Here is a 288,358-nt window from a genome sequence, read left to right on the forward strand (position 1 = left end):
AAGGAAGGTTCCGGTACAGGAATGGCTCCCAAGACCCCGAGATTTGGTCAGGATGTGACGCAGGCAGCAGCAGACCTGAAAAGGTCAAGGAAACGTTCTGGAATGCATACGCCATTTCTACAGGTGGCTCACAGAGTGCACAGACCCTGCCTAGAAGACACCTCTAAAGCGAACTGGCCGGCTGGGGGTTCTGACCCACGGTGCAGAGCCTGGGTCACTTCGGACCCTGCAGAGATGGGATCCCGCCTCATTCCCATCCCCTGGAGGTCAGGAATGCACTTAGAAAGCCAGGCCTGCCCGGAAAAGGAGCTGCTGGCCTCGGGATGGAGGCTGCATGGCCGAATGCAGGCCAAGATGCGCTCCCGGAAGAACGGTGCTGATTGAACGGTGCTACACCCAAACTAATTTCAACCGAAACTTGCCAGGATCTGAGAGATTGGCCTTCTCCTAGAGAACCGCAACGTGATTGGCTCCTGTAGGCACCCGTAGGCGTGCCCGAAAGAGAGGGGGTCCCCCCCCACCGCTGCACCTGCGCAGGCCCTCGCTCCCGCGGAGTCCTAGAGGCCCGGATGTGGGACGCAGAGTTCCGCGTCGTTGCCATGGCAGCCGAACGCAGGCTGCCGCCGGAGGCAGTGTCTCAGGAGCCGGTGCTACCTGCTCGGACGCCTAATTGTCAGATCTCAGAAAACGAGCCCGCCCGGGAGTGGCCATCCTCCCGCTCTGCGACCCCGACCGCCGCGCCCCTCACAGGCAGGAGAAGCTGCAGGGAGGGGAGGAGATAGGCGTCCTGGACGGAGCTGGGGTCCTCGGGGGCTAAAGCGGGCAGGCGTGTGTGGTGTGTGTGTGTGTGTGTGTGTGTGTGTGTGTGTGTGTGTGTGTGTGTGTGTGTGTGTGTGTGTGTGTGTGGTGTGTGTGTGTGTGGTGTGTGTGTGGTGTGTGTGTGTGTGTGTGTGTGTGGTGTGTGTGTGTGTGTGTGTGTGTGTGGTGTGTGTGTGTGTGGTGTGTGTGTGTGTGTGTGTGGTGTGTGTGTGTGTGTGTGTGTGTGGTGTGTGTGTGTGTGTGTGTGTGTGTGTGGTGTGTGTGTGTGTGTGTGTGGTGTGTGTGGTGTGTGTGTGTGTGTGTGTGGTGTGTGTGTGTGTGTGTGTGGTGTGTGTGTGTGTGGTGTGTGTGTGTGTGGTGTGTGTGTGTGTGTGTGTGTGTGTGTGTGGTGTGTGTGTGTGTGTGTGTGTGTGTGTGTGTGTGTGTGTGTGTGTGTGGTGGTAAGGTGATCCTATGGGCCCCCTCTCTCTCCGGGTCCGTGTCCGAGAGGTCTGGGTGCGCGGGGAGGGGGGATTGCCTGTCCCCGTCCTCCCACCTCACCCAGGACCCATCTTCCCAGGTGAGCAGGGGTCGGGGGGGCTTTTTTCCCTTAAGTATTTTTCCCTTTATTGGGGGATTAATGTTTTACATTCGACAGTAAATACAATCGTTTGTATACGCGTAACATTTCTCAGTTTTCCACATAACAGTACAACCCCCACTAGGTCCTGTCCTCCTTTTCCAGGACCTGTGCTCTCCCGGGTCGGGGGGGCTTTTTGTTCGCTCTCACCTTCCCAGGTCAGGGGAGGGGGGTGGGGGCCGGCCTTCTTCTGGGGTGTTCGCGGTTCTCTCCATGCGTGTCGCGGCTGCCCTGTCTCTTGCCCTGTCACCCCCAGAAGGAAAAGTCACTCCTGCAACGCTAACTTCCACCAAGGGCCTGAGAGGTTTCTGCAGGCGGCAGGTCTTGCGGCCCCCACACACATTGTGCTATCACCTCCTGTTTGTAAAGACTTTACGCTGACAGATGATGTGTTTTAAAAAGTCCTGGCAGGATGCCGTAGGAAGGGCGGGCCAGAGGGGCTGCTGGCGGTGGTAGCGACCAACTTCTGCTTAAGCCGCCTTTAGACCTCCTTGCCTTTCTCTTAGGTTTAAAGCTAGCAGATGTTGAAAAGGCGATGAGGCCAGACTCAATTAAAGGAACTGTCTTTGAATGTTCAGAATCTTGACAGTATTACACATGGACTTGGCTCAGACTGACGCGGAAAGAGCTGCTCTCACATCCACGGGGGATTTGACAGACGCCCAGGAGGAAGGAATTAATTTTCATCTCTTAGGACAGTTCCCTACTCAGAGGAAGGTTCAGGTCTAAGCTGCTTAGGTAGGTTTTTTTTTTTTTTTAACAGAAGCTGTATAATAAATTTAAATGTGTAAATTCCCAGTGTTAAGTAACTGTGTTTGTGTAATAGGCACTTTTGTTCCAGCGTGTTGGCACTCTGGGTTCATGAAGATGAAATAACCCGTGGGCATTGAATATCCTGTCATGCGTTTAAGAGAGGCTTAAAGGGACTTGGTAACAAGAGTTTATGAAATGGTGTTCCTTGTTTACTTGGTAACTAGCTGGGCATGGTTTTGATGTTATATTCCAAGAAGTGCATATAAGCTTTGACGCAACTTCATTTGATGCAACATCCACTGTAGCTTTTTTTCTTTCCACCTATGACATGCTATATTTAATGACGCCTATGATATTTAATGTATAATCATCTGATTTTTAATTATGCTGAGTCTGTCTAGTTTTAAATTTGAGTTTTCAGATGGATGGGACACTAAATAATAAAATGTCTACTAAAGTCTTCAGGCAATCATTTATTCACAAATTTGGACAGCACTAGAAAGTTCCATAGAAATCTTATTCTGACAGTTATGTAATATATTTTATGCTTACTAAAATAATAAATTTCCTTTCGTGAGTCTTTGAAGTTTGAGGCTCAATCCCCAGCATAAGTCAGAGCTGAGCAGTACATTGGATATATATGTGTGTGTATATATATATACATATATATGTATATATATATAAATTATATATATGTAAATTATGTAAACATTTTGGATTACAGTTTTAGTTTATTTTAAATTATTCATGGTGCCTTTTTTTTTTATGAAATCAGGCACGTTCAGGGTGATATGCCCATAGACAGTACCCTTCCTTTTAATTAATATGAAAGTAAACATTACAACTCATACACATTTTAGCCTGCCTTCCAGATAGGTAGTGGTAAATAAATTCATGCTGAAATAATCATTTCTTTTTTTTTAATATTTATTTTATTCCCTTTTGTTGTTTTATTGTTGTAGTTATTATTGTTGTTGTCATTGTTGGATAGGACAGAGAGAAATGGAGAGAGGAGGGGAAGACAGAGAGGAGGAGAGAAAGATAGACACCTGCAGACCTGCTTCACTGCCTGTGAAGCGACTCCCCTGCAGGTGGGGAGCCGGTGAGCCGGGGTTCGAACCGGTATCCTTATGCCGGTCCTTGTGCTTTGCGCCACCTGCGCTTAAACTGCTGCGCTACAGCCCGACTCCCTGAAATAATCATTTCTTTCAGTTCACCTTGAGCTATTACTGCTCTTAACCTCTAATTTACGAATTATTGAAACCTTACTTTGAGTTTTTTAAGTCCATTTAATAGTCTTTTTTTTTAAAAAAAAAAAAGTTTATTTTAATGATAAAAAGAGAGCGGGGGTGGAGAGAAAACCAGAACATCACTCTGTATTTGCTTCCCTTAGAATATTGCACATAAGATGTAGCCAGTGCTTTATTCACTATGCCACCTCCCAAGCCACTCATATTTTATTCTTAGTTTAAAAGATATATCTAGAAGGAATTAGAATCTAGAAACGATTAGAAATGTTCGAAACGGGAGTTGGGCGGTAGCACAGCGGGTTAAGTGCACATGCCAAAGCGCCAGGATCCATGTAAGGGTCTCGGTTTGAGCCCGAGGCTTCCCATCTGCAGGGGTGGGAGGAGGTCGCTTCACAAGAAGTAAAGCAGATCTGCAGGTGTCTATCTTTCTCTCCCCCTCTCTGTCCTCCCTTCCCCTCTCAAGTCCTCTCTGTCCTATTGAACAACAACGATAAACACCACCTTCCCAGTCGAAAAACACCACCTTCCCAGTCACCTTCCAGAACACAATGCTTTGTGAAGAAACTTACTTCACTTCAGAGCAAGTTTGAAAATGTAAATCCTGAAGCTAGATAGTGGCACACCCAGTTGTTACTATGTTACCATGTCCAAGGACCTGGTTCAAGTCCCTGCTCCCTACTTGCAGGAAGCATGTCTGCTGGTCTCTGTATTTCTCTCTACCTTCTCAGTTTCTCTCTATTCTCTCACATTAAAAAGGAAGGGGAAAAAAAGGATAAAATGATCACTGGGAGTGGTGGAATCATTGTACAGGCACAAGCCCCAGCCATAACCCTGATGGCAATTTAAAAAAAAAAAAAGGGAAGGGGGTGGCCAGGCGATAGCACAGCGGGTTAAGCGCAAATGGCATATAGCGCAAGGACCAGTGTAAGGATCCTGGTTCGAGCCCCTGGCTCCCCACCTGCAGGGGGTCACTTCACAAGCAATAAAATGGGTCTTCAGGTGTCTGTCTTTCTCTCCCCCATCTATCTTCCCCTCCTCTCTTGATTTCTCTCTGTCCTATCCAACAACAACAACAATAACAACGGTAAACAACAAGTGCAACAAAAGGGGAAAAAAATAGCCTCCAGGAGCAGTGGATTTGTATTGCAGGCACTGAGCCCCAGTGATAACCCTGGAGGCAAAAAATAAATAAAAAATAAAACGAAAAAAAAAAAAAGGAAGGAAGGAAGAACAAAGGAGAAAGAAAACATAAATCTTATGTTGTACCACAAATTGCCTCTGAGTTTTCAATCCTTGATACTGGTTTTACAACTTGAAACATATAAGTCCAATACTCCTGCACATTGTGGCCATTTCAATATTTGTAGGGCAGTTGCCATGACTGGAACATATTACTCTGGTTTTCACCAGCACTAGCTTTTATTTGGCATCTCAATGTATTGTCACAGGACTAGCCATGACAGTGTTTTTAAATGAAAAATACATTTCATTCAGAGTTGATAATAGTTTGACTTCTGTGGAAATCAGCATTTACCATAATTGAGAATCTATTGTTGTTTAGTTAAAAAGTCTTCAGATCACAAGTAACAGTTATGCCATATAGATTTTGGAAAGTGATATAATCATTTCTATTTGAGCATAAGAAAATATGAATAAATGAGATTAAAAAGCTGAGTCATCTGCTCTGACCTGGACAGAAATTGTAATGATTGGCAGGTTATGTGGAAAATCTCCTAAGCCTCTGATAATCTCCTTATCCACCTTCCTTAGTCTTGTAAATTAAAGTATCAGGAATTTGTGGGAGGTGAGATAGTTGTTAGAGGTTGCTAGAAAATGACCATTATATAAGTCTCTCTCTCTCTCTCTCTCTCTCTCTCTCTATATATATATATATATATATATATATATATATAATTTTTTCTGTTAGTATAGATATATATTCTGAACACTCCTTGCTTTATATTCCAGTGTATTTATTAGATTACCTTTAACATTCATTTCCATACTATGGACTCTCCCTAAAGTGAACATAACATGTACTTTCCTTAATTTTATAGCATTATTTCTTTAGCACATAGGAAATGGATGAAAATAAAAAAACTGATTCAAAAGAAAGTGGAGAATATGAAGATGACTTTGAGAAGGACTTGGAATGGTTAATTAATGAAAAAGAAAGAAGTGATGCCAGCATAATAGAGGTATATGTAAATTACCAGCAATATCCACAGTGATTACAGTAACAAAGTGCTTTGTAATTCTTTGTAAATCTTTGTAATTCTTGAAAAGTTTCACTTATGGGGCCAGGGAGATAGTTCAGTGTTAGAGCATAGGACTTTGTATGCATGGGGCCCTAGAGGCTTCTGTTCAATTCCCAGCACTGCCATAGGCCATACTTCAGTAGTGCTCTGGTCTCTCTTTCTCTCATAAAGATAAATACATACATGAATAAATCTTAAAATAGAGATTTTTGTTTTTGTATTATTGCACATTTAAACCTCACAAAACTCCTTTGGTAAGCATAAAACAAATAGGGTAAACATCTACTATGGAAAGATGAGACACTATACCCATATGTCAACAGCCATACTATAAACCACTAACACCCTCCAGTAAGATAGGGAAAAAGGAGTTCTATTCATCTATAAAAAATACAAAATAAAAAAAAAAGTGGGAGTCAGGCAGTAGTGCATCAGTTTAAGCACAGGACCAGCAGAAGGGTCCTCGTTCCAGCCCCAGGCTCCCCACCTGCAGGGGAGTCGCTTCATAGGCAGGTCTGCAGGTGTCTATCTTTCTCTCATCTCTGTCTTCCCCTTCTCTCTCCATTTCTCTCTGTCCTATCCAACAACAGCGACGACAATAACTACAACAATAAAACAACAAGGGCTACAAAAGGGAATAAATAAAGTGACCATTTAAAAAAAATGAAAAGAGAGTAGGTAGGTATCAGAGTAGATTAGCTTGAAACAGGGTCTTCTGAGTGGAAAGATATGATATCCAAAACACACAGAGATAGAATTAGAGAAGTGATCATGATTTGTTTTATTTATTTACCTATTCAAAAAATATTAATGATCATCTCCCATACATCAGAGATAGCTCTCATGTACCTTTCTTCTTTCTTTTGAGGCTGATAGAGACAGGAATGAGAGGGTGGAAGTAAATATCATAATGGTTATGCAAAGAGACTCTCATGCCTGATTCCAAAGTCCCAGGTTCAGGTTCAGTCCTCTGCACCACTATCAGCCAGAAAAAAAGAGAGAGAGAAGACAGTAATAGGGGGCGATTTCACTGCAAGAAATAGTGGTTTTATTTATTTAGTTGTGAGGGTTTTTTTTTTTTAAAGATTTTATTTATTTAATGAGAAATATAGGAGGAGAGAAAAAGAGTCAGACATCACTCTGGTACATGTGCTGCCGGGGATTGAACTCAGGACCTCATGCTTGAGAGTCCGATGCTTTTATCCACTGTGCCACCTCCCAGACCACTAGTTGTGAGTTTTAAAAGAATGAAAACCAATGGGGAATTCAGAAACAGATATCATAGGAATGAACCAAAGAAATATATAAGGCTAAAGGCAACAGCTACACTGCATAGATCATAATTATTTGGTTGTGATTTTAATAGACTAGGTTTGCTTCTCATACATCTAACATTGTTGTTCAGAATAGGAAGGGGAGGCAGGCTGTCAGAAAAAAGATAACATGAGAGCAAGTAAAAGGAAGAGAGTTTTAAGAGGTTGAAGAATGCAGCAAATAGTAGCTCCCACAGAACTGTTTTGAGTGGGAGAAGAAAAAAATTACATTGTCAGGATCAGGAGTGAAGTGTTTGATAACAGGTGAGGATGTGTGTATCAGTAAATGGAGACATGCTAAGAAAGAAACCTTTAGTTAGGAACAGAAGATGTGATGTGTTTTGTGATGTAATGTGATAATAGTGGTTTATAGATTGTGAATAATTAGTGGAAAAAATATAGAGCAAACTATATGATGATGTTTCAGATAGATTATTGAAGCTTTGAGGATAGTTGACAAAGGCAAATCTGACCTAAAAATTGACCTGAAAAAAAAAATCGAGAAAACAGCAGCAATAATCTGTAAGTATTATAAGACTATCAAAATGATTAAGACTTGACCATGGTTCTACGAGAAAGATATAATTTTTTTGAAGAATACAAATATAAGGAGAAAACACTTTTTAAAAAAAAAGATAGAGGAAGAGGCAGAAAGAAAGAGAGATGTGTGAGAGAGAAAGAGACTATAGCACCAAAGCTTCCTTCAATGTAGTAAAAGCTAGCCTCAAACCTGGTTTGTGTGCATGGCAAAGCAGTGCACTATCCAAGTGAATTATTTCAAAGGCCCAGGGAAAATATCTTTTAAAAATACTCCTTAGTAATGTAAAAGGGAGGAAATCCTTAAGAGGGGGTAATGTTGAAAAAATATTATTTATAATTATCTTTTCATGATACACATAAATTATACTCTTTTATAATATATTTATTTATTTTTCCTTTTGTTGCCCTTGTTTTTTAAATTGTTTTTGTAGTTATTATTATTGTTGTCGTCGTTGTTGGACAGGACAGAGAGAAATGGAGAGAGGAGGGGAAGACGGAGGAGGAGGACAGATAGACACCTGCAGACCTGCTTCACCACCTGTGAAGCAACTCCCCTGCAGGTGGGGAACCGGGGCTCGAACCAGAATCCTTACGCCAGTCCTTGCACTTCACGCCACATGCGCTTAACCTGCTGAGCTACCACCCGACTCCCACAAATTATACTTCTAATTGTGAGCCGGATGGTGGTGCAGTGGGTTAAGCACATGCACATGGCGCAAAGTGCACAGACCGCCATCAGGATCCTGGCTAGAGCCCCCGGCTCCCCACCTGCGGGAGGGGGGGATCACTTCACAGGCTATGCAGCAGGTCTGCAGGTGTCTTTCTTTCCCCCTCCGTGTCTTCCCCTCCTCTCTCCATTTCTCTCTGTCCTATCCAACAACAATGACAGCAATAATAACAACAATGATGATAAACAACAAGGGCAACAAAAGGGAAAAATAAAATAAATACAAAAAAACTTTAAGGATTGCTATTGCACTTAGCAACATCAAATTCAAATTTAGAGTTAAAATCTCTGGAAGTGCTATGATCACACTCATGGGGTGCTCATAAATCTGAGATGAACTGTTATGAGCAAGAAGCCTGTGGATTTCCCCATTTATTAGACAAATTATGTTACTCTGAAAATCCATTTTGAGGGAAATGGGAGGTGGTGCACATGATACACTTCCTGCAAAGACCCCAGTTCAAATCTCTAATCCCCACCTGCAGGGGAGAAACTTTATGACTTGTGAAGCAGTGCTGCAGGTGTCTCTCCCTCCCCCTCCCTTTCCCCCTCCACTCTTTCCTCTCCTTTTCCCTTACCTTTTCCCCTTCTCTTAATTTATTTCTGTCCTATTAAATATAGAAAAAGAAATACATTTTGGATTAATTAGATATAAATGGAAACAGTATAGCCTCAATTTTACTGAAAAACTAAACCTCATATCTTCCTTTTTTAGATGGTCTGCAGGAATGAAGAAAATATTTACCAAGAATTTAAAGAGAATGAAACAGAAGTAGAACACACCAAGCAACTTTCTGATCCTGATGACTCTTTGAAGGACGAAGTTTCACCAAGAAGAAATGACTTCATTTCTGTACCAAGTAGCCAACCTCTGGATCCTGCATCAGATTCAGATAGTGAAAACTCTTTCCAGGAATCTAAATTGGAAATTCAGAATGACTTGGAAGAGGATGAGGATGAAGAAGTAAGGAGATATATTATGGAGAAAATTATACAAGCCAACAAGCTTTTGCAGAATCAAGAACCTGTGAATAATAAAAGGGAGAGAAAACTTAAATTCAAGGACAAATTAGTTGATTTAGAAGTTCCTCCACTGGAAGACAATGATATTTACAAAAACTCTTTTGAAGATGAAAGTAATATATCTGGAAAATTGTCACAGTTACATATTTCCAGTGAAATACAAGAAAATGTGCTTCTGTCACTTACTGGTGGAAGTTGTGAAGAAAACAAAGATGGAAAGATACTAGTAGAGAGAGATGGAAAATTTGAACTTCTGAATTTACAAGACATTGAGAGCCAGGGTTTTTTGTCCCCCCTTAATAATGTTCATAGTATAGAAAATGACCCACAGCAGGCATCGCCCAGGCCTTCCAGTCTGCCTGCTGGTGATGTCCAGAAAGAGAATCCTGAGGATCATATTCATTCTGCTGCTCACTCACCATCAGAAGAGCCAAGGGCCCTTCAGCCTTCACTTAATCCTAAGACTCAGTCAGACTCTGTCATCCACTTTGATAGAAATAAGGGAAGTGGGAAATATACTCATAAGACACAATCTGTTAATTTATCATTAGTGAGCTCAACATATTGTCTGTCCCCTCGACAAAAAGAACTGCAAAAACGGCTTGAACAAAAGAGGGAAAAACTAAAGAGAGAGGTGAGAGCATACACTGGCATTGTATTTAAAGTAGAATGTTGCTGTTTTATAAATGCAATGGGTATTGAAACAGTTCTTCAAAGTATTGCATGTATTTACTTGCTTTTTAGAAATGTTTCTAGATTAAGCAGTTATATATGGAACACCTTGATTACCTCAATCCTTTCTTGTAAGTATCCCAAAACATAGTAGTGGTTGATCTGTGTTAGTGCTATAAGAGGTGTCAGTGAAGACCTCATCTGATCCTTTCACTTTAAAGGAGAAACTCAGAGAAATGAAGTGACTGCTGAAAGTAATTTTGATGTGAGAGAGGTGAAAAGCAGATGTCAGATGGAAAAATGAAGGCACAACTTTATTGGTAATATAATGGGAGTCCGGCAATAGCGCAGTGGGTTAAGCACACATGGCGCAAAATGCAGGGACCAGCGTAAGGATCCCGGTAGCCCCCCACCTGCAGGGGAGTCGCTTCACAGGTGGTGAAGCAAGTCTGCAGATATCTATGTTTCTCTCCCCCTCTCTGTCTTCCCCTCCTCTCTCCATTTCTCTCTGTCCTATCCAACAACAACCACAACAATAATAAGTACAACAACGAAAAAACAAGGGCAACAAAAAGGAATAAATAAATAAATATTTTAAAAAAGAGGTAACATAGTGATGGATTATATTGTTCTGAAGTGCATGTGCTTCATCTGACTTCTAAGCATACACAAACATACAATTCCTTGGTTTCCATTTTAGGTTAAGAATAGAACCCAATAACATTAATGAAATGTCTATAAAATGCCAAATGTGGAGTCCAAATATCTTTTTTTGTTTGTCTGTAAAAAAAAAAAAAACTTTTATAGCTGAAATTTTGAGGTATTAAAACTGGTGAGTTTTCTCTAAATTACTGAAGTTCCTCAAATTCTCTGCTGGATATCTAATAGTAATAAGTAGAACCATGTAAATTGTATAACTGTAAAACCAAACCTGAGCAGAAACACTGATCGATAGCATTTTATAATTAGAAGAGACTTAAAACATCATTTAGGGGGAGTCGGGCTGTAGCGCAGCGGGTTAAGCGCAGGTGGCGCAAAGCACAAGGACCGGCATAAGGATCCCGGTTCGAACCCCGGCTCCCCACCTGCAGGGGAGTCGCTTCACAGGCGGTGAAGCAGGTCTGCAGGTGTCTATCTTTCTCTTCTCCTCTCTGTCTTCCCCTCCTCTCTCCATTTCTCTCTGTCCTATCCAACAACGACAACAACAATAATAACTACAACAATAAAACAAGGGCAACAAAAGGGAATAAATAAATAAAATAAATATTTTAAAAAAATAAAAAAAAACACATCATTTAGGAGGTTAGAAAACTAGTTCAGAAACTTTGTAAAGGTCACTCAACTTTCTATAGTAAAGTCAAAGTCAGAATCTCCAGTTCCTTGACACCCATTGAGAAATAGTATGTTAAATAAATATCCCATATATGTAGGGAATTATCAGGGAAATTTCTGACATTTAAATCAGCAACTCACACTATCAGAAAAAGGTGAGAAAATGAAGTTAGTGAGAATATGTAATCTAGATAGCACATTCAAGCAGGAATTTGAAAGGATGTATACTCAATAAAATGTTAATGGCTACTAAAATCCTAACATACTTCATTAACATGGCTCAGATACATCATAGCACACTTAATAAGGAAAATTGTGTATTTAAAAGATTTTATGCTGCTAACTGGGTATCTTTTTTTCTTTATTTTGTTCAATCCAAAAGAAGTAGAAGTATTTGGTATATTATCAAAATGTAAAGAAAGACCTCTATTGAATTCTATTATTTGAAGAAAACTTAAGCATGAATTATATAATTCAGTTCATTTAAATGCTATAGTTGGATCAGGGGAATAGCATAGCAATTTAAGCAATAGGCTTGAATATTCCAGGTTTAATCTCTGGCACTACCATATGCCAGAACTGAGTAGTATTCTGGTTAAAGAATACATGATAAAATTTTAGTATTGGAAGAGACCTAAGAACTTGTAGACTTAACTCTATTTTACAAATGAGAATATTAAGTCAACAGGTTTGCCTAATGTGTCATAATATGAAGACCAAATGAGTGTTAATCACTTCATATCTAGTTGCTGTTTCCACTGTGGCATGCTGGTTTGCTCCCAGGAGCTATTTGATAGCTTAATGTAACTGTTTTTAGTACCTCCCTCAACATTTAACTTGCTTTTATAACATTAGATGAATAATTCATATTTAAAGTTCAATTTGTTCTTATAGTTGTCTTAATGCTTTTTCTTTTAGTAAAATGTTACTTTATGAATAATACTAATTGAAATATGTTTTTAAACATTGTAATAAAGGTTTCAAACACATATAAAGGCACAATTAACCCCTACATCCAAATCATCAAGACTCAGAAGCCACTGAAATTTAAGGCTATTTGCTTCATCTCCTTTGTTTGCTGAACTATATTGAAAGCAAATATTAGCAACATCATTGTATACATCTTTTTGTAACCACAGTAACCTATATAGTAATTAGCAGAATGTATAATAATGTAAAAATGCTTAAGACACTGTACAACTATTTCTAAAATGTGTGAAGTTTTTTTTTGCATAACTATGATTTAAGGTGTTTAATAAAAGTGAACTAGGAAGTGGAGAGAACCAAGGAATTCCTGAACAGCATGAATTTTATATCTTTGTTAATATAAATGCTGTGTTCTTAGTCTAATTTATCTGAAAAACTTGATTTTCTCCTAAGCAAATTAGAGCCCCTGTTTTTTAAAAAGGAGATTCAATGTTCAAATGGAATATTTTAGAAGTACAGCATCCTAATTTCATATGTTCAAATATGCCTACCTTTGCTGATAACTGCTATGTAGTTTTGTTCATTTCTTATTATTGTCTGTTGATATTATTTCCACCAGGAAGAACAAAGAAAAATAGAAGAAGAGAAAGCAAAGAGAAAAGAGAATGATATGGTATTTAAAGCATGGTTGCAAAAGAAAAGAGAGCAGTTACTAGAAATGAGGAGAATTCAGCGAGCAAAACAAATTGAAGATATGAACAGTAGAGTAAGTTAAACTTCTGTTTGAGAAATAATTTCATATAGCAATGCAAGTTGAATTTATTTACCGAAAGGAGTCATAATATCAGGCTAAGACCTTATGGAAGAAGTAGGGAAGATGGGGGGGGGGTAGTGATCCAAGAAGTATACTTGCAAAAGATGCAGCATACATATATAAACATAATTTACAAAAGAAAAGTGGAATGCTTCCAATTCATTTTTCAAAGGTAGTAATATCTCAAGGAAAATCCAAACTTTCTAGAAATAATATTTTAAAAGTTTTCAGTTGGGGTCAAGGTCTGTAATTTGAAAATGTTACAAAGCATGGTTGGGTGGGTAAGAACTTCAGTTGCAAGCAGTTAGAAAAGGATTATTATAAAGGCAGAAATCATGCAAAGAAAGAGGCTTCCCAATATTGTGTTTGGTTAACATTGAAGGGCTAACCACAAGTGTTAATTGTCCTTGCAAAATCTTCTGCAAAGGTTGAAAGCAGTTCTCAACTGTTTGTAACTTCCCCTATGCAGTTTCCAGAAGACTATATGTAGGAGAGTTGACTTTTTGGCCTTTGCTATGGCAGGTTTCACTCTCCCAACTGTTTTAATATGTTTTTAAGTTCTGACCTTTCCATTATCCTCCTCTGGCTATCTTTAGTAGCCTCAGTTACTCTACCTTTCATGCTTAGATTTTGCCTCCTTCAGGAGTATAATTTTGATATTCAGTTAGGATACATATAATACATGCATACACACACACAAAATAGAAAAATTTTAGTTCATACGTGAATGTTTTAATAAATGAAGTTATCGCTGAATAGTAGAAGCTATTTGAGATCTAAATATCATGACCTAGAAGTACTTTGTCCATGATGAAACTGAATGGAAAAGATAACTCCCTTAATAAATCTTTAGCATGTAAATATAAGATCTGAAAGTATTTGGACCACACTAATAAAATTGGTTTTTTTTTTTTTTGTACCATATTATAAAAATGGGATATGTGTTCTTGTCGAATCCTTTAATAGGACCTCAGTAAAGTGGTTTTGGTTTATTTAAATTAAGTAAAGATTATTTTTGTAATCAACAGGAAAACAGAGATCCACAACAAGCTTTCCGATTATGGCTTAAAAAAAAACATGAAGAGCAGCTGAAAGAGAGAAAGACAGAAGAGCTACGAAAGCAAGAGGAATGCTTATTCTTCCTTAGAGGAACAGAAGGACGAGAGAGAGCATTTCAAAAGTAAGTTGAGGTGTAGGGCATTTCCTCCTCCTGGTCATTTTAGAAAGATATATAATCAGTGAACTTGAAAAAAATCTTTCTCTAACAATACATACTTTTCCATTTTAAATTCACATTTTGAAAAGATGTAAGATTCTTGTTTTTAAATAAGGGCTGGCAAGACAGCTCGTTTGGATAGTGTATACCTTGTCAGGTAACTCAGGATCTATCCCAGTACCCTCCCTCCACCTCCCCCTGGAGAACTGCAGGTGACTTGGTGCTATCTCTTAGTCTTCTGTCTCTGTCTTCTCCCTCTGTCTGTGTCTCTTAGGTTGAAAAAGTTAGCCTGGAGAAGTAAAGCCACAGAGATGACAAAAAAATAAAACAGTCCATTCAGGATGGGAAAATTGAAGATAAGATTTATAGATTTTATTTATTTTCATGTCAGGAGGGGAGACTCGAGCACTGCTCTCCTCTAACATATTCCATCTGTTTTCTCTGGAGCCAGAGGCATGAAAGTCTGGTGCGTTACTTCAGCACATCACACCAGTCCAAGAAAATTCTTTAGCTCTGTATATAGTATCTGTGCATTTCTATGTGTTTATTAGATGTTTTGTTCATTTTTTAAGAAAAAAGGACCAAAGTTTGGTTACAGCTTTTATATTGCTCTCAGAAAACTGAATAAATATTGCTTTTACCAATAACTTTTTATATAAAGGCAGGCTATGAAGAGACAAAATCATTTTGGACACATATTTTGGTGGTTTAAGGTAGATCTGATAGCTTTTCAGTGTAAGAATGCATCATCAGCCACTTGTGAGGCAGCTGATCCGACTTTACAGTTTTGTCAGCAAGTCTTAGAGAGCAAGTGAATATTGAGTTCAGTTGTTTTAATTTCTTACCTACTATCTTTCTGTTTACTGCCTCTTTCTCCCTTTACTTTTTAAAAAAAATACATATAGTCCTTTATTATAACAGAAGCAGTATATATGTACTGTAAAGATGGAGGGGGAAAGTAATTTTTTTCCATTTTTAAAAAATTTCTTTATTGGAGCATTAATGGTTTACCATCAACAGTTAAATACAATAGTTTGTACATGTGTAACATTGTACATTTCTAATTTTCCATAAAAGTAATTTTTATTATCCAGAAATAACTACTGTCACACTGTAGTGCATATGCTCTAGATATTTCTCTGTATGTATTTATAATTTTTGAACTACAAATTATAAATACTGCTCTGCAGTGTGATTTTGCATAATTATTTTACCTAACATCAAATTCAACCATGACTCAGTGTTTCCAAAGTTCATGTTTCCTAAATCTTTTTTACTCTAATACTTGATTACCTAGGCTTATTTATGAAAAAAAATTTATATATACCAGGTATATGTGTATACAGTTATTTTATTTTTCATGTTTAATTTTGTGCAGCCTCAACTTCACACATGCAATTTGACTGCACCAGGTAACTTTTTTCATTCAAATATATATTTATAAAGAGAATGAGAGACCACACACCTACCTGGGCAAATAAGCCTGAAAAATTTTAGTTACTCCTTTAATAATTTGTGCTGTAATTATAATATTTCAGTGTAGAGAATTATAATTTCCTTTATCTATACTAATAGCTTTATAGTAAGCCGAATGTATTCAGACTGATATTCAGCATATCTGATCATGTCTTTTTCTACAGATGGCTCAGAAGGAAACGGATAGAAAAACTAGCAGAACAACAAGCTGTCAAAGAGAGAGCTAGACAGCTCCGATTAGAAGCAAGGCGTTCTAAACAGTTTCATAACCACATGTATATGTCAGAAGGCAAATCTTTTCGTTTTACTGATCATTACAACTGAAGGTAATTAAATACCCATTTGCAAGTTGCAATCCTCATAATTTTGGATATCATTTTTTTATGGACCATGTGCTATGGTCATACTCTAAATTATGGAAATAGTATTTATCTTTTGGTGATGTTGACAGTATATTTATCATAAAATAAATGTCTTTTTTCACAGTTTTGAAATGTGTTATACCATCTAATAGTTCATGTAAGAAATTGAACAACAAATGAGTGCTATATTCCTTTCTAAATTATTTTCAGTATTTCTATTTGAAGAACACAAGGGAAAGATTCTGTTTTTTAAAAGTTCTGCTAAAATAATGAGAACAGAACATTTCATAAGGCAGGAGGGTTATCTCTTAAATAAGCTTGATTCAAGGCCTAATATAGAATTCTATTTACATCAAGTTAGAGTTTGAATAGCTGTGACAAACTGAATAATAGAATAGACAGATTTTTCTTTTTTTTCTATTTTATTTATTTGTTGTGATTAATAGTAGGTTACAAGATTCTAGAATCTTAGGACTATAGATTCTAGAATCTTAGAATTATAGGGACTAGTTCTATACCACACCCACCACATCCATACCCTGTGTCCTCACCCTCCCAATGGTAGCCACCATAGTTCTCAGAAAGCCTAAGAGACTATTTGGTTGTTCCTGTTTGTTTGTTTTCAGGTCACGTGTCCCAGTTCTCTAGATTCCACATATAAGTGAAACCACCTAGTAGTTGTCTTTCATCTATTTCACTAAACATAATCACTTCCATTTCCATTCTCTTTGTTCTGAAGGACATACCACTATATATTCATCCCATACCTTTATTTTTATTATTATTATTTATTTTAAGTTTTTTTATCTTTATTTATTTATCGGATAAAGACAGTCAGAAATCTAGAGGGGAGGAAGTGATAGAGAGGAACAGAAACAGAGAGACACTCACAGCCCTGCTTCACCACTTGTAAAACTTCCCCCTTGCAGGTGGGGACTGGGGGTTCGAACCTGGGTCCTTGTGCATTGTAACATGTGCACTCAACCAGGTGTGCCACAACCCAGACCTTATTTATTTTTATTGATACCAACATCATTACTAAGTCTTGGTGCCAGCACTATGAATCTACTGTCGTTGTTCACCTTTTTTTTTATTGTATTTTTTTATTTTAATGATTCTTTTTTTTTCTTATTAAAGAGATAGGAATTGAGAGGAGATGGGGAGAGAGAGGAGGAGACAAAAAAGAGACACCTGCAGACCTTCACCCCTGCAGGTGCAGAGCAGGGGCTTGAACCTGGGTCCTTGTGCATGACAATGTGTTTTCAACTGGGTATACCACTGTGTGGCCCCCTAATCCATAACCTCTTTAGCCTGTCATCTGTCTATAGACATTTAGGCTGCTTCCAGTCTTTGGCTATTGTAAATAATGTAGCTGTGAATAAAGGGGTGACTATATCCCTTTAGATTAGTGAGTGTCTTTTGGGATACCTAAGAGTGGTTCTTCTTCTAGCGTTTGCCCTTCTTCCGTAGCCAGTCAACAGCATCAGGTTGAGCCTGATGTAAAGTTTCGAGACCTCCTTTGAATCTGGAGAGGTGGCAGACATTGACTATGTGGGTCATAGTCTGTCTGTAGCCGCAGGGGCAGTTCGGGTCATCTCTGACTCCTCAGTGATGGAACACAGCGGCGCACCAGCCATGGCCTGTTCGATAGCGATTGAGGAGGGCCCAATCATAACGTGCTAGGTCAAAGCCGGGTTGACGCTTGCAGGGGTCTGTGATGAGGTGTTGACTGCCAACTCTGTTTCCAAGAGTATTGCTGGGTCATAAGACAATTACTTTTTAAAATTTGTTTAAGAGCTCTCTGTAGCCTTTCAGAAGGGCTGCACCAGTCTGCATTACCATCAGCAATGTAATCGAGTCCCATTCTTTCCACAACCTCACCAACACATATCATTTCCTGATTTGTTGATGTAGGCCATTCTCACAGTTGTGAGGTGAAATGTCAGTACAGTTTTGATTTGCATTTCTGTAATGACCAATGGAGTATTTCTTCATTATGTCTGTCAGTCATGTATATCTTCTTTAGAAAATATCTATTCAGTTCTTTTGCCCACCTTTTAATTGGGTTATTTTTGTTCCCTTTTGTTGAGCTGTGCCAGTTCTTTATAGATATTTGCTGTAAATTGCTTGTCTGATGTATGCTGTATAAATATCTTCTCCCAATTACTGGGTTGTCTGGTTATCCTTGTGTAGTTTGGTTTCGATGTGTAGAAGCCTTTTAGTTTGTTATGGTCCCATTTTTTTACTCTTGTTTTCATTTCACATACCCACAGGTCTTGAATCTCTAGACATCTTTGATGTTAAGATTCTGCAGTGTTTTCTTCTGTATATTTTAGTTTCTGATCTAATATCCAGATCTTTGATGCATTTTGATCTGATTTTGGTGCATGGTATTAAATGATAATCTAGTTTTACTTATTTATTTTTGCATATGACTGTCCAGTTGTTCCAGCACCAATTGTTGAAGAGATCTTCTTTTCCCCATTGAAATATTTTGGCCCCTTTGTCATATAATACAGGATTATATATGTGTAAGCTTATTTCTGGACTCTGAGTTCTGTTCCATTGATCTTGCTATCCATTTTTATTACAGTACCATGTTTTAAACATTAAAATTGCTCTGTAATTAATATAAGCTGAAGTTGGGAAGTGTGATACCTCCATTTTTTTTTTCTTAGAAGTGCTTTATTTGTGGTTTTTTGTGGTTCCATACAATTTTTTGGACGTGTTTGAATTATATTTTTCTTTAATTTTTTGTAACATTCAGCCATTTACTTTTTAAAAATTATCTTTATTTACTGGGTAGAGACAGCCAGAACTAGAGAGGGAAGGGGGTGATAGAAAGGAAGAGAGACAGAGAGACATCTGTAGCACTGGTTTACTACTTGCAAAGCTTTTTTCCTGCAGAGGGGGGACCAGGGGCTTGAACCCAAGTCCTTGTGCACTGTGCACTGAACCAGGTGTGTCACCACCCAGCCCTTGAATTTCATATTTTAAAAACAAATTTAGTTCTTTTTTTGACACTTTAATAATCAATGGCTCAATTGCTTCTGGTGGCATATATATATGTGTGTGTATATATATATACATATATGTATATATATATATATAGAGAGAGAGAGAGAGAGAGAGAGGCAGACACAGACAGACAGACAGGGTGTGTGTGTGTGTGTGTGTGTGTGTGTGTGTGTGTGTGTGTGAAAGACCCATGCAGCATTGGTATGCTACTTGCAAAGCTTCCCCAACTGCAAATGAATATGGGGGCTTGAAACTAGGTCCTAATGTATGGTAATGTGTGTACTCTATTTGGTGTGCCACTGCCCACTCATTGTATTTACTTACTTACTTTTTAAAATTTTCATTTATAAAATGGAAATATTGACAAGACTATAGGATAAGAGGGGTACATTTCTATACAATGCCCACACCCAAAGCTCTATAATCCCCTCCCTTGATAGCTTCCCTATTCTTTATGCCTCTGGGAATATGGACCCAGGATCATTATGGGGAGCAGAAGCTGAAAGGTCTGGCTTCTACAATTGTCTCTCTGCTGAACATGGGCATTGACAGGTCGATCCATACTCCCAGCCTATTTATTTTAAAAAGACAATTATGTATAGTCTTAGGTGATTTTATTTTCAGAATTACCCATTTCTTTTTTTTAAAATTTATTTCTTTATCAGAATTAGCCATTTCTTAGCTTACAATGTGCCTGTTACTATAAATTCTTAAAATTTATTTATTTGTTTACTGTATAGACAGAAACTGAGAATGGAGGGGAAGATAGACACTTACAGCCCTACTACACCACTCATGAAGCTTTCCCCTTGCAGATGGGGGCCAGGGGCTTGAACCTGGGGCCTTGTGCACTGTAATGTGTGCACTTAACCAAGTGTGCCACTGCTGGGCTCTCTGTAAACTCTTTACGAAAACGATTTGGTATAATTCTTACAAATAACACTGTTTTGTTTCAGTAAGTGTAATGCATAAAAAGGTTCATACCAGAATTTCATTACTTTTTAAGACTGAGTAACATTGCAATGGGTGTAGACTATACATTGTTTCTCCACTTATCCCTCAGAGGATGTCTAGCTTACTACCTTTAGGCTACTGGGAATAATGTTGCTATGAACAAGTATCTGAATCCCTGGTTTTGATTTTTTTTTTTTTTTGATTTGGCTATCTAAAAGTGAGATTGCTGCATCATATGGTTGTAATGTTTATTTTTTGCTACCAGTTACTGTACACTTCTTGTTCCCAGTAGACATCACCCCTTCCCCCAAAGAGACAGAGGGGAGAGAGAGAGAGAGAAGAAACACCACAGTACTGCTCTACTGCTTGTGAAGTTTGTCCTTTGTGCAGGGGCTCCCATGTAGTTGCCCAGGGCTCAGCTTGTGCATAGTAACTTGTGTGTTCTACCAGGTGAGTCTGGTTTTTAGATTTATTAATGAGAGAGAACAAGAACCATAGTATTACTGGCACATGCAGTGGGGAATGAACCTGGGACCTCATGCGTGAGAGCTCAACTTTTATCCATCTCACCACCTCCCGGGCCACTATATGCTATTTTTAAACTGCTACAGTATCTTCATATGCTATTTTAGATTCCCATTTGAACATAACACAGTTTCTTCATATTCTTGTCAAAATTGTTAGTTTTTTTTTTTTTTTGGCTAGTTATCTTAATAGATGTGAAGTGGTATTGTTTTTTTGTTTAACCAGAGCACTCCTCAGCTCTGGCTTACAGTGGTATGGAAGATTGAACCTGGGACTTTGGAGCCTCATGCATGAGAATATCTTTGCATAGCCATCATGCTATCTATCCCTGCCCCTAATTTTCTTTTTGCCTATTAGTGATGGGCTAGCATTTTTTGATGTGCTTATTGGTCACTCTATGTTTCTTCTATTTCAAGTTGAGTCCATTCAAGATATGGACTCCTTTGCACAAAACCAACATAAGAACCTGCTTTGCTAGAGCACTTATTAATGAGCTATAAAATAGCATTTTTTCCTAACATGTAACATTTAAAACAGCTCCTTCACTGATAGTATTTCCTCATGCCTTAGAGTCCAATGCTTTATCCACTGCGCCACCTCCTGGACCACTGATAGTATTTCCTTAAGCAACCCCCCACCACACACCCCTACTTAATTTTGCCTGTATGATGAATCCACGGTCATTTTGTCCCCCACCCCCATTTTAAGACTCAGAGAAATTGAGAAGGGAGGGAGAGATAGAGAGTAGGAGAGATACACTTGCATATCTGTTTCACCGGTTGAGGCTTCCTCTTGCAGCCACGTGGGGAGCAAGGGCTTGAAACAGTCCTTGTGCATGGTACTGTGTGAGCTCAGCTGGGTGTGCCACCAACTAGCCCCTTCCTAAGCCTCTTTTATGGCCCAAAACTCCAGAAGAAAAGACATCTTTCCACTCCCCATCACTACTACTTCAGAGTATCATTTGGTTACAGTCTTAAAATTTTGATTAGGTTCAGTTTCCTTCCTTCCTCCCTCCCTTCCCTCTCTTTTTTCCCCCTTTTGTTGCCTATGCTTCTGATATCATGTCCACAACATCATTATCAAAGCCAGTGTCATAAAAAGTATTTCCTCTGGGGCTGAGCAGTAGTGTACATAGTACAAAGCACAAGGACCCGTGCAAGGATCTTACAGGGGGGTCACTTTGCAAGTGGTGAAGCAGGTCTGCAGGTGTCTATCTTTCTTCTCCCCCTCTCTGTCCTATCTGACAACAACAGCAACAACAATGAGGGAAAAAAGGCCTCTCGGAGCAGAAGTGCAGGCACTAAGCCGCAGTGATAACCTTGGAGGCAAAAAAAAGAAAGTGTTTCCTCTAATTTTAAATACAGTTTTATTGAATACAGACAGAAATCAAGAGGGAAAGGGAAAATAAAGGAGAGACGCCTGTAGCACTGCTTCACTACTCATAAAGATTCCCCCTGGAGGTAGGAACTAGAGCTTGAACCTGGGTCTTTGCACATGGTAATGTGTATACCATTTCCTGGACCCCCTAAGATTTTTTTTTTTTAAAATAATTGCCACCAGGGTTATCTGTAGGGCTCCATATTGGCACTATGAATCTACTGCTCCTCACAGCCCTTTCCTACCCCTTCTATTTTCACTTGACAGGGCAGAGAGAAATTGAGAGGGGAGGGGAGATAGAGAGAGAAAGGTAAGACACCCACAGACCTGCTTCTCTGCAGGTTGGGACTGGGGACTCAAATTTGGGTCCTTAAGCATGGTTATATGCTTAACTAGGTGTGCCACCACCCAGTGCCCCCTTAAGTTTTCTTCTATGTTTCTGACTAAGTAAATGTAAGACAAGGCTGAAGAATCAATTGCAAATAACAAACTAGATGAAGAAGAATCTCTTTTTAGAAAAAAAAAAAAAAAAAACAGGCCAGTATTCAAAATAAAGAAGGTAATGAAATTTATTTCCAAACTATGTCTCAGATAAATCAGACAAAAATAGTATTGACATTAAAATATAGTTATGTAACTAGATTTGGTTTTTGAAGTTTTCTACTGATAGGAACTTTAATTAGTATAATTTGGTATAAACTGTGGGTTTTTTAACTTGTAAAAGGGTATTTTATGATAGTGTTATAAACAATAATATATTATATAATGTAAATTAATGATTACATTGTTCTTGAGTTTGAATAATGTCTTAGAAAGATCTTTACCATATTTTTAAAATATCAGGTTATATATTGCTTTTGCATTTGTCAGAATGACAGAATTTGTTTTTTTCTATAGTACCCAGTTGAATCCATTCAAAATATGGTAACATAACTAACATAAGAACATATTTTACACATGTTAAGGTGACAAAAATGTTTTTAATTTTTCTAACATATAGCACTTATTTTTAAGACAGCCCCACTTACCATATGTGTCATTATAGCCCAAAAAGATCACCAAAGAGGGAAAAGACATCCCTGCAGTAACCCAGATACTTTTTCAGACTAAGAGTCAGAAAAGTTCTTCCAGATCATACAAGCCCTATTGCATCTATTCAACTCTACTGTTATAGTGCAAAAAAAAATTCTACAATCAATCAAACTGGCTGCCTCTGACCCAGGGCCATAGTTTGTCAATCCCTATTTCAGAGTCTTTGTTCAGCAAATTAACCACTTATGGTCTAGGAATAGTATACAATATTTTAGAATCCTTTAGGAAAAACACATTTAGTAAATACTGCATTCTTCTAATGTATCTACATGGTTTCATACTTTTCTTACCCTGAGATATTTATTAAGAAAGGGTGATCTGGAATCTACAACATGAAGTATCTTTGGGTGTATATAATACTCAAATAAAAAGTGCAATAACTTCTAGCAATATAAGAACCCTAGCTCTCAAATAGTGACTCATGTATAATAAGCAAGTTTATGTGGCATGCCTCCCACATAGCAATATTAAAGAACAGTAAGTTCTCCCTGACAATGATTGCAACAGTTGAAAGTTATATTTTCATAGCTAGTATAGGGATGAAACCGTCCAATATTTTTCTTTGTAGCAAGTAAGGTTGTTGGTGAAGACTCTGAAAATCTATTATCAGATGAGCTTTCTGGGCAGGTAACTGGATTCAAAATGTGTAGTATCTAAGGAAAATAAGAGATTACGTCAGATAAATGCAATAGAGACTGATAAAGCTGTGGGCTTCACTGTCCTGTAACTACATATAAAGTTCTATTCCAGGGAGTTGGGTGATAGTGCAGCGGGTGGCACAAAGCGCAAGGACCGGCAGAAGGATCCCGGTTTGAGCCCCTGGCTCCCCAACTGTAGGGGAGTCACTTCACAGGCGGTGAAGCAGGTCTGCAGGTGTCTATCTTTCTATCCCCCTTCTCTATTTCTCTCTGTCCTATTCAACAATGATGACATCAATAAAAACAACAATAATAACTACAACAACAATAAAAACCAAGGGCAACAAAAGGGAAAATAAATAAATATTAAAAAAACCAAAGTTCTATTACAGTAATATGTCATTACCTTAAAAACAAATGGAAAAATGAATCTGAGTGACACACCTGGTTAAGCGCTCACATTACAATGTGCAAGGACCCAGGTTCAAGGCCCTGGTCCCCACTGGAAGGGGGAAAGCTTCACAAGTGTTGAAGAACTGCAGGTGTCTCTCTGTCTCCCCCTTTCCTCTCAATTTCTGGCTGTCTCTATCCAATAATAAATAAAATTTTAAAAATAGTAAAAAAAATCTGAATGAATGATAAATTAACTTGGTTGCTGTGGTAGACTGTGAAAATGCCTATTTGATAGGTCATCTGTATGAACCTTGAGTTAACCCAGAATTATCAGTACTGGGTCCATACTAATTGCTTTTGAGTATTTAGCACATTGCCATCTTCAAGTGGAGATTAGCATAATTTCTCCAGTCAGAATAATCTTTCATTCATGATTACTAAATAAAGATTTCTACAATGATTTTCACATCAAAAGTCCTGGATTATCAATGATTTAGTAACTACAACAAATACATTCTTTAAGAATAGTTATACTTGGGAGTTAGCGCAGCAGGTTAAGTGCAGGTGGTGCGAAGCGCAAGGACTGGCATAAAAGATCCCGGTTTGAACCCCCAGCTCCCCACCTACAGGGGAGTCGCTTCACAGGCAGTGAAGCAGGTATGCAGGTGTCTGTCTTTCTCTCCCCCTCTGTCTTCCCCTCCTCTCTCCATTTCTCTCTAACCCTATCCAACGACGACGACATCAATAACAACTATAACAATAAAACAAGGGCAACAAAAGGGAATAAAAAAAAGAATAATTATACTCTTCTCTTTAACAATAGAAATGTTCAAGAAAATTAAAGCTCATCAAAGAAGAGCTATGACTGGGACCTTATTTCCTAATTCCAAGCACTTTCCATTATAACATGCCACAAATCACAAAAGAGAATATTACCATTTCAGCCATTTTCTCTGCTGGGGTGCTGCAGAATTCACCTGCTGTTGGAATCTTTTTTTGACCATTAGTGCCAACATTTCCTAGGAGATGAGATGTTACTGCTTTTGCCAGCTTGTGATTGGTTAATGCAAGTTCTGCTGTGCTGTGAGGTTGTATACTAGGGTAGTACGTTTGCTCTCTTCCCCACTGCAAGGACACTAAGAGTTCTTCCAATAACCTGCATAGAATATACAATACTAAGCACACGAAGCCTACTAAGTAAAATATCTCGGAAATAAGTATCTTTCATGGTACAGTAAATCAGGAGGTTGATAAAACAAGGCTATAGAAAGCACTTGCCAATTTATTAGGTTGTCATAGAAATTACTTTTTTAGTTCTTATACAGGTGAGATATAATAATAATAATATATTATATAAATATAATAGTATAGGACTACTGATATAATCAGTGTATCTATTTAAAAATATTTTTATTTATTATTGGATAGAGACAGAAATTGAGAGGAGTGGGGGATGTAGAGAGGGAAAGAGACAAGAGACATCTGCAGCCCTGCTGCATTACTCATGAAGCTTTCCCCCTATAAGTGGGGACCAGAGGTTTGAACCTCGTTCCTTGCACACTGTAATGTGAGCACTTAACCAGGTGCACCACCACTTGGCCTCCCAGTGTATCTATTACTCATGGTATTTATTTTTTATAGGTTGTTTTTTTAAAATTCTACTTTTTAAAATCTTTTATATTTATTTATTTTCCCTTTTGTTTTTTATTGTTGTTGTTATTGATATTGTTAGACAGGACAGAGAGAAATGGAGAGAGGAGAAGACAGAGAGGGGGAAAGATAGACCTGCAGACCTGCTTCACCACCTGTGAAGCCACTCCCCTGCAGGTGGGGAACCGAAGGCTTGAACCAGGATCCTTGCACTGATCCTTGCACTTTACGCCACCTGCACTTAACCCAATGTGCTACCGCCCGACTCTCTTAAACATTCTATTTTTATTTATTGGATAGGGACAGAGAGAAATTGTAAGGAAAGAGAGAGGGGTACTAACTTCAACACTTGTGTGAAGCTTCCCCCTAGCAGATAGAGACCAGGGGATTGAACTCAGGTCCTTGTACATGGTGACATGTACACTCAACCAAGTGTGCCACCATCTGGTCATACACACACACACACACACACACACACACACACACACATGATGGTGAGAACTGTATGGAATTGTATCCCTCTTACCCCACAATCTTGTTGATCATTATTAAATCACTAATAAAATCACATGGTCTTATCAATTGATGCAGAAAAAAACATTTGATAAGGTCATATAACCATTTATGATAAAAGCTCTGAAGAAATTGAGAGTGGAAGGAAAATTCCTCAACACAGTATTTACTTTCCCCTAAAATCAGGAATTAGGCAAGGATGTCCACTCTCATCTGTTTTTTTCAACATAGTTGAAAAAATCCTCACCATAGCAATCAGGCAAGAAAGAGATATCAAAGGAATCTAGATGGGAAAGAATGAAGTTAAATTATCATTATTTGCAGATAATATGCTGTTATACCTAGAGGACCCCAAAACTTCTGCCATAAAACTACCAGGAATCATCAATAAATTTAGTAAAGTAGCAGGTAACAAAATCAATTCTCATAAATTTGTGGCATTTCTTTATATAAAAGATGGGTCAGAGGAAAGGGAACTCAAGGACACAATCCCACTTATATTAAATCCAAAAAGATCAATACCTAGGAATAAATGTAACAAAGGAGATGAAGGACTTTTTCAATGAAAATTATTTTCATTGACATCCATAAGACATTGTTAAAATAAGTAGAGAATTGACATTCATAAGACATTGTTAAAATAAGTAGAGAATGACACAAAGAAATGGAAGAACATCTGTTCATGGATTGGAAGAACAAATATCATTTAAATGGCAATTCTGCTGAAAGCAATCTATAGATAGATTTATTGCAATTCCTACTAAAATCCCAATGACATATTTTAAGGAAATTGAACAACTTATCCAAGAATTCATGTAGAACTATTAAAAAACCACAAATAGCAAAAACAAACAAACAAAACTTCTAAGGAAAAAGAAAAATAGAAGCATTACAATTCTTCACTTCAATTTATATTACAAAGCAACAGTAGTTAAAACAGTGTGGTATTGGAACAGAAATGGACTTATGGACCAGTGGAACAGGATAGAGAGCCCAGAACTAAACCCATACATGTATAAACACATTATATAAGATACAGGGGCCAAAAATGCCCAATAGGGAAAAGAAAGTCTTTAACAAATGGCATTGGGTAAATTCGACAACCACATACAGAAAAATGAAGCTAGACCACCACCTTATACCATGTACCAAAAATAACTAAAAATGGATCAAAGATCTGGATAGTAGACCTGAAACTATAAAATACATAGAAGAATACATTGGTGAAACATTTCAGGACCTTAACATTAAAGACATATCTGGGGAGACCACCCCATGGACAAGGGAAACAAACTCAAAAAATGAATAAATGGCACTGTATCAAATTAAAAAGCTTCTACACTTAGAAAGACACTTCCATAAGGAAGAACAGGAAACCCATCAGACAGGAAAAGATATTTGCACACTACAATTGAGAAAAGGGATAGATATCAAATATCTATAAAGAACTCATACAGCTTAACAAAAAGAACAGCCCAATCAAAAAGAAGGCAGAAGATATGAAAAGACAGTTCCTAAAGAAGAGATACACGTGGACTACAGATGTGGAAATACTCCAACTCACTCATTAAAGAAATGCAAATTAAACTACACTGAGACTCCACCTCACACATATGAGAATGGGCTCTATCAATAAAACAAGAATGTTGGAGAGAATGTGGAGTGTGAGGAACTCTACTACACTGCAATGCAAATTGGTACAGACATTATGGAGAACAGTATGGAGAATCCTTAAACAAATACAAATGGAAAAATTTTATGATCCAGCAATTCCACTAGTCATTTACATAAAAGACATAATAATAAGACTGATTCGAAGGGATATATCACCTCCATGTTCATACCAGCTTTATTCACAATAGCAAAAACGTGGAAGCAACCAAAATGTCCATATGACTGACTGTATAAAAAGTCATGGGACATATACTCAATGGAGTATTATTCAGCAATAAACAAAAGATATTGTGTCCTTTGGGATACAGTGGGTAGAACTGGAGAAGACTACGCTTAGTGAAGAAAATAGGAGGTAAAGGACAACTGCAGAATGGTTTCACTATTTCGGAATATAGAGAACTGAACATAGGAATGTGAAAAAAAGTCAACCTATATCTAAGACTATGGGAGTACTACAGTGGTTATCTATGGGAGTTAGGAAGGGGACACAGACCTTTGGTGACAAGAGTGGTGAAAAAAAAGACTATACTATAAACCATTACTCAAGAATGAGAGACACCACAGCATCAAAGCTTTCTTTAGCATGGTGGGACATAGGCTCAAACCTAGGTTATACACATGACAAAGTAAGTGCACTATCTTATTGACCTGACCCTTACTTATTTCATTTACAATATATCAATTATATTTAAAAATGTGTTTCTATGGAAGGCCATTACTCCAATGGTTCTGGAACATGTGGACATGAAAATAACTCTTGAAAATAATAGAAAAGTCCCCATAAAGACACCAAAGAAATAAAAGGTACACTTTTTGACTTCTATCAACAATTATACAAATTGTTACAACTAGCCAAAGACTTGAATCCAGAGATTTCTTCTGTTACAAATGTAATTAGTTTTCTTCCCCAAATTAATGATAAGATGGATGCCTTCTTTTCTTTTTCTTTTGTTCTTCCTAGACTTCACACCTGTATGATTCCCCCACTCCTGGTAGACTCTTTTTGTTTTCTACTTAATATCACTGAGATGAAGAGATAGACAGAGAGGAAAAATACCACAGTACTGTTCAATAACTATGACAAGTTGTGCTTCCATGTGGTGCCAGGAGCTTGAACCCAGGTCTTCATACATGGTAAAGAGGGTGCTCTACTCCCCACCACTCTCACCCCCCCTTTTTTTTTCCTTTTCTATTTGGTAGGACAGAGAGGAATTGAAAGAAGGGGAGATAAAAAGGGAGAGAGAAAGAGAGATACTTGCAGCACTGCTTCACTGCTTGTGAAACTCCACCCCTACTCCTGCAGATGGGCACTGGGGGCTCAGAGCTGGACCTTTGCACATGGTAGCATGTGTATTCAACTGGTGCAGTCCCTTGATGTCTACTTTTTATTTCAGTTTTCTTTCCTCCCTAGCACCATTTTTTAAATACGACTCACAGTATATGCTCAATAAGGTGTTAATATGTAAATATTGCAAGCAACATCACAAGAACAAAAACTGCATGCAAAGATACAAGAGTTCAGAATATAAGCAAGTGCCATACTTCTGGGTAGATAGCATTTCCTGACGAAACTGTTCCCGTTCACTCAGCAAATCTTGGATAGCACTCTGTGCATCACGGTTTTGTCTTTGTAAAGCTGCTCTGGAGTTGGTTAACTCATCTGCCATAACCCTGGAAAAGATGATACTCTTACATATAAATTATCTAACAATAATGCAGTGTAAAAATGTTAATATATTATCTTAGTGGCTATTTCTAAAAACTCAAAGATTTAATTTAGTTGAAGTGTTCAGTTTTTAAAATATTCACTTAAAAACATTTATGATGGGCCAGAGAGGTATTTAAGTGGGAAGGGCATATGCCTTGCCATGTAGAACCCAGGTCTGACTGCTGGTGTCATTTGGAAGTGCTACTGCACCAGGGAAAAGCTTCCATGCTATGTTGTCTCTCCATCTATCTCTGAATGAAAAAAACCAGGCCAGGAGTGGTGAAGTCATATATGCATGAGGTCCCTGCTCCACTAACAAAGCCAACTAATATTTATAAGCTTACAATTCATTAAGGGGATCTAATTAAAAAAAAAATTATAGAAAGACAAAGAAATAGTTACTTTATTCTGTAAAGTGACTTTTAGAATATATTTCACTCTTACTCTATAACGATCAACTTCAAAAATAACAAATTAGAAATTATTATTTTAAATTCATGCTTTAATAAAAAAACAAAAATTCTTACTCTCTAATTTGCATACATGCAACATTTAACAGAACATGAAAAGCATATTTACAGGTAAAACTCTTCAGAATGCTCACAATTACTTGGATAATACCAATGAATTTAGAAGGAAACAGGACCTTCTTTTATGGAGAAAGTCTTTATTGCACAAAATATTTTTTCAGATGTCTTTTAATCTTTTATTTACTAGTGGTTTAATAATGATTTATAAAATTAATTTTAAATGTAGAGATTTTTGAGGAAAATAAAAGACTAACTTTTCTACCATTCAGTTACTTTTTGACCATAGAAAATATGAAATTAATATGACAAGTCTTGTGTTAAAAACTAATTTTGACTCTTGTACATTTACATCCTATAAATTTATAGGGATTTTTTTCAGAAAAAAATGATTTATGTGCTTTCAACATAAAAGTATATATTGAAAATAAATATATCTATTTATATCCCTGCCCAGGGAAGTCAGGAAGATTATACAGTTTTTACCTTTTGTATGTGCTGTATTATATTGATTTACTATGTTGAAATATGAGTTGTACTTATTCTTGCTGGGTTATATTCTTAATGTGTTGTTAGATTTAACTAGTTAATATTATTTTTATGGTTTTTTTAAAAAAAATTTGTTGCCTCCAGGGTTATCGATGGTGCTCAGTGCCTACACTACAAATCCACTGCTCCTGGTGGCCATTTTTTTTTGTTTTATTGGATAGGTCAGAGAGAAATTGAGAGGGAAGATAGAGAGGGGGAGAGAAATACAGACACCTACCTACGACTGGCTTCACTGCTTGTGAAGCGACCCCCCTGCAGATGGGGAGCCAGGGGCTCAAACTGGGATCCTTGTGATTTGTATTATGTGCAATTAACCCAGTATGCCACCACCCAACCATTAGTTGATATATTTTTAAAACATTTACTTATTTTGTATTTCTTTTTTAAAAATTATTTATATTTTCCCTTTTGTTGCCCTTGTTTTATTGTTGTTGTTATTAATGTCATTGTTGTTGGAAAGGACAGAGAGAAATGGAGAGAGGAGAGAAAGACAGAGAGGGGAAGAGAAAGACAGACACCTGCAGACCTGCTTCACTGCCTGTGAAGTGACTCCCCTGCAGGTGAGGAGCCGGGGGCTCAAACCGGGATCCTTAAGCTGGTCCTTGCGCTTTGCACCACCTACGCTTAACCTGCTGCACTACCATCCGACTCCTCATTAGTTGATATTTTATTGAGGACTTTTGTACCAATGTTCATCAGGGAAATTGGCCTATAGTCTTTCTATTATTATTATTATTATAATTATTATGTAGTGTTCTTTCCTGCTTAGGAGGTTTTGGCCTTACACAATGGGTTTAGGAGTACCCAATGCCCTCTACTACTTCAATTCTCTGAAAGAGTTTGAGGAGGATTGAAGTTCCTTTTAAGTTTTGTAGAATTTATTAGTGAAGCCATTTGGATTTGGGTTTTTTGTTCTTGGGGAGATTACTGATTTGATTTCTGCAATAATGATTAGAGTGTCGAGGCTATATATTTCCTCCTGGTTTAGTCTTAGGAGGTGTCATGACTCTAAGAATGTGTCTACTTATACTAGTTTGTCCAATTTGTTTGTGATAGAGCCTAAAATATTCTCTTATGATCCTCTGTATTTTTTAAAATTTTTATTTATAAAATGGAAACAGGATAAAACCATAGGATAATAGGGGTAAAATTCCCACCACCAGAACTCGATCCTTTGTATTTCTTTTTTATATATAATTTTTAATATATATTTATTTTCCCTTTGTTGCCCTTGTTGTTTTTTATTGTTGTTATAGTTGAGAAAGATAGACACCTGTACCTGCTTCACCGCTTGTGAAGCGACTCCCCTTGCAGGTTGGGAGCTGGGGGCTCGAGCCGGGATTCTTACGCTGGTCCTCGCTTAACCCACTGTGCTACTGCCCGACTCCCAATCCTTTGTATTTTTATAGCATCAATTGTAAAGCTGTCAATTTCATTTATGAGTCTTTTTATCATGTCTAGAGAGGCATTTATCCATTTTATTTATGCTTTAAAAAAAGCACTTTTGGTTCTAATTCCATTTAATTCTGCTTTGATACACATGCAGAGCACACTTTGCAGAGTCAGCACCTCATGTCTGCACAATTTCAATGGTCTTTCAGTTAGAGAGACAATAGGGAGAGACATCACAAAACCAGAGCTTCCTCCAGTGCCATAGCATTTGCCATGTGGTACGGAGCTAAAACCTGGGACACAGCACATATGCTCTTTATGAACTACCACCTCAACTGTTAGCTGCTTTGACTATTTATTTATTTTATTTTATTTTAATGAGAGATACAGAGAAGAAGACCAGAGTACTGCTTAGTTCTGGGTTATGGTAGTGCTAGGGATTAAACCTGGGACCTTAGAGCCTCAGGCATGAAATCCTTTTGCATAACCATGATGCTGTCTCCCCAGCCCTCAGATTTTTTTTTTAAATAAGAGAACTATTCAGCTCTGATTTATGGTGGTGCCAATGATTAAACCTGGAAATTTCAAGCCTCAGGCATGAAAGTCTTCTTGCATAACTGTTATGCTATATTTTTGGGCTCTATCTGCTCTTATTTTTATTTTAATCCTTTTACTGACTTTCAGTTGTTTGTTGCTACTATTATAGTTCCTTCCAAGGTAATGTTAGATTGTTTATTTGAAATCTTTCTTCATTAATGTGGATGTATACAGCTATTAACTTCCCCCTTAGTACTGCTTTTGCCTCATTCCAAAGAATCTGATAGCTTGTCTTTTTCATTTTTGATATTCTCCAGATAATTTCTCTTTTGATTTCTTCATTGATGTAAGTATTATTCAGGAGAATGTTGTTTAGCTTTTACGTATTTGAAATTTTCCTCAGTTTATTTTAGTGGTTAGTTTTTAGCCTCATATCATAATGGTTTGAAAAGATTATTATTATTTTTTTAAAATTTCAATCTCCATGTATTTGTCAAGACTGTCTTTGCATCACAACATATATTGTTCCTTGTATAGTTTTTTTAGGAGTAGAAAAATTTGTTAATAAAAATGAAATACTATTTAAAAAGAAAATACCTGCTTGCAAGGAATTTACTTCGCCAGACATCACACTGTATAGACATACGTTCTAACTGTTCTGAAAGCTGAGCTGTGTTTCGACCCAAGGCTTCATTTTCTAAAATAAGCTGGTTTTTCTCTCGGGCCAGCCGTTCAAAGTGATATTGAAGATCATCCCCCACAGAAGCTACCAGCAACTTTTTTAATTCACGATTGACCTAGAAGACAATAATGAAAATTCAAAGTAATGCCACTGATTTCAATGTCACAAAATTTACAAAAGAGAAATTGTTTCTGTATATTGTGGTCCTCCATTACTAAATGTGAGGCAAACGTGATAAACACTATACTATGGAAACTCCATTACTAAATATGTACAACAGGAAATCTTAACTGTTTAAGTTTCATAATCCTATCTATACATATGCCAGGTACTTATCAACTGAGTTTCATGTCACACAACTACAAATCACAAAAATTAAAAACTGGTTCCAGCCAACATGAATGCCAAAAACTTAAACTATTAAATTTTGCTTAAAAAATACAATATTTTACATGGCCCTACCTTGCTGAACACTTGAAAATTAGTTTATTCACACCTTATGGTTTTTATATTCTCAGGAATACAAAAAGGGCTGTTGAGACAGCATAATGGTTATGCAAATGACTTTCATGCCTGAGGCTCTGAGGTCTCAGACCCAAATCTCCAGTACCACCATAAGCCAGAGCTGAGCAATGTTCTACTCTACTCTCTCTGTATTTCTTTCACTAAAAGTAAAGTAATATATATACATATTACATATATACTTAAAAAAGAATACAAGAAGAATGCTGGAGAGATAGCATAATTAGCCTTTCATGCCTGCAGCATCAAAGGTCCAAAATTCAATCCCCAGTACTACCATAAGCCAGAGCTCAGCGGTGCTCTTATAAAAACCAAAAATGGGCTGGGTGGTGGTACATATAGTTGAGTGAACATGATACAATAAATAAGGGCCCAGGTTTGAGCCCCTGGTCCCCACCTTCAGGGAGAAAGCTTTGTGAGTGGTGAAGCTTTATTGCAGGTGTCTGTATCTCTCCCTATCACCCCCTACCTTCTCTATTTCTGGCTGTCTCTAATTAGTAAAGATAAATAAAAACAAAACAAACAACAACAACAAAACTCCCAAAGAATAATAAGCAGTGGCCTGGGAGGTAGCACAGTAGATAAAACATTGTTTTATCAAGCATGAGGTTCTGAGTTCCATCTTCAGCATTACATGCACCAGAATGATGCTGTGGTTTTCTTTCATGAATGAATAAATGAATAAATTCCTGGATATAAGAATGTTCTTCACACTGCTTACAAAACAAACATATATGTTCAATAATAGGCACTAATGTATGGTGTCATAATATCATAATAGAACATTCTAGGACATGGAGAAGCACTAATAAATTCTGAATGACATTCCCAAGAGGAAATAAAATCTTCTGGCTTGCAGACTGTCTTCAAAAGTGCTCAAGCAAGCTATTCAGGGTTTTCTTACCTCTGTCTGTACTCGGAGCTGGTTTGAAAGACCTTCTTTGTCTTGTAATAACCTCCTCTCAGAGGTCTGGAGCTTTTCCAATATATTCTTTACCTCTAAGAGTTCTTTCCTAGGGTCTACAACTCCCTCTGACTGACCCAGGAATTCACCTTTATGATGTCCCTGAATCTTTATGTTCTTGTTGGGAATATCATGTGTTATAGCAGCTTTGGGAACTAATATTCTTATGGCTTCGACTTCCACTGCTTTTTCAGTGAGAATCTTCCCTAACTGAAGAACTCCTGGGCTCTCTGATGGAACTGTTTTCTTTCGTGGACTCTGAATGATGTGTTGCTTTATGGGTTGGACTCCAGAGGTAACTTCAACAGATTTAGGTGGCTCTTCTGTTTCCATTCCATCTCCTGCTCCTCGGACTGGGGGTTGAAGTAAGGTTGACAAACAAAGGAAAATCAAGACATTAAACCACTGACTGAAAAAAAAAAATCTTTGCTTTACATTTGGTCTAAGTATTTGTTCTTAATGCCTATTATTCTCTTAAATGACTTCGTTTTCCACTCACTGTTATTTTAAGCATCCTTAGGAAGTCAACTGAAACTCTATTCTTTTTTAAAATACTTATATAGTTTATTAAAACTATAAAGTATTGGCATCATAATATGTGTCCATACTTAAATGGATATTATTCCAAACTAAGACCATATCCCTGCTTTATAGTTAAACATGATTATTATATTTTTAAAAATTTATTGGGAGATTAATGGTTTATAGCTGAAAGCAAAGCACAATAGTTTGTACATGCATAACATTTCCCAGTTTTCCACATTACAATTCAACTCCCACTAGATCCCTCTCTGCCATCATGTTTCAGGACCTGAGCTCTACTCCCACCCCACCCCAGTGTCTTTTACTTTGGTGGAATACACTAACTCCAGTCCAAGTTCTGCTTAGTGTTTCCCTTCTGATCTTGTTTTTCAAATTCCTTTTGTTGTGTTGTTGTTTGTCTTTCAACTTCTATGAGTGAGATCATCCCACATTCATCCTTTTGTTTCTGACTTATTTCACTTAACATTTCTTTTTTTTTAGTATTTTTTATTTATTATTTATTCCCTTTTGTTGCCCTCGTTGTAGTTATTATTGATGTCGTTGTTGTTGGATAGGACAGAGAGAAATGGAGAGAGGAGGGGAAGACAAAGAGGAGGAGAGAAAGATAGACACCTGCAGACCTGCTTCACCGCTTGTGAAGCGATTCCCCTACAGGTGGGGAGCCGGGGGCTCGAACCGGGGGCTCGAACCGGGATCCTTCAGCCGGTCCTTGTGCTTTGCGCCACCTGCGCCCAACCCACTGCGCTACCGCGGACTCCCCACTTAACATGATTTCTTCAAGCTCCATCCAAGATGGACTGAAGAAGGTGAATCCACCATTTTTAATAGCTGAGTAGTATTCCATTGTGTATACAGACCACAACTTACTCAGCCACTAATCTGTTGTTGGAGAAACTCTATATATTAAATCTATATATTAACTCTATATATTAAATCTTCCCTCTTTTCCATTCTGAATGCCTGTGGTATTTACTGAATCAAATATTCAGTATGAAACTTAAGTATGAACCACAACAAACATCCATTTTCCTAATAACTCTGAAAAGCACATTAAGGGCAATAAATATTAAAGAAGTAAGCTCACCAAACTCAGCAGCAACAACAACAACAACAAACCAAAAAACAATGACTGCATCCAAAAATGGGGCAAGGATATGAACAGAATATTCACCATAGAGATCTAGAAGGCCAACAAACATGAAGAAATGCTCCAAATATGGAGTCACTGAAATTATATCTATATTCAGGGGTACTTTGAGTATTAAATGAGAAAATAATAAGTAACAACCAATAATTACAAAAATTTTGATAAGCTATAACAGACTTATAAGCTGATAAAATAACTTAAGAATTAAACTAAATTGCCTTGGATGGACCTTGAAAAAATCATGTTGAGTGAAATAAGTCAGAAACAGAAGGATGAATATGGGATGATCTCACTCTCAGGCAGAAGTTGAAAAACAAGATCAGAAAAAAAAAACACAAGTAGAACCTGAAATGGAATTGGCATATTGCCACCAAGTAAAAGACTCTGGGGTGGGTGGGTGGGGAGAATACAGGTCCATGAAGGATGATAACTGACATAGTGGGGGTTGTATTGTTAAATGGGAAACTGGGGAATGTTATGCATGTACAAACTATTGTATTTACTGTTGAATGTAAAACATTAATTCCCCAATAAAGAAATAAAAAAAAAAACACAACTAAATTGCAATTACTACATGTTATACCACTGAATGCCCAGAAATAACACTAACTCACAGTCCTCAGAGCATGATTTTCAGGAGAAGGCATTATCATAGGGACACAGCCAAGTCAAAATCTCTGGCACTGGAGGGGCCTGTTAGTGTTGCAACCAGTAGAGTACACAAGTTACAGTGTACAAGGACCAACTGCTGGGGCTCAGTGACCTATGAAGATGTAACTGCGACGTTCTCTCAAGAAGAGTGGGCACTACTAAATCTTTAAGAGAAGAAACTTTGTACAGAGATGTGATGTTGGAAACCTTTAGGAACTTTCTTTCAATAGGAAAAGTATATGAACACCATTCTGCCATTGAGCAGCATAACCACCAAGGAAGTGAACAAAGGCGAGAATTACATTCACAACAGACATACTGTCCTACCCACAAAGTTACTGTGTTATGAAAACATTTTCTCCCTGTGAACTTTTAAAAATAGAGCAGAGTGGTCTGGGAGGTGGTGCAGTGGCTAAGGCACTGACTCTCAAGCATGAGGTCCTATGTTCAATTCCCGGCAGCATATGTACCAGAGTGATGTCTGGTTCTTTCTCTTTCTCTCTCTCTCCCACCTCTCTCTTTCTCCTATCTTTCTCATTAATAAATTAAAAAAACTTAAAAAAAATAAGAACATAGATGCTAAGTATTTACAATGCTATACATTTGTTACCAGTAAGCATATTTCTACATGTGAATATATATTTTTATAATAGCTATAAGTAATCCTTATGGAATAATCAAAATTTTCAATGAAAAAAAATTTATATAAGGGGCCCAGGAGGTGGCACAATGGCCCCAAGTTCAAACCCTGAAAGCACATGTACCAGAGTGATAGCTGGTTCTTTCTCCTTCTCCTATCTTTCTCATTAATGAGTAAGTTAAAATCATTAAAAAAATTTATACGAAGCCAAACCTTGCTATTAAGAAGTAGTTTAATTAACAGCTACAAAATACCTCTAGAGATATCACTAGTTATGGCTTAATGTATGTATGTATTATATAAAAGTAGTATTTACCAGTTGTTTTCTCTGAGCTTTGTTTTATTCTAACATATGAGTCTGCTGATAAATTGTAAATGTTTTGTCATTACTTTGTCACTATAAAATTTTCTATTCAAGTTTATTGATAATGTCTATGATTTTGTGGTTGATTTTGAATAATAATGACCTACCTTTTGCCTAACAAATTAGTTTTTTTCATTAAAATACAATTAAGCAACTTCTCATTGTTTTACAATAATATATTTGTGAAAATCTCTGAAGGCAAATGAAGTCAAAATGGTAGAAAATCTCAAAAAAATTATCATGTCCCAAATCTGTTTTAAATAGCATTACATATTATATCAATAGCATTACAGATAATTTCTAAGACTAAGAAAACAGTATTAAAAAAAAAAAGCGCAGGGGGCCGGGTGATGGCGCACCTGGTTGAGTACACATGTCACAATGTGCAAGACCCAGATTTGAGTCCCTGGTCCCCACTTGCAGAGGGAAAGCTTCACGAGTGGTGAAGCAGTGCTGCAGGTGTCCGTCTCTCTTCCTCTCTATCCCTCGCCCCTTCTCTCTTGATTTCTGGCTGTCTCTTTCCAATAAATAAATAAAGATAATAAAAAAATAAGAAAAAAGTTATGTCCTTATTCCTGATTACTATTAGACAATAGTACCACATCTTGATCAATTAGAAATACATGACATTAATTATGGTTATGTAAGCAACTTTCATTCCTGAGAAAGCAAGGTCCCAAGTTTAATCCATAGCACTACCATAAACTATAGCTAAGTAGTGCTCTGATAAAAAAAAAAAAGTTTCTGAAAGGCAAACCTGTATTAAAAGATGGATTACACATCTGTGTCTCTTGTGAAATAAAAGAGGGATTACACATCTGTGTCTCTTGTGAAATAAAGGAGGGATTACACAAGAGATGAACACTGCATATTCCTGAAGACTGCTGGAATCTTGACTCTCACCTTAAAATATGAAATTCTCCAGGCAGGGGACTATAGGATATGGTATGGTAACTTTAAGAGAATGTAAAGATAATAATTATAATAAAATTAACTATTTCACAGTAAGGGAAATACCTAACAAGAATACTTTCCCCAGGTTTTATTAGGTTTCTACTTTTTTTTTTTCCTTTTACCTCCAGGGTTATCACTGGGGCTCCATGCCCACACTAGGAATCCACTGTTCCTGGAGGCTATTTTTACCCCTTTTGTTGCCCTTGTTGTGGTTTATACTTTTAAATAAGCTTTTTTTAATGTTAAGTGAGCTAAGTCAGAAAGATAAAGGTGAGTATGGGATGATCCCACTCATCAACAGAAATAGAGAAAGAAGAACAGAAAGGGAAATTAAAAGCAGGATTTGATTAAATCTGGAGTAGGGCACCAAAGTTTTTTTTTTTCTTCTTCTTCCAAACTTTGTTATAAAGAGAAGCAACTGATTATCTTTACAATCATATACTCTAGTTTAATTATTATTTTAAAACTATTACTAAACAATGAAAAGAAAAAAGTCTCATCACTCTAAAATCACCATTCAAATTTGTCAGTACTTTTATACAATGTTAACTTTAAAAGCTTACTTATAGTTCTCTATTTTTTTTTTTGAGGAAGAAATATTTTTTAATATACTGAAACACTTATTTCCAAAATCCAGCAAATGTCCAGATAAGGAAGTAATGTTTTATCTTTTCAGATGCCAGTGAAAATATTGAAATATTGATGGTGTTTAAAAATCTTTCAACTCTTTTATTACTTTTTTATTATGGCTACACTGTGTGTGTGTGTGTGTGTGTGTGTGTTTTGCTAGGGTCTTGCACACACAGTTTCATTGCTCTGGGTCAACCTTTTCAGATAGAGACACACCACAGCACCAAAGCTTTCCCCAGGACCATGGCATTGCCATGATGTGGCAGGGGCTCAAACTTGGGCCTTGCATAGAATAAGATAGGCATGCATTCTACCAGGTGAGGTATCTCACCAGCCCTGCTACATTAAGTCCTCAAGTTGATACAGCATTATTTACTTAATATCTTTAACTTATATAAAAGAATCTAAAAATTTGATTCTTTCTAATATTTTACAATAATAATGCTTTACCAAATTTAAGGACCAGAGTAATACTACATTTCACTTGGCACTTCTTTCTTGTAATAGTCCTGCTTCTGGCTAAGGTGCAAGGAGACAGTAGAAGTTGGACCTTCACTTTCTCATCCTGTAACTAAGAAGTTCCTAATTCTATGACACACAGAGAACCTTTATTACATCTGTACTGAGCCCACTCACAGACATATATGAGTAGTCATCTTCTTTCAAGTAGGAAGACAAGTATCTGTGGTTGCAGCTCCCTGACTATGAGTAATATTTAACCAAAACAGAAACTCCTATTCTTTTCCTCTCTTTAAAAGGAAACAAAGACAAAAGTTTTTTTTTTCTTTTTCTTCCTACATTCTACAATTTTGGAGGAAGGCACTAAGAATAAATAATAAACCTTAGATTTATCTTCTTTTGTTAACTGATCACAGGTAGAAGTCATACAGATAACCTGCTTTTCCAACTATGTAAATAAATAAAAATTATTTTTGTTTACTTAAAACTTCATTTTTGCTTACTGTTTAGTAGCAGTATTCTTATTAACACTATGTAACAATTTTACAATTTAATCCTATATCTGAAGCATTGAAATGTAAACACAGAACTACAGAACAAACATAGAAGAGATCTGAAACATTATTGCCAAAGGTTCTGTGAGATATAATTACCCAGGTCAAATATTTATCCTATAGTCACTAATTTCATGCTTTACAGATTATTTGAGCACTGTGGAAGTATACCTTGTAAACTAACAAACTTGTAAACCGCTATTAATCACAAATTTAGAAAAAAGCAGTGGGGGGAGGCTATTATTACAAGGGCAGAGAAGACAGCATAATGGTCATGCAAAAAAAATAAATAAATTCATTCCTGAAACTCTGAGGTCCCCAGGTTCAATCCCTAGCACCATAAGCCAGAGCTGGGCAGTGCTCTGGCTAAAATGATGGGGTGGGCAGTGACACACACAGTAGAGCATATGTTATAATGTACAAGGACCCAGGTTCAAGCCCCTGGTCTGATCTTCAGGGAGGAAAGCTTGACAAGTGGTTAAGTAGTGCTGCAGGTGTCTTTTTCTCTCCTTATCTTCCCCTTCCCTCTTGAGTTCTATCACGATCCAATAAAATTTTAAAAAGAAAGACAATTGTCATCCAGAGAAGAACACTTACCTTTGGTTTGTAAACTTTCGAGTGCCATCATTTTTTTTTTTTTTATCAGTGAGAATATACCACAGGACTTCTACTGAAAAACCTAAAAGTGTATAAATATCAAATAATTAATATCATATAAACACCGATGAAGTCCCTATAATTTTAATATGCTCCTGCATTTGCAAAACCTCCATTTAGAAAGGCGTGTCCCTCATATCCCCTTTTCACAGGTGGTATTACCATGGCCATGTCTCCAGTTTGTCTCCACAGCGGTCTCAATGGGCTCAGAAACAGCGCTGAATTTCCTGTGGACACATGTCCATCACTGGTGAGCCAACAAGAACTTTAATTCATGCCTTTCCTAGCAGTCACTGGAGACACTGACCTGCTGCTGTATGTCAGGGAGGAGCTTCTCCGAGAACATTTCAGCGGATGACAAAACCAAAGTGTTCGTGATGACTTCAATGTGCAGGTTCCCAGAGGAAGATGTAAACTTTCCACAACCTGGAAATGTACTTTCCCGGGGACAAACCTAAACGATCTACAATCTCATGTGCACCTTCCCGGGACATATTTAAACAACTGATGTGCAGGTGCCCGAAGATAGCAGGGCACGAGAGGAATCCGCGTCGGTGACAGAGGGTCTCCGCAGGAACCACACCAGAGTGCAACACAAAACCCCCAAGCGCGCCGGGTAGTGACGGGCTCAGCCCTGGAAGACCGACACCCCTCCCCAATTCGACCCCCCCGTCCCCGCCAAAAGGCCGTATGGTTCTGCCCTCCCTTGACTTAGTTTACCTAGAATTTACAGCTGATCTTTCGAATGCGGCTTTCCATTCAGTAACTAGTTTCTTGCACCTGATCCGTCACTTCCGGTGACCACTTCCGGGAGCCATTTCCGGTGAGCTGAGAATCGTTTTCGGACCCTCCTTAAGGAAAAGGTCGACTCTGCGGGGCATCCAAATTCATTGGGCACAGAGGGAATGGCAGGTAGCCTCAGGAACGAGAACCAGAGAGGGCCTCGAGGAATTAGAATACAGAACAGAGGGATCCCGGGCGCTCGTCCACGTTAACTTCCGGGTTACGTGTCGGCCCAACCCTAGGGAGCAAGCTTGAGACCAGAAGGCAGCAGGCTGTCGCCCCAGGCGACAGAGAGGCGAAGGGGCGGGGCGATTACGCACTTCCGCCTCTGGGTAGGACCTGTTGCCTGAGTAACGCGGTGTGGAGTTGCTGGTTTGTAGCTGCGGTCCCATTCCTCCTTTCCAGTTTCTGAGGCGACGCTATGGTGAGTGAGGCCCCTTCTGCCCTCGGCCCTGTCAAGCACTCTTCTCCCTCCTCACTAGCACCCGAAGCCGCTTTAGTGTCGCTAGACCTCAGGGATGCAAGCGAGACAGACTTGGGCCAGCTCGCCTGAGGTGTGTCGTCACCGGAACAAACTAACTTGTTACTTTTTGTTTATTTACTTCGCGACAGACCAAAGCGCCACTTAACACGAGTGGTGTTGAGACTGGAAGCCGGGGCCACCAGCAGTAAGTCCTGCGCTCTACCGCTGAGCTACTTCGCCATCCTCTGAATAAACAGTTTAAAAGTTTGCCTTTATAAACTTTACTTTGGTAAAGTTTCCAGCCTCTAGTGTTCCCTGAAGCCACTTCCTTTGGGTAGAGGAAGGGAGAAACGTATGCACTGCAATACCGTGGTAATGAGGAATTCTGCCTCCTCACTTGGAAAATCAGCTTGATAATTCCCACTCCCATATATTGTTGATTAGATCAAATAAAGTGCTTTACACACTGGGGCAGCACTCCCTAAATGTTACCCGATGTTATTACTGAGGTTAGAATAGTGACCCACCCACACCCCTGTGAGAAGAGAAAAAGAGACCAGTTATCACCAAGATGAGTGCACGCTTTGGAGGGTTTTTATTTCCCTCTCTGTCATCTTTCACTCACTGAATAAACACTGTGAATATACATCAAAAGTTAAGCTTATGCAGGCTAAAGTCAGCATTGATTGCTTCGATTAACCGGGGGCCATTTGGGAACAGAGCAGTCACTATGGTTCATGGTCCCTGACCCACTGAGCCTCACCCCTGTTACAACTTGATATTTAGCAAATGCATTTTTGCTAGCTTGTAAAATATTAAGCTTTTTGACACAGCTGTATCATTGTGTGAATTGTCAGGGAATACAAAACTGCCCATTTGGTAACTTATTGGGAAGCTCTTGGCATTTTACTCATACAATCTGAGCAGATTCTTTTTTGTTTTACCTTTTGAGATACACTTAATTTTTTTTTTCAGATTTACATGTATTTCAGTCATATGAGTTCTTCCATTTGTCTCTGTCCTAGCAATAACTCATCAGAGAGGCCCCCTTGTCCTCTTTTGTTCCCTTCCTCTCTCCAACTTCACATCAGCACCAAGAAAAGCATTGCACTGTTGCAGCAGTTAAAAGACAGTGTCTGAGACCCACAATATTTCCTACTTTCTAGGATATTGAAGATTCTTAACTAACTCATGATATCCTTCAACGACAGGCATTTTGTTTGTGGAAAAGAAAGAAATATCATTGGAGAGTGGGAAGACTTAGACAGTATAGGAAGAAGACTAATGCTTTGAAAAAGTAGCTGAAAAGAAGGGGGCTACTGTCCTACTGAATTATCCAATTCACCTCTTGATAGAAACCAGGATAGGAGAACAATTATTGGCTAAGGACTGTTCACCAACACAGAAACATTTGGGATTCTATTGAATAACTTAGAACCCGTAGTCTTTTAAATTTTGTTCAACAGTCTTGTTTAGTCCTTGCTCTATTGGGTAGTTGTAGACACCCAAAGAGAATGAAGGACAAGTTCTACCTTTAGGAGCTGACACTGAAGAGGGCAGGAGAGCAGGGGACTGGAAAGTGAGCTGTGTAGTGTGTGTGTGTGTGTGTGTGTGTGTGTGTAGGAGGCAGGGTTTGTTCCTCTGCTTCTTGTATCCAGCCATGAAGTCTCAACACCACTCATCTTAAAAGACTGAACTCCAAGTGCACTGAGCTGTCAAAACATTGTTCTGTGTCATAGCTAAATTCTTCCTCACAGAGAAAATAAATCTGTATTCTTAAACAGAATTGGGGACCAGGAGATAGTTCACCCACTTGAGTATGTACTTTTATCATGAGCAAAACCCCAAGTTTTAGCACTGAGAACCAAATAGGACACCATGCTGTGGTGGTGTCTCTCCTCTCCCTGTTGCTGTCTTAGATTTTAAAAGGAAAATCTGTTAAATGCCCCCCTCCCAAATTTAGGGCCAGCAAAATAGCTCACTTGGATACTGTACTGCTTTGCCATGTGTGTGACCCAGGTTTGAGCCTGGCCTCCAAATTGAAGGCAGCTAAAATGCTGTGGTCTCTTTCATACTCTGTCTTAAAAACAAAACAAAACAGTATAGGGCTCCTAAGATTTAATCTTGAAGAATTTCAGAAGTCCAAAAAGGGCAAATTAATGAAATTAATTGAAGGCTAATAAAATAGATTGTGTTACACAACACATACACATACTTTAATTAAACTGTATTAAATGTCATGAGGTAGGCCAAGAGATAGCTTACCTGGTGTGTGCGTCCTTTATAAAGCCTCTGATTTAAATCATGGCACCACATGGGAGCACCATCGATTATCACTGGTATCTCTCTTTTCTCTGTCTCTCCTCCCTCTTTCTCTGAAAAAGAATGAAAAAAAATCAGGAAGCAGTGAAAGAGCACACCTAAGGAACCCCAGAGTCATCATCATCACACACAAAATCATGGGGAAAATACTCTTGAAGTAGTTTTAGGAGATTAAAAAAAAAAATCCGGAGTCAGGCAGTAGTGCAGGGGGTTAAGCGCAGGTGGTGCAAAGCACAAGGACCAGGCGTAAGGATCCCGGTTCTAGCCCCGGACTCCCCACCTACAATATAGTCGCTTCACTATCGGTGAAGCAGGTCTGCAGATGTCTATCTTTCTCTTCTTTGCCTTCCCCTCCTCTCTCTACTTCTCTCTGTCCTATCCAACAACGACGACATCAATAGTAACTACAACAATAAAACAACAAGGGTAACAAAAAGGGAATAAATTTAAAAAAATCATTGCTTCTTTCTTTGTTTATTTTTACCACCTGGATAATTTCTGGGGCTCAGTGCCTACAGAACAAATGCACCACTCCTGGTGGCTATCTGCTCCCCACAATTTTTTTTTCTTTCTTTTATTTGATAGAACAGAGAGAAATTGACTGGGGAGGGAGAAATAGAAGGAAAAAGAGATACCTGCAGCACTGCTTCACTGCTGGTGAAAAACCCCTGCAGATGGGGTCTAGGGGCTTGAACCCAGGTTCTTGAGCATGGTAATGTGTGTGCCATCCCTGGCCCTAAAAATTATTAATTGCTTAAACCCCTGCACTGTCATTCATTGGATGTTAGAAAACAGTGAATAATTCACTTTCTCTAAGAGTGACTGTTTGGACTTGTTAATTTTTTTTTTTTTTTTTGGCTATTAAAAAACAGTCCTGGGAGGGGGTAGATAGCATAATGGTTATGCAAAGAGACTCAAGCCTGAGGCTCCAAAGTCTCAGGTTCAATCCCCCACACCAGCATAAACCAGAGATGAGCAGTGCTCTGGTTAAAAAAAAAAAAAAAAAAGTGTAAGGAGATGGGATGGGGCACAACTAGTTGAGCACACCTGTTACCATGTGCGAAGACCCAGGTTTGAGCCCTCACTACCCACCTGCAGGGGGAAAGCTTTATGAGCAATGAAGCAGGTCTCCAGGTGTCTCTCTTAGTCTCTTCCTCTCTATCTCCCTACCCCTCTCAATTTCTGTCTGACCTGTATATTTAAAGAAGAAGAAGGAGGGGGAGGAGGAAGAGGAGGAAGAGATGAAGAAGAAGGAGAAAGAGAAGAAACTAAGGAAGAAAAATGGCTGCCATGAGCTGTGGATTTGCAGTGCTGGCACTGAGCCCAAGCAATAACCCTGGTGGCCATGTGTGTATTTTTTTTTTTTTTTTAAGCTTACGTGGGACTGGTTGGAGAAAGTATCCAGAAAAAAAAATACTATTTTTATGCAAAAATTAGAGAGAAATGGAATGAATTGATGAACTGGCATTTGCTGCCTTTCTATGCTTAATTTTTTTTAAATTAATGAGCGAGAGGGAGAACCAGAGCAACACTTTGGCAGATGCAGTGCTAGGGGTTGAACTCAGGACCATCCCTGCAAATCATAGTGCTTTTGCCAGTACTTTTTTACTAAAGTATTTTTAAGAGTTTTTGTTTTATTTTAATGAGAGATCTGTATATATATAGAGAAAAAGTACACAGAGAGAAAGACTAGAGCACTGCTCAGCCCTGGCTTATGGTGGTACAGGGAATTGAATCTGGGACTTTGGAGTCTCAGGCATGAAAGTTTTTTTTTTTTTTTTTTGCATAACCATTATGCTATCTCCCCTACCCAATATCTATTATTTATTGAAACCAGTGTGTGTATTAAATTCTTCTCACAGAAAGAGTCTCACCTTTATACAACATTTAGACTGAACTGCTAAGTGGCAGGACTTGAATTGGAGCCCATTAACCTGAAGTCTACACTTTATCTAGTCTGCCAGTTATGCCCAAGGTGTTAGATATTTTCTTTAAAAATATTTTTATTTGTTATGAATAGTTTGTTACAAGATTATAAGATTGCAATGTATAATTCTATACCATACACCTCTCTAGTGTTCTGTTTCTCTACCCTCCCATCTCCCAGAAATTTTCTAGAACCAAATTTTTTTCAATTTTTTTTGATAGAGAAATGGAGACTTTCAATTTCTTTTTGGAAAGCTCAATTTCTTTTTCTTTCTTGTCTGATCTTATATTTTTTAATTGATTTAATAATGATTAGCAAGACCATAGGATAAGAGGAGTACAATTCCACACATTTCCCATCACCAGAGTTTCGCATCCCATCCCCTTCATTGGAAGGTTCCCTATTTATTCCTCTGAGAGCATGGGTCCAGGATCATTATGGGGTGCAGAAGGTGGGAGGTCTGGCTTCTGTAATTGCTTCTCCACTGGACATGGGTGTTGGCAGGTCTATCCATACCCCCAGCCTGTTTCTTTCCCTAGTGGGTCTGGGCTTTAGAGAGCTGCTGTTCCAGGACACATTGGTGAGGTCATCTGCCCAGGGAAATCAGGTTGGCATCATGGTAGTATTTGTAGCTTGGTGGCTGGAAAGCATTAAGATACAAAATAGAACAAATTGTTTGTTTAATAATCAGGAACCTATAGGTAAGAATATAGCAGATGAGACTTGGGGTCTTCATGTTGAGAGAATCTAGGAAGTCTATTTTAAGTATATTTCTGAGGGGCCCATGACTTTACTAATTTTTGCCTCAGCCCAACAGCCAACATGCAGGTGGGCTAAAGGTGCTGTCTGGGGAGATGGTGCCAGAGTTGGAAATAGGACTAGAAAGCTGGATCAGGGCAGAGAGTAGCTCCTAAATATGGAAAAAATATATAAGTACTGTTAACTAGAGGCCCACTGATCTGATCTGGGCCCATATCCAGCTCAGGAACCTATGTAACCTTTGCATCCCTGTCAGTCTGAGCTTGCATTTCATGGTTACAACTAGGAACATTCTAGACTGCACCTAGTTCAGGACCAGTCTTCCTTAAGTGGCAGAGTATGTTGACCCGATCTCCCATTGTTTCACCTTGAGAGCAAGATCCTGTAGAGGGCCACAAAAGGGTCCACAATGCTGTTGCTAATGGAGATGACCAGCGATGGAGAGAGGAATCTGCTAGAGGTCTAGGCTCATCATATCTATGTGAGAATCCCAGGCTTCCCTGACTAAGGCCCCAGATGATAGGGTGGCCTGGTAGTGACCAATACACCCATCATTAAAGTGTGCCAGTCTCTTGCCCTTATCCAACTTTTGTAGTCCTTTGTTTATCTGACAAGGTTAGCCTTGGAATAATTGAGGGAAATGAAATAGGAAGTAGATGAGGAAGGTATCTAGGTTTAAGTAGAAACTGTTTGATTAAGTACTTCATGGTGTCTTTTTTGGGTCTTTCTACATGCTTGCTGCATTTATTGAGTCACTACAAACCATTGTGTACTTTATATATTTTTCCCCAACTTATGGATACATGTGCACATGTGCCCTATCCCATGAGCCCTGGTCTATGTACATCTAGGTTCTGTGGCTTTGTTAGGAAGTGTGCTACCCGAAATGAGATTAAGGAATCCTATGAGCTAGGAAAGATCTCACCAGAGTAATGGAGCTAAAGGGTTGACATCCCAGGCCTGGTGTCTCTAGATACAGTACAAAGTGAGACATATTGAGGTGGTACTGGTTGTATTGAGTTGGTTGAGATCAGCAGATGCAGTATCAAATGGTATGGATTGAGAGAGGAAAGCACAATTTCTAAAGTATGTAAGTGACACAACCAATATTAGAAAAAGAAACAACTTGTAGTTCATATTAAGATAGTCAGTTAAGGTCTTTATAAGATTAAGATGTGATGTATACTTTTTAGCTACAATTGAGTGTTTAAACTGTGACTGGATATATCAGAACCCACAGTAAGCAGTAGGTGGCGCTCATTCACCATTATACACGCCCAGTAGTGCTCTGAGTGCTTATGAAGTTTATCAGTTGCTTACTATCAATAGTTGTGATCATTCTTTTTTTTTTTTTTAAATTATCTTTATTTATTGGATAGAGACAGCCAGAAATTGAGAGGGGAGGGAGTGATAGGGAGAGAGACAGAGCGACACCACTTGCAAAGCTTTCCCCCTGCAGGTGGGGACTAGGGGCTCGAACCCTGGTCCTTGAGTACTGTAATATGTCTGCTCAACCAGGTGCACCACCACCCGGGCCCAGTTGTGATCATTCTGAAGTGGGCACTGAATGCCATTCTTCTAGAAAGTACAGAAGATGCAGCATCGCAGATTATCCTTCATAAATTCAAATTAATTTATTGATTCAACAAATAGTTAATTATATGTCATGCATAAACCTTGTCTCTGGGGATTGCAGCCATAAACACAAGACAAAATTCTTGGCCCTGCACTGATACTATGGTGTCTCTCCTTTTCTTTCTGTCTCTCTGAATCAAAATTCAGCCTAGGAACAGTGAAACCACACATGTGTGAGGTTCCTGCTAGTCAAACAGCATGAAAAATAATCCTCAAGGGCAACAAAAAGGAATAAATAAATATTAAAAAAAAATCTTTACAGGGAGTTGGGCTACGCGTAGGGCAGCGGTTAAGCGCAGGTGGTGTAAAGCACAAGGACAGGCGTAAGGATCCCGGTTCAAGCCCCCGGCTCCCCACCTGCAGGGGAGTTGCTTCACAAGTGGTGAAACAGGTCTGCAGGCGTCTGTCTTTCTCTCCCCCCTCTGCTCCCCCTCCTCTCCATTTCTCTCTGTCCTATCCAACAACTATGACATCAATAACAACAATGATAACTACAACAATGAAAACAACAAGGGCAACAAAAAGGGAAAATGAATAAGTAAATATTAAAAAATTAAAATATATATTTACAAAAGGATTCTGCCCTCCAAAGACTTTCATCCCATCAAAGGATACATAATAAACTATCAAATGTACATGATACTTGAAGATATTAGATGCCATAGAGAAATATGTGTAGAGCTGGTAGAGGTGATAAGTACAATATAAGAGAATGTAGTAAGGTTGGTTTCATTGATGGTTGAGCAAAGGCCTGAGAGTAGAAAACGATCAGTCATCTGAAAGTATCCCAGCAAGTAGGACTGCTGCTAGAGAGACTGGTGGGAGGGTGCCATGTTTGCACGGCTACGGCAGAATAAACAGGAGTGACTGTGGGACAAGAGATGGAAATCAGGCCTGCCTGCCTGCCTGCCTTCCTTCCTTCCTTCCTTCCATTCTTTCTTCCCTTTCTTTCTTCCTTCCTTCCTTCCTTCCTTTCTTTTTCTTTCTTTTCTTTATTTCTTTCTTCCTTCCTTCCTTTCTTTTTCTTTCTTTCTCTCTTCCATCCTTTCTCTGTTTTACTCCTTCTTTCTTTCTCTCTCCCTCCCTCCCTTTCTTCCTTTCTTTCTTTCCACCTTCCTTACTCCCTCCCTTCCTTCCTCTCTTTCTTTCTTTCTTTCTTTCTTTCTCTCTCTCCTATCCGTTCTCTGTTTTACTTTCTTTCTTTCTACTTCCCTCCCTTCCTTTTCTTTCTTTCCACCTTCCTTCCTTCCTTCCTCTCTTTCTTTCTTTCTTTCTTATTGCCAACAGGGGTATTGCTGGAGCTTGGTCAGGAGTCAGTTATTAAGCTAAGAAGCCTATTGATAGTTTAAAAGCCCTCAGGCTCCCATAGCCTACAGGGAAGAAAAAAAAACAAAGAGGCTTCTAAACCACTGAGCTCCAACTCAGGGATTGAAACAACTGTTAACTTCCACCACTGTGAACCCTTTAATTAACTTACGTAGACGTCAATCCAGGCAATAGTGATCAATAATTTGAAAAGTACTGATAAAGGGAACTCATAACATAATATATAAAAGGGTTAAAACAACAAGAAAAAATATTGGAGAATCGAACCAGGACAAGAGTCCAGCTAAAAGTCCTCCAGAGGGTGAAGCACAAAATAACGAGTTCAACATCCAAACATTAGCTAAGGAAATAACAGGAGTGAGTAAAGAATTTGAAAAAATTGTAATCAGAAATGCAGGAACAACAAATGAGAATATGGAAGAAAATACTAATTATCTCATGGTTATTAGAGAGCTGAAAGCAGAAATCGCTGAGCTAAGAATGCAACTAGTTGAAAAAGCTAAAACAGTATCAGAGCAGGGCAACAAAATAGATGAACTCCAGAAAACAGTAGAGGGCAGAGAGAATATAATCTATGAGGCTGAAGACAGAATTAGCAAGATTAAGGATGAATTAGAGACAACTAAAAAAGAAGTTAGAGATCTCAAAAAGAGACTAAGAGATGCTGAAAACAACAACAGAGTCCTATGGGATGACTTCAGAAGAAACAATATACGCATTATTGGCTTACCAGAGGAAGAGAGAGAGGAAGAAAGCATTTTCCAGGCCATAATAGCTGAAAACTTCTTTAGTCTAGACAACATCAAAGACATAAAGATTCAAGAAGCCCAGAGGGTCCCAAACAGAATTAACCCAGACCTAAAGACACCAAGACATATTGTACTTAGAATGGAAAGGAATAAGGATAAAGAAAGGATCCTGAAGGTTGCAAGAGAAAAACAGAGTCACCTACAAAGGAAAACCCATAAGATTAGCAGCAGACTTCTCCATACAAACACTGCAGGCCAGAAGAGAATGACAAGATATCTATCGAGTGCTCAATGAGAAAGGCTTTCAGCCAAGAATACTATATCCTGCTAGACTGTCATTCAGACTAGATGGAGGCATCAAAACCTCAGACAAGCAACAGTTGAAGGAATCAACCATCAGCAAGCCTGCCCTGAAAGAAGTTCTGAAAGGTCTCCTATAAACAACCAGACCACCACAAATAGGACATATATCAAAACACTCTAAAACTCTACAAGAATGGCGTTAAAAGGATCAGAAACTACAACCCAACAATATGCTGTCTACAGGAAACCCACCTAACTCAACAAGACAAACACAGACTTAAAGTGAAAGGATGGAAAACTATCATACAAGCCAATGACCCACAAAAAAGGGCAGGAACAGCTATTCTCATATCTGACATGATAGACTTTAAAATAGATAAGATTAAAAACGATAGGAATGGACACTACTTAATACTCAGGATCAGTCAATCAAGAAGACTTAATTATTAACATCTATGCACCCACTGAGAAGCCATCTAAATACATCAAACTTCTACTGAAAGAGCTACAGCAATATATTAACAGTAACACAATCATAGTAGGGGACTTCAACACCCCACTTTCTCAACTTGACAGATCATCCAGGCAGAAAATCAATAAAGACATAAGGGAGCTAAATGAAGAGATAGATAAACTAGAACTATAGGACATTTTCAGAGTCATTCATCCCAAGAAACTGGAATACACATTTTACTCAAATCCACATGGGTCATTCTCAAGGATAGACCATATGTTAGGCCACAAAGACAGCATCAGCCAATTCAAGAGCATTGAAATCATCCGAAGCATCTTCTCAGACCACAGTGGAATTAAACTAACACTTAACAATCAACAAAAGATTAGTAACAGTCTCAAAATGTGGAAGCTCAACAGTACACTTTTTAACAACTTCTGGGTCAAAGAGGAAATCAAGGAAGAAATCAAAATGTTTTGAGAGTTCAATGAAAATGAAGACACAAGCTATCAAAATATTTGGGACACAGCTAAAGCAGTCCTAAGAGGGAAGTTCATAGCTATACAAGCACACATTAGGAAACAAGAAAAAGCACAAATAAACAGCCTGATTGCACATCTTAAAGACATAGAAGAAGAAGAACAAAGGAACCCTAAAGCAACCAGAAGGACAGAAATCACTAAAGTTAGGGCAGAAATAAATAACATTGAGAATAAGAAAACCATACAAAAGATCAATGAAAGTAAATGTTGGTTCTTTGAAAGAGTAAACAAAATCGACAAACCTTTAGCCAGACTCACAAAACAAAAAAGGGAGAAGACCCAAATAAATTGGTTAGTAAAGAAAGAGGAGATATCACAACAGACACCGCAGAAATTCAACATATCATGCGAGGCTTCTATGAACAACTATATGCCACCAAGCTAGTGAACCTGGAAGAAATGGACAATTTCCTAGATACCTACCAACTTCCAAAACTAGGAGGAAGTGGATAACATGAACAGGCCCATCACAGCTAATGGAATTGAAACAGTTATCAAAAATCTCCCCAAAAATAAAAGTCCTGGACCAGATGGTTTTACAAATGAATTCTACAAAACCTTCAAAGAAGAACTAATACCTCTACTTTTACAAGTCTTCCAGAAGATTGAAGACACTAGAATACTCCCTGCAAGCTTCAATGAAGCCAACATCCCCCTGATACCAAAAGCAGACAAGGACACAACCAAAAAAGAAAACTACAGACGAATATCTCTGATGAACATAGATGCGAAAATATTGAACAAAATTCTAGCCAACTGGATACAGCAGTATATTAAAAAGATTGTTCATCATGACCAAGTGGGGTTTATCCCAGGCATGCAAGGTTGGTTTAATATACGAAAATCAATCTGTGTGATCCACCATATCAACAAAAGCAAGACCAAAAACCACATGGTCATATCAATAGATGCAGAGAAAGCCTTTGACAAAATCCAGCATCCCTTTATGAGCAAAACACTACAAAAAATGGGAATAGATGGAAAATTCCTGCAGACAGTGGAGTTTATATATAGCAAACCTAAAGCCAACAGCATACTCAATGGTGAAAAACTGGAAGCATTTCCACTCAGATCAGATACTAGACAGGGATGCCCACTATCACCATTACTATTCAACATAGTGTTGGAAGTTCTTGCCATAGCAATCAGGCAGGAGCAAGGAGTTAAAGGGATATAGATTGGAAGAGAAGTCAAACTCTCCTTATTTGCAGATGACATGATAGTATACATGGAAAAACCTAAGGAATCCAGCAAGAAGCTTTTGGAAATTATCAGGCAATACAGTAAGGTGTCAGGCTATAAAATTAACATTCAAAAGTCAGTGGCATTCCTCTATGCAAACACTAAGTTAGAAGAAATTGAAATCCAGAAATCAATTCCTTTTACTATAGCAACAAAAACAATAAAATATCTAGGAGTAAACCTAACCAAAGAAGTGAAAGACTTGTATACTGAAAATTATGAGTCACTACTCAAGGAAATTGAAAAAGACACAAAGAAGTGGAAAGATATTCCATGTTCATGGGTTGGAAGAATTAACATCATCAAAATGAATATATTACCCAGAGCATCTACAAATTTAATGATATCCCCATCAAGATCCCAAGCACATTTTTTAGGAGAATAGAAAAAATGCTACAAATGTTTGTCTGGAACCAGAAAAGACCTAGAATTGCCAAAATAATCTTGAGAAAAAAGAACAGAACTGGAGGCATCACACTCCCAGATCTCAAACTGTATTAGAGTGCCATTATCATCAAAACTGCTTGGTACTGGAACATGAACAGACACACTGACCAGTGGAATAGAATTGAGAGCCCAGAAGTGAGCCCCCACACCTATGGACATCTAATCTTTGACAAAGGGGCCCAAACTATTACATTGGGAAAGCAGAGTCTCTTCAACAAATGGTGTTGGAAACAATGGGTTGAAACATGCAGAAGAATGAAACTGAATCACTGTATTTCACCAAATACAAAAGTAAATTCCAAGTGGATCAAGGACTTGGATGTTAGACCACAAACTATCAAATACTTAGAGGAAAATATTGGCAGAACTCTTTTCCGCATAAATTTTAAAGACATTTTCAATGAAACAAATCCAATTACAAAGAAGACTAAGGCAAGTATAAACCTATGGGACTACATCAAATTAAAAAGCTTCTTCACAGCAAAACATACCACTACCCAAACCAAGAGGTCCCTCACAGAATGGGAGAAGATTTTTACATGCCATACATCAGATAAGAGTTTAATAACCAACATATATAAAGAGCTTGCCAGACTCAACAACAAGACAACAAATAACCCCATCCAAAAATGGGGGGAGGACTTGGACAGAATATTCACCACAGAAGAGATCCAAAAGGCTGAGAGACACATGAAAAAATGCTCCAAGTCTCTGATTGTCAGAGAAATGCAAATCAAGACAACAATGAGCTATCACTTCACTCCTGTGGGAATGTCATACATCATAAAAGGTAACAGCAGCAAATGCTGGAGAGGGTGTGGGATCAAAGGAACCCTCCTGCACTGCTGGTGGGAATGCCAATTGTTCCAACCTCTGTGGAGAACAGTCTGGAGAACTCTCAGAAGGCTAGAAATGGACCTACCCTATGACCCTGCAATTCCTCTCCTGGGGATATATCCTAAGGAACCCAACACATCCATCCAAAAAGATCTGTGTACACATATGTTCTTGGCAGCACAATTTTTAATAGCCTAAACCTGGAAGCAACCCAGGTGTCCAACAACAGATGAGTGGCTGAGCAAGTTGTGGTCTATATACACAATGGAATACTACTCAGCTGTAAAAAATGGTGACTTCGCTGTTTTCAGCCGATCTTGGATGGACCTTGAAAAATTCATGTTATGTGAAATAATTCAGAAACAGAAGGATGAATATGGGATGATCTCACTCTCAGGCCAAAGTTGAAAAACAAGATCAGAAAAGAAAACACAAGTAGAACCTGAAATGTAATTGGCGTATTTCACCAAAGTAAAAGACTCTGGGGTGGGTGGGTGGGAAGAATACAGGTCCATGAAGGATGATAAATGACATAGTGGGAGTTGTATTGTTAAATGGGAAACTGGGGAATGTTATGCATGTACAAACTATTGTATTCACTGTTGAATGTAAAACATTAATCCTCCAATAAAGAAATAAATTTTAAAAAAATCAAGGAGAAATGACTAGCTGGAAAAGAAGAGAAAGTAAAAGCCAGCATCTTAAGGTACTACCTTAATAAACCAGTATAAAGGGGAATATAAGAACAAACTAAACCTGTAAAAAGCAGAAGGATGGAAATAGAGATTAGGTTGGAAGCCTATAAAAGAGACAACTGGGAAATAGTAGAAAACTCATTGAAACTCAAAATTGTTTCTTTAAAATCATTGACATGGAAACAGCTTTAGTCTAAGGCCCTATTTTTAATTTATTTTTAAATGCTCAGAACTAGGAAATTCATTTTGGAATTTCAGAAAAAATAGTGTATTTTCTATTTTCTAGAATCTAATAATTTGATTCAAGAGAGAATGTATTTCATACAAACCTGCCAGATTCTACTTGGCAACATAGATATGGCCATGGAGAAACAATGGTTTTTGTGAAGTTTCTACTAGTACACGTCATTAAAAACCTTGTCCAACCACATGAGTTACTAATTCCCCATCATTCTTGTTCCTTTGATCTCTCAAAAATTCAGTGACAGTCACATTCTAAATACAGAATTTTATCTATTGGCTAGTGTTGTGCTTGTGTTTTCTTTATGATACCTGACACTAAGCATTTTTTAGAGAAGTTCTCCATAGTAAACTGTGGTGTAGTGTTTTTTTTTCCTCTCTCTCCTTTTCTTTCTTTTTTTTCTCCTCATGGTAACATGTGAGCTTAAGTTGACAGTGGTAATCTGAAGATCTGAGAGGAGGTATTTCCAGGAATATGTAGACCTCATGCTGAAAAATGTTTGAAAAAAGTCTTCTTCTCTGAACCTGAATGTGTGCCTTTGAGAATACTCCCTTATTTGGTTGTCTCTGGATATACACTAATACTATGGATATGCCTTTTTTTTTTTTTTTAACCAGAGCGCTGCCCAGCTCTGGCTTATGGTGGTGCGGGGAATTGAATCCGGTACTTAGGAACCTCAAGCATGAGAGTCTCTTTGCAAAACCATTATGCTATCTACCATCATACTAGAAATGCCTCTTTTCTACCATTTTTCATTTGTTCATAAAGTTCATCCAGAATTAATGTGAAGGTGTGTTCCTTAGCATCACAGTTGAGCAAACCCAGGAGCTCATGTTCTGTTTATTGTAGTTTTTACGTTTCTCTATTAATGGCAAGGAATAATGTACTCAGCTTCTAAGAGATTGTCTCTAATGATTTAAAAGATATAAATCAGGAGTCGGGCTTGAGGGTTGAAGCTCACATGGCGCGAAGCACAAGGACCAGCATAAGGATCCTGGTTCGAGCCCCTGCCTCCCCACCTGTAGGGGAGTCACTTCACAGGTGGTGAAGCAGGTCTGCAGGTGTCTATCTTTCTCTCCCCCTCTGTCTTCCCCTCCTCTCTCCATTTGTCTCTGTCCTTACTAACAGTGTCGACATCAATAACAACAATAATAACTACAACAATAAAAAAATCAAGGGCAACAAAAGGGAAAATAAATATTTAAAAAATTAAAAAATAATTAAAAGAAATAAATATTGGAAATATATGAAGTCTAAAGATTTATTTATTTATTTAATTTTTTTTTTATACTTATCTATTCCCTTTTGTTGCCCTTGTTGTTTTATTGTTGTAGTTATTGCTGGTGGAAGCAGGTGGAAGAGAGCCGGGGGCTTGAACCGGGATCCTTACACCGGTCCTTGTGCTTTGCGCCACATGTGCTTAACCTGCTGTGCTACCGCCTGACTCCCTAAAAAGATTTATTTTATATAGCTAGAGAATGGAGAGAAAAACCAGGGCTTTATTCTGTGGTATTGGGGATCAAACCAAGAGCCTCAGATGTTCAAGTACTGTACTCTACCAGAAGAGTTATTTCCAGCCACTAATTGGTAAATTTTTTTTTGTAAGACAAAAGTGATAACAATGATTTTGCTTGGTTCTTAAAGAATTTAAATGAAACAGGATGGTTAGTTAAACTTAACCTTCCAACCTTTCCCTCCTCGTGTAATAGGCTCCTTGGACTTTCCTAGTAAGAAATGTTAAGCTAGATTTAGCAAGTGAAATTCTCCATATGAGGAAACTTTTTACTCCAACTTACCTTGTTTGCCTTTCCTGACAGACTTATAAGGGGACATTATTGCCCCTGAGAACAATCTAGACAGACTCAAAACTGGTTCTGGCCCACACCAAAGGAAGACTAATACTGGCCACAATTTAATGTGAGAGAGAATCACATCTTTGAGAGAAGTCCTGGGGATAGTCTCTTTGGTAAAAACTGTGTACAAAATAAGTTCTCATTAAGCTAGATTTTATGTCTAGCCACAGTTGCAGAAAAATTATCAGCCTTTTGGTTGTTGTCTTTTCATTTCTGTTGCAATTACCACTATGGTGTTTATGGAAAGCAAGAAGAATTATTAAGTTGATTTGCATCCTGTGTCCAAAGGTAAGTCTCTAATGATCCATTTATTTTCAGAACATTGAAGGTATAGTACAAGCCTGTTCTTGGGAAACCACATTTCCTATCCTCACTGGAAACAACTAGGTGAAGTGCCATTTATCACACTGGATTTCTTTTCTTTTTTTCTTTTTCTTTTTTTAAATTTTATTTATTTAAGAAAGGATAAATTAACAAAACCATAGTTTAGGAGGGGTACAACTCCACACAATTCCCACCACCCAATCTCCATATCCCACCCCCTCCCCTGATAGCTTTCCCACTCTCTATCCCTCTGGGAGCATGGACCCAGGGTCATTGTGGGTTGTAGAAGGTGGAAGGTCTGGCTTCTGTAATTGCTTCCCCGCTGAACATGGGCGTTGACTGGTCGGTCCATACTCCCAGTCTGCCTCTCTCTTTCCCTACTAGGGTGGGTCTCTGGGGAAGTGGAGCTCCAGGACACATTGGTGGGATCTTCAGTCCAGGGAAGCCTGGCCGGCATCCTGATGACATCTGGAACCTGGTGACTGAAAAGAGAGTTAACATACGAAGCCAAACAAATTTTTGAGCAATCATGGACCCAAAGCTTGGAATAGTGGAGAGGAAGTGTTAGGGGGGTACTCACTGCAAACTCTAGTGTACTTCTACTTTCAGGTATATATTTTGCAGTAGTTTATGGATACGTGTGAACATAAGCTCTCACAGAAACTGGTGTATATCTAGGTTTTGGGACTTTGTTAGAAAGTGAACCACCTGGGATGGAATTAGAGTATATTATGAAAGGAAAGGTCTCACCCGAGTAATGAAGCTGAAGGGTTGTCATTCCACACGTGAAGTCTCTGGACACAGTCTGAAGTGAAGCATGTTGAGGTGGCAATCGTTGTGTTGATTAGGTTGTGATCGGCAGATGCAATATTATTTGATATGGATTGGGAGAGGCATACGGGAAAGTGGACCCTATCCAAGGGTTCCAGGACTGGGGGAAGTAGAGGCTCTATAGTGGAGATGTGAGGTTCCTGCTGTCTTAGGGTTCAAAAAGACAATCGATAGTTAATGTTATCATCACATTATTTGGTAATTGGGTTAACTTTGAAAAGTCCTTTTGTTAGGGTTTGCTGTATAGTACCGAGTATCTTGTATATAGCTGTGCTATTGGTTGCTTCTGATCTACTTGGTCTAGGCTTCTGAGAGAATCCGCATATCAAATACACAGCATATATATTAAAAAGATTCAGTCTGTGTTTTAAAAAACTTCGAGACATACACTTAATTTTCCCCCTCCCATATTAATTAACTAGTGATTTATATGACTACATTTTATTAGAAGTGTACATAAACACCATTCCCACCACCAAAAGACTGTGACCCATCCCTCCCACCCACTCCCACCCCCCACTGTCCTAGGAAGCTGCATGTCTACCCCTCACCACAGGGTTTTTACTTTGGTGCCCTACTTACAATTTGGTCAGGTCCTGCTTTTAGTTTCCCTTTCAGATCTTCTTAGTTAACTTCTGTTGATGAGTGGGATCATCCCATACTCATCTTTATATTTCTGACTTAGCTCACTTAACATAATTCCTTCTAGCTCTGTCCAAGATGGGTCAGAGAAGGTGGGTTCATTGTTCTTGATAGCTGCATAGTATTCCATTGTGTATATATACCACAGCTTTCTCAGCCACTCATCTGTTGTTGGGCACCTGGGTTGCTTCCAGGTTTTAGCTATTATGAATTGTGCTGCTATGAACATAGGAGTACACACCTCTTTTTGGTTGGGTGTTATGTAGTCCTTGGGGTATAACCCCAGGAGAGGAATTACTGGATGTTATGGAAGGTCCATGTCTAGCCTTGTGAGAGTTTTCCAGACTGCTCTCCACAGAGGCTGTACCAATTTACATTCCCACCAGCAATGTAAAAGGGTTCCTCTGTCCCCACATCCTCTCCAGCATTTGTTGCTGCTGTCCTTTTTGATGTATGCCATTCTTATAGGAGTGAGGTGGTATCTTAGTGTTGTCTTAATTTGCATTTCTCTGACAATCAGTGACCTAGATCAGTTTTTCATATGTTTGTTAGCCTTTTGGATCTCCTCTGTAGTGAATGTTTTGTTCATATCCTCTGCCCATTTTTGGATGGGGTCATTTTCTTTTTTGGTGCTAAGTTTGCTGAGCTCTTTATATATTTTGGTGATTAGTTTCTTGTCTGATGTATGGCATGTGAAGATCTTCTCCCATTCTGTGAGGGGTCTCTTTGTTTAATAGTTTCTTTGGATGTGCAGAAGCTTTCAATTTTATGTAGTCCCATTGGTTTGTTTCTGCTTTAGTCTTCCTTGCAATTGGGTTTGTTTCATCAAAGATGTCCTTGAGGTATAGGTGGGAAACTGTTTTACCAATGTTTTCCTCTAAGTATTTGATTGTTTCAGGTCTGACATCCAGGTCTTTGATCCATTTGGAGTTGATTTTTGTTTCTGGTGAGATAAAGTGGTTCAATTTCATTCTTTTGCATGTTACAACCCAGTTTTCCCAGCACCATTTATTGAAGAGAGCCTCCTTCTTCCATTTAATCCTTTGGACCCCCTTATCAAAGATTAGATGTCCATAGGTGTGGGGAATCACACTGGATTTCTATCCTACCTTCATTCGAGGCGAATATCAGTATGTAGACTTTGTTAATACAGAGGGAACTTTCAGGATCCGTTGAACTATGAGCTTTATCTCCAGCGTGACTAGAGTCACACAGCAACCAATAATGAAATTAACTTAGACTGAAATCAGTTATAGATACCTAAGTTTTCCAGGATATCTCATAAAGTTAAGAAATTATATCCAGGAGTCGGGCTGTAGCGCAGCGGGTTAAGCGCAGGTGGCCCAAAGCACAAGGACCGGCATAAGGATCCCGGTTTGAACCCCGGCTCCCCACCTGCAGGGGAGTCGCTTCACAGGCGGTGAAGCAGGTCTGCAGGTGTCTATCTTTCTCTCCTCCTCTCTGTCTTCCCCTCCTTTCTCCATTTCTCTCTGTCCTATCTAACAACGACAACAACAATAATAACTACAACAATAAAACAACAAGGGCAACAAAAGGGAATAAATAAATAAAATAAATATTTAAAAAAAAGATAAAAAAAAAAAAGAAATTATATCCATGAGACTGGGGAGACAGCATATTGGTTATGCAAAAAAAAGTCTTTCATGCCTAAGGCTACAAAATCCCAGGTTCGATGCCAGAACCACCATAAGCTGGAACTAGGCCATGCTGTAGCGAAAGAAAAGAAAAAGAAAGAAAAGAAATTACATCCATGTGACAACAAATGTCCTGTAAATTGTTTTTCCCTAATAATCAGAAAAAGAACTTGTGGTCAGTTAAGCCTCCTTGGTAGTGTCTGCATTGCATCCTGTTTTTGTATTGGTTGCTTGAAGAGTCTTGGAGACAGCCCTTCCTACTGAATATTCATTTCATTATTGATCACCTGGTGTTTCTGTTCTTAGATTCCAGATAGGTGTGTGTGGGGTGTCCTTTTGGAAAGCCTTATGGCACAGAGGCCAGGATCCACGTTGGCCAGGCCATCGTGTTCATCTGCACCAAGCTGCAGAACAAGGAGCATGTGATTGAGGCCCTGTACTTTAGCCAAGTTTAAGTTCTCTGGCCACCTTCTGATGAGATGAAAAAGTGGAATTTGACCAGGTTTAATGTGGATGAACTTGGACATAGTGACTGAAAGTGCCTCATCCCAGATGACTGTGGGGTCAAATACATCTCTAACTGGGATGCTCTGGACAAATGGTGGGCTCTGCACTGCTGAGTGTCTCAAAACTGCCTCTTCCTTAATCTCATCCAATAAATCTACACTTTAAAAACAATTTTATTTAGGATAGGTACAGAGAGAAATTGAGATGGAAGGAGAAGAGAGAGAAAGAAGTATCTCTAGCATTGTTTCACCTCTTATGAAGCTTCCCCTCTGCAGGTGGAGACTCGGGGTTTGAATTGAGGTCCTTGCACACTAATGTGTGTGCTCAACCAGGTGAGCCACTGCCTGGATCCCTATATTTTCCTTTTTCTCCTCCTCCTCCTCCTTATTCTTCTTCTCCTTTCTTCCTTCCATCTTTCCTCCTCCTTCTTACTCTTTATTCCTTCCTTTCTTCCATTCTTTCTTCTCATTCTTCTATTTATTGGATAGAAACAGAAATCAAGAGGGGAGGTAGAGATAGAGAGGGGGAGAGAAAGAAAGAGACCTGCAGCATTGCTTCACCTCTTCTGTGGCCCCCCCACACACACATAGGTGGGCACTGGGGAGCTGGAACCCAGATCCTTACTCATTGTAATATCTGAGTTCTATTAAGTACACCACCACCTTGGCTTAGAGTCTATATTTTCATCCAAAAAAGAAAATTCATTTCATTGTGACTCAGGCAGGAAAGCACTTGCATATGAACAGAATGCTTTCTTGTCTACTGTGAAGTCATTTTCTGGAAGTATTAGCATTATGGAGTGTAGTATACATTTTAAATATATATTTTTATTTCTTTATTGGGATATTAATGTTTTATAGTCGACAGTAAATACAATAGTTTGTACATACATAACATTTCTCATTTTTCCACACAACAATACAACCCCCACTAGGTCCTTATTTAAAAAAATTTTATTTATAAAATGGAAACACTGACAAGACCATAGGATAAGAGGGGTACAGTTCTACACAATTCCCACCACCAGAACTCAGTATCCCATCCCATCCCCTCCCGATAGCTTTACCATTCTTTAACCCTCTGAGAGTATGGACCCAGGGTCATTATGGGGTGCAGAAGGTGGAAGGTCTGGCTTCTGTAATTGCTTCTTCGCTGAACATGGGCATTGACAGGTTAATCCATCCTCCCAGTCTGTCTCTCTCTTTCCCTAGTCAGGCAAAGCTCTGGGGAAGCAGGCTATACATTTTTTTTTTTTTTTTTTAATTAGGGGACTGCTCAGCTCTGGCTTGTGATGTTGCTATGGATTGTTCCTGGGATCTTTGGTGCCTCAGGCATGAGGTCTTTTTGCATAATCATACTATCTCCCCAGTCCAGTATACATTTTTTAGTGGATTGTTAGACTAACTAGTCAGACACTGTTGCCTGGTGTTTACTATTATCAGGTTGCTTTTGAATATTTAAGTTCTTTTATATTTCAATAGGTAGTTGCATTGAGAAGATTTAGTTGCTGGTTCTGAAGGCTTTGCAAACAGAGCACATGAAGCTGCAGAGTTCAGTCGCTCTTATAACCTTCTTTCCCTCTAGAATAGGGATGAGGAACATTCCTTGGTAATTGATATAAATATACAAATGGCTCTTAGCAGCAAAAAGGTTCCCCACTTCTGCAGTAGAAGAGAATGATTTAAGAGTTGGAGATCTGGAGTCATCTGCTTATACCCTGTGTCATTGTATGTTTATCTTACCTGAGCCTGCTCCTGGGTTCTGGAATCCTCCATGTCCCAGGCACAGAGCTCCTGGGCTCTCAGTCCTCTACTATTGCACTTGAGACATGCTTCCCAAGGGCTGCTTTCAACCACTGACAGGATCAGGGGACTGATGTCAGCCGGTCCTCTCGAAAGTGAAGGAATCTGGATTTCTATGGATCAGCTTCAGCAACCCCCTCTGACCCCTGACTGAAAACAAAGAAGGGGTGGGGTGGGGGGGTGGGAACTAGTGCCTAAGTTTCCTTCCCTGATGAACACTCAGGTCAGATTTTCCTATGCTCTGCTGACTACTGGATCCTCCTCATTTCCTTCCCTAGGAATTCCCCTTGCTGATTTTTTTTTTTTTTTTTTTTACAGGAGTAAACTTGCACAAGTTAGTGTGATCTTAGTGTCTGTTTCCAGGAAGACCTAGACTCACACATCCTCCTCACTAACTCTATAAAAAGATACTATGGTGTGAAATGACTAAGGAGAGAAAAGATACTTACTATAATTTTAGTGACAGCAATATGCCAATGTGATTGAATTCTTCCAGATAGGGCAAGTAGAACTTCATGTAGTCAAAGCCAGCTTCTCAGAGAGCTTTATTTCTATAAGTCATGATTATCTGATATGTATCAATCACTTGCTTTCAAAAGGACTGAATTCTTAACCACAGTCAGCTCAGGAGCTTGTGTTCTTAAAATGACTAATTTGCTCAGGACAATTGGATGGTTCGTAAGTCATCTCAGGTTTGGAAAGCCATTTAATAAGAAATCAGAAGAAATATTTTTGAGGGTGTGTTGGTAATTGCTATATTGTTGAATGGCAGAATTACCCCGTATGCTGGATAAGTAGTAATATATGTGTTTGCTACAAATTTCTTGTGTTCAATCTGCATGATATATACAAGAGTGCTTGCATTGATATGAGTGAGTGTTCAAATTCTTCTCTCTCTCTTTTTTCAGAATCAGAGTGAGAGATTTGTTTTTATTGCAGAGTGGTTTGACCCAAATGCTTCACTTTTTCGACGTTATGAACTTTTATTTTACCCAGGAGATGGATCTGTGGAAATGGTAAGTGAATCTTTCTTTAAAATTGGCAAGGTATGGGAGTCGGGCTGTAGCGCAGCGGGTTAAGCGCAGGTGGCGCAAAGCACAAGGACCGGCATAAGGATCCCGGTTCAAACCCCGGCTCCCCGCCTGCAGGGGAGTCGCTTCACAGGCAGTGAAGCAGGTCTGCAGGTGTCTATCTTTCTCTCCTCCTCTCTGTCTTCCCCTCCCCTCTCCATTTCTCTCTGTCCTATCCAACAACGACAACAACAATAATAACTACAACAATAGAACAACAAGGGCAATAAAAGGGAATAAATAAAATAAATATTAAAAAAAAACCTTTTAAAAAAATAAAATAAAATAAAATTGGCAAGGTGTTATGCTGTTGTATAACAGTAAATAAATAGCTATCTAGAAAGATTGTCATGCTCAGATTTATATCATTATTGAAAGCTGTTATTTCTACAGAAAGTCAAATTGAAGATTCAGTTAAGCAAGTACCACTGATTTCTTTGAGTGACTTCACTAGTAATCTCTTTCCTTTAGGCTTATTTGGTATTAGAGTTTTGTGCAGACCAAAACAAAAGTTTGGAATGTCTGTGGTATTTAATAGGCACCAATTTTACTGAAATGAATTGACAACAAAATTTTCCCTCCAGGGTTATCACTGAGGCTCAGTGCCTGTGCTATGAATCCATTGCTCCTGGAGGCCATTTTTTCCATCTTGTTGCTGCTGTTGTTATTGTTGTCATCATTGTTACTATTGCTGTTGTTATTATTGCTGTTGTTGTTGGACAGGACAGAGAGAAATCAAGAGAATAGGGGAAGATAGAGAGTGGGAGAGAAAGACAGATACCTGCAGACCTGTTCACTGCTTGCATAGTGACCCATTGTGCAGGTGAGGAGCCGGGACTTGAACCCAGATTCCTACGCTGGTCCTTGCACTCCATGCTATATGCGCTTAACCTGGTATGCCACTGCATGGCCCCCTCTGTTCAGCATTTTTAAAAATCATGAATTTGTAAAAAATTTTTGCATCATTACTAGAGTTGACTAACAGATATAGCATAAAATGTTATAAAATTCTGATTTATATTTGTAGCAAAGAAGGAACACAAAATAACTAGTAAAGCAGAATAAAAACTATTACTAGTTTATATATGATTATTATTGATAACTATCTTACTATATTGTTACTTTTTGTTTCAGCATGATGTAAAGAATCATCGTACCTTTCTAAAACGAACCAAATATGATGATCTTCACTTGGAAGATTTATTTATAGGCAACAAAATTAATGTCTTCTCGAGACAATTGGTGCTGATTGACTATGGAGATCAGTATACAGCTCGCCAACTGGGAAGTAGGAAAGAAAAGTAAGAAGTACAATTTTGTTTTTCATTTTTAGAACATCATGTAGGTGTCATGCTACCAATTTTCCAATTTCTTATTTCTATCTGTGCTTTTACAACAGATTTTTTTTAAGCAATCCAGAATTATGACCATTTTAGAATTTGGTGGAACTAGACTAATTCTGATTTTACTTATAACAGACTGATGATACCCATGGACTGAGGCACTGATTATTTCCAGGGAGCAGAAAGAGAGGAACCCCAGACTTTTTATATATTCCTCATATTCTTAGGAGCATGTATCTCACAAGGAACTGAGGATATTTTCTAAAAAGTCTTGGCGTTTATAGGGAACATAGTTGGTGGGCAAAAAAACAGAGCCCAGTAGAGACTGAGAAAGGTTGTTTATTGTGGATTAGTAGGAGTGGCTTTGTGGAGCTGTTGAATTGGGTCATAAAGGACAATGTGGATTTTCACCCAGTTAAAGAATTCAGAAAAAAAAAAAAACTCAGAATGAGTAGGACACTATGTGCCAAGTACTGGGATGAGTCCATTATTTAGCTTGACTAGCTTAGCAGCTTAAGAAAAAAATATATGAGTTAAACCTAGTGTGTAAATGAAGTTTACTAATTTAATTGCTAAAATATCCCAAATTAGGAAGGAAACAGTAGGTGTCAGGATAACCCTTTGTCTCTGGTTAGGTTCTTCTTCTTCTAGCGTTTGCCCTTCTTCCGTAGCCAGTCAACAGCATCAGGTTGAGCCTGATGTAAAGTTTCGAGACCTCCTTTGAATCTGGAGAGGTGGCAGTCGTTGACTGTGTGGGTCATAGTCTGTCTGTAGCCGCAGGGGCAGTTCGGGTCGTCTCTGGCTCCCCAGCGGTGGAACATAGCGGCACACCTGCCATGGCCTGTTCGATAGCGATTGAGGAGAGCCCAATCATAATGTGCTAGGTCAAAGCCAGGTTGACGCTTGCAGGGGTCTGTGATGAGGTGTTTGTTCTTTACCTCAGCTGACTGCCAACTCTGTTTCCAAGAGTCTGGAACAGAGAAGTTCAGTGTAGGCGTAGGGGACCAGATTGGGTGACGAGACGTCAAGCATTGAACAGGGTGGGCGAAGATATCCGCGTATATTGGCAGGTCCGGTCAAGCGTAGACGTGGGAAATGAACTTAGATGATGCCGCATCCCGACGAATATCTGGCGGGGCGATGTTGCTAAGAACTGGCAGCCATGGAACCGGGGTGGAACGGATGGTTCCAGAAATTATCCTCATGGAGGAATATAATTTGGAATCGACCAAGTGGACATGGGGGCTACGGAACCATACTGGGGCACAGTATTCTGCAGTGGAATAGCATAATGCCAGAGAGGATGATCGTAGTGTGGAAGCGTTCGCGCCCCATGAGGAGCTGGCCAGTCTTGCAATGATGTTATTCCTCGCACCCACCTTTGCTGCAGTTTTTATGAGATGTTTGTGAAATGACAGAGTGCGATCGAGAGTAACGCCAAGATAGACTGGCTGGGCTTCATGCCGGATTCTCGTATCACCAAGCTGTACATTAAGCTCACGCGAGGCTGAGGCATGGTGTAGATGGAAAACAGATGATACCGTTTTTGCAGTGCTAGGGATTAGTCGCCATTTTTTACAGTAATCAGATATCAGAGACATGTCTTTCGTGAGTGTTTCCTCGAGGATGTCGAACTTGGATGCCTGAGTTGCACAGCAGATATCATCGGCGTAGATGAACTTCCTTGAAGAAGTTTCTGGGAGGTCATTGATGTAAATATTAAATAGCATAGGAGCCAGAACAGAGCCCTGGGGGAGGCCACTTGAGACAAGTCTCCATCTGCTAGACTTGTCACCCAGAAATTTCCCATGAATGGTCATCCCACTTCCGGTTATCTTGTCCATCTCCAAAAATCTCTCCCTTTACACTGTCTGAACTGGAAGACGCTTTGAAGAGGGTTAAACTGGGAACAGCTGCTGGCTATGATAACATCAACCCAGAACTCATTCTTAACCTGGGTCCTGCGGCAAAGAAGTGGCTCACTTCATTCCTGTCCCACATCTTGGAATCTGAGTCTATGCCCAAAGTTTGGCGTCGTGCGAAGATTATAGCGGTTTTGAAACCAAAGAAAGACCCAACACTGGCCGCCAGCTATAGACCAATTTCTCTCCTCTCCGTGTGTTACAAACTCCTTGAGAGGCTGCTTCTGTCACGTATTTCTCATCTTACAGAGAAATTCCTATCACCCGCCCAGGCTGGTTTCTGCCCAGGAAGATCTACCTGCAAACAAGCCCTGGCCCTCTCAACTTACATTGAAAATGGATTCCAGAAGAATTTAAAGACGGGTGCTGTCTTTGTTGATCTCACAGCAGCCTATGACACGGTCTGGCACCGTGGTCTCCTAGTCAAGATCTCAAGATGCCTGCCTCCATGGGTGGCCAACACTATATCGTTTCTTCTCCAAAACAGAAGATTCCGGGTACATCTGGGTGACAAGTCTAGCAGATGGAGACTTGTCTCAAGTGGCCTCCCCCAGGGCTCTGTTCTGGCTCCTACACTATTTAATATTTACATCAATGACCTCCCTCTGGTTAGGTGATAAAAAAGAGAAATACAGTTGCACTTTAAACTACATTTTGTGGGGTTTTTGACCACTTGATTTTCACTAGTGCACTGTTCAGCTCTGATTTATGATAGTAAATGGTATTAAATTTGGGACCAGAGAATCTGCAGGCATGAACATATTTTGCATTAACACTATGCTATCTCCCCAGTCCAATCCTGTGGGTTTTACACATTTCATTTTGCTTTTTGTTCACAGGAATTGATGGCTGCTGATGTTTTATATTTTCCTTTTTAAAAAGATTTATTTATGAAAGAGACACACATATCAGAGCATATTTTATTTACTGCATATGGAATCCTGGGATCAAATATGGGACCTAACACATTCAAATTATATTTTATAAAATGTTCTTTCAGAGTTTAGCACAAGCTAAAGTTATGGAGCAAGTTGACTAAAGTCTTTAAGTAATGTAAACTTAAAAAGTAAAAGATATAAAAATTGTATTGTTTTGACAAAACTATATAACATGAAATATAAATGATCCATTTGCTTCAAAATAAAGAAAATGATTGGGATAGCTGGAATAGACTTAAGATGAACAATTTTTGTTCTTTAAAAGTTTTCAACTTTAGCTATGTTACCTATAACTGTGAACAAGGGCATTTGAGTTATTTTATTTGTAGCTACATTCGTCTTTGTGGTGGAAAAAGCCAACTATGAAAAGCCAACCTAGATTCCTGATATAATACCAATGTGTTAGAACAATTGAACATAAAGAAGGAAAAATACAGCTACTCTTCTAATTTTTCACATCAAGTAAACATAATACCCAATTCCTCCAACTCATCCACTCTATCTTAAATTCATAAACACTACTCTTGACAGCTTTGTGATACCTTTTAGGCAATTTGAATAGTGGTGATGCTATTTCTGGTGTGAAAGGAGGGAGATAAGCTATTGTTTTTCCCTACATTGAGGACCAGCTGTCTGGTGTTTGGTGCTGGCCTCTCTTTCACACCTAATTTTCTCATCTGCATAATGAGGGCCTCAGGTGATGTGCATCTCCCTAACCTTTAGATTCTCTGAGTGGGAGCAGTGCATTGCTTTGTTGTATGGCTTTGAGGAAGATAGGAGTTCAGAAGCTAGTATGGCATTTACTGTTTGTTGTCAAGTAAGAAGATGTTTAGCTTTTTGTGTATCAGTTCACCTTTACTATTAGCACTTAATTTGTATTAATGCAAGAGTTTGTTGTTATTTCCAAGTCAGTGCTGAACTGACTACATAGTATGCATATGTGGAAGTTAAAGAGAACAGAAGCCAACTCCATTAGGTAGCTAGTGCAACTTTTAGAGATTTGCCCTTTTTTATAAAAATGCATCCTGTGAAACTAAAGTTTTAAATGTTTGTGTTTTCAGAGGGTGGGTTAGTATAGAGCACACACTTTACTCTGTTTAGAGACTCTGGTTCCAGCCCGTGGCCGCTACATGGGACTACCTATCTGAGGGAAACCTCATAAGGTCTAGAGCAATACTATGTTCTCTTCCTCCCCTCTAACTAAAAAACAAAAACTGCTGGGAGTAGAAGAATTATGTAGGCATTGATCCCTAGTGATAACCTGGAAGCCAAAAGATTTAATTTTTATTGTTTATTGGATAGAGAAAGCCAGAAATCAAGAGGAAAGGGGGCTATATTTATAGAGACAGACACCTGCAGCCCTGCTTCACCACTCACAAAGCTTTCCCCCTGCAGGTGGGGACTGGGGGCTCGAACTGAGGTCCTTGCACACTGTAATGTGTGTGCTTAACCATGTGCGCCATCACCCAGCCCTTTTTTTTTTTTTTTTTTTTTACAGGGCACACTAAAAATGACAATTTTCCTATTTTGTTTGTCTGGGAAGACCTTTGTTTTTCCCTCATTCCTGAAAGAGGGTTGCAGGAAAGCATACTTCTTTCTCACTGGCAGTTTTTATCTTGGAGTGTATTTAAGATTTCTTCACTCTTTCCAGGCCTATAGAGTTACTGTTGAGAAGTCTGATGAAATCCTAGTGAAAATGCCTTTTAGATTTCTCCCCCACCTAGCCACATTCACTATCCTTTCTTTGTATTAGGAACTTAATAGTTTTACTAATGTGTTTTTAGTGACATTCTGTTTGCATTTAGATAACTAGCTATTTGGTTAGGTTCATGGACTTGTATTTCCAGTTCACCCCCATGTTTCAGAAGTTTTCAGTTCCTGTATCTTTGAATAAGCTCTCTGTTCTCTTTTCCCTTTCAGAAATAACCATGTCTTTCATTTTTATTTTTATTTTATTTATTTATTTTTTTGCCTCCAGGGTTATTGCTAGGGCTCAGAGCCTACACTATGAATCCACTGTTCCTGGAGATCATTTTTCCCATTTTGTTGCCTTTGTTGTTCTGCTTGTTGTAGTTGTTATTGTTATCATAGCTGTTGTTTTTGTTGGATAGGGCAGAGAAATCAAGAGAGGAGGGTAAGATACAGAGGAAGAGAGAAAGGTAGACACCTGCAGACCTGCTTCTTGGGGCGTTTCCTCCCTTCAGGTGGGGAGCTGGGGGCTTGGACTGGGATCGTTACACTGGCCCTTGCACTTTGCACCGTGTGTGCTTAACCATATCTTTATGTAGCCTTTTCTAGTGGAGTCTGATGGTTTTGGGTTGTCTTGCTTTGCTTCTTTCCTTTTTTCTTTCTCTTTTTTTCCCATCTTTCTCCTTACATCTGAATCACTTGTAGATTATTACCATGAGCTGATTGATAATGATGTACACCTGAAGGGTAATATTATAATGAAATGTTACTTCAATGAAAAACAATTTGATGTCTTTCCCCTAAACTTTTTATGCTATTACACTGGGTACTTAATTTTTATTTTCCTTGGAGAAAAAATAGTAACCGTTGCATAACTTTTTAAGAGACCTTTACTATGCTTCTTTCATTTTGTTTGAGGATGATAAGAGAACTACTACTGCTAAGACAATTAGTGGAAAAAACAGCTATTTTTTTTACTTTCAAACTTATTCTTTAAAAAAAATGATATTGAGGAAATGTTTTACAAGACTGTTGTTTTAGGGGTGCAATTTCACATCATAAAAAAGTACTAGCCCACTTTACCTACCACCAATGTAGGCTCACTCCTCCTAAAACCCTTTACAACTGTAGTATGACCCCAGCTCTGCATGCATAATTTAACTGTTTGCACTTATTTCACCCTACCTCTTTTTCTCTTTGTTTCCTAAATCTCCCTTATGAGTGAGAACATTTGGTATGTCTTATTTCCCCCATTGTACTAAGTTTATTTAGCATGAATCTCTCCAGTTTAGCCATGCTATAACAAAAGGCTGTGATATGTATATATATATATATATATATATATATATATATATATATATATACTTAAATCTGAGTAGTATTTCATAGTTAATGTTTAGCACAACTCCCTAATCTTCTCATCTATTGTTTGGTACTTGGGTTATTTGCAAATCTTGACTATTATTCTTTATTCCTTTATAGAACATTAGCCTTGATAAAACCAGATGCAGTAGCAAAAGCTGGAGAAATAATTGAAATCATAAACAAAGCTGGATTTACTATAACCAAACTCAAAATGATGATGCTTTCAAGGTAATTTGCTGGTGATTTTCAACTGTAGTTTCTTAAAAACAAAACAACAACAAAAAAACTTTGTAATTGTTAAAAAAAAAAAAACACCTCCCACTAATGGCAAATTTCTTTTTTAGAATGGGAAAATATACAGTAGGTAACAGATGCATAAATTGGACTCTAGGCAAATAAAGAAGGCTATTGTTTGGCTATACATTCTTCATTAATTATTAATCTTTCATGAATTTATTATTAATCATTCATGACTATCTACTTTTATAGTACCAGTGCTTGAAAAATGTAACATTCTGTTAATATACAAGTAAAACACGCTGTATAAAAATGTAGAAGAACAACAAGAGCAACAAAAGGGAAAATAAATAAAATAAAAAAAAAAGAAATCTTTAAAAAAAACATAGAAGAAATGGTTATTTGATTATTTGAATGTGACAAGGGAGTAAACTGTGGAGATTCCCCTAACATTATTCATTTAGAAATGTAATTATTTAGTGCCCCCCACATATACAATTGGCAAATATTTTGTTTCTTCTGAAAAAAATTTATTTCTTCTTCTTTTTTTTAACCATTTATTTTCTCTGACCAAATACTTTCCAAGTTATGTAATGATAAGGTAGCTCTCCTATATGACGGGGTGTGAACATAGCTGTCAAGACACCTTCCATTGTTAGTCCCCCCTGTTTTGGTCAGGTATTTTCCCATACTGTCTCTGATTATATGTTCCTTGGAACATTTATTTTTTTGTCTCTGAGAACAGGAACAATGGATAACAGTAAATATTTTACTTAACTTATACTGAATGTGATCCCTGGGAACCTTAACTAGATATCATCAATTTTATTACAAACATGATAGATACTTGATTCTCCCCTAAATAATATGCTTCACCAGTAGATATTTTCTATAAAGGCAGGGAACTTAGATATATTTTTAAAATTCATTTTTATTAGTGACTTAACAATGGTTTACAAGATCATAAGATTACAGAGATGCACCGACCATCACAGTTCTGTGTTTCACCCATCTAGCCCTCCACCACTAGGATAACCACTGTAGTTTTCACATACAGAAGACATAAATTTTGGAGAAGAGTCAAATGCCAGATTGCTTGTCAGTATGCTGTTTACCAAGTGTGTGACTGCACAGCTTACTCTTTGCTCTGCTTTCCTTATCAGAACAACATAGGTGTAATAGTGTGCACCTGGATGTGATGAAGCTTGCTTGAGTTTAGTACATGGAAAGGTTCTTAAAACCCCCAGAGATATAGTAAGTGCATGTAAATGTTAGCTGTTGGTAGTGGTCCTAATGATATTATAGCATTATTATTTAGGAAACTGAAAGTCATGACTTTAGTTATACCTAGTGCCAGCGGTGGAACACCTGGTTTGAGCCCCCAGTACCCACCTGTAGTGGGAAAGCTTTGTGAGTGGTGAAGCAGTGTTGCATTTGTCTCTTTGTCTCTCTCCCTATCACCCCCTTCCCTCTCGATTTCTGGTTGTCTCTATTCAATAAGTAATTAAAGATAATTAAAATTGAAAAAATAGTTAACACCTACCTATCTATGTAATTAGAATACGTGTTCTTTATCTCACTTTACTGAGGAAATGTTGATTTACATGGTTATCAGAGGATATAATTTCTCATCCCCAAGATGGGAGTAACCATACCTCACCTTCTTCCCAATAGGAGTATGTTCTTTCTCAAGCAGTAGGACTGAATTCTGGAGAGAGTATTTCAAATAGTGTTAAGTGAGATTCACATTTGTGTGTGTGTGTGTGTGTGTGTGTGTGTGTGTGTGTGATGTACTTCCAGTGTTTGATAAATCAGCTTTAAACTTCTCATGATAAGTATACCTCAGAAAACCTATTAATGTATGTAACACCTTATATATCTAGTTAATATTTCATCAGAGACCTGGAGTTTTCTCCAATTTGCAAGCCAATAAATTAATAGCAATCTTCTGTGGGTGCTAGTAGTTAAATTTCTGGATTAGAGACCCAGGACTGTATTAGGCCAACCAAGCAGCATGAAGTATTGTCTGTGGTGGTTAAATGGTCTGAATGTTCCATAAGGAAGATGTTATGGGCCCAGGTTGATGCCATGCTCACAGTTGAGGATAGCACAAAGTATTGAGCAAGAAGTAAACAAGTCTGCTCTTTATACAGAGCATACCTAACTTAATCCTGCAAATTTGCTCACTGTAGAAACACCTTGAAAAATTACTTAAATGCCTTTTCATATATATAACCTAGGTTCAGACTTTGTCCCCACCATAATGGAGAAAGTTTTGGTTCTGTGGTATCTCCTTTTATCTGAAAAAGTCAGTGTGGAGTGGCAAAGACCCAGTGATAAAGTTAGAAAAAAAAAAAAGGAGCATTGGATAAAAATTATGAGGAAAAATTATGCATTTAACTTCATTGCTATTTATTTATTTATTTTATGTATTTAAGAAAGGAGACATTAACAAAACTGTAGGATAGGTATTGCTATTTTTTTAAGAAAGTATTTATTAATGAACAAGAGAGGAAAAAAGATGGAACCAGAGCATCACTCTGATACATGAGATGCCAGCGCTTGAACTTAGGACCTCATACTTACTGTGCCACTGTGCCACTTCCAGGCTGCTTGTGTTCATTTAAATTTTAGATTTTTACTGAAGATAACGATGGGCTCAGTGACATGTCAGAAAAGAACACTTTTAGTAATAAAATTTCTATAATTGATATTAAATTTTGTTTGTAAATGTTAAATGAAAGTAGGACTTGTAGCCATAACACACAAATAAATATTGCCTCATACTCACTTTCATTTTACATCTTTTTTTTAAAGGTTTGACATGTTCCTTTCTTTACTTTAAATTTTGGAATATTAATTTATTTATTCCCTTTTGTTGCCCTTGTTGATTTTTATTGTTGTAGTTATTATTGTTGTAATTATTGATGTCATCGTTGTTGGACAGGACAGAGAAATGGAGAGAGGAGGGGAAGATAGAGAAGGGGAGAGAAAGACAGACATCTGCAGACCTGCTTCACTGCCTGTGAAACAACTCCCCTGCAGCTGGGGAGCCGGGGGCTCAAACCGGGGATCCTTGCGCTTCACACCACCTTCGCACTTAACCTGCTGCTGCACCGCCCGACGCCTCATTTTACATTTTATTTATTTATTTATTTATTTTAAAAAGGAGACATTAACAAAACTATAGGATAGGAGGGGTACAACTCCACACAGTTCCCACCATCAGATCTCTGTATCCCATCCACTCCCTTAATAGCTTTCCCATTCTTTATCCCTCTGGGAGTATGGACCCAAGGTCATTGTGGGTTGCAGAAGGTCTGGCTTCTGTAATTGCTTCCCTGCTGAACATGGGCTTGACTGGTTAGCCCATACTCCCAGTCTGCCTCTCTCTTTCCCTCGTAGGGTGGATCTCTGGGGAAGCAGAGCTCCAGGACACATTGGTGGGGTCATCTGTCCAAGGAAGTCTGGTAGGCATCCTGCTGTCCTCTGGAACCTGGTGGCTGAAAAGAGAGTTAACATACAAAGCCAAACAAATTGTTGAACAATTATGGACCTAAAGGCTGGAATAGTGCAGATGAAGTGTTGGGGGCTACTCACTGCAGACTATTGTGTACTTTTGCTTTCAGGTATATAATTTGCTCTAGTTTATGGATATGTGTGAACATATGCTGTATCCCAGGGGACCTGGTCTATATCTAGGTTTTGGGACTTTGTTAGGAAGTGAACCACCTGGGATGGAATTAGAGAATACTATGAAAGGAAAGGTCTCACCCGAGTAATGAAGCTGAAGGGTTGTCATTCCACACTTGAAGTCTCTGGACACAGTCTGAAGTGAAGCATGCTGAGGTGGCACTCATTGTGTGATCGGCGGATGCAATATTATTTGATATAAATTGAGAGAAGCATGCAGGAAAGTGGGCCCCACGCTAAGGTTCCAGGACTGGGGGAAATATAGGCTCTATAGTGGAAATGTGAGGTTCCTACTGTCTTAGGGTTCAAGAAGACAATGGATAGTTATTGTTATCATCACATTATTTGGTAATTGAGTTAACTTTGAAAAGTTAACTGTTAGGATTTGCTGTATAATACCCAGCATCTTGTATATGGCTGTGCCACTGGTTGCTTTGGTTCTCCCTGGTCTAGGCTTTTGAGAGAGTCAACATAACAAAGACTCAGCCTATGTATTAAAAAGACTTGGTCTGTGTTTTAAAAAGTTCGAGACATACAATCAATTTTTTCCCCTCATATTAAATAGTGATTTATATGACTACAATTTAATAGGAGTTTACATAAACACCATTCCCACCACCAAAAGACTGTGCATCTCCTCCCCCCTACCCCCACCGCCGCCCCAGGAAATCCAATGTCCACCCTCCCCCTCACCACAGGGTTTTTACTTTGGTGCCCTACTCTAGATTTAGGCAAATCCTGCTTTTAGTTTCCATTTTTCTTCTTCCTTCTCAACTTCTGTTGATGAGTGGGATCATCCCATACTCATCTGTATCTTTCTGACTTAGCTCACTTAACATATTTCCTTCTAGCTCCATGCAAAATGGGTCAGAAAAGGTGGCTTTATTGTTCTTAATAGCTGTGTAGTCTTCCATTGTGTATATTACCACAGCTTTCTCAGCCACTCATCTGTTGTTGGGCACCTGGGTTGCTTCCAGGTTTTAGATATTATGAATTGTGCTGCTATGAACATAGGTGTACACATATCTTTTTGGTTGGGCATTATGGAATCTTTGGGGGTATATCCCGAGGAGAAGAATTACTGGATCATATGGAAGGTCCATGTCTAGCCTTGTGAGAGTTCTCCAGCCTGCTCTCCACAGAGGCTGGACCAATTTACATTCCCACTGGCAGTGCAGAAGGGTTCCTCTGTCCCCACAGCCTCTCCAACATTTGTTGCTGCTGTCCTTTTTGATGTACGCCATTTTCACAGGAGTGAGGTGGTATCTCAGTGTTGTCTTAATTTGCATTTCTTTGACAATAAGCGACCTGCAGCAATTTTTCATGTTTGTTAGCCTTTTGGATCTCCTCTGAATTGAATGTTTTGTTCATATCCTCTGCCCATTTTTGGATGGGGTCATTTGCTTTTTTGTTGCTAAGTTGCTGAGCTTTGTATATATTGGTGATTAGTCTCTTGTCTGATGTATGGCATGTGAAGATCTTCTCCCATTCTTTAAGGGTTCTCTTTGTGTGATAGTTTCTTTGGCTGTGCAGAAGCTTTTCAATTTGATGTAGTCCCATTGGTTTGTTTCTGCTTTAGTCTTCTTTGCAATTGGGTTTGTTTCATCAAAGATGTCCTTGAGGTTTAGGTGGGAAAGTTTCGGGGTGTCTCCCTCCTTCTCTGGCATGGTGTCCTCCAGGGGAAAGGTAACGGGCTGGTTCTTTCTCGCTCATGACAGGGGTGACACAAAGTAAAAGACACCAGGGGACTCTTAGCGTGAATCTAGAATCTGAGTCCTTAGAGTCCCAGAATCCTAGAGACCGTTTATTAGCAAAATTGACATGAGTTAAATAGAAAAACAATGCAGGTAATTATTGTTGCAATATGACAGAAATTACAGGTTTCTTAACAGTCAGCATGCCCCTAAGGTAGGGGGTTGGTATGACAGGAATTGATGAGATACAAGACAGTTATTTTCCATAACACAAGCAACTTAATTATCCAAAGGTATTTGAGAGAAGCATAGGGGTTAAACCCACAGGGTGAGACAGAGAGAAGATGGATATCAAAAGGCCATATAGTTTGGCATTTCTCTTGTCTGGGGTCTGAGGTGTGTGATGAAGTGTGTGATAAGGTGTGTTCTTCTGTGATCAGAAGGTGACTTTGAATGAGTGAATCTGTGGCTATGAGGCCTGCAGTTAATGGAGGGAAGTACTGGGGTATCTGTGGGCCTGAGAGTCAAGAAGGAAAGAACCAAGTCTGAGTTTCCCCCCTTATGCTCACCTCGGTTGAGAGAGACTTACCAAGAGGTTATCTTCTCAGACCTCCATCCAAAGATGGGGGTGGTTCTCCCTAAGCTCTATCAGGCTCACACATGTTCCCAACAGGAAAGTGTTCCACCAATGTTTTCCTCTAAGTATTTGATAGTTTCTGGCCTAACATGCATGTCCTTCATCCATTTGGAGTTAAGTTTTGTTTATGGTGAGATAAGGTGGTTCAGTTTCAGTCTTCTGCATGTTTCAACCCAGTTTTCCCAGCACCCTTTATTGAAGAGAGCCTACTTCCTCCATTTGTGCCTCCTTATCAAAGATTAGATGTCCATAGGTGCGGGGGTTTAGATCTGGGCTTTCAGTTCTGTTCCACTGGTCTGTGTGCCTATTTTTGTTCCAGTACCAGGCTGTTTTAATGCTGATGGCCTTATAATATTGTTTGACATCTGAGAGTGTGATGCCTCCATTTCTGTTTCTTTTCCTCAAGATGGTTTTGGCAATTCTAGGTGTTTTCTGGTTCCAGATAAATGATTGTAGTTTTTGTTCTATTCTCTTAAAGAAGCTTGGTGGAACTTTGATGGGTATCGTGTTAAATTTGTATATGGCTTTGGTGAGAATATTCATTTTGATGATATTTATTCTTCCAATCCATGAGCATGGGATGTCTTTCCATTTTTTGGTATCAGTTTATATTTCCTTGAATAGTGACTCATAGTTTTCAGTGTACAAGTCTTTCACTTCTTTGTTCAGCTTTACTCCTAGGTAATTTATTGATTTTGCTGCAACAGTGAATGGGAATGATTTCTGGATGTCTTCTTCAGATTTAGTGTTTGCATAAAGAAATGCCACCAATTTTTGTACATTTATTTTGTAGCCTGACACCTTGCTGTAGTGTCTAATAACTTCCAGTAGTTTTCTGTTGGATTCTCTAGGTTTTTCTATGTATACTATCATAACATCTGCAAATAGTGAGAGCTTGACTTCTTCCCTTCCAATCTGTATTCCTTTGATTTCTTTCTCTTGCCTGATTGCTATGGCAAGAACTTCTAATACTATGTTGAAGAGTAATGGTGATAGTGGACAGCCCTGTCTAGTCCCTGATCTGAAGGGGAATGCTTTCAGCTTCTGTCCAGTGAGTATGATATTGGCTATAGGTTTGCTATATATACACTCCACTATCTTGAGGAATTTCCCATCTATTCCCATTTTTTGTAGTGTTTTGAGTATGAATGAGTGTTGGATTTTGTCAAAGGCTTTCTCTGCATCTATTGAGATAACTATGTGGTTTTGGCTTTGCTTTTTTGATGTGGTAAATGACATTGATTGACTTACATATGTTGAGCCAGCCTTGCATTCCTGGGATAAATCCCACTTGGTCATGATGTGCAATCTTTTTGATATACTGCTGTATCCAGTTGGCCAAGATGTTTAATATTGTTTAATATTTTGGCATCTATGTTCATCAGAGATATTGGTCTGTAGTTTTCCTTTTTTGCTGTGTCCCTATCTGCTTTTGGTATCAGGATGGTGTTGGTTTCATAGAAGGTTTCTTTGATCTTGTGGAAAAGCTTTAGAAGTATGGGTACTAATTGTTTCCTAAAGATTTTATAGAATTCGTTTGTGAAGCCATCTTGTCCAGGACTTTTGTTGTTGGGGAGATTCTTAATGACTGTTTCGATTTCTTTGTCTGTAATTGGTGTATTTAAGTTTTGTGGTTCTTCTTGGTTCAGTTTTGGAAGGGCATATGTTTCTAGGAATTCCTCTATTTCTTCCAGATTTTCTAGCTTGTTGGCATATAGTTCTTTATAGATGTTTTGCATGATTTTCTGGATTTTTGTGGTGCCAGTTGTGATATCTCCTCTATCATTTACAATTCTATTAATTTGAGTGTTATCTCCCCCTTTTTTTTTTTAAGTGAGTCTGGTGAGGGGTATGTCAATCTTGTTTAATTTTTCAAAGAACCAACATTTGGCTTCATTGATCTTTTGTATGGTTCTCTTATTTTCAATGTTGTTTATTTCTGCTCTAATTTTAGTGATTTCTGTCCTTTTGGTTGCTTTAGGGTTCCTTTGTTCCTCTTCCTCTAAGTCTTTAAGGTGTGCAGTAAGGTCATTTATTCGAGCTTTTTCTTGTTTTTTAATATGTGACTCTATGGCTATGAGTTTCCCTCTCAATACTGCTTTAGCTGTGTCCCAAATATTTTGATAGCTTGTGTCTTCATTTTTGTTTGTTTCCAGGAATGTTTGAATTTCTTGCTTAAGTGTCGCTCTGACCCAGTAGTTAAGCAGTATGTTGTTTAGTTTCCAAATTCTGTGTCTTTTATTAATTTTTTGTTTGTTGTTAAATGTTAGCTTTACTCCACTATGGTCTCAGAAGGTACTCGGGATGATTTCAATGCTCTTGAATTTGTTGATTCTGTCTTTGTGGCCTAACATGTGGTCTATCTTTGAGTATGTGTTGTGTGGATTTGAAAAGAATGTGTATTCCAGTTTTTTGGGGTGAAGAACTCTGAAAATGTCCAGGAGGTCTAGTCTGTCCATCTCTTCATTTATTTCTCTTGTTTCTTTGTTGACTCTCTGTTTCATTGATCTGTCTAAGTTTTGAGATTGGGATGTTAATGTCTCCCACTATTATTGTATTACTATTGATGTATTTTTGTAGTTCTTTCAGTAGGTGTTTGATGTATTTAGATGGTCCCTTATTGGGTGCATAGATGTTAATAAGTTTTCTTGGCTGATTGATTCTCTAATCATTATGTAATGGCCTTACTTATCTTTTATAACTTTATTTAATTTAGAATCTATTGTGTCAGAGATCAGAATGGCTGTTCCCACCTTTTTTTGTGGTCCATTAGCCTGTATCATAGTTTTCCATCCTTTCCCTTTAAGTCTGTGTTTATCTTGTTGGGTCAGATAGGATTCTTGCAAGCAGCATATGGTTGGGTTATCTTTTCTGATCCATCCTCCCACTCTGCCTTTTGATGGGTGAGTTAGGCCCTTGACATTTATTGATATTATGGATTTAATATATTGTAGTGCCATTATTTAACACATTTTTGTTTATTCTGTTATATTCCAAGTATTATAGCGATGTTCTTGTTTATAAAAGGTCTTTTAGAACCTCTTTCAGGGCAGACTTGATAATGGTTGCCTCCTTTAACTTTTGTCTGTCTGAGACGCTTTTGATGACTCCATCTAGTTTGAATGAAAGTCTAGCAGGATATATTATCCTTGATTGAAACCCTTCTTCATTCAGGGCTCGATAGGTATCTTGCCATTCTCTTCTGGCTTTTAGAGTTAGAGTGGAGAAGTCTGTTGATAGTCTTATGGGGTTTCCCCTGTATGTGACTTTTTGTTTTTATTTTGCAGCCTTTAGGATCCTTTCTTTATCCTTACTTCTTTTCATTGTAACTATGATGTGTCTTGGTGTCTTCAGGTCTGGGTTGATTCTGTTTGAGACTCTCTGGGCCTCTTGAATCTTAATGTCCTTTTTGTTGTTTAGGCCTGGGAAGTTTCCTTCTATAATTTCTTCTAGAATGTTTACTTCCCCTTCCTCTCTTTCTTTCTCTGGCAGGCCAATTATACGAATGTTACTTCTTTTGAGATCATCCCATATGTCTCTGTTGTTGTTTTCAGTGTCTCTCGGTCTCTTTTTGAGCTCTTTCTCCTCTTTCTTAGTTTTCTCTAGCTCATCCTCTGTCTGGCTAATTCTGTTTTCTGCTTCTGTTAGTTTGCTTTCCCTTCCCTCATCTTCTTTCTTCAGTTCAGCTATTTCAGCTTTCAGTTCTGTAATTACCTTGAGATAGCTAGTATTTTCCTTGAGGGTCTCGTCTGTTATTTCCCTAGTTCTGCTTCCCTCCATAGTTGTCTTCATTTCTGTGATTATTAAGTTTACTATTGCTTGCATACTTTTCTTATCTATGGTTACTTCTGACTGATTTGTAATTTCTTCTGGGCTCCTGTCTTCTTCATTGTAGTAGCAGTTTTATTTGCTCTTGGTTTAACCACTTTTTTTATTGATGTGTTTTTTACTTTTATGTTCTGTTGTTCTTCAGTTGTTGTGTTTTGAGTACAAGCCACGCTATACTAAATACCTTTATGACAAATACAGTCACCAACCTCGGAAATTACAATAATAACTGAAGCAAGGATTGAAGCAGTTTAACCAATACTAGTTAGTCAAACAATGTCTCCAGTCCAAGAAAAATAGCAACCAAATCCAAATGAAAAAGAAAGAGACAGGAAAAAAAGGATAGCAAGAATAGACAATTATGCAAATCTACTGTCCACTATAAATTCTAGGGGTAGCAAGAGGAGAAAGGGAAGTGGAGTAGAGACACACACAAAGAAAGTCCACTCTAAGTCAGATTTCTTCCCCAGAATAATTCACAAATGAGTATCAGTGAATTCAGAAAGCAGAAGGAGCAAGGAAGAAAAGAAGACAAGAATGACGAAAAAAAAAGAAAAGAAAAAAAGAGCAGTGAAAGGAAAGAGTTTTTTTGTTTGTTTGTTTTTAATTAGGAGGAGGGAGAAGGGGGAGAGTGGATAGAGGAGATAAGTACAGTGAAGCATGTTCCTCTCACAATGGATAGGACATCCAATCACCTAGCAATGAAAAATACACTAAAAGTTAATTTTGGTCAACCTGAAGCGGGGGGGGGGGGGGTTGGGACACGCGTTTATATAATAGTAATAATAAAATAGAACAGTGTAAAAAAACCTAAACAGTCAGTTTGCAGCTTGGAAGGATCCCGATTGGCTAAGGCAGCCTGAGCAAAGACAGCCAGTTGTTAAACAAACAAACAAACAAACAAACAAAAAAACCTCCAGGTAGTCTTTCCCAGGTGGGGTGAGGCTCTGATTGGTCAAATATATTGTTGCTCCAATTGAGCTTGAGCCACTTAGAAAAAAAAAAGAACAAAGAGAATCAGAAAGAAAAAGGACTGGAATCACACCCCTGGTGAGCCAGGAGTCTTGGTAAAGAAAAAAGCTTAGCGGGGAGCCTGCTAGTAGCAGCTCTCCAGCCCCTGGAGTCTGGTTATTGGGTGGGGCAGTGGGGTGCGTTTCAGAAATAATAAAAAAAAAATTCCTTTCTTTTTTTCTTTGTTTTCGAACCCAAATTGAGCTATAGTCACCTCCTTGGTGTCACACTTAGGACCCCTTATTCACCATCCTGCTGATGGCCAGGTATCCTACCCTTTCCAGCAGTTGTTGTCAGAGCTCATGCCAGCAGCTGCCTCCAAGTCGTCATCTTGGCTTCGCCCCCCCCCCCCCCACTTTACAGCTTAACATTGGTAGTATATTATAGCAAAATATTTGAAAGGAAGGAGGTTTTAACATAATATCTAAAAAAACAAATCAAATCCCATGAAGATCAAGTAGCAGAGTTCATTTTTATTTTATAATGTATGTTAAAGTAAAAATTTCCTTGAATATTTTTTAACTATTACCATTTTTGTTTCATAGGAAAGAAGCCAGAGATTTTCATGCAGATCATCAGTCAAGACCCTTTTTTAAGTAGGTGATGTATTAGGGTTATTGATATAATAGGAGATAGCCCTATTATAAAATTTCATTTTATCTCAATGACCACTCACATTAAAATAAAGCTCTTCTATATCTTTTAGAGCACTGGGAAAAGAACACACTAATGATTTACACTTAAGTAAATGAAGTAGTAAAAGAAATAGTGGACAGTAATTGATTTGACACTAAAAGTTAGTGACACAAGTCACTGCAGGACACTCAGTTTATGTAAATCTGACCATTTCCATGTAAAATTCACTGTACCTATCAATGTTGATTATAGTGTCTATGTGTTGGTAGATCATAATACATCCTTATTGTTTAGATATCTAGGCTGACAGAAAGAGGAAACAAATTAATCTTTTGCCTGTCCTATAGTGAGCTGATTCAGTTTATTACAAGTGGTCCTATTATTGCCATGGAGATTTTAAGAGATGATGCTATCTGTGAATGGAAGAGACTTCTTGGACCTGCCAACTCTGGGATGGCCTGCACAGAGGCTCCTGGAAGCATTCGAGCCCTTTTTGGGACAGATGGCATCCGAAATGCTGCTCATGGCCCTGATTCTTTTGCGTGTGCTGCCAGGGTAAGGTGTTTATCAAGTACTTTAAATGTTTAGATTTTGTCAAATGTTTGATGGGAAATAAAGCAGTTCTGTTGCTGCTGACTTGGGGTGCCATTAGCTGTGACTCAGACTCTGCAGCAAATGCATTGTTTATATGACTTCAGAGTGACCTACCTAAGAAACATAATATACTTCGTGACTATTAAAAAAAAAAAAACTGCAACCTGGGAGGTGGCACAGTCAGTAATGTGTTGGCCCCTCAATCATGAGATCCTGAGCTCAATCCCTGGTAACAAATATGCCAGAGTAATGCTCTGATTCTCTTCCTCCTCTCTTCATCATCAATACATCTTTAAAAAATACTAATAGTACTTCTTGCTCCTGGAATCAGATTTGTGCTTTGCTATGTGGTTTATAAAATCTTCTATTGATTGCATGCCAGCCTGTTTCCAGTTCTAACCTCATATCTCCCTTTGCATACTGTGGTCTGTATTCTGTCATTTTCCTTGGATACCATTTTTTCTTTTCCTCCTCTTTTTTTTTTAATTTTTATTTATAAAAAGGAAACACTGACAAAAACCATAGGATAAGAGGGGTACAACTCCACACCATTCCCACCACCAGAACTCCATATCCCATCCCCTCCCCTGATAGTTTTCTTAGTTTTTGATCCTCTGGGTTCCTCCTCCTCTTTTAAATTTATTATTATTATTGGCCATTAGGGTTATTGCTAGGGCTTAGTGACAATTTTACCATTCCCTGCCACCTTTTTCTTTTCTGATAGAAACAAAAGAAATTGATAGGGAAAGAAAAAAAATGTCATGGATTATGTTGAGAACAAATTTATCTCATATTAAGAGAGTAGATAGCCCAGAGGCCCAGAGGCTCATTGGATAAGACGTGCCTCAGCCCAGCTTTGAGTACTAGGGAAAGCTCTGATGCTATGTGTCTCTCCTATGTGAATACAAACAAAACTCAGGATGGGTGAAACTGGGTATGCATGAGGCCCCAATTCCTGGAGAAAAAATAGTTTAACATGTTTTTAATGACTTAATTTGGGGCATTTACAAAACTATTTTTTCCTTATTTTTTTAATTGGGAGGTTAATGGTTTACAGTACAGTTGTTGGCACATAGGAACAATTTCTCATCTCACCAAGATCAGTGTCTATAAAATATGCTCACCCCAAAATTAGGTCCATCATTGGACAATGTTTTTAAATAGCTATGTAAAACTTTTAGGAAATTTATTTGTAATTATTGAGTTAATAAAGATAAAAATATAGTGAAGTATTTTAGCAAGATCACATGGGATCTTTCCAAGGTAAATTTTAGGAAACAGTGCAACTTTAGGCTTCAAAACCTGATAAATAAAATATCATTAAAAAAAAAAGTACCGTGACCCTAGAGGGGGCACAGTGAATAAATAAGATTTTGGGCTCCCTAGCTTGAAGTCCTGAGTTTGATCCCTTTATTTCATGTGCCAGAGTTATGTTCCATCCCACTTCTCTCTTATCAGTTAATATTTTGTTTAAACCCTTGTACTTAAATCTTATCAAATTTATTGATTTTTAGGTTTTGAGGAGAATGACTTATTCTTTCAGAAAGACAAATAGGGGTGGAAATGCCCCGACCAGTGGGGCGGTGAACAGGGGCTAGGAACCTAAAGACCTGGAATGACAGTGACAAGAGACACGAAAGAACGACAGCAAGACAGGTTTCTGATCAAGCTGCAAAATTTTATTGTGTTCACAGGCATTATAAGGCTTTGGGAAGGGGGGGAGATTCTGGAGGAGGAGGAGGGGGAGCAAACTTCAAAGTGGAATGTTCCTTGCAACAAACAATGGCCAAAACCATGTTTATTACCACAACTGTGTGTTGTCTCACTTGATTATTGATAAATGGTTTACCTGAGGGGAAATGGCCTGCCCAGAGGGGAAATAAAACCTGTCTCGAGGGCTTCCATTGTTTCAAAGCTTATCATCTATCAAGCAGAGAAATGGTTCCTGGCATGGAAAGACTGAGTAACAGCTAGGACATTTTTTAACAAGTGCGCTCCCCCAGGTGTGCCACCACCCAGCCCCTAGAGGGGACATTTGTAAGAGAGACTTTTCTGCAAGATAGTTAATTGGCTCAAATCATTAAGGGATAATGATAGCTTTTTGTGTGGCTTCACCTTTTTGTGAGGTCTCTGAATTAGTTGTCATAACAATGACCTAGTAAAAGTGCTCTTGCCAACATTAGCTTAGATTGCTAGGTAGGACAGATGACAAACTGTATAAGGCAAATAAAATCAAAGGGATAAAATAGTATTTACTCTTACCAAGAAGATCTATTTAGGTAAAGAACCTTTTCTTTGTATTAATTATTCATCATATGTAAATTTATACATGAAGATCTAGTGTTTGGGGGCTGGGAAATAGTTGTTATGAGCACCACCACAAACCAGAGCTGAGCAGTGCTCTGGATATATATATATGCCATTTTCAATTTGAAAGTTGAAGGAGAAGAGACATTGGAGCAAAAATCATTGACCTGTGGTGTACTTGCTTTGTCTTGTATACAACCTAGGTTCCAGTCTGGCTCCTGAAGTTCCAAAGTAAGCATCTGTGCTGTAGTGTCTTTTTATCTCTCTATTTGAAAGAGCCTGTCTGGAGTAGTGAAGTCATATTAATGACAATATAATAATTGTACTAGAAGCAGCACATCTTAGTATTGTTTTTATTTCTTCAAAACAAATGATAGAAATTCAGGAGTTCATGACCTGAGTTTGAGTCCTAACTTTGCCACCTATTTATTCATGATGATTTTTCCTCAGACTTTCTGAGTCACATTTTTCTCCTTGGTACAGTGTGGGCAGATTACCATATGCAGAATTGCAAGTTTCTGAGTTTCAGTCTTTTAAAAATATTTGAGCTATCAGTGAACAAAGTCCTGATTCTCATGGAGTTTATATTCTTTGCATAGGGGTGTATGTCAGACATTGAGTAATAGACACAGAGCAGGCCAAGTGGAAAGTGGCATGAAGAAAATATAGCAGGTGAAGGGAGCTGAAAAAAGCCAGAGTAGGGCGGGGTAGATAGCATAATGGTTATGCAAAAAGACTGTCATGCCTGAGGCTCTGAAGTCCCAGGTTCAATCCCTCACCCCACCATAAACCAGAGCTGAGAGTGCTCTGGTAAAAAAAAAAAAAAAAAAAAAAAAAAAAAAGCCACAGTAAGGGAGAATCTTGTTGCAGTATACACTGCTTTTGAAGTCAGCATATTTAGGAACTTTTCCCAATCTTTGGACAGAGACTAGATTGAAAGGAGGGAGGAATAAAAATAAAAACTGTTAAATATCTGGGTTGAAAACAATTCTGGAAGAAAGGGAACAGTATGAAAAAAGATTTGAGGTGAGAAGTGTTTATTCCATTCAAGGGAAGAACAGTGAGGAGTGAGATCTTCAGTGATGCCTGAAGAAAAATGTATATGCGTCTTGAAAAAAGTGGGGGGTTGGGTTAGCAAGGTAGGCCCTAACGTGAGACCTTATGACATTTGACATTCATTCTGAATGAAGTAGGAGAATTTTGAATTTTCTGTTGTTTTTTTTTTTTAATTTTTCAAGTTTTACTCTGGCAGCTGTATTAAGAACAGACCAAGCAGGCTTAGGGGGCAGGTGTGCTCTGGGGTAAAGCTAGAGAACAATAAGGAGTAAAGTCCTCAGAGGGAAAGTTGTTGGTGGCCTGGACCAGGGTGACAGGTCTCAGAATTAACCATGGGGCTGGATAACATATAGGTGGTCAGGTAGTTTGAGGAGTAACATTGCTCATGAGTTTAAGAGAATGGAGAAAGTAAAGCAGGGGATAAAGACATCCTAGAACAGTTCTGCTGTGAAGGAAGCAGGAAAGTGGGAACTCCAGAGGTAGTAATATGACAGGGACTTGCAGAATTTTCGAAATAGAACTGGGATTTTGTCAGTTTGTCTGTACCCCATCACTAGAATAAAGAATCTTACAGATCTCTTCTGCTTGTAGTTTGTTGTCTTATGGTGGGTATTTCTATCTTCTTAGGAGAAAGCATTTTTTTCTGTGACCCACCACCCGACAAAACAGTCTATTGTAGAGAATCTCCGTTTGCCTGTTATCTTATCATATTGCTGTGATCTTGCTGTCAATGTTAAGAGGAAGAATATACAAACCCTGTCTTATTCCACCATCTTGCCCCCCCCCCACATTTACAGCTTAAAATATAATATTGGAATTGTGCAAGAATTTGAGCAATTTTTACTATTTGAAACACTTTCATTTTCCCAAATACACTTTTTTTTTGTTATCTTTGGTGCTTCACTTCTCTGGATTTATATTTTTCTGACAGAGGCAGAAAGAATAAGGGAAAGATACCATAACGCTAATACTTCTCCAGGGTGCTAAGGGTAGCTCAAGTACATGACAAAGCAGGTGCACTATCTAGGTAAACTGCCTTACTGTCCCCTTCCTGAGGTTTTTTTTTTTTTTTTTTTTTTTGTCTCCAGGAAGAGGGGAGAAGGATATATACCTGCAGACCTGTTCCACTGCTTACAAAGAAGCCCCCCACTACTGGTGGGGATCCTGGTGATTGAACTGGGATTCCTGCACTGGTCCCTGCACCTCGCACTCTGCGTGCTTAACCCAGCACACTACCCTTGCCCTCTCACCCCCAGAGTATTTTTTAAAGGTTATATTAGTGTGATACAGCAACTCAGTCTATGATCTTCCCATTTTAAAATTCACTGAAAAATGGGAAACATTTTAAGTGATTTAAGATACTAAGGGATATACAAAGCTATGCAAATTACTTCTTTCCTTCAAATTCATAGAGAGCAGTTACCCAAATAACTAGCTTTGAAGGTGTATAGGACACCTATGAGGCATCAGAAAAGATCTCTTGAAGGAAGAGATATTTGAAATGCCCTGCACATGTTGGTAGGTTTCTCTCAAGTTTGCAAGTGTGGGATTTCTATTCTGTGGAAGAATAGAAGTGTCAGTTATAGGGAATTGTGTGGAGTTGTACCCCTCCTACCTTATGCTTTTGTTCACTAATCCTTTCTTAAATAAAAAATTAAAAAAAAAAACAAAAAAAAACTTATAGGCAGAAAATCATCTAAAATAATGAAAAAAAAATTAGTACCCTCATCTAGTTAAAAATCCATATTGTCATTTTAAGGAACCATGTATCAAAACACCACAATCTAAGTGTAGCTATAATATGTAGCTGATTTGATTTTCTATTAAGACTGTAGTAGGTTATTGATAGTTTTAACTAAGTGTAGATCATATTCTTGAATACTAGGCTACTTCTATAAAGATTTCTTAGCTTTTAATATACTTTTATATGTCTTATGTGTTAAAAGTATGTCTCATGTACCCATGCTTTGGGGAAAATTATAAGTAACTATCAGTACTCCAATTATGTTAGAGTCAAAATTTTAAATTTTGAAGCTGAATGATACATATTTTAACTGATTTTTACATTAATTTGATTATAAGATTTGAAATAAGGCTCTGTTTATGTAAAATCATATTTAGAAGATTTGAAGCACAGAGTTTATATTACTACACATTAAAATAATTTTATTATTTTCTCACATAGATAGCCTTGTGGTTCCAAATGAGATGTCACATGTAGTAGTCATTTCTTTCTGTCTTTTAGGAAATGGAGTTATTTTTTCCTTCAAGTGGAGTTTGTGGACCAACAAACACTGCTAAGTTTACGAACTGCACTTGCTGTATTATTAAGCCTCATGCTGTCAGCAAAGGTGAGTGCTATGCTGAACACAGTATGTCTGGTACATTTGTTAATTGGAACTTGTTAATGTTTATTTTCTTGATATATTTTCAGTTTTTTTTCTTTATTAGGGGATTAATGTTTTACAGTTGCCAGTAAATAAAATAGTTTGTACATGAATAATATTTCTGAGTTTTTCTTGATATATTGTATATGTAGAGGTTAAAGCACAAGCTTAATATCTTTTTTTTTTTTTTACCTTTGGAGACACATGAGTAAAGATGAAAAAAATGTGAGAGAAAGTCTAAGTCTATGTATGTTCATCTTTTTAAAATTTTCTTACTCTATTTATTGGAGAGAGACAACCAGAAATTGAGAGGAGGGAGGAGATAGGTAGAGAGAAAGACAGAGAAACACCTGCAAAACTGCTTTACCAGTTGCAGACTTGGGGTTTGAACCTGGGTCCTTGAACATTGTATATTTATCTTTTTTCTCCCTTTATTGGGGAATTAATGTTTTACATTCAACAGTAAATACAATAGTTTGTACATGCATAACATTTCTCAGTTGTCCACATAACAATACAACCCCCACTAGGTCCTCTTTCCAGGACCTGTACTCTCCCCCCAACCCACCCCAGAGTCTTTTACTTTGGTGCAATACACCAAGTCCTGTCCAGGTTCTGCTTAGTGTTTTTTCTTCTGATTTTGTTTTTCAACTTCGGCCAGTGAGTGAGATTATTCTATATTCATCCTTCTCTTTCTGACTTGTCTTACTTAAAATTATTCCTTCAAGCTCCACCAATATGAAATGAAAGTGAAATCACCATTTTTAATAGCTGAGTAGTATTCCATTGTGTATATATACCACAACTTGCTTAGCCACTCATCTGTTGTTGGACATCTGGGTTTCTTCCAGGTTTTGGCTATTAAAAATTGTGCTGCTATGAACATGGGTATACACAAATCTTTTTGGATGGGTGTGTTTGGTTCCTTAGGATGTATTCCCAGGAGAGGAATTGCAGGATCATAGGGTAGGTCCATTTCTAGCCTTCTGAGAGTTCTCCAGACTGTTCTCCACAGGGGTTGGACTTCTTATTGTATATTTTTTGTTTCTAGTATATTTGACATGGTAGTTTGAAGAATATAATCTAATTCAAATGATCTGTGATGAGAATTTTTAAGATTCACTCTTTGCAATTTTTCATGTAGAGACAGAGGAAGAGAGGGAAAGATACTGGGTCCTTGTGTGTAGTGCTACGTGTGCTTAACAGGGTGCAACACCACTGGGCCCCTCTCCCTTATTTATATCTCTAAATTTGAATGAAAATGTGACCTGAGAGGATGAAAACAAAAACCTGGGTTCTAGAAAAAAAAATTTGTTATATAGTTATATTTGACATTTAATCTTAGAGGCATATGAATTAATGTAAAGTTGTCCCTTGATCTCTAAATCCTCGTACGATCAGAGTAGCCTGTTGCTTCTTAACATAAGGAGAGAACTCCTTGACAGAGTCTGAGTGACTTTTGCAATGGATAGGTCATGGGTAGATTTTATGTTTTAAATTTAATAATATTTGTTTTTGAGGTGATTTTGGTTTACAAACTCCTGTGTCTCAGAAGTAGAATTTCTGGCAAACGCTAGAAGAAGAAGTAGAATTTCTCACCTCAAAATCAGTTACTCCACTGCCTCTTCCAAGTGACCAATATCCCTGCACCAAAGTCTATTGGGCCCCTTCTCCCCACTATAACTCTTTGTTACCCTCAATTCTGCTGTCCATATCCATAGTCTTCTGGGTTTTGCTTATTTTCCTGACTTTGCTTGTGTCGTCCTCCACCACCACCATGGGAGAGATGATTTCCATAGTTAAACATCATTAAAATGAATATATTACCCAGAGCAATATGCAGATTTTATGCAATTCCCATCAAGATCTCAACCAATTTTTTTAGGAGAATAGAACAAAAACTACAGATGTTTATCTGGAACCAGAAAAGACCTAGAATTGCCAAAACAATCTTGAGAAGAAAGAGAAGAATTGGAGACATCACACTCTCAGATCTCAAATTGTATTATAGGGCTACTGTAATCAAAACTGCTTGGTATTAGAACATGAATAGACGCTCTGACCAGTGGAATAGAATTGAGAGCCCAGAAGTAAGCCCCCACACCTATGGACATCTAAGCTTTGACAGAGGTGCCCAGACTATTAAATGGGGGAAGCAGAGTCTCTTCAACAAATGGTGTTGGAAAAAATGGGTTGAAACATGCAGAAGAATGAAATTGAACCACCTTATCTCACCATAAGCAAAAATCAACTCCAAATGAAGGACATGGATGTTAGACCAGAAACTATCAAATACTTAGAGGAAAACATTGGCAGAACTCTTTTTCCATCTAAATTTTAAAGGCATCTTCAATGATATGAATCCAATTACAAAAAGACTCAATCAAAAGTAAACCAGTGTGGAAGTGCGGCAGTAGCACAGGGGGTTAAGCTCAGGTGGCGCAAAGCGTAAGGAGCGTCTTAAGGATACTGGTTCAAGCCCCCTGTTCCCCACCTTCAGGGGAGTAGCTTCATAGGTGGTGAAACAGGTCTACAGGTGTCTGTCTTTCTCTCCCCCTCTCTGTCTTCCCCTCCTCTCTCCATTTCTCTCTGTCCTATCCAACAATGACAATATCAATAATAACTACAACAACAATAAAACAAGGGTAACAAAAGGGAAATTTTTAAAAAAATATATTAAATAATAATAATAAACCAATGGGACTACATCAGATTGAAATATTCTGCACAGCAAAAGAAACAACCACCCAAACAAAGACTTCCTGGGACTAGGCTGTAGCACATCTAGTTAAGTGCTCACATTACAGTGCAAAGGACCTAGGTTCAAGCCCCTGGTCTCCACCTGAAGGGGGAAAGCTTCATGTGTGGTGAAGCAGGGCTGCAGATGTCTCTCTGTCTCTCTCCCCTCTCTATCTCCCCTGCCCTTTCAGTTTCTCTCTGTCTCTGTCTAATAAGTAAATAAATAAATAAATAAAACTTTAAAAAAACAACAAAGACTTCCCACAAAATGGGAGTTTTTTTTTTTTTTTTGCCTCCAGGGTTATTGCTGGGACTCAGTGCTTGCACCGCAAATCCACTGCTCCTTGGAGGCTATTTTTTTTTCCATTTTGTTGCTCTTGTTGTTTTATCATTATTGTTGTTATTGATGTTGTTGTTGGCTAGGACAGAGAAAAATCGAGAGAGGAGGGGAAGACAGAGAGAGGGAGAGAAAGATATACACCTGCAGACCTGCTTCACCACTTGTGAAGCGAACCCCCTGTAGGTGGGGAGCCTGGGGCTTGAAACGGCATCTTACACAGGTCTTTTGCGCTTTTTGCCAGGTGAGCTTAACCCACTGTGCTATGACCCTTGGAGAACATCTTTATATGCCATATATCAGACAAGAGGCTAGTAATCAAAATATATAAAGGACTCATTTTTCTTGGAGTCCTTTGAACTTCCTGGGCATGCGGGGAGGTGTCTATGTATGCCTTTTAAAAAATATTTTGGATAAAGACAGAGAACTTGACATTCAGGAAGAGGGAGATAGAGAGTGAGAAAGAGAAGATACTTATAGCTCTGCTTCACAGCTTGTGAAGCTCTTCCCTTCCCCTACTCCATAGGGAATGGGGGCTTGAACCTGAGTCCTTGTGCATTGTAACATATGTGCTCTACCAGGCGTGCTGATGTCCCTCCCCTATTTTTTAATTCTCAGCTAGTGTCTCTTCAAGTATAGATTCTGCCACTTGTTCTTATTATACCTTTGTGATACCAATATTTCTCTTTATGCTGTCCTATAACTTGTTATTTTAATCTGCTTTAGTATTTTCTCTTTCTTTGTTATTTTTTTTGGTGGGAGTGGGTGGGTAAGTAGGTGGCTTCTTCTGCTATGTCTTTTTCTTGTGTCTGTCTTTGAGGGTTTCAGGTCTGACCTTGAGAGTGAAGGTGGCCTGTCAATGATGTGGTCTGATAGGAACTGGGTAGAATTGTGATTTAATAGTTGAGGGTTAGGAGAAATACTGGCCAGATACAACTATCTTGTAAGTGCATAGTTGTTTGATAAGTAAGTTTGACTGTTAAGAGAAAATTGTGAAAGGTGTGCTATTGTTGGGGCAAGTGGACTTTGTGGGGAGTTTCTGAGGCAAACAATGAAGTTATTTACTGCTTTATCTTTGTTGGCTGGAGTTTCTTGGCACAATTAATAATCATGAGGATGTGGGCAGCCTGGGTCTGAGTTCTTCAGCTAGTCTACATGGTTGCAATGATTCCCTTTCACTAAGACAGTTGGAGCTGGGGGTGGGGTGGAAAAGCTCAGTTTGGAGATTAAATACTGGGAAAAGAATGTATACTTGATATATTTGTGATCTATTTATATATACAAGTTGAAGTAATTTTGACATTTGGGAACTCCAATTTTAAAAGAGAAGAAAGGCAGGTGAATATTATAGTTTTCCTTGTTAAATTTCAAATGACATAAGGCTCACTAGGACATCCTTAGTATTATATGTAGCTTAATTCCATCAATAAAATGACTTAAGACTGCACAATGTGAAATCTGGCTCCAGTACTTACTAGCCATGGGATAGAATAGATTTTAGACTTTTTGTTTCCTCAACTGAAATTGAGAATAATAGTATATATTTTCACTGGTAAATCTAAACACTAAATACATTCAATGTAAAGGTTAGATGACTCAAGTGACTAAATGTAAGGATTCATGTCCTAAGTATAGTGCCCAGAATTTGATTAAGTGCTAGAAAGTATTAAACATCATTAACATTATTACTACTCCTGATCACTATTACTAACATTATTTTTTATTTTTTGAGTAAAGTTGGATGACTCCATAGTAACAAAGTACTCGTTTAAAATACCAACAATAGTCACATAAAAAGGATAATTCCTTTCATTGCTTAAGGAACAAAGTTCTTGAACTGTTTTCCCCAGTTGAAGCCTAGATCTAACTTAAGTGCATGAAGTAGAATTATTAGTCAGTTTAATACAACTCTCAGTTTCTCTAATGGTTCATTATGCTTGTCTTTGGACAGGTGGCAGTAGCCCCAAAATGCAACATTTTGAACTACTAGAACCCTGAATTTGTGTCAGAGTTTTTTTCTTTCCTATTAACACATTTATGCACTAAGGACCTGCATTGCATCAATTTTGTACTAATAACTTCTGCCATCTTGACTTATCCTACTGAATAATGTGGTTTGAAAAATTTTTGACAACCTTTAAACCCAGATACTCTTGTTCTATGAAGCAGTGTAGAAGGTCATTCCACAAGAAAATTGTGTTTCATGTCAGTGTTGTGTTTTAACAGTAAAAATTCTGAATCTATTTACTTTGTAATTAAAAAAAAATCTTTGGGGCCTCATGCATATGTAATCTTGCTATTCCAGGCTGACTTCTTTTTTCAGATAGAGATAAAGCAGAGAGAACCACACACCAACATTTCCCATGTGTTCTATCAGTGACTTGAACCTGGGTTTCTTGACAGGTACCAGGTGAGCTATCTTGCTGGCCCCCAAATTCCTTTTTTTTTTTTTGGATGTGGTTATAAAGCAATTTTAGATCTCACTTTTAAAAAAGACAGACAGTTTTGGAATTATATACACTTAAAATATTTTTTATTATCTTTATTGGATAAAGACAGCCAGAAATCTAGAGGGAGGGGGGAGGGGGAGACAGAGAGACACTTGTAGCACAACTATACTGCTGACAAAGCTTTCCTCCTGCAGGTGGGGACTGGGGGGTTTGAAACCTGGGCCTTGTACATTGTAACATCTGTGTTTAACCTGGTGTAGCACCACCCACCCGCCACCTGTACATTTCATTAATTAGAAAGTTATGCTATGGGAGTTGGGCAGTAGCACAGTGGGGTAAGTGCACATGGCACAAAGTGCAAAGAGCAGCATAAGGATCCAGGTTTAAGCCCTGGCTCCCCACCTGCAGGGGAGTCGCTTCCCAAGCAGTGAAGCAGGACTGCAGGTGTCTGTCTTTCCCTCCCCATCTCTGTCTTCCCCTCATCTCTCCATTTCTCTCTGTCCTATCCAACAACGATGACATCAATAACAACAACAATTAATAACTACAACAATAAAACAAGGGGAACAAAAGGGAATAAATTAAATATTTAAAAAATATTAGAAAAAAGAAAGTTACATTTTTCTTTGAATATTGGCTAGTTTGTAAATACAGCATCGGAATTGACTCTTTAACTGAAACAGAACTGACAGCAGCAAGATTGTTTATCAAGTACCTTAATTTTAAAAATCATGTTTGTCAAAAAAGCAAACAAAAAAAACCAACTGTATTTGTCTTACCTGGCACCTCTCTCATGATTTTAATTTTCACCCTTAATGATAGTTCTGACACTAGTTGTTCAAAGCCTGTGACAATGCATTTTACCATGTGCAAACTCCAAAAATTGGGGCTGATTTATTGATAGTTCATTAAGTGTCCAGGTTAAAAAAGAATTTTTTTTCTGCATTAGATTTCCTTCAAGTAATTCAGTTTCTAGGATCCTATGGAAAAGTCATGAATTCCTTTAGCGATTTAATCATTGTAATTGAAATCCGTTTCAATTAAAAAAATCTTGAAGTGGGCCATGTTTGCCTAGAATGAATGCTGTAATTTTGGAGCTTGCTTATTTTATGTTTTACTTGATAGAGTAAGCTACATATAACACCCTGAAATTCATTGCAGAGAGTTTAACCTGTGATTTTGAAACACAAATGTATATAAGCAGCGAGAATATCTACTGAGTTTGTAAATTATGGGACCTCTAAGTGAAGGGAATGATTTCTTGATTTAGAAGGTGTCCAGGAATTTTGCTGATCTCCACACAAGAGTCTCAGCCTTAAGGAAAGATTACATTGTGTCATCCTGAAGGTAGGTGTGTACTGTTATTGAAATAGTCCCATATGGAAATAGTGAAATTTTGTTTGTACTATGAATTAAAAGGAAACAGAGCCCAGAATGTTGTCTGTTCACATTAAGGTCAGATGGGAAGATCATCTCCAGAAATCTAGCTAATGAGATTAGGAACAAAAAGTTTTATTAGTAATTGCAATTCATATTTACAGAATAATACTTCACATAAATTACCATTTTCAGAATGTTGTGAGGAGGGAGGTATTATTTGAAATGCATGCCTTTGAAGAGGAAAACTGGACTGTGAGATGTGCTCCTGGTTACACAACTCTTAAGTGGTTGAGATTTACACCAACTTTACCTTGATTCTGTATTGTGATACCTTTTTGTATCTACATGGATTATCTCATAGACCAAACTCCTGTGATTAGGTTTGGTCATTAATTCTATTTCATAGATGTGGGATCTAGATAGAGTTGGAAAACATCCTGTAATCTACAGCTACCAGATTGCCCTGCTGAGATTCTTTATACTGTCCCTTTAATTCTAAGATCTTTTTTTTTTTTTTTCCCTGTGGAAAGTCCTTCTTGGAGAATATCAAATAATAATTGATAAAAAGGCAGGTGTAACACCTAGCATCTTAACTGAGTGAAACATAGTTTAGAATTAAGTTGAGAAATTATGATTTTTTTTTGGGGCCAGGTGGTGGTGTACCTGGTTAAGCACTCACATTACAGAGCTCAAGGAACAAGGACCTGGGTTTAAGCCACCTATAGGGGAAAGCTTCAGGAGTGGTGAAGTAGGGCTGCAGGAGTTTCTCTGTTTCTTTCCCTCCCTATCTCATCCCCCTCAATTTTCCTCTATCTCAATCTGAAAATAATTAAATTAAAAGATAAAAAAATTTACTGTTGCAATTATTGTTATGTCAAGATAATGGTGAATCATTCCAAACCAAGTTCTTTTTTATTGCCACCAGGGTTATTGCTGGGGCTCTGTGCCTGTACTAAAAATGGGTGGCCATTTTTCCCTTTTTCTTTTTATTTGATAGGGCAGAGAGAAATGGAAAGGGGCAGGAGAGGTAGAGGAGAGACATCTGCAACTTTGCTTCACCAACTGTAAGGCTTCCCCCCCTGCAGGTGGGGATCAGGGACTTGAATCCAGGTCCTCGCACATGGTAATGTGTACACTCAACTGGATGTGTCACCACCTGGCCCCCTGAGGAAGTTCTTGAAAGTGGGACACTTAAAAAGTCTCTCTCTGTCACTTTCTAAAGGGAGGTTAAGGAGGCTACTGGAAGTGGTGTAGTCATTATGCAGGTGACATACTGAGCCCCCTGAGAACCCTGGTGGCAGAATAAATAAGAGCAAAAAAAAAAAAAAAAGGTAAACATTCCCTCCTTAAAATGTTTCAGCTCATTCCCACCTACGGGGAGAAAGTGGTAGGGCAGTGCTGCAGACACCACTCCTCTGTCTCTATGTCAAAACCAGAAAGAAATAAATGATTACTGGGAGCAGTGGAGTAAGCCACAGTGATAACCCTAATGGGGTGAGGGCTGTGTGTATGGGGTGGTGGTGGGGGAGCTTCCAAGCTTCCAAGGCTAATTGTTTTAATGAGTGGTTTGAATAAACAGCTATTAGTATGTAAAGGGAGATGGCTGCCACTTTAACTTTCTTTTGAGAACACCTGGGCATTTTTCTTTCTATAATGAGGTGGTATGGGCCAGTTTGGTGAGAGAAAAGCAGATAGAAAGTTAGAAGGGCTAGGGTTAGGATTTTTGGAATGTTAACAACAAAGTTTATTTGGAGACTCAATCTCATGGTCATATGAAATGAAAACAAAAGTAAATAAATGGGAGCTACATTGAATTGAGAGTTTATACACATAAGCAAACTAAATAAGGATATGCAACACAGTAGTTTGGAAAATATGTTTGTACATCACGTATCCAACAATCAATTAGTATCAAGCATCTAGAAAGAAATCATACAACTCATGGTCCAGGAGGTGGCGCAGTGGGTAAAGTGTTGGACTCTCACGCATGCGTTCCAGAGTTCAGTCCCTGGTAACACATGTACCAGAGTGATGTTTGGCTCTTTCACCTCCTATCTTTCTCATTAATAAATAAATAAAATATTTAGAGGGAAAAAAAAAAGAGATTATACAACTCAACAAAAGGAAAAAACAACCCAATAAAAATTGGGACAAAGAATTAAATAGGTCCTCCCCAAAAACAACCCCATTGGCGGAGAAGTGATAGGATGAAAATAAGGGCTCTCAACTCCAGCTCCATCAGCACCCAAAGAGAGAGAAGGAAAAGGAGAGGGACATATAGATGTAGTTATGTTGTCATGAGTGGCTTGGAGGGGAAGAGAGGATTGAATCAGAAAAAAAAAAAAGAGCAACTACATATAAATGTGGGCAGATAGTTGTAGAGAACATGGCTGGCCCATGTCTACAACCTTAGGGGAACTATGGTGGATTGCAGTGGGGAGACTGAAGATTCAGAACTCTGGTGGTGGGAATGGTGGGAATTCAAACCCCTACCAACATGTTAATTCTGTAATATAAAAATAAATAAATTATAACAATAATTCTTCTTATCACTATTTAGAAAAAAAATTAGTTTTATAGAGAAGAAATATATGTGGCTAGTAGACATATGGATTTTCTGCTTGTTATTAGAGAAATTAAAATTAATTATATTGAAATTCCATCTCATACCTGTGAGAATGTCCGATATCAACAAACGAAGAAATGACAGGTCTTAGAATGTGGAGAAAACTGGATTTTGCTACACTGCTAGTGGTTAGCAAATTGGTGCAGCTCCTTTGGAAGACTGTATAAGAATCCTTAAGCAAATAAAAATGAATTGCATAGTTTTTAATTGGTTATGCCTAAATTTTCACATATTTACTCAATTTCAACTTACATTAATACATTTTATACTTCTCCACTCCAGAGTTTTCTTAAGACATTTGAGAATGTTATGAATAGTCATTGGAATCTTCTCCCATCTTCCAAGTTATTGGGAGTATCCTGATTATGCTAAGTATCCTGGTTGCTAGCCTTTATTTTTAATCATCTTTACTTATGTGTAATTTGCATAACATCACAATACACATTTAGGCCTACAGTTCTGGCACTATATTCTAGACTCTCAGACTGTCAGAGCCAAGATCTTTATGACATATGAACTTGGTTCTGTCTGTTGTCTCCTTAGAGACATCTAGAGGGTGAGTCAATAGTTTGAATTGTTTAAACATGTTGCTATGCAGAAGGAGAGTAGATTAAGTTTATTCCAGGCTTAATCGGGTACCTTTATGATAGGTTCTCTATTAGTGACAAAACAGTGAAAAGTTAGTGTTTTATCTTTGTAAGTCAAAGCTTGTTCTTTATATCTGAAGGGAATGAAGAATCATCTGCTGCTAGGCAGCAAAAGAAGCAGCACCTGTGTATTGTAACCTGTGCATGTTCAGACTAGAGTGAGATGTAGAACAGATGGAATTGCTGTACTCTTCTCTCTGAATTAAAGGAAACTTGACAGATAAGGGAGTGGCAGGCCACTCAGTGAAAATCCTGCTGCACCTGGCTATGGTAATTGTATGATGTTTGGGTTGTATTTCTATGGCTTTATATAACTTACCTGTTGTGTAACCATGGAGACATTTCTTGATGTCTCTAAAACTGGATTTTTTTTATTATTATTTAGAAAGCTAGATTTTTATAAATCTGCAAAATGGAGGTTATAGAATCTACTTAAGTAAATTAATACATGTGCACTCAGTTTGCAAAGTAAGTGTTCAGTGAAATAACTGAGTTTTAGAGAAAATACTGTATGATACACATTTAAGAGGTAGTACTTATTACCTCTTTAGATAACACCCCCCAACTTAGTTTCCTCTTTTTTTGCCTTTACATTTTGTATTTATTAGTAATTTACAAAATTACAAAGTAACAGAGGTATAATTTGTTATTAACAAAACCATAGGGTAGGAGGGGTACAACTCCACACAGTTCCCACCACCAGATCTCTATATCCCATCCCCTCCCCTGATAGCTTTCCTATTCTTTATCCCTCTGGGAGTATGGACCCAAGGTCATTGTGGGTTGCAGAAGGTTGAAGGTTTGGCTTCTATAGTTGCTTCCCCGCTGAACATGGGCATTGATTGGTTGATCCATACTCCCAGCCTGCCTCTTTCTTTCCCTAGTAAGGTGGGTCTCTGGGGAAGCGGAGCTCCAGGACACATTGGTGGGGTTATCTGTCCAGGGAAGTCTGGTCAGCATCCTGCTGGCATCTGGAACCTGGTGGCTGAAAAGAGAGTTAGCATACAAAGCCAAACAAATTGTTGAACAATTATGGACCTAAAGGCTGGAATAGTGCAGATGAAGTGTTGGGGGGTACTCACTGCAGACTATTGGTATACTTTTGTAGAGGTATAATTTTGGTATACTTTTGTAGAGGTATAATACCATAATACCATCCCACTACCAGAGTTCTGTGTCTCCATGTCCTTCATTGGAAACTGCAATAGGTCTCCCAAGGTCACAGATAAGGGCTGACTTTTCTTTTTTCTTTTTTTTTTAAATTTCTTTATTGGGGGATTAGTGGTTTACAGTTGATGATAAAATATAGTAGTTTGTACATGCATAACATTTCCGTATAACAATACAACCTCCACTATGTTCTCCTTTCTTATCATGTTCTAGGACCTGAACCCCACCCCTCCACCCCAGAGTCTTTTACTTTGGTGCAATGCACCAACTCCAGTTCAAGTTCTTTGTGTTTTAGTTTTAAACTTTTTAATTTATTATTATTAGTTGTTGTTAAAAATTCGTAGGCTCTTGCTGGGTGGGCTGGCTTCACGGGCGGGTAACAGAGACAACCAGACACACGGCTGGGCAGGGAAGCTGTATTTCTTTATTCAGGAACAACGATTCATAAACTAAGACAAACTAATCACCAAACAGAACTCTGCTGTCTCTTTGCGGCAGCGCAAGCACTCTCTCTTACTCTCGAACTCAGGAACCCTCTTTTTTTCTGGAACTCAGGAACTCTCTTCAACTCTCGAACTCAGGAACTCAGGAACTCTGGCGGGTTTCCTAGGGGCAGGGCCAAGGGGGCCCGCGAAATTAACTGGACTGATCCAATTCTCTTGGTGGGGGAGGGCTAGAACAAACCAATGTAAATCATATGACAATTCCCCCTTTTCTTTTTAACTAAATGACTATAGTATCAAGGGTGTGGGGTGAACAGAAACATATATAACAAAAACCAGCATGTTGCCAAGGGAAGGCCTGAGGGGGCCATATCTGCCTCTGTGGGCTAAACTTTATCAGCTTAAAAAAAAAACATTTCAAGAAATACAGCTTCCCTGCCCAGCCGTGTGTCTGGTCGTCTCTGTTACCCGCCCGTGAAGCCAGCCGGCCCGGCAAGAGCCTCCGAATTTTTAACAACAAATGGTGCCCACGTGGACCTGACCTGCGCATCTCTCAGATAAGTAAAGACAATTTGGCTACTTATGCACTATGGCCTTCTCTTCTGCTTGTGAAAAGATCTCCAAAGGCCTCTGCTCTTTCTTCACGAGACTGTTTTGCTGTTTCTGGAACATTTATCTCTGGACCACTCTGTGGTTTCCACTCGCTCGGGTGAACTCAGAACAGCCAGTGGGAATAGCCAGCGGGAGGGAGGCGAGGCGCAGAGCTGCTGTTTCCACCTGGTTAAACAGCCAGCCAGCCGGCTGTGCCCAGACAACCCCGCGCACCACGCTTGCAGACCCGCAGCCCGCAAGAGGCTGACGCCAGCATGCTGGAGCCCGATGCCAACATGCTAGAGCCCGATGCCAACACGCAAGAGCCCGATGCCAACACGCAAGAGCCCGAGGCCAGCCCACAGGAACCGGCTCTCCACCTTGTGGCGCAGGGCACTGGACGCGTGATCCCTCCACGCTGCTTGGCCACTGCGAGCAGGGCAGCAGACATGGCAGGGCCATGGGGCAGGGCCGCGGCGGCCTATCATGGCTGCCACCCCTGGGCACCTAGGCCCACGCCTTCTACAAAACTGGCCTGCCTTCCCTCTTGCTATAAATTCTGGAACCATCCCGGGCCTCCCGGAACCCCGGGCTCCCTGCCGAAACTGGGCACACGAGATCTCCAGCTGCCGGTCCGGTCTGAAGGCAGACAAGCTGGAGTACGCAGAGATTTGTGCAGAGATCGCAACCTGCACTTCCTAGAAGTGAAGCTGCGTGGGAAGCCACCTCCGGATGGTGAACCCCCCCCCCCCAACAACTAAGACAGTACATATCTAAATTCGTGTTTAAAATGACATGTCTTCGTAACAAAGGTTTCTCTCCTTGTGTATAAATGACCATGTTTATGTGTATGTTTAAAGTTTGGTAAACAGTAACTTTAAGGCTAAATTCTTACTAGTCAAAGTTAAATGAAAAAGGTTTTCAACGTAATTCTCATAAAGATAAAATTAACTTACATTTAAAGTCTAAGGTAAAAATTAGTTAACAAGCAATATATTTTAACTAAGTTCGTCTAAACAAAAGGTTAAATAGACTTGTTGATATGTAAAACTCTCCATTACCTTCTCTATTAGAAATGGTAGATCGCACAATGGCTATGCTAATTATTCTCATGCCTGAGGTTTCCTTTCCTGAGTACAACGTGACTCCATCTTGAATGGGTGTAACAAAAGGTTAAAAGACGTTGTTGATATGTAAAAGTCTCAAATTCCTTCTCTATTAGAAACGTTGGATCGTGCAGTAGATATGCTAATAACAAGTTTTGTTTCATAGTAAGTAAATTGCTGCCAGCTGCCTTTGGGACTCTAGGCCGTACCCCGCCCCCATGCAAATGCCCGTCGAGGCAAGTAGCCCCCCAGAGGCAAGAAATGTTTTTTTTTAAGCTGATAAAGTTTAGCCCACAGAGGCAGATATGGCCCCCTCAGGCCTTCCCTTGGCAACATGCTGGTTTTTGTTATATATGTTTCTGTTCACCCCACACCCTTGATACTATAGTCATTTAGTTAAAAAGAAAAGGGGGAATTGTCGTATGCTTTACATTGGTTTGTTCTAGCCCTCCCCCGCCAAGAGAATTGGATCAGTCCAGTTAATTTCGCGGGCCCACTTGGCCCCGCCCCAAGGAACCCCGTGAGAGGGTTCTTGAGTTCGAGAGTGCCAGAGTTTCAGAGGGTTCCCCAGTACGAGAGTTCCAGAGTTCCAGAGTTGGAGAGTTCCTGAGTTCAAGAGTAAGAGAGAGTGCTTGCGCCGCCGCAAAGAGACAGCAGAGTTCTGTTTGGTGATTAGTTTGTCTTAGTTTATGAATCGTTGTTCCTGAATAAAGAAATACAGCTTCCCTGCCCAGCCGTTGTCTCCGCGTCTCTGTTACCCGCCTGTGAAGCTAGCCCGGCCAGCTGGAACGTCCGAATTTTAACAACAATTAGTGATTTAGCAATGGTTGAAAAGATTGTGGGATAAGAGGGATACAAATCATACAGTTCCTGCCACCAGAGTGCCATATCCCATCCCCTCCATTGGAAGCTTCCCTATTCTATATTTCTCTAGGAATATGGACCAATGAGATCTCTATGGGGCTAGGAAGGTGGGAGGTCTGGCTTCTGTAATTGCTTCCCCACTGGATATGGGTGTTGACAGGTTGATCCATACCCTCAGCCAGTTTCTACCTTTCCCTAGTGTGGCGTTAGGGTGCTGGGGAGGTGGGGTTCCAGGACACATTGGTGAGGTTGACTGTCCAGGGGAGTCATATTGGCATCACGGTATTTTTCATTTTCATCCCAAATTCATCCTTCTCTTCCTTTTTATTCTTTATTTTTCATTAGTGAGTTAATAGTGATAGACAAGATTATGATCTAAGAGGGATACAGCTCCCACTACCAGAGTGCCATATCCCCTTTCCTCCATTGGAAGTTTCCCTATTTTTTGTTTTGCCTCCAGGGTTATTGCTGGGGCTCAGTGTCAGCACTACAAATCCACTGCTCTTGGCGGCCATTTATTTCCATTTTGTTGTTGTCATTATTGTTGTCATTATTGTACTGTTGTTATTACTATTGTTGTTCTTGAGTAAGACAGAAATGGAGAGAGGAGAGGAAGGCAGGGAGAGTGAAAGATAGACACCTGCAGACCTGCTTCACTGCTTGTGAAGTGTCCCCCCTGCAGGTGGGAAGCAGGGGGCTTTGAACCAGGATTCTTGTTCTGGTCCTTGAGCTTCACTCCAGGTATGCTTAACTCAGTGTACTACCACTCAGCCCCTAGTTTCCCTAATCTTTATCCCTCTGGGAGTATGGACCAAAGATCTTAGTGGGGCACAGAAGGTAGAAGGTTTGACTTCTGTAATTGCTTCTCTGCTGGACATGGGCATTGACATGTAGATCCATAGCCACAGCCTGTTTCTGTCTTTCCTAGTGGGATAGGGCTCTGGGGAGGTGGGGTTCCAGGATACATTGGTGAGGTCTGTCCAGGAAAGTCATGTTGATGTTACAGTAGCATCTGCAACTCGGTGGCTGAAAAGCATTAAGATATAAAGCAGAACAAATTGTTTAACAATAAGGAATCTCAAGGTTAAGAGTATAGCAGATGAGATTTGAGGTCTTCATGTTGGAAGTATCTATTTTAGGTATATTCCAAGGGGTCTGTGACTTTACTAATTTTTGACTGAGTCCACCAGCTAACATGCAGGTGGGCTAGGAGTATTTCCTGGGAAGATGGTGTGAGATTTGTGGGTAGGACTAGAAAGCTGGATAAGGGTAGAGAGAAGCTCCTAAACATGGGAAAAGTATATAAATACCATTACTGTAAACCCCATTGATCTGATATTGGGCCCACGTCTATTCATATTTAGCATGGGAGCCTGTGTAACCTCTGCATCCCTGTCATTCTGGGCTCACAGTCCATGGTCATGGCTAGGAACATTCTAGGCTGCACTCATTTCAGGACCAGTCTTCGAGTGGCAGAGTATGTTGACCCAGCCTCCCTTTGGAGAGTGGGACAATTTCTACACCACTGTTATTCTACATTGAGGACAAGGGCCTACAGAGGCCCTCAAGATTGTTTATGATGTTGTTCCTGATGGAGATGACCAGTGATGTTGGAGAGAGGGATCTGTTAGTAGTCTAGGCCCATCATATCCATATGGGAATTGAATGATTCCCTGACTAGGGCCCCAGATATGGGGTGGCCTGGTAGTGACCAAAAGGGCCATCATTAAAGTGTGCCAGTCTCTTCCTCTTATCCAGCTTTTGTAGTCCTTACTTTATCTGACAGGCTTGGACTTAATGTGATTGAGGTAAGTGAAATAGGAAGTAGATGAAGAAGGTATCTAGTTCTAAGTAGAAAATAATTGATCAGGTACCTTATGGTATCTTTTTGTAGGTTTTTCTACTTGTTTGCTGCACTTACAGAGTCACTGCAAACTATTGTGCACTTTTACTTTAAGGTATATATTTTTCCCCAACTTATGGATACATTTGCACATGTGCCATTTCTCATGGGTGCAGGTCATATCTAGGGTCTGTAACTTTGTTAGGAAGTGTGCCACCTGAAATGGAACTAAGTCCTGTGAGCTAGGAAAGGTCTCACCAAGCATTGGATCTGGAGGGTTGACATTCCTCACCTGGCGTCTCTGGACATAGTCCAAAGTAAATGTGGAGGTGACACTGGTTGCATTGATTTGGTTGCAATCAAGAGAAGCATGAAGGAAAACAAACCAAGACCCAGAGGTTTCAGGACTGGGATAAATATGGATTTATGCAGAATGAGGAAGGTTCCTTGCTGTCTTAGAGTTTAAGAAGGCAATAGATAGTTATAGCCAAGTTATTTGGGAACTTGATTTCCTTTGAAAATCCCATGGTTAGGATTTACTGTGCTATACAAAACCTTACCATGATTTGAGTCATTTAATGCTATTTACAAATAACTATATCTTATATACTAGCAAGATCAGTTACTTCTGGTCTCCGTGGTCTATGATTGTAGGTGATTTAACATTTCAAAAAAAGTTACTATTAGAAATGCATTGACACTTTTAGCCCAGTGTTAAAATTCAGTTTACTCATTTGAAACCTTAAGTGCTTGAATTGAAGGAGTATATACTCAGAACTGAAGTCTATGCATTAAAAAGCTTGAGATATTAAATCTATTTTTCCCCTCTCATATAAATCAAATAATGACTTATAAGATTGTAGGTTAGTAGAAGTATATGTATATATGTTGATTTGGTTTATATAGATTTTTAAAAATTCCTGCCTCTGTGGGCATCTCTTGCCTCTGGGGGTGTTTCATGCCTCAGTGGGCGTTTCCTGCCTCTGTGGGCATTAACTATAGCAAGGAGGGGGTACGTGTGGCCTATAGAGTCCAAGGCAGCTGGCTGCAGTCAGTCTTTGAGAAACCCAGCAGTGTAATGGGAAGCTGCTGTAGAGTTGTGTACCAGTAAGTCTGATAGAAGTGCCAGTCCAAAGTAGATGACCACGGAAGAAATGCCAGGGGGTGAAATGATGCATGTCTTGTTGTTAAAATTTGGTGGCTCCAGCTGGCCGGGCTAGCTTCACGGGCAGGTAACACAGATGACCAGAGACATACGGCTGGGCAGGGAAGCTGTATTTCTTTATTCAGGAACAACGATTCATAAACTAAACCAAACTAATCACCAAACAGAACTCTGCTGTCTCTTTGCGGCGGCACAAGCACTCTCTCGTACTCTGGAACTCAGGAACTCTGTTGGGGTTCCTAGGGGCGGGGCCAAGCAGGCCCGCGAAACTAACAGGACTGATCCAATTCTCTTGGCGGGGGAGATCTAGAACAACCCAATGTAAAGCATACAACAATTCCCCCTTTTCTTTTTAACTAAATGACTACAGTATCAAGGGTGTGGGGTGAACAGAAACCTCTATCATACAGGCATTTTTAAAAAAAGAATCTGGCACAAACATGGAGAAACATGTAAGCAAGTAACAAGAACCAGTGTGCTGCCAAGGTTAGGCCTGAGGGGGCCTTTTTGCTTCTGTGGGCAAAACTTTATCAACTTAAAAAAAAACATTTCTTGCCTCTGGGGGGTGTACCTGTCTTGACGGACATTTGCATGGTGGCGGGGAACGGCCTAGAGTCCCAAAGGCAGCTGGCTGCAGTTTACTTACTATGAAACAAAACTTGTTATTAGCATATTTCTAATAGAGAAGGAATTTGAGACTTTTACATATCAACAACGTCTTTTAACCTTTTGTTACACCCATTCAAGATGGAGTCATACCCTAGTTGTGCACAGGAAAGGAAGCCTCAGGCATGAGAATAATTAGCATAGCCATTGTGCAATCTACCATTTCTAATAGAGAAGGTAATGGAGAGTTTTACACATCAACAAGTCTATTTAACCTTTTGTTTAGACCAACTTGGTTAAAATATATTGATTGTTAACAATTTTTTACCTTAGACTTTAAATGTAAGTTAATTTTATCTTTATGAGAATTATGTTGAAAACCTTTTTCATTTAACTTTGACTAGTAAGAATTTAGCCTTAAAGTTACTGTTTACCAAACTTTAAACATACACATAAACATGGTCATTTATACACAAGGAGAGAAACCTTTGTTACGAAGACATGTCATTTTAAACACGAATTTAGATCTGTAGTGTCTTAGTTGTTGGGGGGGTGCGTTGTCCAGTGGTGGTCTCTTGGGCAGCTTCACTTCTAGGAATTGCAGGTTGTGATCTCTGCACAAATCTCTGCGTACTCCAGCTTGTCTGCCTTCAGACTGGACCAGCGGCTGGAGATCTTGTGTGCCCAGTTTCAGCAGGGAGGCCGGGGGTCTGGGAGGTCCAGGATCATTCCAGAATTCATAGCAAGAGGGCGGGCAGGCCAGCATTGTAGAAGGCGTGGGCCTAGGTGCCCAGGGGTGGCGGCCATGATAGGCTACTGCGGCCCTGCCCCATGGCCCTGTCATGTCTGCTGCCCTGCTCACAGTGGCCGAGCAGTGTGGAGGGATCACACGTCCAGTGCCCTGTGCCACGCGGTGGAGAGCCGGCTCCTGTGGGCTGGCCTGCGTGGTGGCATTGGGCTCCTGTGTGGTGGCATCGGGCTCCTGCGTGTTGGCATTGGGCTCCAGCGTGGTGGCATCGGGCTCCTGTGTGGTGGCATCGGGCTCCTGCGTGGTGGCATCGGGCTTCTGCATGCTGGCGTCAGCCTCCTGCGGGCTGCAGGGCTGTGGGCGCGGTGCGCGGGGTTGTCTGGGCGCAGCCGGCTGGCTGGCTGTTTAACCAGGTGGAAACAGCAGCTCCGCACCTCGCCTCCTGCCCGCTGGCTATTCCCGCTGGCTGTTCTGAGTTCGCCCGAGCGAGTGGAAACCACAGAGTGGTCCAGAGATAAATGTTCCAGAAACAGCAAAACAGTCTCATGAAGAAAGAGCAGAGGCCTTTGGAGATCTCTTCACAAGCAGAAGAGAAGGCCATAGTACATAGGTAGCCAAGTTGTCTTTACTTATCTGAGAGATGCGCAGGTCAGGTCCACGTGGGCGCCATTTGTTTTAAAAATTCGGTGGCTCCAGCTGGCCGGGCTAGCTTCACAGGCGGGTAACAGAGATGACCAGAGACATACGGCTGGGCAGGGAAGCTGTATTTCTTTATTCAGGAACAACGATTCATAAACTAAACCAAACTAATCACCAAACAGAACTCTGCTGTCTCTTTGCAGCGGCACAAGCACTCTCTCGTACTCTGGAACTCAGGAACTCTGTTGGGGTTCCTAGGGGCGGGGCCAAGCAGGCCCGCGAAACTAACAGGACTGATCCAATTCTCTTGGCGGGGGAGATCTAGAACAACCCAATGTAAAGCATACAACAATGTCTATCTCCATCAGGAAGGTCAGCCACTGGAATTCTGCTTTTCTGTAGAGAGTGAGCTGGAACCGTCAAAACGTGACAGGCAAATCAGAAGCAGGAAGGGCAGACAGGCAGTAAGAAAGTTCTGTCCTTGGAGTCTGTAAATCAGGTTCTTCAGATCGCATCAGGTGACATCATTGGTTTTGGGGGGGTACGTTGTCCAGCGGTGGCCTCTTGCCCAGCTTCACCTCTAGGAAGTGCAGAGGTGCAATCACTGTATGGATGTCTGTGTATTCTAGCTCTTCTGCCATCAGTGCCGAGCTGGGGATCTCGGCCAGGGGGCCCAGTCCCGGCAGGGAACCCCCAGATACTGGGGGGGTCCGGATCTGCCCAGACATTATAGCAGGAGGGCGGGCAGGCCAGCCATGTAGAAGGCGCCAGCTGAAGCACCCCGGGGTGTGGGCCGTGATGGGCTGTAGCCCTGCCCGCCGCCCTGCTCCCAATGGCCAAGCAGCGCGGAGGGAGCCCATGCCCAGCGCCCCGTGCCCTGCGCCGCCATTTTGTCATTTTTGCCGGGCTGGCTTCGTGGTTGGGAGACAGAGACGACCAGAGACTCATGGCTGAGCTGAGAATGCAGTTCAGTCTTTATTCACGAGGGGGGATGTGGTTCAACAAACTAATCTAATCACAACCCAATTCTGTCCTCCATCTCTCTCCTCCAGCAAAAGAGTCAAGAACAAAGGAAATACGTAGGTAGGGGCCGGGGAGAAGGAAGAAGTGTGAACCAGCAATGACTAAACCAAACGTCACAGAGGCGGTGGGGGGGAAGACCAAACCAATATCCTGGAGGCAGGGGGGTGCCCAGCCAACAGTGGACGTGCAAACAGAACACATAGCAAGCAACACAAGCGAACCCAATGTGATGATAAAAACAGGCTTCACATGCAGAATCTAGAAGCATACCAATATTCTTCTTTGCAGGTTTTGTAGAATTCATTTGTAAAACCATCTGGTCCAGGAATTTTGTTTTTGGGAAGATTTTTGATAACTGTTTCAATTTCATTAGCTGTGATGGGCCTGTTCATGTTATCTACTTCCTCTTTACTTAGTTTTGGAAGTTGGTAGGTATCTAGGAAATCGTCCATTTCTTCCAGGTTCTCTAGCTTGGTGGCATATAGTTCCATACTCATCTTTCTCTTTCTGGTTTATTTCACTTAACATGATTCCTCCAAGTTCCATCCAAGATGGGCTGAAAACAGCGAGATCATCATTTTTAATAGCTGAGTAGTATTCCATTGTTTATATATACCACAACTTGCTCAGCCACTCATCTGTTGTTGGACACCTGGGTTGCTTTCAGGTTTTCACTATTGCAAATTGTGCTGCCAAGAACATGGGTATACACAAATCTTTTTGGATGGGTGTATTTGGTTCCTTAGGATATATCCCCAGGAGAGGAATTGCAGGATTATAGGATAGGTCCATTTCTAGCCCTCTGAGAGTACTCCAGACTGTTCTCCACAGAGACTAGACCAATTGACATTCCCACCAGCAGTGTAGGAGTGTTCCCTTGTCCCCACAAGCTCTCCAGCATCTGTTGTTGCTACCTTATCTGATGTATGACATTCTCACAGGAGTGAAATGATATCTCATTGTTGTCTTCATTTGCATTTCTCTGACAATCAATGACTTGGATCATTATCTTTTAAAAAATTTTTTATATTTATTTATTTATTTTCCCTTTTGTTTCCCTTGTTGTTTTTCATTGTTGTTATAGTTATTATTGTTGTTATTGATGTTGTCGTTGTTAGATAGGGCAGAGAGAAATGAAAAGAGGAGGGGAAGACAGAGGGGGAGAGAAAGATACCTGCAGACCTGATTCACCGCCTGTGAAGCAACTTCCTTGCAGGTGAGGAGCCAGGCTCGAACCGGGATACTTGAGCAGGTCCTTGCGCTTTGCGCCACGTGCACTTAACCCGTTGCACAACTGCCCAACTCCCAGATCATTATCTTACATGTTTGTTGGCCTTTTGGAGCTCTTTTGTTATGAATATTCTGTTCGTATCCTTTCCCCATTTTTGGATGGGGTCATTTGTTTTTTTGTTGCTGAGTTTGATGAGTTGGCTGTTTTGGTTATTAGCCTCTTGTCTGATGTATGGCATGTAAAGATCTTCCATTCTGTAAGTTGTCTCTTTGTTTGAGTGGTGGTTTCTTTTGCTGTGCAGAAAGTTTTCAATTTGGTGTAGTCCTATTGGTTTATTTTTAAGTTAGTCTTTTTTGTAATTGGATTCGTATCATTGAAGATACCTTTAAAATTTAGATGGAAAAGAGTTCTGCCAATATTTTCCTCTAAGTATTTGATAGTTTTTGGTCTTAACATCCAGGTCCGTGATCCATTTGGAATTTACTTTTGTGTTTGGTGAAATATAGTAGTTCAGTTTCATTCTTCTGCATGTTTCAACCCAATTTTTCCAACACCATTTGTTGAAGAGACTGTCCTTTCCCCCATTTAATAGTCTGAGTACCTTTGTCAAATATTAGATGTCCATAGTTGTGGGGTTCAGATTTTTTTTTCAGAAAAAGTTGTAATATTTGGAGCATTTGTATACCGTTGTGAATATCTCCAAAGGACACAGTCTATTTCTACTGGGATGTGTACTTTTCCATGAGAACTGGAAGACTAGGAAGGATTTCTCTCTACCTGTAAACTGGCAGTATTCTGTCATACAGAAACTCAGCATTGCTTTGTAATTGTGAAATTGACTTGTTCTTTGTAGTTAGCATTGACTTTGGACTTCTAGTTACCTGTTTGTACAAAACTTCCAGTTACAAACTGCTCACCCAGCACATTATTTTATTTCCTTTCCTCAGATCTTTGTTTTAAAATTGTGATCTTATTTCAACTGTACTAGCTATTCTTGGGTTTCTTTTGCTGGGCTGTCTTTGTCTTCCCAGTATGGAGGGACTCTTGATTTATGGTCTGTGGAACTCCTCTGTTACTTCTGTAATTATATGCTTGTTGGTAATTCTTTTTATTTCTTTGTAAGGAATTTATAGACTATAGTGGTTAGGATGTTAGTAAAGAAAAATGTGCATTTAAAAAAATTTATTTATTCATGAGAAAGATAGATAGATAGATAGAGAGAGAGAGAGAGAGAGAGAGAACCAGACAGCACTCTGGTACATGTGCTGCCGGGAATTGAACTCAGGACCTCATGCTTGCGAGTCCAGCGCTTTATCCCAGACCACATGACCCTTACTTTTTTTTTTTTGTTTGTTTAACCAGGTCACTGCTCCTCAGCTCTCTTATAGTGGTGCTAGGTATTGGACTGGGGACTTCACAACCTCAGACACACTTCCTAGCTCAAAACATCTTTTTTAAATTTTTTTTTTTACATTTTTTACATTTCTGGGACTAGGGAATTAGTGCACACAGGACCTGCCTTTGAGAGGTCCCAGATTCTATTTGAAAAATGTGCATTTTTAGATCTGAGTGTGTGGGATCAATTAAGGATTAGATCTGTTATTAGCTGCATGAAGTCTACCTTATAAGCCTGTTTGCTAGCTTAGATTTTGTGATTAACTAATGAATTCATTTGACATCTGCACTACCTTCATGCTTTACTAGCTCTCAGTTAAACAATTCTATTGAAGTTATACTTTTTCTACAATTGACCTAATGTGATTCTACGATATTTTCATTTGCAAGAGGCAGGGAATCAAGATGTTTGCAGCCAAACTGGTGGGCTATCTTTATTATTATAATTGAAAATGACTGGAAGGTTGTCAGTGAAATGATAACAATAAGCATAGTGATGTCTAGGAGACAGAAAACGTTCCCACCTGGGTTTTATATCTAAACTTGTTTGAAATGCATATTTGCCAGGATTAGTATTGAATTCCTTGTACTGAATTTAGTAATAGTGTTGAATTCTTTTGTATTTTGGCACTGAAAAGTAATCTAAACTCTTATAATCTCTAGCTTTGACTTGGCCTTAATCACACTTTAAAGACAGACTAGCCCTATATTCTTTTTCTTTTAAAATTTTTTTTATTATCTTTATTTTTTGGATAGAGACAGCCAAAAATTGAGTGGGAAGGGGGAGACAGGAGAGAGACAGAAAGACACCTGCAGCCCTGCTTCACCACTCACAAAGTTTTCCTCCTGCAGATGGGGACCAGGGGTTCAGACCTGGGGTCCTTGTGCACTGTAATGTGCGCATTCAACCAGGCCTATTTCTAAATTAAAACACCTTATTTTACTACACATAATTTTTAAGAGAAGCTCCAATTTAAGTTGGTTATTAAATTAAACCTCAAATTTATATTTCAGCTTGTTTGGTTTATGGTAGTGCAATTTTACTTTTCTTTTTTTCTACTTCATTTATATAATTATTGTCATTTGTTACCTGAACATCATCTATCTAGGACAGAGTAAAGGACATATGGCTATATTGACAGTTTGTCCCAAGTTGTTAAGCATGGAACAGGTTTTTTTTTTTATATGAGCCTCCACATATAACCAACAGAATAAAAAAAGAGAATCTTTACTTGGATCTGACCATTTTTAGCAGAATGGCAACATTATTTGGCATATACCATATTTTAATCTTTTTTAAAATTTTATTTATTTATTCCCTTTTGTTGTCCTTGTTTTTATTGTTGTAGTTATTATTATTGTCATTGAATAGGACAGAGAAATGGAGAGAGGAGGGGAATACAGAGGGGGAGCGAAAGATAGATACCTGCAAACCTGCTTCACTGCTTGTGAAGCGACTGACTCCCCTGCAGGTGGGGATCCAGGGCTCCAACCAGGATCCTTATGCCGATCCTTGAGCTTTGTGCCACCTGCACTTAACCCACTGCTCTACCACCCGACTCCCTGGCATATAACATCTTTTATTGACTTACCTGTGACTAGAATTAATCTGGTTCTAATAACACTTTCCACAAGGTATAGTTTAATAAGATTAGATGTTTCCAATAGATACAGACTTTATAGTATAGACTGTAGACTTCATAAAGCATAGGATGTAATAATACTCTTTATATTTAGATGAGGATTTAATTATGTAAAGGATTTTCTTTGTTAGAAAACACTTTTAGGGGGCTGAGGAGACAGCATAATGGTTATGCCAAAGACTTTCATACTGAGGCTTTAAGGTCTTCTCAGATTAAATACCCAGAGCAGTGCTTTGACCTCTCTGAGTATCTCTTTCATTAAAAATAAATTGCATATATGCCCTCAGATAGAATCTTTTATATATATTTGTTTTCCCTTTTGTTGCCCTTGTTGTTTAACATTGTTGTGGTCATTGATGTCATTGTTGTTGGATAGGACAGAGAGAAATGGAGAGAGGAGGGGAAGACAGAGAAGGGGAGAGGAAGACAGACACCCACAGACCTGCTTCACCGCTTGTGAAGTGACTCCCCTGCAGGTGCGGAGCTGGGAGCTCGAACAGGGATCCTTACACAGGTCCTTGCACTTTGCGTCACCTGCACTTAACCCACTGAGCCACCTCCCGACTCCCAGAATCTTTTTTCTTTTCAGTATTATCACCAGGGCTCAGTGTCTGCATAGCTCCTGGTAGCCATTTTTTTTCCTATTGAAAGAGGGTGGGGGAGAGAGAGAGAGAAAGAGAGAGAGAGACAGAGACAGAGACCGAGACCTACAGTACTACTTCACTACTCAAGAAACTTCCTCTCATACATATGGAGACCAGGGACCTGAACTTAGGTCCCTATGCATGGTAACATGTGTGTTATTTATTTATGTATATTATTTTACTTACTATTATATATTATCAATTATATAAACAATATTATACAATTAATTACATAAATATTACATACTATTTATATTCTTTAATATTGATTTATGTAATATAAGAGGGGTTCTATCAGAAATGCCACCACCACACCCTAGAATATGTTTTTTATAATGTTTATAGTTTATTTGATACTTTACACATGTTGGCATTTTCACTGACTGTACAATAGTTATGGTGGGAGGTTTTTATAATGCTTGTATTTTGGTATCCATCAAGACATGACTGCAAATTCATAACCACATGTATTTTCAAAGAGGAGAAAGTCTTAGAAAGGCACTTTCACCAAGATATGTCTTCGATGAAGCACTAAGGAATTTTAATTTTATTGATTTCTGTTCCTCAAGTACAGCTCTTTTTAATATTTTGTGGATTGAAGTGATAAACATATGTAATTTTTTCCTCCTGTAGAGAAGAGTTTGGAATTTTGGGTCACATACTTCTACCCTATATCACTGAGTCTTTTGTACAAGTAACCAATAAGTTATCTAATTTCTTTTTCCTAACATACTGGATATAGCTTTCTTAGGTGATTTTAATATCAGAGACCTTCTTACTTAGGTTATTGGTTTCATCTATGTTCTTGGGCCCTTGAGCTCATCTATAATACTGGGTTGTCAGAAATGTTTTGACACATTGTTATATAGAAAAAAATATGTCATGACTTTTTCAACAACCCAATTATTTTTCATTAATTTTTTGTTTTGTTTTGTGGGGGGCAGACATTGCCATTTGCAAGGACCTGGGTTCAAGTCCCACTCTCCACCTTCAGTGGGGATGTTTCACAAGCTGTGAAGCAGGTCTGCAGGTGTCTTGCTCTATACTCCCATCCCCTTAACTATATCTTTATTAGAAAGCAACTCCTCACCATCAGTTTTTTTTAAAAATTTATTTCTTTATTGGGGAATTAATGTTTTACATTCAACAGTAAATACAATAGTTTGTAAATACAATAGTTTGTACATGCATAACATTCCCCAGTTTCCCATTTAACAATACAACCCCCACTATGTCATTTATCGTCCTTCATGGACCTGTATTCTCCCCACCCACCCACCCCAGAGTCTTTTACTTGGTGGCAATATGCCAATTCCATTTCAGGTTCTACTTATGTTTTCTTTTCTGATCTTGTTTTTCAACTTCTGCCTGAGAGTGAGATCATCCCATATTCATCCTTCTGTTTCTGACTTATTTCACTCAACATGATATTTTCAAGGTCCATCCAAGATCGGCTGAAAATGGTGAAGTCACCATTTTTTACAGCTGAGTAGTATTCCATTGTGTATATATACCACAACTTGCTCAGCCACTCATCTGTTGTTGGACACCTGGGTTGCTTCCAGGTTTTGGCTATTACAAATTGTGCTGCCAAGAACATATGTGTACACAGATCTTTTTGGATGGGTGTGTTGGGTTCCTTAGGATATATACCCAGGAGAGGAATTGCAGGGTCATAGGGTAGGTCCATTTCTAGCCTTCTGAGAGTTCTCCAGACTGTTCTCCACAGAGGTTGGACCAGGTGACATTCCCACCAGCAGTGCAGGAGGGTTCCTTTGACCCCACACCCTCTCCAGCATTTGCTGCTGTTACCTTTTCTGATATATGATGTTCTCACAGGAGTGAAGTGATAGCTCATTGTTGTCTTGATTTGCATTTCTCTGACAATCAGAGACTTGGAGCATTTTTTCATGTGTTTCTCAGCCTTTTGGATCTCTTCTGTGGTGAATATTCTGTCCAAGTCCTCCCCCCATTTTTGGATGGGGTTATTTGTTGTCTTGTTGTTGAGTCTGGCAAGCTCTTTATATATGTTGGTTATTAAACTCTTACCTGATGTATGACATGTAAAGATCTTCTCCCATTCTGTGAGGGGTCTCTTGGTTTGGGTAGTGGTATGTTTTGCTGTGAAGAAGCTTTTTAATTTGATGTAGTCCCATAGGTTTATACTTGCCTTAGTCTTCTTTGTAATTGGATTCATTTCATTGAAGATGTCTTTAAAATTTATGTGGAAAAGAGTTCTGCCAATATTTTCCTCTAAGTATTTGATAGTTTGTAGTCTAACATCCAAGTCCTTGATCCACTTGGAGTTTACTTTTGTATTTGGTGAAATACAGTGATTCAGTTTCATTCTTCTGCATGTTTCAACCCATTGTTTCCAACACCATTTGTTGAAGAGACTCTGCTTTTTTTTTTTTTTAATAGTCTGGGCCCCTTTGTCAAAGATTAGATGTCCATACGTGTGGGGCCTCATTTCTGGGCTCTCAATTCTATTCCACTGGTCAGTGTGTCTATTCATGTTCCAGTACCAAGCAGTTTTGATGACAATGGCACTATAATACAGTTTGAGATCTGGGAGTGTGATGCCTGCAGTTCTGTTCTTTTTTCTCAAGATTGTTTTGGCAATTCTAGGTCTTTTCTGGTTCCAGATAAACATTTGTAGCATTTTTTCTATTCTCCTAAAAAATGTTCTTGGGATCGTGATGGGGATAGCATTAAATTTGTAGATGGCTCTGGGTAATATATTCATTTTACCATCAGTTTTTTTTCTGGGGACTTTACTCTCTTTTTTTTCATAATTTATTCAGTTATTGCATGTTCTATCTCTTCAATTATTGATTAGTATTCAGAGATAAAATTATATATCCATAATAATTTTATATCTTTCTCCTTAATTTTGTTCTATTGTTTCTTCTTAAAACACTCTTGTAGTCATTTGGACTGAAAACCTTTAGTCCTTTTCATAGTATACCAAGTGTAGTCCTGTTATTATTTGGAAATGTTTTGATGTTTTCCTTATTCTTCTTTTTCCTACTGTTACCACTAGCACTTGGGTATATAATTTCAAAAACCTTTCTTCTGATTTCTCTTTTTCTTTTCTTTATACCAGCCTACCAGTCAGTGCTATGTAGTAATGTTCTCCAAACACCATTTTTCATTAAGTGTTTTTCATTAAGCATCCCTTTTGACATTTCTTAGAAGAAAGCCTTTCTCATGAATTCTGTGTTGACATAAATTATTTAGATTATTGGTTATTAGCCTCTTGCCTGATGTATGGCATGTAAAGGTCTTCTCCCATTATGTGGGAAGTCTCTTTGTTTGGGTGGTGGTTTCTTTCACTGTGCAAAAGCTTTTTAATTTTATGTAGTCCCATTGGTTTATTTTTAATTTAGTTTTCTTTGTAATTGGATTCATATCATTGAAGTGGCACAGTGGGTTAAGTGCAAGGACTGGCATAAGCATCCTGGTTTGAGCCCCTGGCTTCCCACCTGCAGGGGAGTCACTTCACAGGTGGTGAAGTAGGTCTGCAGGTGTCTATCTTTCTCTCCCCCTCTGTCTTCCCCTCCTGTCTCCATTTCTGTCTGTCCTATCTAACAATGACGACAGAAGTAACAACAATAAAAAACAAGAGCAACTAAAGGGAAAATAAATAAATAAATATAAGGAAAAAATGCCTTTAAGGCGGGTCAGGCGGTAGTGCAGCAGGTTAAGCTCAGTGGGTGCGAGGTGCAAAGACTGGTGTGGGGATCCCAGTTCAAGCCCCAGCTCACCACCTGTAGGGGGGTCACTTCACAGGTGGTGAAACAGGTCTGCAGGTGTCTAACTTTCTCTGCCCCTCTCAGTCTTCCCCTCCTATCTCGTTTTCTCTCTGTCCTATCCAACAACAACATCAATAGCAATAATAATAACCACAACAATGATAAAACAACAAGGGCAACAAAAGGGAAAAAATAGCCTCCAGGAGCAGTGGATTCATGGTGCAGGCACCGAGCCCCAGCAATAACCCTGGAGGCAATAAATAAATAAATACCACAAAAAAAGATGCCTTTAAAATTTAGATGGAAGAGTTCTGCCAATATTTTCCTCTAGATATTTGATAGTTTCTGGTCTAACATATAAATCATCTAAGTCCTTGATCCATTTGGAATTTACTTTTGTGTTTGGTGAAATATAGTGGACCTTCCTTCCTTCCTTCCTTCCTTCCTTCCTTCCTTCCTTCCTTCCTTCCTTCCTTTCTAATTTTGTATTTTTTACCAGAGCACTCACTCTTCAGCTCTGGTTTATGGTGGTATGGGGGACTTAACTTGGGACTATGGAGCCTCAGGCATGAGAGTCTCTTTATATAACCATTATGTTATCGACCCCAACCCTTCTTCTGCATTTTTTGACCCAATTTTTCCAATACCATTTGTTGAAGAGACTCTCCTTTCCCCCATTTAATAGTTTGGGTATCTTTGTCAAAGATTAGATATTCATAGGTGTGGGGGGGAATTATTTATTTTATTATGCAACTGAACTGTGACCAGATATGAAGTTAAAGGTACAGATTTTCATATGTAACTGGATAACTAAAATAGTTTACATTCACTACAAATAGAACTATACCATTAATAAAACTTAAGTTAAAAATTTTAATGTGATAGTGTTTGCCAAATGTTTGTCCATAGTCAGATATTATCCATTGTGTCACTGTACATACATATTTTCCACATTATTCTGGTTGGAGAGTGTCTGAATTTCACCTGGACTATTGTGCTATGATTAACTAGTTGTCACTTTCTCTTCAGTCTTCCCAGAAACCTTTGTCTGCAGCCCTGATAGCCTTTACCCTTCAATCGGTACAAATGTATAGTCATGAAAACAGATCTCATTTTATTTCTCAGTTTGCTACAAGTAAAGCATCACCACTCATGCAAAACAAACTAACAAAAAAACACCACCTTCACTTGACTGCCCTAAAATAGTACATAAAATGCACAGTCAGGCACTGATACTTAGTAATTTGTAGTTTGTAAATGAGCATTCTGATAATTGAGGATATATGTGGGGTGTGATTTTTGGGGGTGGATGAGAAATGATAATGATTTTAGTTAACTTTGAAAAAAAAGAAATAAAGTTTTTATAAACAGTGACTAGAATCTCAAAAATCAGTCCTGGATGCCCAGAGTTCGTTAAAGAAATCATTCATCTATGGGATAAAAACCAAATTTGTCATGTTGATCTATGAGAATTTTAAGATTCCTTTTCAGCCTTTTCTTTCTTTTCTGGCTTCTTAGAATCCTGTGATCACACTTACTTTCCCAGATGCATGCCTTCCCTCTCTCTCTCTCTCTCTCTGCCGCTTTATCCTTATGATCTTGTCTTTCACAGCCCTCTTTTGAACTTTTGTATCTAGTACTTGGCATTTCACTGTTTTATATTAGTCTTAATTGATTTCCATGTTCTCCACATCACATGACTTAAGAGATAAAAAAACAAACAGAGAACAACAACAACCCCCCCCCCCCCGACAAAATAGTGCCTTAAGGGAGTCCGGTGGTAGCGCAGCAGCATAAGCCCAAAGTGCAAGGACCTGTGGAAGGATCCCGGTTTGAGCCCATCGGCTCCCCACCTGCAGGGGAGTAGCTTCACAAGCAGTGAAGTAGGTCTGCAGGTGTCTATCTTTCTCCCCTCCTCTCTCCATTTCTCTCTGTCTTATCCAACAATGATGACAATAATAATAATTACAACAATAAAGCAACAAGGGCAACAAAAGGGAATAAATAAATTACTTAAAAAAAAAAAACTTTAAGAAAAAAATAGTGCCTTAAAAGTTTGGTATCTCCTTCATTCCCATCCCATGTCCCTGACTAAGCACTAAGTGAATCAAATGTAAACTGTGAAGCAAAGTGTTAGAGATTTAGTTACTCTTACAAATATGTGATTTCTTCATCTAGAGTAACAGTTATTTTGATGTAGAAAACTTAAAAAATTTCTACTAAGAAACCACACGCCTTCAAAGCATTTTTGTACATGTTTGTATTTTCAGGTCTACTGGGAAAAATCCTCATGGCTATTCGAGATGCGGGTTTTGAAATCTCAGCTATGCAGATGGTGGGTAATTTGTACAATGACTCAGCATTTATTGAGGAATTTTGTGTGTGTGTCTGTATGTATGTAATAGTTTTAAAATACCTTTAATACTGGATTTTTCTCTGTCTTATGAATTAGACACATTAAAAATGAAAAGATAAAAAAATGAAAAGACAAGTTTACTGAATTGAGTAACTTTATATAGTCATGTTTTTAAATGATTTTACACATAAACTCTTTGCCTGAAAGAATCAGTATTCAAAGGATATAACTAATTTAAGCTTATAATGTGATATATAGTAATTATATAATTAATATATTAGTATATACAGGTTTGTACACTTTCTGAACCTCTAGGTGCAAAACAAATATAGACCTAATATGTATTTAGTCCTCAAACAGAAATTAGAATTAAGCCAAGTAATTATGATGAGTTTTCTGTTATCTGGGTTCAGAACTAAGATGAAGGAAAAAGTATCAGCTCAGATTTTTTCTTTTTCTTTTTTAATTTTATTAAAAACTTAATACTAATTTACAAAATTTTAATATAACAGGGGTATAATTCTGCAACATTCCCAACACTAGAGTTCTATCTCTCCATTCCCTCCATTGGAAGTTACAGTAGGTCTTCCAAGGTTGAGGATACGGATTGACTATTATTTCTATAACTATCTCTCTCTGCATATATATATTTGCCCCCTTTTTTTCCCTATGGTTCTTCCCTCTCTTCCCTTCCAAGTCATACCCACACCTATTACTACATCTGAATCTCCTTTTTTTCCTCTTCTAAGTCCTGATGGAGTTGGAATTCAGAACCCTCTGGTAATCTTTTTTTTTTTTAATATTTATTTTTTTATCCCCTTTTGTTGCCCTTGTTGTTTTTTATTGTTGTAGTTATTATTGTTGTCATTGGATAGGACAGAGAGAAATGGAGAGAGGAGGGGAAGACAGAGAGGAGGAGAGAAAGATAAGACACCTGCAGACCTGCTTCACCGCCTGTGAAGCGACTCCCCTGCAGGTGGGGAGCCGGGGTTTGAACCGGGATCCTTATGCTGGTCCTTGTGATTTGTGCCACCTGCGCTTAACCCACTGTGCTACAGCCCGACTCCCTCTGGTAATCTTCTATCACTTCTCCCCCTCTGGGAGTATGGACCAAAATTACTTTGGGGGTGCAGAAGGTGAGAATGCTGGCTTCTGTAATTGCTTCTCTTCTGGACATGGGCATTGGCAGATAGATCCATACCCTCAACCTGCTTCTGTCTTTCCCTAGTGAGGTAGGGCTCTGTAGAGGTGTGGTTCTGGGACACATTGGCTAGGTCTGCCCGGGGAAGTCAGGGTAGAATCATGATAGTGTCTGCAATTTGGTGGCTGAAAGGCAGTAAGATGTAAAACAGGGCAAAATGATTAATGAACAGGAACAAAAAAGTAGTAATAGAGCAGATGAGAATAGGGATCTTAAGGTAGACAGAGAAAATCTATTTTAGGCATATTCCTAGGGGACTATGACTTTGACAGTTTTTGCTTGAGTTTGACAGCTAAAATGCAGGTAGTCAAAAACATTGTCTGGAAAGATGGTATCAGAGTTGAGACTAGTGCTAGAAAGTTGGGTTAGAGCTGAGAGTAACTCCCAGACTTGAAGAAAATATATTAATAAAAATTAACTATTTACCCCATCCACATTACCTAGAGCGTGTGTGTGTGTGTGTGTGTGTGTGTGTGTGTGTGTGTGTGTGTATGTGTATCACAGAAGCCTGTGTAACCTCCTGAGTCCCTATCTATCTGAGCTTGCAGTACATGGTCACAGCTGGGAGTATTCTAGGCTACACTCATTTCAAGACCGATCTTCCTCAAGTGGCAGGGTAGGATGACCCAGCCTCCCTTTGGAGAGTAGGGCTTTGGATTTTTTTCTTGACCTGAGTCTTTTCTTGGTGTCTGAACTTTCTCTCAGGAAAAGAGGATACAATTATGAAATCAAGGTTCTTTTTCTTTAATAGAGATATTTCCTATGTAAGTAGATTCAGCTAGTTTGAATTATTGTTGAATAAGAAGTAATTACTTAGTAATCTTCAGTCCTCTTAGACAACAAAGAAGCAGAGGGAAGGAGAACAGGTAAAATTGCAAATTCCAAAGCTATTAAGAAAAGAAAAAAAAGAACAGGGTTTTGGTTCTTGAGATCCTAGAATTTAAAGTTTATATCTAACTAGATTTGAATCCAACCTGAATAAGAATCAAGCTTTAGGGTGGAAAGAGATATATTTCATAATGATTATGTAAAGAGAATCTCATGCCAGAGGTTCCAAGGTCCTAGTTCAATCCCAGGTATCATCATATGCCAGAGGTGAGCAGTGCTCTGGTTAAAAAATAACAATAAATAAGGAGAAATAAGAAACAAGCTTTGTAGACATTTTTTTTTTTACAAAATTTATTAGTGTTTTGGTAATGGTTTAGAGCATTATAATTTTATAGTTCCACACTGTACCCACCACCAAAATTCTGTGTCCCTCCACACCACCTCCCAAACTTCTCACAGTTTTAAAGACAGTTTGATTACTTTTTCTTCCTCTTTTTCTTTTTTAAAGTGCATGTGTTTTCATTGTCTGTATTCCACATATGAGCCAAACCATCTGGTAGTTGTCTTTCACTTAAACATAATAACCTCTAGTTCATCTATTTTGTCCTAGAGGATACAATATATTTTTAATTCCAGGACAGAATTCCACTGAGTATAACTTATCATAAAGTCCTTATCCAGTCATTCCTTGATGTACATTTAGTTTACTTCCACTCCTTGGCTAGTTTGAATAATGCAGCTATAAACACAGGGATGAATGTGACCTTTTGAATTAGTCTTTCATGTACTCAGGGTATATACTTAGGAACAGTGTTGCTGGATCATAAAGTATAGGACTCTGTTTAAATTATTATTATTATTTTTGCTTCCAGGGTTATTTCTGGGGCTTGGTGCCTGTACCATGAATCCTCTGCTCCTGGAGGCCATTTTTCCCATTTTTGTTGCTGTTGTTGCATTTTTTTAATTATTGCTACTGTTGTTATAGCTACTGTTGTTTGGACAAAACAGAGAGAAATGGATAGAGGAGAGGAAGACAAAGACAGGGAAAGAAAGATAGACACCTGCAGACCTGCTTCACCGCCTGTGAAGCCACTACCCTGCAGGTGGGGAGCCAAACCAGATCCTTACACCTGTCCTTGCGCTTTGTGCCATGTGCATTTAACCCACCGCACTACTGCCTAGCTCCCTGTTTAAATTATTTTTATTTTTTAGCATTTTATTTATTCCCTTTTGTTGCCCTTGTTGTTTTATTGTTGTAGTTATTATTGCTGTTGTTGTTGTTGGATAGGACAGAGAGAAGGGGAAGACAGGGGGGATAAGAAAGATAATCACCTACAGATCTGCTTCACCGTTTGTGAAGCAACTCCCCTGCAGGTGGGGAGCCGGGGCTCTAACCGGGACCCTTAGGCCGGTCCTTGTGCTTCAAGCCATGTGTGCTTAACCTGCTGTGCTACAGCACGACTCCCTAAATTATTTTTTAAAGTCACCTCTTTTTTATATTATAATTGGATAGAGACAGAGAAAAATTGAGAGGGGAGGGGGAAATAGAGAGGAAGAGAGACACCTGCAGCCCTGATTCACCACTTGTGAAGCTTTCCCCCTACAATAAGGACTAGGGGCATGGACCCGAGTCCTTGCACACTGTAATGTGAACACTTAACCACCACCTTGTACCCTAGGATTCTCCACACTATTTTCCATAGGGGCTACACTATTTCCACCAATAGTGTGCCAGAATTGCTTTTTCTCCACATCCTCACCAACATTTGTCATTTTCTGTTTTGTTGATGTAGGTCATTCTCAAAGTGTGAAGTGGAATTATAGGTGCATCTTCTAAACATACTCTAACAAATTTGATACACAATGTACTCAGAGAAAATATGCATTTTTATTATTGATGGACTTACCTTTTTTAAAAATATTTTTTTATTTAATCTTTTAATGAGAAAGAGATATACAGAGAGAAAGAACAGAGCACCGTACAGCTCTGGCTTATGGTGGTGACAGGGATTGAACTTGGAACTTAGGAGCCTCAGGTATGTGTCTTTAGCATAACCACTAGGCTGTCTTCCAGCCTGATGGGCTCATCTTTAAAAGATTCTCCCTTCAAAAAGTATTTAATTTTTACTTGTTTAACTTACACTTGTTTATATTATGTTGGTTGACTTTTTTTTGTGTGTGTGCAGTTCAACATGGATCGGGTTAATGTTGAAGAGTTTTATGAAGTTTATAAAGGAGTAGTGTCTGAGTATAAAGTAAGTATCAAAGTGAATGTAAAACATGGGTACTGAAAACATTTTGTGTATCCCAAATTTTGGGATTCTCAGTTTTTATTCATAATCACAAAAATGTCACAGTTTTGTTTAAACTTTTAAAAAATATTTTCCATTATCTTTATTTATTGGGTAGAGACAGGCAGAAAGAGAAGGGGGAGATAGAGAAGGAGAGACAGACACACCTGCAGCTTTACTTCACCACTTTTGAAGCTTCCTCCCCTGCAGGTGGGGATTGGGAGCTTGAAACCGGGTCCTTGTGATGACTTAGCAGAACAAATGTAGGGTTCTCTTGTCCCTTTCTCAAGGGCCATAGTTTAAAAACACCAAAGATCCACAGAACTGTTGCTTCATACATATTGTTTAGTTTGAGATGTTAAACAAGAAAATAGAAAAACAAACAAAACTCTAGATGTTCCAGGAGTGGGAGAAATACAGATTTTAAAGAGAATGTGGATGGTTCCTTGCTGTCTTAGAGTTTAAGAAGGCAGTAGATAATAATTATTATAACCAAGTTATTTGGGAGCTGGTTTACTTTGAAAATCCCATGGATAGAATTTACTATACCATACAAGACTTCACCATGATTTGTGTCATTTAATGCTATTTACAAATAACTATATCTTAGCTACTGGTTTCTTCTGGTCTCCCTGGTCTAAGATGATAGGGGTTTAATATTTAAAAAAAAGTTATTATAAATGTATTTAACAATTTAAGTCCAGTGTCAGAATTCAATCAGTTTACAAATTTGAAATATTTAAGTGCTTAAACTAAAGGAATGTATATTCAGAGCTGAAATTCATGCATTTAAAGAACTCAAGACAGTCCATCTGTTTCCCCTCTTATATTGAATGGTGATATATAAGACTATAAGTTACTAGGAGTACATAGTAATGTCATTCCCACCACCAAAGGTCTGTGTCCCTACCCCCACCCACCAACAGTAGATCTGAAAATCTACCCTCCCCACCCACCCCCAGAGTCTTTTACTTTGGTGCTATACTCCAAACCCAGTCAAATTCTGTTTTTCTTTCCTTTCTATTCTTCTTTCTCAACTTCTGTTTATGAGTGGGATCATCCCATACTAATCTTTCTCTTCCACTTAACTAAACAAGCTCTATCCAAGATGGATCAAAGAAGGTAAATTCACTATTCTTAATAGCTGAGTAGTATTCCATTGTGTATTTATGCTACAGCTTTCTCAGCCACTCATCTGTTGTTGGACACCTGAGTTGATTTGGCTATTACAAATGTGCTGCTATGAACAAAGGTATACACATGCCTTTTTGGATGGGTATATTTGCTCCTTAGGATACCCCTAGGAGAGGAATTACTGGGTCATAAGGCAAGGTCCATTTCTAGCCTTGTGAGGGTTCTTTAGACTGTTCTCCACAGGGGTTGGACCAATTTACATTCCCACCAGCAGTGCAGGAGGGCTCCTTTGTCCCCACAAGCTCTTCAGCATTTGTTGCTACTACCTTCTCTCATGTATGACATTTTCACAGAACCTTATACCACTAGGGAAAGATAGAGACAGGCTGAGGGTATGCATCAGCCTGCCAACATCCATGTTCAGCAGAGAAGCAATTACAGAAGCCAGAGCTTCCACTTTCTGCACCCCATAAATAATTTTGGTCCATACTCCAGTTTCCAGTGGAGGGCATGGATACAGAACTCTGGTGGTGGGAATTATGTATAGTTGTACCCCACTTGTCCTACAGTCTTGTTAATCACTATTAAATCACTAATTAAAAAAAGAAAACTTAAAAAAAAAAGAAAATTGAGTTTGGTGTCAATCTTCTTTCTCTTGCTAGCATAGACAGGGCTTTCTACTGTTGCCTTGGTCCTTGGTCTTAGAATCTGCTACTTCTGCCCAAGAGATAACCCAAATAGTTTTACTCTATATACTCAAAAGGAAAAGTAACCTGTTAAGCTTGTTGCTACGAATTACTATGGGAAAGTTTGATTAACTATAAAAGGGCAAGCACCACTGTGCTCAGGATCCAGTCTTTTGTGGCCAGGTATCTGGAGTCTGATTGGGTCTGCCAGTCTTCCTCGTGCAGTAGAGAAGGTTGACCCAGCCTCCCTTCGTAGAGTGGGGCAGTTTCTACCACTGTTGTTCTACATTGAGGACAAGGTCCTGTGGAATCCCACAAAAGGGTTTATGATGTTCTGAGGGAGATGACCAGTGATGGTGTAGAGAAGGGATCTGTTAAAGGTCTAGGCCCATTGTATCTGTGTGGTAATCCCAGGGTTCCGTGACTTCCCTAGGTAGGCAACCTCTACAATGAGTCCTGGAACCCAACCTCCCCATAGTCCAACCCCACTAGGGAGTGATAGATACAGTCTGGGGGTATGGATCGACCTGTCAATGCTTATGACAGCAGCGAAGCAATTACAGAAGCCAGACCTTCCACCTTCCGCACCCCCATAAAGATCTTTGGTCCATACTCCCAGAGGGATAAAGAATAGGGAAGCTTCTAGTGGAAGGAAAGGGATGTGAAACTCTGGTAGTGGAAATTGTATGGAATCGTAACCCTCTTATTCCACAATCTTGTAAGTCATTATTAAATCACTAATAAAAAATAAATTTTAAAAATTAAAAAAATAAACACTGCTTCCTGTGTTAAAAAACAAAACAAAACAAAACATAAAAGTAAATATGCTTCCTGTTCTTCCTCATTGATGGCAACTCATTAGGAATTTTGAATTATCTTAGCAGGAACACTTTGTTCCTCTTTTTTTAATTTTTTAATATTTACTTATTCCCTTTTGTTGCCCTTTTTTTATTGTTGTGGTTATGATTGCTGTTATTGATGTTGTCGTTGTTGGCTAGGACAGAGAGAAATGGAGAGAGGAGGGGAAGATAGAGAGGAGGAGAGAAAGATAGACACTTGCAGACCTGCTTCACCACTTGTGAAGCGACTCCCCTGCAGGTGGGGAGCTGGGGGCTCGAAAAGGGATCCTTATGCTGGTCCTTGCCTTTGCACCACTTGCGCTTAACCACTGCGCTATTGCCCAATTCCCATCCTCTTTTTTATCATCATGGTTATTGACAGAACTTGGTACATACACAGTGACTATACCACTCCTGGCAAGTGTTACTACTACTACTACTACTACTACTACTACTACTACTACTACTACTACTACTACTACTACTACTACTATGAAGAGAGGAAGAAAGAGAGAGAGAGACAGACACCTGCAGCATTGGAGACACTGCTCCACTATTCAGGAAGCTTCCCTTCTGTAGACTAGGTCTGGGGGTTTGAACACTTGACTTGTCCTTGGCATGGTTGCATGTGTGCTCCAACAGGTGTGCTATCACTCAGCCCTACTGGGAGGAACAGTTTAGAATTTGTACCTTTATCAGTGTTCATCTGACAGCACATAGGTATCTGTTAAGGAGAAAGAACCCTTTGGAAAGATAGTGTACTCAAAGCTTATTTCCAATAACCTAAGTGTCAAGTTATAAAACATTAAAATTTTGGTAGTGGTAGAAATGGAGATGAGGGAGCTATGTAGAATGTTGTGGGTCCCCCCCCCCCAGGAAAAATAGGCATCATTTGAGAACTGTCTTGTATATGAGGTGCAGATGGGTAAGAAGTCAATTACCAACTTTAGATGCTAGTGATTGGTACATGTGAAAGAGGAGGAGTGGATTATCCCATTTTCTATATCACATATTACAGGAGATGGTGACAGAAATGTATTCTGGACCTTGTGTAGCACTGGAGATTCAACAGACTAATCCTACCAAGACATTTAGAGAATTCTGTGGGCCTGCCGATCCTGTAAGTTATAATTTACAATACTAAAGCTTGTTTTCTCTATTGACTGGATACTTTAACAAGTTTGATATATTTAGTCTGTTCATTTAATATAATATGAAAGTGAATAGGCAATTATTTTCAAAGTATCTTACATTGTTTTTCTGTAATATTTAATGAAAAAAAAAAGGAAAATCTTGGGGGCCAGAAGATAACTCAATTGCTAGAGTGTACACTTTCCCATGTGCAAGGATCTGAGTTTGATTCCCTGGCCACCACATGGGAGCACCATACAAAGTGGAAACTTGATGAGTAGTGGAACAGTGTTGTGGTGTTTCTCTTATTTCTCTGAAAAAGTCCTCTGGGAATGGAGAACTGTGCGGGCCAAGTTCCAGCAATAAACTTGGTGACCAAGAAAAACTTAAAAGTGAAATTTTTGGGAGTCGGGTGGTAGTGCAGCAGGTTAAGTGCAGGTGGCGCAAAGTACAAGGACCAGTGTAAGGATCCTGGTTTGAGCCCCTGGCTCCCTACCTACAGGGGAGTCGCTTCACAGGCTGTGAAGCAGGTCTGCAGGTGTGTCTATCTTTCTCTCTCCCTCTCTGTCTTCCCCTCCTCTCTCTGCATTTCTCTCTGTCCTATCCAACAACAACATCAATAATAACTACAACAATAAAAAAACAACAAGGGCAACAAAAGGGAATAAATAAATATATATATTTTTTAAAGTGAAAATTTTATTAGGGTAGTGAGCATTTAGGGCTGGTGATAATAGCTCCTTGGGCAATGTGTTTTTTTGCCATGTACACAACCCAGACCGCACTGCACTGAAGGAAGCTTTGGTGATGTAGTCTCCTCCTCCCCTGCCCTACCCCTCTACCCCCATACCCCTCTGTTTTTCTGTCTCTGTAAAAACTGGGCATTTATTGTGGCATTTACTTTTGTGATTTCCTCTTGATAAAATTTGCTTAGGAAGGGGGCCGGGTGGTGGTGCACCTGATTGAGCATACATGTTATAATGCACAAGGACCCAGGTTCAGGTCTCCAGTCCCCACCTGTGGGGGGAAAGCTTCACAAGGGGTGAAGCAGAGCTGCAGGTGTCTCTCTGTCTCTCTCCCTCTCTATCCCCCCTTCCCTCTTGATTTCTGGCTGTCTCTATCCAATAAATAAAGATAATAAAAAAATTTAAATTTACTTAGGTAAATAAATTTATCAGGATGTGACAGAAGTCATCTAATGTGTTATACTTTTTTAGTTATTATTACACATTTACCATCAAGGATGTCTCTGTGGCCTAGTGCCTTCACCACTCTACTCTTTCCAGAGTTTTATTTATTTATTTTTTTAAAGAGAGGATGAGAGAGACAAAGAGGAGAAGGGGAGAGAAGCAGAGAGGAGAGGCATCTGCGGCACTACTTACCACTCAGGAAACTTCCTCCCTGCAGGCGAAGACTAGGAGGGAACTGAGCTCTGGTCCTCACACAGGGTAATGTGTACATCCTACTGGATGAGCCACTACCAAGGCCCATTATTGTCCTCTAACAAAGGAAACCTATGAGTACAGCTCATGATGTAAAGAGTATTATGTGATGGTCTCAAATCAGATACATAATATCTGTTTGGGACTTTTGTGAAAATTGAAGAGGATTTTGTTTTTGTTTTTGTTTTTTTGTTGTTGTTTCATCAATTTAGTTTTATTTTTTCAGAATTTTTTAAAAGATTAAAAAAATATTTATTATTTCCTTTTGGTACCCTTGTTGTAGTTATTATTGTTGTTATTGATATCATTGTTGTTGGATAGGACAGAGAGAAATGGAGAGAGGAGGGGAAGACAGAGGGGGAGAGAAAGATAGACACCTGCAGACCTGCTTCACCGCCTGTGAAGCGACTCCCCTGCAGGTAGGGAGCCAGGGGCTTGAACCAGGATCCTTATGCTTTGTGCCACCTGCACTTAACTCGCTGTACTACCGCCCAGCTCCTTATTTTTTCAGAATTAAAAAAATATATTTTTATTTATTTATTACGGGATAGAGACAGAAATTGAGAGGGGAGAGGGAGACAGATCATTTTTTTTATTGCTGAGTAGTATTCCATTGAGTGTTTGCCCCATACACAGTCCTGATTTTGGAAAAATTCTGTTCTGGATCTGGCAGAAAATAGAATTGGTAAATAGCAATCTCACTTCAAACCACCAGCTATGCCAACCTTCTTTGCATTAGCTTAGGACAATTCAGAAGTTCATTTCTTCACTACAGTCATTCCCATATCTAGAGAGATACCCTGATTCTATGTATAAGTATAATTAGTGTTTGGAAAAGTACCAGGTACAGTTACTATTTGAGGAATTAGCGAGTTTCTATGTATTCCTTCTATTTGCTGTTGACTTATTGCTTAAATGTATTTTCTACCAGAATATGTTTTTTTTCCCCTTCTTTCCTAAGATATAAACCCACTTTGTAAATTGACTCAAAGGAGGGTTCATCCTGACAGTGACTGTTAGACCTCTCTATGAAAATGGTATGTTGCAGCTTGACCCTACTCTAATTGATGATTGCTATACTTTTGGAGTTTTTCCTCTCTCTTATCGTTGAGCTGAACTGACACAGTAGAGAAATAGGCTTTCATTCTCTAAAACGTGTGTGTGTGTGTGTGTGTGTGTGTGTGTGTGTGTGTGTACAGGCAGTAGATTACGGTGGGGAAAAGATGTACAGAACTTTACTTATTATTTATTTTTACCAAAGCACTGCTTAGCTCTGGTTTTATGGTGGTGCTGGGGATTGAACCAGAGGCATCAGAACCTCAGGAATGAAAGTCTTTTGCATAACCACTATGCTGCCTACTGTGCCATCTCCCAGGCCACATCTGTTACCTTTTTGATGATAGCATTGTAACAAGTGTGAGCTCATATATCACTGTGATTTTGATTTGTACTTTCCTATTAACTAATGATAATAAGTACTTTTACATGTACCTGAATTATGGTTATCTGAATGGATGTTTCTTTAAGTTTTCTACCCAGTTCTTAATTAGATTGTTCTTTACAATTGAATTGTATGAGTGCCTGATGTATTTTAAGTATTAAACCCTTATCAATCATGATTTGTAAACACATTACCCTGTTCCATAGATATCTCTCTCTTTTTTTCCCGTAGAGAAAATTTGATGCCATTTTACTTATGTTTGCTGTTGCTGCTTATGTTTTTGGTGTCAGATCTATAAAACAATTGCCTAGACTAATGTAAAGGAATTCTTCCCACCCCACTTTTTCTAAGAGTTTTTCAGTTTCACATCCTTTGTTTAATCAGTTTCAAGGTAATAACTTGTGAATGGTATGAAATAGAAATCCAATTTAATTTTTCTACATGAGGCTTTCCCAGCCCCACTTTTTTACATTGAGTATTCTTCCTTGTCAAGTATTCGTTGACTATACATGTAGGGTTTATTTCTGGGTTCTATATTTTGTTTAAATAGCATATGTCTGTTTTTATATGAGTACCATACTACTTTTATTATTTATTTATTTATCTATTTATTTTGCCTCTGGGGTTATTGCTGGGGCTCGGTGCCTGCACTATGAATCCATTGCTCCTGGAGGCCATTTTTCCTGTTTTTGTTGACCTTGTTATTACTGTTCTTGGATAGGACAGAGAGAAATCGAGAGAGAAGTAGAAGACGGGGGGGGGGGTGTAAAGACACCTGTAGACCTCTTTCACCACTTGTGAAGCTACTCCCCTGTAGGTGGGGAGCGGGGTGGGGGGTGGGGGTGGGGGCTGGAACTGGAATCCTTATGCCAGTCCTTGTGCTTTGTGCCATGTGTGCTTAACCTGATGTGCTACCACCTAGCCCCTACCATACTGCTTTTGATTATAGCTTTGTGTAGTAGAGTTGGAAATCAGGATGCAGGATGCCACCAACTTTTTCTTTCCCAGCTTGCTTTGGCCATTTGGAAACTTCATAATTCCTTGTAATTCTCAGTATTTTTATGTTTGTGAAAAAATAATTTTGAAATTTTAATAGGGATTGCAGTAAACCTATAGATTGAGCAATATTGATAGTTTAATAATGTTAATTATTCTCATTTATGTACATAAGGTTTATTTCCATTTCTGGCTTCTTACACTAAAGTCCTATAGTTCTAAACATACAGATCTTTCATATTTTAATTCAAATGTATTCCTTTCAATTTCTTTATTGTTGCCATTATGAGTAGAATTGCTTTATTTCTTTATCAGGTAGATCAATTTTTGAAGTATAAACATAAAACTGATTTCTCTGAATCTGTCATGCAATTTTACTGCATCATTGATTAGTTCTAGGAGGCTTTTGGGGGAGTCTCTAGGACTTACTATAGATCTGATTTTTTTCTTTCTTATTCTATTAATACTAATGGTACCCATGGACTGGTTGGTGGGATCTGCCAGCAGATGTCCTCAGTGGCTTGTAGACAGGCTCAGTATGGAGTTGGTGGCACAATTTCAGGGATTCATGTCCTTTGAATCTATCTGCAGTTTTCCCAGCTCTTCCACTCTCTAGTCATCAGCTCTTCTGGATGGACTGAGAGCAAATTGGGCCTCCATGACACTTCCCCACATAGCAGTGAAGTCAGTATGTCTTCTCATCTATTTCTTGGCCCTGAGAGAATCACAGGTTCAGAATATCTCTTGACTCTTAGCTGTATTGCTTTAGGGGAGGGGTGGTCAAAATGGAAAATCAAATCTTACCCAACCTAATGATGCAAAGTTGGTGTTAGAGCTTCTTCACTTAAAGGCTTTCTCCTCCAGGGGTGATTGTATAAGAGAGTTTTCCCTAGTAGCTCTGGGCAGTGGCCAGAGGGGCTGAAGCTGAGACCAATAGCTGTGTGCTTGGTGCCTAGTGCACAGGTGCTAGCATTGCTCCTGGTCCTGGCATGTGGTGCTGGGTACCACTGCTCATACACTTCTTCTGTGACTGGATGTCAAACTATTATTGTGGCAGGGGCGTGACTAGGAGGCCTTGCTTTGCCATGTTCTGGCTTTATTCCTCTCGGAACATTTTCATTTATATGTTTTTGTGTCTCCGTTTCCTTAGAAAAGATTCCCAGAAATAGAATTTCTGAAACAAGGAATAAATATCATAATTTTAAGTACATATTATTAAACTTTTCCCTAAAATGTTTATTCCAATTTATATTCCTGTCAGTGATGCATGAGAGTGTGTCATCATGGAGACTAAAGATTATAAGCTAAAATATTTCAAATTTAATAGGTAGGCACATTTGACATTAAAAGATGAGAAATTTATCAGATCTGAAGAGAAACCAGAGTGCAGTTGACATTAAGATACCAAGAACAATATTTTACATTCTTTTCCATGACAATTAAAGCAAAGCACTATTCAAACGTAACATTACTGACATAACAACAGTATTTTCCTGTAAACCCAGGAGATGTAATTCATATTTATGGGTCAGATGTTTAGAATTTTACTTACTGTCTTCTCTCAGAAATAGCATGAGACTCTTGCAGAGTGTCATTTGGCCTCTGATTATGGAACCTCACCCTCCTCTTATTGCCCCCATTTTATGGCCATAACTAAAAAAAGGTGACCTTTTGTAGTACCATACTGTTTTTCTGTGGCTAAAATATACTCTTTCATCTTTATGGAAGATGTATAAATTATGACATTAATATATTTTTAGGCAGATGACTCAACTTGGTAGAACACACATGCTAGCATGCACATGGACTCAGATTTGAACTGCAGACCATGATGTGGAAATGCCTGCAGGTGGGAAGCTTAATAAGTGGCAAGTGGGGCTATTGTGTCTCCTCTGTGTCTCTTGTTCTCTGTCTCTCTTTTTTTAAATTTATTTCTTTATTGGGGAATTAATGTTTTACATTCAACAGTAAATACAGTAGTTTGTAAATACAATAGTTTGTACATGCATAACATTCCCCAGTTTCCCATTTAACAATACAACCCCCACTATGTCATTTATCGTCCTTCATGGACCTGTATTCTCCCCACCCACCCACCCCAGAGTCTTTTACTTGGTGGCAATATGCCAATTCCATTACAGGTTCTACTTGTGTTTTCCTTTCTGATCTTGTTTTTCAACTTCGGCCTGAGAGTGAGATCATCCCATATTCATCCTTCTGTTTCTGACTTACTTCACTCAACATGATTTTTTCAAGGTCCAGCCAAGATTGGCTGAAAACAGTGAAGTCACCATTTTTTACAGCTGAGTAGTATTCCATTGTGTATATATACCACAACTTGCTCAGCCACTCATCTGTTGTTGGACACCTGGGTTGCTTCCAGGTTTTGGCTATTACAAATTGTGCTGCCAAGAACATATGTGTACACAGATCTTTTTGGATGGATGTGTTGGGTTCCTTAGGATATATCCCCAGGAGGGGAATTACAGGATCATAGGGTAGGTCCATTTCTAGCCTTCTGAGAGTTCTCCGGACTGTTCTCCACAGAGGTTGGACCAGGTGACATTCCCACCAGCAGTGCAGGAGGGTTCCTTTGACCCCACACCCTCTCCAGTATTTGCTGCTGTTACCTTTTCTGATGTATGACGTTCTCACAGGAGTGAAGTGATAGCTCATTGTTGTCTTGATTTGCATTTCTCTGACAATCAGAGACTTGGAGCATTTTTTCATGTGTTTCTCAGCCTTTTGGATCTCTTCTGTGGTGAATATTCTGTCCAAGTCCTCCCCCCATTTTTGGATGGGGTTATTTGTTGTCTTGTTGTTGAGTCTGGCAAGCTCTTTATATATGTTGGTTATTAAACTCTTATCTGATGTATGGCATGTAAAGATCTTCTCCCATTCTGTGAGGGGTCTCTTGGTTTGAGTAGTGGTTTCTTTTGCTGTGAAGAAGCTTTTTAATTTGATGTAGTCCCATAGGTTTATACTTGCCTTAGTCTTCTTTGTAATTGGATTCGTTTCATTGAGAATGTCTTTAAAATTTACGCAGAAAAGAGTTCTGCCAATATTTTCCTCTAAGTATTTGATAGTTTGTGGTCTAACATCCAAGTCCTTGATCCACTTGGAATTTACTTTTGTATTTGGTGAAATACAGTGATTCAGTTTCATTCTTTTGCATGTTTCAACCCATTATTTCCAACACCATTTGTTGAAGAGACTCTGCTTTCCCCATGTAATAGTCTGGGCCCCTTTGTCAAAGATTAGATGTCCATACGTGTGGGGCCTCATTTCTGGGCTCTCAATTCTATTCCACTGGTCAGTGTGTCTGTTCATGTTCCAGTACCAAGCAGTTTTGATGACAATGGCACTATAATACAGTTTGAGATCTGGGAGTGTGATGCCTGCAGTTCTGTTCTTTTTTCTCAAGATTGTTTTGGCAATTCTAGGTCTTTTCTGGTTCCAGATAAACAATTGTAGTATTTTTTCTATTCTCCTAAAAACTGTGCTTGGGATCTTGATGGGGATAGCATTAAATTTGTAGATGGCTCTGGGTAGTATATTCATTTTGATGATGTTAATTCTTCCAACCCATGAACATGGAACATCTTTCCACTTCTTTGTGTCTTTTTCAATTTCCTTGAGTAGTGACTCATAATTTTCAGTTTACAAGTCTCTCACTTCTTTGGTTAGGTTTACTCCTAGATATTTTATTGTTTTTGTTGCTATAGTAAAAGGAATTGATTTCTGGATTTCAATTTCTTCTAACTTAGTGTTTGCATAGAGGAATGCCACTGACTTTTGAATGTTAATTTTGTAGCCTGACACCTTACTGTATTGCCTGATGATTTCCCAAAGCTTCTTGCTGGATTCCTTAGGTTTTTCTGTGTATACTATCATGTCATCTGCAAATAAGGAGAATTTGACTTCTTCTCTTCCAATCTGTATCCCTTTAATACCTTGCTCCTGCCTGATTGCTATGGCAAGAACTTCCAACACTATGTTGAATAGTAATGGTGATAGTGGGCAGCCCTGTCTAGTACCTGATAAGAGTGGAAATGCTTCCAGTTTTTCACCATTGAGTATGCTGTTGGCTTTAGGTTTGCTATATATAGACTCCACTATCTTCAGGAATTTTCATCTATTCCCATTTTTTGTAGTGTTTTGATCATAAAGGGATGCTGTATTTTGTCAAAGGCTTTCTCTGCATCTACTGATATGACCATGTGGTTTTTGGTCTTGCTTTTGTTGATGTGGTGGATCACATTGATTGATTTACGTATATTAAACCAATCTTGCATGCCTGGGATAAACCCCATTTGGTCATGATGAACAATCTTTTTGATATACTGTTGTATCCATTTGGCTAGGATTTTGTTCAATATTTTAGCATCTATGTTCATCAGAGATATTGGTCTGTAGTTTTCTTTTTTGGTTGTGTCCCTGTCTGCTTTTGGTATCAGAGTGATGTTGGCTTCATAGAAGCTGGCAGGGAGTATGCCAGTGTCTTCAATCTTCTGGAAGACTTGTAAAAGTAGAGGTATTAGTTCTTCTTTGAAGGTTTTGTAGAATTCATTTGTAAAACCATCTGTTCCAGGACTTTTATTTTTGGGGAGATTTCTAATAACTGTTTCAATTTCATTAACTGTGATGGGCCTGTTCATGTTATCCACTTCCTCTTTACTTAGTTTTGGAAGTTGGTAGGTATCTAGGAAATTGTCCATTTCTTCCAGGTTCACTAGCTTGGTGGCATATAGTTGTTCATAAAAGCCTCGCATGATATGTTGAATTTCTGCGGTGTCTGTTGTGATATCTCCTCTTTCATTTACTATCCGATTTATTTGGGTCTTGTCCCTTTTTTGTTTTGTGAGTCTGGCTAAAGGTTTGTCGATTTTGTTTACTCTTTCGAAGAACCAACATTTACTTTCGTTGATCTTTTGTATGGTTTTCCTATTCTCAATGTTATTTATTTCTGCCCTAACTTTAGTGATTTCTGTCCTTCTGGTTGCTTTAGGGTTTCTTTGTTGTTCTTCTTCTAGGTCTTTAAGCAGTGCAATCAGGCTGTTTATTTGTGCTTTTTCTTGTTTCCTAATGTTTGCTTGTATAGCTATGAACTTCCCTCTTAGGACTGCTTTACCTGTGTCCCAAATATTTTGATAGCTTGTGTCTTCATTTTCATTGAACTCTCAAAACATTTTGATTTCTTCCTTGATTTCCTCTTTGACCCAGAAGTTGTTAAGAAGTGTACTGTTGAGCTTCCACATTTTGGGACTGTTACTAATCTTTTGTTGATTGTTAAGTGTTAGTTTAATTCCACTGTGGTCTGAGAAGATGCTTGGGATGATTTCAATGCTCTTGAATTGGCTGATGCTGTCTTTGTGGCCTAATATATGGTCTATCCTTGACAATGACCCATGTGGATTTTAGTAAAATGTGTATTCCAGTGTCTTGGGATGAATGACTCTGAAAATGTCCAATAGTTCTAGTTTATCTATCTCTTCATTTAGCTCCTTTATGTCTTTATTGATTTTCTGCTTGGATGATCTGTCAAGTTGAGAGAGTGGGGTGTTGAAGTCCCCTACTATGATTGTGTTACTGTTAATATATTGCTGTAGCTCTTTCAGTAGAAGTTTGATGTATTTAGATGGCTTTTCATTGGGTGCATAGATGTTAATAATTGTTAAGTCCTCTTGATTGACTGATCCTCTGAGCATTAAGTAGTGTCCATTCCTATCTTTTTTAATCTTATCTATTTTAAAGTCTATCATGTCAGATATGAGAATAGCTGCTCCTGCCCTTTTTTTGTGGGCCATTGGCTTGTATGATAGTTTTCCATCCTTTCACTTTAAGTCTGTGTTTGTCTTGTTGAGTTAGGTGGGTTTCCTGTAGACAGCATATTGTTGGGTTGTGTTTTCTGATCCATCTTCCTACTCTGTGTCTTTTAATAGGTGAATTCAGGCCATTGACATTTATTGATATCAAAGATTGAAGATATTTTAATGCCATTCTTGTAGAGTTTTAGAGTTTTTTGATATATGTCCTATTTGCGGTGGTCTGGTTGTTTATAGGAGACCTTTCAGAACTTCTTTCAGGGCAGGCTTGGTGATGGTTGATTCCTTCAACTGTTGCTTGTCTGAGAAGGTTTTGATGCCTCCATCTAGTCTGAATGACAGTCTAGCAGGATACAGTATTCTTGGCTGAAAGCCTTTCTCATTGAGCACTCAATAGATATCTTGCCATTGTCTTCTGGCCTGTAGTGTTTGTATGGAGAAGTCTGCTGCTAATCTTATGGGTTTTCCTTTGTAGGTGACTCTTTGTTTTTCTCTTGCAGCCTTCAGGATCCTTTCTTTATCCTTATTCCTTTCCATTCTAAGTACAATATGTCTTGGTGTCTTTAGGTCTGGGTTAATTCTGTTTGGGACCCTCTTTGCTTCTTGAATCTTTATGTCTTTGGTGTTGTCTAGACTCGAGAAGTTTTCAGCTACTATGGCCTGGAAAATGCTTTCTTCCTCTCCTTCTCTTTCTTCTTCTGGTGTGCCAATAATGCATATATTGTTTCTTTTGAAGTAATCCCATAGGACTCTGTTGTTGTTTTCAGCATCTCTTAATCTCTTTTTGAGATCTCTAACTTCTTTTTTAGTTGTCTCTAATTCATTCTCAATCTTGCTAATTCTGTCTTCAGCCTCATAGATTATATTCTCTCTGCCCTCTACTGTTTTCTGGAGTTCATCTATTATGTTGCCCTGCTCTGATACTGTTTTAACTTGTTCAGCTAGTTGCATTCTTAGCTCAGCGATTTCAGCTTTCAGCTCTCTAATAACCATGAGATAATTAGTATTTTCTTCCATATTCTCATTTGTTGTTCCTGCATTTCTGATTACAATTTTTTAAAATTCTTTACTCACTCCTGTTATTATTTCCTTAGCTAATGTTTGGATGTTGAACTCGTTATTTTGTGCTTCACCCTCTGGAGGACTTTTAGCTGGACTCTTGTCCTGGTTCAATTCTCCAATATTTTTTCTTGTTGTTTTACCCATTTTATATATTATGTTATGAGTTCCCTTTATCAGTACTTTTCAAATTATTGGTCACTATTGCCTGGATTGACTTGTGTCTAAGTAAGTTAATTAAAGGGTTCACAGTGGTGGAAGTTAACAGTTATTTCAATCCCTGAGTTGGAGCTCAGTGGTTTAAAAGCCTCTTTCTTTTTTTTTTTCCTTCCCTGTAGGCTATGGGAGCCTGAGGGCTTTTAAACTATCAGTAGGCTTCTTAGCTTAATCACTGACTCCTGACCAAGAGATAAAGCAGGGTGTGGCAGAGATAATCCAGTGGTTATGCAAAGAGACTTTCACAGCCCCTCAGCTATGCCACCTAGGTATAGGTCTTCTCCTGAGTTTCCTGGTTAGATCTCTGTCCCCTGGTGTCCCTTCCTGTCGCTGCTCCAGATTCTGAGGGTAGTAGCAATGGAGACTCAGAGTTGTACTTGGTGATTCTCTGGGGAGTCCTTTCCTCCCTTAAGCTGTCCCCTTGTTGGTAGAGCAGACTGGAGGTGGTATCTCCACTGATAAACTGCTGAAGTGTTAGCAGTCACTTAATCTCTCCTTAGGCCCCTCTCTCCTCTCTGTCACCAGCCACACGTGTTTGTACTCACCGGTGATTTACTGGGTTCCTGTGGTCATTCTAGTCCTGTCTTGTTTTGGCGCCGGGTGGTCTCCTTTGGTATTCCTAGTTGATCCTGGAGAGAAGAGGAGGGGAGGGGAGGGGAAGGGGAGAGGGGGGAGGGGGTTAGAAGGGAGGGGAGGGGAGGGGAGGGGAGGGGAGGGGAGAGGAGAGGAGAGGAGAGGAGAGGAGGGGAGGGGAGAGGAGAGGAGAGGAGAGGAGAGGAGGGGAGGGGAGAGGAGAGGAGAGGAGAGGAGAGGAGGGGAGAGAAAGTGATCTGTGGCTCGTAGCTCCACCTCCGGAAGTCGAATCTTGTTCTCTGTCTCTCACGTTCTACCTAGAAGAAACAAAAATATGGCCACTAGGAACAGTAGATCTTTACAGAAATGAGCCCCAGTGATAAAGTGGTGGCAAAACAACAAAATTTAGGGGATATATATATATATATGTACATACATACATATATATGTACACACACCACACACACGTATATATTACTTATTTTTTTTTACCAGACTACTGCTCAGTTCTGACATATCTAAACATTATTCTATCTACCCCACTATATATGTATATTTACAAAGTTAGGACATTTTTCTTCAGATGAATATCAAGGTGCCAGTTCTTTGAGCAGGGGAGTGAATCCAAAGTGTCTAATGTAGAATTACCTTGTCACTTTGGTGTATATTTTTACCCCACTTGGAAGCATTAGGAGTATTCTCTTGATTGGACTATATATTTTCTGGAATGGAGACTTTAAGCACCAGGAACAATAATTAGAACGCTTATCTATTTTGTATTGGAGAGTATAGAAAATCTCCTTTATGAATAAAATTCCAGATACTCCCTATGATATGGACTTGTAATAAACTAGAATTAAGTCCAACTTGATGGAATTTTGCTGGTTTACTCCATTTTTGTTGACTTGGGATCAACTTTAATTCAACTAAAATTATTGGAATGTGCTGTGGGTGTAGGGTGTTCAGTAGGCATGATGGGCCCCGAGTTTGTCCATATGGATTTGATAGCCTAATGAGGAATATAGTCACTAAATGATGGCATGAACATAAATATGTTAAACAACCATGTTTCACATTTTAACAGTCTAGTCAGTGTGCAAGGGATTCCTGAAAGATTATTCTTTATAAAATATGGAGGATTGAGAGCAACTGTGTGTAGAGGTTCAGAGTTGGGGGGATCAGGTAGAGGCACTACATGTTCTAGAATTTCAAAGAAGTCCAGTTTGACTCTTAACTTAGTGGGAAGCATGCAACCACATAACTGAGAGAGACTTTAATGATTAGGAAGGTCATGTGAACTCATTGTTTCTACAAGTGCAGTGGATGTTTTAATTTGTAAAGGATTGTAAAAGAGCGCTTTGAGTGCTATGTGGAAGACTGGTTGGAGTATAGTAATTCTATTGAAAGATAAGACCCAAGGAGCTAGATGGTGGTTCACCTGGTTAAGCACACATAGTACTAAGTGCAATGACCCGCACAAGGATCTGGGTTCGAGCCTCTGGCTCCCCACCTGCAGGGGGGACACTTCATGAGCTGTTAAGCAGGCCTACAAGTGTCTTTCTCTCTCCCTTTCTGTTTCCCCTGCCTCTCTCAATTTCTTTTTGTCTTGTCCATTAAAATGGAAAAAATGGCTGCCAGGAATGGTGGATTCATAGTGCTGGTGCTGAGCCCGAGCAATAACCCTGGAGACTAAAATAAAATAAATAAAAATGATGAGACCATGTTGATCACTTTTAGTTGGATGGTACCTGTGGAAGGTTTTGAGATCTTTTTGGAAGGAGTGCTGTCAGAACTTGGTGATTTGTAGTTGGCTGTGAGCAGCGTCAGTTACTTAGGTTACATAGATTAATACATTTTTGATCAAAGGGAATATTACATTTTGGAAGAGATACAAAAAGCATGTTAAAAACCACCAAATCCTGCTTAGCTTTATTCTTTGTTTAAATATTCTGCCAGAGCTAGTGATTGAAATTTTAGGGACATATAAGTAGCACCTACTCTCAAAAGTAGGAGACACATTCAGTGTTGAATTTCAGCTATACTTCTTGGTCATCTATTAGCTTTTACTGAACTGAACCCTTTGTCTTTAACAGAAGAGTTCTGGGTGTCTCTTTAGTTTTGTTCTTAAAATAGTCTGACCAAAATAGGCTCTTATTCAGCAACTTCAGTGTTAATTTTAATTTTGAAGATTTTTTTAAACTCAAGTTTTGTAAAAACAAAAATGCTATATATCACCCTGCTGTAACCAGCAGATGCTGCTTTGTTAATTCTGTTTTGAGAATTCAGATGTGGGTGGAATTAGTTGATTAGGATCCAAAAACAGATGGACTATGGAAGAAAAAAAAAAAAAAACTTATAGAATTGGAACCCAGCTATTCCCCCCCCCCCAAACTTGTAGCTCTATAGATATCTTCCTTACAAGTTTATTATCTCCTACAAGTCATCAAAGGTTACATTTAGGAACTAGGATTGCTTCCAGTTTTGACCTTTAAAACATTGCTATTAATCACTGTAATTAACTGCTAGGAATTGTGACATTTACAGAGTTATCACATTTAATCTTGCACAGATGCAAATGAAAGGCTGGTTGAATTATTTATTTATCTAGCCAGTCTGGTTTCAGAGTAGAAATGTCTTCCTGTCCTATATTATTATTTTGATGTAGGCAGAGAGAGGGAGAGGAAAAGAGATACCACAGTACTGAAGCTTCACAGTGCTGTGAAGGCTGGGAACAAACCTGGGTTCCACACTGGCAATGTAGCACATTATCACAGTGAGCTATTTCACTGGCCTGTCTTCCTTTTCTTCCATAAGAATTCACTGTTACCTTTTTTAAATTTTATTATTATTATTCACGAATTCATTTTGGATAGAGGCAGAGAAAAGTAGAGAGGGAAGGAGGAGATAGGGGAGAGAAAGACACCTCCCTGCAGCACTGCTTCACTACTTGTGAAGCTTCCCTCCTGAGGTGGGTACCAGGAGCTTGAACCTATGTCCTTGTACACTGTAATGTGTGCTCTCAACCTGGTCTGCCACCACCTGGTGGCTAGAACTCACTATTATCTTAGTTTAAATAACTTTGTATGTAAACTTCCACTGAAAATTTAACTAATAACAACTATTTCCCCTTCGTTAGCCTTTCCCACTTTTAGCCCCATTTAAAAAGACTTCTCAGGGGCTGGGCAGTAGCGCAGTAGGTTAAGCCACATGGGGCAAAGTGCAGGGACCCGCATAGGGATCCTGGTTCGAGCCCCTGGATCCCCTCTGGCAGGGGGGGTCGCTTCTCAAGCCACGAAGCAGGTCTGCAGGTCTGTCTTTCTCTCCCCATCTCTGTCTTCCCCTCCTCTCTCCATTTCTCTCTGTCCTATCAATAACAACAGCTATAACAATGGAAATAATAACAACAACAAGGGCAACAAAAATGGAGGAAAATGGCCTCCAGGAGCAGTGGATTCATAGTGCAGGCACTGAGCCCCAGTGATAACTCTGGAAGAAACAAAAGAAAAGAAAAAGACTTCTCTGACAGTTCCTTTAATATTGCAAAGGTTATGATCATAGTAACTTGGCACAAAGCATTTCTTTTTTTTTTTTAAAGATTTTATTTATTTATGAGAAAGATAGGAGGAGAGAGAAAGAACCAGACACACTCTGGGACCTCATGCTTGAGAGATAAAAGCTTTATCACTGCACCACCTCCTGGACCACACAAAACATTTCTTATATCTCTGGTAACCCAGTCAACTCACCAACCAAACCACCAAACAATATTTGCAAGCTCTCTAGGTGTCTGGTTTAGTTAGGTCTTAATAGTGAAAAGATGAACATTTTTACCCCAAGCCAGAAGAATTTAGGTCCTAGTAAAAGGAAATGTCATATAATCAATAATTTCAGTGAAATCATACAACTACCATGATAGACATATGTTCAAAATAGAAAAAAAAAGTTTATGGTCAAGTAAGACTGAAAAATACTGGGTTAAATGAAGAAGTTTTCTTACTGAAGGACTCTAGAACATTTCTAGTGCTTATGTGCATTGTGAGTTCCAAAGAAGGCACCTGGTTATAAAGTATTTTCCAACTTTGTTGCCAAAAATTAGAGATGTCAGTCCAGATAAGAAATTCCAAACCTTAATTGCTAAGCTGACAGGGGCCATAAAGAACTTTGAGAAACTATCAGTTTTACTTTTTAAGGAAGAGAGAAATATAAATGGGGGGCATAGACAAATAGATTTAAAAATTGATCTTCATTTCCTGCTTTCTCTTTCTTAGGCATTCTAATCCCCTGGCATGAATCTTTTATGCTCTTTGCTCTCTAGTTTTTTCTTCAGTGTTAGAAAGTAACCATTTGTCTTCTTGTTGAAATTTATTCATCCTGATATCCTAATACAGATATTTGCAATTAAATATGTAGTCTTTACATCTTAAATCAGAATTTTCTATAGATAAAGGATTTTCTTTCTTTCTTTTATTATTATTATTTTTTTTAGAACTGGGGCCACAGCACAAGGGGTCTCCTTTTTGGGGGGGGTGGGGAAAGACACCACAGCACTGGATATTCCACTGGTGCTATAGCTTGAACATGGACTGTGTGTGTGGCAAGGTGCATGGCCTACTGGGTGAGCTGTCTAGGGCCTTGCATAATTTCTGTGCTTCAGGCCACTTTCTTTCTTTCTTTCTTTCTTTCTTTCTTTCTTTCTTTCTTTCTTTCTTTCTTTCTTCCTTTTAAATTTATTTACAAAATAAAAAGTAAACAAATATCAACAAGACCATAGGATAAGAGGAGTATAGTTCACACAGTTCCCACCACCAGAGTTCCATATCTCATCCCCTCCCTTGAAAGCTTTCCTATTCTTTACCCCTCTGGCACATGGACCCAGGATCATTATGGGGTACAGAAGGTGGAAGGTCTGGCTTCTGTAATTGCTTCTCTGCTGAACATGGGTGTTGTTAGGTTGATCCATACTCCCAGCCTGTTTCTATCTTTCCCTAGTGGGGCAGGTGTCTGGAGAGGTAGGGCTCCAGGATACAGTGGTGAGGTCATCTGTCCAGTGAAGTCAGGTTGGCATCATGGTAGCACCTGCAGCTTGGTGGCTGCAAAACGAATTAAGATATAGAGCAGAACAAATTGTTTAATAATCAGTAACCTAAGGGCAAGTATGTAGCAGATGAGATTTGGGGTCTCCATTTTGGCAAAAGCTAGTAGTTCTATTTTAGGTATGTTTCTGAGGGGCCCATGACTTTACTAATTTTTGCCCGAGTCTGACAGCTAACATGCAAGTGGACCAAAGGTATTGTCTGGAGAGATGGTGTCAGAGTTCGAAATAGGACTAGAAAGCTGGATCAGGGCAGAGAGTAACTCCCAAATATGCGAAAAGCATATGAATATCATTAACTGAAAACCCTATCGATTTGACCTGGAGCCTGTATTCAGCACAGATCCAGATAGCATTCTCAAAAGATCACTAAGGTGACATCCCAATTAACCTTGAAACCATTTTGAAGCTGTCACTCATATAATTTAGACTTTTTAAAAAGATACATACATATATATCCTCCAGGGTTATTGCTGGGGCTTGGTGCCTGCACCATGAATCCACTGTGCCTGGAGGCTATTTGTTGTCCTTGTTGATTTATTGTTGATGTGGTTATTATTATTGTTACTGATGATGTTGTTGGATAAGACAGAGAGAAATGGAGAGACATAGAGGGAGAGAGAAATATAGACATCTGCAGACCTGCTTCACTGCTTATGAAACAACCCCCCTGCAGTTCGGAGCACTGGGGGCTCGAACTGGGATCCTCACACTGGTCCTTGAGCTTTGTGCCATGTGTACTTAACCCGTTGCATTATTTTCCGACCCCCTTGTCAGTATATTTAAAAAAAATGTTTAAATCTATATTTATTGGATAGAGACAGACAGAAATCAAGTGGGAAGGAGGAGATAGAGAGGGAAAGAGACTTTGTAGCACTGCTTCACTACTTGCAAAGCTTTCCCGCTGCAGGAGACTCTGAGTCCTTGTGATCATAACATGTATGATCAACCAGGTGTGCCACCATCCAGACCCCTTGTCAGTGTATTAAGAAAAAAAAAATCGGATCTAGTAGTGTTCTTGATGCTCCTCTGAGTATTTTGAAGTTTGTCTTACCTGCAAATGTTTTGGTTTTGGTCATAGTATCTTTCATTTGAACTGAGTTCTGTGTCCCCTCCCTTCCATATCCCAGATTTTGCCCCCTGCCCTTTATTCCATGGGTATCACCTTAATCCCCACAGTGACTGGGGGATGTCGAACACCTCTTTTCCTTAATTTGTCTTTTCATGGTTTCAGGTTGTATGTGTATACTTTTGAAATTCAGCTGACTTTTATTTCTCTATTCTTGAGAGCAGCACCTTCTGCCTTATTTCCCAGCATGTTTATCTGAATGATTCTCAAAACAAGTTTTCTCTCAGTCCCTCATTTCCCCCTCATTTATTTTTATTTATTTAATTTTTATTTATGACAAGGAAAAACTGACAAAACCATAGGATAAGAGGGGTACAACTCCACACAATTCTTACTACCAGAACTCCGTATCCCATCTCCTCCCCTGATAGCTTTCCTATTCTTTAACGCTCTGGGAGTATGGACCCAGGGTCATTATGGGGTGCAGAAGGTGGGAGGTCTGGCTTCTGTAATTGCTTCTGCACTGAACATGGGTGTTGACAGGTCAATCCATACTCCCAGCCTGTCTCCATCTTTACCAAGTGGTGAAGGGCTCTGGGGAAGCAAAGCTCCAGGACATATTGGTGGGTTCATCTGCTCAGGGAAGTATGCTTGGCATCATGGTAGCATCTGGAACCTGGTGGCTGAAAAGAGTTAACATATAAAGCCAAACAAATTGTTGACTAATCATGAACCTAAATGCTGGAATATTGCAGATGAAGATTTGCGGTCTATTGCCTTCTTAAACCCTAAGACAGCAGGGACCTCCCTCTTCCTCTATAGAGCCCATATTTCCCCCAGCCCTGGAACCTATAGGATGGGGCTCACTTTCCTGCATGCTTCTCTCAGTTTATAGCAAATGGTACTGCATCTGCTGATCCCAACCTATTCAATGCAACGAGTACCACCTCGGCATGCTTCAGTTCAGACTGTGTCCAGAGATGTCAGGTGTGGAATATCAACCCTTCAGCCTCATTACTTGGGTGAGACCTTTCCTTTCTCAAAGGATTCTCTAATTCCATTTCAGGTGGTTCACTTCCTAACAGTGTCCCAAAACCTAGATATAGACTAGGTCCCATGAGATAGGGCATATGTTCACATGTATCGATAAATTAGGGCAAAATATATACCTGAAAGCAAAAGTACACAATAGTTTGCAGTGAGTCAATAAATGAAGCAAGCAAGTAGAAAGACCTAAAAAGACACCATAAAGTTCCTAATGAAATAGTTTCTACTTAGACCTAGATACCCTCCTTACCTTCTTCCTATTATACTTCCCTCAGTCACCCCAAAGCTAACTTTATCAAAGTATGGACTACAAAAGCTGAATAAGGGCAAGAGACTGGCACACCTTATGATAACTCTTTTTAGTCACTATCAGGCCACCCCATCATCTGGTGCCCTAGTTGGGGAGTCCTGAGATTCCTACACAAACATGATGAGCCTAGACATTGAATAGATCTGTCTCTTCACTGTTACTGGTAATCTCCATCAGGAATAGCACAATAGACCTCTTTAGGGACCCCCATAGGACCTTGCCCTCAACTTGGATTCACAACAGTAGAGAGTGTTCCATCCTCCAAAGGGAGGCTGGATAATATATTCTATCTACCACCTGAGGAAGATGGCTCCTGAAATTGGGGCAGCTTGGAATGTTCCTACTCATGACCACAGAATGTGAGCTCAGACCTAAAGGGATGCAGAGGTTACATAGGCTCCTAAGCTGAATATGGGCCCCAGATCAAATCGATGGGGTCTTCAGTCAACAGTATTTATACATCTTTCCCATATTTGGGAGTTACTCTCTTCCCTGATCCAGCTTTCTAGCCCTTTTTCCAGCCATGACATCATTTCCTCAGACAATAACTTGGGACCACCTGCATATCAGAGGTCAGGCTCAGGAAAAAACTAGTATAGTCATGGGCCCTTTGGAATTTAACTAAAATAGACCTACTAGCTATCTCCAAAATGGAAACCCCAAATTTTTTCATTGTTTTCAAAGATTTTATTTATTTATTCATGAGATAGGTAGGAGGAGAGAGAAAGAACCAGATGTCACTCGTATATGTGCTGCCAGGGATTGAACTCAGGATGTCATGCTTGACAGTTCAGTGCTTTATCCATTGTGCCACCACCTGGACCACTCTTTTCATTTTGTTGTATCCACAGGAGAGATAATGTGTTCTGAGACTCTTCAGAAATAAACAGATTCTAATCAGCCATGTCCCCATCACAGTCAGAAGGAAGCAGTAGCTTTTCCCCAGAGCAGTGCTCACAGGGTATGAGCACAGCCTCCAGCTCAGCCACTGGCAGTTTGAATTCCCATGAGGAGCCTTATCTCCCTAATACAGATGCTGCCTCTCAGTTTTGTTATCAGTTCCACTGGGATTACCTGAGGACAGTAGGCTTTGTGTGAGGTAAAAGAGAATATTTTTAAACCTTCCCAGGAGGCTAGGAAATGACCATTTGAGGGCAAAAAAATCACCTTTTATCAGTGGGTAGAAACCTTTGATAACAGAGCCAGGGTTGAAACCAGGATCAGTTACCATTGGCATAAAAGCACTGAGCCACTGTGTTCCAGAATGTCATTAGTAAGATGTTTTATTTATGTCTTAGTGAGACAGTCTTACTACTTGCAAGGCCAAAGAGAGGATCGTAGGGGGCCCTTAACTATAACCACATCGACAAGTAGCCCATTTCACATTTATTTATTTTATTTATATTGCCATTGGGGTTTCACACCAGTGTGATTCCAACCCTCCTGGAGGACTCTTCCACTCCCTCATCCCTGAGATAAAGGTCAAGGTACAGAGAAATAGAGACATAAGGAGAGACACTTCGGTACCATCTACTGCTTGTAAAGCTTCATTGGTATTGTGCATGTTGCTCCTATATTGTGACTGAGGACTCAAAACAGAAATCCTCAAGTCTGGTAAAGTGTGCACCCTACTGAGGGAACTATCTCTTGATCACATATGTTGGCTTTACAATTTTGTATAAGTATTTATTTATTTATCCCCTTTTGTTGCCCTTGTTGTTTTATTGTTGTAGTTATTATTGTTGTTATTGATGCCTTCGTTGTTGGATAGGACAGAAAGAAATGGAGAGAGGAGGGGAAGACAGAGAGGGAGAGCGAAAGACAGACACCTGCAGACCGCTTGTGAAGCGACTCCTCTGCAGTTGGGGATCCTGAGGGCTCGAACCGGGATCCTTAAGCTGGTCCTTGCGCTTTGCACCACCTGTGCTTAACTGGCTGTGCTACCGCCCGACTCCCTAAAATTTTTTTATTTATGATTAATAGTAGTTTGTTACAAGATTGTAAGATTACGAAGTAATCCACACCATATCTGTGACCAGAATTCTTTATCTACACCCTCCCATCTCCTGGAGATAATCAGTATAGTTCTCATAAATCTTAGAAACAGTTTGCTTGCTTCTCTGTAACCCTGGTCATTTCCTGATGTTTTTAATTTCCTTATTGGGGAGTTAATGGTTATGGTGTCTTTTTAGGTCTTTCTACTTGCTTGCTTCATTTATTGACTCACTGCAAACTATTGTGTACTTTTGCTTTCAGGTATATATTTTGGCCTAGTTTATGGATACATGTATACATATACCCTATCACATGGCACCTGGTCTATATCTAGGTTTTGAGGCTCTGTTAGGAAGTGAACCACCGAGATGGAACTAAGGAGAAATGAGAAAGGAAAGGTCTCACCCGAGTAATGAGGCTGAAGGGTTGACATTCCACACCTGACATCTCTGGAAACAGTCTGAAGTGAAGCATGCCGAGGTGGTACTCGTTGCATTGAATAGGTTGGGATCAACAGATGCAGTATCATTTGCTATAAACTGAGAGAAGCATGCAGGAAAGTGAGCCCCACCCTATAGGTTCCAGGGCTGGGGGAAATATGGGCTCTATAGAGGAAGAGGGAAGTTCCTGCTGTCTTAGGGTTTAAGAAGACAGTAGATAGTGCTATAATCAGATTATTTGGCACTTGAGTTAATTTTGAAAATCTCTTTGTTAATATTTGCTGTATCATACATGACCTCACCATAATTTATGCCCTTTGATGTTATCTCTCTCCATATATATATATATCTGTATCTTATAAATTTATGCCACCGGTTGTTTCTGTTCTCCTGATCTAAGCTTTTAGGAGAGTCAACATTTTAAGGATTCAGCCTATGGTCTGTGCATTAAAAAGTTTGAGACATTCAATCAATTTTCCCGACTCTCATATTACTTAAATAGTGATTTATATGACTACAAGTTAATAGGAGTGTACATAAGCACCATTTCCACCACCAAAAGACTGTGTCATTCCCCCCCCACCCACCCCCCCCAAAGCTGAACATCTACCCTCACCCTTTACCCAGAGATTTTTACTTTGGTGCCTTACTCCAAACTCTGGCAGATCCTGTTTTTGAGTTTCCCAGAAAAGTTCTTCTTTCTCAACTTCTGTTTATGAGTGGGATCATCTTATACTTGTCTTTGTCTTTCTGACTTATCTCACTTAACATAATTCCTTCTAGCTCCATTGAAGATGGGTCAGAGAAGGCGGGTTCATTTTTTTTTTAAAGATTTTATTTATTAATGAGAAAGATAGGAGTAGGGAAAAAGCCAGACATCACTCTGGTACATGTGCTGCCAGGGATTGAACTCAGGACCTCATACTTGAGAGTCCAATGCTTTATCTACTGCGCCACCTCCTGGACCATTATTCTTAATAGCTGCGTAGCATCCCATTGTGTATGTATACCACAGCTTTCTCAGCCACTCATCTGTTGTCGGGTACCAGGGTTGCTTCCAGGTTTTAGCTATTACGAATTGCTGCTATGAACATAGGTATACATGTATCTTTTTAGTTGGGTATTACGGAGTCCTTGGGGTATATCCCTAGGAGAGGAATTACTGGGTCATATGGAAGATCCATCTCTAGCCCTGTGAGAGTTCTCCAGACTGCTCTCCACAGAGGTTGGACCAGTTTACATTCCCAGAGCACTGATCAGCTTTGGCTTATGGTGGTGCAGGGACTGAACCTGGGACTTCAGAGCCTCAGGCATCAAAGTCTCTCTCTTTTTTTTGCCTCCAGGATTATCACTGGGTTCTGTGCCTGCAATACGAATCCACTGCTCCTGGTGACCATTTTTTTCCTTTTTATTGTTGTTGGATAGGACAGGGAGAAATGGAGAGAGGAGAGGAAGACAGATGGGGGAGAGAAAGATAGACACCTGCAGACCTGCTTCATTGCTTGTGAAGCAACTCCCCTGCAGGTGGGGAGCTGGGGGCTCTAACTGGGATCCTTATGCCAGTGCTTGGCTTAACCCGCTGTGCTACCCACCCGACCCCACATATCTTGATTTTTGATTGACACTAAATAGAAAACAATAACTAGTGCTCCTTTGTAGAAAATACAGACATGATTATTTATTATTTTTGTTGTTGCTGAAACTTCACCACTCTGGGCCAACTTTTTCAAATAGACAGACAAAGATGGAAAGAAGCCAAGACACCACAGCACTGAAGTTTCCCCCATTGCACTGGGGACTGGACATGAGCCTGGAATATATGGATGGAAAAGCAAGCACCTACCCTTCTATGTAAGCTATCATGCTTACCTTGAATATAATTTTAAATACTTAATTAAAATATAATGAAAATATTAACTTGATAAACATAATGTACAAATTTTCTATTCACATTATAAAAAGAATCTGTATTTCCCAATAAAAAATTTCCCAGTAGTGCTTCACAAAAGTTTCTCTACACTATTAAATAAGACCTAAATTTAACACACTTAATGGAAAAAGTAAAATGTACTTATGTGGGTAAAGCAGTCTGTCGTCACACAAGAGTGTATATTGCAGAACAAATCAGATGATTTCTTAAGAATGCTTATTCCATTATCTTCTAAAGATTTTTATGATTACTATTATTACTGGATCATCACTGTTACTGCAGGTGCTCAGTGCCTGCAAGATAATGACTGTATAACTCCTGGCATTCATTTATTTCTTTATTTCTAGTAGAGAAAGAAATAAATAGGAAGAGAAAGACACCAGCAGCACTGTTCCCCACTTCTGAAGCTTCCTGCCTACACAAGTGAGAACCAGGGACTTGCACCTGTGTTTATTTACACTACCACCCGGCCCTCAATATGTCCCCCCCAATATGCTTTTTTTCAAGTTACTTTTTTCAAGTTGTTCAGTTGGAGTAGATTTCCCCCCTGGTGCTTCCCATTTTCCAGAACACTATGTGAAATTCAGAAAACTGAAGACGAAACTTGTGCACAGGAGGGTGAAGTATACCATACTCCCTGTTTCTTTTCTCCCAAATGCTTTTCTCCCCATTTTCCCCCCCTGTAAGTCACACTAATAGCTTTCATCTTGAATGACTTGTGCATCCTGAAGCCTTTCCCCTTGATTGTCTACACTTCTCACTCAGCATTCAGAATGTGTTTCTTGGATGATTTGTCTCTAATACATGGTCCTCATTCCTTCTCCCCTGTGTAGATGCTAATTAGTGAATCCATGTTGCCCCTTTATGGTGTTTAGAGAAAAAAAAAGCTTTGCCACAGAACTTCTCCAGCTCTCATATATATACTTCCCCAGGGATCTTGTTGACTTTGCCTGGCTCTCGACATTTATGACGAGTTCTATAGGTGGTGATACAACTGGTCTGTAGGCCACACATTGACAGCCAGGTTTTTGATGGACTGTGCTGCATAGAAATTAACGGAACTAAGTTATTGGAATTCTATAGCATAGATCATAACTATGTAGTTCTAGCCTGCAGTGTTAAAATACAAATCACAGGTGCAACCAGATGCCCATGCCTATTAGAAAACAAAACCCCTCAGAAAAACACCCACAGAACACTTGTCATTGAATCTTGTTTTGCTCTGATATTCTGTATTCTGTGGTATTCTCTGGTATTGAATAAATATATTTTCTGTCTATGGCCATACCACCCTGAACTCGCCCAATCTCATCTGAATAAGTTGATTTTCTGTGAAGGATGCAGAGCCCGTGAAACTTCTGAAATTAGAAATAGGGCACATATTTTCTAAGGTATAAATCATACAATTATAGATGAAGCAGTAAGATAGCATTTTAGGGAAAAGTGGAGAAGTGTCTTGAGTTACCATGTCTCTTAAGTCTGAATTCACTTTGTTGAGGAGTGGGGAGCATCGAAGGTGTTTGAGTTAAGGGAAAAATTATTGTGCTAACTTTCATTGCATCTTCTAAAGTATAGAGAAGCTCACAAAACCAAGATGTAAAACCTTCCATCAGTGTCCTCTACCTAGTTCCTTGAGCTCTTGGTATAATGTGGGAGACATTGGATCAACTTATACCTCTTACCAAATCCAGTTAACATTATTTCCAAGTTCTTATTCTATTGTTGTGGGAGTCTTTACATCTTGAAACTGGGTGGTAAAAAGCTGACATCTGTAACTTTTTTTTTTTCTTTTTATGATAGTGAGAGGTAGGAGAAGCAATACCATAGCACTACTCCACTGCCTGTGAAACTTTCCCCATGTTCCCATGGTGGCCAGGGGCTGAAACCTGGGGCCTTGCACATGGTAAGCCATCTCCTGTTCCACTGTGAAGCTGTTTTAAAATAGAACTGGTAAGCCCCCACCCCTGCAAATAAATAGTTACTAAAGTAAACTTCAGTCCTGTGGTTTCTTTCCTTTCTTTCTGAAAAATTCAGCCTATAGCAGTAAAGCCCCAGTGACAACAAACAAACCTCAGGAGGCCAGTATAGGAGAATAGCATTTCCTGCCTAATATGAACCAGGAAAAAGATCTTTAAAGTTGACCAGAGACCTTATTATTTTAATAACTGATTATTTTAATAAAGCATTAAGCAAGTTAAGACCAGTTATTTCTGAAGATTAGTAATAAATTAGTGTAGTTTAATAAAAGGCAGTGCTGATGAGGTATATGGTCTGTTAAAGCCTAATGTGAAACAGGCTTGCTTCAATTATCTGAATGCTTCACCTGAAATAACATCTAATTATGATCTTTCTAGATTCTATAAATATACATTGTAACTAAATTCTACTTAATGAAAACTGAGCTGTGTGGCCTGTCAGAGTTCATAAGCCAGATGTTTTAATGATTCCTTATCTGTTAAATAGCTCAGTAACTTCCAGAATTAATAAAATGTGTATATTTATTGTGAATTCCCTTATATGTTTTAAAAATGAGACTAACATGTATGGTTAGCTAGGTTTTATTTTGCAAGTGATCTTTCTAAGTATTTTGCAAAATATCCTTTAGACTTAGAGAGTGGCCTTGACTCTCTTCTGGTGTCCTAATGACTTCCAGTTCTCTCCAATGTTTCATTATCTGGCTTGAGTTGTGAATTCATCTGACATAATTTCTCTCCTGGATAAAAGTTAATCCATACAATGTTACATGCAACTAGGAAAATGGTTATAGGGACAACTTTGATAAGAGATTTTGTAATCACCAGAGGAGCCAGGGAAAGGACTCAGCACATGTTTCGTGCTCCACTTATGTGGAAGTGCCCCAAGGAAGAGAGGGAGAGAGACAGGACTTGCTATAGTAATCATGGTTGAATGTCTGAACTCTGCTAATTATATTTATTAAACTTGTTTCCTATGAAATGAGGCAATGACTATAACAGAATTTTCTGCTTTTCACAACAGTTAGGGTCAAGATTAGAGCTGTGCTAGTTTCCCTTTTGGTATTTATCCACTTGCATAGATTGCTGCTAACATGGTTGTTCTATAATTTAGAGACTTCCTCCAAATCATACTAGTTACTAGCAGTGATTATCAGAGGTGCTAAGACAGAGGAGTGATGATGTGTCACTCATTAGAGAATATATTCTTTTTTTCCTGTTCAATATTTTATTAGTGATTTAACACTGGTTTATAAAATTACAAGCTAACAGGTACAACTCCACACCATTTCCACCACCAGAGTTCTGTGTCCCCTTCCCTTCATTGGAAACTGCAGTGGTTCTCCAAAGGTCACAGATACGGGTTGACTATTTTCTCTCTCTCTCTCTCTTTTTCTCTCTCCCTCCCTCCCTCCCTCTCTCCCTCCCTCCCTCCCTCTCTCTCTCTCTCTCTCTCTCTCTCTCTCTCTCTCGCCTCCAGGCTTATCTTTAGAACTCAGTGCCTACACTACAAATCCATTACTCCTGAAGGCCACTTTCCCCCACATATGTTGCCCTTGTTGTTGTTGTTGTTGGATAGGACAGAGAAAAATCAAGAGAGGTCGAAAGATAGACACCTGCGGACCTACTTCGGGGGAGCCAGAGGATAGAACCAGGATCTTTACACTGGTCCTGGTGCTTCATGCCATGTGTGCTTAACCCGCTGCACTACCACCGGGCCCCATGGGTTGACTTATTATTTCTCTTTTTTTAATTTTATTTATTTATTTATTATTGGATAAAGACAGAAATTGAGAGAGGAGGGGAAGATAGAGAAGGAGAGAGACAGAGAGACACCTGCAGCTCTATTTCACCACTTGTGAAACTTTCCTCCTGCAGGTGGGGACCGGGGGCTTGAACCCAGGTCCTTGTGCACTATAATGTGTGCACTTAACCAGGTGTGCCACAACCTGGCCCGACTATTATTTCTATAACTGTCTGCCTATCGATATTTTGCCCATTTTTTTTTTTTGGTCCCACCTTCTCTTCCTTTCTAAGTCACACATACACCTGTTACTACTTCCAAATGTCTTTCTTTCTTTTCTTTTTTTTTTCCTCTTCTCTCTCTGGGTCCTGATGCAATTGGATTTGAGAGCCCTCTAGTCATCTTCCCCAAACATTTTTCCCCATCTGGCAGTATGAATTAAATACAGGTACTCATTTCTGCTTCATTGCAAGAGGAGGATGGGAGGAAGGAGAAATAGTAGAAGATTGTAGAACTACATCTTTCAAACATCAAATTGTAGGATGCCTTGTATACTAGGTAGTATTCAAAATGACTTATGCAGAATTCTTGCATACTTTAATTTTTATCACTTCAGTACATAATAAAATTCACAGCCATATATATTTCAGTAGCAAAATTAAAAGTGCAGTATCAATGCACTTCCAAAAAGCTAAAGTTTTTTAAAGTATTCATTTTTATTTTATTTTTTATTGTTGTAGTTATTGGTCTTGTCATTGTTGGATAGGACAGAGAGAAATAGAAATAGGAAGGGAAGACAGGGGGAAAGAAAGACACCTGCAGACCTGCTTTACCGCTTGTGAAGCGGTGAAGCAGGTAGGGAGCTGGGGGCTGAAACCAGCATCCTTGCGTCGGTCCTTGCGCTTTGCACCACATGTGCTTAACCCACCTGACTCCCTTTTATTTATTTTTATTTATTTATTTTTTTTACCAGTGGTGAACCTCTGGCTTCTGGTGAGAACAGGGTTTGAACCTGAAGCCCTTCTGCCTCAGAGCTATATGCAGAGCCACTACACTAGGTCAACACTCTAGTAAAAAACCTAATTTTAATAATAGCTGTGAGGAAAATTGTCATTCTTCTTTTGTGATTCTTCCTTATCATTAATATTATGATTCTTCTTGACCTGTATCATATATTGCATTAGTAAGGATACTTTATATTTTGTGAGGTTTGCTTATTTATAGAGTATCACTATCTGATTTATATATTACTATTAAACTACGTAAACCTTTGTATTTGTTCCAAAACTACTGTTAAAATTCTCAGATGATAATATATATATATTAAAAGGAGCTTGGATATGTGGCTGCATTATCTTTAACATAGCTTAATTTCCTTTTAATTCTAAGGCTGTATTATTAAGACGATGATTATCTACTGAGTGCTTACCATATGCTAGGAGCTATTTAAATACTTTTATTTGTATTTATTCCTTCAGTTCTTGGACAATGATAGGTCTTATTTTACAAGTGGGGATTTGGAAGTGGGCACAAAGAGGCTAAATATCATGGTGTAGTCACATTGTAAGTAGCATATGCAAAATTCAATTCCAGAGCAGTTCTTCCTGGCACTTAATTCTAGTCCCTGTCCCACATGCCCCTCCCACCCCCATGGAAATCTTGTCATTCAGTGCTATTCAACAAGTATTTAGTAAACATTTACTGTACCCTAAGTAAAGCAGAATATTAAGGAGTTTATGTTGTGTTATGAGCTTGGGAATCGAAGGGAAGCTAGTAAAATAGGGAAACTAATAAATAGTTTTATTTAAAAAACTTAACATGCAAGTCAGAGATATTAGGAGGGTGAATTACTGGAGGATGAGTGGGAAAGGAAAGATTACTGATGAGAGAGAATTCAGGTTCATTGCTTAAGGAAATGATGCTACTGGTTTTTAATTTTTAGGGAAGGTGTATCATGTATTTCATTAAAAATATATTTAGGGCTAGGTTTTGGGATACTTGGTTGAGCACACATCTTACAGAGCACAAGGATCCTAGTTCAAGCCTCTGTTCTCCATACTGAGGTGGAAGGCTTCACAAGCCATGAAGCAATGCTGCAGTTGTCTCTCTTCCTCTGTCTCCCATTTCCCTCCCAATTCTTTCTTCTCTTATCCAAAATAAAATAAAAGAAAATTTAAAAACAGGTTTATTACCATGAGAGAAAGAGAGATCAATCAATCTGGCACATGCTATACTAGGAATCAAATTTGGGGTCTCATACTTTTAAGTCCAAAGCTCTAGCCAATGCTTTACTTTCTGGACCACTATAATGTATTTCAGAAAACTGGTGTTTTTCTTACTAACACTCATTGGCTGGCTTTAATCTGAATTAAATGTGTTTTTAACAGGAAATTGCCAGGCATTTACGCCCTGAGACACTGAGGGCAGTTTTTGGTAAAACTAAGATCCAGAATGCTGTTCACTGCACAGATCTGCCAGAGGATGGTCTGTTGGAGGTAAGAAGGATAAATATCCTGTTTATATTTGAGGTTCATAACTGATTTCACCAGTTATGCTGTGTAAGGAACCATAATGTTCTTGAATTAGCTGTTATTTGATGTTATGACAACGTCAGCTTTTAAAGACCAGATTATAGTATGCTGTATGTAACAGGGTAGTCTTTCAGAGAATTAAGATATTTCTCCTGCTGATCTATATTTATTGTTTTAAAATAATGATACAAATAAAATAACTGCATTGTTAACTAAATAATGTGATTTTTAAAAATCAGGTAAAATCATTAGAAATTAGCCTCTACCAGTGAAATTAAGCCCACTGCCTATGTGATACTATGAAACGTAATGGGTACCATGTGCTGATTCTTTTGTATCTAATTCTTCCATGATAAATGTTTTGTATAATTTATTTTAACATTCATATAACCCTATTAGGCTTTCATTATTAATGTATCTGTTTTTATCAAGAAAATAAAACTGAGTTCACAATAGCTAAGTAATGCCCTCAAATCTCTAATATAAGACAAAGCCATATTTTGACCTACTTCACATAACATAAAAATTGGTGAAAAGTTTGAAGAAAGTAGAAGTGAAAAATTGAGGTGGGTTAGCTTCAGAAAATCTTGTTTAAGCCAAATTCAAAAATCTTTTAAAGATTTATGTCTTTTTACCTTTGAAAAAAATGTATGTCAAAAGAAATTAAGACAGTGAATGAAATTAAGACAAATGAAGACTATAGGTAGCTGTAATATAAGTGATGGAAAAGTGATTGATACCCTTAATACCTATTTATTTCAACATTACTTATATTTATGTCAGATTTATCAGTTTTTGAAGTAATTTTCTACTTTTGAAGTCATACCTCCCTAGGTCATTTTTATTATATTGACATGTTTGATCCACTTGGAATTTATTTCTTTATTGGGGGGTTGATGGCTTACAGTTGACAGTAAAATACAGTAGTTTGTGCATATGTAACATTTCTCAGTTTTCCACATAATGAATTTACCTCTCCCAGCAGCTGTTTTTCTTTTTGTTTGGTTGTGTGTGTGTTTGTGTGTGTGTGTGTGTGTGTGTGTGTGTGTGTTTCATTAGTTATTTAAAGAAATAGAGAAATGGAGATGGTAGAGATAGAGAGACACCTGCAGTACTGCTTCACAGCTCAGGAGGCTTTCTGCCTCCCCCACTAAGTGGGGACCAAGAGCTTAAACCCAAGTCCTTTGTGCATGGCAACATGCACTTTACAGGATGTGCCACTGCCTGATCCCACTCATCAGACTTTCTGGATGACTTCCACCTCTCCACCTATAGTTGTATCAAAGTAGTACTGAGGGGGCCAGGTGGTGGTGCACCTGCTTGAGCGCACATATTACAAAATAGTACTGAGGCATTTGTTTTTTCTTATGGAATTTATTGCTTCTGAAACTGTTGACCTCCATTGACCTTGAAACTGCACGATGCTATTTTGACTTCTTATTTGGCCTTTCCCCTCACCTCTTGGCAGTTCTTATACATACTCAGTGATGATCCTTCTAGCATTGACTTACACACTCTCTCTTTTTGCCTGCAGGGTTATTGCTGGGGCTTAGTGCAGGCACTATGAATCCACTGCTCCTGGAGGCATTTTTTCCCCAATTTTATTGTATAGAGCAGAGAGAAATTGAGAAGGCAGGAGAAGATAGAGAAGTGAAGAGAAAGCCACCTGCAGACCTGCTTCACTGCTTATAAAGCATCTCCCCCCACAGGTGGGGACCCAGGGGCTCAAACCCTGACTCTTGCACTGGTCCTCGTGCTTCATAATTAGTGTGCTTAACTGGGTGCACCACTGCCCGGACTCCACATTAGCTTACTCCTTGCTTTCTTTATTTCTCAATCTTGACTGAGAAAATATCTGTTTCACTGTCTGTCACTTTATCTTATTCTGCTTTTCTTTTCTTTTTTTTCCTGCTTTTTTTTTTCTTAGTTTTTTTTTAATTTTTAATTTTTTAATGTTTTTTATATTGGGGAATTAATGTTTTTACATTCAACAGTAAATACAATAGTTTGTACATGCATAACATTCCCCAGTTTCCCAAATAACAATACAACCCCCACTAGGTCCTCTGAATCCTTCTTGGACCTGTATTCTCCCCACCCACCCACACCAGCATCTTTTACTTTGGTGCAATATGCCAATTCCATTTCAGGTTCTACTTATGTTTTCTTTTCTGATCTTGTTTTTCAACTTCTGCCTGAGAGTGAAATCATCCCATATTCATCCTTCAGTTTCGGACTTATTTCACTTAACATGAATTTTTCAAGGTCCATCCAAGATCGGCTGAAAACGGTGAAGTCACCATTTTTTACAGCTGAGTAGTATTCCATTGTGTATATATACCACAACTTGCTCAGCCACTCATCTCTTGTTGGACACCTGGGTTGCTTCCAGGTTTTGGCTATTACAAATTGTGCTGCCAAGAACATATGTGTACACAGATCTTTTTGGATGGATATGTTGGGTTCCTTAGGATATATCCCCAAGAGAGGAATTGCAGGATCATAGGGTAGGTCCATTTCTAGCCTTCTGAGAGTTCTACAGACCATTCTCCACAGAGGTTGGACCAATTTACATTTCCACCAGCAGTGTAGGAGGGTTCCTCTGACCCCACACCCTCTCCAGCATTTGCTGCTGTTACCTTTTCTGATGTAGGACATTCTCACAGGAGTGAAGTGGTATCTCGTTGTTGTCGTGATTTGCATTTCTCTGACAATCAGAGACTTGGAGCATTTTTTCATGTGTTTCTCAGCCTTTTGGATCTCTTCTGTGGTGAATATTCTGTCCATGTCCTCCTCCCATTTTTGGATGGGGTTATTTGTTGTCTTGTTGTTGAGTTTGGCAAGCTCTTTATATATATTGGTTATTAAACTCTTGTCTGATGTATGGCATGTAAAGATCTTCTCCCATTCTGTGAGGGGTCTCTTGGTTTGGGTAGTGGTTTCTTTTGCTGTGAAGAAGCTTTTTAATTTGATGTAGGTCCCATAGGTTTATACTTGCCTTAGTCTTCTTTGTAATTGCATTCCTTTCATTGAAGATGTCTTTAAAATGTTTGTGGAAAAAAGTTTTGCCAATATTTTCCTCTAAGTATCTGATGGTTTCTGGTCTAACATCCAAGTCCTTGATCCACTTGGAGTTTACTTTTGTATTCGGTGAAATACAGTGGTTCAGTTTCATTCTTCTGCATGTTTCAACCCATTGTTTCCAACACCATTTGTTGAAGAGACTCTGCTTTCCCCATGTAATAGTCTGGGCCCCTTTGTCAAAGATTAGATGTCCATAGGTGTGGGGACTCACTTCTGGGCTTTCAATTCTATTCCACTGGTCAGTGTGTCTATTCATGTTCCAGTACCAAGCAATTTTGATGACAATGTACCTATAATACAATTTGAGATCTGGGAGTGTGATGCCTCCAGTTCTGTTCTTTTTTCTCAATATTGTTTTGGAAATTCTAGGTATTTTCTGGTTCCAGTTAAACATTTGTTGCATTTGTTCTATTCTCTTAAAAAATATGCTTCGGATTTTGATGGGGATAGCATTAAATTTGTATATGGCTCTGGGTAGTATATTCATTTTGATGATGTTAATTCTTCCAACCCATGAACATGGAATATCTTTCCACTTCTTTGTGTGTTTTTCAATTTCCTTGAGTAGTGACTCATAATTTTCAGTATACAAGTCTTTCATTTCTTTGGTTAGGTTTACTCCTAGATATTTTATAGTTTTTGTTGCTATAGTAAAAGGAATTGATTTCTGGATTTCAATTTCTTCTACTTAGTGTTTGCATAGAGGAATGCCACTGACTTTTGAATGTTAATTTTGTAGCCTGACACCTTACTGTATTGCCTGATGATTTCCAAAAGCTTCTTGCTGTATTCCTTAGGTTTTTCCATGTATACTATCATGTCATCTGCAAATAGGGAGAGTTTGACTTCTTTTCTTCCAATCTCTATCCTGCCTGATTGCTATGGCAAGAACTTCCAACACTATGTTGAATAGTAATGGTGATAGTGGGCATCCCTCTCTAGTACCTGATCTGAGTGGAAATGCTTCCAGTTTTTCACCATTGAGTATGATGTTGGCTGTAGGTTTGCTATATATAGACTCCACTGTCTGCAGGAATTTTCCATCTATTTCCATTTTTTGTAGTGTTTTGATCATAAAGGGATGCTGTATTTTGTCAAAGGCTTTCTCTGCATCTACTGATATGACCATGTGGTTTTTGGTTTTGCTTTTGTTTATGTGGTGGATCACATTGATTGATTTACGTATATTAAACCAACCTTGCATGCCTGGGATAAACCCCACTTGGTCATGATGAACAATCTTTTTAATATACTGCTGTATCTGGTTGGCTAGGATTTTGTTCAATATTTTAGCATCTATGTTCATCAGAGATATTGGTCTGTAGTTTTCTGTTTTGGTTGTGTCCCTGTCTGCTTTTGGTATTAGAGTGATGTTGGCTTCATAGAAGCTGGCAGGGAGTATTCCAGTTTCTTCAGTCTTCTGGAGGACTTTTAAAAGTAGAGGTATTAGTTCTTCTTTGAAGGTTTTGTAGAATTCATTTGTAAAGCCATCTGGTTCAGGACTTTTATTTTTGGGGAGATTTTTGATAACTCTTTCAATTTCATTAGCTGTGATGGGCCTGTTCATGTTATCTAGTTCCTCTTTACTTAGTTTTGGAAGTTGGTAAGTATCTAGGAAATCATCCATTTCTTCCAGGTTCACTAGCTTGGTGGCATATAGTTGTTCATAGAAGCCTCGCATGATATGTTGAATTTCTGCGGTGTCTGTTGTGATATCTCCTCTTTCATTTACTATCTGATTTATTTGGGTCTTGGCCGTTTTTTGTTTTGTGAGTCTGGCTAAAGGTTTGTCGATTTTGTTCACTCTTTCGAAGAACCAACATTTACTTTCATTGATCTTTTGTATGGTTTTCCTATTCTCAATGTTATTTATTTCTGCCCTAACTTTAGTGATTTCTGTCCTTCTGGTTGCTTTAGGGTCCCTTTGTTCTTCTTCTTCTGGGTCTTTAAGCAGTGCAATCAGGCTGTTTATTTGTACTTTTTCTTGTTTCCTAATGTTTGCTTGTATAGCTATGAACTTCCCTCTCAGTACTGCCTTAGCTGTGTCCCAAATATTTTGATAGCTTGTGTCTTCATTTTCATTGAAGTCTTGAAACATTGTGATTTCTTCCTTGATTTCCTCTTTGAGCTAGAGGTTGTTAAGAAGTGTACTATTGAGCTTCCACATTTTGGGACTGTTACTAATCTTTTGTTGATTGTTAAGTGTTAGTTTAATTCCACTGTGGTCTGAAAAGATGCTTGGGATGATTTCACTGCTCTTGAATTGGCTGATGCTGTCTTTGTGGCCTAACATATGGTCTATCCTTGAGAATGACCCATGTGGATTTTAGTAAAATGTGTATTCCAGTGTCTTGGGATGAATGACTCTGAAAATGTCCAATAGTTCTAGTTTATCTATCTCTTCATTTAGCTCCCTTATGTCTTTATTGATTTTCTGCCTGGTTGATCTGTCAAGTTGAGAAACTGGGGTGTTGAAGTCCCCTACTAGACTGTTGTTGCTGTTAATATATTGCTGTAGCTCTTTCAGTAGACATTTGATGTATTTAGATGGCTTTTCATTGGGTGCATAGAGGTTAATAATTGTTAATTCCTCTTGATTGACTGATCCTCTGAGCATTAAGTAGTGTCCATTCCTATCTTTTTTAATCTTATCTATTTGAAAGTCTGTCGTGTCAGATATGAGAATAGCTGTTCCTGCCCTTTTTTGTGGGCCATTGGCTTGTATGATAGTTTTCCATCCTTTCACTTTAAGTCTGTGTTTGTCTTCTTGAGTTAGGTGGGTTTCCTGTAGACAGCATATTGTTGGGTTGTAGTTTCTGATTCTTCTTCCTACTCTATGTCTCTTAATAGGTGAATTCAGGCCATTGACATTTATTGATATCAAAGATTGAAGATATTTTAACGCCATTCTTGTAGTTTTAGAGTGTTCTGATATATGTCCTATTTATGATGATCTGACTGTTTATAGAAGACCTTTTAGAACTTCTTTCAGGGCAGGCTTGGTGATAGTTGATTCCTTCAACTGTTGCTTGTCTGAGAAGGTTTTGATGCCTCCATCTAGTCTGAATGACAGTCTAGCAGGATACAGTAGTCTTGGTTGAAAGACTTTCTCGTTGAGCACTCAATAGATATCTTGCCATTGTCTTCTGGCCTGTAGTGTTTGTGTGGAGAAGTCTGCTGCTAATCTTATGGGTTATCCTCTGTAGGTGACTCTTTGTTTTTCTCTTGCAGCCTTCAGGATCCTTTCTTTATCCTTATTCCTTTCCATTCTAAATATGATGTGTCTTGGAGTCTTTAAGTCTGGGTTAATTCTGTTTGGGACCCTCTGGGCTTCTTGAATCTTTATGTCTTTGATGTTGTCTAGACTAGAGAAGTTTTCAGCTATTATGGCCTGAAGAATGCTTTCTTCCTCTCCTTCTCTTTCTTCCTCTGGTAAGCCAATAATGCGTATATTGTTTCTTTTGAAGTCATCCCATAAGTCTCTGTTGTTGTTTTCAGCATCTCTTAATCTCTTTTTGAGATCTCTTACTTCTTTTTTAGTTGTCTCTAATTCATCCTCGATCTTGCTAATTCTGTCTTCAGCCTCATAGATTCTATTCTCTCTGCCCTCTACTGTTTTCTGGAGTTCATCTATTTTGTTACCCTGTTCTAATACTGTTTTAGCTTGTTCAGCTAGTTGTGTTCTTAGCTCAGCTATTTCAGCTTTCAGATCTCTAATAACCTTGAGATAGTTAGTGTTTTCTTCCAGAGTCTCATTTGTTGTTCCTGTATTTCTGATTACAATTCTTTCAAACTCTTTACTCACTCCTGTTATTATTTCCTTAGCTAATGTTTGGATGTTGAACTCGTTATTTAGTGCTTCACCCTTTGGGGGGCTTTTAGCTGGACTGTTGTCCTGGTTAGTTTCTCCAATATTTCTTCTTGTTGGTTTACCTATTTTATATATTATGAGTTCCCTCTCTTAGTACTTTCCTAATTACTGATCAATATTTCCTGGATTGACTTGTGTCTAAGTAAAGTAATTAAAGGGTTCACAGTGGTGGAAGTTAACAGTTGTTTCAGTAGTATTTTAATCCCTGAGTTGGAGCTCAGTGATTTAAAAGTCACTTTTTTTTTTCTCTGTTTAGGCTATGGGAGCCTGAGGGCTTCTAAACTATAAGTAGGCTTCTTAGCTTAATCACTAACTCCTGACCAAGAGATAAGGCAGGTTGTGGCAGAGATAGTCCGGTGCTTATGCAAAGAGACTTTCACAGCCCCATAGTTATGCCACCGAGGTATAGGTCTTCTCCTGAGTTTCCTGGTTAGATCTCTGTCCCCTGGTGTCCCTCCCTACCACTGCTCCAGATTCTAAGGGCAGTAGCAATGGATACTCAGAGTTGCACTTGATGAGTCTCTGGGGAGTCCTCTCCTCCCTTCAGCTGTTCCCTTGTTGGTGGAACAGACTGGAGGTGGTGTCTCAACTGATAGACCATCGGACTGTTACCAGCCACTTAGTCTCTCCCTAAGCTCCTCTCTGTCACCAGCAATGTGTGTTTGCACTCACTGGTGGGTTCCTGTAGTCGTTCTAGTCCTGTCTTGTTTCAGTCCCAGGTGGTCTCCTTTGGTATTCCTAGTTGATCCGGGAGAGGAGAGTAGAGGACAGAAACAGAACTGCTGCTGATCTTAGCCTGCCTCCAGAAATCTCTCTTTTTCTGCTTTTCTGCAGTAGGAATCTCAATTACTTTACATAGGCTACATGGCATGAAGCACACTGATTGGTGTAAGGATCCGGCTCCCCACCTGCAGGGAGGGGGAAGTTGCTTCACAAGTGGTGAAGCAGGTCTGCAGGTGTCTTAGCTTTCTCTCCCCTTCTCTTTATTCCCCTCCTCTGTTAATTTCTTGAGGGGCACTCCAGGTCTTCTGTTGGTATTCTTCATAGTGGCTTGGTCCCCTTCCCCCCATCTCTAGTTGATTGTGGTTTGGTCCTGCTTACCAAAAGTGGCCCACTAGGCACTCGCATTCCATGCCTGGCTCCATGCCAGCGAGCCGGGCTTCTTACCCATTTAAAGTTTGAGAATAGGTTGAGATCGTTTCGGCCCCAAGACCTCTAATTATTCGCTTTACCGGATAAAACTGCAGCGATGGCCGGGTATGGGCCCGACGCTCCAGCGCCATCCATTTTCAGGGCTAGTTGATTCGGCAACACACAAGAGCCCAAGGCCAGCCCACAAGAGCCGGCTCTTCACCGCGTGGCGCAGGGCACTGGACGTGTGATCCCTCCACACTGCCTAGCCACTGCGAGTAGAACAGCAGACATGGCAGGGCCATGGAGCAGGGCGGCGGCAGCCTATCATGGCCACCACCCCAGGGAACCTCGGCCCGCGCCTTCTACAAGGCTGGCCCGCCCGCCCTCGGGCTATGAATTCTATACAGATCCCGGATCTCTCGGACCCCCCGGGCTCCCTGCCGAAACTGGACATCCTGGCCGAGATCTACAGCTTGGGTCTGAAGGCAGATGAGCTAAAATACGCAGAGATTCATCCAGAGATCGCAACCTGCAATTCCTATCTATAAGTGAAGCTGCCCAAGAGACCACCACTGGACAACGCACCCCCCCCAACAACTAAGACAGTACATATCTAAATTTGTGTTTGAAATGACATGTCTTCGTAACAAAGGTTTCTCTCCTTGTGTATTAATGACCATGTTTATGTGTGTGTTTAAAGTTTGGTAAACAGTAACTTTAAGGCTAAATTCTTACTAGTCAAAGTTAAATGAAAAAGGTTTTCAACATAATTCTCATAAAGATAAAATTAACTTACATTTAAAGTCTGAGATAAAAATTAGTTAACAATCAATATATTTTAACTAAGTTGGTCTAAACAAGACCTGCGCACACCTAGGGTGTGTCTCCATCTTGAATGGGTATAACAAAAGGTTAAATAGACTTGTTGATATGTAAAAGTCTCAAATTCCTTCTCTATTAGAAATGTTAGATTGCGCTATGATTATGCTAATGACAAGTTTTGTTTCATAGTAAGTAAATTGCAGCCAGCTGCCTTTGGGACTCTAGGCCATTCCCCACCCCCATACAAATGTCTGTCGAGACAAGTATGCCCCCCAGAGGCAGGAAATGTTTTTTTTAAGCTGATAAAGTTTTGCCCACAGAGGCAAAAAAATGGCCCCCTCAGGCCTTCCCTTGGCAGCACACTTGTTACTCGCTTACATGTTTCTCCATGTTTGTGCCAGTTTCTTTTTAAAAAATGCCTGTATGATATAGGTTTCTGTTCACCCCACACCCCTGATACTGTGGTCATTTAGTTAAAAAGAAAAGGGGAATATGTTGGTATTCTTCATAGTGGCTTGGTCCCCTTCCCCCCCATCTCTAGTTGATTGTGGTTTGGTCCTGCTGGTTTTCGCGGGCCCGCTTGTCCCCGCCCCCAAGGAACCCCGCCAGAGTTCCAGAGTTTCAGAGTTCGAGAGTGCTTGGCGCCGCCGTGGGGGAAGGAGGCAGCAGAGTTCTTGGCGCCGCTATGTGAGAAGGAGGCAGGAGAGTTCTGTTTGGTGATTAGTTTGGTTTAGTTTATGAATCATTGTTCCTGAATAAAGAAATACAGCTTCCCTGCCCAGCTGTGTGTCCTCGAGTCTCTGTTACCCACCTGTGAAGCTAGCCCGGCCAGCTGGAGCCTCCGAATTTTAACAACAGTCTTCTGCCTCCCTGGCCAGTGGTGGTGGGGGATCAAAGTGGCCCCTAGGGGTTACAGGGTGGCCCTGGTGTCAAGGGTGACGTGCGTGAGATAAGAAGCCACACCAGACTCATCCAGTTCTGGGAGAAGCCTCAGAGGGTCAACTCATTTATTGGGAGATGCAGGCAAGCAGATATACCCATAGTCCAGAAAGAAGGTTGAGGTAATCATTAACCTAAACATAATGCAAAGTTACATCTTGACCTACAGAGTATTTGATCACAACTGGAAAGTTACCGTACAAGGCTTGGTCATGAGCTCAACAACACAATTTTCTCTGAGGATAAATTTCAGGCACTTCAGGGGAGGGGGGAAGGGAACAATTGAGTACACAGTAATTCATGGTCTTTGTTTTAAGGGATGGAGTGGCATGTGCAGAAATGTTGCCCCTGGGGCCAGGTGGTGGTGCACCTGGTTGAGTGCTCATGTCACAGTGAGCAAGGACCCAGGCTCGAGTCCCTGGTCCCCACCTGCAGTGGGCAAGCTTTGCAAGTGGTGAAGCAATGTTGCAGGTGTCTCTCTGTCTCATTCCCTGTTACCCCTTCCCTCTTGTTTTCTGGCTGTTACTATCCAATAAATAAATATAATGACATAATTTTTAAAAAAAAGAGAAAGAAAGGTTGTCCCATCCGGGGAAGCCATCTATCATTAGTTCATAAGGTCAGGAGGGACCTGCCATTATCTCTGTCCAGGAAGGGGGAGAACTTGGGGTCTACCCACTCAGACTCTCATGGTAACAATGGCCTGGACTTCCCGGACAGTGGGCTCACTTCCCACAATTTCTCTCCTATCCAACAACAACAACAACAGCAATAACAATAATAACAAAGTCAACAAAAATGGGGGAAAAATGGCCTCCGGGAGCATTGAATTTGTAGTGTAGGCACCGAACTCTAGCAATAACCCTAGAGGCAAAACAAACAAACAAAAACAAACTAAAATTCCCCAGGCTGCTGGGTTAAGTGTGACAAAAAATTCCAGCATGTTTATGTTTTTAATTCTGTACACCAAAACAGCACATCTTCCATTCAGATACTTTGGGGAAAAGAGGGAAAAAGAGAATCACTGCACTGGTGGTATAGCACTAAATAGGATGCCCTCATGGAATTTCCTTCCTAGAAGATAGTAATTATAGTGACTACCTTTTAGGATGATGATAAGGGCAGGGGTAAGTAGTGTAATGGTTATGTAAATTGACTCTCATGCCCGAGGTCCCAAGGTCCTAGGTTCAATCCCCCATACCACCTTAAACCAGAGCTAAACAGTGCTCTGGTAAAAAAAAAAAAAAAAAATATATATATATATATATATATATATATATATATATATATATATATATATATATACAATAATAAGAAATAAGTAAAAACGACAAAATGGGGCCCCTAATATGTTCTGTATTGGCTGTATCAGTTTAATGGTTATAAAATAAACATTTAGGAAGTATTTAAAATATTGTATGTATAAGTAATTGCAACAGAACTGAATTTGGAAAGACAATGGTTTCTGTATTTATTCTTATTTCTGCTCTACTTGGGGAAAACTAGACCATGAAATGTAAACCAAAACTATAGACTTTGGTGTGAAGTGAGAGAGATGAAAGACAGGCTAAATTTTTTGAATTGTGGTTGGTGTGAGCATCTGCATAGAGGCTTCTGATTGATCTGAGTTCTGAGTTCATTTCTGTTTGGAGGGATGAGTTGTGATTTTTTAACACATGTTGTGCTATATAATAAGAACAAGCCCTGTCTTGTGGGAGATCTAAGAATAGCAAAGCAAGATTGGCACTGTGACCTTGAGGTTGAAAATGGCAAGAGATAGAGCTGAAGGAGTCTGCAGTCCCTTGTAAAATCCTATGACAACAGCTGCAGTCTATCCAGAGATCAGTAGGAATACAAATCAGTATCTTAGCATGGGAGTCACCCACTGGTGCATTGTAGAGAGATGATTTCTGTCTGTAAATAACAAGAATAGGGGGAGAGAGACTAAGAAACTGAGGCCAGGCAAAAAGCTATTAAGATAATTTAATAGAGGACTCTGAAGATGAAATCTGAATTATGATAGTAGGGATAGGCAGTGAGTTTCAGAAGACATTTTACTAAAACTGCATTTAAGGACAAACTATGGAAATGAGACAAGATGATTCCCTTCCCCAAGAAAATGATGGTGCCAAGAATAGCATCTTTATCCGTGAGACCTGTGTTTCCTGCCTGTAGGGGGGAAGCTTTCCAAGTGATGAAACAGTGCTACAGTTGTCTCTCTGTCTCTGTCCCTCTCTATCTCTCCCTTCCCTCTTGATTTCTGCCTCTTTCTATCTAATACATGAATAGATAATTTTTAAAAATTTTAGAAAAAAAGAAACAGAGGAGGTAGTTGTGGAATGAGCAGACTTCTTTAAATCTAAAATCCAGTGGTGGAGCTTGTCACAGTTGTGGCCATAGAAGAGGGAGCCAATGTGGCCTCAGTAGAAACATGCAGACCTAGTTAACTGGCAAATAAAGAGCTTGGGGAAGGAGGAGAACAAACTTCTTCCATTCTGATCACAGAACTTCAGTATAAGGTACAAGGGAACTGATGCCTTGGAATATCCCAGTCTTAGGTAAGGCAGGAGGCTGAGGAAAGAGTTCAGGTTTCCAGAATATTTGCTTTGGCACTGAAGTTCCAAAAAGAAAAATCATGAACCAAAAGGAATGATAGCAGTGAGGTGGGAGGCAACCATCAGAGAACTAGATTAGTGCTAGAATGGCCTTCATGGAAGTAATGGCCAGTTACAAGCTCATCATTTTTACAAGCTAGGCTTTTTCATTTCCTGCCCCATAGAGTTTGAAGGAAGGCAGATTCACAGTGTCATGAGAAGACAGATTCCTGTTCTATATCTGGGTTCTGTAACTTTGTTAGGAAGTGAGCCACCTGAAATGAATCTAAGGAGTCCTATGAGCTAGGAAAGGTCTCCCAAGAGTATTGTAGCTGGAGAGTTGGGGCCCATAGGATAGGCACATGTGCACATGTATCCATAAGTTAACGGAAAATACATACCTTAAAGTAAAGGTTCACACTAGTCTGCAGTGACTCAATAAGTACAGCAAGCAAGTAGAAAGACCTTAAAAGACACCATAAAGTACTTAATCAAATATTTTTCTACTTATAACTAGATACCTTTCTCACCTTCCTATTTCACGTCCCTCAATCACTGTAAGACCAACTGTGCCAGATAAAGTAATGACTACCAAAGCTGGATAAGGGCAAGAGAATGACATACTTCAATGATGAGCCTTTTGGTCACCACCAGGCCATCCCATCATCTGGGGCCCTAATCAGGGAATCCTGGGATACCTAAACAGATATGATGAGCCTAGACCTCTAACAAATCTCTCTTTCCACCACTACTGGTCATCTCCATCAGGAACAACATCATAAACCCTTTTGTGGGCCTCTATAGGACCTTGCTCTTAGTGTGGAACACAATGGTAGAAGCTGCCCCACTCTCCGAAGGGAGGCTGGGTCCACATACTCTGCTAGTCGAGGAAGACTGGTCCTGAAATTAGTGAAGCCTAGAATGTTCCTAGCTGTGACTGTGGAATATGAGCTCAGACCAACAGAGATGCAGAAGTTACACAGGCTCCTGTGCTAAATATGAATATATATGGGCCCTAGGTCAGATCGATGGGGTTTATAGTTAAGGATATTTATATACTTCTCCCATATTCAGGAAATAATCTCTGTCCTGATCCAGTTTTCTGGTCCTATTCCCAACTCTGGCACCAGCTTCCCAGATAATACTTTTAGCCCGCCTGCATGTTGGCTCTCAGGCTCAGGTAAAATTTAATAAAATCATGGGCCCCTTGGAATATTCCTAAAATAGACTTCCTAGTTTCTCCTAACATGAAGACCCCAAATCTCATCTGCTATACTCTTAGGTTCCTGATTATTAAACAAGGTGTTCTACTTTATTTATTTCTTTTTTTAATATTTATTTATTTCCTTTTTGTTGCCCTTGTTGTTTTATTGTTGTAGTTATTGTTGTTGTTATTGATGTTGTTGTTGGATAGGACAGAGAGAAATGGAGAGAGAAGGGGAATACAGAGAGGGGAAGAGAAAGACACCTGCAGACCTGCTTCACCGCTTGTGAAGCAACTCCCCTGCAGGTGGGGAGCAGGGGGCTCGAACTGGGATCCTTATGCTGGTCCTTACTCTTTGAGCCATGTGCGCTTAACCCACTGTGCTACTGCCGACTCCCGCTACTTTATTTCTTAATGCTTTTCGGCTGCTGGGTTGCAGGTGCTACCATGACACCAACTTGACTTCCCTGGGCAGAGAGCCTCACACGTGTCCTCACCACCACCTCTCCAGAGCGCTACCCCACTAGAGAAAGATAGAAACAGGCTGGGAAGGGAGTCAGGCGGTAGCGCAGCAGGTTAAGCACACGTGGCGCGAAGCACAAGGACTGGTGTAAGGATCCTGGTTGAAGCCCCAGGCTCCCCACCTGCAGGGGGGTTGCTGCAGGTGTCTTATCTTTCTCTCGCCCTTTCTGTCTTCCCCTCCTCTCTCCATTTCTCTCTGTCCTATCCAACAATGACAGCATCAATAAAACAAGAGGAATAAATAAATATTAAAACAGGCTGGGAATATGGATTGACCTGTCAACAACCATGTCCAGCAGAGAAGCAATTACAGAAGCCAGACGTTCCATCTTCTGCTTCCCATAATAATCTTTGGTCTATACTCCCAGAGGGATAAAGAATAGGGAACCTTTGAATGGAGAGGATAGGATGTGGAACACTGGTGGTGCGAATTATATGGAATTGTATACCCCTCTTATCCCACAATCTTGTCAGTCAGTTAGCTTCTCTTCCCTGCTATTTCCCATCTGGAAACAACTGTCTTGCTTCTTCAAATAAGAACTCTATGATTTTTAAATTAGTTTATTAGCTATCTTATTAATATAGCCCAAAGCTATTTATTTTAAATACTTAAGATAATTATTTTTGTGATTGACTGAAGTGATTAAGAATCTTGAATGAACTCAAAGTCACAGAACTTAAGGAACTGACTCATCCTGAACCATATAATCTATATTTGATAAGATTATATTATAGCAATAGACAAAAATGTATAACAGTAACCTCTTTGGGTTAAATATTATTTAAAATGAATATGCTCAGGCATGCTCTCCATTCCAGTAATCCTAGAGTTGAAAGAACATCCAATATAGCATTTTATTATTTTATTTTATTTTATTTTATTTTATTTTATTTTATTTTATTTATCATTGAGAGGGATAGGAAGAGAGAAAAGAACCAGACATCACTCTGATACATGTTGTTGTTAAAATTCGGAAGGCTCTTGCCGGGCTGGCTTGCTTCACGGGCGGGTAACAGAGACTCGGAGACATCGGCTGGGCAGGGAAGCTGTATTTCTTTATTCAGGAACAATGATTCACAAACTAAGACAAACTAATCACCAAACAGAACTCTGCTGTCTCTTTGCGGCGGCACAAGCACTCTCTCTCTTACTCTGGAACTCAGGAACTCTCCAACTCTGGCACTCTGGAACTCTCGTACTTGAGAGCCCTTTGAAACTCTGGCACACTGGAACTCTCTCTTACTCTGTAACCCTGAAACTCTCGAACTCGGGAACTCTCTAACTCTGGCACTCTTGAACTCAGGAACCCTCTCCCGGGGTTCCTTGGGGCGGGGCCAAGCAGGCCCGCGAAATTAATAGGACTGATCCAATTCTCTTGGCGGGGGAGGGCTAGAACAAACCAATGTAAAGCATACGACAACATGTGCTGCCAGGGATTGAACTCAGGACCTCATACTTGAGAGTCCAATGCTTTATCCACTGCGCCACCTCCCAGAACAAAATATAGCATTGTTAGAATGGGCATCTAATGAAATTTGAAGAGGCACCAGCTCAGGGTTGTGGGGTGGGACACCCAACCAGGCTTTGATCACATATCAGGTAAGGGTGTCAAAAGGTCATTTTCCACCTGAGCTGTGAGACTGATAGGAATTCACTTTGCTTCCCGCAAGGTTTAGGTCCCTTCACTTCCTGAGGACAAAGGAATAACCCTCCACCCATCTACCCACCCACGGTCCTTTGTTCTCTGCAGTTTGACCCTGAACTCTCATCTTTGGTCTGTGTACCGCTTCACTTTTTAGCCAGTGATTCAACTCCAGGCTAATAAGTTACTCATAGGCAAGCAATTAAAAGTCCTTAGGACAGAGAAAGGGGTCTAAACCATTATTGACCTAATCAAATTCTTCCTCTTCTCATTCATAAAATATTATTGCTATTCCTACTTTGGTTTCAGAGTAAAGGTTGTTAAGCCCATTAGGCCATGCTGGATATTTCTGTTTTAGCAAGAGGCAAAGCATGAAAAGCCCAATAGAAAGAAAACACATTTCAAAAGCAAATATATTGAGAATAATTTTCAGGCTTGTTACCTTTTAGACTTGAAGAGACTTTGAGTGTCAAAGGATTCCATTATCACATATATACTAGTCTTGTGCACACAATTTTATGGAAGATTGTTATAAATAAATATCATAGAGTTGGAAATTTTTCCAGTATAGCATTAGAAGAGTGGGCATCCCAATGAAATCTGAAGAGGTACCAGCTCAGCACACATGTGGGTGGGGGTGGTGGACACACACGTGTCCTTTAACTGAACATTCTTTTTTTCTTTTGTTATCAGGGTTATCACTGGGGCTCAGTGAAGTCACTATAAATCCACTGCTCCCAGCAATTATTTTTTCCTTTTATTTATTCATTTATATATTTTCTATTATTATTGGATAAGACAGATAGAAGTTGAGAGAGGAGGGAAAGATAGAAAGGGAGAGAAAGAGATACTGGAAGACCTGCTTCACTGCTCCTGAAGTGTCCTCTCTGTAGGTGGTAAGTGGTCTCTATGCAGGTAGGAAGTGGGGGCTCAACCCCGGGATCCTGCTATGGTAATATGTGTGCTTAGCTGGGTATGCCACTGTGTTGGCCCGGGGCATTCTTTGAGTCACAAAAATGGGAAGTAGATGACATCTTCTAAGCATTTATCCACAGCAAAGTCACAGATTATTTTCTCCACATGAGTACAAATGGAATTCAAACTACTGTAGCTTCTGTGCTTAGATCTTATATTGGACAAAGCTTAATTTCATATAGTCAAAAATTCGTTACTGCCCTGCTAATAGACAAGTTTAAAAAACAGTCCTACCAGTGTTTCTCTCCTCTTCTGGGTGAACTAGAAATACCAAAGAAGACCACCTGGTACCTCAACAAGACAGGACTAGAACAACTTCAGGAACCCACCGAAATGCCAGTGAGTGCAAACACATGTGGTACATGGACAGAGAGGAGCCTAGTGAGAGATGAAGTGGCTGGTAACAGTCCGGCAGTTTACCAGTTCAGATACCACCTCCAGTCTGTTTCACCAACAAAAAGACAGCTGAAGGGAGGAGAGGACTCCCCTAAGACTCACCACATGCAGCTGTGAGTCTCCATTGCCCTCAGATTTTGGAGCAGTGGCAGGGAGGCCCTGTGCTGACACCAGGGGACAGAGAACTAACCAGGAAAATCAGGAGAAGATCTATACCTCAGTGGCCTAGTGGTGGAGCTTTGAGAGTCTCTTTGCATAACCACTGGATTATCTCTGCCACACCGTGCTTTATCTCTTGGTCAGGAGTCAGTAGTTAAGCTAAGAAGCCTACTTATAGTTTTAAAGCCCTCAGGATCCCATAGCCTACAGGGAAGAAAATGAACAAAAGAGGCTTTTAAGCTACTGAGCTCCAACTCAGGGATGAAAATAATATTGAAACAACTGTCAAGTTTCCACAACTTTGAACCCTTTAATTACTTTACTTAGATACAAGTCAATCCAGGCAAGAGTGATCAGTAATTTGAAAAGTACTGAGAGAGGGACCTCATAACATAATATATAAAATGGTTAAACCAACAAGAAGAAATATTGGAGAAATGAACCAGGACAAGAGTATAGCTAAAAGCCCCCCAAAGCTTGAACCACAAAATAATGAGGTCAACATCCAAACACTAGTTAAGGAAATAATCACAGGAGTGAGTAAAGGGTTTGAAAGAATTGTCATCAGAAATGTAGAGACAACAAATGAGACTCTGGGAGAAAACACTATCTCAAGGTTATTAGAGATCTGAAAGCTGAAATAGCTGAGCTAAGAACACAACTAGCTGAACAAGCTAAAACAGTATCAGAACAGGGTAACAAAATAGATGAACTCCAGAAAACAGTAGAGGGCAGAGAGAATAGAATAAATGAGGCTGAAGACAGAATTAGCAAGATGGAGGGCAAATTAGATACAACTAAAAAAGAAGTAAGAGATCTCAAAAAGAGATTAAGAGATTCTGAAAACAACAACAGAGACCTATGGGATGACTTCAAAAGAAATAATATACACATTATTAGCTTAACAGAGGAAGAGAGGGAGGGGAAGAAAGCATTCTTCAGGCCATAATAGCTGAAAACTTCTCTAGTCTAGACAACATCAAAGACATAAAGATTCAAAAAGCCCAGAGGGTCCCAAACAGAATTAACCTAGACTTAAAGACTCCAAGACACATCATATTTAGAATGGAAAGGAATAAGGATAAAGAAAGGATCCTGAAGGCTGCAAGAGAAAAAACAAAGAGTCACCTACAGAGGATAACCCATAAGATTAGCAGCAGACTTCTCCACACAAACACTACAGGCCAGAAGAGAATGGCAAGATATCTGTCGAGCACTCAATGAGAAAGTCTTTCAACCAAGACTACTGTATCCTGCTAGACTGCCATTCAGACTAGATGGAGGCATCAAAACCTTCTCAGACAAGCAACAGTTGAAGGAATCAACTATCACCAAGCCTGCCCTGAAGGAAGTTCTGAAACATCTCCTATAAACAGACCACCATAAATATGCCATATATAAGAACACTCTAAAACTCTATAAGAATGGCATTAAAATATCTTCAATCTTTGATATCAATAAATGTCAATGTCCTATTAAAAATTCACCTATTAAAAGACACAGAGTAGGAATATGGATCAGAAAGCACAACCCAACAATTTGCTGTCTACAGGAAACCCACCTAATTCAACAAGACAAACACAGACTCAAAAGTGAAAGGATGGAAAACTATCATACAAGCCAATGCCCACAAGAAAGGGCAGGAACAGCTATTCTCATATCTGACATGACAGACATTAAAATAAATATAATTTAAAAAGATAGGGATGGGCACTACTTAATGCTCAGAGGATCAGTCAGTCAAGAGGACTTAACAGTTATTAACATCTGTGCACCCAATGAGAAGCCATCTAAATACATCAGATGTCTACTGAAAGAGCTACAGCAGTATATTAACAGCAACACAGTCATAGTAGGGGACTTCAGCATCCCACTCTCTCAACTTGACAGATCATCTGCTGGGCTAGCGTGAGGGTATTTCTTCCCAGGCACGTGCTCTTTGGGTTGGAGAGAACTCAACCGGAGCCAACCTGGGCTGCTGGTTACTCAGCGATGCGGGAGATAGACCAGGAACTCGTGGTAGAGCGGGAACGCAATGCATCTTTATTGATCAGAGATAACACTTTTATATATTTTGAAATGGAAGTGGCAAGTTGGAAAAGGAAATGGCTAGGAAAGGGGCTGGAGAAAAGAAAAGAATGGGAAGGTAGAAAGTTTCCATAGCAACTGTTGTGAAGGTTTTAACTGGTGGGATTAATTAATACCCTGCAGGCAGGGTGTGTCTCAGGCAAAACAATGATTATGTAAATAAACCATAGTCTCAGCAAAGGAGGATGGAGCAGAGCGGTGGGGAGATGGCTTAAGGCCCGACATCTCCCCTTTCTTTTTATCTAATGGTCATAGTATCAGGAATGTGGGGTGCTTTGTGAGGCAGGGAGTCTGATAGGATGAGGCACACTTTTGGGGTTACTACTGTCCCTCCTTGCTGAACCTCTCAGTAGAGAGAAAGACTAACAGGATAGACACACTCCTCAGGTTCAAGCCATGCAAAGCTCAACCACATTCTCACAATTTTCCGACATGTCCCTCTTTCTAAATGGCCATATATAAATGGGTCAATGTCTGTAAAAGACTCCATTTCTGTCAGAGGAATAGCAGTGAAATGGTGAACAGAAACCTGTATCATGCAGGTGTTTTAAAAGAACTGGAATAAGACAGGGAGCTATAAGTAAGAGTAGCAAGGGACAGCGTGAGACTGAAGAGAGGCCTGGTAGGCGGAGAGGGGCTTCCTGATGGACAGAAAGGGGGCACTGCCTGATAGGTGGAGGAGTGGGGGCCTGATAGGCCGAGGGGTGAGAGGGTTGATCTGGCATTGCAGAGTCCTGAGACAGCTGGCTGCCAAGTCCATGGACTGCTACAGTCAGTCCTCGAGAAGTCCAGCAGTGTAAAGTGAATGTCCAAAGGTGTACCAGCAAGTCTGATAGAAGCATCAGTCCAATGCCAACCACCAGGGGAAGAAGTGCCACATGTCTATCTTGATGGGGGAGGACAGCCACTGGAACTTTGCGTCTCTGTAGAGAATGAGCTGGAACCACCAAAACGTGACAGGTGAAGCAGAAGTAAGAAGGGCAGACAGCGATGGGCGAGAGAAAGGCAATAAGAAAGTTCTGTCCTTGGAGTCTGTGAATCAGGTTCTTCAGATCATGTCAGGTCACATCATGGGTTTCGGGGGGGGGGGCGCTGTAGTCACACTATCTTGTGGGCGATGTCAGAAGACAAGTGTCCAAATGGATTTCCGGCGATTCCAGTGAAAGAAACACGTACAAATCTGCTTCCCATGTTAGGGCGCCTGGTTCGAATTTTTATAGATATTAAAGGAGGTTTAATGTAGTTAGTGCCAACTGAATATTGGGGTATGTATCCCCCTTCTTTTCTTTACTTAATTGGGCCTAGGTGTTTGGCAGACCTTCTCAACAACCATTTGTCTTTGGGGGTTGTAAGGGATGTCTATGGCATGGGTGAAGTTATAAAGGAAAAAAGTCTTTAAAGTGTTGACTGACAAAGGCAGGCCTATAGTGGCAAAACAAGATACACCAGTTAAATGTAGAAAACTATGAGAGTGTTGTTAATTTACATAAGTTGTATATGGGGGATCTTTTATATAGTTTAATATCTTACCATATGAGCAGATGCTTTTTTTAAAATTTATTTTTTATTTAAGAAAGGATAAATTAACAAAACCATAGGGTGGAAGGGGTACAACTCCACACAATTCCCACCACCCAATCTCCATATCCCAACCCCTCCCCTGATAGCTTTCCGATTCTTTATCCCTCTGGGAGCATGGACCCAGGCTCATTGTGGGTTGCAGAAGGTGGAAGGTCTGGCTTCTGTAATCGCTGCCCCCGCTGAACATGGAAATTGACTGGTCTGTCCATATTCCCAGTCGAGCAGATGCTTTTTCATGTGAAGACTTGACAGCTGTAATTCACTTACTTGTGAAAAAAAAAACTTATGACAAGTTAGAAGTTTACTATAATTGATAACTCGATGATTATAATTGGTTTAAGTATCTTTATAATTTTGGAAGTCCTTTCTAGTATGATTTTAAGGCTGTTTAAATAATTTAAGCACAATAAAATGCGGTCAGTTAAAGAGAAGAACCATTGTTAGAAGCCTCAGGCATGAGAATCATTAGCATAACCATTGTGTGAGCTATCATTCACCCAAGCTGGTTGTACCTCTTTAATTGAGAAGGTATATGAGAGCTTTACATATCAATAACATCTTTTCTACCTTTTGTTACACCCATTTAAGATGGAGACACACCCTGGGTGTACACATCAGACCAGATTTAGTTAAAATATGTTGACTGTAACTAATTTTTACCTTAAACTTTAAACAAACTCAGGTTACTTAGAGAGTTCACATGTTAGTGACACTTTTTTGTTTGTTTGTTTGTTTACAACATTTACAATGTCAGATGGATGCCAGATTTGTTGTGGATTAAGTTCCACAAGATTGTTCATAGGGCACTTTAGAGAATTTGTATTTTAATTTTGCAGATAATGAATTGTCACATTAAATGTTTAACTTTTACACTTTTAACCATAAAGTTAATGTTTACCAAACTTGAAACACACACATAACATGTAGTCTATAACAATAATACACAAGAGGAGAAAAACTTTTGTTACAAAGACATATCATTTCAGACATGAATTTGGATCTGCACTGTCTTAGTTGAACCATCTTTACTCACACAGTTTAAGACTAAACGTTTCACATTTATACCAAGACTAAAAAAAAAAAAAAATCAAAAGAGGAAGAGAAGAGAAAAAAAACTGTTTTTAGGATTGTTTCTGGACGTCTCCAGAAATCATGGCTGCATCCAGCATTTTTTTATAAAGTCAATGAAGTTTCAGAGTACTCTGAGTGAAATGGGTCGTACAAAAATTTAGTCATTCAACTCACTTACTCACAAAACATAACTGGCCAGTCATAGCATAATATATTCAGAGAAGGGGGGGAAGAGAGGGCTCTTTGAACCAGATTTTTCACATCCTGCCATGTCGCATTATGAGTCCCGGAGGACGTCCTACTTCCAGCAAAATTGGCAAGGTGGGGGACACAGACTCAGGAGGTTTTACTTTCTCTAGAAAGCATGTAAGGTGCTGGGCAAGCAGAATGACCTGTTCCCTTAAATCTTGGATTGCAGCCTCAAGGTCCCTTAGACTGGGGCCGTTTCTCAAATTAGAGTCACCCTTCTCCGTGGGAGATATGGGAGGGGGAGTCCAGGAACTCCCAGGGGAAATATCTGCACATCTCCCAAGCTCTACAGTCATGGTCAAGAGGAACCAAGGTGTGGCCCAGAGCAAAATGTCCCAGAGACAGAGAAACTATCTAGAGAAAAAGGAGTAGAGGGTTTGGGAAGCCTCTTGATAAAGAAGAAGGTTGCCCATGACAGAGGGGTCTCAGAAAAATAAGAAGAGGGAGAAAAAGAACCACAGTGCCTTCCTTAAACATGAGGCTATGGAGAGGCAAGCGGCTTTTTACTTATATGGGGCGCCTTGGTACATCTGCCGCTTGTATGGAGCCAGTGGCCCCGCATTCAGGTGCCAGAATGCTGGGCTAGCATTGCAGGAGAGAGAGAGAGATGATCCAGGAACCAAGCTTGTGCCGCAGCAATATAAATCTTTATTCCTGTAGTAGCCCCAGAGTCGGAAGTGACCACAGCATTTTAAAGCCACATGGCGCCAAAACACAATGGCCACCTCCCACTCTGCATGCCAGCCCTTCTCCAGGTTGGGACGCAGGAGAGAAAAGAGAGTGAAACTAGGAACAGAAGTGGGTTTTACAGGATAAAACCGGAAGTGGCAACTCGGGAACGGAGATGGCTAGGAAAGGGGGTGGAGAAAAGAAAAAGGTATGCTGGGAACTTCCTTAGCTACCATTGCTATGGTTTTAGTGGGCGGGAATTAGCAATACCCTGAGGGGATAACATGGTGAGGAGACCTTTAGTCATTTATAAGACAAAGCAGAAGATTGGTAGATAAAGGGACTGGCCATACGAGTATATGGTGGTTTGTGGGCCCTGCCTAACTCAACCACATCTGCACAATTTCCCAACATCTCCCCCTTTCTTTTTATCTAATGGCCATAGTATCAGCAATGGAGGATGGAGCAAAGTGGGGGTGGGGGGGGCTGGCTTAAGGCCCGAAAATAATCCAGAAAGAAAATCAATAAAGATATGAGGGATCTAAATGAGGAGATAAATAAACTAGAACTATTGGATATATGTACTGGAATACACATTTTACAAAAGTCCACATGGGTCATTCTCAAGGATAGACCATATGTTAGGCCATAAAGACAGCACCAGCAAATTCAAGAGCATTGAAATCATCCCATGCATCTTCTCAGACCACAGTGGAATTAAACTAACCCTTAACAATCAACAAAGGATTAGTAATAGTCCCAAAATGTGGAAGCTCAACAGTACAGTCTTTAACAACTACTGGTCAAAGATGAAATAAAGGAAGAAATCAAAATGTTTCAACCCTACCTGCAGGGGGTCACTTCACAGGTGGTGAAGCAGGTCTGCAGGTGTCTATCTTTCTCTCCCCCTCTCTGTCTTCCCTTCCTCTCTCCATTTCTCTCTGTCCTATCCAACAATGACGACATCAATAACAACAGCAATAACAACTACAACAACAAAACAACAAGGGCAACAAAAGGGAATAAATTAATAAATATAATGAAAACCAAACAAACAAAAATAAAACAAAATGTTTCAAGAGGTCAATGAAAATGAAGACACAAGCTATCAAAATATTTGGGACACAGCTAAGGCAGTACTGAGAAAGAAGTTCATAGCCATACAAGCACACATTAACAAGAAAAAGCACAAATAAACAGCCTGGTTGCACAGCTTAAAGACCCAGAAGAAGAAGAACAAAGGAACCCTAAAGCAACCAGAAGGACAGAAATCACTAAAGTTAGGGCAGAAATAAATAACATTGAGAATAAGATAATCATACAAAAGATCAATGAAAGAAAATGTTGGTTCTTTGAAAGAGTGAACAAAATCGACAAAGCTATAGTCAGACTCACAAAACAAAAAAGGGACAAGACCCAAATAAATTGGATCATAAGTGAAAGAGGAAATAGCATAACAGACACTACAGAAATTCAGCATATCATGCGAGGCTTCTATGAACAACTATATGCCACCAAGCTAGAAAATCTGGAAGAAGTGGATGATTTCCTAGATACCTACCAACTTCCAAAATTAAGTAAAGAGGAACTAGATAACATGAACAGGCCCATCACAGCTAATGAAATTGAAACAGTTATCAAAAACCTTCCCAAAAATAAAAGTCCTGAACCAGATGGTTTTACAAATGAATTCTACAAAACTTTCAAAGAAGAACTAATACCTCTACTTTTAAAAGTCTTCCAGAAGATTGAAGAAACTGGAATACTCCCTGTCAGCTTCTATGAAGCCAACATCACTCTGATACCAAAAGCAGACAGGGACACAACCCAAAAAGAAAGCTACAGACCAATATCTCTGATGAACATAGATGCTAAAATATTGAACAAAATCCTAGCCAACCGGATAAAGCAGTATATTAAAAAGATTGTTCATCATGACCAAGTGGGGTTTATCCCAGGCATGCAAGGTTGGTTTAATATATGTAAATCAATCAACGTGATCCACCACATCAACAAAAGCAAGACCAAAAACCACATGGTCATATCAATAGATGCAGAGAAAGCCTTTGACAAAATACAGCATCCCTTTATAATCAAAACACAAACAAAAAATGGGAATAAATGGAAAATTCCTGCAGACAGTGGAGTCTACATATAGCAAACCTACAGCCAACATCATACTCAATGGTGAAAAACTGGAAGCATTTCCACTCAGATCAGGTACTAGAGAGGGATGCCCACTGTCTCCATTACTTTTTAACATAGTGTTGGAAGTTCTTGCCATAGCAATCAGGCAGGAGCAAGGTATTAAAGGGATACAGATTGGCAGAGAAGATGTCAACCTCTCCCTATTTGCAGATGACATGATAGTATACACAGAAAAACCTAAGGAATCCAGCAAGAAGCTTTTGGAAATCATCAGGCAATACAATAGGGTGTCAGGCTACAAAATTAACATTCAAAAGTCAGTGGCATTCCTCTCTGCAAACACTAAGTTAGAAGTTGAAATCCAGAAATCAATTCCTTTTACTATAGCAACAAAAACAATAAAATATCTAGGAATAAACCTAACCAAAGAAGTGAAATAGTTGTATACTAAAAATTATGAGTCACTATTCAAGGAAATTGAAAAAGACACAAAGAAGTGGAAAGATGTTCCATGTTCATGAATTGGAAAAATTAACATCATCAAAATGAATATACTACCCAGAGCCATCTACAAATTTAATGCTATGCCCATCAAGATCCCAACCACATTTTCTAGGAGAATAGAACAAATGCTACAAATGTTTATCTGGAACCAGAAAAGACCTAGAATTGCCAAAACAATCTTGATAAGAAAGAACAGAACTGGAGGCATCACACTCCCAGATCTCTAATTGTATTATAGGGCCATTGCCATAAAAACTGCTTGGTACTGGAATGTAAATAGATATACTGACCAGTGGAATAGAACTGAGAGCCTGGGAGTAAGCCCCACACTTATGGACATCTAATCTTTGACAAAAATGCCCAGAGTATTAAAGGGAGAAAGCAGAGTCTCTTCAACAAATGGTGTTGGAAAAAATGGGTTGAAACATGCAGAAGAATGAAACTGAACCACTATATTTCACCAAGTACAAAAGTAAATTCTAAGTGGATCAAGGACTTAGATGTTAGACCAGAAACTATTAGATACAGAGTAAAATATTGGCAGAACTCTTTTCCACATAAATTTTAAAGACATCTTCAATGAAATGAATCCAATTACAAAGAAGACTAAGGAAAGCATAAACCTATGGGACTACATCAAATTAAAAAGCTTCTGCACAGCAGGAGAACCCACTACCCAAACCTAAAGAGCCCTCACAGATTCACAGACTCACAGACTCACAGAATGGGAACAGATCCTTACATGCCATACATCAGACAAGAGCCTAATAACCAAAATATATAAGGAGCTTAGCACATTCAACAACAAGAAAACAAATAACCCCATCCAAAAATGGGGAGAGGACATGGACAGAATATTCACCACAGAAGAGATCCAAAAGGCAAAAAAACACATGAAAAAATGCTCCAAGTCTCTGACTGTCAGAGAAATGCAAATAAAGACAACACTAAGATACCACTTTACTCCTGTGAGAATGTTATACATCAGAAAAGGTAGCAGCAGCAAATGCTGGAGAGGTTGTGGGGCCAAAGGAACCCTCCTTCATTGCTGATGGGAATGTCAATTGGTCCAACCCCTGTAGAGAACAGTCTGGAGAACTCTCAGAAGGCTAGAAATGGACCTACCCTATGACCCTGCAATTCCTTTCCTGGGGATATATCCTAAGGAACCCAACACACCTATCCAAAAAGATCTTTGTACACATATGTTCTTGGCAGCACAATTCATAATAGCCAATACCTGGTAGCAACCCAGAGGAGTGGCTGAGCAAGTTGTGGTATATATACACAAAAAATGGTGACTTCACAGTTTTCAGCTGATCTTGGATGAACCTTGAAAAATTCACATTAGGTGAAATAAGTCAGAAACAGAAGAATGAATATGGGATGATCTCACTCTCAGGCAGAAGTTGAAAAACAAGATGAGAAGAGAAAACACAAGTGGAGCCTGTACTGGAGTAGGCATATTGCACCAAAATAAAAGACTCTGGGGTGTGTGGGTGGGTAGAATACAGGTCCAAAAAGGATGCCAGAGAACCTAGTGGGGGTTGTATTGTTATATGGAAAACTGGGAAATGTTATGCATGTAAAAACTATTGTATTTACTGTTGAATGTAAAACATTAATTCCCCAATAAAGAAACAATTTTAAAAAAAAAGCCCTATGGGAGTCGGGTGTTAGCACAGCAGGTGGCGCAAAGCACAAGGACCAGTGTAAGGATCCCCACCTTCAGGGGAGTGACTTTACAAGTGGTGAATCAGGTCTGCAGGTGTCTATCTTTCTCTCCCCCTCTCTATCTTCCCCTCTCTTCACTTTTCTCTGTTTTATTCAACAACAATGACATCAATAACAATAATAATAACTGTAACAAACAACCAGGACAACAGAAGTCAATAAATAAATATTAAAAAACAGCCCTACTCTGATATTAATTTCCATTGATTTCTGTACATCAGCTTATTTTGTATTTTTCTGTATATAGGGTGGTAATCATAACTCGTTTAAGTGTTTCTTACCTAATGCTAAGGTGTTGGTCAAAGTGTTTGACACATGTTACGTCTGGTACTCACACTACAGATAGTAATTTCACTTTCCCAGAGTCACCCAGCTGGGAGATAACAGGATAGAGGCTGAAGCGATGTAGTCTGGGCCAGAATGTACACACCATCTAAACCTCATTACCTTTGCATATATATATTTTTCATTATTATTATTATTACTAGAGTGTAACTCAGTTTTTGCTTATGGTGATGCTGGGGATTGAACCTAGAACCTTTGGCACCTCAGATGTGAAAGTCTTTTTGTATAATCATTATTCTATCTTTGCATATAAACTTAAGTGTCTGCACTTCTCCAGAGTTTGTGATAGAGCAATAAAATGAAGCTTCTACTACAGAAGGCTTCCCTCAGAAATAATTAGGATGGGGAAAAAAAAAGAAATAATGGTAGCGCAGCAGGTTATGTGCACGTGGCTCGAAGAGCAAGGAATGGCACAAGTATCCCGGTTCAAGCCCCCGGCTCCCCACCTGCAGGGGAGTCAATTCACAGGTGGTGAAGCAGGGCTGCAGGTGTCTATCTTTCTCTCCCTCTGTCTCCCCCTCTTCTCTCCATCCTATCCAACAATGACAACATCAGTAACAACAGCAATAATAACTACAACAATAAAACAACAAAAGCAACAAAAAGGAATAAATACTAAAAAAAAAAAAGGAAAAAATCAAAAAAACTTAAAAAGAAATAATTATGATGGTTAGGATAATGTATATTTATATCATGGTAATATTTGTGTTTATGAACTTGTCTGCCCAAGACTTAGATAAAAATATTAGTTTATTTCTTCCTTAAAAGTAATTCTCCTGGCAGTTGTTTTCATTGTTAGTAAGAAGAGATCAATAAGCTCTTGGGGGGAGGGGAGGCCAGGGGTTGTGGGGACTCACCTTTAGTAAAAGTTTCTTGCTTCTAAGCATTGAGATTTGAAATACATCTAAGAAGAGGATGTTTCTTGGATTGAATGTGACCCCTATGACTTAGATCCTGAGAAGTTTCCTAAGTTCTATTTCTATGGCACACCTCCTCCCCCAGTTTGTTGTACCACTACATCATCCTTGAAAGGGCTCTAGTATGTTCTTGAGTTTGTATGCAAATATAGATTAACACGTCTAGATGGGATTAACTATACAGAACATCTGGGTAAAGGGCCCAAGTCATTGTAGTGTCTAGGTACTAACTCGGGTATAGATACAGGCCAGGAAGTCTACCTTTTAAAATACTTTACCCACATATTATCTGATACATTGTTCAAATAATATCATCGGGGGTTCCCCACCCTCCAATAACATGAAATGTATATTTCTTCCCTTCCTCCTGGGCCATCACTGATCACTGTGAGCTAGCTCAGATCATGTCAATTAGTTAGTACGTATCTCCCACTCTCCTGGGTACTGCTGCTGTTTCTAAGGGTTCTGAGTCTGTCTATCCACATAATTCAGGCTTTGCATTTACAGACTCAGGTCATTGTATCTGAATGTCTCCCACCTTTGTAGTCAGCACTTTTGGTGGTAGTTTCTGGTCTCCTTCTTCTTCTAGCGTTTGCCCTTCTTCCATAGCCAGTCAACAGCGTCAGGTTGAGCCTGATGTAAAGTTTTGAGACCTCCTTTGAATCTGGAGAGGTGGCAGTCGTTGACTATGTGGGTAATAGTCTGTCTGTAGCCGCAGGGGCAGTTCGGGTCGTCTCTGGCTCCCCAGCGGTGGAACATAGCGGTGCGCCGGCCATGGCCTGTTCAATAGCGATTGAGGAGGGCCCAATCATAACGTGCTAGGTCAAAGCCGGGTTGATGCTTGCAGGGGTCTGTGATGAGGTGTTTGTTCTTTACATCAGCTGACTGCCAACTCTGTTTCCAAGAGTCTGCAACAGAAAAGTTCAGTGTAGGCATAGGGGACCAGATTGGGTGATGAGACGTCAAGCGTTGGACAGGGTGGGCGAAGATATCCGCGTATATTGGCAGGTCTGGTCAAGCGTAGACGTAGGAAATGAACTTAGATGATGCCGCATCCCGACGAATATCTGGCGGGGCGATGTTGCTAAGAACTGGCAGCCATGGAACCGGGGTGGAACGGATGGTTCCAGAAATTATCCTCATGAAGGAATATAATTTGGAATCGACCAAGTGGACATGGGGGCTACGGAACCATACTGGGGCACAGTATTCTGCAGTGGAATAGCATAATGCCAGAGATGATGATCGTAGTGTGGAAGCGCTCGCGCCCCATGAGGAGCTGGCCAGTCTTGCAATGATGTTATTCCTCGCGCCCACCTTTGCTGCAGTTTTTATGAGATGTTTGTGAAATGACAGAGTGCGATCGAGAGTAACGCCAAGATAGACTGGCTGGGCTTCATGCCGGACTCTTGTATCGTCAAGCTGCACATTAAGCTCACGCGAGGCCGAGGCATGGTGTAGATGGAAAACAGATGATACCGTTTTTGCAGTGCTAGGGATTAGTCGCCATTTTTTACAGTAATCAGATATCAGAGACATGTCTTTCGTGAGTGTTTCCTCGAGGATGTCGAACTTGGATGCCTGAGTTGCACAGTAGATGTCATCGGCGTAGATGAACTTCCTTGAAGAAGTTTCTGGGAGGTCATTGATGTAAATGTTAAATATAAATATAAGCCACTGAGTCATTTGAGGCAGTGAACAGAACCCACTCGGTCAGTGACACCTCCCTTGACAACAGTGTCAAGAGTGGAGCAGAGGCTGGGATAAGGCTAGAAAGGGGATGATGAACTTGTTCCCTCACAGCTGGCCATTTAAAAAGGCCTCCAGGGGTTGGTTGGTGGCATACTTGGTTGAACGCACATGTTACAGTGTGCAAGGGCCCCGGCCCCCACCTACAGAGGGGAAAGCTTCACAAGTAGTGTAGTAGTGCTGCAGGTGTCTCTCCCTCTCTCTCCCTATCACCCCCTTATTTCTCAATTTCTGGCTGTGCCTATCCAATAAATAATGATAATTAAAAAATAAAAAATTAAATTAAAAAAGAATAAATTGTTTTAAAAAAGTCCTCCACTCCCCAACCCATACCCTGTTCTGCTCTAACACTGGGACAGTGAGTTTGCTTGCACCAGAAAAGTATTCAGAGTAGGTCATGCAGAAGTGGTGAATGGGCCACCCCTGGTTCTTTCCCTTTCCCGCTACAAGTCCACTATGACCATTTCTGTTGTGACAAATTGATGGTCCTGTCTCCTTGCCAACACTGTCAGAATGGCAGATAGCTTAGTTTTCTTTGGTAAATGAGTAACTACTATAGGTCTCAATAGCAATAGTGCTTCTTTGCTTGGAATATCAGTGTAAAGTTCTACTCTCTGGAAGTTGCACATTAACTTTTTTGGTTATTGTACAGTCAGCATCTGAAAGCTAAAAGCTGCTGCTCACCATTCACCAAGCAGTGAGGATTGTAAGACACTGTGCAGGGAAGCCTCCACCATGGTGCCAAGCCTTTCCATAGGCTCTCATATTGTGGCACATTCAAGCTATTTGAATAAAGAATACTTTGTTCTGTTAATTGCATAATAACTTTCTATAATATTTGTAATTCATACACTTTTCTGTAACACCTATACCAACACTGTTAATTAATGTAGGCTAGATAATTTTAGGTAAAATGCATGTTGATACAGTTTTTAAAGTAAACATATTTTAGGATGTCTGTTGTTAGTAGCCTTAGCTGAAGATGATCCATTCCAGTACTTGCTGTACATTCAGTTTTTCCACTAGTCAAGGCTTTTCCCACTATCTGAAAGTAGTTCCTATCTTGTGTGATCTGGTAGATTATATTGGTTTTGCACAGCTGTTACCATTAATTTTGGGGTGGGGGTTCTGAGTATTACCACACCCAATAAATAATCCCCCAGCTCACATTAAATAGGAGCATAATGCTTTGGAACAGTAGGGGAATTCTGTGTTTCAACTTGTCTTGAAGGGATGTAATCTGTAGTCAGTTAACTCTCCTTTTTGATTTAGTAAAAATGTATGGCTCTAACATACCAGTCATCTTTTTCCTTCAACTTGAAGTTTGAAAACTGAGAAGTGACTCCCCAATAGCATAAGACTTTTAATTTTCTTCTGATTAAGCAGAAAATATTTTCATTTCTAAGTCCAAAGTCTGTGAGCACACAGAAGTGATGAGTAGAGAGATTTAGCTGACTTTTGAATAATTTATACTGAATCTGAGTTTGAGCTCAAAGGCAAATGAAAAATGTAAAGTTAAATTCTGCAGATAAGTACAAATACCAGCTACCAGACACTAGGAGCACTGAACTTCTGAGCCAGATGAACTGAGTAGTTTATATCCCCAGCTTGTTAAGCTGCCAATTCTTGTGATTTGGGGAAGGTACCTTTCTCAGACCTATTTTCCCCACTTGCAAAATAGAAATGATGGCAGTTCACAGTAAACAATGAGGCAGTATGTAAGGACTGGACCAACGGAGTTCAGTGTAGAAAATAAAAACCATTCTGGGTGTTTCAGAAAGGAAAGGATGAAATCAGCAGAAAGTGAAAGGACCCCAGCTATTAGTGACCTCAGCCTACACTGCTGACAGATGGCCTCTCAGGACCAGGACTGGAAGGCTGAACTCACTAACTGCAAACCTTTCTCTCTCTCTCCCCCTCCCTCCCTCCCCTTTTCCTCCCCCCTCTCCCTCTTTCTCCTCCTCTCCCTCCCCATACCCCTCCCTTTCCTTCTCCCTCTCCCTCCAGTATCTGAAAAATACAATGGACTTGTCTTCCCTTCTCCTAGTCTTACATGAATGTATCTATTTTGTAGAACCTGACTTGTAGCAAGAGCCTTACCTTAGCATCAAGGTGGTTGGAAAAATTTAGTTTGTAGCTTTCCAGTGACTCAATAAGCCTCTGAAAGATAAATGGAGAGACCCTATCTGAGTATTGACTCCAAGGTGTAGCTAAGAGCAGGTTGAACTCACTTACTACCAGTTCCTGTTGGATTTGCTACTGTTGGTTTATGAGCAAGAGAAGTGTAGGGATCTCTTGAGGTCAGCCCCTAATTCAGAGGGTGACTTGCTTCCATTCTAGACATAGGCACTTGCTTGCTTGACACCTGTATATCTTGTTCATCTTCATCCTTTATTGACTTTCTTTACTCCATTGTATTGTCTTTGTGAAAAATCTGTGTATAGATCTGTCTCTGGCCTTTGCACTGCATTTCCATCTGTTCTTTCACTCATACCACACTGTCCGGATGTACAGTTTCATACATGATGTATGCTTCCTGTGAATTTTTGTTTCAGGAATTAGTTGCTTATTTCATCAGAGTTTGGTAGGATTTTCTCTAGGAAATAGGCATTTCTTTTATAGATCTTTAATGTATCTTGTTAGATTTATACCTAAGGATTTCATATTTGAGATACTAATCAAGATGTTTGGTTTTATTTCTAATTTTACTTGTTCATTGCTGAGCTGTGAGATTGGCTTGATGTATTAACCTTGTGAGTGGGCAACCTTGTTATAATCCTTTATTATAGTCACAGTCTATTGTTGTATTATGTTTGGTTTTTCTATGTAGAGGATCCTGTCATCTGTGAACAAAGATAGCTTTATTCTTTCCTTCCCCATCTGTCTATCTTGCATTTATTTCCTTTTATACTTATTGTTGCAATGAGGACTTCTCAGTATAATACTTGAGAGGGGACAGTCTTGCCTTGATCATGATCTTAGAATGAAAACTTTCAGTTTCCCCAGTAGACATTAGCTGGTTAGCTGTGTGAACCATATTGGAATGGTAAGCTCCTGGCAAATCTCACTACTACAGTTCTACTGGTATCTAATGGCATGACAATGGGGTCAGGTGATCAGTTGTAGAAAATTAGCTTTGTTACTCAATACCACAAAAGGTCACTGGGCATTGACACTGGTGTCAATATATATTATATTGAGTATTAATTTACAAATTTGATACCTAGTAGAGTTCCATGCTACTAGCTAAATTCTCTACTAGCTAAATCCACAGAAGAGAAATTTTAGACTTATTAAAATTTACAGCACAGATTAGTAGTTCTTCTCCCAATATTTTGTGAATCTAGCAGCTATTAGAGCCAACTTAAAAGATAATATATATATGATTTTTTTTAGCCTCTGAGTTCTTAAACCTTTGGTTCCTATTAGCATTAAATTTAAAATCATAAGTTATATTTCTATATGAATTTTAAAAATAAGTAAAAGCAGTTCAATTCAAGTCTTAGATTTTTATGACTTGGTTTTACTAATTTAAAAGCTCCTATAATTTAAAGTTTCAATATAATTTCCCTTGCTCACCAAATAAAACAGGTGGTTTTAGAATTCTCAAGCCAAAGATCCCACAAGGTTTGGCCTTAACACCATTGTCTGTCTTTTTTTTTTTTTTTTCATATAATCAATGTAGCTGCCTATTTAACTGTCTTTTTGACTTCTAAAAGGGTGTGGGGGGAGGGCATTCAAGATCCATTGATCCTGTCCACTCAGCTACTGGTTTATCAGAAGCACTGGGGCACATAAGATGATGCAAAGTACAGACTAGAACTTTTTTTTTTCTTTTTTAAAATTTTTAAATATTTATTTATATTTATTTTTCCCTTTTGTTGCTCTTGTTTTTTATTGTTGTTGTAGTCGATGTCATCATTGTTAGATAGGACAGAGAGAAATAAAGAGAGGAGGGGAAGAGAGGGGGAGAGAAAGATAAGACACCTGCAGACCTGTTTCACCACCTGTGAAGCAACTCCCCTGCAAGGTGGGGAGCTAGGGGCTTGAACCAGGATCCTTATGCCGGTCCTTGCGCTTTGCACCATGTGCACTTACCCCGCTGTGCTACTCTTTTAAAGAATGTCACCAGGTGGGGGTAGATAGCATGATGGTTATGCAAACAGATTCTTATGCCTGAGGCTCTGTCAAGTCCCAGGTTCAATCCCCCGGAGCCAGAGCTGAGCAGTAGTGCTTTGGTTAAAAAAAAAAAAAAGAATGCCACCAACATATATAGATTATGCTGTTACCCAACAATATAAATAAGTATAGCAATATCTGGAATATTCTAGTCTCTCTGATTCACTGTAGAATTAGGCCATTTATGAATTTGTTACCAGATCTGACACTCTTATTGGAGGCTAAAAAATTTTCCATGATGCCAAAACAAATGATTGAAGAAGGTGGTATTTAATTATACACAACTGACATTTTTATTGCAAACCCACTCCAATGCAGTGTTTGTACTTTATGTTAAATGTAAAAATGTAACAATGGTGTCCCTGCTCAGTAGAATTGGCATTCTCATTGGAATTAAAAGTGTCAAATTCTGAATGACTCTTAAGTGCTGACATCCCAGGTGTCATTTACAAGAAAGAAAAGAAAGAGGCTCAAAATAGCAAAGCATTTTCTCTTTTTACTTGTACTGTAAGGCATTTTCAAACTTTTCAAAAGAGGGCCCTAAGTTTCAGAGTTTTCTCTTGCTGCAGTTGATGCTGATGTGTCTTTTTCCCTCAGATGTTATGGATCCTGGGATGAACCTTTTCCTTAGCTCCTAAGTGCTGAGGCCCATCTCTGCCCTATCTTTCCAGAACTGTATTTCCTTTCCACTCTTTATAGCTATAGTTTGTGAGTTTGTCTCTTTCACCATCAACTTTTCTAAGAGCAGCTTTTAATCTGCTAGGGTGACTGAAACACTGAAAGTATATTCTCTCACTTCTGAAGACTGGAACTCCAAAATAGAGTTGTTTGCAGGCCTGACTTTTTCTATCCTTCTTTCTTGGGCTTGTAGGAGGCCATCTCCCTGTGTCCTCACATAGTCATTCTTCTCCACAAGTTTGTGTTCTGTCCTCTCTGATCAGACACTAGTCCTGTGGGGTTAGAGTCTGCCCTGTTCACTTCCACTTTAACCACCTGTTTTTACATCATCCTTCTCCAACTACATCACATTCTTGAGGTCCTCAGAGCTAAGACTCCAGCTCATGAAGGTTGGGGGTTTTAATTCAGATGGATATCAGAACATGATCCAGTCCTTCCCATCTTGAGCCCTCTTCTCATCTTGGCAAGTGTTGACGGCCTGTGGTGGGAGGCCAGGGATCTAAAATCAAGGGAACCCAGGCTAGAGAGATAGCTTACCTGGGAGGGTACCTGCTTTACTAAGCCTTGACCCATGTTCAAACCCTGCCCCCACTGTACTGGGGGAAGCTTCAGTGCTGTGTTATTTTTTCCTCTCTGTGTTTCTATCTGAAAAGTTCAGCCTAGAGTGGTGATGCCCTGGCAACAACAAGAGAAAAAAGGCATCCCTTCTGGAAGAGGAGTAATGCATTTAGTTCATGCTACTTCTTGTCATGAAGCTTGTAAAAAGCAACAAAACAATACATGCAGCAAGGTTATTTTAACTTATGAAAAAAGTAGACATTTTCTTCTCACGAAACATGGGGAGCTGGGCAGTGGCTGGGCTCTGCAGCTCAAGATCTGCCCAGTTACTGTGGGCGGCCTGTGGGGCTGTCCTTGGTTCCAGGCTTGTTGGCCACCATGACACTGCTGACAGAGGGAGAAGGATGTACCAGCTAAGGGCCTGTTCCTACAGAGCTTTCCTGTCAGCCCCGACCTAGAGCCTGGCTTCTGTGACCTTCCTCTCCCCTCCACTCCCCCCAACTTGTCATTGTCAACTACATTTTGTTTCTCCAACAAAAAGAGAATTCTCCTTATCAGAAAGGAGGGAAAGGGGCAGAACTGTTGTGTTGTTATGGCTGCTTTTACTCTTACTGTCTTGACACACAGCTGTTCTCCTCTGCTTTAGGTTTTCAAAGTCAGGATCCACAGAGGACATCTCCCTGTTTGTGTACACACCTGAAATCTGCCAACATTAATCTTAGTGCACTAGAGAAATAGACACAAATATATTTTAATTGGCTGGGTTCTGTGTTAGCCTTTTATGTTACTGGTTAAGTAACTTAGTATGAAACATTATGCCTTAATAGTTCTTTGGGTGGTTAAATTATTGTCTAGATGAGGCCAGACCTGTGTGGGTTTTTTTTTTTCCTTTTTCTTTTAAATTTATTTATAAAATAAAATGATCAACAAGAACATAGGATAAGAGGGGTGCAATTCCAAACAATTTGCAATACCAGAGTTCTGTATCCCATCCCCTCCCTGAAAGCTTTATCCCTCTGGGAGCATGGACTCAAGACATGTGTTTTTAGTAAGTGAAGAACCAAGCTACTCTAAAACTTTAAGCTGGTAAGTCCTTAAATAATTGTTTTATGTTATTTCAGAAACTCAAAACTTTTGGAACAGTTATGAGCAACTGATACCTTGTTTGGAAATGTATTAAGACTAATTCATGATAAATTCTTTGTCTGAAGCATGTCTCTCTCATTCCTGCCTGTTCTGGAAGCCTGAGTCACTTTTCTTTCTTTTTAAAATATCTAACCCCATCCTTAAGAGTCCAGTGCTTTATCCACTGCTCACCTCCCACATCACCCCTTTCCTGGTATTGAGAGTGCCATCACTCATTTCCTACTTGCCAAAACCTTTTCTGGCTATTTGCATCCTCAAGTGGGCATGACAAACCTGCTCTGGTCTTTGCTGACTAGGAACATACTCCTTTTCTTCCTTCTTTTTCAGGAGATAGGTGTGTCTTACTGTACCAGCACTGAGAGGAAGACACATTTCTTTGGATTGCTTGTAGGAGTTCTAGTTTTATAAAATCTCAGATTTTTAAACGGTTCATGGTGAAACAGGCTGGAGACAGTCACAGTTTTATTACAACATGGAACTTTTCTTAGGGCAGGAGATTCATTTGTGGTTAAATAGTTGGGTTCTGTCAAAAGTGAAGTACTTGATCTTGCAGAACAAACCAATTTACTGGCAGTTTCCAAGAAATACAGAATTAAAACAAGAACCAAGATCTCTGCTAACCCTCTTTATTTCATTTTTGGTAGGAAACCTTGGGAGAACAAGAGGCTCCTCCTTTTATTTCTTGGTTTGTCTCCCTATGCAGTCTTGAGGGTTATGGGTGAACTGTTTCATGTCACCCTTCCCCTCTTACATCTCTGTAGATTTGAAACTGAAATCACATGACTCACTGATTAAAACTGATCTTGAATGCTTCTTACATGGCTCACTTCCTTGTATTTTTGTAGCCCTGAGTCCTGGATTTTCAAAGTAACCTCATTTCCCCTCTGTGGGCTGACTATAGACCAATTGTGATGTGTTGCCTGTCCTTATCAAAGTGAGTTGAGTTTGTCTTTGGACTTTGAAGGATTCTGGTAACTGATTTTGTCTCAGGTCACTGATAATGCTTTTAATTTAGAGTTGGAGCAGTTTTCTCTCTGACAGGGTATGCTATTGTTCTAAAACTGAGTTCAAAGCAGATTTCACTGAGAGGTTTAGAACTGAAAATGTGGGCTCAGGTTAATTCTGTGCTTCTGGAGGTTCTTCAGTTCTGACAGTTTATTGCTTTTGTGGCTTTCAGTATGTCAGATACTACCCTACATTTTACTGCTTTTATTTATATTTATTTCCTGTTATATGTGCATACTTTGCATAGACATAAATAGAAAACTAGTATAGCTTGCTTTTAATTGAAGGTAGTAAAATAAATGCAACAAAGTTATGGATTCAAGCTAGGTAATACTACTGTGTAAAGAGTTTGAGTCCAAGACCTGTCTCCTTTGACTGAGGAAGATTATATAATCTCTTTATGGAGAGATTAACTGGGACATAGTAACACTATATTTAAACTTTCATCCAGGAAATATGACAGGTTGATAAAGACAGGGACAGAGCTACTCTACTCCAGCTAGTCTACTTCCAGCCCTTTGTGATCTATTTTGCTTGCTTTTCACTCTTAATCCTTCTCTCTTCCCTTATCTAATAATCCATGTTTTTCACTGAAAAATGAAAAAGAAAGAAAATAATCTTTTCTGTCTATTCAGTGGTTAGTCCAGTGGTTTTGATTATTAGTACTTAACCCACCTTTGAAAAGCACAACTTTTGAAATGTCCCTGTCAGTTCAGTGAGAAGAATTAAGTACTTGATTAGCTGAACTCATGTGGAAGCACCTTTCTAGGATGTAATAAGATCACCCAAAAGAGGTAGATGGAACAGTCATTAAATCAGGAATGTAGACATGCTAGAGATGCAGAAGCAAGTTCCAGAAACAGACATATGTAATTCAAGGACATGAGGTGCGGGGAAGAGAACACAAATGAGTGTGTTTACTTGTGTGCTTATGGGCTGAACACGGCCCACTCTACATAAGAGTGCTCTGACATCCAGGAGGCAGTCAGCAAGTAGCGTCAAAAGGATGCAAACACCCCCCCCCCCAGCTTTCTGGAGGTGATAGCACTGAAAGGACTGCAGGTAGGCCAGGGATAGTGCCATCTGGAAGGGTTACAGGAAAACTGAGATTTGGACAGTCTTGGAGGTGATGGGCAGAGAGCATGCACGTGCGCACACATACTACAGATGACAGCAGTGGGTCAAGTTTAGAACAACCCTCCCCCACCATGCCTGCCACCCTCCAGTTTGGATAAATGTTGCTCTCTCCTCTGACCTGACAACCACCTACCTCTTGATCACAAATGTCACACACAGCACTCACAGCCCACAAAATGGGTCAGTGTTCCAGCTTGACAAGCTGTCTTGTTACAGGAGTGGTGCCTTCTATTTCTGTCTGTGGTTGCTGTGTAAGAAAGCCCACTATATATTGGTACATCTTCAGTGTAGAGCGGATACCAGAATTCACACTGGTCACCTTTCCCATTGTGCCATTTGTTGTGAAAAGGCATCATTGTTCTCTTTGGCCATTTCACAATTTGCTGCTCTAGAGAGAGCAGTCTCAGGTAGCATTTTAAAACAGTAGGTAAGGGAAGCAGAGCAAGATAAAAATGTAGCACAATAAGGTGGGAATTTGGGCTGTTCTGGTATTTGTGGACTGGCTGTGCTATCAGAACTGGTGGGGCCTCTAGTCTATCCCCAAGGGCTTTCTCAGGCAGGACCCATGAAGGCAGAAAGATTTGCTGGTGCCTAGAGGGAACTGGCTTTGTGAAAGGTTTCTACCTTCAGAAACAAGATGCCGGATTAGAGTTTGGCTATTTTCTATATTGGACAAGTAGCACTACCACACAATCACACCAGTTTGTCTTTGCAGAAAGCTGGTTTTCATTTTTTTTTCTTCATCTTTTTACACAAAGGCTAATTTCCAAATATGGTGTGAATTAAGGCCAAACCATGAACCAAAAAGCAGGGCGTATGAACTTTATTTGCTGACCACAGCCCTAACTTCATTGGGAGAGGGGACTGAACTATTTAAACATACCTAGTGAAGCACTGGCTAGAACCCAGGGGTCATGTTTTCTAAATGAACTGAAGTAGCACCATAAAATATTTTCTAAACTTGAACTTTAAACTGAAACATTATTGATTAACCCCCATGGGGGGGCTCTTTGGTGTCCAGTGGACCTCACTTAGGAGGACAAGTCCCAGCTTTCAGAGAAGTAATGAGATCACCTGTTTGTCTTTCAGGTCCAGTATTTCTTCAAGATCTTGGACAACTAGCTGTAGAAAAAGCGAAGTCACAGACTGGGGTACTGAGACAGTGACTTGCACACATGAGAAATGTGTTCATTCTTTTATTGTCCATTGTTTAAACCTGACTGAATACAAGATCAACAAGAGCACTGTACTCCTGGCAATTATTACATATGTTAGAACATGGATTTTGCACTGTAGACAACACTTAACACCAGTCTATGGGGTACTGCATTGCTTTTTATAAAGTCCAAAATATTTATTTTCAAACAAGTGACTTTGGTTTATTTCATACATTACACTTTTTCTTGCAGAAAAAATAAAATTGTACAACTGCATAAATATAAAATTCTTCCACCATGAAAATGGTTTAAAATATTCATAAAGACACAGCACCAGCAATGTGATGCCTCCAGAGAAAGGAAAAAAGAAAGGAAAATGTACAAAGCAAAATAATCAGCCCTGTCGCCAGCCCAGGCGATGGGCACTCCGGATTGCACTGGAGGACCAGGGAGAGATGGTAAGACAGCACTCGATCTCAACAGCAAGCACAGCACAACCCATTACCATGGTTTTTCTGTAGTGTCACTTAAAATTTATAGGGCAGTTCCCCATGACAGCCCACCCCCACCCCCAGGAAGAAAAAAAAAAAAAAAGACAACACCACAGGGAGAGACTATGGAGTGTTAAAAATGCTCACGAATGGGCCATTATTGTCTTGAAAGAGCCAAACCAGAATGAAAGTACCATGCCAGCTTTATTCCCATTAAATATTTACACCTTGGACAGCGAATCTTGCTCACATAAAGTAGAAAACAGATAATGATAAAACATGGCTTGAAAAATGACCAGTGTGCGCACCAAGTACTGTACACTAAATAAAACACACAAGGCAGCAATACTTAGGGGCCGGAAACACTGCTTACTATGAGTCAGTTATGGAATCATAATTTACAGTAAAAATGGGCATGTCCCAAGGCTCAATTTTATTCCTCTTTTGTCATTTACAGTAGAATAAATATTTTGTTGCTATTGCTACACTTTAAATTTACATTCTAACCTAGTAAATGCAGAAAGCTAGTGTAAAGCATATAGATTAAGTGTAGGTCCCATACGTATGACAGTTTGTTCAAGACTAGTAGGTTTATCTTTTTTTTTTTTTTTTTAACATTTTAAATGGCTAGTGGGAAAGATCTGTGCTTGTGATCAGCTTTTAACTTCAATTTTTACATCAAAGCGTCCCTGGAAACGGTCTTTCTCACTGTACCCGATATTCTCCCCATACGCCTTACACTCGATGCGGATCTCCGTGTCCAGGGTGAGGTTGGTGAACTGCACGGCCAGCAGGGGCTGCAGGTACTTGGGCTGCAGGAGCTTGCCGTAGTAGGGGTAGTACTGCAGCGGGAAGCCAGCATAGCCCCCCAGCCCAAAATACTCCACAGTGCCCACTTTCTCCTTGTCCTCATCTCGCTAGAAAACAGAGAGGAACAAGATGAGTGGCCCACATTCAGACAAGGTCTGGTCCCCCAGGAAGCCTCTGGCAGGCCTGCTACACTCCTCCCTGGGAGGCAGTGGACTTGCTCTGCTGTCTGACACACAGCAGCCTAAGAAATGGTAAGAAAAGGAAGCTGCTCTTTCCCATCATTCAAAGGCTGTCAACACAACAGCACTCCCCAGTCTCCCAAAAGTTAGGTGGCTACACAGGTGACAGTATCTCTTCAAAGGTTTCACTAGTTGCCTCATTTTCTTTCTTGATGACAGGCCTCTCTCTCTAACCAGCCTATCACCAGGGATCTACTCTTAGAACTAAAAAGGAGCAGTTGCTGAGTGTGACTTCAGCAACGTTGGAATTTTTAAAAGAAAAACCAAATGTATTGTGAAATCATAACTTTTAAAAGTCACTCTCAAACTTTTAACCCTACATGGGCCAGCTCACCGCGGCACTACAGAGCCACATTTCTAGTTCCAGTGGAGAGCCCAATATGAGGTTTTTATTTATTACCTATGTTCTTTTAAGTTTACCCAGTACAGCTACAACTCAGCTGACTGAGATGAATTCCCGGAAGCCATATTCTCCCCCATCCCTTTCAGGAACCTAGAATGGCCTTACCTTGCCAGTGCACTGGACAGGCAGGACGTAGGGACTGTACTTCATCATGGAATAAGTCTCCAATGTCTCGTTCTTTGGAGGCTAAAAATAAAATCGATATTTGGTCAAGAAGTAAAGTTTGTGGCTCAGACAAGTACACATTGGTTAGAGTTGGTCAACTGAAATAGCACTTCAGGGTAGCAGAATGAATGACTCCTCTCATAAGCTTAGAATAGGTCGTGCGATTTTTGTTGAGAGATAAAGCAAATGCTCACTCGTGCTGAGACCACTGCCTTGTAGTTAAGTGGACCTTTTGATGACCCCTGCGATGTGAGGGTCAGTCCAGTATGCTCCTTGCTGGCTAAGATCATAGTGGTAGTGATTAGATGGATAAGTTTGGTTTTCGTGGAGTCCTGACAACTTTTCCCCTTTCAGTAGCCTGTCAGTAGAGGCAGCACACATAAGGAACATCTTCAGGTCTGTTAGTAAAATTCAAATGTGAAAGTTGTGAGGGGGTATTCACTGAAGGAACCCAGAGTGCACTATGAAATAAGTCTCTGGAGCCTGCAGTCTTAACCCCACCTCTGTCCTTGAAGACAGCTCCTTGCATACCCACATCAGTGGCACTTATGAGCCTGACAGATGAAACAGCCTAGTAAAAGTCAGTTAAAATGGGTATTTTTTTTTAAAGAAAAGTGTATTTTTATTTATTATTGGATAGAGACAGAGAAAGGGAGAGAGACACTTCAGCTCTGCTTCACCACTTGTGAAGCTTTCCCCAGGCTCGAAACTGGGTTCTTGTGCACTGTAATGTAAGCATTTAACCAGGTGTGCCACCACCTGGCCCCCCAAAGGCACATTTTTTTTTTTTTTTTTACTAGAGCACTACTCAGCTCTGGTGGTGTGGGGGATTGAACTTGGGACTTCAGAGCCTCAGACATAAGATTCCCTGTGTAACCACTATACTTTCTTCCCCTACCCTGTACTCTACTTTGTTTTGGAATACAAGAAAACAACATAGGTTCAACTATCTTTGCCAGCTACAAGTTTAACTTTAAAAGCAACTAAGGGCAGGGAAGAGACATAATGAGCTGTTGGGGTGATGTGTATCACTTAACAGTTATCCAGACATAGGAAGAGATGGGATACAAATATGAAGGTAATGTTTGTGAAGGAGGTTTATCAAATGCAAGGGATTTGAGCAAGGGGAAAGTTGGCCTGCCTTTCACTGCTAACTTAGGTTGTTACAGAACCCACTAGAAATGTGAATACTATCGGGTTGTTGGAAAAATCATGATACATTGTTGCATAGAAAACTACATCATGATTTTTCCAATAACCCAATATAAGTGTGACACAGGGGTTTTCACTGTTTTTCTTCTATCGTAGTTTAAGTGGAAAGAAGATTAAAGTTCAGTTGGAGGTATATCAATTTCTGTGGGAGAGCTACCGGGCAGATATCCACCCAGTTCTCCATCTGCAGGGGGAAAGCTTCACAAGCAGTGAAGCAGGGCTGCAGGTGTCTCTCATCCTTCTCAGATTAAACTCTTCATTTCTAAATGACTTTGTTTTAAAAATACTTATTAGAGGGCAATAAGCATGGTCAGAACAGTAGAAAGTGAGAAAAAGAGCCAGAAGTGGGTCAGTGTAGTGTGCAGCCAACTCCTATCAAAATTAGAAGCCACACTCAGAATGGCCATGTCCACAGAGGGGACAAAACCTGCCAGAAAAGTAGCACTGTCTGCGAATTGAGAACAAAGGACAGAATCAGACCGGTTGGTGAGACAGGTCCACCGGGATGATACGGGTGTTTTGTCATGTACCCAACCCAGGTCACAGCCCAGCTTCCATCACAGGAAGCTTTGGCATCTTTTTATTTGGAAAGAGTACACTCAAGAGTAGTGAAGCCCTGGCCCAAAGCAAAAGAGGCAGAGATATCACCAGTAGGCTTTTCCCCATTTTTAAAGCATTACTGTCATTATGAAAAAAAGGTCAGTGGGAGCAGCGACAGCAGCAAGACCCAGTGATAAAAACTCTGGTTAACAGAAAAAAAAAAAAAAGCTTATATACTTACATTATGGGAAGAATAAGAACAGGGTCATAAGATTTTAGAAGAGGTCCAGTTTTTCAGACTTCTCCATATCCCTTAAAACTTCCTGCCTAAGCTGAAGGGCACATCTAACATTTGACTTAAATAACTTGCCTTAGGTTTGAATCCCAGAACTCGGTTAAGCTTGATGATGACGCATGGTTTGCCATCTTTGTAGCCATAAGTCTCGTCATTTAACCCAGAGCAGTTACCCAACCAATCTAGCTTGAACCTGCAGACTTTCCGTTCTCCTTGTTCATTATTGAATTCTCCTCGTTCTTTGAGTTCGCTTGGCACATCTGAAAAGGCAAACACCAATTCACATCATTACAGCCAGCCCTTAGCACTCCTATGGAGGGGTAGCTTTCTCTGTCACCATCCTATTCTAAGACAGTGCTTTTCTGCATTTAATACATTGAGTTAAGACAGGATCTTAAGCAAACCATCTCCCCTTAAACAGTTCTTGTACCCACGAACTATTTGGTCCATCATCCACACCAAAGGGTCTGTGGTGATCAGCATATGATGATCTCTAGCAGTACTTCTCTTTCCTTAAATAATGGATGATTCAGTTCCTGAGGAGACTGAAGGAAACTGGATCACTCATTTACACAGGTCACTTTAGCTGAGCCTGTTAATAGCATTATAATTAGAACAAATTAAAAGGACTGTCAATTTTCCTAAGTTTCCTGTTCAGAATTTATTGGAGAAGTCTCTATACCTAATGAGCATATTAAACAATTAGGAGGCACTAGGCAAATGGTTTTCTTCTTTAAGTACCATAAAAGGTTTAAAAAATTTTAGTTGTCTACTAGGATTATCACTGGCACTCAGTGCCCACCAGACAAATCCACTGCTCCTGGTGGCCATTTTCCCCTTTTCTTTCTACGTGATAGGACAGAAACTGAGAGAAAGACGCCAGTAGCACTGCTTATGAATCTTCCCCCTGCAGGTGAAATGAAGGACTTGAACCTGGGTCCTTATGTATGATACTGCCACCAGGCCCCTTAAGAACACTTTAAAGCAAACTCTGAGCTCTTAGGGTTGGGCAGGTAAAATGAGTCCCCAAGTTTGATCACCAGCCTTGTATATGCCACAATAATGCTCTAATTCTCTCTCAAAACAAAAATTCATGCCTTATGTCATAACTCAAGAAGGAATAAATGAATATAGAATTCAGATCATCCTTCAGGAAACTGAAACAGTTCCCTTATTCTATACACATTTCCTAAGTTCACAAAGTATTTTCTCTTTGAATAACTGCAAAGTCAGATGAGATCTTCACTCACAGGGGTCTGACACACATAGGTGTAAAGCTCTTCCCTGAAATTATATTGTAAGCCAATGTTAAAAAAAAAAAAAGCCATGAAAGTTTTTGTGAAAACTTTTCTTTTGCATTAGTGTTGACTTGGCAAATGTGCCAAATTCCAGACCTGAGTCACAGACTCAGGGGTCTCAGGTTTGGGAGGTAGGACAATATGGCTGGGAGAGTCACCCTTAGGAGGCAAGGATGAGGCTGTGTCTCATCTCATCCAAAGGCCCAGTAAAGTGCACCTGACCAGAAATCCTTCAGCTGCTTCTACCAAATGGCCATTTTAGTGAGTACAGATGAGCTCCCTTATATGAGGAAGAGGATCTGAAAATGTAAGCAGTTAAACTTCTCAAAATCTACATGCAAAGAACAACCCAAACTGGAGTTGAAAGCCCTGATTCTGGGTAATAAAAAGGAGAAGCATCTGGAAGCGTTTCAAGATGTTTTCTGAGGCCAATTAATAACACTACTGAAGGCCACAGTTTCTTCCCTCACAGGCAAATAAAAGATAGCCAGTGTTCAATCTCTTCATTACTTCAGGGCTATCTCAGTCATTACATACATAAAGAAAAAGGGAGTAAGAGGGCCAGGAGATGTCTCTCCTGGTACAGTGCATACTTTACTGTACACAAGGCACTGGGTTTGAGCCCATGCATGGAGGAAACTTCATGAACGGTACTATGATGCTGTGCCTGTCTCTTGCTCCCCCCCCCCAAAAAAAAGTACACTGAGTGTGGAGGAATCATGCAAGTACTGAGCCCCAGCAATAAACTTGATAGCCAAAAAAGAGGGGGGGGGGAACTAGTGAGCATTCTGAATGTGTCTACTTACTGCCACAGTCCTCAAAGATCATGTCATCCTTCTGGTTAGCATCTTTGTACTTTTCCAGGAACCTGACAATGTTCAGTACATATACCTCATAGCTCTTGGGGTCATTAGGATGGAAGGAAATTTCAGTCTTTTGGATCTGAGGAAGCTGTGTTAATCCTAAACCGGGCAGAATCAGAAAAACAAAGATTAGCAGGAGGTAGTCATCCAAGAAAAGGCACAAATTCTCCAGGTACAAAACACTGACTAGAAACAATGGCTACATTCCTATGCCTCTTATAAAATCGCTTTTGTAGCATTTACATGATCAGTGACTTGTTCTGTTGTATTACTTTCTCCACTAACATTTCACAATAGGCATTATCTCCACTTTATAATTGAAAACACTTATTGCACAGGAAGGTTAAGTACTTGGCTCAAGGTTGCGAGGTGATGCCCTAACCACCCTGAGCTGGCTGTTCAACAGACGCTGCTATGCTTCTGGCACCACATCCCAAGTACTGCACAGCTAGCTAGCACGTAGGACCATCACATCCCCCGATTTTATTTTATTTTATTTTATTTTATTTTATTTTATTTTCTCCAGGGTTGTTGCTGGGGCTCGATGCCTGCACTATGAATCCACTGCTCCTAGCAGCCATTTTTTCCCATTTTTGTTACCCTTGTTGTTGGATAGGACAGAGAGAAACTGAGAGAGGAGGGGAAAGATGGGGGGGAGAAAGATAAACACCTGCAGACCTGCGTCATGGCTTATCAGTGACCCCCCTGCAGATGGGAAGTTGGAAGCTTAAACCAGGATGCTTATACTGGTCCTTGAGCTTTGCACCATCTCCACTTAACCTGCTGCACTACCACCCGGCTCCCCACATCTCCTTTTCAACTTATTTTTGTCCAAAAAGTAGTTGAATATATGCTCATTAATGAAAAAAAAAACAAAACCCTGGGCAGAACTGCCCCACTAGGGAAAGATAGAAACAGGCTGGGAGTATGGATCGACCTGTCAACACCCATGTTCAGTGGAGAAGCAATTACAGAAGCCGGACCTTCCACCTTCTGCACCCTATAATGATCCTGGGTCCATACTCCCAGAGGGTTAAAGAACAGGAAAGCTTTTAAGGGAGGTGATGAGCTATGGAGCTCTGGTAGTGGGAACTGTGTGGAACTGTACCCCTCTCATTCCATGGTCTTGTCAGTATTTCCATTTTATAAATAAATAAAAAATCTTCAGTTAAAAATAAGCAGGTCCAGAATAGTATACCCAGTAGAGTGCATACTTGATCCTGGTGAGGACACACAGGTGAGTCCCCAGTACACCACATGGTAGCATCTGCACCAGGGGAAGCTCTTCAATGGTGGAGTGGAGCCATAGTGTCTTACCCTGGGCCCCAAATATCTGAAATTAAGATTCCACCAGGAACAGTGGAATCATGCAGGTGCAAAAAAGCTCTGGTGGACAAAATAAGGAAAGTAAGCAAAGGTTACTACAATGAGAGCATTTTTCATGCTTGAACCATATAAGACTAAATGACCAAAGCACTAACAGGCCCTGAAATATCCTTTTCTACATGATTAGGTTAGAAAAATTAGCATTAGAATCACTAGGAGTGCAGTCACAAGTAAAACTAAACAGAGAAGACCATGTTTCCATCCACCAGGAGCTCCTGGAGTCAGTTTGGAAGATGGAGCTTAACAGGGAAGGCTGGGCCCCAGGGAAATGCAGAGACGGGTCCAGAAGCAGATGTTTCATATAATTTAGGAGAACAGGGTTTTCTAGAGTGATCTGGGGTCTGGAGAGGATGGAGTCTGAGGGGCCCCTGGGGAAGCCTAGATGGTGGAGAAACCAGAGACTGAAGTATCTGATGCCAGGCAGGAAGTTTATAGTACCCCTTCCAGGTGGTGTGGTACCTGGGAAGGTAGATTCAGACAAGGAGACTCAAGGTAGGGTGAGCAGGTCCCCAGGTATGGGAAAGAGAAGGCAGGAGTGTATGTGCTTGGAGGGTTTGAGAGGAGAGAATGAAGAGAGTAAACAAGGGGCTCACACTCTCATCTCTAGGAAGAGTGGAGAGAGGGAGAGGGAGAGGGAGAGAGAGAGACCAGCCAGCTGAATAAAGAGACATCAGTGTGATCAGAAAGTCCTGCAGCCAGAAGTCAAACCACTGAGGAAATGTCAGTGGATCCAGGGTTATGTCTGCAGAGTCTCCCCCAACATGTTAAAGAGGGGTGTGAACCCTGAAGGTTGTATGTTAAGAGTAAACTTGGTGTCACACTGTCACTGGCCCCTCCTTCCTGGCATATGCTCACTTTCTGGCTACTGTGTGTCCTTGAGCCCAGCAACTGCTCAGGCTCCATCTCTTTGCTATATGAGGACCAGTGACAGTCCTGGGTCACCTGGATTTGTGTCACTAACTCTGTGACCTCTGCACAACAATGGAATCCCCGTGCCTTTCTCAGAACCTGTTCCCATAACTAGTGGCACATCACTGCGCTCCTCAGATGTTCCCAGAAAAAGGCAGATTGCCCAACCCGGGGTCCCCACTACTGAGAGAGGCAGGTATTCCATGTGAGACCCCAACACATCAGCTCTCTTCAGTCCATGTGTAGTGTCATTTATTAACTGGCACTGCTGGTGCACTTTTCAAGAGCCTGAGAACTAGGGCCAAAGCCAAGTTCATGTCTACCCAGAGCCTCCCCGTGGCCTTTGTTAGTGAGCACCCACTGTCAGTCACCTAAGATCTCACCTAGGGATATAGTCATGAATACTGTTATATGCACAAAGGGCTCAGAGGCACAGAAAAGTCTGACACTACTAGTCTCTAGATTCTCTAGAAAAAGGCAAAAAGGGGAGGCCAGGCAGTGGTGCACTTGGTTGAGTGCATCACAGTATGCAAGAATCCAGGTTCAAGCCCTGGTTCCCACCTGCAGGAGGAAAGCTTCATGAGTGGTGAAGCAGGGCTTGCAGCTATCTCTCTGTTTCCTTCTCTATCTACTCCTCTCTCAATTTCTCTCTTTCTCTATCAAGTAATATGGAGACCAGGTAATGGAACCATACCATGTTCCCCAGATCCTGACCCTCCAATAAGCATGACTCACAGCTGAGTCTCACTGCCTATATGTGGCCAAAGGACAGAAAAGCTGGTGAAAGATGCTTGAGGCACCCTGACTATTTTGCAAAGAGTAGCATCAGAACTAGAGAGACAGGAGTCGGGCTGTAGTGCAGCAGGTTAAGTGCAGGTGGCATAAAGCGCAAGGACCCATAAGGATCCCGGTTCGAGCCCTGGCTCCCCACCTACAGGGGAGTCTCTTCACAAGTGATGAAGAGATCTGTAGGTGTCTTATCTTTCTCTCCCCCTCTCTGTCTCCCCCATCTCTCTCCATTTGTCTCTGTCCTATCCAACAATGATGACAACAATAATAATAACTACAACAATAAACAACAAGGGCAACAAAAGGGAATAAATAAAAGTTTTTTTAAAAATTAAAAAAAAAAAAGAGCTGGAGAGACAGACAGCAAGAGGTGAGGTGACAGTGGTTACTAACTGACTACATCATGGCCAAGGCTTCTAATCCTATCCTCACCACTGTCAGAGACAGACACTTGGTAAGGACGTCAGGAACAACAGAGCAGCAGGCAGTGCAGCCATGTGTTACCTCTGCAGGCTCCTTTCTCTCTGGAGTCTACACAGGGTCTTAGATGTTAGAGCTAACATAATAAATCTGGTGCCTTTTTTTTTTCTCTTCCTTGCTGTGCTAGGAAATGAAGCCAGGATCTCACACATGTACAGTACTGTGTAGTAGTCTCCCAAGCCCCAAATTTTTATTCCATAAACTTAGAGATAGAACAGAAGAGACACCACAGCACCACCCCACACCCAGGGAATTTCCTTTGGTGCTGTCTATGGTGCCTCCCTGTGCTAGGATTCAAACTCTAGTCTCATACAGGGCCAAGTGTTCACTCTACCTGCTGACTATCTCCCAGCCCTGTGACCTTGTTATGAAAGCCACTCAGTCAAGCTCACACTTTATCACACATTAGGATCTAGTTCAAGGCCCAGGTACCTCATGGGAGCATCGTGCACAGCATCTGGAAAGCTTCATGAACAGTGAAGCAATGCTGTGCTGTCTCTTCTGTCTCTACCCTTTGTTGCTACCTGAAATTAAAAGGGAAAAAAAAAAGCCCACTGGGAGATATAAAATCATGCAGACACACAGAAAGAAAGAAAGAGAGAAAAGAAGGGAAGGATGGACACTATCTACTTTCTAAACTTCTGGATCTAAATTCTTCCAGAAAATTCACCTGAACTTAAGCTCCATCAGGTCCCAGAGAGAGAGGACTGGGAGAGGTAATTGGATAAAGTAACAGGGTTATGTGTGGCTTGGAGGGGAAGAGAGGATGGGACCTAGCAGAAAAACGGGGCAATCATGTACAAATCTAGACAGGCAATGGAGGGGTCAGGGATTCTGAACTCTGGTGGTGGTAACGGTGTATAATTGTACTTCTGCTGACATATAATTTTATAAATAGTCACTAATAAAAAATAAAATATCTGTAAAAAGAAAATTAACCAAAATGGTCTGGATTTAGGTCACATGATCAGCTTATTTAACCCATACACACACACACACACACACACACACACACACACACACACACACACACACACATGGAGTCACACCAGTCAGCTGTGCCACTACCTCCTAGCTATGCCTCTCTGCCCTTCCTTTCTCACATTGCAGGTTGGGTTTTTTGTTGTTGTTTTTTAACTCCAGGGTTATTGCTGGGGCTCGGTGCCTGTACTATGAATCCACTGCTCCTGGAGGCCATTTTTCCTATTTTGTTGCCCTTGCTGTTTTTGTTCCCATTGCTGCTGTTGGATAGGACAGAGAGAAATCGAGAGAGAGGAAGACAGAGAGGGGAGAGAAAGACATCTACAGACTTGCTTCATTGTTTGTGATGCAATGTTCCCTGTAGATGGGGAGCTGGGGGCTCAGACCAGGATCCTTATGCTGGTCCTTGTGCTTCACGCCATGTGCGCTTAATCTGCTGTGCTATCACCTGGCTCCTGCAAAAGGTCTTTTATTACCCATCTGTCCACCTCCACTCTTCTTTCTCAGAATCTACTGGCCTGAGAACTACTTTTTCTTTTTTTTTAAGTTGTCAGTGCACTACCCCATTCTGTGCCTGATCACTTTAATGAGGAAAGTTCTTTGATGTGATCATCTCCAAAGCAACCTAATACAAGAGAAGATACAGGACATTAGACCTACTGTCTAATTCCGTTAGGGCATCTCCTTTGCATTATCAGATGAATGAAAATGACAGGAGGAGAAAGAGACCTGACAACTTCTTTGTCCACAGGCAAAGCCTCCTCTCTGGCTGGGGATGAGCTCACAGCACCATCCACCTGATGGGTGCTAATTCTGCCTTCACAATAGAGGGGACAATGACAAATCACCCCTCTCTGCACACTGTCCTCTCCTTGAAATTCAAAGTTACAGCACTGAGCAAGGATGAGTTGCTGCAGCAGTAACTTCCAGAGGCCAAATATAGCAGAACACTCAATCTCTAGCTTGTGGTTTCCAATTATATGCCAGGAAACAGATTCACCACCCCACCCCCCTCACTTAGCCTCTCCCATCTTCTGAACTTGAACTGGCATTAACCATGCTGTGCACTATGTAACCTTGACCTTTTAGTGCCAACTGCATTATTATTTTATAGAGCAACCGAACAGGACTGAGGTAATAATTAGGATATAAGTTTTTACCTTTAATATGTTGACTTTCTATAAGATTTGGGAGTTAAGACAGGAAAAACCTTTGGCTTCACACTTGCTTTTTAGAATGACATTTGCCTCTCCTTGAGAAATAAGAAAGCACTCATCTTTGGCTTCTGTAGTATTTATAGCAGGAGGGGGAATCAGACAGGAGGGGAAATCAGTCAAAGGTAAAAGGAGAGAAATAAAGCTTCTCACTAAGCATTGTTTCCAACAAGGTTTACAATGTAGCAAATTTATAAGCCATTCAGTCTGCCTGTGAGAACTAGAATGCATACAAGCTAACCTCCTGACATGCTGAAATGAGACTTTTCACTGAGTAATGCATTGTCTTTCAGTTAGGTTTACAGTGTGGCAAGTTTACAACTTCTCAATTTACTTGTGATTTGGAGAGATTTAAACTAGAATGCAGTTTGTTAACTTTGTCAGTCAAGTTGCCCTGAAGTACAGCTACCCCAGCCTGTCATTTAATAAAGCTGGTAAATCTCTAAAACAATTACATCAGATCCCGGAAAAACTATTTTCACTAAAATTTTGGTGAGGACGGGAGAGATAGCATAATGGTTATACAAAGAGACTCTTATGCCTGAAGCTATGAAGTCCCAGGTTTAATCTCTAGCACTATCATAAGCCAGAGGTGATCAGTGCTCCGATAATAATAATAATAATAATAAATTAGTAAAATAAAATTCTGGTGAGAAAAATAATCCCAGCTTGCTTGAAGGAAAAGGATGCTATTGAAGGGGAGGGGGTATAACCCACTTTTGTTACATGTCTGTTCACTTAGAAGCCATTGTTCCAAAGATGGGAATACAAACTGTGCTCTAGACAGGCGTCACTTTTCATAGAACCCCCCAGAAGCAACCTGGATGACTGGCAGGAGTATGGAAGCAGAGACAAACATGTGAAACATGCACATCAGTGTCTCTTGTACATACCACGTCAAAAAACAAGTTCCAGGGGGCGGAGAGGAGGCTCAACAATAGAACGCTTGCCTCAAGTATATGAGGCTGTAGGTTCAATTCCTGGCACATGGCAACAGAAGTGAACTCTAGGCATGATGGAGTGATGCTTGCTGTGTGTGTGTATTTTCTTTAAAAACAAACAAAAAAATGGGTTAGGCGGTAGTGCAGTGGGTTAAGCGCACATGGTGCGAAGCGCACGGACCAGTGCAAGGATCCCAGTTCGAGCCCCCGGATCCCCACTTGCAGGGGGGTTGTCGCTTCATGGGCAGTGAAGCAGGTCTGCAGGTGTCTCTCTTTCTCTCCCCCAATCTGTCTCCCCTCCTCTCTCAATTTCTCTCTGTCCAATCTCACAACAGTAACAGCAATGACAATAATAATAACTACAACAACAAGGGCAACAAAATGGGAAAAATGGCCTCTAGGAGCAGTGGATTCGTAGTGCAGGCACCAAGCCCCAGCAATAACCCTAGGGGAAAAAAAAAAGATATATATATATCCCTTCTAGTGCCACATATTTATAAGGTTTGGGTTTTTTTTTCCTGCCCCCCCCCTTAGGTCTGGGTTTATTGGTGCTTTACATCTTGACTATATATTTTAAGTATATTTAACATTTATAACATTAAATGTATATTTAGTACATAATAGAATAGTTAAATAAGTATCAGTGTTATTTTAAATATAGTAATCTTCCATTTTAGATATTTATATAAGTATAAATATTAAATAGTATTTTACTTAAGATATTAATTTAAATAAAATATACTTTCAATATTATTTAACCTGAATGTGAGAGAGAGAGAGAGAGAGTAACAGAGCACCACTCTGTTACATGCAACATCAGGAATCAAACTCAGGACCTCATGCTCTTAGGTTCAATGTTTTAGTTACTAAGCTATCTTCTGGGTTGCAAAACCTTGTATTCTATTTATTTTTTTTATCACTGTCTGACTCAAACAGTGGGATTCACCTCCTTCCTCTATGCAGCCCCCATCCCCACTACCTTTGAAAGTCTCTAAGAGACTGCTGGACTTCCTTTGATCAGTAATCCAGTGCAACCTTCCTACAGTCTCAGCTGATGCTGGAAAGCCCATCCCTTTGTCTGAAATCTGTGTTCACTCTCAGGTGAGCAGAGACAATTTTGTAGCTCCGAGACTCCATCTAAAGAAGTACATACAATTTTTAATTTTTTATATTTATTTATTTTCCCTTTTGCTACCCTTGTTTAACATTGTTGTGGTTATTGATGTCATTGTTGCTGGATAGAACAGAGAAAAATGGAGAGAGGAGGGGAAGACAGAGAGGGGGAGAGAAAGACACCTGCAAACCTGCTTCACCGCTTGTGAAGCGACCCCTCTGCAGGTGGGGATCTGGGGGGCTCGAACCGGGATCCTTCTGCTGGTCCTTGTGCTTTGCGCCACATGCGCTTAACCCACTGCGCCACCGCCCAACTCCCAGTACATACAATTTCATAAGACCACCTCTTTGTCCTTTTGTATAGCTCAGAATTCTGAGTGTTTCCTACAAAAAGCATCCCTTTTCTAATAGGAAAAACAACCACATTTTGTTCAAGGTCAAAGAATAAGCACATTGAAGTGCATGTAACTCCTATGGAAACAAAATACTACATATGCTAAGTAATCAGTATCCTGAAACATGACACCTTACTCTACTGCATGTGGGGACAGACAGATGAGTCAGGGTCCATCCAGCTTCCCTGCAGCTTCCCAGCTTCTCTCCAGCCTGTGTGGGAGGACATCAGACCACCCTTCCCACTAAGAGAGGCAGAAATCTGAGGCTGCCTCCACTCCCCAATTCACACCAGGAAGCCATCTTCTGTAAGCAGAGGCAGAGAGACCCAGAAGCCTCACACATTTGGCATCTTCTCCCCACAAAGGAATGGGCCACCTGGTCCTATTTGCATTCCTCTAAAATGAGCACCAGAGTTAGCCCCACCTCCTATGACATTTCTAACCATCAGGCTTTCCCATCTTCAGAAGTGAAGGCACAGGACAGAAGGGAGTGAGCTATTGAGGTGCAGAGGTTAGGGAGCACAGATAAGAATATGGAGTTTTCCGCTTAGGCCCTTGGCCAAACTCTGGGCAGGAGTTTCTAGAAACAAGAACTGCCACTGTGGCTCATCCACAGCCCCCCAATTCCAATTCTGGGAAGATGTTCAGGTCACTTGGGTGGAAGGAGCGACAGGAGCAGGATAAGCAGCTGGAGAGCGTGGCTTCATCAAGCCCACCTGAGCTGATGACTGGACTTAATTGGAAACAGCTGAAAAGTACCTCATTGAAATACCGTTTCATTCACAGTATAAGGAAGGCATATTTCTATTCTCTGGTGAAATTCCAGTGAGTGTGAGGAATAGGATCATTCAGTTTGAACAGAGGAGCATTTCAGAGAAATTCACTTCCTCACTAGGACCAGAGTCACATGCTTCTCCCCTGACACATTTCAGAAGGCCCATGTCAGTGTCCCTTTCAATCACCATGGGGGTGGGGGACACAGGGAGGAGGCAGCAATAGCACACTTCTCTGGGACACCCTCATGCTCCACCTCTCTGGGGTCACCAGGTACTAAGAACAGGAGGATGAAGCGGGTCCTCAGCACTGGACTCCCCTCCCTGCAATTGTCAGCAAAACACCCCCCACAATCTAAGAACAAGGAACCTTCCTTCATGTTTCAGGAAAAGGATGCTCCTCCCACAGGATACAGTGACCTTGACTTGGGGGAGAGGAGTCTCCAGCATTCCCACTGCCCGTGCTGGGAAACACTCATGTCAGATTGGGACTAACTGGCTGGAGAATGAGCATGTGTGCATGTGGCACCCTCCCTGACTCCCCAGCACAGTTGGTCCCCTCAGGCACCAACCTGGGCAAGCTGACTTCACCAAAACTCCTCCAGAGAATGCTTGACCTGGCTGACCCACAGGTGTAGGCACTTTAAAAGAGTGACTACAGAGTGAACAACACTGCTTACTAGTTTTACCTGTGTCTTCCAGTCCAATCTCTCCAGGGCACATCCATGAAAAGCTAAGATTCCAGCCCCTTCATGAAAATGAAGGGTGTGCAGCATCCCTGCCTCACAGCCTGGAAACACTGACTTCAGCTGCCAAAGAGACGCTGCTGCTGGCAGAAGGCAGGCGGAGGTGACAGCTGGCTGTGGGCAGTGCTTATAATGCCAGGGGTTTGCCTGGTCCTCTAGGACAGTGGTGTTATACCATCATTCACTTGCCAAATGTTTACTATCTCCTTTCATCTTCCGGGTGCTATCTCATCTCATACAAATAAGGAGACTGAGGCTAGGTGTGGAATGGTAGGGCAACACCTACCAAATCCCTCTTTTCTCTCCTCCACGGAAGGACCTAGGAACTTGAGTTTTCCTGTAAATTCAAGTAAGGTAACATGGAGCCACCATCTACATGAAGCAGGATAAGAGCTGATGGATATATTCCCCCAGCACCTCAGCTGACACTCTAGCCCCAGGCCATCCTGGCAGGAGGCAGGTCTCCCACAGCAGGAAGTCTAACCACCACTGCTCACACAGACACTGCAGGTGGTTCAACTGTTCTGAAATATCACTCCCACTCTGTCAGTTCTTCCTCAGACTCTTGCATTTAACCCAGCATTACAGACGCCAACCCCTCCCCGTTCCATCCCACACTATGGCCATGGTGTCATTAGTCCACATGGACCTAATCCCATGCCCAGACCTGTGCCAGGCCTCAACTTCAGCTCATCTGTATTGATAAGTCTTTGCCTCTGTAAATGTTGTGCTAGGTCTTCTGTGCTCTTGAGTGCACTTGACTCAATAGACATACCCTCCCTCTCTAATGCTGTGGAAAGGTTATCTTGGAATGGCTTGCTTAATGTTGACAAGGGACAGTGTTGCCTGCTCATAGTCTCCAGTTCCTACTGTTATTCTGAAAGATAAAGAGACATCGAATTTAGGGTGGCACTTTCTGAATACTGAGTGCCCACCTAGCTTTCCTTAGTCCAGGCTATGGCCACTTTCACATGAACTCCACTGTCCCTTTGGAAAAGTTGGGGGGGGGGGGTCCTGACAGTGTCCAAAGTGTGGGAATAGGAAAGCTACAGAAGGACCAGAACCCAGGTGACAGTATGGGGAAGGGGGCAGAGAGCACTCTGTGACTCAGACCACAAGGACAGCACACATGCTTTTAGGATGGGCCGCCAGCATTCCTCTGGAGAACGGACGGTCAGTCCAACTGCTGGGGACACTAAATATAGGTCCTGTGAATGTGTCTTTCAGGAAGGGGCTGGGGGAAGGGGGCAGGGGGCCAGGACTGAGCACCTCTTCCAGCAGTGTCCCCTAAGAAAGTCACCGCTAGGCCCTGCTCTCAGGGCCCAGCACTCTGGTACAGTTTCCTTTCTGCAAAGAGCATGACAATTTCAAACTTTAATGCAGGCTGACCCATCTAACTTTATATAGTCTGGGACTATTTTTTTAAAAATCCAGGAAATAAAGTGCTAGATTGTGCAGTCACATTTTAAGTCTGAATATCAGGAGTTGATGAAAGAATACTTTTTCAGTGACAAAAAAAAAAAAAAGCGAAGAAGGGAAACTCCTAAGGGAAGAGGAGTTTGAGAGTGAACTTACACTGTCTGTCTAGTACATGTGCATCCTCCCCACACACCACCCTTCTTTAACCTCTCTAGGGTCCCAGCTCTTTTGTGGAAATCGGTGCTAAAGTGTGTGTATTGTTAACTAGGTCTAAGCCACTTTTATATACTTAACATGGTTTCTTTTAGCACATCCAAAATCCCTAGGTCTCCACTTACCAGAAATATCTGGGTTCTCTGTTTTACAGCAGAGGATTATATGACTTGTGAGTAAGGACAATGAGGGCCACTGCCACATTTAAAGACTTTCTCCTGCTAGCCTCCCCACTCAGGAGGTGGTAAGATGAGTCTGTGACGAGGCTGTCTCAGAGGGAGGCCTCTCAGTGCCTCCCTGAATGCAGCTGTTCCTTTGGAAGGTAGAGAAGGGACCTGTCTCTACCAACCCTGGTGGTAGCTCCAAGGTCACTTATAGCGTGAGAACTTGGAGTTATGCAATGCTTCTTCTCTCTCTGGATCCTCCAGTCAATGATTTATAGGAGAGACAGGTCCCAAGGCCCTTTCTTCGCTCCACTGATGTGTCACAGCAGGGGACCTGGCTGGGTGGACATGCACAGCTGAATTGTGTAACACGGGTCAGGTCGCCCCACTACCAATACCCAAGTCACAGCATGGGGCTTCCCATCTTGCTGTTTTCTATCATCACCTAAGTTTTCAGAACTAAAGGAGACAGCTGATTCTACAAAGATACAAACATAAGAGGAGCGCATGCCTTAGTTCAAGGTTATACTGCAAGGCAAGGGCAAGTGAGGGTGGAATGGGTAGTGGTTAACCCAGTAAAGTGCACATGTCACCAGGCTTGAGGACCCTGGGTTCAAGTCCTTGGTCCCCACCTGTAAAGGAAAGGCTTCATAAGCAGTGGAGCAATGCTGTAGATGTCTCTCCTGTCTCTCTTCCTCTCTCCCTAGCTCTCTCACCTCTGTTAAAAAAAAGAAAAAGAAAAAGGAAAATGAGAAAAAGGTCACCAGGAATGATGGAGATGTATAGACACAGAGCCCCAGCAGTAAACACACACACATACATAGAGAGAGATTGTCACTAGGGCCATGGCTGGGGTTCAGTGCCTGCATGGTGAATCTACTGCTCCCACCAGCTACTTTTTCCTTTTTTATTAATTGTTCTTTTACTTGATTGGGCACAGAGAAATTGAGAGGGAGGTAGAGAGGGATAGAGAGAGAGATGCCTGCATCATGGCTTCACCACTCCTGAAGGCTCCCCTTGGAGGTGGGTGCCAGGGGCTTGAACCTAGGTCCTTGTACATGGTTGTGTGTGTACTCAACTGAGTGCCACTGCCTGGCTTCAGTAAAGTGGATTTTGAAAAGGATTTCTTGGAATCACAGTCCCCTCACAAAGTGAAAAATGTGTGTGCAATCAAAGGCTCTATGCTGGTTCTCACTGTTGGGCATGGAGGGTGAGAAGGCAGAGGCCATCAAGGGAGCAGAGGCTGAAGAGGGGTGGAGCCCTTTACCAAGCTCCATGCACCCCAACAGTTTGCTGCCCTCAGGACTCTGCTGCAATTCGGTGGCAACAGAGAAGGCTGTTTGGGCTATACAGGCTGCCTCTGACAGGCAGTTCCTGCTTGGAGAGAAGGCCCCCAGTTCCTGTCAGAAGCAGCAACTTACCTGGGGGGGCCACCCGGTCCTGGTAGGTGGGCTTGAACTCGCTGATGGTGAGCAGCATCACCTGGATGGTGCCGATGAAGATGCCAGCTAGGCAGCCATAGAAGATCACGTAGAAGAGGAGGATCTTAACTATGGGGAGACAGAACGGCTGGATGTGGTCACAAGCTCAGAGCTCCAGGGAGTCTTCTGCCCCCCCCCCCCTGCCACTTCCCAGGACATCTTCCAGTTTCTATGGGGGGGCTATCCCAGATAGTGGGTAGACGTGAGTGTGGGTAGGCCCCCCCGTGTATATGTGACTGTAAATGTGCACTTGTAAATGTGTATGTATACTTGTGTGTACACATGTGTGTTGGGGATGTTGAGGGTACAAGAAATGTACAGCTCAAACTAGATTCCAGAGTAAGTATAACTTCTAAATTTTAAACATGTTCTCAGAGATCACGGGCCCAGGTTCAGACTGTGTGCTGACCAGTGAGCAGCAAGGATGACTGTGAAGGCTGGCCCTGTTTTCGAAGAGACCTGTGTCCTCCCTGCTGGCTTAGCCCTGATGTCTGCTGCTTCTCCAAGTGCTCAGCCTCCTGTGGGCTCCTCAGTTGTGGAGCACAGGACTCCCCACCCCCTTTGATTTGTAGCATACTAGAAACACACTGCTTTCCCTTCAGAGGGGCTGAAAAAGCAAAACAATACAGAGGAGAAATTCTGTAGTAAAAATGGCAGGAGGTGGCTGAAAAAAGTTGAAGAGCAAGAAAAAGAAAAAATCTGGTGAAACCTGCAAGTCCCAGGCTAAGGTCTGGCACTGGGTATCAGTTACCACTTACAAGGATTAGTTTCCTGATTAGCCCAACAGTAACAGGCTGTGCTAGGCAGCGGCCAGTCACCCAGTTGCTCAGCATGAACAGACACTGACTGGAGCCAGGGAGCTGCTATCCTCTGGGGGGCTGCAGAGGGACCTGAGCTGTCACTGAAAACCTCCAGTTAATGTGATAAATGCTGCATCCTTGGGAAAGGCTACAAAACAGTGCCACTGAAAAGAACCGTGTGTGTGTGTGTGTGTGTGTGTGTGTGTGTGTGTGTATGTGTGTGTGTCTGTGTGTGTGTGTTTTGTGGGAGACATGGACACACCATTTCAGGAGATGTCAGACTGCCCTCCCCAGACATTTGAATATCCAGTTATGCGATTTCCTATCAGCCAGTAAGTCAATCAGGAAATAATGCTATAGGTAAAATGGTTAAAACAATTCACACACCCATAAAACCACACCATACTGTGTCATCATTCCTTTCTTCCTATTATCAAGGAGGAGGAGAGAAAAAGCAGAATCACAGTAAAGATGGGGCAAAGCGACAGACTGCAGCCACTCCAGTCCTTGCTGTGGCCCAGCAGCACAGGGGTTAAGTGTGAACCTGCCTCTGAGCAATAGGCAAATGGAGAGGCTGTGACGTCAAGAGAGCTGGAAAATTTTTCCAGAGAAAGCTCATAAGAGGTGCAGGAGTTGGGGGATGGGGCCAGAAGGAGCCTGCAGGGGTCTCTGGTTTTCTGTGACCACTGATTCCTGAGGCCCACCCTCACTGCAATGTTTCTTTCAGGAGGTTTTCACTCCACTCACCCCCTCAGTTCAGAGCCTTCGTTCTATCAGGGAAAGCTGAGGGCACCATTTACCATACAGACAGGCGTATGACTGTGCTAGCACACTGGTTAAGGTGAGCCTCTGGGCTCTGCCTCAGAGAAGGGAGAAGTGGCTCTGAGAAGGTTCTGAGAAGGAACTCAGTAAAATCTCCCTTTGGGGGGGAGGGAGGGAGGGACCTGATTAGAAAAAGACTGTGCAGGGGACTAACAGAAACACAAGGCAAAAGAAGAATAAGAGCTGGATTAATTGTAACCACCAGCCAGGGTAGTGGAGGGTGAGCTTTTGAGACATTTTTCATGTTAAGTAATTTTGCTTCATTTTTACAAGGCATAATACTGAGATTTTCCAGTAAGGAAAAAGACAAGAACCCTTCAGAGGGTCCCAGGCAGATGGGTCTGGTGGTGACACATTGTGCCCACTCACTCAGTGACAAGAAGAGCATCCGGATTTGCCTACTGCCTTTTCTCCAGCAGGTGACAGGCGAGGCGCCTGCGTCCATCTTGGTGAGAATCACCTCCAGCACAACCAAGCCAAGGACAACCTGCCCTGTCCCAAGGGCATCATGCAGGCCCAGAGTGGGGCGGCAGCCTCACTCAAGGGAGACAGCAATGCGGCGTTCTTCTCTGCCTGTGAGAGGCCCTGTCCTCTCTTATGTGCCCAGAAAGCAGCAGACATATTAGCAGAAAGAAAACCTGGCTTTCCAGCTCAATCTCTGTACCTTGGAAAATGAAAGGGAGGCCAGCTCTGCAGTCCTGTGCCTGCAGTCATCAGTCAGGGTACTGGTTCCTCACTCGCTGTGGTTTCTACACACACAATCTCAATAAATGTCGAATTCCAGTACAAATTGTTCTATACTGCCTAGCCCTTTAAAGCAAACATTTATCTTGGAATGGGAACAAGGAAGGAAATTCATTTTATGAGTAGGAATAATAGAGCCTGCATTGCACACTGGGTGTACCATCAACATCCCCAGGTGTGTGTGGGGGGGCACCCTGCAGACCCCTGAACTTACCCTCCCCCCACACACACACATACACACGAGTGCTTTATTTAGGCTTTCCTTCCACACTTCCACAGTAGTGGAATCAGGGAGCTGTCTTTCCACAAGGAAAATTATTTCAATCAGGAGAACACCCCCCACACACACTTCCCCTAATAAAACACCATGTAAAATAAAGGCTCACCGCCATCACTTTGGAATCCTACACGTCCCCTGGCTCAGGGATACTTATGGGCCTCTGCAGCACCAGGGAATGAGGTTTCACCTTGACTAACCTTGATATGTGATGCATTATTAACCCTTTATTTCTCAGTCAAGAGAAGATCACGCCATTTATTTATTTTTTCCTTTTCTTTCGGAAAAATCACACATCCCAGAGTTTTGCATTTCAAAATGTCAGCCGACCACTATTTTCCTGACTCATTCCCCTGCGATGCAGAGCCTCCCAATCAGGACCAGCCCCCACCCAGGTTCCCGGTGGCTGCAGGTGGTGCTGGCTGTGACGACGCGAGGAGAGGGAGGGGCGGTGATGTAGGAGAGGAGTTCCCTCCCTTCTCCCTTCCGCAGTCACGATGCGATGCGTATACATCTGCCTACAACTCTGCCCTTCAAAATGACCTTTTGCGGAAAAAAGCTTGTCACCCTTCAGGCGTAGTGAGGTGGGAAACAGAAAGGTATCTGATGTTCAGCGGGGAAGATGTCCACCCCGCCAAGCGGCAGACTACCCGCAATCTGGTCAGAGGGGATGGTCTTTCCTCTGGGCCATTTTCTTAGATGAGCTTCCACCGCTCCGAGCTACCGATCCTGCACCTGTCGGTGCGGAATCCGAAAACAATCGGCCTCAGGGCTGCCTGCGAGGCTCAGAAACCAGTCCCCTCGAGGAGCTTCCAGCGCCCGTCAGGGCTGAAGTCGGGGAGCGGGGAGTCCGCCAAGAAATACAGCAGCGTGGTCCCCCCACCCCATTTTCGAGACAAACGTCTAGGATCAAGGTGCTGCGACACGCAGCCAGGCGTGTCGGGCCGGTGCCCTTAGCATGTGTCTCTCAGCTCGAGACCCCATTCCTAACGCCCAAGAGCCGGGGATGTAGGGGGGTCCCGGTCTGATCTCTCGGGGCCTCGCCATTCCCGGGACGCGGGAGCCCACGCGGCACTCGGGTCGACCGCAGAAAGCACCGGGACACACAGCTACGACCTCCAGACCCTGTGCGTGGGGGCGGGGGTACAAGTGGGGTGGGGGTCGTCCTCGGGGCCCCGCACAGCGGGGAGGAGCACGGGCGGCCTGAACTGCGGGGGCGCAAGGATGCTCTGGGGAAGCCGGCGCGGGGTCGGGGCCAGGGCCCCGCTACTCACACCAGCTGCCGCCGGTCCTGCCCAGGAACTCCTTCTTCTCCGAGTTCCAGATGAATTTCTTCCAGCTGCCCTCCTCCTTGGCCTTTCCGCGGGCCATGGTGGCGGGTCAGGCGGGTCCGAGAGGGTCTGCGACTGCGGGGCTGCGGGGCGACGGGCGGGGCTGTGGGGGCGTCTCTGAGCGCACTGGGGGTGCGCGCTCGGCCGCGCCCTGCGCTCCGGGATCCGCCGTTGGGGGGACCCGGGCCTCGGCCGACCCGCAGCTGCCTCTCCTGCGACTACCGAGGACGTGCGGGCTCCAAGGACCTGCCTGCAGAGAGTGGGGAGTCGCGGGCAGAGGACCGCGCGCCCAAATGCCTGCGCTCGGAACAGCCCAGAAATTGGCCGAGCGCGCGCCGCCCCCGCTCTATATGGGCCGGGGTAGGGATCCGCCCACCTGCCACACACGCAGCCAATGGTCGGAGTGGGGCGGGGCGTCGGGTCGAGATGGGGGCGGGCTGGGGAGCCGGACCGCACAAAGCGGGGAGGGGGCGGGGAGGGGGTGTGGGCTGCGAACCCGGGTCCGAGGTGGGGCTCGGGGAGGGAGAGAGGGAGCGACAGAGAGGTACGGGCGCGCCGAGAGGGACTCAGAGAGGGGGCTGCAGGAGGGGGAGGAGAAGGGGTGCAGGTTGCAGAGTTGGTGCTCCGGAGGGCTTAGGGGAGCAGTGGAGGGGCTGGGGCGCGGAGAGGGTGGGGAAGGGCTGGGGTCTCCCTGCTCGCTGCAGACTGGGCGCAGGCGCAGCCCTCAGTAGGGGGGCACTGCTCCAGGGACCCAGGCACTGCCTCCCCGCGCAGCCCCCTCCCCCTTGGCGCGTCCACCCCGCCTGCGCCCTCCGCTGCGCCCCCCCACCCCCCCCCCCCGCCTCGGGCGGGCGGGGGAAGGTCACTCCCGGTCGCCGGGGAGCAGGGGACTCTGCCCGCCCCGCCCGCAGCCCTGCACCTGCCGCCCTGGGGCGCTCCCTGTGGCCCCAGCGCAGTTCCGGCCGGGTCCGCTCCTCCCCGCCGGGCAGCCCCGGCTCCGACCGCCTGGCTGTGCTCACCGCGGGCTGCGGGAACCACCTCCCGCAGGACTGGTGCCAACCCGCTCGGGGCGACCCGGAGCCCGGCTTGGAAGGGGTGGCACCAGCCCGGCGTGGATGGCACCACGGAAAACAGGCCAGATCCGTGGTAGGGCCAGGTTTGTTGGAGACTCTCCTTAGCGCACTTTTCTTGGGGACACCGACCACCTGGTCCTGCTGCAAAATCCACGAGGCCACAGGATGTTGGGGAGCAAGAGGACATGGGGCAGGGAAGCTTGTGGATGCGCAAGCCCCTTTTCCTCCCTCATCCCCCGCCACTGAGAAGCCTCACTCCTGGTTTCATCTCCCCACACTGAGCTCCAGCCGCATCCCGGGCTCTGTGAGCAGTGACACAGCAGAAATTGCAGGGGGACCTCTGCAGTGACTGCGGAGAAACCATAAATGTGACCCAATCAGGTTGGGGAGACTGGCGGCCCCTTTTCTAGGAAACACCCAACATGGGGCCACCTGTCTCCAAGGTCAACCTCACAGGTCTAAGGATAACTTGGGCTAAGACAGAACTAGCTCTGTCATGAAGCCTTCTGCATGCCCACCTGCCAAGCCTGGGCAAACCTGAAAATTCCTGCAACACAGGAGGAGACTGCCACCTTTCCTGCGACCCGGGTGCTGCTGCACACAGGCACTATCAAGGACAAGCGTGAGGACAAGTGTGTGTGTGTGTGTGTGTGTGTGTGTGTGTGTGTGTGTGTGTGTGTGTGTGTTGGGGGGGAAGCCATCCTGCTTTGTTCCTGCAGTGTTTACTTTGGAAAAGCACCAAGTACAGGAAGAGTCTGCACCTGCAGGTGGGATGCTGGCTGGCCCCTCCCGGCAGAAGTTACCTAACAGAGGAGTTTCCAGCAGGACAGGTCACTGGAAGGGCCTGTTTTTGGAGTGTCCACTAGGTGTAGCATTGGGGAGAATGTGTGGGTGCATTCGGGAGGAGGGATGGGGTAAAGGTGGAAGAGTGGGGGGTTTACAGGGAGGGGTGGTACCAGTGCTTCTACTTACCCCACCCCTTGATTCCTCCTCTCCCTCCACTCTACTTCTCTTTCTCTCTTTCCAGTTGAAACATGTAGGAAATCAAAGACACGAGAAAGGCTCACAGTGACAGAGCTTTCTGTAGAATCCTCTCACACCCTCTGGGCTGCCCAGCACGTGCCCCATAGTCCTACTACCTTTCTCTGAGAGAACCCCTCTCAGTACATAGGTTTCTGGGGCTCACACTTTGACCTATAGTATTTCTTTCTAAACCATCCTCCTCCTTGCTTCTAGAATCCTGTTTACCTGGAGCCTGGGACTGCTGGGGCACATAATCTCAGCTCTGTGGGAACCAGGGTGCTCTCCTTCAGGTCCAACCCCACCAGCCTGCCCTCTGCTCTCCTCACCCAACCCACTGGGTCATCCACCCACAACCACTGTCCATGAGGATGGACACAGACCAGCATTCTCACATCCCTTCATTGCTGGTGGTGTGACCTTGGGCAGTGACACTGTAAAATGTAAGCGCTACATTGTTACAGGGATTATGTGGGAGAATGGGGAAACCTAAATTGAGTGTGGTTAAGTGGCTGTCTTTCTTCAATTAGCTAGTTCCATTTGACCTTGTCTAACCTTGGGCCAGTTGCTATGACTTTACCACCTTCCCATTCTGGACTCCCAGCTCTGGCAAAGGTCACCCCACCAAGCTCCCCACCCTCTATGCCACCTTTCCCTTGCTTTGTGAGAGCTTCCTGCTCATTGACCTCCTCTAAGTCAAGTAATGAATAACTTCAGCACACTGTGTCCCTCAAGGCCCCTTGTGAAGGGGGCCAGGGAACAGGCTGAAAGCGGAGAGGACAGGCTCCTCCAGAGGGAGGGTGCCCCTGACAAGTGGGGTGTGGCTGTCAGGGAGTTCAGACAGCTGTTCAGAACTGCACTAGAGGCCTAATGCTTCTCTGCAGAAAAGAAGGAAGTGATCCTTCTACTTTGTAGAGTCTCAGAGTGCAAAAGACAATCTTTAGTCTCTTTTCCTCTTTTTTCTAGTGAAGAGTAATAATTCTAGGATATTTTATGGCTCTGCTCAAGCATTCATGGGACAAAGAGGGCCACTGAGAGGAGTGTGGGGACCTCAGCCCCAGCCAGAAGTACAAGCTGTAGCTTAGGAAACACCCAGCTGTTGCTGTGAGACTGTGATGATGGAAGTACAATAGAATCCACCTTGTGAAAGAAGAAGGGGCTCAGAGTGCAGTGTTGTTGTTGAGCAGGTGGCCACAGAAGTTGGGCTGGAATCAGAGATATGACAAACCAAGTCTGCCATCAGTTGTTCCTGCCCAAGATCAGAGAAGTTATGATGGGGGCTCACCTGCCTTCAAAAGAGAGGGTGTACCCCATAGTCTCTGTCAACCAGAACTGCACCGCAGGGGCATCTCTATGTCCCCAGCAGCACACACACCCCCAGACCCAACACAGAGGTCAAGGGCATTCACATGCTCACACAACAGAGCTGGGCTCTGTTGACTGGTGCTGGTGGAAGGGGTGCAGGTGTGTGTAGCATGGTGACTCATCCTGGCCAAGAGACACCATGTGCAGTGTGCAGAGAACCACACAGCAGGCTGTGTGCATGGGAGAGCAGAGCACCCAGCCCTCCACACACAGCCCTGCAGCGGAAGGCAGGAGGGTTTGGGGAGGGGCACAGGAGCTGCAACCACAGCCATGGAAATGTGGGGGACAGCTCCCAGGGCCTGGGATGAGCAGCCTTACATTCATCATCAACTATGTTCCCCTCAGAACATGATTCTGGGCTTCAGAGTGGACCCTGTATGCTGATAGCAATGGGGACAAGCAGGAACACCTTCCCCCCAACACAGACAATTTCATTTATAGTTACTCTGGCATTTTCTGCTTCACTGGAATTGAACTGGAATCTGGGATTGAATTCTTGATTCTTGTCCTGGGATGGGGTAGTAAGAGGCTGAACTGGCATCTTAGAAAAATGTCTGTACTGTAATGTAACGTCTGTATATTAGGCTCTAGAAAGTACTACTTCTTTCCAGAATTTTCCATTTGCTTGAGAAATAACTGGTGGGCACTCTACTGGGGAGGCTAAACTCTGTGAAGGGAGTTTCCCCGCATCATGTTCAGACCAGATGTGGATGAGAGGAGGGTAGAGCATTTTATAATCCCTTTCCTGCTGGAGCACTTGAGGTCTTCCTCAAGATCTACCATATAATCTGGTTCATTTTCAGCTCCTCAAACAGCTTTAGTTGAGGGAGGCCATAGTGGCTCTTGTTAGATAGCCTTTGCTGCAAAGGTTCACTTCCTGAGGCAAGGTCACCTCTCCCCTGGAGGACTGTGTTTGCATGTTCTAACTTGCAGGAGCCACTATGTTGAGGAGGACCCTGAGCTCAATCCTAGCTCCTGGGTCTCATTTTTGGAGGAACATGATACACAGATCTAGCTCATCCTCAAAGAACCATCACCACCCACTCCCCAGATATTGGTGGAAACTTTCCTGCCCCTCCAGTTTTGCCTTTCAAAATAGAAATTCCCCTTCCTTCTGTCCCTGTAGGAGACAGCTTTTGACCCCTTCTCAGATTTGCTACATCCTCTACACAATTCCTACTTGTGGATGGAGTTTGGTCTAAACAGGTGTCCTTGTCCTGAGCAGTCCAGTTTCTGGCGAAGCTAGTTTTAGTGTGTGATCTGGACTTTATCATTTATTTTTTATTTACTTTCCCTTTTGTTGCTCTTGCTGTATTAACATTGTTGTGGTTATTGATGTCATTGTTGTTAGATAGGACAGAGAGAAATGGAGAGAGGAGGGGAAGACAGAGGGGGCGAGAAAGACAGACACCTGCAGACCTGCTTCACCACTTGTGAAGTGACCCCCTGCAGGTGGGGAGTCGGGGGTTTGAACCTTCAACTGGGATCCTTATGCTGGTCCTTGCGCTTTGTGCCACTTGCGTTTAACCCACTGCGCCACTGCCCGACTCCTGGACTTTATCATTTTTATCAACTATTCCCCACACCACCACCACCCAAGGTATGCTTCATGGTTTTCTTGTGTCAAGGTTACTAGGACACTGAAGCCAGATGTTTCACAAAAGGCTCTGTCAATTGCCCCAAAACAGACACCCCTGTCCTTGAAGTCCTGTTGGGGTGGAGGTAACTACATAGGAAGCCCTGGGGGAAGAGAACCTATCCCTATCTCTGGGCTCCAAAGTGTTGCCCAAGAAGGAACATCCTCGATGGGTTCAGAGGCACCAGTGCCTCTCTGCCTCTGCTTTCTTCTCCCCAACCCTGGTGTTGTGACATGCAGATTAGGTAGTGGAAGCTTTCTGGCCATATCTTTCTGATGATTCTGCAACTACAGTTCTAGTGTGAACTAGCAGGGCTTACACTGTTTGTAAGACAGATCTAGGCAGGGGGTCTCCATTGTTGGTCTCCATTGCTACCAGCCATAGGTTGCTGGGAAACTTGCCCTTGATTGTCTCAGCCTAGGTGCTACCCTCCCATGTGACCAAGATACTGAGGAAGGAGGTAAAAATGCCTGCCTAGCTATTGGCTGGAGCCAAACACACACACACACACACACACACACACACACACACACAAATATTGATGTGCACTCACATGCACAAAATACACTCACACTCATGCACACATTCATGCACACACAGAACGAAGAACCTTACCTTATACAACTTGCCTGTGTTTCTTCCTTATGAGATACTGTCCATTCTAGAAATACCATTTATTGAATTTTACTGTGATTACAGGGATTAAAGCAAATGAAATGAATGAAAAAAAGAAAGGGATGGGTTTGCATATATTTCACTTTGGGAAGGGAATGAGAGGGAAGAAAATGCAAAAGACAAACAAAAAAAATCACTGTTGTTACACAGACTGGATTACAACTAACTTATATTTGTCTCTCTGCTGACTAGTGAGAAAGTCTCAATGTTCTCAAAAGCAAGTCTCTTTGGCAAGCTGGCTGTCTGCAGTCTTTGCAACCTAGTGAGCTAATAGTAGCTTTCAAATCAACAAAGGACAAGAATCTGTCCTTCTGTTTTGTGGCAACAGGTATTACATCCTTTACTGAGTACTATGAAAGGCATCAGAGTACCCAAGGTGCATCCAGGTGGCAGATCTACCAGGTCCCCCACATTTCAAAGTCCTTGCTGTGCCTTTCCTCTCTGGTCCCACAAGGGCCTGACTGATAAGTGGATGACAGGGAGATCCCAGGAGCTTCTCTCTTCACACCTCAGACAGCATCTCTGAAGCTGCTGGGTGACACTAATCTTGGTATTTAAGAAGGACCTACCACTCCTATTTTCTAGTCTAATTTTTACTTGTTTTTATATATTTTATTTTAATGAGAGAGGGAAGGTGGGGGAGAAAGAGAGAGAAAGAGCTACAGAGAGGGAGAGGGAGAGAGAGCAGAGCACTGCTCAGCTCTGGCTTATGGTGGTGCTGAAGATTAAACCTGGGATCTCAGCACCTCAAGCATGAAAATCTTTTGCAGAACCATTATGCTATCTCCCCAATCCCAGTTTTCTATTATATATTACCTCCTTCTACAACTTGGAGAGAAGGTTAATCTTATGTCTACATGGGTACAGAATAGCACTGATGATTGGTAAGGCCCTGTTCTGGGATGTCCATGATAGGGTCTCCAGGCTGGTGCAGATTGTCAGGAGGCTCCTTCCTATCCAGTTTATCAAGGGACCAAATAGAGCAGGAGGTTAAGGTATTACATATTTGCTCCTTCTGTAAGGCCACTAAGTCTCCACTGATTAAACCTCTAATAAGAAGGAAGGCTGTGTTCAAAACCCCACAGTCCCAGCTTTCCCCACCTTCCCTACTGTGAGGTCCAAATGCTTCCTCAGAAAACAGGTGCCTATACCTAGCCCTAAGGTAGGTGCAGGTCCCTCCTCCTAAGGCTCCTACAGGAAAGGCACTTTGTTTTTCTAATGTGCAAAGCCTCTTCAAGATCATGTAAATCACTAGGTCACAATCTAAATGGGCCTCTGTTAGACTCAGGTCCTCACCCATCAATCACTTACCAGCTGTCTGCTGTGAGATGAAACTGCCTTAGACAATGAGGGAGCCACAGCAGACATAGGATCTTTGGGCAGAAGACAATCAAGTGGTCAGAGCAAGATGGCAGGAAGCAGGAGACAGCCAGAGAGAAGTGGTAAATAATTAGGCTACACACAATGGGCGAAGGTGACACTGTAAACAAGAAACACAATGAAGTTTAGAGAAGAGGGACATCCCATGTGGAACAGGGTCCTCAGCTCCTTGAAGGCCCAAAGAGGAGGGAGTGTCTGTCTGCTTTGTCTAAAATGACTTGGGCCTCCTTGCTGGTCACAGACAGCTGGAATGGTCACACTAACTATTTTCTCCTATGGGAACAGTGTGATTTGTTAAGGATACCAGGACAGCCCTGAGATGGAAGATCCTACCACCCCCCAGAAGTTGGGAAGGTGAAATCTAGACAGAAAGACAGCCTAAGAAGGGAAGGAGAGGCAGGGCACAGCATCAGAGGAAAACTCAGGCAGAAGCACAGAGAAGTGGGCTGCATTTGACCAGAAAAGCCTATGATGATGACACAGAGTTTTCTAGACTTCCTTTCCAAAGGGGAAAACAGAATGAAAGAGATCAGGGCTCATGAAGGAACTGACTTCCCTTCAATGCACCCACATCCCTACAGGGTTCAAAGGTAAAGGTTTGTTGTCTCCCAGCATAAAGTTTGCCCTCCCTACAGGTGGTGATACTGAGTTTTGTGCTGCTACTGTGGCCAACAGGAAATCCAAACCAAACTGCACATGCTATCCAAAGACTGCAACCATTCTCTTCCCACTCACAAGAGCCTCTGCATGTGCAGATTTGCCATGTTCAGAAGATGATCTTTATTTCACCCGCAGGACAAGTTTCCAATGAATTGGAATTAGACTGCATACAATCAGACAACCTTCTCCTAGGATAACCCCCAAATCATATAGGCAACACACTAAAGATAGGAATATCTTTCATGATTTGACTCCACTGACAAGGGAAATAAAAACAAAATTAAGCAAATGGGACTAAACCAAACTAAAAAGGTTTTTGCATAACAAAGGAAACTATTGGTACAACTAGGAGACATCCTACTGAATAAGAGAAAATATTTACAAAACATACATCTGACAAAGGACTATATCCAAGATATAAAAAGAACTAACAAAACTAAAAAAAAAAAAAAATCCTGTCAAAAAGTGGGGAGGAGGGGAGTCTGAGAGAGAGAGAGAGCTCACCCAGAAGAGCACACACTTCACCCAGTGAGAGGACCCAGGTCCCAGCCCCAGTCACTACATGGGAGCATCATGCAAAGGGAAGGTTTTATAAGCAGTGGAGCAGTGTTCCTTCTTTGTCTCTCCCTCTCTCATCCTTTATCTTGAAATATAATGGTCTAGGGACCGTGAGGTAGCACAGCAGGTTAAGTGCACATGGTGCAAAGCACAAGGACTGGCGCAAGGATCCCAGTTCCAGCTCCTGGCTCCCCACCTGCAGGTGGGTCACTTCACGGGCAGTGTAGCAGGTCTGCAGGTGTCTCTCTTTCTCTCCCCCTCTGTCTTCCCTTCCTCTCTCGATCTCTCTCTGTCTTATCCAACAACAATGCAATAGCAACAACAACAATAGCAACAACAAAATGGAAAAAATGGCCACCAGGAGCAGTGGATTCATAGTGCAGGCTCTGAGTCCCAGAAATAAATCTGGAAGCATAAAAAAATTTAAAAAAAAAAAGGTCTGGCAAGAGAGTTCACCTGGATATCATGCCTGCTTTGTCATGTGCAGAGAATGTTTTTTTAAATTTCTTTATTGGGTGATTAATGTTTTAAATTCCCTTTTTTTTGTAATTATTATTTCTTTGTTGGGGGATTAATGGTTTACAGTTGATAGTAAAATACAATAGTTTGTACATGCATAAATTTCCCAGTTTTCCACATAACAACCCCCACTAGGTCCTCCTCTGCCATCATGTTCCAGGAACTGAACCCCCCCCCCTATTCCCACCCCCAGAGTCTTTTACTTTGGTGCAATACACCAACCCCTATCCAAGTTCTGCTTAGAGTTTTCCCTTCTGATCTTGTTTTTTAACTTCTGTCTATGAGTGAGATCATCCCATATTCATCCTTTTATTTCTGAGTTATTTCACTTAACATGATTCCTTCAAGCTCCATCCAAGATGGGGTTAAAAAAGTGAAATCACCATTTTTAATAGCTGAGTGCAGAGCTCATTTTTAAACCTGGTCCCCACTACACAGAAGATGTAGTGCTGTGACTGTAGCAATTTTCCCCTTTTAACCTCTGAGTCTCTGTCTCCATTTATCTCTTTATTTGAAAAAATAAAAAAGTTAATTTGGAGTGGTGGAGCTCCAGGGATGAATGACAAACAAACATCTGCCTGAAGCTATGAATAGTGCTGACATTAAACCCCAGTGGAAGTCTCAGAAGCAAAATAAATACATTTTTAAAAAATGGGAAGAAGAGTTGAACAAACACTTCATTAAAGAAGACATACTGATGGCCAAAGAGCACAAGAAAAAAATGTTCAAAGTCACTGATTATCAGGAAAATGCAAATCATACCTATGAGGATGGCCTACAACAAAAGGGCCAGAAACATGAAGTGCTGGTGAAAATATGAAAAGGGGGCTCTAGAACACTGCTGGTGGGAATGTAAACTGGGTCAGGCCCTATGGAAAAATAGTATTGAGGTTTCTCAGAAAGTTATAGACAGAAAAAATGGAAAGTTCAATAGATGCTCCACCATTTGCAATTATTTTATTTATTTATTTATTTTAACCAAAGCACTGTTCAGCTTTGGCTTATAGTGGTGCAGGGGATTGAACCTGGGACTTTGAAGCCTCAGGCATGAGAGTCTCTTTGCATAACTTATGTTATCTACCCCCTTCCTGCTATTTGTAATTCTGCTAGCCTATGATAACCAGGTTAATTTGACACAAAATAGCTACTTTTGGCAAATCACAAACTTATTAGTCTCATCAGTACTTCATAAAGATGGTGTGTTGATATTTGGAGGTCTGGTAGTGGGGTGCCAGTAAGGACTGGACATCACTGGATAACTTTCAGCAGTCCTCACAACTCCTCCAAGCTCCTGTAGGCTACAGGCCTTCCTGAACACTGTTACATGCTATTCCTGGTGTGTCTGGAATGTTCCTCTGCCCCTTTCCCTTTGCTGCCTGTTGACAGCACCTGTTGAACCTAATGGGGAAGCCATCTGAGACATTTGGGATAGGAAAATGTCTCATTCACAGTTCTCAGGATGTGTGAAACTCTGTGCCATCCATCACAATGTAGTTCCATGTTGGTAGGCATGACTGTTTAGACTTTATTTTCATGAGGACAGACTTAATCCCTCATGACTTCCCTGTGCAAAGCCTGGTGATGGGCACTAAAGAGACAATTTGCAGGTTTGTCTGAATGAGTGAAGTGGCTTAATTGGTATGTTTGTCTTTAATGCAAACGTGTCCCTGCACATTCATGTGTGACCTGATGCAGCTACATAAAACTTCCTGTGTGTTGTCCCTAAGTCTCTTAGTGTCACTGATGACTTCTTTAGGTGCTAGTTCTTCACTGATAACTCCTCTCAATTCCAGGGACATGCAGGTGACAACACTGCCTTAGTAACTAAACGTGTTTGATGAGAAGATGATGGTGTATAAGAAGTCCCTTTTGCCGTGAGGTATTTAGTATCATTATTACCCCACAGTGGCAAAGGGAAAAGTCTCCAGAAGTCAGCTGTGTCCAAGACCAACTCGATGTTTAGAGAAGCAGCCTGTATACAGCTTGGCTTATTGAGGTTTGAAATCACTACAGAAAATCTGCAGACAACCATTCATTGCCCTCAGGGAGCTAAGGTTACAAGGGAATAAAGTAGGGTGTCCATAGTAGTGCCAGGTACAGAGCATTTTTAAGAAGTAAACAAAGACCTATTTGTTGCTCTTACTGTCAAGTCCTCTCCCTGGAGGAGAGGCTGCACAAGCTTCCTGCCAGTTCTCTGGGATCAAGAACCCAGCTTCCCAGCACCCACCCCCACCCCTGGATTTGATCCCAGGCCTCCAAACACAATGAAATAAATTCACCTGTTAAAGATACCACACCTACTGATGGCTACACACTGGTCCTTGTTTTCATAAAGAAGCTAGAGTATACTGTCCCCTGGAGGCAGCATGCACTTGACGTCACACATCTCCATGTGATCTCAGCAGAGCCTGGGAAACCCTTTACCTTTCTTGAGTCTGCCCACCCACTTTTCTTTACTTTGCTCCATAAACTCCTCTTTCTCTTCTAATTCTCCTTTCCTCTCTCCCTTTTTGGAGGATTAGAATGTTTTTTATTTAAGGTTTTTTTTTTGGGGGGGCATCTTTATTTATTTATTGGATAGAGGAAGCCAGAAATTGAGAGGGAAGGGGGTGATAGAGAGGGAGAGACACCTGCAGCCCTGCTTTATCACTTGTGAAGCTTCCCCCATGCAGGTGGGGACCGGGGGCTCAAACCCGGGTCCTTGCGCACTGTAACATGTGCCCTCAACTAGGTGTGCCACCACCCAGCCCCTTGAATCAGAATCTTTTTTAAGGATTAGAGATCCTTTCCAAGAATATTTTTTTTCTTTTCTTGTTTCCCCAGGATCCACCTCTTCTTAATTTTTTTTTTTTTTGTAAGATCTTAAATTCTAACTCTCATTTTATTAAAAAAAAGTATCATTGCATTATATCATCAGATGTCAACTCATATTTTTGTCATTAACTTATTTTTATGAGAGACAGAGATACTGAAGGAGAGAGAAAGAGAGACTAGACCATTGCTCAGCTCTAGCATATGTGGTACCAGGGATCAAACCTGGGTCCCCATTCCTATATATTAATAGCTTCTATATAATAATTCCTATATATTAATAGTATAAAATGGTGTGTAAATTGATTATGGTTAGAGAAAGTTCAAGCCATAAAACATAAGGCCAAAATTATTGCCTCAATGAGGACCCCCAGATGTAGCTGGGGGACTGCAAGGGAAAAGAATCTACATGAAAGTCATAAGTTCCCTGAGAAGAAAGACAAAGTCCTCCAAATTTAGTCAAATCCTGCTTTTATCCTGCTTTTTTTTTTTTTAAATTGGAGTAGGGCACCAAAGTAAAAACCCTGGGTTGAGGGTGAGGGTGGATGTTTGGCTTCACGGGGGGGGTGGTGGTGGTGGTGGTGGTGGTGGTGGAATGGGAGACAGTCTTATGGTGGTGAGAAAGGTGTTTATGTACACTCCTATTAATTTGTAGTCATATAAATCACTATTTAATTAATACGAGAGGGGAAAAATTGACTGAATCTCTCAAACTTTTTAAAGCACAGACTGAATCTTTTTAACACATAGGCTGAGTCTTTGATATGTTGACTCCCTTAAAAGCTTAGACCAGGGAGAACAGAAGCAACCAGTGGCACAACTATATACAAATAATGTCAAAGGACATAAATTATGGTGATGTTGTGTATGATACAGTAAATCCTAACAGGGATATTTCAAAGTTAACCCAATTACCATATAATGTGATTATAGCAATAACTATCTATTATCTTCTTAAACCCTAAGACAACAGGAACCTCCCACTTCCTCTATAGAGACTATATTTCCCCCAGTCCTGGAACCTTTAGTGTGGGACTCACTTTCCTGCATGCTTCTCTCAGTTCATACCAAATGATATTGCATCTGCCAGTCCCAACCTAATCAATGCTACGAGTACCACCTCAGCATGCTTCACTTCAGACTGTGTCCAGAGACATCAGGCGTCTAATGACAACCCTTCACCCTCATTACTCAGGTGAGACCTTTCCTTTCATAGTATTCTCTAATTCCATTTCAGGTGGTTCACTTCCTAACAAAGTCCCAAAACCTAGATACAGACCAGGTCCCATGAAATAGAGCATATGTTAATATGTATCCATAAATTAGGGCAAAATATATACCTGAAAGCAAAAGTACACAATAGTCTGCAGTAAGTCAGTATAAAGTTCATAATGAAATAGTGTCTACTTAGACTTAGATACCCTCCTCACCTACTACTCCCTACTACAGTTTTCTCACTCACTCCAAAGCTAACCTTATCAAAGCAAGGACTGCAAAAGTTGAATAAGGGCAAGAGACTGGCATACTTTAATGATCAGACCACCCCATCAGCTGGGGCCCTATTCAGGGAGTACTGAGATTCCCAAACAGATATGATGGCCTAGACCTCAAATAAATCCTTCTCTCCATTGTTACCTGTCATCTCTATCAGGTACAACACGATAGACCCCTTTGTGGGACCCCCATAGGACCTTGCCCTCAACTTGGATCAACAATGACAGAGAATATTCCATCCTCCGAAGGGAGGATGGACAACATACTCTATGCTACACCTGAGGAAGATGGGTTGATATTGGGACAGCTTGGAATGTTCCTACTCATGACCATAGAACATAAGCTCAGATCTACAGGGATGCAGAGGTCACATAGGCTCCTAAGCTGAATATGGACCCCAGATTACATCAAATTAATAGGGTTTACAGTCAACAATATTTATACCCCTTTCCCATATTAGGGAGCTACTCTCTTCCCTGATCCAGCTTTCTGGTCATTTTTCCAGCCATGAATGACATCATCTCCCCAGACAATAACTTGGATCCACCTGCATATCAGATTTCAGGCTCAGGGGAAAAAAAAGAAAAAAACCAAAACTAGTATAGCTACAGGCCCTTTGGAATACAACTAAAATATGCCTACTAGCTATCTACAAAATGAAGGACCCCCCCACCAACTCTTCATCTGCACTATTACAGCATTTATGTTCATGATCGTTCAACAATTTGTTTGGCTTTATATGTTAACTGTCTTTTCAGTCACCAGGTTCCAGATGCTAGCATGATGCCAAACAGACCTCACGGACAGATAACCACACCAATATGTCCTGGAGCTCTGCTTCCCCAGAGACCCACCCTACTAGGGAAAGAGAGAGGCAGACTGGGGTATGGATCAACCTGTCAATGCCCATGTTCAGCGGGGAAGCAATTACAGAAGCCAGACCTTCCACCTTCTGCATCCCACAATGACCTTGGGTCCATACTCCCAGAGGGTTAAAGAATAGGAAAGCTATCAGGAGACGGGATGGGATACGAAGTTCTGGTGGTGGGAATTATGTGGAGTTGTACCCCTCTTATCCTATGGTTTTGTCAATTTTTCCTTTTTATAAATGAATAGAAAGACAAAGTCCTCCTAATTTCTGAATAGCACAGTTGGTACTATAGTGCCAGCTACCTGAAGTTTCAAGAAGTACTAATGAACTGAATGACTAGAGGAAAGATGGCCCTTCAGTTTTAGCCAGGGATCGGTGATGGTTTTTGTTTTTGTACCTGTGAGTTTTATTGTTAGGCAGTGTTCAAAGTAACCTTCAGAATCAGAGAATTTCATGGGGCCCAGCAGTAATAATCCCCTCCCCCACCCAAGCACTCTAGTGGGTTGTGGGTGAGAGTTAGAAACATGGTCCCCCACCTTGTACCCATGACACAAGCCATACATTTTAGCCTTAGGACTTTCTACTGGAAGTCCCCCAACACTTCAAAAATCTTTTCATCTCTCAAGGTGGTAAAGAAAACCCCTGTGGGAAAAATGTAGGGCATTTCTGCTAAACATTCCTTTGAAGTGGCAGCCAAATCTATTGTGCTGTGGTGCTATGGAAAGTACGTGAGTTTCTGGAGACAGATTTAACAATGTGAGTGACTTCCTTTAGGAGGTTCTACTTCTTAACTTGAAGATGAGAATGACACCTAAATGTCTCTGTCCTGTGAAGACTTGACACAGTGTAAAGGATTTAGAACATAATTGAAATTCAGTGAATGAATCTTCCCACTTCCCAGCTCCACAGGGGCTGGCTTTCTGCTCCATTACTACCTCAGTGCCTGGTACAGAATGAGCACATAGCAATATTTGTTACATAAGTTATATGTTTGTCCACTCACAGAGTTACAGAAATGCATGTTGGCACTTTGGAGATACTAAAAGAACATGCTGGGGAGTGTTTCTACCAGGCCCTAGCCTGAAGGCTTTGTTCACCTTGCCAGAGAACTGTGTGCCTCTTGTAGGACCTGCCAGAGGAAATTGGAACTCCACGTGGAAGGATCTCAGCTGTGAACCTTAGAATGTCTGTGACCCTACACAATATATAAATTCTCAGGCCCCATGTCTGACCTACTGAATATGAAATTCTGGTGTGGGGATCAGCACTTTGTTCTCACAAGTCCTTCTGTTGAAGCTTGACAACCTGAACCAGTGTTCAAAACTCAGATGATTAGAAATCACCTGAGCATTAAGTGCCTGAGAACAGATGGTTTGCATTGAGAAAACATGCTTCACTGGAACTTTAGAATATAATCTGACAATACAGGAAGACCTATGCTGAAGGGCTTCAGGAGCCTAAACAGGCTGGCTGATGTGAGTTCAAATGCTCATTTAACTAGCTTACCCCTTGGTCTGTGGGTAAGTGATATAAACATTTCCAAAAATGCCCCATTTTTACCATAGGAATCTTCTGTTCTGGATGTTTGGCCTCCCAGAAATGTATGTGCTGAATCCTTAACCCCCAGTAGGGTGATATTAAGAAGTGGTCTCTGGGGGGGGGGCAGTAGTGCAGCAGGTTAAGTGCACATGGTGCAAGGACCAGCTAAGGATCCAGTTCGAGCTCCTGGCTCCCCACCTGCAAGGGGGATGCTTCATGGGTGGTGAAGCAGGTCTGCAGGCATATTTCTTTCTCTCCCCCAACCTGTCTCTCCTCTTCTCTCAATTTCTCTCTGTCCTATCCAATAACAACAATGATAAATGACAAGGGCAATAAAAGGGGAAAAAATAGCCTATAGGAGCAGTGGATTTGTAGTGCAGGCATGGAGCCCCAGCAATAACCCTGGAGGCAAACAAAAATATGAAGCAGGTCTGCAAGTGTCTATCTTTCTCTCCCCATCTCCATCTTCCCTTTTTCTCCCCATTTCTCTCTGTCCTATCCAACAATGATGACATCAATAACAACAATAATAACTACAATAAAACAAGGGCAACAAAAGGGAATAAATAAATAAATATAAAAAATTTTAAAACGTCTCTGGGATACGACTAGGTGAGATCATGAAGGCAGAGCTCCTGTGATAGGATTAGTGCCTCACTGAAGGAAGCCCTACTCTCTGCTCCCCAACCCCACTTCCACCCCAGCAATGTCTCTAAGTGAGAAAGAGGGTCCTGACTGGTGCTGGTCCCTGGTGCTGGATGCCAGTCTCTGGAATGTTGATAAAATCAAGTCTTGTTGGTTAAGTCATCCAGTGTGTTTTGTTATACTGTTGTGAGCTGATAGAAAAAAGGCCCTTACAGTCAGGTACACTGAGCAGATCAGCATGATATTGTTTCAGTGGAAGCTTCACAGATGGGCTTCCTTTGACTCTGGGATGAGTTTAAATGCAGACCAAGTCATATTCAGAAATCCAAAAGTATGTGACTCCAAGAAACTCCATGAGGAAGGTGGTTCTCTCTTTTGTTCATAACCTTGACTGAATGGTCCAGGCTGGCCAGATGGTTCTGGTACAGCAAGTCACACAGAGACCCTAGGTTTTCCCATCTGCTTCCGGGAGGTGAATTTTAAGAATAAGTAGGCACCACATCTGCAGTCCATTCTACTTCAATGAGCAAATCTAGGACAGGTGACTTTAACTCTAAGGAGACGATGCCACAGTGGTGTATCCCATTTCCATTTCTACCTTGTTTCTCCCGCAGCCACACCCAGGTGCAAAGGCAGCAGAGAACATGAGTGCCCACAGGCAGCTGTGTGTCCCCACTCAAAGTAGAGGGCTCTGTTACTAAGAAAAGGGAGAATGAGCCTTGGGAAACTAAGAATCACCTCTGTCAGAGTGTTGGGGGTCCTTTTCCTATGATGCCCATGGCATTGTGTCCTCGGGACCCATTAAATTTCTAGACATTTAGATTAATTCTGTTTTTTAAGTTGGCTTAAGTGAAATCTTTGTTAACAAATGCTCCAGCTCAGGTTAGGGCATCTGCATCTCCTTTGCTCTAAGTGAAGGTGGAATAAACATGTTACAAGCAGGTCAGAACAAGCAGCGAACACATGATTAAGCTAGAAGGGTTGGGTGGTTTGGCTATAAGCACAGACCCAGAGAAGTTGAATCTCCCTATGGTAGGTCTGAACTCTTTTGAGTCCTGAGTCCTGGTGAAGCCATGAAGTGTGGGATCATGTTGGCAGTTTCATCCTCTTTCTGTATATTGTCCCAGCCCCCAGAACACCCTATATTGCACGCTTAACATTCTCTGCTCTATTATGAGGGTGCCAGGGGTCCTTGGAGGTTCCGCACCAGTTCATCAGCTGTGGGTCTCCATCACAGGGGGATGAGCCCCATGTCCTGGGCTTTCGACTTGGTTTATTAGGGATTTTTGTCACATCCAGGGAGATCTTTCCCACAGGTGGTAGCAGCATTACTCTGTCATCACTTTAGGATAATCATCTGTGAGAGAAACAACATTTTCTATAATCTCTTAGTATTAATTTCTCACTTAAGAGACTGACTGATGGTTCAAGAACTCTGTCCAAGAACTCAGCAGCACATTGGGATTTCCATTTCCTGAAGCCAGTAAGGAGAACTCTTGAGCCTCTGTCTCCCAATTGCCTTCCTGGTCTCCTCCTTTTACAGTAGACTATTTGAGCCCTACTGTCTAAGCTCTTGGATCAAACAACACCAGACCCCACAGTGTTGGATCAGCAAAATCCTTGGGAGGCGGGGGGTGGGGGCCATCTGAGAAGATCATCCATGGGGCTTTCCACAATCCAAGTGGAGAATAAAGTCAGCACTAACACCTGGGGGCTCATGTGTCTGGGGGCATCTGCCCTTTATGTTTTTCAGTAAAATATGGGGAGTGTTAGAATCCATGATGTTCTAGAAGGAATAGATATAGAAGCAGTGGGGAGGGGGCTCCCCCAGATGAATGGCTCTTCTGTGCCAGACACTGCTAGATGTTTTTAATGCTCAACAAAGCTGAAGTGGGATTAATATTTTAACTTCTGAGAAAACCGAGGCTTCAAAAGAGTAATTGTCCGGTTCATTAATAACTAATCCACAGTAGAACCTGAACAAGATTTATCTGGTTTTTCATGCCTGGGCTCAAAATTGACTTCCATATATTTATGCAAAGTCTTCCATTAATAGTCTTGGCAACCATGACAGGAACACAGCTTGTTTTAGTAGCATTCTTTATTAGTGAATGGATGGAGGGTGAATTAATGATTTATTAGGAAGGACTATTGCTTTCTCTGTGATTTACTTTTACTACCAGATTCATACACACACACACACACACACACACACACACACACACACACACACACACACACACACACCTGCAGCACTTAAAGGGTACAGTAAAAATCTAGGTGAAAGACTGTGTAAAAACTCTGGGAGTGGGTGAGCAAAGTAGCTCACCTGCATAGTACACTTGCTTTCTATGCCTATGACACAAATTTGAGCCCAGCCCTTTCTGCATGGGAGGAATCTATGGTTCTGTGTTGTTTTTTCTGCTCTCTGTTTCTCTTTTTCTTTAACTTTATTTGTTTTTTTATTTGATAGAACAGAGAGAACTTGAGCTGGAGGAGGAGACAGAGAGGGAGAGACAGACACCTGCATCCTGCTTCATCACTCATGAAGCGTACCCCCTACAGCTGGAGATTGGGGGTTTGAACCTACGTCCTTGTTCATGGTAATACATGCACTTAACCAGATTCTGTTTCTGTCTCTGAAACAGATAGCTCTGAGCAGTGAAGTCTCAACAACGACAAAAAAAAAAATCTTGCAGACATATATCTGAATATAAATGACAGGCAGATTTTAAACTTTCCATTAACAAGTATTCTATGCAAAACAAATTCAGTTCTGTTCTGCTTTTAGACTAAGCTGATTCCTTAAAGGCAGGTTGATGGCTGCCTCAAGGAATCTTATGTTAGGGTTGGAAGTCACACCTAGTGTGACTCTCCTTCAGCTCTAGTGTCCAAAGATTGTTTCCCTGTTTCATTTGTGTGGTCTGGTGTTGTGCTTGTCCACACTGGGGGCTTGTCACACAGCAGTTGAACACATGGGAACTACCTTTCATATGCTTCGTAATGTGACCTCACCCTGAACCCCTGTGAGGCTCAGGATACATGCAATCTCTGAATAAATTTTTTTTTTTGTAATTGTTAATTGCTTCTGTAGCCATTTGGTTATTTTTGTGAGCTTTTCCCTCCTGAAATGACCTTTAAAGTAACTTAGGTTTAGTTTGGAGTATGGATTCCGTATACTCAGACTTTCAGTAGAAAATCTCCCAGTATTCTCTGATTGTACTAGGCCCACAGAGGACCACAACAAGACTTGGGGATAGAAGTGTCACTCTATAGATTTTATTATGTGATATTCCCCACTGAGACCCATACATCAAGTTCACTTTAGTCCCTATCTTGGGGAGTGACTTTGCCAGTTGTGCTATCTATTGCCCAAGCTTTAATGCTCTTTCATCTCCTTCTGAAAAAGCTTCCAATTTTCTTTACAAGTGACTCAGCACTTTCACTTAGGACTGGACCCTGCGAATTCTGGAGTCGGTCTTGCCTGGCTCAGTATGTGCTGAGCTTTCTTCATTCCCTCAAGTACCCCAGCCCTCACATGCAGGGCTGTCACAGCCATCCTGGTGGGGTCTGAAACATTCACTGGGCTTTAGAAGAAACTGTAAATGCTGTTCAAAAGAAACAACTTTCCTCACACACATCGCAGAACTAACGAACTGGAATGGACGCATGTTAATCATTGACTGCTCCCAGCCACTGAGCAGGGGTTTCTGTGCTTCTTGTGTTTAATGATCACCTCCAGCCTGTGAGATAGGTGCTCTCGTTCTGGTTTTTCAGGCAGGAACAAGGATGCAGGAGCATGGAGGATGGTAGGTTAGTGGGAGGCCTCATGCAGTGCAGACCCAACTATCTGACCCTAAAACCCATTCCTTTCCTATGTTTGCTCAGTTGAGACCTGGAAAGCTTGTACAAAATTGGTGTTGCCTTCAGGGGCAGTGTGTGCCACCCACCCCTCACTTCCCTGCTTACCGCTTCATTTTGTGCACAAGGCCTCACATTTGTCTGGGCAATAGCCAGGTAAGGTACTCTGGAATCTCCTACGTGGGGCATCCATGGTGAGCAACTGCCACAGGAGTTCCTGGAACAGTAAAGAAGAGGCCTCAATGTGTGTTGGCTGAGGCAGGAGGTGAAGGCAGATGGGCAGCCCTAGAAGATAGGTGCTGGTGAAGGGGAGGCCTGGCTTATGCTCCCCACCCTGTGAGCTGGAAATCAGCAAATGTATTGTCCAGTCACTCACTTCTTCACTGTTTTCACATATCTGGCAAGACTCACACTGGCTGTGCCAAGACAGTCTTGAAAATGTATAGGGTCTCAAGTGGGCAGAAAGGTTACAGACCTTCACACTACATTACCCCATCACAGGATAACCTGGTTCAGAAAAAAAAAATGGCAGAAAATTGAACGACTATCACTTCTGAACTCACTGAAATGCCCCCTGACCCTAGAGTGGACAGCTCACCTTTACCTGTTTCAATTCCCACAATCAGATTCTTAGCAGACTCTGGCAATCCCCACTTCCTCCCCAGTCTCAGCATCTCAGTCAACTCTGCCAAAAGCATCACATCTCTTGAAGACTGACATAGATAAGAGTTGAGAAGAAACAAGCTTTGCCATGGGCCTCCACTGCCTACCTGCCCTGCTCTGTCAAATCATGATTGTCTCCCAGCCTCCAGGAGCAGCAGGGCAAGAGGCTGGAACTCTGCTTAGAAAACGCAGGAACAGAGAGCACAGTTCTCCGGGAGTGTCTCCATAGCAACTGTGATAACAGCTTATATTTATAGAATCTCTATCTCCAAGGAGCTCAAAGCACTTTACAAACACATTATCTTCTTGTACAGAAGAGGGAGGGAGAGGGAGAGGGAGAGGGAGGGGGGAGAAGGACAGAAAGAGAGAGAGAGAGGAGAGAGAGAGAGAGAGAGAGAGAGAGAGAGAGAGAGAGAGAGGGAGAGAGAGAAAAAGGTTGGCTGGGCAGAGACACAGGACAGGATGTGCTATTATGCACATTTCACAGATAGTACACAGTGAGAAAATCAATGGCCCAAGGTGGCTCAATTGACAGCTGGTGGACTGCAGGCACTTAGTGACTTACAAAACTCCTGAAGCCAGCAGGCATGGGCAGATGTCAGAGATAAGGTGCCATCCCATTACCTAGCTGTGTTCAATGTCACTTGGATTACCAGATAACCCCAGGGTCATCAAAGGCAGCTCAGCTAAGTATTGTAGACATAAAACACAAGGGCAGCTCTTTGATGAGTTTCAGGATAATGTCCTAAGCCCCTATAAGCCAGGGAGCCACCTGGTCATCCCACTGTTTTCCCACAAATGAAGGGCTTCCTTATGCTGATGACTTCTTTCACCCTCTCCCCTGGTGCTTCTGTCTCCAACATGTTTCTTTCCATGCAGCAATACTCCACATGGAGTCCGGAGACCAGATCCTAGTGAGCCTCTGCTCTTCTCATGTGGGAGCACCGCCCCCCTCCCCCCACAGTGTGCAAGTACAGATTCCCACTCCTGCTTCCTGGAGATAGCAAAGCTGGCAGTCAGACCTTGACTCCCTGCTATTTACTTGTCAACATTATTTCTGTAACTGGAAGATTTCAGTTTCCTTGATCAGAGCATGATGTGATACTCTTCTGGAGAACAGCTCCCAAAGCTTTAGAGAATGTAGCTGATGAGAACGATTTTATTTGAGTCACTTCATGTGGACACCTTTAACACTAAAAATGACCCCAGACATTAAAACACTTGGAATATTGGGGGGCCGAGTGGTGGTACACCTAGTTGAGTACACATGTTACAATGCGCAAGGACTTGGGTTCAAGCCCCCAGTCCTCACCTGCAGGTGGAAAACTTTGCGAGTGGTGAAGCAGTATTGCAAGTGTCTCCATCTCGATCCCTCTCTATTTCCCCCTTCCCTCTCCATTTCCGGCTGTCTCTATCCAATAAATAAATAAAGATAATAAAGAAAATGTAAAAAAGAGAAATTTATTTTAGAAAAGAACACTTGGAATATCCAGAAACATTTAAGATTTTGTCTCAGGGAATTTGCTAATTTTCAAAGGCCAGTGAGTAGAGAAATAAATAACTGTGTGTTGATAATCTTGATGACCTCCCTTTAGGAATGCTTTTATTAAATCAACAGAACAAAGAGGCCTTTGATTATTTTTTGGCTTTCAAGTTAAATTTCAAGGTATCTTTAACCAATCAACCTTGCTACTTAAGAGTGCTGCAGTGAACAAGTAAACTGCTGAATGTGGAAAAGTCAGTGCTAAGATTTATGACTTTTTGTTGGTGGACATTGGCCTTTTGGAAGACTTTAGTTGTAACCTTTATATTAATATGTTGGGGACAAAGTACAGAATCCAAGTGTGCAGTAGAATCTTGGCATGAGAAGACACTAGTTATTCTGAGAGTCAAGGGGCCTAAAGTTTAGTACCACCTTAGTTGTTAAATCCTGACTTTAAACAAAAAATGTCAGTCTTTGCTAAATGAAGGCTACCTTGTTCAGTAGGTTCCTATAATTTGAGTAGTTAGATTGTATAGGGACACATAAATTCAGTCATTTAATGCAGGGAGTTTACCAAAAATGACTTAATCCCTGTATGCTGCCACCAAGTAATGCTCTGTGCCTAGGCTATGTGTTTCAAATAGCACTCCTATGGAGAGATACCTGCCATAGCTATGTAGCATCTAAGATATATTTTGCACTCTCTTCTTTCACCTCCTTTAAAATAAATATCTGTTTACGTATTAAACATAGCTAGTATCACATACTGCTGGACAAAAGCATGATCTGTTTATTGTCTGGCAGCATCTTTTATCTATACATCTTCTTAGTCTAGCAGCTGGAGCTCAGCTCCTAAAAATACAACAATACAATACATCTCTATACCACTGAGATCATGAAATAAAACTTTTCCAAGCTAAAGAGTCATTTCCTTATTTCTCCTTAGGATGGAAGTGCTTTGTAGGAAGACCCTAGACAGTAAATGAATGCTTACTAGAAATGTAAACATTATAGCATTATAAGATTTTGTTTAACCAAGAAATTATAGGGAGTTTTTTTAATGACATCTTTACTGTAAAATCCTACTTAGAAATCACGTTAAGAAAAAAATAAGCCGGGACCGGGGTGGTGGCACATCTGGTTGAGCACACATGTTACAATGTGCAAGGACCTAGGTTTTCAGCCCCCAGTCCCCATCTGCAAGGGGAAAAGCTTTATGAATGGTAAAGTAGTGCTGCAGGTATTCCTCTGTTTCTCTTCCTCTCACCCCTTTCTCTCTTGATTTCTGGCTGTCCCTATACAATAAACAAATAAAGGTAATAAAATAATTAAAGAAAAATAAGCCAGAGCAGCACAATTTGTAATAGCCAAAACCTGGAAACAACCTAGGTGTCCAACAGCAGATGAGTGGCTGAACAAGTTGTGGTCTATATACACAATGGAATACTACTCAGCTATTAAAAATGGTGAATTCATCTTCTTCACCTCATCTTGGATGGAGCTTGAAGGAATCATGTTAAGTGAGATAAGCCAGAAAGAGATGAACTTAGAATGATCTCAGTCATGGACAGAAGTTGAGAAGTAAGAACAGAAAGGGGAAACACAAAGTAGAACTTGGACTGGGTTTGGTATATCAGACCAAAGTAAAGGACTCTGTGGGATGGGGAGGCTTTCAGGCCCTGGTATACGATAGTGGAGGAAGATTTAGGTTGGGGGTGAGAATGTTTTGCAGAAAACTGAGAAATTTTACATGTATATCAATAACTGTGTATCATTAATCCCTTCAATTAAAAATAATTTATACATAAAAAAGAAACAGAAAACTAGAGATGGGGAGAGATAAGGAAAGATAAAGATACCTGCAACACTGTTTCACTATTTGTGAAGCTTAAGCCTGCAGGTCCTTGTGCATAGTCATTGTATGCACTCTACTGGGTGAGGCATCTGTAAATAAACTTTTAAGTTCATCTTTTGAGAACTGTGATGTACAGAATTTGTGCATATTAAGTCTAACTTCTCTGTGCATGTAAGTGATGACTTAATAAACTGATGATTACTTTCACATACAAACACACATACACACACACAAAGATGATCTTACACAATAAAGGGAAAATACAAGGTGAAACTTTAATTTTCTATGGCCTATTTCAGTAGATGCAAGGACTCTAAAAGGGTTTGGTGGGAGAGGTGTTGAAAGGGGGTTGAGGATCCAGTATCCGACAGTGGAGGAAGATAACAAATTGGTGAAGGGTGATGTGTTGATATTTATCAAGAGTAGATAAACTGTACACATGTGACAAAAACGTTGCACATCAACTCACCAACCAAGTGATTTTTAAAAATAAAAACAAGGTTCTGGGCGGCGCTGCACCTGGTTGAGCACACATATTGCAGTGCACAAGGACCCAAGTTCAAGCCCTAATCCCTAGCTGCAGCGGGAAGCTTCATGAGCAGTGAAGCAGGGCTGTAGGTCTCTCTCTTACCTCTCAATTTCTGTCTCTCTCCCAAATAAATGATAATGATAAATTTAAAAAAAAAAATAAATGATAAAAACCTGCCTAGGGAGTGAACAATTTTAACTATATCTTATCTGAAAATGCTTATTTTTATTATTGTGTACTGTATATGGAAAAAATGGAAATCTGAGTCTTCAAGTGGTCTAGAAGGGTTTCGGAAGGGAAATCTTTGCCATAAGTTTTCTTTCAGTGCCCCAAACCTGATTCTGTGTCTTTTTGTTTTATTTTGTTTGTCACCAGGGATTCATTATGACTTTCGACTTATATAATATTATTATTCCCAGAAGACTTTTTCTTTTTTCCAGATAGAGTGTGAGAGGCACAGGGAGAAAGAGAGAGAGAGAGAAAGAGAGAGAGAGAGGAAGTAGCAGTGTGCCACTCCAGCACTCATGCTGCTTCTCCATTGTATGGTGCTCTCACGTGGTGGCTAGAGACTTGAACCCTGCTGGCTCCAGTTTGGTAAAGTGTATGCTCTGCCAGGTGAGCTGTCTCCTGGCAACTAGTCCCATGACTTTCAGTTACAAATCAAACCCACAATATGTGCCCACTGAGGAGGACATATCAGATGTACAGAGGATAGACAGCTGGCACTGAAAGCTGCATTAGCATTGAAGCCTCTGAGGGTACCCTGTCTACTGTGCTGACTGTCCAGGTGCCACCTGCCAGCTAGTCAATTTGTGTGGAGTTGAAACATGATATAATATGGCCCAGTTCTCCACCTCTCCTTCCATGTGAGCTGAGACATGTTTTCACTACAGGTGGCAGACCCTTCTCTTCTTATGAAACTGCTGAACTATTATAGAACAACTGATGTTATAGAACAAGAAAATCAATGCCTGGTGCAGAACAGATGCTTAAATGCTTTTTAAATATTTTAATGAAAGAGAGAGAGAGAGGGAGACAGAGAGAGAAATACAGAGATACAGAGAGAAAGGCCAGAGCACTACTCAGCCCTGGCTTATGGTGGTGCTGGGAATTAAACCTGGAACTCTGGAGCCTCAGGCATGAAAGCCTTTTGCATAACTATGTTGTCTTCCCAGCCCATGTTTAAATGTTTTTACTGAATAAAGGAATGAAATAAGGATTCAGTATGTGGGATCCTTTCTGTGACAACTTTCTTTCCACCTGTGTTTGGTTTTCTTCCTGCTCTTTCCTGTAGGTTTCAGTAAAATGTGGTAACACAGGCATTATATTATAGAGAACCTGACAATGAGATAATGTGCCTGGTTAGCTCCTCTGGGCTTCTCTCCTGACTGTTAGTATTTATATTTTAATCAGAGTGTGTGGTGTGTGTGTGTGTGTGTGTGTGTGTGTGTGTGTGTGTGTGTGTGTTCCTATAAGTTGCCTTAAAGCCTTGCTAGAAAGAGCCACACAAAATAGAGAAAACACAATGCACAGGAGAAAAAGTTTGGCTCAGGCCAACAACAGAATGTTTGGTTGGGAAAGATCCACCCACAGGAAAGCTATAAGCTGGCAGGCAACCCAGTAGTAAACACAGGAGTGTCTGAACCAGTCAGAACTCTGGGAGAAGGAAGTGTGGAAGTTGGGTGCTGGGAACCCCTAGGACTTGAATGAAAAATATGACTGAAAAGTATAGAAGCAACCTAAATTCCCAAGGACAGGTGACTGGGTAAAGAAGTTATGTGATGTATCGTCAATGGAATATTACTCTGCAGTAATAAAGAAGAGATTGTATCAGTTGGGACAAAATGAACAGAACTGAAGATGATTATGTTAAGTGAAAAAAGTAAAAAAAAAAAAGTAAATGACAACTACTGGATGTTTTTTCCTCATACTTAGAATATTGATGACTAAAGCAAATGAACTTGAAAAAAGGTAACCAAACTGCATCTTAGACTCTGTGAGAACTTATGCTTATCTGGCATATGACTTTGGTAGACAGTATAGCACAGTGTTATGGGTATGAAATTATATTCATTAAATCTTACAATTCTGTAAAACACTGTTAAGTTGCTAATACATTTAAAGAGAGAAAATATGGCTGAGAATTAAGAAAATACAGATGAGCAGGAAGTAGAAAACAAGTGGGAGTAAGTAGGACTCAAGGAGATGAAGGGGTCAAGGAAGGTTTGGAAGAATATGAGCAAGAGTTTGGAGTAGGAGATGAGTCTGAACCAGCCAGAAGAAAAGAGGTGAAGCCAGTATATTACTTAAAAAACAGCTAACTTAATCAAAATTGAACAAAAAACTTTCTGGAATTATAACTTAGTAGGAAAACAGTTTAATTTTAAAATATCAAATGCAAAGGAATACAACTTTTGTGGGAAGTGAGCTTACCCAGGAATTTTTTTTTTTTTTTTTTTTTTTGCTATTTACCCCTGTCCTAACTTTTCTGCAGACAGTGGTTAAATTATCATCACCATTTTCTCCTGTTATGTTACAAATCTCTTCACTTTCAAAAATACTAAAGGGCGTTATGTTCTCTGGCTTTTTAAAAATCCTACCACAATAGAAACTGCATGTGAAGTACATTTCCTATCTCACCTCATTTGTTTCCTTCTAGTATTCTGAAAGGAAGGCATTCTCATAATGATTTTCTCCCTTTCAGAGAGAGAGAGAGAGAGAGAGGAGAAAAAATAAAATGAGGCTACTTTGCTCAAGTTCATAAGGCAAAGAAACACAGAAATGAAGTTCACCTTTGTCTTTGCAGAGTGTCTGAGCCACAAGAAATCCACCTATGACCAGTTCTGCATCTCTGGTTTCAATTCCTGAGAGGCTCCTGCAAGTCGGGAGTGTCCTGTTGTTCTTGAGCTTCATCTCCTGCGAGTGATAAGCTTGGAGCTGCGGTGCCAGGAGCCCATCCTCAGGGGAGGACTGGTATTTCACTCAGCCTGTCTTGTGTGTTTTCTGTCCCTTATCTTTTCCAGTAGAAGTAAGTGCCAATAAGGAATCATTGGCTAGTGAAAGGCTGGTCAGCAAACCTGCTACAGGGAAACACACTCAATAATGTCACTGGGCTTGGTGCCCAGGGTCTGACCATCTTCAAGCATAGTGTAGCCTGCAGGTGCCCCAATCTCACCTACCTTCCAGGAGATTCATGTGTAAGTAAGAAAAGCTAGATTCTCAGAACTCCCCCAGTGCTGTAGGAAAGCTGGGCATAAAATAGGTCAGTCTTATCTTACTACCAAACAAGGCATGCAAAGGGCATGGTCCCTGGGAGATCTGGAAAGAGCTCCCCAAAGGCCTCTCCTAAACTTTGGGGCATCTCGTTATTACCTCACAAGGATGGGGGCTAAGGTTCCCCTTGGGTTTGCAGCTGGGGTGAGGATGTGGATGGGGAGTCAAAGGCTTTCTGTGTGTTTGCCTGGTCAGAAGAGAGCTACTCTTGTTAAATCTCTTTCTCTCTTGTCAGGTTGCCCTTTTCTGACCTCTGATAAAAAAGGGCAGACTCTCCTTGGCCTTATATATTTTTTTCTGTCCCTGCAGGAACTTCTGGATATTCATATCTTTGCTTTCAAACTTTGGGTAAATGAATCAGAAATTAAAAAAAAAATTAACCATGATACATATGTCTGTCATGTTCCATGGGTCCTAACACCTCTACTTCTCTTCCTTTCCAATCATAAGCTTGCTGTATATATAATATAACATAATCCAGAGCCAATATGTACTTGACAGGAGGAATTCCACTTCCTAGAAGTGAATCTCTCTCCCTATTTCAGGCAATTTTCCTTCTTTTCTATACATTGTATCTTTAATTTAGCCAGAAAAGACTTTTCACACAAACTTGCAGTGAGGCTCAAATCTGAATATTTTCCCAATATAAGGGTACTCAGTGTTTTCTGGAATTTCATCTCTTCATGACTGTTCACTTTTATAGAGACCAGCACCCATTTGAATCTTTTGCTGCTGAAGGAAACATGAACAAAAGTTTCTCCTCCTTTTCCTGACTTTCCCAGTACTCTTCTCCCCAAGATAAAAGTGGATGTTCTGGTCAAACAACTCTAGCTTTTCAGCCTGAGCAGAAGCTGCTCACATGGTAGATGCAGATACTAAGTCCTTCTGGAAGGCCTCTCAGCTTGAGGGCCTTGAACTGATCTGACTCCAAGAATCTTCCTTCCTTCCTTCCTTCCTTCCTTCCATCCTTCCTTCCTTCTTTCCTTCCTTTTTTATTAGTGATTTAATATTGGTTTACAAAATTACAAGATAATAGGGGTACAACTCTGTACCATCCCCACTACCAAAGTTCTGAATCCCCAACCCCTCTACTATAAGCTACAGCAGTCCTCTTAAGGTTGTAGACATGGGTTAACTATTACTTCTACAACTATCTGTCGATTTTTCTATATATTTTCCCCTCACCCCATCCCATGGTCCCACCTTTTCTTCCTTTCCATGTCACACATACACCTATTACTACATCCAAATGTCCCTCCTTCCCCCCTCAGTTCTTCTTTGGGTTCTGATAGAGCTGGAGTTCAGAGCCCTCTGGCCATCTTCCCCTGATCACTTATCCCCCACTGGGAGTATGGATCAAAATTATTTTGGGGGTGCAGAAGGTGGGAGTTCTGGTTTCTGCAATTGCTTCTCCACTGGACATGAGTATTGGAAGGTAAATCCATACCCTCAGTCTGTTTCTATATTTCCCTAGTGGGGTAGAACACTGGAGAGGTGAGGTTCCAGACACATGGATGAGGTTGTCTGCTCAGGGCACTTTCCTTTCAAACTAACTGCACACTTTGGGTGGCTGCCTTAGAGGGTGTGTTGAGGTGGTTTTGCTATGATTCCACTGTCTGCTCATCTGATCCTAGAGTGGTATGTCCTTTCCTTTCCGCCCCTCTCCCTTTCTTTCTTTCTTTCTTTCTTTCTTTCTTTCTTTCTTTCTTTCTTTCTTTCTTCCTTTCTTCCTTCCTTCCTTCCTTCCTTCCTTCCTTCCTTTTTTTCTTTCTTTTTCTTTCTTTTCTTCCTTCCTTTCCCTTCCTTCCTTCCTTCCTTCCTTCCTTCCTTCCTTCCTTCCTTCCTTCGCTTTCTTTCTTTTCTTTCTTTCATCTTTTCCAAAGCACTGTTAAACTCTAGCTTATAGTGGTGCTAGGGATTGAATCTGGGACCTTTGGTGTCTCAGGACTGAAAACTCTTTTTGCATAACCACTATGCTATCTCCCCTGCTCTGGAGAGGTATTCCTCTCTGGAAAAGAACCATATACAACCCTCTCCATAAGAAGACATGTGCCAGGATATCAGATCCTATCTGGCAGGACGTCTGAAATTCAGTCCTCCTGAAAGGTGACTGACCTCCTTTGTTGACTTCCAGCCAAATCCTGCTCAAAGCAGTCTCAAAGACAGAGCAAGGAAACCACGCTTTAGGTAACTGGTCTACCCTCTGAAAAACCTCTTCACAGAGTTTTCTGTATAATTGAACTTCAGTGCCATCAATTTTTTAAAAATTATTTATTTATTTATTTATGAGAAAGACAGGCAGAGAGAGAGAAAGAACCAGACATCACTCTGGTACATGTGCTGTTGAGGACTGAACTCAGGACCTCATGGTTGAGAATCCAATGTTTTATCCATTGTGCCACCTCCCGGATCACACCATCAATATTTTTTCTAGACTCTTCCAGAGCATGTTTGCTCTTGGGGGCCCCAAAGCACACCCAGGCCTCTCTAGAGAGGAGCAGGTATTTCATAAGGGGTGGTGCTGGTTATTCACCACTAAGGAATTCATGTGGGGATGCATCTACCACTCTTGTGAGTGGAGGGCCCATGGGCAGAGGACTGCTACAGGAAGAGGAAGGACAGGGGAGGACTTCCCTGTCACAGAGGAGATGGAGTGATCAGAGGGAACCTTCAGAGGCTATGCCTTCTGCTCTTTCTAAGGCTTTCTGACACCCTTGAAGTGAAGACCAAGGTTTTCAGCCACTGTAATACTGTCTGCCCCTGGAGAAGGAGCTAGAGGAACTGGACAGTATAAGTCAATGAGTGGTGAATGGCCAATGAAGCTGCAGCACCACCATCATATTCTGTGCTTCAAATAAATCTCAGGAAACACAGTCATGGCCTCAGGACCAAACACCTTCCTGACCTCTCTTTGTAAAAGTTAGGGGCCAGGTGGTAATGCACCTGGTGCACATGCTACAATGTGCAAGGACCCAGGTTCAAGGCCCCAGTCCCCACTTATGGGGAAAAACTTTGCTGTAGATGTCTTTCTTTCTCCCTCTCTATCCCCCTACCCTCTTGATTTTTTTTTTGCTGTTTCTGTCCAATAAATAAAGATAATAAAAAATTAAAGGTATAAGTATTATTTTGCTTCTTCAAAGAACTTGAAGAGCCCAAGTCTCTCCTAAGGAATATTTATCATAACTCTTAAGAGTCTCCATAAAAGTTGTGAAATGTATTTCCTGTCCATGAAGGAAAGTCTGGCATTCCCCCAGAGCAATGGCCACTCTTGCAAAAGAGATCGAAACTGAGGCCACTCATCACTACTTCCTTTTTGATATTTATCTGGAATCAGCATGTACATAACAGCAAGCCACATGACTCAGCACAACAAGCACCTTTTGTCTTTGGTGCACCAGTGACATGAATATTTTGTGCACTGAAATTTGGATGGGGCTTGCCACCATGTTAGCCTGCCAGGACAATGATGATAGAACCATTGGGAATCCAAATGTTCAGAGGGGTTTTCATTCTTCTACAAGATCACAGCTTTGAGTAAGTAAAGATTTTGTCTTTGAGTAGTGATTTAATCATCCCAAGCATGAAATTGGGATAACATCTTCCTTCTTGAGAGATGTCAAAGGGGTTAACCTTCTCTGTTGCAAATGGCTACTGGTACACAAGGGGGTATTCAATACACTTCTACCCTCAATCAAAATCTTGATTTTGGTTTCCTTCTGCAGAGGGATGGTGTCCTACTTGGGAACTTGGACTAAATCCAGCCCCAGAGGGTAAACCTTCATTAGTCAAGGTGAATGGGGGTGTCCTTGTCTTGACCATATTTCTGTTTCTGAAGACTACTAGCAGCAGATCTCAGGAATGTGAGGGAAAGCTGTAGAATTGCTGGGATGGATTGGTGATGTTTGTGTCAGTGAACCCACCCTGAAACTGTCCTCCTTCCAGACTTAGTGTGATGTAAAATAATCAAATCCTTGTTGCTTAAGCCACATGGAGTTCTAGGTTCTCTCCCTTGCCATCCAAATCATGCCACACAACCTTTGTTTGTCTAGAGGAAGAGTCAATGGAATAAAGCATCTTCTTTTATCCTCTGTGATGTGAGAGGAGGCAAGCCCAGCTGGGGTTGGTCATTGTGGGGAGCGAGAATGGAGCAGGAGTGTGTACCTCCTAATAACACTTCTCTGTGAATGTGCTTTGAATACCTTCTGTGATTGGGGACACTAGTTGAAAAAGAGTGCCAGGGGCTGGAAGGTAACTTACCAGGCAGAGCACACATGTTACCATGCATGAGGGTCTGGGTTTGAGCACTATGCCACCACTTGGGATCACCTGTAGCAAGGGAAGCTTCATAAGCAGTGGAGAAGTGTGGTGTAGTCTTTCCTTTTATTTTTATTTGTTTATTTATTTATTTACCATAACACTGCTCAGTTCTGGCTTATGGTGGTACTGGGGATTGAACCTGGGACCTCAGAGCCTCAGGCTTGAAAGGCTTTTGCATAACCATTATGCTGTCTCCTCAGCCTGGAGTCTTTCCTTCTTTCTCCCTTTATCTCTATCTCTTTACTTTTTACCCTCTACCCATCTAAAAAGAAAAAATGACCACCAGGATAAGTGGAGTTGTGCACTAAGCTCCAGCAACCCCAGTGGCAAAACAGTTTAAAATAAGGGGGGGAGGAATGCATTCTAAGTTTAATTTCTCACATCTTACAGGAGTTAGAACTTATCATCACTATCTTTCTACACACTAAGATGACATTCCAGCCAAGACACACTGACTGTTATTATGCAACTAATTTTGTATAAACATGATTTTAAAGTGTGGCCTTCCTTTTGCCCAGTTGATATTGAGGTGACGATCTAGTAGGGGGCCTAGGGACTAGGGGCAGGAGCTCTAGGTTTAGGTCTGTTTGACACCAAGAAGCCGCAGGAGTTTCCAGGGCCAGATATTCAGCAGGAGTCCTGCCACCAGGAACATATGGTCTAGCACACAGGTCAGCCTTTAGGCAACCCCTCTTTCTGCCAGCCCCAGACTTAGTGCTCTGAGGTCTTGCGCATGCCTCCCACTCCCAGTGATGGCACCATCGGGATGCAAATGCACGCACACCAGCTGCCCTTACACATCCCTATTTTCTTGTCATCAGGATTAGGAAATGTTCCTTTATGACTGTGAAGAGTCTAAATAGAACTGAGAACCAGGTGTGGGGCATGCACAAAGTTAAGTGAGTTGTTCTGTATTTGCCAGGACAGCAGCTTCACTGGGACAATGTGATCTGCATGTTGAACATTAGAGCAAGCAAGGTGAGAGTGGCATTTGGAAGATGTACATAGCAAGTGCTAAGAAAGTTTAATCCAACTCAGCACATGTTTGTGAGGACTTCCCATGCCAAGTACCGAATCAGGCCCCTGGGACCCAAGAATAAGGAGTTCAATTTCCTGCCTTCTAGGAGCTATGTGTGAAATGCTAATGTTATATTAGTTTTCCCATAAGACATTTTGTGAGCACTATTTACCACTAAATGCTGCTAAGTGCTTTTCACATAAAAACTTATTAATTGACTCAATTATCTGATGATTTGAATACTGTTTCCATTCTACAGGTGAGGAGAGTGAGGTGTCTAGAGTCCCTTTCTCAAGATCAGAGCTAGTGTGGGAGATAAGCGATTAATGAGGAGTCAGACATTTATCCCTGTAAGAGATCTAGACATGGAAACTCTAGGATCTGTAAGCAGAGGTTGTCTGGTGGCAGATGGTGACATATGCACTGCCAGTCCTCTCATTATGATGCACTTCCCCCAGCACTGCTGGAGACCCCACAGCCCAGCAGACAATGTTTTCTGACACTACAGAAAACAGAAGCCCCATGTGAAAAATGCCACTTGTCACTTAGAGAAATACAAATCAAAAACCACAATGAGAGATCATCTCACATGAGTATGACCAGCCTGTACTAAGAAGACTAGAAACAAGTTCTGGTAAGGACATGGAGGAAAGGGACTCAATGTGGTAAGGTCTGGTAGATGGTGGTAGAGGAATTTTGGCACTTTGGTGATTGGAGTGGTGTGATGACTTGTGGACCAGTATGAAGAGCACTCCAGAAACATATACAATGTCAGTCAAAATTAAGTAATACTAGGAAAATGGAAAACTCATGGGAGAAAAATATCATGAAACAGAACAGCTTTCTTCTGTTCCCATGGACTAAGTTGAGCTGAGGTCTGTTAAGGACATTGGATTCTGGGGCACCTGCAGTTAGAATCCCATGGAAAATTACAATACAACCTGGGGGTAAACCTCCCTAGTTATGTAATCTAATTAAGGCTGCCACCAACAGCCAACAAGCCAGGAGGGTTGCTGGGTCTTTCAGGCACAACCACTGTGACCTGTGGGCTGTGCTGTGGAGACAAGGCAGCCTGGGCTGCAGGACCCTCTCCTCCCAGGCACCCAGCACAGACCTCTTGTCAGACAGATTCTCAATCATGCTTCAAAACAGACTTGATCTGTCATGAGTCTCCTCTTGGGGCAATTGTTAGATTGTGGTTTCTAATGAGAAATATATTTTGCCTTTGTCTCATTCTCCAAGAGTCCTAACATCTTAGGTTTTCTTAAGTGTTTTCACAAAGCTAAGCCCATTCAACCACACCAAATGGGGTGGTTTGGGGAAAGTTACTGGATAACCAAGCAGTGGGAACTGGTTACCAGGAGAACCAACAAGGGCAATTAAGAGGTACAACTTTCTGTCCTTCTGATTCCACCCCCCCCCCTGCCCCAGAGAAGAGTGGCTGGGATAGAACTAATCATATAAAATTACTGATTTAATTATTTGGTATAAAGCCCAAATGTATGGGGGTTCTGAGAGAGTTTCCAAGTTGCAAATAAGGGTACATCATGTGCCAGGATGGTGGTGCCATGCTGGGGACCCTCTCACATCCTTCTCTGTGCATCCCCTCATGTGGTTGTTCATTTGTGACCTTTAATAGTCTTTGTGATCAGCTAAAAAGAGTAAATGGTTGTCCTGTGTTCTGAAAGCCTAACCCTAACCCATTTACCAAATTTTGAAAGCTGAAGACGTGGGGTCAGGGGAGCCTACAGTTTTAGTCAGCTATCAGAAGCACAGGCAATGGACAACTTGGACTTCTGTTAGGCATCTCCAGTGGGAGCTGCTGATGGGACAGAGGCCTCCAGTATGGTGTGTGGCTCTTTCTGGGTGAAAAGGATCAGACTTGAGTTAAACTGAAGGATACCCAGCTGGTGTTGCAGAATTGCCTGAGGCAAGAAACACTAGATAGTAGGGAAGGAAATAGTTTTCTCTCTTATATGTCAACGGTAAGGGTCATAATCTGTCCTTTGTGAGCTCTAAAATGTACGACCCCTATGTATGATGTCATGAATGGATCTTTGACACAAGGGCATAGTCCAAGTCTCTGGGACCTCACATTTATCAGAGCATGCTCCTCCTACAATCAGTGGCATGCATGTTAAAGTGTATAACTACATAAACCCACCATACACACAGGCTTTATGGGACCACTGTTGTATAAGTGACCCTTCTTTGACTCAAACATTCTTTTTATTTATTTATTTATTATTTATTTATTTATTTATTTATTTTTCCAGGGGAGAGCGTGAACGCAGTCCCCCACTACCACAAACTATGCAGTTGAGTTTCCCACATTTGGGGAAATCGCAGGGGTCAGCACATCCAGAGTGCAATGGATAAGCCTCGCCCTGGGAAAGCCACCTTCGTGATCATGGTATCTCCCCTGCCAGGTAAGTATGACTCAAGCATTCTTAAGCAACAACTGACTCTGTGCTTTTTTCCCTATAGACAAAGTTTCCAAGAAGCTCTCAATGACAGTAACTATACTTCTTTTTTCCCTCCTTCCTTATTTCTTTCTTTCCTTCCTTTCTTCCTTCCTTCCTTCCTTCCTCCCTCCCTTCCTTCCTTCCTTCCTTCCTTCCTTCCTTCCTTCCTTCCTTCCTTTTTTCTTTTTCTTGTTACCAGAGTTATTTGGGGGCTTAGTGTCTGCAAAGCTCCACCACTCCCATAGATCATTTTTTTTTCTCATTCTGCTTTGACAAAGGGTGAGAGATGGGGAGGGGGCAGGGAGGACATTGTGAAGAAAAAACATCTTCAGTATTACTCCATCAGTTGTGGAGCTTCTCCCCTGCTGGCAAGGACTGGGGGCTTGAACTCTGGTCATCATATATGGTAACATGTGTACTCTATAGGGTATGCCACTGCCTAGCCCCACATATTAACTGTGTTTCAATATTCATGTAGCATCTTAGATTCAGCCCTTCAAGGTGTAGTCCAAAGGATTGTCCATGATCTTCTTGTGGCATCTGCATGATTCAAGAAACTGAAATCAGGAGCCAGGCGGTAGCTCAGTGGGTTAAGTGCACATGGCACAAAATTGCAAGGACCTGCGTAAGGATCCTGGTTCGAGCCCCTGGTTCCTCACCTGAAGGGGGGTTGCCTCACAAGTGGTGAAGCAGGTCTTCAGGTGTCTAATAAAAAGAAAGAAAGAGAGGAAGGAAAGAAGGAAGGGAGGGAGGGAGGGAGGGAGGGAGGAAGGAAGGAAGGAAGGAAGGAAGGAAGGAAGGAAGGAAGAAACTGAAATCTATCCCTGAAAAATTCTAACTTCAGCACCTCTGGGGAATTCCATTCTTTCCATGCAAAGCCAGTTACATACTTGAAAGACTTTCTATATATGATCCAGCAATTTTATGTGCCTTGTGATGGGAAGACTTGCATATCATCTAGTCTACCATATCTTCAGAGATAGAAGCCATACACTTTTATGTAAGCGATGCAATTGTTAGTGTTTCATACCTTTAGATATCATTTACCTGAACTCTTCAGAGAATTTTAAAAGTTCAGAAGTCCTTTTCATACCTATTCTCCTGTAGGAATAACTGCTTTACTTTTATAGGCAAGGAAACTGGGCTCAGGGCTAAGTGACATATCTAATGATAATTACATTTTTTACATCGACTTGGTGTCAGACCCTATAAATATATCATAGCAAATACTTACAACAGATGTGAAGCGGGTATTGTTTGTTGCATCTTGTGTTGAGAAGACTGAGTATCTGAATGCTTATGTAACTGGCTATAGTTCGGGAGCCTGACACATGCCAACCTGACTGGTTTCATGGTGCTCTCTCTTTCCAGTTCATTCTATGTTCCTATTGCCTTTCCAGGTGTAGACTCAATGAGGCTACAGACTATAGCAGACAGTTTTTGTGCATTATAGAGCAAATATTTACCTAGGAAGTTCTTTTCCGATGCATTGGACATGGCTCATTGGTTAAGGGCAGTTGTGCACTATGTGTTTTTTCAATCTTAATTACATCTGAGGAAAAAAAAAATACTTTGGAAGCCATAACTGACTCAGATGATTATAGACACAACCATTTCTTACTGTCATCTATTGACAGTAGAGGAACCTTTCCCAGTGTTTAGTATTCAGTATTGTTTTTTTCAACTGATGTTTTACAGAGAATCCTAATGTAAGGCATGTACTCATTCCTGAGAAGCACATACAGATTATCAACACCATTCATTTCTTAAGTATTTAGTCACCTTGTATAAAATATATGCAAACAAGTAAAATAAATAGAATCCTGTACCTCAAGATATATGTTACTATCTGTTAAAATAGCATTTTTCTTTATTAATCATGTTCTACTATTCATATTTACAAAATGACATGAATCTGGGTCAAATATGTCTCCACTATAAAAAGAAGAAATTACACACTGAAACTGATCTGCTGTACCAACTCTCTTCAATTCAGTACAATGCTCTTTGTTTGTAAGTCTGGATGAAACAATATAATTTCCATTAGCCAGAGTGAGAGTTAGAAAGTGGGAGGCCTCAGGAGAACTCTCCTCCCTGTGGATCACTTTGCAGTCTGTGGGGAATACTCATTTTTTTCTCGATTATCTCAAACTCAGAGTTACTGCTCAGGTTACTCTGAAGTCAGGAGACTTTCCACACCAAATTCTATAGCTAATAGTTACTCTACCCTGAAGTACCTCCCTCTTTTACTCATTCTGGTCAAAACAATTCCTTTTTTTTTTTTTTAATTGGAGAGCCAAGTCAAGTGCCTTTTTTTTTTTTTCTTTTTCCCTCTCAGAAGTGACCCTTGGTTCTCTCCAATCATAAATAAGTATCTGTTTTTTGAACTTACAGCTGACACACACACAGTTACAATGACACGTTGTTTATGTTGGGTACCTTTTCTAGCTTACTACCCTACCCACTTGAAAGGAAGTATTTCCTTATTTGAATAGAACACTTTGTTTAGTTCCATATGAGAAACTTTACTGCTGTGTTACACTTCAGTTTGACAATGTTCTAAGAACTACCCAACACTTTTATCCTGACATATTTGTTACAACAGATATACTGATCAATTCCTGCTTTGAAAGCAGTTGGGTTAGAGAGCACCTCTGTTCTGTGCTATGGATTGTCATCAGTAATTACAGCAGAGACTGTTTCTTCACACACTTCCTGACAGTAAGTGTAACAAATATGTACACAGAATTTTACAGGACTACATGTATTACATCAGACAAGTATATAGTGAGGTAGTTAACAAGTCTAAGGAACCAGGAGGTTGGATTGAGTGCACATGTTATAGTGCACAAGGACCATGGTTCAAGCCCTAAGTCTCCACTGTAGGGGAGAAGCTGCAGTTTTCTCTCTCTCTGTCTCTCTCTCTCTTTCTCCCACCCCCTCTCTCTCCTCAGTTTCTCTCTGTCCTATCAAATACAAAGTCAAATAAAATAAAAAGTTTATGTGCACTTTTCCCCTCTAAGTTTATGTGCACTTTTTAGGTGTTGAACATTAAAATATTAAACAATTTTTATCTTTCTAAATCTAAGTTATCTCACCTGGGGTTAAGAATATGTTAAGATTTACAGAGTTGTCAAGATTAAGTACCACAAAATAAATACTAAGTGGACTGGATGTTTAACAATGCTTACTAAATGGCAGGAGACTTTGTATTCCTCTTCTCTTGGATACATGTGACCCTCCAGGATAACAAGGTGAGAAACCCTGGGTCATCCCCATTGTGCCCAATATCCACTGACCAATGGCCATAGTAAGTTATGTGCTTGGTCACTCCTCAATCTTCCACCACACTATGCTGTTAGTATCCATTTCAGTCAGTTTAAAGAGATATGCTAGTTAAGAGAATACCTGGACTTAGCCCAAACAGTCCGAACGGAGAGCTGAGGAGGGAAAGCATTTCACCCTGTGCAAACCAGATGCTGTACCATAAAGCCCACCTTTTCTTTACCTTGGTGACCACTGGGGTTGCATGTAGCTTTAAGGCTGGTCACCTTCTTCCTCCCCCATTCCTCTCCTGGGTGTAACATCACATTTATAAGCAGCACCTGTCGGGGTTCAACAAAAACATTTCAATTAAAAGCAGGCAGAGGAGAACAACAGGTATGTTTACTTTAACAAAGAAAAAAAACCCCATAAATTTGTTATGCAGTGGATACTATGTAAAACCTAATCTCTGAAGATAATGCTCAGTTTGGGTTGATTGGGTGGTGGTGCACCAGCAGAGATGCATACATCATCAAGCCCAAGGACTGGGGTTCAAGTCGTTGGTCCCCACCTGCAGGGGGAAGCTTCATAGATGGTGAAGCAATGCTGCAGGTGTCTCTCTCTTTCTCCCTCTCTATCCTGCCTTCTTTCTCAATTTATGGCTCCATAACAAAAAAAGTCTGCCAGGAGATTTGGTTTGTTATCTAGGCACCAAGCCCCAATGACAAGTCTAGTGGTGATTAAAAAAAAAAAATTGAAAAGCTTCTTTATAGCAAAAGGAATCATCACCAAAACAGAAAGCCATCCTATAAAATGGTATAGGATCTTTACACACTATACATCAATTAGACGGCTAACAACTAAAATACACAACGAGGTTACTAAATTCAGCAACAATAACAACAATAACAACAACAACCAAAAAAAAAAACTCATAAAAAATAGTGCGAGATAATTTGTAATAGCCAAAGCCTGGAAGCAACTCAGAAGGGAAAACACTAATCAGAACTTGAACTGGAGTTAGTGTATTGCACCTAAGTAAAAGACTCTGGGGAGGGAGGGGGGGAAGGGTTCAATTTCTGGAACATGATGGCAGAGGAGGAGTTGAATTGTTATGTGGAAAACTGGGAAATGTTACGCATCTACAAACTACTGTATTTTATTGTCAATTGTAAAACCATTAATCCCCCAATAAAGAAATTTAAAGAAGAAGAAAAACCATGAAAAAAAAAAAAAAACCAGTGCAAGAATATGGGCAGAATTTTCACCAAAGAAAAATCCATAGAGGGACTGGATGGTGTCACATTTGGTAGAGCACACCAATTCCCATGCTCAAGGCCTCAGGCTCAAGCCCCCAGTCCCCACCTGCAGGGGAGAAGTTTCACAAGATGTGGTGCAGTGCTGTAGGTATCTCTCATTTGCTCTCCCTCTTCCTTCTCAATTTCTGTCTTATTAAATAAAAATAAAAAATTAAGAAGAGGTCTATAGGGCCAATAAACATAGAGAAATTGCTCAAAGTCATAGATTATCAGAGAAATGCAAATAAAAATAATGAGATACCACTTTACACTTGTGAGAATGTCATACATTAGAAAGGACAGAAACAACAACTGTTAGTGAGAATGTGGAGGAAATGGAACACTTTTACACTGCTGGTGAGAATATAAATTAGTCCAACCCTTGCGGTAAACAGTCTAGAGACTTCTCAAAACACGAGAAATGGATCTACCTTATTACCCAGTAATTTATCTCCTGGGAATTTATCCTAAAGAAACAAAAACACTTCCCCAAAGAGACTGATGTAGTCCCATTTTCATAGCAGCACAACTTGTAATAAATAGCTCAATATTGGAAGCAACAACAGATGAGTGCCTAAGAAAGCTGTGGTATGTATACACAATGGGATACTACTTGGCTGTTAAAAATGATGAAGTCATCTCTTTTGCTTCATCATGAATGGAATTTGAAGGAATCATGTTAAGTGAGATAAACCAAAAAGAGAAGGACAAATACTAAATAATGTCACTTAGAAGTGGAACTTAAGAAACAAGGTTAGAAAGGTAAAGCACAAAGTGAAAGTTGGACTAGGTGCAGTGTGTTGCACCAAAACAAAGGACTCTGAGGAAGGGCGGGGGTGGAGAGTGTGTTGGGGTACTGATACTTAATGGTAGAACAGGACCTAAGGTGGGGATGAGAATGTTCTCCAGACACTTATTACAGGGAGAAAATATACCCATGTGTGGAGAACAACTCTAATGTGAACCACCACCTCTGGCCCCCATAAAACTATAAAAAGGAAAGGCCAAAGCAGAACAAAAAACTCATCATGGATCTCCAACAGCTAAAATGGAATACAAGGTTTCAGTAGTGTGCTTTAATGCATTTCATCCTTATGTGGTTTCCGGTGAATATTTAAAATTGAATATTTAGGGACAGGCAGGTGACTTATCAGTAAAGTACCTACTTTGCATGTGTGAGGCCCTGAGTTAGCTCCCCTGCACAATATAAAAACAATCAAATAGAATATCACAATAGTGGACCAGCATGCTCTTTTTCTCTCTCTCATTTGTACAGTAATAAAACATTAAGACTTGTTTCATGTATTAAAAATCATATGAAGAATTCACCATAGCACTTCACATTCACTAAGCCAACAAGAGTGTTCAATTTGCATCTTTTTATGTCTGCCAGGGTGTCTTGGGCACTGTGACACACAGAGGCTGCATATTTTAGAATATGCATTTTTCAACTCTATTTTAGTATGGAATACTGAAATGTCTTCGCTCTTTCAGCATACTGATTTTCATGGATACAAAACTAAAAACCAAGCAACCCTGCCCTACCCATAGGTCTGATGCTCACACTGAATTAAAATGTTAACTCAACAAAAGTGAAATGAGCAAAGATTTCTTATTTGTACAGGTTTGATGGGTTGCTGGGGAGTGGAATGGGTTCAGAAATGCTCAAAATTTATCCATATAAGTTAATGCTAACAGTGGAAAGAAAATTATCATGTCTCACAATAGGTCTTTGTGATGGTTTCATACAAGCCCACAATCTCTTCCTTGTCAGACATCTTTATATCAATCAGCTTAAGCTCTTCTGAGGACATTCACTGCCCAACAATCTCCCTGGGATGTGTCCTGTGACTAGTCTAGACAATTCAGTACAGCCCATAGTCTGTCTCTGATGAGGCCTGGGAGGTTCCTTTAGCTCTTATTAGACTCTGTTTCTGGGACAGTTAATACTTCTAGAACAAGACATCTTGGCCAATCAGAGAATGTAACTGAGTTTCCAAGATTGCTGGCAAATAAATCACATAGATGCTATGAGTTTCAGAAGCAGAAAGGTGATAACCTTTGATCAAAAGAAGCAAGGAAAAAAAGAATTCAAAATGGGGGTTAGGGAGATAGTATGCGTTGGAGCACAGGACTAGCGTACTTGAGGGAGCAGTTTCCATCCCCACCACCTGACAGACGTAAATAGTGAAACTTTTATCTCACTTTTTTCTCTCTTCCCGCTCATAAATAAATAAGTAAATAATTAAATCAAACAAACAAACAAAAATGTTTTTAAGACCTTAAACTGAGTCCTGTGTTTGAAGAACCAGTGCAGATATAGTAATTTGGCTTACCCAAGAGAAAACCAGAAATAATTGTGTTTGTCTCTAGAGGCCCTGTCTCCAAGATCAGGGAAAAACAGAATATCTGACAGACCCAGAAAGTGCTGAATGGGGTCTTCCTGAGGCCACTTCTGCAGACCAATTGTAGAAAAAAAAATTCTGTATTATAGCTCAAAAGTAACTAAAGAATGAGACCTGAGGAGGAGGGCAGAGAGTTACATTTATTTTACGTTAACAGGTTACAGGCTGATTCCTACCAGACCTGCACAGGCTTGTACTGCAGTACCCAGCTTTTATCAGATTCAAACTGGGCACGGCACAAGCTGATTGGTTAGAAACAAAGTCCATCAAGGTGCTGACAATAAAGGTGAGAGCAGGTTGGCTCTGATCAGAGCCCACCACTGGGATGCTGGAATGTAGAAGTGGGAGTCCACCATGAGCCTATAGATTTTTCATTTCACGACAACTCCCACTTCTCAGCAGTAGGGGTGGTATCTGACCACAGGACCTATGCTGAGCAGTGCCCTGGGATGGGATGGCGGCACATCGTGATAAATGAAGGCCAGGAAAATGTGAGAGACATTTGAGAGACACTGAAGTCTGAGAAGGGCTCTGCTCCAGACACCCATGGCAAGGGCCAAGGGCAGTTATTCATAGCAGTGCTAATCTCTTTTCTGCCCACCCAGCCAAATCTCAAAGGAATGAAAGGAAAATGCCAAAGAGTAGCAATTGGAACCCTATCACACCAGGACCCTAAGTTTGTTGACATATTATCTTCCCGTACTCACCTTTTGATCTCTGATAGATAAGATTTAAATGGGGGTAAGATCCTTTCTTTGAAGATTCCTTTTTGGAAAGTTCTAGAAATTAGGGGATAGATGAACCTCTGAATTTATGGTTTCTGTGTATTTGATAGTTTATTTAACACTTTTCTTTATAACCTCTTTGTACAGTGGGAAATACAAAAGTCTTAGTCCTTATTTTAAAATATATATATATATATATATATATATATATATATATATTTATTTATGGTGTTTTTTTTTTTTTGAGCACCACTTAGCTCTGGTTTTATGGTAGTGTTGGAGATTGAAACTGACACAGCTGGTGCCTCAAACATGATAAGGTTTTTGCAGAACCATTATGCTCTCTCCACAGTCCTGTCCTGATCTTTCAATGCTCACACATAAATATCAAAACAACAGAGCAAATATATAACTCTGTGTGTGTGTGTGTGTGTGTGTGTGTGTGAGAGAGAGAGAGAGAGAGAGAGAGAGAGAGAGAATCACTCTTGCACATAGGATGTTAGTTACTGAACTCAGAACCTCATGCCTGAGAGTCCAACACTTCATCCACCATGCTACCAGCTGGGTGGTGCTTGTGTTTTTTGCTTATTTATTTTTAAATCTGGAACAAGCAGGAGGCAGTTCTGGGCAGAAGGTGATGTAGGTTGTGGGTGGCCTTGACAATGGCTCCAAGGACATCCCATAGTTCTAAGGGTTGAAATACTGGCCTATGCTACTCTGCTAGTATCCTGATAATCATCCACAACAGTAGTTTCTGTCTGTCTGTCTGTTTACTGTTCCTAAGAGTGACACAAATATAACCATTCATTAGAATCATCATATAATTATGGGAAAGACAAAGTTAACATTAACATCAAAGGGGGGTTCTAGTTATAAAGAAGAAAAGGCAACCTTTGTGAAGGGAAATTCACTCATATAGTAAATATTTGTCGAATATTTATTAGGGCCAATGTGGGATATAAAGATGGGAAAACTGTTCTCACACCGAGCCTGAAATGTCAACTGTCTAACTCCTCTTTCTGGTGAGATCTTTCTTAACACATGGGACTATCTAGTTCCATTTCAGATAGTACATTATCTAACAAAGTTACAGATACTAGATATAGGCTAGAACCTAAGGTACTGGCTACATATATATACACATGTATCCACAAGCAAGAGGCAATTATATAACTCAAAATAAAAGTGATTAATAGCCCTCTGTGATTAGACTTAGATCCAATAAGCCTGAAATCCTAGTAGAAGTGCCTAAAGAAAGCAGCGTAAATTCTATAAACAATCAGACTTAGACCAAATAAGCTTGGCAATCTCATAGAGAGGCCAAATGAAGGCAGACTCAATACTGGTTGGATACAACAGATGACACTTAGAGATTTGACAACTAGTAGAAATTCTAAGCCTGTCAGATAAAGCAAGGACTACAAGATCTGTATAAAGGCAAGAGAGTGGCTCACTTAATGATAACCTTTTTTTATTGATTTAATAATGATCAACAAGAGTGTAGGATAAGAGGAGTACAATTTCTTTTTTTAAAAAAAAAATTTATTTTATTTATTTATTCCCTTTTGTTGCCCTTGTTTTATTGTTGTAGTTATTATTGTTGTTGTCGTTGTTGGATAGGACAGAGAGAAATGGAGAGAGGAGGAGAAGACAGAGAGGAGGAGAGAAAGATAGACACCTGCAGACCTGCTTCACCGCATGTGAAGCGACTCCCCTGCAGGTGGGGAGCCGGGGTTCGAACCGGGATCCTTTTGCCAGTCCTTGTGCTTTGCGCCACCTGCGCTTAACCCGCTGCGCTACAGCCCGACTCCCTATAATTTCTTTTTTAAAATTATTTATTTATTTATTTTATTCCCTTTTGTTGCCCTTGTTGTTTTATTATTGTAGTTATTATTGATGTCGCTGTTGTTGGATAGGACAGAGAGAAATGGAGAGAGGAGGGGAAGACAGAGAGGGGGAGAGAAGGATAGACACCTCCAGACCTGCTCACCACCTGTGAAGCGACTCCCCTGCAGGTGGGGAGCTGGGGGCTCGAACCGGGATCCTTATGCCAGTCCTTGCACTTTGCGCCACATACACTTAATCCGCTGTGCTACCGCCCAACTCCCAAGAGGAATACAATTTCTACCACCAGAGTTCCATATCCTATCCCCTCCATTGGAAGCTTTCCCATTCTTTATTTCTCTGGGAGCATGGACCCAAGATCATTATCAGGTGCCCTAGTTAGGGAATCCTTGGATTCCCACAAAGATATGAGGGCTTAGACCTCTAATCAATCCTTCTCTCCACCACCACTAGTCAACTTTTAGGAACATCAGCATAAGCTCTCTCATGGGTCACTCCAGGAACTTGTCCTCCCTATAAAGTAACAAAGGTAGGGAATGCCCCACTCTCCAAAGACAGGTTGGTCATCCTACCCTGCCACTCAAGGAAGACTAATCCAAAAATGAGTGCAGCCTAGAATGTTCCCAGCTGTGACCATGAACTGTGACCTCAGACCAACAGGTCACACAGGCTCCTATACTAAATATTAATATTTATGGACTCTGGGTCAGGTGGATGAGGTAAACAGTTAATTATGTTCATAGATTTTCTTCAAGCTACTCTCTGCCCTAATAAAACTTACTAGCCCTATTCTCAACTCTGACACCATCTTCCCAATATTTTTGTCCAATATCATGTTAAGCTAGCAAAGTCAAGCAAAAACTATAAAAGTCATGGGCCCCTACGAACATACCTAAAACAGACTTCCTTGCTTCTTTCTACCATAAGATCCCTATTCTCATCTGCTCTACAACTACTTTTTGGTTTCTGTTCATTAATCATTTTGTCCTGCTTTATATCTTGCCACCTTTCAGCCACCAAGTTGTAGATGTTATCATGATTCTATCCTGACTTTTCTGGGCAGACAACCTCACCAATGTGTCCTACAACCTCACTTCTCCAGAGCCCTACCCTACTAATGAACGGTAGAAACAGGCTAGGGATATAGATCAACCTGGAAACATCCATGTCCAACAGAGAAGCAATTACAGAAGCCAGAACTCCCATCTTCTGCACCCCCAAAAAGAATTTTGATCCATACGCCCAGAGGGAGAGAAATGATAGGGGAACAGAGGGCTCTAAACTCCAACTTCACCAGGACCCAGAGAGAGAAAAGCAAAAAAGGAAAAACATTCAGAAGTAGTAATTGGTGTAGGTGTGACTTAGAAAGGAAGAGGAGACAGGACCATGGGAAAAAAAGGCAAATATATACAAATATCGATATATAGTTGTAGAAATAATAGTCAACCCATATCTGTGACCTTGAGAGAACTAATGTAGCTTCCAATGGAGGAAACAGGGATATAGAACTCTGGTGGTGGGATCAGTGTGGAATTATATCCCTGTTATTTTGTAATTTGTAAATCAATATTAAATCATTAACAAAAATTTAAAAAAAGGAAAACTATTCTCAGGACTTGGGCTTTAATAGCTAAGAAGTTTTCAATAGAAAGGCACGCAGACAGAGGAGCTTTCCAGAAGGCTGGCAACCTAGCATAATGCTACACAGAGAAAAATGACTGAGGATAGAGGGTGATGAAAATGGAGTGGAAGATAGATTCAGGAGGTTGCTTGAAGAGAGGCTACATTTAAAATAAGGCAGAGCAGTAAATTTGGTAAATTCCATTTTACAAAGCAAACATGATCATCTTGATTTAGAAAGAATTCTATCACAAGATGTTGAATTTGAAACTTAAATTCTCTAAGAGTCAACTTACTTCTAGCTGCACACCACATTTACCAGTCAAATAAGATAGCTAGGCAACAAGCTCCAGTAGCACTTCCATATGCCATAAGAGCTGAGCAGTGATTCTCTCTCTCTCCCTCTATTTCCCTCTCATACACACACAAATAAATAAATTTTAAAAACAGATAAACAAAGCAATGATACAAATTTAATCATACGCCCTTATAGATAATCAAAATACAAAATAATCATCCTTGTAAAGAATTACAACTATTCATGGTGTATTGCACCAAAGTAAAAGACTTTGGAGTGGGTAAGGGGGAGGGTTCAGGTCCTGGAACATGATGACAGAGGAGGACCTAGTGGGGGTTGAATTGTTATGTGGAAAAGTGGGAAATTTATGCATGTACAAACTATTATATTTTACTGTCGATTGTGAATCATCAATCCCCCAGTGAAGAAATAAAAAAGAGTTACGAGTATTCAAATGGAAAGGGGTGACTAAATACACATCTACATATACTTGACCATATTGCCATCTACTTTATTAGTGAAGTTTGTTTTTTTGTTTATTTATTTTTCCATTGTTGTTGTTACTGCTATTATTATTGTTGAATAGGACAGAGAGAAGTTGAGAGAGGAGGGAAAGACAGAGAGGGGAAAAGAGAGGGAGACACCTGCAGACCTGCTTCACTGCTTGTGAAGCGACCTCCCCCTGCAGGTGGGGAGCTGGGGGCTCAAACCGGGATTCTTGCACAGGATCCTTGAGCTTTGAACTATGTATGCTTAACCTGGTATGTTACTGCTCTGCCTCTATTTATTGATTTTTTAGCAGAGCACTTCTCAGCTCTGGGTTATGGTGGTGCTGGGGATTAAAATCAAGACCTGGGAGCCTCAGGCATGAAAGTCATTTGTGTAAATATTGTGCTGTCTCCCCAGTTATTAATTAATTTTGTGGAGCCAGGGCCTCCAGCATGTGTGATTTCACCACTCCCAGACTGACTTTCTGATTCAGATAGTGACAGACAAACTTCAGCACCATAGTTCTTCCCTAGCACCATGACACTCCCATGAGATGCCAGGGCCTGAACCAGGGTTGTGTTGATGGTAAGGCAGGCTCCCTACCAGGTAAGCTACCTCTCCAGCTTGACAACCATTTTAATTCAAAATTATTTGTAAAACAAAAAATCAATTCTTCAAGTCTGTCTTTTATTTGATTTTATTTTTATTGTTACAGCGTCTGAACAAAGAATTCACAGTTCCTGGTGGCCCTTCCTTCCAATTCACAGTTCCTGGTGACCCTTCCTTCCTTCCTTCCTTCCTTCCTTCCTTCCTTCCTTCCTCCCTCCCTCCCTCCCTCCCTCCCTCCCTCTCTCCCTCTCTCCCTCCCTTCCTTTCTTCCTTCCTTCCTCCTCTTTTCTCTACTCTGACACCATCTTCTCAACAATATTTTCACTCAACTCCATGTTAGCTATCAAACTCAAGCAAAAATGATGATAGTTGTGGGTCCCTAGGAGCATACCTAAAATGGACTTCCTAGCTTCCTTCCACCCTAAGATTCCTATTCTCTTCTGCTCTATTCATACTTTTTGGTTACTAATTCATTAATAATTTCTTCCTGCTTTATATCTTGCTGTCTTTCAGCCACCAAGTTGCAGATGCTATCATGATTCCATCCTGACTACCCTGGGCAGACAACCTCACCAATGTGTCCTGGAACCTCACTTTTCTAGAGTTTTACCCCACTAGGAAAAGACAGAAACAGGCTGAGGGTATGAACTACCTGCCAATTCCCATGTGCAGTGGAAAAGCAATTATAGAAGCAAGCACTCCCACCTTCAGCACTCCCAAAATAATTTTGTTCCATACTTCAAGCCGGGGAGAAATGGAGGAAGTATGATAAGAGGGCTCTGACCTCCAAATTTACCAGGACCCAGAGAAAGAATAAATAGAGTGGGACATTTGGGAGCTGAGTGGTGGCTCACTGGTGGCACATGTTACAATGCACAAGATCCCAGATTTGAGTCCCCAGCCTCCACCTGCAGAGGAAAATCTTTGCAAGTGGTGAAACAGTGCTGCAGGTGTCTCTCTGTCTCTCTCCCTTTCTATCTCCCCCTTTCCTCTTGATTTCTGGCTATCTCTATTCAATAAATAAATAGAGTAAAAGAAATTTAAAAAAACAAAAGAGACATTAGGATGTAATAATAGGTTTATGTGTGACTTGGAACGAAAGATAAGATGAGAATGTAAAAAATGTGCAATTATATACAAATATTGACAGATAGTCGTGGAAATAATATTTAACCCATATCTGCAACCCTAGGAAAACTGCTGTAGTTTACAATGGAGGGATTAGGGATTCAGAACTCTAATGGTAGGAACAGTGGGGAGTTATACCCCTGTTGCTTTGTAATTTTGTAAATTAATATTAAATCACCAATTTAATAAAAAGGGGAAAACAGGGTGGTTAGTAGGGCTGTAAGACATAATGTCACATATGCTTTCTTGATGCTTGAGTTTGGACCAGACTCATAAATCTTGGAATCACCTCATGACACCAGTAACTATCACTAACATGGTGTAAATGAGCACAATGACAAATCAATGAATGCTAATGCTTAAATATACACCCCGCTTCCATTAGGCACCTCATGAAGTCTGTAGTTAGACTGGGCACTGTTGCTCAAGAGTATAAATCTCAGCTAAAGAAATGTGAGTGCCGGTGTTCTGCTTGCTAGCCTTGTACTTGAAGTGCATATAAAGGGCCAGAATGCTGTTCCTTTCATGCAGTTTCTGGATGACCAGCTCTAGGACATCAAGATGGGCTCTGATCCTGAAAGGGAAAGGTTCTTGGCTCCTAGTGATGCACTGTTCTCCTGGTTCAGGGGAGAAGCTGCAGAGGCCATTGCGTAGTGTACAATCTCCTCTCAGGCTTCCATGTGACTTCTCCTCAAAATGCACACAAAATACAAAACACACCATCTCCCTGAACTCGCCCTCAGAACTGGATGTGCTTCTGAAGCTCCATGCTGGACTAGCCTTCAGGAGGGCAGAACTGTGTGAGGAGCTGGCTTCCTTCCTCCAGGAATGCCTGACATCATGGATGCAAATGGCTGACTATCAATCCATGGAGCTACAGCTGAACTGCCTTCATAAGCAGAACTCTCTTACTTCTCAGGACCTTCTCCGTCTCCATAGAGGCATTCCTGGTTGCAAAAACCTCAAAAGAATGGGAATGGTTCATGGAGCAGGGAACACTGATCTATACTTTAGCAAGAAACTTGTGGGCACAAGCTGACCTGGCTGTCTTTATTTCTTTCAGGGCCTACTTTGCTCTCTGTTTTCTGTGTTTTCTTGTCTCCTGACAAGAATACTTCTGATAGTGAGGTCCAGAATGGAGTCCAATGGTCACTCTGGGTCTGTAGGGGATGAGCCATACTGACCTGTGTCAATGTGAGAGTGAATCACAGACCCACTCCTGCTTGGAGAGACAGGAGATCTGCAGCAGTGAGGTGGGGCCATCTGTCTGTTGACGTTTTTCTCAACTGTCAGCAGAGATGATTTTAAGCTCCCAGGACCAGGTGGGAATGCCTAGTGGTGTCAAAAGGAAAATGACTTCATTGGACTTTTCCCTTCAAAGGAACACTGGGTGTGCATGTGGCTTTCTATTCATAGATCTTTGTTCTTATTTTTAGGAAACCTCACTCAATTATAGCAATTTCCCTTTAGTGGTCAGTACCGGCTTTCATGAGTAGACAGGTGATTGTGTTGAGTATGTTAATTGTTAGCATGGGGGAAGACTTTTCTCCCCTCAAAAGTTGAGTTAAAGGGGATATTCATATGCTGACATTCTTTTCCTAGGAAATGAAATGGTGCCAACCATTTTCTGACTGATCACTGCTCAGGTAAGTGGTCCCACTTCTTCCATGAAGACAGATGTTTTTACATGGAAAGGGACTTCATTCCTAGAGCGGTGAAAGCAGGTAGTAAATGAGAGACACATAGGAGAGATCATTCCAGCTGAGCAGCTAATGTGGCTACTTCTGCCATTTAATCCCCACAATCACCCCAGATGCTAAGTTCTATCACTTTTACCACACTACAGATGCGGATGTAGGCTCAGCAAGCCGAAAGCCTAAATTCCTACAGCTAGTCTAAGGCTAAACCAAGACTTAAACCTGGGCACAATCTGACTCTGAAACTTGTGATCTTAACTGATACCCCTCCTACCTCTCAGTTTAGGGTCATCTTATCAGAACCTACCAACAATCACTCTGCAAATACAGTCCATGGGCTAACTTTATTAGCATCACCTGAATATTTGTACAAACTCACACTCTCAGGATACTGCAGCTATTGACTCAGAAACCTCAAAGATTCAGATTTGAGAATCATGACCCAAAGCATTAAAAACAGGTGGTCAAATACTTGCTGCTATAAACCTCCAGAGATAATGATCTTACTATCCCCACAGAGTAGTTATTCTCTCTGCTCCACTTGTGGAACTCCACAATTCATTAGAAATTTCATCCTTATATCTGTGTCCAATCTGCTTCCTTCAGTTTTCTCTTATTGTTCTGCTATTTCCCAACCAATAAACCAGCTGAAAGCAAGGCAGCTACTGAAACTCATATGACTGGAAGATTAGATTGTCTGATGAAATATGTTCATTTTGAGTGACTGCTGTCTTTTTTTGTATATTTGCCACAAATATTTTCTTCTTTTCTACATAAATAAGAGAGATAGGGAAGTAATGGGGATTTTTTTGTTTGTTTCTTTTATTTTGTTTTTGCAGAGTCTGGTCCTTTCATGTGTGCAATGTCACCCACTCTAGAATGTTTTTTTATTCAGATAGAGAGAAACTGAGAGAGACAGGGAAAAGAAGAGATACTGTAGTTCTGGAGCTTTCTCAAGTACCAAAGCACCTCTCACATAGTGCCAGGGTTTGAACCTTGGCTGTGTGCTTCACAAGATAGGTAACCTACTCAGTTAATTCACATAGCCAAAGGGGAACATTTTTAAGGAGGAAAAGAAGAAAGATGATTTGGGGGGTGGAGAGGGAACTTGAAGCTCAAGGGTATTTTTTTAGGAAGTGGTTCTTCCAGTTTCCCTGGGTTTGGAAATATTATTTCCTCCAAAGTCAAAGGTTGTATATAAAATTCTCTTGTTGAACAAAGAGGAGTTTTGGAACTTGAGTGAGTTTCCAGAGACGGGAGAAGCTAAGTGGATTAGAGCTGCCACAGGATAGAGTGATGAACTAGCTAGTACATCTTTGTCTAGAGGATTGAGGGTGGCTTCTGTAAGTCTTAATTAACTGGCTACCTCAGAAAATAGGGTTCCCATTTAGGTATCATTTGGGAGAAAATGGGGTGAGAAAAAGGACTGTGAGCCTGGCATGGACAGAAAGAACATTGTCAGAACCACAGAGGCTTCAGGCATGCTCACTTTCATTCACCAACTCAGATTACAAGAGGATTGTGCTATGTGCTAGGCCCCAAAGCCTTTCACAGTCCTATTTCATATAAAGATTGTTTTATTTCTTTTGCTTCTGTATGTAAATTGTTCCCTGAGAACGTGGTTGATCCTAGCCACTAACCCTTGCTTTTCAGATAGTCAGGAAAGTCTCCTTCGGCCCAATGCTGACAAAACTACAATTCTGCATTCCTGGAGATTTTCCACAGGTACAGGAAATTTCCATGGAGCTCAGGGTCAGGAGGAGAAGGAGGGAAGGGGCAATTTCTCTTGTGGGCTTATAAATCTGACCCTTGTGGAAACTAGTGCAAGTTTATTTAATTTGTTGTTCTGAGGAGAGGACTGCCAGTCTATGGTCTCTTTTCACTCTCCTCCTCACACATCCTACTTAAGGTATCCTACATGGACTTGCTTCTTTCTCTGAGAGGTGAGGGCTGTTGCAAAAGGAACATTTCATATACAGCCATATCACTCAATGCACTGCAGAAATTTCCATCTTCCCTGGCCAGATGATCTCACCAATATGTCCTGGAACCCCACCTCCACAGAGCCCTAACCCACTAAGGAAAAAATAGAAACAGGCTGGGGGTATGGATTGATTTGTTAACACCCATGTCCAGCAGAGAAATGATTACAGAAGCCAGACCTCCGACCTTCTGTGCCCCATAAAGATCTTTGGTCTGAACTCCCAGAGGTATAAAGAATAGGGAATCTTCCAATGGAAGGGATGAGATGTGGAACTCTGGTGGAGGGAATTATATGAAATTGTACTATACTTATTCCACAATCTTGTCAATAATTATTAAATCACTAATTAAAAAAAGAAATTTCCATCTTATGCTGGGGAACTATTTAAATTCTGGGGGTTTGTAATTGGGAACTATGGAAGAGTTTTAAAGAATCTGGCTGGGCAAAAATGTGAAGGCTCATGAGAGAAAGACAGAAAGTCACCTACTGCTCAAAGTCACCTACTGTCTGATAGAGCTTTGACCTTCATAGATTAAGGATGAGAAATTTTACTGCAGTATTTTATGATTTTAGAGAGCAATCTAGATCACACGGCAGCACCAGGAACCTATTTGTACTGGGAGTTGTCAGTTGCACTGAGAGTTAAGAGACAGAATGTGCTAGTTACACCCACTAGGACCTATACTGGGGACTTGGACTATTTGAGGGTAAGAATGTTGGGTGATTATGGTATAGCTGTACTTAAAGGTGCAGTGTGACCTAGAAATTAATAAGGCAGTGTAGGCAGAACATGTCTCAGATGCTGATAAAAGGGAAAATCATCTCTATGGCCTCATTCTAGAGATTATCAAAATCTTACTATAAAAACACATACAAGAACAAGCATGAAACAAACTACCACTGACTGGTCCTGACAGAGTTATGAAGCCCCCAAGTTGTTTACTTTTGGGATTGAGGCATTGAAAGCCCCAGAAACAACACAGGTGTCCCCTCTATGGTGAGACTGCAGAAATTTCTCAGAACTTCTGGAAGTCCAGGCAGTATAGCTTTTCCGGGGCCATTTCTGAATACTGATTTCCCTCCTTCATTTGTTCTCTCTGGCATCACAACTGGTTTTGTATCAAATGGTCTCTTCCTCTGCACCCCCAGTCTCAACTTCCTGGTCATTTCATTGTGGGGAGATAGCTTCACCCTTCTGAGAGTTTTGAGGTTGACAAACACATCCTTCCTTATTTTCTCTCATTTCCTTCCTCTACCTCTGAGTCTTCCCACAAGACCTCCACTGATTTTATCTTGTTTCAGAAAAATCAGTGCCCCTTCCTGTGTCTCAAAGTCATTCTTTGTGCTTCTTTTGGGGATTGTGTTCTAGAAAAAAATTAATCTCCTCCAAACTTTTGTTTTAAATGTCTATTTACTATTCTTAAAGATTTATTTACATGAGAAAGGGATATAGCAATAGAGTAGGGGTGGGGGAAGAGAGAGAGAACCACAGCACCATTGGACTCTGGCATAGGGAGGTGCCAGGGGACTGAACCTGGGGCCTCTTGAAGGTCCTATGTGCTACCATGGCAGTATCCCCCAGCTCTAAATACTTATTATGATAGTTCTTAGACATTAAATATATACAGAATAGAATAAGGATTTCCTCAAATACTCTTCATCTAGATTTAAAATCTATTTGATTATGTTATTTTATTTTTATCTAATCAAGAACATTCTCCCTCTTATTTTCTCTTCATGATACTGTGGATATGTGTAAAACCATGCACTTGACTTTTCTCCCCAGATCTGTCTCTTTCTCTTTTTATTCTTTTTCTTTTTTAAATATTTATTTATTTTCCCTTTTGTTGCCCTTATTTTTTATTGTTGTTGTTGTTGTTATTGATGTCGTCATTGTTGGATAGGACAGAGGGAAATGGAGAGAGGAGGGGAAGACAGAGGGGGGAGAGAAAGACAGACACCTGCAGACCTGCTTCACCGCCTGTGAAGCAACTCCCCTGAAGGTGGGGAGCCAGGGGCTTGAACCGGGATCTTTATGCCGATCCTTGCACTTTGCACCACCTGAGCTTAACCCACTGATCTACTGCCTAACACTCTCTCCCTCCCTCTCTCTCTCTCTGTCTTTAACACCTCCAATAATGACACATCCTCACTCAGCTGCTAGACTGAGATTCAGCTGTGACTCCTCTTGTCCCTTTAAATCTCACCTCCCATTTGTCAGCACACTGTGTTGACTCCCCCTCCAAAAATCTACTCAGAATTCTATATCTTCATGGCCACTGCCAGGTACCAATTGCCACATGTCTCAGGATGAGACATGAGCCCCCTTCCACCTGTTCTCAGTGAAACAGCCATAAATGGAAACGCTGAGTGGTTATGCTGAAGCTTGTCTCACCCCATCCATATCATGAACAGTATGATCCCCAACTGTTCTCCATTGTTTCTGGTTATCACTTCATACTCCCTGGCTCATCCTAGAGCCCTTGTAATCTCTGCCTGCAGCCCCACCCCATCCAGGATCTCTGCACCCCTGATTTGTCAGGGGGACGTGTCCACTGACATCTACAGGGTCACAGTATCCTTGTTTAAATCTTTGCTAAAATACCATGTTTGGTATAAGAATCTTTTTTTTTTCTTTTTTTTTTTTGCATGAGTGCACTTCATGCCAGGAGCTCCTGGTGTGAACATGTCCCCTGAAGGAGAAAGCGCAGCCTTGGGGGATGTCCTAATCTCTCTCTTGCTGGGTCACTAATTTGGAAGGTTCCACCCTCAATCTTCTTGAACCAGCCTGCTTCCCATGTTATCATCTGGGAGTGAATGAAGAGGAGGGGAGTAGTGAGGAAAGTTATCTACACAGAGGGGCATCTAGAAGAGGGCCATGAACCAGGTTCTTGCCAGAAATATCTGCAGAAATCCAGAGGTCCCTTCTCTGGGATTCCTCTAACAAGATCCTGTGCTACTGTCCTGAGTTTATTCTCGGGAAAATTCTGCTTGAATGCCCCTGATTCAGAGGTCATTTTCCCAGCTGAGAGATGTTTACAATGAAAATGTTTAAAACACGAAACAGTGGTGGAGAACAAATACAAACCTAGTGAAGAAGGCATTGATGAAAGGAAGCCACAGTGCTGAATGGAGGTCATGAGTTTCAGTGGTCAGGCTGGCCCTCTGCCCAGAGGAGAGCAGGCTTGGCTGGGGAACACCAGATGAGGGAGGGAGTGGGAGAAGGCTGAGCTGGGACAGTGGTCAATCCTGCTGTGTGAGACACCCAAAGGCAGAGGCCCATGTAACAGGGTCTATGTGGGACTCAGAACAGTTTGGTGTCTGCAGGGACAAATGTGGGAGGTTAGGATTTCTTCTCAGATGCTAGATAAACTGACAGGCCCACTAAATTCTTCCCAGGCCCCCTGGGGCATGAGAGATTGCAGCAAATGCCAGCCAGTGGTCACCTGTACTGTTCCAACACTGATTCTATAGTGACAGCTGATGATAGACTGGGATTGGCAAAGATGCCAGTGGGTGATGGGCATCCTGGGGCTGTGCCGGGTCCTGCTGAAGACCCTTATCTACTTACTCTCTGCCTCTTCTCTGTCTCTTCTCTAAGCCCATCTATCTTTGTCAAACCTGTGGCACTAGAAGCAAATTATTTCCTGTGAAATGTATCCCCAATTCACTGAGGTCCTAAAACTCTCATAAGGACCCATAATCCTCTTAACACAATCATTCTGATCAAGCCTCAAATAAATTATAGCAACATACATTCAGAAGATGCTAATCTCTGGCTCTGCCTGAGGAGTTCCAGTGACCATTGCAACTGAGAAGAGCAGAAAGTAGCCAAACAATTTTTTTCATCAAAGTTATCTGTTATTCATCTCCTTGGGTTTGTGATCCATTTTGTTAAGGTAATGCCTCTCCTTCCATCAGAGCCTATATATATTTTTTCTCTTTTGTTGTAGTTATCATTGTAGTTGTTATTGATGTTGTTGTTGTTAGATAGGAAAGAGAGAAATGGAGAGAGGAGGGGAAGACAGAGATGGGGTGAGAAAGATAGACACCTGCAGACCTGCTTCACCGCCTATGAAGCGACTCCCCTGCAGGTGGGGCGCTGGGGGCTCAAACCCAGATTCTTATGCCAGTCCCTGCATTTAATGCAGAGCCTAGATTTCTTATGTCAGAACTCAGTTTTGGAAAAGGAGGGCTAGGGAGGTATTATAGGGGTTATTCAAAAGTTTTCATGCCTGAGGCTCTGAAGCCCTAGGTTCAGTCTTCAGCCCCATACAATACATAGCTAAGCAGTGTTCAGGTAAGAAAAAGGAAAAAAAAAAAAAAGACAACCTTAGAACCAGGGGAGCAAGAACTGAAGTATACTCTTCACTGAACACTGAACATAGAGCACTGGGTTGGTAAATATTTGCTCTGTAATGAGGGAAGCACAATAGCTCACCTGGGAGGGTGCCTGCTTTGCAGTGTCCAACCCAGGTTTGATCCCAGCCTTTACTACATTTGAGGGAGTTTTTTTAATTTTTTTTGTTGATGATAATTTTTTAAAATTTTTTTATATAAGAAAGGAGACATTAACAAAACCTTAGGATAAGAGGGGTACAGCTCCACACAATTCCCACGACCTGATATCCATATCCCATCTCCTCCCCTGATAGCTTTCCCACTCTCTGTCTCTCTGGGAGCATGGAGCCAGGGTTGTTGTGGGTTACAGAAGGTGGAAGGTCTGGCTTCTGTAATTGCTTCCCTGCTGAACATGGGCATTGACTGGTCGATCCATACTCCCAGTCTGCTTGAGGGAGTTTTATTGCTGTGGCATTTTCTCCTTTCTCCTGTAGTCTCTCTATAAATGAAAAAGTCATTTCAGAGTAGTGAAGCCCCAGTGACAACAAAAAGCAAAAACTTTAAAAATCAGGGAAGAACAGATTACTCAACATATAATCCTTTGGTACCTTTGCTAGCTATCTGAGGAGAAAGTCCATTGACTCAAGATCTTGTAGTAGACAATAGGATAAATTCTGAATTCATCAACATGTTTTTTAAAATTATCTTTATTTATTGGCTAGAGATAGCCAGAAATTGAGAAGGAAGGGAGAGAGAGAGAGAGAGAGAGAGAGAGGGAGAGAGAGAAAGGGACCTGCAGCCCTGCTTTACCACTTGCAAAACTTTCCCCCTGCAGGTGGGGACTGGGGGCTCGAACCTGGTTCCTTGTGCACTGTAACGTGCTATCAACCAGGTGTGCCACCGCCCGGCTCCTGAATTCATCAATATGTTTAAGTTAAAAAAAAAAGTATCTTGAAAAAGCTAGAAGAAAACATAGAAAGCTATTTTTTTCTATGCTTAAGGCAGTGAACGGAATTACAAAGGAAAGACTGTTTTGATTAGCTCAAAAATTAAAAGATTCTAAGAAAATGAAAGATAAATTTGGTAAAGCATTTGAAAAAACTCAAGGTATTAAGGGCTCATAATCAATATGCTTGTCTCCTTTTTTGAGTTGGGGTCAGTTTAGGATACAGAAATTATATCAATAAAGGTCAAACTATTACTTTTTGATGATAAAAACGGATTGAGGTCTATCATCTCAATTTGAAGCTGTCATGATGTTCTTAAAACTCTACCCAAAGAGGTCCAGGTGGTGGCACATCTGGTTGAGCACACACATTACCATGTGCAACGTTCTGGGTTCATACCCCTGGTCCCCACCTGCAGGGGGGAAAACTTTATGAGTAATGAAGTTGTGCTGCAGATGTCTATCTTTCTCTCTCCCACTATCTTCTGATTTTCATCTCAATATCTCTCTGTCTCTATCCCATAAAAATAAAAATAAATAAATATATTTTTTTTCTTTTTTAAATATTTATTTATTTATTCCCTTTTGTTGCCCTTGTTTTATTGTAGTTATTACTGTTATTGTTACTGATGTCGTTGTTTGATAGGACAGAGAGAAATGGAGAGAGGAGGGGAAGACAAAGAGGGGAAGAGAAAGATAGACACCTGCAGACCTACTTCACTGCCTATGAAGCGACTCCCCTGCAGGTGGGGAGCCAGGGGCTCAAACTGGGATCCTTATGTTGGTCCTTGCGCTTTGCACCATGTGCGCTTAACCCTCTGCACTACCGCCCGACTCCCCAAATAAATGTATTTTAAAAAATTCTACCCCAGAAGTGAAGTTGTCTATCTTGTCACAAACAAGGCAGAATGGCTGCCAATCACCCCAAAGATAGAGTCTACATTTATCAATTTATTTCATGGTGGAGAACAGGTAGATCTGAGAGAGACAGAGAGAGATACTAGAGATACCAAAAGAATTCAAAGCAGAGGGCAAATGTTTTGTTCCTTCTCTTATGAATAGGTGAGCTGAGGTGTAAAAGAAGCTATAAGTACTACTCCAGGGTACTAATTTTTTGGTGCCTTGGGTCATGCTGGAAGTCTGATGAAGCTTGGGAACTCCCCTTCCATATTTCAATTCATCCAATAAAATGCACAAAATTATGGAAAGCAATTATGCTGAAATCTAATTATAAAAGTATTTAAAATATCTTCTATGGAAAAACACCTCCTTCTTTACTAGCCCACGAAGTGCTATGACCTAGCAGAAGTGTAATAACTAGTATATTTTTAGCATAGTGCTAAGTCCTTTTCTCTATGCAATGTGATATAAAAATATTCAGAATTACTATGGGTGGCCATGTATTGCTGATATTAATGTGGCTAGTTGCCAACATTTGAGTTAGAGAAATTGTAATTTCAAGTCAAGGCTGATGAAAATAAAAATGATTTTCCTCATTCAAGTTAAAAGTACACTCCTCCAACCCCTGCCATATTAGCCCCCAGATATAGTAGATTTTAGGTATAAAATGTTTTCATGAAGGGAAGTCCCTTCATCATAAAACAAAGTCATAAAATTAAATTTTCTTGGGGGCCAGCTGTTGGCATACCTGGTTAAACCTGCATATTACCATGCACAAGGATCAGGATTCAAGCCCCTGGTCCCCACCTGCAAGGGGAAAGCTTCATGAGCAATGAACCAGTGCTGCAAGTGTCCTCTTTCTTCTCTCTCGTAAAAGTTTTCTTTTCTTTTAAAAATCTTAATTATTTATTTAGAGGGTAGGTGGAGAAAAAGAGTGAAAGAACAAGACACCACTCTGGTACATGTGCTGCCAGGGATTGAATTTGGAACCTCATGCTTGAGAGTCCAATGTCTTATCCAATGTGCCACCTCCCAGACCACTCTTCCTCCATCTCTATCTTCCCTTTTCCCTCTCAATTTCTCTCTTTCTCAATCCAGTAAAATAAAAATATTAATGGTTCTTCCTGAACATTAAAAATATAACATGTAAATTAATAGGGAAAGTACTGAGAGACGGATGAGACAAAAATTATGACTAGGGAGACTAATTTTGAAGTATAAAAATTTGAATAAAAATTCAACATTAAAGTGAAGCATAAATTAAAATTTGGGCCTATTAAATTATAATAAAAGTCTGGGGTTGCGGGGGAGAATTCAGATCCCAGAACATTATGGCAGAGGACCTTGTGGGGATTGTTTTGTTATGTGAAAACTGAGAAATGTTATGCATGTACAAACTATTGTATTTACTGTTGACTGTAAAACATTAATCCCCCAATAAAGAAATAAAATAATTACAACAAAACATGCATCTGTACACATTAATTTCAAATTCTGCTGGGTGGCACAGATTTTTTTGGAAAGCAGGTCTTAAACTACTCCATTTTTAATTAATTACTTATTTTTATAGGAACAAAGATAAGACCAGTGGAATAAAATTGAGAGCCTAGAAGTAAACCTCCACCACATCTATGGACATCTAATTTTTGACAAAGGTGCCCAGACTACCAAGTGGGGGAAGGAGAGTCTCTTCAACAAATGGAGTTGAAAAAATTGGGTTGACGCATGCAGAAGAATGAAACTGTACCACTATATTTCACCAAACAAAAAAGTAAATTCCAAGTGGATCAAGGACTTGAGTGTTAGACCAGAAGCTTTCAAATACTTAGAGGAAACTATTGGCAGAACTTTTTTCCATCTAAATTTTAAAACTATCTTCAATGATACAAATCCAGATTATGAAGAAGATTTAAAAAAATAAACTATAAAGTAAATAAATAGTCCAATGGGACTATATAAAAATAAATAGTCCAATGGGACTACATCAAATTAAAAAGCTTCTGCACAGCAAAAGAAACCACCACCCCAACAAAGAGAACTCCCACAGACTGGGAGATCTTTATATGCCATACATCAGATAAGAGGGTAATAACCAAAATATATAAAGAGCTCACCAAACTCAGCAACAAGGAAACAAATGACCCCATCCAAAAATGGGGAGAGGACATGAACAGAATATTCACCATAAAAGAGATCCAAAAGGCAAACAAACATGAAAAAATGCTCCAAGTTATTGATTGTCAGAGAAATGCAAATAAAGACAATAATGATCTACCACTTCACTCCTGTGAGAATGTCATACATCAGAAAAGGTAGCAGCAACAAATGTGGAGAGCTTGTGGAGACAAGGGAACCTTCCTTCACTGCTGGTGGGAATCTCAATAGGTCCAACTCCTATGGGGAGCAGTCTGGAGAACCCTCAGAAGACTAGAAATGGATCTACCTTATGACCCTGCAATTCCTCTCCGGGGGTTATGTCTTAAGAAACCAAAAACACCCATCTAAAAAAGATCTGTAGTAGCATAATGTTCATATGTTCATAGCAGCACAATTTGTAATAGCCAAAACATGGAAGCAACCCAGGTACCCAACAACAGATGAGTGACTGAGTAAGTTGTAGTATATATACACAATGGAATACCATGCAGCTATTAAAAATGGTGAATTCACTTTCTTTACCCCATCTTGGATGGAGCTTGAAGAAATCACGTTAAGTGAAATAAGTCAGAAACAAAAGGATGAATATGGGATATTCTCAGTCATAGACAGAAGTTGAAAAGACCAAAAGGGAAAACACTAAGCAGAACTTGAACTGGAGTTAGTGTATTGTACCAAGTAAGACTCTGGGGATGGAGGGGGGAAGGGTTCAATTCCTGGAACATGATGGCAGAGGAGGAGTTGAATTGTTATGTGGAAAACTGGGAACTGTTATGCATGTACAAACTATTATATTTTACTGACAATTGTAAACCATTAACCCTAACCCCAATAAAGGAATTTTAAAAAACAGTGATAAATTGAGAGGAAAGGGGGAAATAGGGAGACAGAAAGACACAGCACTGCTTCACCTGTGAAGAAGCTTTTACCCCCTATAGGTGGGAACTAAGAGATTGAACTCAGGTCCTTGTGCATGGCAACATATACACTCTACTGGCCCCACTACTCCACTTTTTAACAAAATAACTTATTAAATGAGTGATTCATTTTTTAACAGATTCTGAGGTTTTTCCTCACAAAACTGAGACTGCCCAAATCTTAAAGGAGTAGTCAGGTCATATATACCAATAGCTCCCACCAGTACTAACAAACCAAATATTACTGTCTGAAAACTGTAAACACAGTAAGATCCACCACATTCATCAAAGATGTTATGACTCAGAGGGACCTGTGAAAGTGGAAGTCTGCTTTGAGCCTCTGAACTCTCAGGATGCCGGAGGAATGGTGAGTTGCTTAGGAGAGCATACTTGGGAGTGATGGCTAATTTTATGTGTTGGGTTCACTGGCCAAAGGGATACCCAGACACTGGTAAAACATGGTTATATGATGTGTCTCTTTAAGGGATAAGAACTGGAATTAGCAGGTGGGTTACAGTCTCATTCCTATCCCTGAGGGCCTGAGGAGAACAAAAAGGCAAAGCAAGGGTAATTTATTCACTCTGCTTGCACGAAGACATTCTTCTTCTCCTGCTCTTGGACTTGGTGCCACTGGTTCTTGGGTTTTCAGACACAGATTGAGATTCAGATCAATAGCCCCTTAACTCTAAGGCCTTCTGACTTACATGGAATCACTCCATTGGATTTCCTAGTTCTCAGTTTAACATGGAAGATGGTAGGACCTCTTGGCTTCCATTATTAGGTGAATAAACTGCCAACTTGTGTAATAAATCTTAAGATTTATTTTCTATCTTTTCTAACTACCTACATACCTACTTACCTATACAATAATTTATTCATACATCCATCTATCTTTTGATTAGATATTATTTCTTTGGAGAACACTCACATGTCAGGCATGGAGTTTTGTTGTTTGCTGCCAGGGCTTCTCTAGAACTTCACACCTGTGTGATCTCACTACTCCAGGGAATCTTATTTTCGCTCTTCTTTCCAGATAGAGGGTGAAAGACAGAAGGGAGAAAGGGGAGAAGAGGTAACACAGAACTGCTTTACTGCTCATGAAGCTGTGCTCCCATGTGGTTTGCCAGGGGCTTGAACCTGGACCCTTGCACACAGTAAAGTGTATTCTCTATCATGTGAGCTATCTCCTGACTGCACAGGCATAGTTATTTTGGCACAGAATTCAGCATCTATACTTAGTCTTTTCCCAGATTTTTTTTTATTCATAGTACTACTGTTATATTTATTGTTGACCTTCCTATCAGTTCCTATGTCCTTAATTTTTTATATTTATCTATTTATTTCCTTTTTTGTTGCCCTTGTTGTTTCCATTGCTGTTGTAGTTATTATTGTTGTTGATGTCGTCGTTGTTGGATAGGACAGAGAGAAATGGAGAGAGGAGGTGAAGACAGAGGGGGAGAGAAAGACACTTGCAGACCTGCTTCACCACCTGTGAAGCGACTCCCCTGCAGGTGGGGATCCGGGGGCTCAAACCGGGATCCTTACGCTGGTCCTTGTGCATTGTGCCATGTGCGCTTAACCCGCTGTGCTACCACCTGACTCCCTGTCCTTAATTTTAATCTTGGTATCACTTAACATATTTTTATTGGACACTTGTTACATACCAGTGATTGTACTGGACATTAGAGATTCTGTGGCTTAAAAAAAATAAGCAGAGCTCATTCTTGTTCTTAAGGAGCTTATGATATATACTGCAGAGTGTGCAAACAGTAAGTCACAAACAAATCAAGTAACCCAAGAATGGTACCTACATTTTAAAAAGGTAATAAAAACTGAAAAGAGAGCACTATTCCATGATACACAAAACTCTAATTTTAGCATCCATAGGTAGTTTTACTGGAGCCCAGTGTACTGACTTGGTATTCACCTGTGCCTCTACAGCACAGCAGTGTAGCGAGTAGTTGCAACAGAATCTGGGAGGTGCTGCTTCACAAGGTAGAAGACAGCACAAGAAAATAACTGTCTGTGGATTAGAAAAGTGACACAATGGAGTAGTTCAGCAGGAACGCATCACCAAGAGAAAATTCCTCTAAGAAACTTAAGAACCCAAAAGAAGCCAAGCAAGAGAAGTTTCTCTTCATAAATGATAGGATTGGGGGCAATTACACTTGCAGTTTAAGGGCCTGTGGCTCCAAATTACATGTGGCTTACAAGCCATCTTGCCATGTTTTTATGCCATCCTATAATTTGCACAAGATAAAGCAAAGTGCTCATTTCAGAGACTAGAAGGAGCAGACAGAGAATGTAAATGGCACTCCAGTGCTTGGACACTGCCAGAGATACAATCCTCATTGTTGGGACAGAATCAAAGTCAGAGAAAAATCACAAACAACATAAGCAAACAGTTATGAAAAAGTACAATCCATTAACCCATCACTTATAGGAATTATTTGCTTCCTCTATGTCTGGCCCTTCCTGAACTTTGGGTTTCCCTAAATAAAATGACTATTTTTGGATACATGGGCCTAACTGGCTTACCCTGTTTCAAGAGAAACCCTCCACCATCTGTTTCTAGACCTCTTAGGGTCTCAACTGACAGGGCCCCAGAACCTGGGTCTCCACGACACCTCCTTCTGTGCTGAAGCACCCAGTAAAAGATATGCACAGCCACATACAGGTTGGAAGTAGACTACTTGCAATTTTAGAAAGACTGGCTAACTAGCCTTTAGTGAGGGTCCAAAGAGGAAACTGTCTAAATCTGCCCAACACAAGAAGTAATGGGGTGTCTAGTCAGTTCAGTCTCTCAGGGAGCTTCTGAATGAACGCCTACCTCTGTAATCTTAGAGCAGATGAAAGTCCCTTAGAGATGATATGGGGTGAGGGGCTGGGTGATGACACACCTGGTTAAGTGCACACGTTATTGTGGGCACGGACCTGGGTTGAACTCCCACTTCATACCTGCTCCCACTTCACACCTTGTGGGGATACTTCACAAGTGGTGAAGCAGGTCTGTAGGTGTCCATCTTTCTCTTTCCCTTTTTATCTCCCCCTTCCTTCTTAATTTCTCTCTGTTCTATCAAATAAAATAGGAAGAAAAAAAAGGAGGTGATGTCGAGC

General features: G+C 40.7%; 4 protein-coding genes, 1 long non-coding RNA gene and 1 other non-coding gene across 15 annotated transcripts; 3 read left to right on the forward strand and 3 right to left on the reverse strand.

Annotated features, from left to right (window-relative positions):
• Nucleotides 1–1,668: 1,668 nt before the first annotated feature.
• On the forward strand, nucleotides 1,669–20,977 carry CCDC181 (coiled-coil domain containing 181). 6 transcript variants are annotated; one of them, XM_060197941.1, is made up of 7 exons: nucleotides 1,670–2,176; nucleotides 5,499–5,639; nucleotides 8,995–9,936; nucleotides 12,853–12,998; nucleotides 14,072–14,227; nucleotides 15,904–16,065; nucleotides 20,849–20,977. In XM_060197941.1, the coding sequence occupies exons 2-6, from the start codon at nucleotides 5,523–5,525 to the stop codon at nucleotides 16,061–16,063; spliced, it is 1,521 nt and encodes a 506-aa protein (XP_060053924.1). In that variant the 5' UTR covers nucleotides 1,670–2,176; nucleotides 5,499–5,522; the 3' UTR covers nucleotides 16,064–16,065; nucleotides 20,849–20,977. The 6 variants fall into 6 exon arrangements, with proteins under 6 accessions (XP_060053928.1, XP_060053924.1, XP_060053926.1 ...); XM_060197943.1 differs by lacking the exon at nucleotides 20,849–20,977 and having other exon boundaries at nucleotides 12,853–12,999; nucleotides 14,076–14,227; nucleotides 15,904–16,233; XM_060197942.1 differs by lacking the exon at nucleotides 20,849–20,977 and having other exon boundaries at nucleotides 5,513–5,639; nucleotides 15,904–16,233.
• Nucleotides 20,978–22,526: 1,549 nt separating this feature from the next.
• Nucleotides 22,527–42,280, reverse strand: BLZF1 (basic leucine zipper nuclear factor 1). 2 transcript variants are annotated; one of them, XM_016191982.2, is made up of 8 exons: nucleotides 41,723–42,055; nucleotides 41,578–41,642; nucleotides 41,356–41,437; nucleotides 34,757–35,169; nucleotides 33,246–33,445; nucleotides 29,478–29,606; nucleotides 25,035–25,254; nucleotides 22,527–23,720 (listed from the first exon to the last, which is right to left on the reverse strand). In XM_016191982.2, the coding sequence occupies exons 3-8, from the start codon at nucleotides 41,384–41,386 to the stop codon at nucleotides 23,535–23,537; spliced, it is 1,179 nt and encodes a 392-aa protein (XP_016047468.1). In that variant the 5' UTR covers nucleotides 41,387–41,437; nucleotides 41,578–41,642; nucleotides 41,723–42,055; the 3' UTR covers nucleotides 22,527–23,534. The 2 variants fall into 2 exon arrangements, with proteins under 2 accessions (XP_016047468.1, XP_016047466.1); XM_016191980.2 differs by lacking the exons at nucleotides 41,578–41,642; nucleotides 41,723–42,055 and adding an exon at nucleotides 42,136–42,280.
• Nucleotides 42,281–42,470: 190 nt separating this feature from the next.
• Nucleotides 42,471–200,212, forward strand: NME7 (NME/NM23 family member 7). Of its 4 annotated transcripts, XM_007531790.3 has the most exons (12): nucleotides 42,471–42,622; nucleotides 64,663–64,770; nucleotides 65,959–66,125; nucleotides 72,199–72,309; nucleotides 83,727–83,777; nucleotides 84,165–84,372; nucleotides 90,020–90,125; nucleotides 121,477–121,541; nucleotides 125,778–125,846; nucleotides 129,560–129,661; nucleotides 159,212–159,319; nucleotides 199,546–200,212. In XM_007531790.3, the coding sequence occupies exons 1-12, from the start codon at nucleotides 42,620–42,622 to the stop codon at nucleotides 199,576–199,578; spliced, it is 1,131 nt and encodes a 376-aa protein (XP_007531852.2). In that variant the 5' UTR covers nucleotides 42,471–42,619; the 3' UTR covers nucleotides 199,579–200,212. The 4 variants fall into 4 exon arrangements, with proteins under 4 accessions (XP_007531852.2, XP_060053932.1, XP_060053931.1 ...); XM_060197949.1 differs by lacking the exon at nucleotides 159,212–159,319; XM_060197948.1 differs by lacking the exon at nucleotides 129,560–129,661.
• ATP1B1 (ATPase Na+/K+ transporting subunit beta 1) lies at nucleotides 199,640–223,232 on the reverse strand. Its single transcript, XM_007531788.3, has 6 exons — nucleotides 222,851–223,232; nucleotides 218,874–219,002; nucleotides 205,873–206,028; nucleotides 203,844–204,028; nucleotides 201,662–201,742; nucleotides 199,640–201,021 (listed from the first exon to the last, which is right to left on the reverse strand). The coding sequence occupies exons 1-6, from the start codon at nucleotides 222,945–222,947 to the stop codon at nucleotides 200,758–200,760; spliced, it is 912 nt and encodes a 303-aa protein (XP_007531850.1). The 5' UTR covers nucleotides 222,948–223,232; the 3' UTR covers nucleotides 199,640–200,757.
• Nucleotides 223,233–235,315: 12,083 nt separating this feature from the next.
• Nucleotides 235,316–239,316, forward strand: LOC132540206 (uncharacterized). Its single transcript, XR_009551418.1, has 2 exons — nucleotides 235,316–235,800; nucleotides 237,976–239,316. It is a non-coding gene; the product is annotated as an uncharacterized LOC132540206 (long non-coding RNA).
• A 19,110-nt stretch (nucleotides 239,317–258,426) lies between these two features.
• On the reverse strand, nucleotides 258,427–258,590 carry LOC132540663 (U1 spliceosomal RNA). Its single transcript, XR_009551850.1, has one exon. It is a non-coding gene; the product is annotated as a U1 spliceosomal RNA (small nuclear RNA).
• Between the last annotated feature and the right edge of the window lie 29,768 nt (nucleotides 258,591–288,358).

This window comes from Erinaceus europaeus, chromosome 9 (assembly GCF_950295315.1).
Source record: "Erinaceus europaeus chromosome 9, mEriEur2.1, whole genome shotgun sequence".
Classification (NCBI taxonomy): domain Eukaryota; kingdom Metazoa; phylum Chordata; class Mammalia; order Eulipotyphla; family Erinaceidae; genus Erinaceus; species Erinaceus europaeus.

Coding starts and splice junctions, on each gene's coding strand:
- CCDC181 (XM_060197941.1), top strand. CDS start 5,523: ATGGATGAAAATAAAAAAACTGATTCAAAAGAAAGTGGAGAATATGAA. Junction 12,999..14,071: donor ATTGAAGATATGAACAGTAG/AGTAAGTTAAAC, acceptor TTTTTGTAATCA/ACAGGAAAACAGAGATCCAC. Junction 14,228..15,903: donor CGAGAGAGAGCATTTCAAAA/GTAAGTTGAGGT, acceptor CTTTTTCTACAG/ATGGCTCAGAAGGAAACGGA.
- ATP1B1 (XM_007531788.3), bottom strand. CDS start 222,947: ATGGCCCGCGGAAAGGCCAAGGAGGAGGGCAGCTGGAAGAAATTCATC. Junction 204,029..205,872: donor GATCTTTGAGGACTGTGGCA/GTAAGTAGACAC, acceptor TTGCCTTTTCAG/ATGTGCCAAGCGAACTCAAA. Junction 201,743..203,843: donor TTCTGGGATTCAAACCTAAG/GCAAGTTATTTA, acceptor TTTTATTTTTAG/CCTCCAAAGAACGAGACATT.
- BLZF1 (XM_016191980.2), bottom strand. CDS start 41,386: ATGATGGCACTCGAAAGTTTACAAACCAAAG. Junction 25,255..29,477: donor GAAATGCTATCTACCCAGAA/GTATGGCACTTG, acceptor TATTCTATGCAG/GTTATTGGAAGAACTCTTAG. Junction 23,721..25,034: donor CAGAGAAAATGGCTGAAATG/GTAATATTCTCT, acceptor TATTTTCCTTAG/ATACTACACATTTTGAATCC.
- NME7 (XM_007531790.3), top strand. Junction 84,373..90,019: donor CTTTTGCGTGTGCTGCCAGG/GTAAGGTGTTTA, acceptor TCTGTCTTTTAG/GAAATGGAGTTATTTTTTCC. Junction 129,662..159,211: donor TCTGTGGGCCTGCCGATCCT/GTAAGTTATAAT, acceptor TGTTTTTAACAG/GAAATTGCCAGGCATTTACG.